Consider the following 217153-nt stretch of genomic DNA (forward strand, 5'->3'; position numbering starts at 1 on the left):
GAAACAAAGAGAATGCAGACATTAATGATGGAGTCTATTCAGATTTATGAATGAGAATCAGCCAATCAGTTGAGTATGAATTAGTATGGGCTCCAATGGTTACAGCAAGGTGAGAGGGACTGCTCTTTTCCCCTACTACAGTATAAATACTTCTGGTACATCTGATTGAGGAGTTAAGTTTCTTTCCCGGAAATTGAATTATTAATTACATTAAAATCTAAAGTATGAATAGAGTTACAGCTTCATAGAAATAAAGGCAGTGTCCTTCAGGGTAACCTGGACTGAGTAGTTGTAAGATAGCCAGAGTTACAAGGATATTTATAAATTTGATTTGAAGGATGCTTCTTTTTCTCCAAAGCAAATGACAACGAATCAGATCAAAAAGTGGAGAAATTACCACATGAGCCAAAATGTGGTCTCATTTTTGTATAAGTCCATGCCATGCCTGTGGGTTCGAGCCCCACGTTGGGTTCTGTGCTGAAAGCTCAGAGCCTGCAGCCTGCTTCAGATTCTGTGTCTCCCTCTCTCTCTCTCTGCCCCTCCCCAGCTTGTGCTGTCTCACTGTCTCTAAAAAAAATAAACATTAAAAAAAAAAAAAAAAGAAGAAGTCCATGCCATCCCCTAGCAAGTCCACAAAGTGACAAGAAGTTGTATGTGTATGATGGGTTAGAAAGGAGACTCTCCACCAAGAAGCTTCTGTTCCTGAGCTGGAATGTGATTGATTCTCTGTGGCAACACAACTGAGAAAAGGTTATACTCTCAGAAGTTCTTTGGGTAATAAACAGTACTCCAGAGCAAAAGACCCTTCTCTAGGAGAGCTTCTATGTGGAAAAAGTTTAGGCTCACAGAAGGAAATCTCCCCCAAAGAGAAATTTCTTTCTGCCTCTTCAAAACCATTCTGACATGAAAAACCAACCAAACAAACAAAAACCCCGCATGAACATTTTCCCTAGATGTGTAAGCCTCATGTGAATTGAGAAGTGGGAAGAAATGGCTCCAAAGGGAGGGTTCTTCCACTAGGACTCTTGCTTCAATAACATATGAAAGATATAGTCATAGCTATAAATTATAAGATATCATCTCAAATAGCTATACCTGTCCTGAATGAATAAGTTTGTATATTTTATGGGTATGCATACAAATAAAAAAAACGAAATTTCATGATTTTCATGGGATAACTTGGTTACGCTTTTCCATGTTTTCCCTTTCTTGGAACTCTTTTTTGCAACCACCCCCCCCCCCACCCCCGCAAAAAGGCAACCCAAAAATTCACTGGCACTTTAGGTTATGACTAATAAGTAACACTCTTATAAGGTAAAAGTGAAGCTAAAAATGTTCAAACTCCATAACTTTAATATGTTTGAGTTACTCTTGTCACTTTTTTAATTAAAAAAAAAAAAAAAAAAAAAAGATACTGTTGAGGATGAGTGTATTCCTGGACAGAAATAAGGGATAAGTGAATTTATTACTATGTCTGTACAGAAGTTAAGAAGGTATAACCTCAATCAATTTTAGAATATAATCTATCTAGTTCTACCAAAGAAACACTTGAAATTAAACTATTTTAAATCAATAATTTTGTATTTCAACATAATTTTCCACTCAAAAGCTAAATTCCTAGCCACTACACTAAGTGCCCGTTCTCCATGACAATAGTATTACATTTATTGTGGCAGATTACTCAAAGAACAGAATAATTGGTTTACAGTTAAGATGTGTTATAACTTTTTTTAAGTTTTATTTATTTAAGTAATCTCTACACCCCACATGGGGCTTGAACTCATGACTCAGAGATCAAGAGTCACATGCTCCAAGATTTTTAGAGCTTCCAGGTTGAAGTCATCCACACTGGGAGAGTGACACATACCCCAACTCTATGGAGACAGTAGCTCCTGTGGTCAGAACCCTCCCAGACCTCGCCCCATGTATCTTGTCATTTGGCCGCTCATCTATCTCATTTATCATAACCTGTAATAAACTGGTAAACATAAATAAGCATTTCCCTGAGTCCTGTGAGCTGCTCTAGCAAATTAACTGAACCTGAAGAGAGGGTTGTGGGAACCTGTGGCCCTACCACTTGGTGGTTGTGGTAGGGCCACAGGTGGTAGGTTGTGGTTGTGTGAACCAAATCTGTGGGTAACCTGGGGCCCTACCACTTGGAATCGGCATGTAAAATAAGGTGGGAGCTGCCTTGGACGACTGAGCCCTTAACCTGTGAGATCAGACACTGTCTCTAGGTAGATAGTGTCAGCAGTGAATTAAATTCTGGGTATAGGATACCCAGCTTGTATCACAGAAAATTGCTGGGTGTGAGGAAAAAAAACTCCACTCCACACTTTTAGCGACCAGAAGTGTCAGAAGTAAAGTGTTCTGTCAGTAGTAAAGGAGACACACAGGAAAGATAGACATCGGATGAGAACTATAGATCTTCCCTAATATACAGAATATACAGAATACACCACTAATGAATAAGTTCAAAAAGAATATCCATTAAATAAAAGAGAACATCCATATAACCAACATTCAATTCCAATAGCTGTTTTTTTAAATTCTGAATATCTACTTTTCTTGAAAAAAAAAAAAGTTCTTACAAACATTCAACAGAATAATGCTGGAAAATCACTGAAAGAAAACTATCCATAAATAAACATTCCCTACCTCAAAAAAGTCTAAGGATCACAAAGTCTGCAGGAACTCGGCTAATCAAATACTATATTACTAATTTAATCAGTATAAAATGGAAAGGTGTTAAATATATAATAAAAAAAAATCATTCTTGTGGAAGAGCAAACTTTAAAGTAGGCCACTAATTGAGAATTGTGGAAAAAAGTAGGGTGGGGGAGCTAAACCAGAGTTCTAAGGATACATAAAGTGTCAAACCAGTGTAATTTCTTGGATTCTCATGGAAAACATTGTTTTACTTTTTCATTAAAGTTCAGCCGTATCCAATACTTTGTCTCTGTTTTATCTATGTTTTTTATGTCCTTATGTTTTGGTCTTGTGGTGATATTGCCACAGAATATTGAGTTTATTTCATTTCCTGACTAATAAAGAAAAATTAGATTATTCCATGCTTGCTGTAGACAGTAGATGATTTCTTCAGCCCTGCAATCTGCCACCCATCATTCCTAGGCAACACTTCTTTGATCAGCTCTTCTGAGCGTCGGGACAGACTGCTGGTTGATCTTACTGACGAGACTATTGTATCTTCCTTACTTGTTGAGGAGTCGTCAAGAATTGATTACTAGGAATTTGATGAACTTCTTGCCTCACTCCCCATTTCAGCAACATTCATTTGTGCTCTATTTTGACACTCATTGCTATTCTAGTATCAACAAAACTTCTGCTAGGAATTTCCTGTGGGTTTACCTTATCCCACTTGTGTAGGGGGGCAAAGCTTCACCTCTGCCTTCTTAGGGTTTCTACCTGAGCCTGAGAATTAAATTGACATAAGACAGGGGCGCCTGGGGTTGGTTAAGCGTCCAACTCTTGACTTCGGCTCAGGTCATGGTCTCAAGGTTTGTGGGATCGAGCACCGCTTTGGACTCTGTACTGACATTGCAGAGCCTGCCTGGGACTCTGTCTCTCCCTCTCTCTCTGCCTCTCCCCTGCTTATGCCCTCTCTCTCTCTCTCTCTCTCTCTCTCAAAAATGAATAAAAAAAATAAAAAATTCAAATTGACATCAGACAGATTAACAAAAGAAAAACATACCAATTTGATTTTTACATGTACAAGGAACTCTCCACAAGAAACGGACAACCCAAATAAGTGGCAAAACCCAAGTACTTACATACTAGACTGAACAGAGAGTGGCAATTGTGAAAAAGTAGAGTATATGGGGAAACTAAAGGAAGCAAAGTTTTTTTTATTTGTTTGTTTTGGTTTTGGTTTTGGTGTTTAAGTCCAGCTCAAGGCTCAAACTCACAACCCTGAAATCAAGACCTGAACTGAAATCAAGAATCTGACATTTGAGGCGCCTGTGTGGCTCAGTTGGTTAAGTGCCCAACTTCGGCTCAGGTCATGATCTCAAGGTTTGTGAGTTTGAGCCTCATTGGGCTCGCTGCTGTCAGTGCACAGCCCGCTTTGGATCCTCTGTCGCCTTCTCTCTCTGCCCAATCCCTCCTCAAAAAATGAATAAATACTGGGGCGCCTGGGTGGCGCAGTCGGTTAAGCGTCCGACTTCAGCCAGGTCACGATCTCGCGGTCGGTGAGTTCGAGCCCCGCGTCAGGCTCTGGGCTGATGACTCAGAGCCTGGAGCCTGTTTCCGATTCTGTGTCTCCCTCTCTCTCTGCCCCTCCCCCGTTCATGCTCTGTCTCTCTCTGTCCCAAAAATAAATAAACGTTGAAAAAAAAAATTAAAAAAAAAAATGAATAAATATCTTCTAAAAAAAATCGGAAAAAGAATCTGATGTTTAACTGACTGAGTCACCCAGGGGCCCCAGGAAAAGAAGTATTTTAATAAGATCTTGTGCAGATTTCTCTCAGCCTTGACTCCTTCTGGTATTAAGACTGATTTCTTTCCTCCTGGTATAGGGAGGGTGGTTCTCACCTGGGAGTTTCATCTTCTGTTTCAGGGGGAAGAGGGGATGAGGACCTTTCCTGCACCTGCTGTTTTTCAATTGCCTTTAGCTCAAAATGATCAGTATGCCTAAGGGACATATTGGGATATCGTCCTCTGAACCCCTTCTCCCGACTCATTTCCACTGTGTTTCTCTCCTCTCCGCTTGATTTTGAGAATTGAAGAGAAACTAAGGGAGAATTTTTATCTCGCACTGCTATGTGCTTAATTTCTTCTTGTTTCCTGTTTTCTACTGTCAAATTCTCTGTTCAAATCTAAAAACACAAGAGTTTTCTAAAAGTCAACCTCCAAATTCCTTAATTAGTTCCATTAATGGTCATAAATCCTATCAATCCCATTTTCTTTCTCTAACTTTAAAAAATTTCCCTTCTTACTCTAACTTCTAAAGGCCATCAATGCCATAATGGGCCTCCTCCAGTGCTTTCAAGGATATTGTCAAGTACTTACCCAGCAAACACTACCCCTCTCCCTTTTAGAAGAATTCCTGATTTGTATTCAGGCATCACCCATTCCCTGTAGCAATGGGCTTCGGGGAAAGCTAACTCCACTCTGGCGGCAAAGGCAATGATGGTGGTCCCTGTTTGGTTTAAGCCAATCTCAACATTCCATCCAGGGAAAGCATGTGATTTAGGGGTGCCTGCGTGGCTTAGTCAGTTAAGCATCTGACTTCAGCTCAGCTCATGATCTCATGGTTCGTGAGTTCAAGCCCCACATCAGGCTCTCTACTGTCAGTGCGGAGCCAGCTTCCCATCCTCTGTCTCCCTCTCTCGGCCCCTCCCCCCGCTCACTTGCATGGGCTATGTCTCAAAAATAAACATTTTAAAAAAAGAAGAAAATATGTGATTTCAGTCACATACTTGGAGATCTGAATGTTCTCTCTCCCACTCAACATGAATGAAGAAGCCTGAAGCCCCAATCATTCTGGCAGCCGCCTTATCACATCAAGAATGGCAGAATAGACAGAAAGAAATCGTTCTTGGTGTCGTCACTGAGCTATTGATCAAACAAATATGAAACCAGACTTATTCTTGATTTCCATGCAGTAAATTTCCTTATTTTTTTTTTTAAAAAAAAGACTTTTTAGAGCAGTTTTAAGTTCCCAGTAAAACTGAAAAGAAGGTACAGAGACTTCCTATATGCCCCCTGCCCTTATACATGCACAGCCCCCCTCCCCCCCCAATACCAATACCTTCCACTAGAGCTCCACATTTGTTACAACTGATGAAATGACATTGACCCATTATTACTCCCTGTCCTTAGATTACATTGTTTAACTCTTGGTATTGTACATTCTATGGGTTTGGACAAATGTATAATAACATGAATCCACCATTATAACATACAAAATAGTTTCAGTGCCCTAAAAATCCTCTGTGTTTCACCTGTTCACCACTCCCTCCCCTACAACCCCTGGCAACCACTGGTCTTTTTGCCATGTTTGCCTTTTCCAGAATGTCAGAGAGTTGGAATCATAATGTATGTAGCCTTTTCAGCTTGGCTTCTTTCATTTAGTTCCTCCATGTCTTTTCATACCCTTTTCATAGTCTTTTCTTTTTATTGCTGAATAATATTTCATTGTCTGGAAGTACCAAAGTTTGTTTATCCATTTACCTACTGAAGGACACCTTGGTTGCATCACACTTTGGCAAATTATGAATCAAGCTGGTATATAAATATCTGTATGCAGGTTTTTGTGTGGATATAAGTTTTTATCTCTTTTGGGTAAAAACTAAGGAGTACAGTTGCTAGATCATATGGTAAAGTATGTTTAATTTTGTAAGAAACTGCCAAATTGTCTTCCCAAGTGGTTATACTATTTTGCATTCCCAGGAGCAATGAATGAGAGTTCCTGTTATTCCACATCCTTGCTAGTGTTTTGTGTTGTCAGTGTTCTGGATTTTGGACATTCTAATAGATGCTGTAGGGGCCCTGGGCAGAACACCCCTAAATGTAGCACAATGGCAAATTGATTATTTCTAATTAACACTATGTAAAAAAAACAGCCTGTGCAAGGACACTCAGAACTCCCTCTGTCCCCCAGAAAGAAGGAAATAAATCTTCCCTGAGAAAGGCACCCTCCCTGTACCAGAAGGGAAAGAGACATCCTTATCACCAGAGATAGGGAATTTAGAGCTGAAAAGGCTGTATAAACCAACTGTAGAGGCCACTTTTGGGCAGTAGACTTGAGCAATGGAAACCCGAGTAAGGAAAAGGGTCCACAGTGACCACTGGGCCCATTAGGCGACCCGCCTCAAAACACCCATAGACCCTAGTTGACCGATGGGCTACTTAATATTCAGGCACAGGTACTAAAAATGGAAAATCCCATACGTTCCCATACCTCTTCACTCCCCCACAAACTGAGCTGGCCGCCTCCTCCTCCCCAAATGCCTCCTGGCAGACAGTCACTCCTTTGCTGTCCAGCCCTCGGCTCCCCTGCACTGTATTCCATAACTTCTATCTCCTTTCTTCTGCCTTGGGTGAATTCATTCACCACCCACCCCCCAACTTTGCTATCTTTTACTAATTTACTACTTTAGCCCAAATTCTGTTCAGAATTCCTTACTAATTTAAGCTCCTACACACAAGTCTTTTTTTGTACTGTTAATTCCTCACAAATGTACTGTATCTTTGTCTAAAATGTATAAAGACTGCTTACCATAAAAATGATTTTTTAAAAACTGCCTGCCTTGGTCATTACTTTGGGTCTGAATTTCACTATTGGGCCTCCATGTGCACATAATACAACTTTGTTTTTTCTCTCCTGTTAATCTGTCTCCTCACGTCAATTTAATTCTTAGACCAGCTAGGAGACTTTGAAGGGTAGAGAGAAATCATTTTTCCTCCCCTACAATGTATAATTCCCACAGTTTCTTTTATTTATTTTTTTTTTTTCAGGGAATTTTATTGATGTATTTATTTAGTGTTTTAATTTGTATCCATTATTTTCTTTTTTTTTTATTTTTTTTTTATTTTTTTTTATTTTTTATAATATATGAAATTTATTGTCCAAATTGGTTTCCATAAAACACCCAGTGCTCATCCCAAAAGGTGCCCTCCTCAATACCCATCACCCACCCTCTCCTCCCTCCCACCCCCCATCAACCCTCAGTTTGTTCTCAGTTTTTAACAGTCTCTTATGCTTTGGCTCTCTCCCACTCTAACCTCTTTTTTTTTTTTTTTTCCTTCCCCTCCCCCATGGGTTTCTGTTGTTTCTCAGGATCCACATAAGAGTGAAACCATATGGTATCTGTCTTTCTCTGTATGGCTTATTTCACTTAGCATCACACTCTCCAGTTCCATCCACGTTGCTACAAAAGGCCATATTTCATTTTTTCTCATTGCCACGTAGTATTCCATTGTGTATATAAACCACAATTTCTTTATCCATTCATCAGTTGATGGACATTTAGGCTCTTTCCATAATTTGGCTATTGTTGAGAGTGCTGCTATGAACATTGGGGTACAAGTGCCCCTATGCATCAGTACTCCTGTATCCCTTGGATAAATTCCCAGCAGTGCTATTGCTGGGTCATAGGGTAGGTCTATTTTTAATTTTCTGAGGAACCTCCACACTGTTTTCCAGAGCGGCTGCACCAATTTGCATTCCCACCAACAGTGCAAGAGGGTTCCCGTTTCTCCACATCCTCGCCAGCATCTATAGTCTCCTGATTTGTTCATTTTGGCCACTCTGACTGGCGTGAGGTGATACCTGAGTGTGGTTTTGATTTGTATTTCCCTGATAAGGAGCGACGCTGAACATCTTTTCATGTGCCTGTTGGCCATCCGGATGTCTTCTTTAGAGAAGTGTCTATTCATGTTTTCTGCCCATTTCTTCACTGGGTTATTTGTTTTTCGGGTGTGGAGTTTGGTGAGCTCTTTATAGATTCTGGATACTAGCCCTTTGTCCGATATGTCATTTGCAAATATCTTTTCCCATTCCGTTGGTTGCCTTTTAGTTTTGTTGGTTGTTTCCTTTGCTGTGCAGAAGCTTTTTATCTTCATAAGGTCCCAGTAATTCACTTTTGCTTTTAATTCCCTTGCCTTTGGGGATGTGTCGAGTAAGAGATTGCTACGGCTGAGGTCAGAGAGGTCTTTTCCTGCTTTCTCCTCTAAGGTTTTGATGGTTTCCTGTCTCACATTCAGGTCCTTTATCCATTTTGAGTTTATTTTTGTGAATGGTGTGAGAAAGTGGTCTAGTTTCAACCTTCTGCATGTTGCTGTCCAGTTATCCCAGCACCATTTGTTAAAGAGGCTGTCTTTTTTCCATTGGATGTTCTTTCCTGCTTTGTCAAAGATGAGTTGACCATACGTTTGTGGGTCTAGTTCTGGGGTTTCTATTCTATTCCATTGGTCTATGTGTCTGTTTTTGTGCCAATACCATGCTGTCTTGATGATGACAGCTTTGTAGTAGAGGCTAAAGTCTGGGATTGTGATGCCTCCTGCTTTGGTCTTCTTCTTCAAAATTCCTTTGGCTATTCGGGGCCTTTTGTGGTTCCATATGAATTTTAGGATTGCTTGTTCTAGTTTCGAGAAGAATGCTGGTGCAATTTTGATTGGGATTGCATTGAATGTGTAGATAGCTTTGGGTAGTATTGACATTTTGACAATATTTATTTTTCCAATCCATGAGCAGGGAATGTCTTTCCATTTCTTTAAATCTTCTTCAATTTCCTTCGTAAGCTTTCTATAGTTTTCAGCATACAGATCCTTTACATCTTTGGTTAGATTTATTCCTAGGTATTTTATGCTTCTTGGTGCAATTGTGAATGGGATCAGTTTCTTTATTTGTCTTTCTGTTGCTTCATTGTTAGTGTATAAGAATGCAACTGATTTCTGTACATTGATTTTGTATCCTGCAACTTTGCTGAATTCATGTATCAATTCTAGCAGACTTTTGGTGGAGTCTATCGGATTTTCCATGTATAATATCATGTCATCTGCAAAGAGCGAAAGCTTGACTTCATCTTTGCCAATTTTGATGCCTTTGATTTCCTTTTGTTGTCTGATTGCTGATGCTAGATCTTCCAGCACTATGTTAAACAACAGCGGTGAGAGTGGGCATCCCTGTCGTGTTCCTGATCTCAGGGAAAAAGCTCTCAGTTTTTCCCCGTTGAGGATGATGTTAGCTGTGGGCTTTTCATAAATGGCTTTTATGATCTTTAAGTACGTTCCTTCTATCCCGACTTTCTCAAGGGTTTTTATTAAGAAAGGGTGCTGGATTTTGTCAAAGGCCTTTTCTGCATCGATTGACAGGATCATATGGTTCTTCTCTTTTTTTTTGTTAATGTGATGTATCACGTTGATTGATTTGCGAATGTTGAACCAGCCCTGCATCCCAGGGATGAATCCCACTTGATCATGGTGAATAATTCTTTTTATATGCCGTTGAATTCGATTTGCTAGTATCTTATTGAGAATTTTTGCATCCGTATTCATCAGGGATATTGGCCGGTAGTTCTCTTTTTTTACTGGGTCTCTATCTGGTTTAGGAATCAAAGTAATACTGGCTTCATAGAATGAGTCTGGAAGTTTTCCTTCCCTTTCTATTTCTTGGAATAGCTTGAGAAGGATAGGTATTATCTCTGCTTTAAACGTCTGGTAGAACTCCCCTGGGAAGCCATCTGGTCCTGGACTCTTATTTGTTGGGAGATTTTTAATAACCGATTCAATTTCTTCGCTGGTTATGGGTCTGTTCAAGCTTTCTATTTCCTCCTGGTTGAGTTTTGGAAGAGTGTGGGTGTTCAGGAATTTGTCCATTTCTTCCAGGTTGTCCAATTTGTTGGCATATAATTTTTCATAGTATTCCCTGATAATTGTTTGTATCTCTGAGGGATTGGTTGTAATCATTCCATTTTCATTCATGATTTTATCTATTTGGGTCATCTCCCTTTTCTTTTTGAGAAGTCTGGCTAGAGGTTTGTCAATTTTGTTTATTTTTTCAAAAAACCAACTCTTGGTTTCATTGATCTGCTCTACAGTTTTTTTAGACTCTATATTGTTTATTTCTGCTCTGATCTTTATTATTTCTCTTCTTCTGCTGGGTTTAGGCTGCCTTTGCTGTTCTGCTTCCATTTCCTTTAGGTGTGCTGTTAGATTTTGTATTTGGGATTTTTCTTGTTTCTTGAGATAGGCCTGGATTGCAATGTATTTTCCTCTCAGGACTGCCTTCGCTGCGTCCCAAAGCGTTTGGATTGTTGTATTTTCATTTTCGTTTGTTTCCATATATTTTTTTATTTCTTCTCTAATTGCCTGGTTGACCCACTCATTCGTTAGTAGGGTGCTCTTTAACCTCCATGCTTTTGGAGGTTTTCCAGACTTTTTTCTGTGGTTGATTTCAAGCTTCATAGCATTGTGGTCTGAAAGTATGCATGGTATAATTTCAATTCTGGTAAACTTATGGAGGGCTGTTTTGTGACCCAGTATATGATCTATCTTGGAGAATGTTCCATGTGCACTCGAGAAGAAAGTATATTCTGTTGCTTTGGGATGCAGAGTTCTAAATATATCTGTCAAGTCCATCTGATCCAATGTCTCATTCAGGGCCCTTGTTTCTTTATTGACCGTGTGTCTAGATGATCTATCCATTTCTGTAAGTGGGGTGTTAAAGTCCCCTGCAATTACCACATTCTTATCAATAAGGTTGCTTATGTTTATGAGTAGTTGTTTTATATACTTGGGGGTTCCGGTATTCGGCGCATAGACATTTATAATTGTTAGCTCTTCCTGATGGATAGACCCTGTAACTATTATATAATGTCCTTCTTCATCTCTTGTTACAGCCTTTAATTTAAAGTCTAGTTTGTCTGATATAAGTATGGCTACTCCAGCTTTCTTTTGGCTTCCAGTAGCATGATAAATAGTTCTCCATCCCCTCACTCTCAATCTAAAGGTATCCTCAGGTCTAAAATGAGTCTCTTGTAGACAGCAAATAGATGGGTCTTGTTTTTTTATCCATTCTGATACCCTATGTCTTTTGGTTGGCGCATTTAATCCATTTACATTCAGTGTTATTATAGAAAGATATGGGTTTAGAGTCATTGTGATGTCTGTATGTTTTATGCTTGTAGTGATGTCTCTGGTATTTTGTCTCACAGGGTCCCCCTTAGGATCTCTTGTAGGGCTGGTTTAGTGGTGACAAATTCCTTCAGTTTTTGTTTGTTTGGGAAGACCTTTATCTCTCCTTCTATTCTAAATGACAGACTTGCTGGATAAAGGATTCTCGGCTGCATATGTTTTCTGTCTAGCACACTGAAAATCTCGTGCCAATTCTTTCTGGCCTGCCAAGTTTCAAAAGAGAGATCAGTCACGAGTCTTATAGGTCTCCCTTTATATGTGAGGGCACGTTTACCCCTTGCTGCTTTCAGAATTTTCTCTTTATCCTTGTATTTTGCCAGTTTCACTATGATATGTCGTGCAGAAGATCGATTCAGGTTCCGTCTGAAGGGAGTTCTCTGTGCCTCTTGGATTTCAATGGCTTTTTCCTTCCCCAGTTCAGGGAAGTTCTCAGCTATTATTTCTTCAAGTACCCCTTCAGCACCTTTCCCTCTCTCTTCCTCCTCTGGGATACCAATTATGCGTATATTATTTCTTTTTAGTGTATCACTTAGTTCTCTAATTTTCCCCTCATACTCCTGGATTTTTTTATCTCTCTTTCTCTCAGCTTCCTCTTTTTCCATAACTTTATCTTCTAGTTCACCTATTCTCTCCTCTGCCTCTTCAATCCGAGCTGTGGTGGTCTCCATTTTGTTTTGCATTTCATTTAAAGCGTTTTTCAGCTCCTCATGACTGTTCCTTAGTCCCTTGATCTCTGTAGCAAGGGATTCTCTGCTGTCCTGTATACTGTTTTCAAGCCCGGCGATTAATTTTATGACTATTATTCTAAATTCACTTTCTGTTATATTATTTAAATCCTTTTTGATCAGCTCATTAGCTGTTGTTATTTCCTGGAGATTCTTCTGAGGGGAATTCTTCCGCTTGGTCATTTTGGATAGTCCCTGGCGTGGTGAGGACCTGCAGGGCACTTCCCCTGTGCTGTGGTGTATAACTGGAGTTGGTGGGCGGGGCCGCACTCCGACCTGATGTCTGCCCCCGGCCCACCGCTGGGGCCACAGTCCGACTGGTGTGTGCCTTCTCTTCCCCTCTCCTAGGGGCGGGATTCACTGTGGGGTGGCGTGGCCCGTTTGGGCTACTTGCACACTGCCAGGCTTGTGATGCTGGGGATCTGGCGTATTAGCTGGGGTGGGTAGGCAAGGTGCACAGGGGCAGGAGGGGCAGGCTTAGGTCGCTTCTCCTTAGGTGATCCACTTCAGGAGGGGCCCTGTGGCAGCGGGAGGGAGTCAGATCCGCTGCCGGAGGTTTGGCTCCGCAGAAGCACAGAGTTGGGTGTTTGCGCGGAGCGAGCAAGTTCCCTGGCAGGAACTGGTTCTCTTTGGGATTTTGGCTGGGGGATGGGCGGGGGAGATGGCGCTGGCGAGCGCCTTTGTTCCCCACCAAACTGAGCTCTGTCGTCCGGGGGCTCAGCAGCTCTCCCTCCCTTTGTCCTCCAGCCTTCCCACTTTCTGAGCAGAGCTGTTAACTTATGACCTCCCAGACGCTAAGTCGCGCTTGCTGTCGGAACACAGTCCGTCAGGCCCCTCCGCTTTTGCAGGCCAGACTCCGGGGCTCTGCTTGGCCGGCGAGCCGCCCCTCCGCCCCGGCTCCCTCCCGCCAGTCCGTGGAGCGCGCACCGCCTCGCCGCCCTTCCTACCCTCTTCCGTGGGCCTCTCGTCTGCGCTTGGCTCCGGCGACTCCGTTCTGCTAATCCTCTGGCGGTTTTCTGGGTTATTTAGGCAGGTGTAGGTGGAATCTAATTGATCAGCAGGACGCGCGGTGAGTCCAGCGTCCTCCTACGCCGCCATCTTCCTGGAATCCCTCCACAGTTTCTTTTAAACCAGTTTGAGTTTGTTTTTCTTACTTGCAATCAAAAGAAGCTTAACTACTATAATGTCACTAACATAACTAAAAAATCCTTTTTTTAAAAAATGCTTATTTATATATTTTCGAGAGAGGGGGCGGGCAGATAGCAATCCCAAGCAGACTCCATGCTGTGGAAGCAGAGGCAGACATATGCAAATTCACAAATCGTGAGATCCTAATCTGTGCCCAAACCAAGAGTCAGATGCTTAACCAACTGGGCCACCCAGGCACCCCTGTCTAAAGAATTCTTAAAAGACCAACTGAATGCTGGAAGGAATAAAAGTTTAACTGTTGGGGCACCAGGGTGGCTCAGTCTGTTAAACATCCGTTTTTGGCTCACGTCATGATCTCAAGGTTCTGAATTCAAGCCCCACATTGGACTCTCTGCTGTCATCGTGGAGCAGCTTTGGGTCCTCTGTCACCTCTCTCTGACCCTACCCTGCGCTCGCACGCTCTCTCTCAAAAATAAAATAAACATTAAAAGCAAACAAAAGAAGAATGACAAATCTCTGGGTATGCCTGTGATCTGCCTTCATTAACTCATTGAAGGGAAATAAACACATTAAAAATGTTTAACTGTTAAAAAATAAAGCCTTACAAGTAGGAGATTAGGGAAAAATATGAGAGAAAATGTAATAATCATATATAGGGAAAGGTATTCCTTAGCATGACACAAAACCCAGAAACTGTTAAAAACAAAATCACAGGCCTAAAATGGTGTCATTTAGGCCAAGTCACCAAACCTGTGCTTAACCCCCAATTCCAACCTCTCCCATAAATAGTCTTAACTGGTCAGTCAAGAATTTTCTGTTGGCATCAATTACTGAGGTATCTGTCCTGAGGCCCTAGCCATTCCCCAAAGGAAGATGAGGTAATCTGCATAATAAGACCCCTTGATCCTCTCCCTAAGGAAGGGTGACCTTGCTAATAACGTCTTGCCCCACTCTCCCTCTAAAAATCTTCCCTTTTGTACAACTCTTCACAGCTCCCCTCCACTTACTAGATGGAATGCTGCCCAATTCATGAATTACGATTAATAAGGTCACTTAGATCTTCAAATTTGCTTGGTTGAATGTTGTTTTTTAACACTAAAGGAAAAGACCAAGAGATTGAACATTATAAAATGTGAAGGTACGGCAAAAGAAAATTAAAAGATAAATTACAGAATAAGGGAAAATATAACAGGTAACACACAGGAAATATATAAAGGGCTTCTATGAACCAATAAGAAACTTGGCCAAAAGATAGAAAAAGACTGCTCTCAGAAGGTAAAATACAAATTGATAATAAATATAGGAAGTAATATTGGCTGAACTTGATGGACTAAATTCATCACTCTTCTTCTTCCAAATCCCTTCAAATGAAAGATAATACTTTTTTTTTTTTTTGAGATTTTATTTTTAAGTAAACTGTACACCCAATGTGGGGCTAGAGCTCATGACCCTGAGATCAGGAGTGGCACATTCCAACAGCTGAGCAGCCAGGTGTCCCAAGGCACATTAAAAAAAAAAAAGTTTTTTGTTTGTTTGTTTGTTTATTTATTTTGAGATTGAGAGAGAGACAGAGAGAGAGACAGAGAGAGAGCACAAGCAGGGGAGGGACAGAGAGAAGGAGAGACAGAATTCCAAGCAGGCTCTGCACCATCAGCACCACCCAGGTGCCCGGCTCCCACCCCAAGACATACTTAAAAAAAATAATAAATCCAGGGGTGCCTGGGTGGCTCAGTCAGTTAAGCATCCGACTTCGGCTCAGGTCATGATCTCACAGTCCATGAGTTCGAACCCTGCATCAGGCTCTGTGCTGACAGCTCAGAGCCTGGAGCCTGCTTCAGATTCTGTGTCTCCCTCTCTCTTTGCCCCTCCCCTGCTCATGCTCTGTCTCTCATAAATAAATAAAAACATTTAAATAAATAAATAAATAAATAAATTCATAGTGCCTGGGTGATGCAGTCAGTTAAGCATCTGACTCTTGGTTTTGGCTCAGGTCATGATCTCACAATTCATGGGAAGGATCTCCCTCTCTCTCTGCCCCTCCCTCACTCACACTTGCTCTCTCTCTCAAAATAAATAAATAAATAAATAAATAAATAAATAAATAAATAAAACTTAAAAAAAAAGAAAGAAGAATAAATCCAACAGGTGCCTGGCTGGCTCAGTCCATACAGCACATGACTCTTAATCTCAGGGGTGGTGAGTTCAAGCCCCACATTGGGTATGGAGCCTACTTAAAATAAAAAAAGAAAAAAGAATAAATCCATAACAATCTTAGAAAATAAAAAAAGAGTGCTATTTAAAGGTGTAGAGAATATAAAGATTTCCTAGAATACAAAACACAGAAGAAATGGGATAGACATGAATGAAAGAAACCATAGGCCAAATATGGGCAGACTATTCAAAAATGAACTGCTCCAAAAAAATAAAATCTTACTCAAAATGAACAAACACAAAGAACATGAAGACTCTCTGGGCCAATTGCCCTGGGCATGGTAACAGTTATTTAGGTTATGCTAGGTATGCCCTGGCAACTGAAATCTCAGTGGCTTAAAACAACAATGATTTGTCACTATCCTCACAATTTGAAGCAAGTTGGGAACCAAACTTAAGTAGCTGTTATTCAAGCATTGATTTATGGATCCAGGCTTCTATGATGGAGCCCTGCCATTTGGAACATCTGGGTTGGCTTCCAAAATTGCCACGTGAAGGAAAGAGAAAAGGAGTCGTGTTTTATGACCAGCCTAGGGTGGATAATTTTTGCCCTCATCCCATTAGTACTTAGTTGATGGTGTTTTGGGGTGATGATGGGGTGGTCTGGAGCTGACAGCCAAGAAAGAATCTTTAAGACGTCTTTGGTGCAAAAAGGTGATTTTATTAACGCACGGGGATAGGACCCTTGGGCAGAAAGAGCTGCACTGGGGTTGCGACAGGGTAACTGATTATATGCCTTCAGGTGGGGAGGGGGTCAGGGATAGAGTAAGTCTCTAAGATATTTTGGAGGCAAGGTTTCCAGGACCTTGAGGGTCCAGCTGCTATTAGGAAAACACCATTTATTACCGTTTAGTAAAACCTCAGTCATGAGACCCTTCAGATGTATATCAGGGAACCATAAGCTTGGAGTATGACTTCCAGCATATATCTTGGGGGAGTTGAGATAGAGGACGTTTCCAAAGGAATTTTTATGTGTTAAGGTAGATTTACAGAATCCTGGGGGGTCAGGATAATGTTAAGCCAGATTCCCTATTGCCCCTAGCAAAGTGTCATCATCAAGGCAGCTGAACTTCTAGAGGAAGGTCACTCCGCCTGTTTCAAGGACTTGTCATTGGGCTGTAGTCAGTAAGGGAATTTAATTTTTCATTTGCCTTTGTCTCCCACATCACCATGGCAAGCACTTAAACCTCCTTACATCTTTTTTTTTTTTTAATTTTTTTTTTCAATGTTTATTTATTTTTGGGACAGAGAGAGACAGAGCATGAACGGGGTAGGGGCAGAGAGAGAGGGAGACACAGAATCGGAAACAGGCTCCAGGCTCTGAGCCATCAGCCCAGAGCCTGACGCGGGGCTCGAACTCCCGGACCGCGAGATCGTGACCTGGCTGAAGTCGGACGCTTAACCGACTGCGCCACCCAGGCGCCCCAAACCTCCTTACATCTTAATGAGAGTGATATTAGGGCTCCAGGAAATGGAGTCTATATAGATTTCTGGAGATTAGGCTATGGATAAGATTGCCCTTTTCTTGCAGTTTACTAAGTTATCCATAAACTGAAGGAAACTCCCGTCCTGCGTGACTGTGATCTCTATCAGTCAACCATGTTTTCTTTCCTTTCCCTTGTTCTTGGGTAGCCAGGAGTGTCTGAGGAATGTCACACATATCCCATGTGTATGTGGGAAGGGCGGGTGCTGTTAGCCTGCACTTTGCCCTCAGCTTGCCTCACACTCCCTCATCATTAGTCATTCAAACCCAACAGAACTACAGAGGAGGCTGGGAAATACTGTCATACTGTTTGTAACTGGGGGTTTACTCTCTCCGTTGAGGAGTTGAGGAGAGAGGCCTGTTGAGGAAAAAGACTCCTGCAACTGCAGAGGGAACTTGCAATCTACCTATACCAATTAGTCTAATCCTTTGTTTATAAATATAAATGGATCATGAGGGAAACCAGCAGCACGAATCACAAGGGACCACATTGAGCAAACAGAACCACTGACCCGAAAGTAAACACAGATGATCCAGTGAACCATATATAACTTAGAAAAAAATTCTCAGCATCCTCAGATTTGGTATTTGAGAATATTTCACGTGAAAATGAGAAAAAATTGCAATTTAAACAAGGAATCAAAGAATTCATTGGAAATTACAAATATAGGGGTGCCTGGCTGGTTCAGTTGGTGAAGTGTACAACTCTTATCTAGGGGTTGTGAGTTTGAGCCATATGCTGGGTGTAGAGATTACTTAAAAATAAAATCTTAAGGGGCGCCTGAGTGGCTCAGTTGGTTAAGCATCTGACTTCAGCTCAGGTCATGATCCAACGGTTTGTGAGTTCAAGCCCCTCATCGGGCTTTGTGCTGACAGCTCAGAGCCTGGAGCCTGCTTCAGATTCTGTGTCTCCCTCTGTCTGCCCCTCCCCTGCTTGCACTTTGTGTCTTGCATTGTCTCAAAAATAAGTAAACATTAAAAAAAATTTTTTTTAATCTTAAAAAAAAAGGAAATTACAAATATAATTGCTGAGATAAACAATTCAGTAGATAAGCTGAAAAACAAAGTGGCTATGGCTAAATAGCCAAATTAGGAATTTGGAAGGAAGAGTTAAGAAAACCTCTCATAATTTTGCTGAAACATTAAGAGGTGGGAAATGTACGAGAAAAAATTAAGGCATGGAAAATTCCAGTGTAGAGGCCACTTCTAGGCAACCAATTTTAGCAACAGAAACCTGAGCAAGGTAGAAGGAGCCATGGTAATAACCCCTGGGCTGAATACAAATAGGCCCATTCGGCAACCCACCTCAAAATAACCAGAAGTCCTAGCTGACCAGTGGGTTACTTACCTTCAGACACAGTTACCAAAGTTAAATTCCATAGGTTCCCATACCTCCTCACCTTCCCCCTTAATGACAGCCCCCACCACTGCCTCCTGGCACGTAGTCTCTCCTTTGCTGTACTGTCCTCTGCTCCCTTGCACTGTATTCAATAAACTTCTACCTCCTTTGTTCGGCCTTGGGTGAATTCTTTCATCATCTATGCTGCTGGTCTCCACCCAATGGGAGGTCCCCACGTCCAGCAAACACGGTCTTAACAGCAATCGTCTTGGCTTTGGATTACACAAATTTAGGAAACAAATAGGCTTTACTCAGCACCAACTTTACTTAGCTTTATTTATTTATCTATATTTTAAACGTTTTTATTTATTTTTGTGAAACAGAGAGACAGGGTGCGGAGCAGGGGAGGGGCAGAGAGAGCGGAAGACACAGAATCTGAAGCAGGCTCCAGGCTCTCAGCTGTCAGCACAGAGCCTGAGACGGGGCTCAAACTCACAAACCTTGAGATCATGAGCCGAGTGGAGGAAGTCAGACGCTTAACCGACTGGGCCATCCAGGTGCCCCAAAGTTTTACTTAGCTTTAAGAATTCAGGATAAGGAAGGGGCACCTGGGTGGTTCAGCTGGTTAAACATCCAACTGTCGATTTCAGCTCAGGTCATGATCCCATGGTTTGTGAGATCGAGTCCCCTGTTGGGCTCTGTGCTGACAGTGTGAGGCCTGCTTGGGATTCTCTCTCTCCCTCTTTCTCTGCTCCTCCCCTCCCCCAAATAAATATAAATAATAATAAATAAATAAATAAATAAACAATACATAAATAAATAAATAACATTCAGGATAAGAGAAAACCCACAGCCACAGTATAATGTCCTCCCACACTCAGAGTACACGTGGTCACATGCCTAGAGGATGAGTATGTGCAGCCAACTTCAGCCTTCAGATTAAAAGGCCTCACATTGGGGGACCTGGGTGGCTCAGTCGGTTAAGCACTCGACTTCGGCTCAGGTCATGATCTCACGGTTCATGGGTTCGAGCCCCGCATCAGGCTCTGTGCTGACAGCTCAGAGCCTGGAGCCTGTTTCAGATTCTGTCTCCCTCTCTCTCTGCCCCTCCCCCCGCCTCCATGATAGAAACTTCCTGGACACATCTTCCTTTGGCTGATTTTAATCTGTACCTTTTCCTGTAATAAACCACAATATGAATATAATAGCTTTCTGCCTGTTCTCTGGGTCATTCCAGCAGATTATTGACTCTGTGGGTAGTTTTGAGACCCCTCCCCCATACCAAACTTGCAGTTGGTATCAGAAGTGAGGGTGATCTCTTGTAAGGACTATTTCTTCTTAGTAGTTTGCCCCAAATTCCCTGCACCAATCATAATGAAAGGGGTAATTTATCATTTCTTTAGCTGCCTAACCTCTGAACCTCCTTTCTAAATTAGCAGAAATTCCTATCAGTCTTAAGAGACTTGCTGAGACCCAACTATCAGCACAAAAGTTAAAAAGAGGATGTAGGGTTAGAGTTGGTTGCTAGTGACAGAAAAATCCCCCAAGCTGTGGTGTAAACAGCATAGATATTAATTTCTCTCACACAAATATTCCAGGTAAGTGGCACAATGCAAGGATTATTTTCTGCAATGTCAGGGGCCCAAGCTCTGCTGTCTTTACTAAGTGGCTTCAATATCATAGTGATCTGGTAGGGGAGATACCATGATCACTAAGTAGCTCCATATCATGATATAAGCATCATGAGCGTGCTCTGAAAGGGCACACATGATTTGGATCTTTCCACAATGTCAGCTTTATTCAATCATAAAGCAAAGTAAATCCTAATTATAAAGCAGGTTCAGGAATTCCAAACTCAATGACATTTTACCATGTGATTAAACTTGGCTTCTTACAAGCACACAGAGCAGAACATAAGACAAGTAACACAACAGGATAACAGAAGGGTGTAGGAAGTTAAGGAACCAAACATGAAGTCAGTCTGTGGGCAGGCAGTGGAGACAAGGCCTTGGTCCGGTCCAGGTTGGCTCTCAGCACTTGCTGCCATTCAGGCAGTGAAGGATCTCAGTTCTGTTCCAAGATCAAGTGGGCAGGGCCTTCGGTGGCAGCTGCCTTTTTTAAGTGGTCAGACATGGAGGGGTCATGTCTGAAGAGTCTGACAGTTTGCTGCAAAAATCTTCCCCTTTTTAAAGGGATTTAATTGATCTTGGGTCTCTGCAGACCTCCTCTACTCCTGCTTGTTATCAGTTCTGGGTGGTCAGCTGATGCGGGTCCTAGCTGTATCTCATAGGTGCAGTACCTTTAACTGCTTGCATCATTGCTTGACACAGGCTCCTGCTTAACATGGGAGACTCCATTTTGCTCTCTAAGATAAGGAAAACTAGCCGCCTCAGCTCTAGTATTATATACAAACCCAACCAGCAGGAAGAAGAAAAGCGCAGAAGGGCACCCTCTCCCTTGGGAATAATTTCCCAAAGTTTCACATTCCACTTCTGCCTGTATACAATTGGCCAGAACTTTGTTACACGTTCACTCTTAGCTGCAAAGGAGGTGAAAATATAGTGTTTATTCTTGGTGGCCATGTATTAAAAAGATAGGCAATTCAGCAAGACAACAGAAGAGTCACATTTATATACCTATTTAATAAAGTTTCAAATACATAAAGCAAACATTTTAGAAATACAAGAAACTTATAGCTCTCCAATAATCGTTTATGTGTTTCAACCATTAAGAAACTAATAGATCTAAGATAAACAATTAGTAAAGACATTTAGTAAACTAAATGTAAACCTAGTTTACATTTAACTAAACTTTACTTTAGTAAACTAAACTAAAACAATTAGTAAAGACTAAAACAATTAGTAAAGATATAGAAGATTTAAACTACATAATTAATTAATTTGTTTAGTTAGAGAAAGAGAACTTTGTTTGCAACAGACAATATATTTTTCTCAAATACTCTTACAATATATATAAAAGTTGACAATGTACAGAACGTAAAAAAGTTCAAGAAAATCCTGAGAATAAAAATGATGTAGACTATAATATATATATATATATATATATATTTTTTTATAAATATTTTTATTTATTTTTGAGACAGAGAGAGAGACAGGGCATGAGCAGGGGAGGGGCAGAGAGAGAGGGAGACACAGACTCCGAAGCAGGCTCCAGGCTCTGAGCTGTCAGCAGAGAGCCCGATGTGGGGTTTGAACTCATGGACCGCAAGATCATGACCTGAGCCGAAGTCAGACGCCTAACCAACTGAGCCACCCAGGCGCCCCAATATATTCTTTTTTTTAATGTTTATTTATTTTGAGAGAAAGAGAGCATGTGTGAGTGGAAGAGGGGCAGAGAGAGAGATAGAGAGGGAGAGAGAGAATCCCAAGCAGGCTCCATACTGTCAGCACATAGCCTGACGTGAGGTTTGATCCCACAAACTGTGAGATCATGACCTGAGTTCAAATCAAGAGTTGGACGCTTAACTGACTGAGCCACCCATGCACCCCTATAATATATTCTTTAGGGGCGCCTGGGTGGCTCAGTCTGTTAATCGTTCGACTTCAGCTCAGGTCATGATCTTGCAGTCCATGAGTTCGAGCTCCGCATCCGGCTCTGTGCTGACAGCTTGGAGCCTGGAGCCTGTTTCAGATTCTGTGTCTCCCTCTTTTTGTCTCCTCCCCCACTCACACTCTGTCTCTCTCTCTTCTCAAAAATAAAATAAAAACATTAAAAAAAATTTTTTTTAAATAAACACCAAGCAAGGTGTTTAGTCAGAAATTAACAAGAAATTTGTTATCTACATGGAATATTAACAGCTCTCTGGGAGAGAAGAAAAGTGAAAGAAAACATTAAGGAAAACATAGAGGTTGCCTAAAGTCTTTATCTTCAAAAGTCATATCTTCAAAAGAACCTGGGTGGTTCAGTCAGTTAAGCGTCTGACTTTGGCTAGGTCATGATCTCAAAGTTCGTGGGTTCCAGCCCCACATCAGGGTTGCTGCTGTCAGCGCACAGCCTGATTTGGATCCTTTGTCCCCTTCTCTCTCTGCCCTTCCCCGGTTCACGTGTGCATGTATGCTCTCTCTCTCAAAAATAAATAAACATTAAAAAAAAAAAAAGTCGTAGATCCAATGGAACTAGAAATAAAGACTTAAATATGTATTTAAAATTACAAAAGTAATCAACAGAATAGTCAAAAGTAATAACACATCTGCCAAACACTGAGAGGGGAAGAAAGAGTACGTTGAACACTCATGAGTCAATAGATAATTCTAAAATGTAAAAATTAAGAAATAGAGGTATAGGCATAGTATCTAGTATAATGGAGGTAACCATAAAAGCAAGTGAAAAATAGAAACAGTTAAAAGAGATTGCCGGAAGGACATGGAACTTTATGATAGAAGAGGGGTGGGAAAAAAGATTGTTGGTTTCCATTTTAAGCTCTTTCCTACTCTTAGACTTTTACAATATACAAAATTACTTGGGGAAAATTTTTAACTTCTTTTTAATATTTACTTATTTTTGGGAAAGCGCAAGCAGGGGAGGGGCAGAGAGAGGGGGACAGAGGATCTGAAGGAGGCTCTGCACTGACAGGCTAACAGGGGGGCTCAGACTCACAAACTGGGAGATGATGAGCTGAGCCAAAGTTGGATGCTCAACCAACTGAGCCATCCAAGTGCCCCTAAATTTTCAATTAAAATGAAAGCTCCTTCTAAATACTCAGATTTAGAAAATAAATAAATAACTCAGATTAAAAAGGAGTTGTAGAAAGTTAGGGGTGCCAGGGTGCCTTGGGATTCTCTCTCTGCCCCTCATCCACTCACATACGTGTGCTATCTCTCTCTCTCAAAAATAAATAAACATTAAAAAAAAAAAAGGAGCTGTAGAAAGTTAAAAACTAGTTAAAAATTATGATGAAACAATACTGAAAAAGTCCACATCAAACCCTCCTGTACATAGCCATATTGGTATTCAGAAGAAAAGCACAGGCTCAAATAGACTCATTGGAATATAATAAAAAAAAAAAAAAAACAAATAAAAGAACCAATGATTTATCTCAATAACTTAGATAAAAATATAGCTATATAAACACAGGAAAGAAGGCACTGATAAAATAAATAAAAGCAGATAATAAATGGAAACAGAAAGCAACAAAAATATGAGAGTTGATGAGAGTTAAAAGTATTCCAAGATCTTCGTCATTTTCTGACAGAAAGGCAAAGAGTAACTCTTCACTCTGTTAAAGTTTTAACAGTAACCATTAAAATAGTAACTTGTTGTTTTTTTTTAAAGTAGGCTTCTTGCCCGATGTGGAAACCAATGAAGTGGAGCCTGAGGCGAAGCCTGAGGTGGGGCTTGATCTCAGATCTCAGGACTCTGAGATCATGACCTGAACCAAAATCAAGAGTCCTAAGCTTAACCAACTGAGCCATCTATGCACCCTAGAGATAGGACCTCTAAAATGGTAATTAAAGTAAATAAGGCCATATGAATGGGCCCAAATCCAATATGGCTAGTGTCCTCATAAAAAGAGGAAATTAGGACACAAACATGCATGAGAGAAGACCATGTGAAGACACAGAGATGGTCATCTAGAAGCCAAAAAGAGAGGTCTGTAAACAGATTTTTCCCGCCCAGCCCCCTGAAGGAAACAAGCTTGCTGATACCTTCATCCTAAATTTCTATCCTCCAGAACTGTAGGAAATGAATTTCTGTCATTCAAGCCACCACAAATCTGTGGGATTTGTTATGGTCACCCTAGCAGACTGCAAATTGATTTATAGATTCAATGCAATCTCCATCAAAATTCCAGCTGACTTCTCTGCATAAATTGACAAGTTGATCCTAAAATTCCTATGGAAATTCAAGGAACCCAGAATCTTGAAAAAGGGTAAAGTTGTAAGATTCGTAATACCCAACTTCAAAACTTAGTACAAAGCAACAATAATGAAGACAATGTGGTACACACCTAAGGACAGACATAAAGATCAATGGAACAGAATTGAGAGTCCAGAAATAAACCCTCATATTTACAGTCAACTGATTTTTGACAAGGGTGAGAAGAAAATTCAATGGGGGAAAGAAAGATCTTTTCAACAAATGGTCTTGAGACAACTGGATATCCACATGCAAAATAATGAATTTGGATCCCTAACTCAAACCATACATAAATTGATTCTAAATGAATCAAAGACCTACATGTAAGAGCTAAAACTACAGAACTCTTAGAAGAAAACACAGGAGTAGGGGCACCTGACTAGCTTAGTCAGTGGAGCATGCAACTCTTGATCTTGGGGTCATGAGTTCAAGCCCCACAATGGGCATAGAGCTTACTTAAAAAATAATAACCAAAAAAATCTAAAAACTTTCATGCATCAAAGGATACCATTAAAAAAATAGGGGCACCTGGCTGGCTCAGTGGGTAGAACATATGACTCTTAATCTGAAGGTCATGAGTTCAAGTCCCACATTGGGCATGGAGCCTACTTTAAAATTTTTTTTTATTTAAAAAAAATAAAAGAACAACTCACAGAATGGGAAAAATATTTGTCAATCACATATTTGATAAGGGACATGTATGTAGAATATATAAAAACCCTTTCAACTCAATAATAAAAAGACAGCCCAACTTAAAAAAAAAAAGGGGGCGCCTGGGTGGCGCAGTCGGTTAAGCGTCCGACTTCAGCCAGGTCACGATCTCGCGGTCCGTGAGTTCGAGCCCCGCGTCGGGCTCTGGGCTGATGGCTCAGAGCCTGGAGCCTGTTTCCGATTCTGTGTCTCCCACTCTCTCTGCCCCTCCCCCGTTCATGCTCTGTCTCTCTCTGTCCCAAAAATAAATAAACGTTGGAAAAAAAAAATTTAAAAAAAAAAAAAAAAAGGACAAAAAGAAAACAACAACAACAAAAAACAGGACAAGGATCTGAACAGACATTTCTCCAAAGATATATAAGGGTCAATAAGTGCATGGCAAGATGCTTGACATCGTTAGCCATCAAGGAAATGCAAATGAAAAGTACAAAGAAACTATTACCCATTAGGGTGTTTATAATGAAAAAGACAGATAATAATGAGTGTTGGCAAGGATGTGGAGAAACTGGAAGTCTCATGCTCCGCTATGGGACTGTAAAATGGTGCAGATACTTTGGCAAACAGTCTGGCAGCTCCTCAAAAGGATAGAGTTACTATATGGCCTATCAATTCTATTCCTGTATAGACAGAAAAATAAAAACATAGGTCTGCAAGTTGCAGAACATAGATTCAGTATGTTCACACTTCCATATGCTTACACACTGCAAACATTCAGAAAAAAATTAAGATGTATGCACCCATCTTTAGGGGAAAGGGGGAACTGGAAGAAGAGATTCTATCACTTCACATTTTAAACTTTTCAGTATTGCTTACATCTGTTTCAAAAAATATGTATTTTGGGGGACACCTGGATGGTTCAGTTGGTTAAGCGTCCATCTCTTGATTTTGGCTCAGGTCATGATCTTGTGGTCATGACCTGGCGGTTCCTGAGTTTGAGCCCCGCATGGGGCTCTGTACTGGAGCCTACTTGGGATTCCCCCCCCCCCCCCCGCCTCTCTCTCTCTCTCATTCTCTCTCTCTCTCTGCTTCTCCCCTGCTCACTCTTTCTCTCAAAGATAAAAAATTAAAATTTTTTCTAATGTATTCTTTTTCTCTAAAAAAAGAACCATGATTTTTCTTGTACAGAGCAGTTTAAAAAGCAATATACAAACCTTTGGCAGTGATCTGCAGACCACGAGAAATGAAACACACATGGGCTCAGTCTCTGGCAATTATGAAATCAAACATTACATTTTGTTTCACACATTCTAAGACTTTCACATACAGTATCATGTTTCATCCTCTATGAGAGACTTTTACCGTGTTACACACAAGAACTCTGAGACCTAGAAAAATAAAAAAACTTGCCTAAGGCTACAGAACTAGTTAATGAAGCCAGAGGTAGAACTCTGATTATACCTCACCACCATGCTGCTTCTCACCTTTGAGCTCCACATTTGGAATTGGTCAAAGCTCTGTCACTTATTAGAGAGTAAACTTCGTGGCTTCATATTCTCAAGCCTCAAGTTCTTCCTTTGCAATATTTGAAACATAATCCCAGTGTTTTGTGAACATGCTGAATTTTGTATGTAAAGCATTTGGGCATTGATAAAGCATAGCTGTTATATGTATAAATAAAACGCTGGGCATCTTTGAACGTATGCGGTTTCAAGGGTCACATTCAAAAAGTTGGCTTTTAGCATCTACTAAGTTTGAAACCCATACACTCCCTACCATACAGCAATTCCACTCCCAGGTATATACTTCACTGAAAAGCACATATATGTCCATCAAACAATAGGTTCTTGAATGTTCATAGCACTACAGTTCCAATCTGAGAACTATCAAATGCCCATTGATAGTAAAATTGACAAATCCTTTCCTATCACAAAATGGAATAGCATTAAGCAGTGATAATAGACCATCTGCAACCATGCCTAACGATATACATGAATCTCAAAAGCATAATGTTGGGCCAAAGCGGAAAGCACTAAAGACGACGCATGGAAGGATTCATTTCCATAAAATAACCCATTTTGTTGGAGTAGGATAGAGTACCTGTGGGGGCAGGGGAGGTGCTTAGAGCAGGAATGAGGGTAGCTGCTGGAGTGCTGGTGATGATGTTTCTGGATTCGTGTGCTTGGTTACACGGGAATGTTCCGGTTGTGAAAATTTCCTGGGTTGTACTCTTAGGGTCGGTCTGAGCGCTTTTTGTGTGTACGTTATAATGTACTGAAAATTAAACACCAAAAAAAAAACCCAACCCCCCCCCCAAAAAAAAAAAAACAAAAAGCAAAAACAAGCAGCCCTTTGCCCTGAAGGGGCTGGAATTTTTGGAATTCTGCCTAAGCTCATTAGGCTATGGTTTCACCACGAATCAATTACCCAACAATTTTCACTTCAAGTGACAATGGTCAGAGGGAGACAAGTGTTCTGAAGGCGGGTTCGACGCTACACCCAGATTTCAGGACGCCCTGCGCGCGCACCGCCCAGGCCCCGGAGAACGACCTGCTGCTTTTCCTTGAGACGAGTCCCGAGTCCCGGGCGTGCGGTCCACGGGTCTGAAGCGCCCTGACGCCTCCTGACGCGGCTCCACCACCTACCGTCGGGTGCCGGGGGACGCCTGATCCCTTCGGGCCTCCAGCGCGCTCTCCACGGTCTAGACGCGACTGCAGCCGAGCGCTACACGCGGATCTGGGCAGGGATGGCGACTGTGATCCTGGAGCCCGCGGGCCGCTGCGGCTGGGACAAGCCCGTGCGCATCACCGTGCGCGGCCTCTGCCCGGGACAGCCCGTCACGCTGCGCGCGTCCCTGCGCGACGAGAAGGGCGTGCTCTTCCGGGCCCACGCGCGGTATCAAGCGGACGCCGGCGGCCTCCTGGACCTGGCGCGCGCGCCCGCGCTGGGCGGCAGCTTCACGGGGCTCGAGCCCATGGGGCTGCTCTGGGCCTTGGAGCCCGAGAAGCCTTTTTGGCGGTTTGTGAAGCGGGACGTGCAGACGCCCTTCGCGGTGGAGCTGGAGGTGTTCGAGGGCCTTGAGCCCGACATGGGGCGGATCCTGAGCCAGACGGTGCTGGAGCGCGACTTCCTGCGGCCGGGGATGCGGCGCGTGCCGCTGCGCGTGGGCCGGGTGCGCGGCACGCTCTTCCTGCCGCCTGGTGAGTGCTAGTCAGGCGGGACAGGGTGCCCTGGTGGCCGTGGTTTCCGGTACTGCTTTAGGGAGAATTTAGGTCGTCCCTAAGGACAGAGAAGCTGATTATTGCTAAGCCAGTGCACAAACCGGGGTGTTTATTTTGAGATCTTGGGCTCTGTGTTACGCGTTTTGCTGGCATTATCTCTTTTAATCTCCGTAATATCTCAATGAGGTGGGTATTGTTCCGAAGGTAAAAAAAAAAAAAAAAAATGGGTAGGCATGTTGTCCACCTTGCTATTAAAAACTACTCTGTAGATCTCGTCAGCCCGACTGGTCTTAGGGAAAATGATAACGATCAAGGAAGGATTGACATGTCATCCTACTCTAGTGTCCTGGGTGCATTAGGCGTTTTCCCCACTTATTCATGCCCCTCGGTGCCACAGGTCACACTTAAGACTCCCCTGCCTTTCTCACCTGAAGTCATCTCTGGGTATTTATTTTTCTTTCCTCTCTCTAGATAGACATCTGAAATATCAGTACACACACACACACACACACACGAAAGCCAAGGGTTGATGCAACCCAACATAAAGCTTTATTTCAAGATTCTTAATTTTATGTCCAATCCCTTAACAGGACACTGTGTATCAACACTGTCTGAAACATGAAATTCCTCCTTCCATGCTGCAGTCATTAATGACAGACTTTGTTACTCTCCTGACAACCAAAAATTCTTAGAATCTTGTAGATAATTTATAGAATCATATGGAGGATAAACTCATCACTGAGAAGGTACTTTGTAGATTTTCCTCTTTCCAAGGTACTTGTATTCCTTTGCAGTAGTAACTTGGGGAGCAGATTTTTGCCTTTGATTCATAGGAACCCACTAAGTAATTTAGAAAGATCTCTAAAAGGAAAACAAATTCATTAAATGTATAATGCCTTTCCTTTATATTATTCTATTCTCTAGGACCTGGACCTTTCCCAGGGATCATTGACATCTTTGGATTTGGAGGAGGCCTGTTGGAATACAGAGCCAGCCTTCTGGCTGGTCATGGCTTTGCCACGTTGGCGCTAGCTTATTATAATTTTGAAGATCTTCCCAAGGAATTGGATAGCATAGACCTGACCTACTTTGAAGAAGCCGTGTGCTACATGCTTCAACACTCCCAGGTTCTCCTAATGTCCTTTATTGTATCATTCTTTCCAGAAATACATCCAGAGATGGTGTCACTTTGCACTCACCTGTACCAGGTGCCCTGACGCTACTCTAGTCTTCCTTCACAGAGATTTCTTTTGGAGACTTCCTTGGCTTTAGGTGCCTATTTACACTTTCTCTATCAGATGGCTTAGTAATGCAGAATTAATCATAAAATCCATGTGAGATTTTATTTAAAGGAATTATTCAGGGACATTAAAATTCCTCTTGTTATGCAAATGGGGTTTCTAATTTGTTAGTTTTGCATGCTTTTTTCAATTAAGTTTCTTTTAATGTTTATTTATTTATTTTGAGAAAGAGAGCAAGCAGGGGAGGGACAGAGAGAGGAGGAGAAAGAGAATCCCAAGCAGGCTCCCTGTTGTTAGCGCAGAGCCCAACGTGTGGCTCCAACTCACAAATCATGAGATCGTGACCTGAGCCAAGATCAAGAGTTGGATGCTCAACTGGCTGAGCCATCCAGGAGCCCCTTTAATTAAGTTTTGTAATTTTAATTCCAGTATAGTTAACATACAGTGTTATATTATTTTCAGGTGTGCAGTATAGTGATTCAAGGCCCATCACAACTGCAGCCTTAATCCCCAGCGCCTATTTAACCCCACCCACCTTCCCCTCTGGTAACCATCAGTTTGTTCTCTGTAGTTAAGAGTCTGTTGATTTCCCTCCCTCTCTTTTTCCCTTTGCTCATTTTGATTTTTAAATTCCACCTATGAGTGAAATTCTATGGTATTTGTCATTCTCTGACTGACTTATTTCACTTAGCATTATACTCTCTAGTTCTATCCATGGGGTTACAAATGGCAAGATTTCATTCTTTTTTATGGCTCAATTATGTCTATCTACGCGCACACACATGCGCGCGCGCACACACACACACACACACACACACACACACCCACCACATTTTTATCCATTCATCTATCATGCGTACTTGGGCTGATTCCTAATTTGGCTATTGTAAACAATGCTGCAGTAAACATAGGGGTGCATGTATCCCTTTGAATTCATGTTTTTGCATTTTTTGGGTAAATACCCAGTAGTGCAAATACTGGATTGTAGGATAGTTCTATTTTTAACTTTTTGAGGAACCTCCATACTGTTTTCCACAGTAGGTGCACCAGTTTGCATTCCCGTATATGTGTGTTCCTTTTTCTCCACATCCATGCCAACACTTGTTTCTTGTGTTACTGATTTTAGCCACTCTAACAGGTGTGAGGTGATATCTCATTATAGTTTTGATTTGCATTTCCCTGATGATGAGTGATGTTGAGCATGTTTTCATATGTGTGTTGGCTTGTATGTCTTCCTCTTCTTTTTTTTTTTTTTTTGGCGTGTATGTCTTGTCTGAAAAAATGCTTATTCATGTCTTCTGCCCATTTTTCTTTCTTTCTTTCTTTCTTTCTTTCTTTCTTTCTTTCTTTCTTTCTTTCTTTCTTCCTTCCTTCCTTCCTTCCTTCCTTCCTTCCTTCCTTCCTTCCTTAACTGTTTTTAAGTAGGCTCCATGCCCAGTGTGGGTCTTGAACTCAGGACCCTGAGAAGCGTCATATGCTCTACTGACTGAACTGGCTAGGTGCCCCTGCCCATCTAATAATTTGATCATTTGTTTTTTGCATGTTGGGTTTTATACATTCTTTCTATATTTTAGATACTACCCTTTATAAGATATGTAATTTGCAAATATCTTCTCCCATCCCTTAGGTTACCTTTTAGTTTTGTTGTTTGTTTCCTTCACTGGAATCTTTTTATTTTGATTTTTTAATCTTTAACTTACTATGTGTGTTCCCAAATTTTGACCAGAACTTACTCACGCATTTCAGAAGCTAAGAACTACTTAATTTGATTCTGAAGTCTTACTTTGTTTCTATAGAGTTAATTATTTGGTAGTGTATTTAGATGGTGTTTGATGAATCTTTCACTTAATAGAACAGAACTTGATTCCACACAGTTAGATACCTAGGCCCGTTGAGACTTGATTGTGCCTACCTGAATGTGGACCTGAATTTCACAGGCTCCATGATTGGGCATTCTCTAGTGGATGATTCTCTGGAACATTTGTAAATGATTCCCAGACTTGCCAGTGAGGTTAATCTTTGATTGCCATGAAAAAAAAAAAAAAAGATTTGTTTGCCATGTGTTCAGCCAGGTATGTTTAATATGGGAAAGAGGTTGAGGTTGAAGTTGAGCTGAAGTTGATACTCTTGTGGCCAATTCACAAATTAAAGGTAGCAGCATCTCTAGTTACATTCCATTTTCTTTTAATAGGTAATACCTTTATTTATTTATTTTTTGAAACTAATCTCTATGCCCAATGTGGGGCTTGAACACAGGACCCTAAGATCAAGAGTCGTGTGCTCTACCCACTGACGCAGCCAGATGCCCATTTCCTTTCTTTCTTTCTTTCTTTCTTTCTTTCTTTCTTTCTTTCTTTCTTTCTTTCTTTCCTTTTTTTTTTTTTTTTGTCAACCTCTAATAGGACAGCTACTTCTTATTTTTCTTCTACCCTCAGCTTCACTAAGACTGAAAGTATGAACACTCACTAGGTGAGCTGCTATTGACGAAAAATGCTGCCATCATTGTAGAACATTTTTCTATTAGATACATTCTTGATGCTTCTTTCTTCTTTTCTTCCAGGTAAAGGGCCCAGGCATTGGGCTTCTGGGCATTTCTTTAGGGGCTGATATTTGTCTCTCCATGGCCTCATTTTTAAAGAACATCTCAGCCACAGTTTCCATCAATGGATCTGGGTTCAGTGGAAACAAACCTATATACTACAAGCAGACTTGCATCCCTTCATTGGGCTATGATCTGAGGAGAATCAAGGTCACTTTCTCAGGCCTCCTGGACATTGTGGATACACGGAATGATACTGTAGGAGGCTATGAGAACCCCAGCATGATTCCAATTGAGAAGGCCCAGGGGCCCATCCTCTTCATCGTGGGTCAGGATGACCGTAACTGGAGGAGTGAGTTATATGCCCAAATAGCCTCTGAACGGTTACAGGCCCATGGAAAGGGAAAACTTAAGATCATCTCTTATCTTGGGACTGGGCACTACATTGAGCCTCCTTACTTCCCCCTGTGCCCAGCTTCTGTGCATAAATTACTGAACAAACCTGTGCTCTGGGGTGGGGAGCCCAGGGCTCATTCTAAGGCCCAGGAAGATGCTTGGAAACAAATTCTAACCTTTTTCTGCAAACATCTTGGAGATCCCCAGAATATAGCTTCTCCCAAATTGTAATGTGTTGGGTCTGTTGTCTACACGAGAAATTCAAGGTCAGATTCTGGTGTTTAATAATCATATGTGAATTGGTTGTCCCCTGGATAACATTAAATTCATGTCATGGGTATTAATGATGTCTTTTAGGTAACAATTTGAATAAATTATTTTTTCATTAATTTTACTAATATAATACATGCATATTACAGAAGATTCAGTTAGATGTATACAACACACACACACACACACAAATAAAAAGCATTCCCTGTTAAAATTTATGTTTTCTTCTAGATGGTTTTTACTTACCACTTTGAGCCGTGGATGAAATTTAAAGTTGAATAAATACTAGGTTACTTTTTCTATCTCTGGGAGAATTGCCATCCAATGTTTGCTACTGGTTCAAATACTGGTAGCAGGGTAGAATTTTCATTGGCCAAAACTGTATAGAGAGGTGTTGATATGAGGATAGCCAGACTGACCTTTTCCTCACAGATATCAGAGATGAATTCTTTGGGAGGAGGAGTTGAGGTAAGAAGGGGAGCATCTGTCCCAAGAATAGTTAAGTCTAAGCTCTGTTCCAAGGATGAATGACTGTGACTTATTTTCCTGCTTCCTGGCTTTAAGAATAGAGTTTGGAGGGGTGCCTGGGTGGCTCAGTCGGTTAAGCATCCGACTTCGGCTCAGGTCATCTCACAGTTCACAGATTCAAGCTCCACATCAGGCTCTGTGCTGACAGCTCAGAGCCTGGAATCAGCTTCCGATTCTGTGTCCCTCTCTCTCTCTCTGCCCCTCCCCCCCCTCAAAAATAAATAAACATTAAAAAAAAGAATAGTTTGGAAAATCATAGTGTGACATTCTTAGAGGCATCATTCCTCATTTTCCCGACATCAGGGCTACAAAGCATTGCATAAATGTATTTGAAGAAATAAAGGTTGAGAATTTTCCAAAACTGATAAGGAAGTCAAGCCACATATTCAAGAAGCACTATGTCTTAGCGTGGGCTGTTGTAACAAAATACCACAGGCTGGATGGCTGAAACAACAAGATATTTATCTCATTCTGGAGGCTGGGAAGTCCAAGATCAATGTTCCAGCAGATTTAGTTCCTGGTAAGGGCTTTTTTCTGGCTCACAGATGGCTGACTTCTCCTTGTGTCTTCATGTGGCAAAGAAAGTGAGCTCTGGTTTTTTAGAAGGGCACTAATTCCATCATGGGGGGGGGGGCTCACTCTCATGTCCTTATTTATATATTTATTTATTTATATATTTATTTATTTATTTATTTATTTATATTAAATATAATTTATTGTCAAGTGGTTTCCATACAACACCCAGTGCTCACCCCAACAAGTGCCTCCTCAATGCCCATCACCGACTTTCCCCTCTCCCCCACCCCTCATCAACCCTCAGTTCGTTCTCAGTATTTAAGAGTCTCTTATGGGGGCGTCTGGGTGGCTCAGTCGGTTGAGCGTCCGACTTTGGCTCAGGTCATGATCTCACAGTTCGTGGACCTTCTCCCTGGCTACTTGGGCTTGGATCCAAGAGAGCAAGGCAAAATCGCATGCCATTCTTTTGACGTAGTCTTGGAAGCTACATGGCATCACTCTTGCCCAACTCTCTTGGTCAAGGCAGTCACAAAGACCCACCCAAGTTCAAGTAGAACATAGAGTTCACCTCTGAAAAAGGGGAGTGGCAAGATCCTAGAAGAATGTGGGATGGGAAACATTGTAACCATTTTTCAAAAATCTTCCCCGTGAGTTACCTTTATTTTCCATAAGAAAACTTGAATTAGTAACTACAAAGCCTCCTCAATCTGCTTCCTAGATGAAAAATATTAGGAGTCCAAAGTTCTTTTTTTTCTTAATTTTTATTTATTTTTGAGAGAGAGTCAGAGCATGAGCAGGGGAGGGGCAGAGTGAGAGGGACACACAGAATCCAAAGCAGGCTCCAGGCTCTGAGCTGTCAGCACAGAGCCCGATGTAGGGCTTGAACCGACAGACCATGAGATCATGACCTGAGCCAAAATCAGACGTTTAACTCACTGAGCCACCCAGGTGCCGCCCTCCCCCTTTGTGGGCATTTTTTTCTGTTTTAGTTCAAATTTGTACTTCTACCAGAACAATTCTCTTAAGAACTATGTGGGTTTCCTAAAAACCTTAGTGAGATTCACCTTATTAGATAAACATACCACTAGAAGTCTATTTGAGATAAGAACTTCCCTACCTGGGGCTTCCTGTGAGGATGCTGCAGGATAATACTCTTAAGATTTGTAGAAGCTCTGTTATTTGATAGGATCTGCTAGGGACACCTTAAAATCTTCAGAGGGCCTTTTGTCAGTCTGAAATGTTCCATGAAGCACTACCTTGAATCTCCCTGAGGTCTTTACAAACGATCTTCCACAGACCCATTCCAGGTTTGACTTTGATCTGAGGTCCTGTCTTACTTAAAGACTAATTAACACATGGGAAGGCTGGGAAGGAGAAACAGTATTATTATCAAACTTGGCAAGTCCTGGTTCTTTCATATTTCTTTTTTCTTTTTTTTTTTTAAATTTTTTTTAACGTTTATTTATTTTTGAGACAGAGAGAGACAAAGCATGAACGGGGGAGGGGCAGAGAGAGAGGGAGACACAGAATCGGAAGCAGGCTCCAGGCTCTGGGCCATCAGCCCAGAGCCCGACACGGGGCTCGAACTCACGGACCGCGAGATCGTGACCTGAGCTGAAGTCGGACGCTCAACCGACTGAGCCACCCAGGCGCCCCAAGTTCTTTCATATTTAACAGAGCATTCTTTAATTTGTCCTCTTGCATTTTATCACAGGCAGCAAGAAGAAGCCGGGTGGCACTGTGGGTATTCTGCTAGGAAATCACCTTAGCCAGATTATTGAATTCATTTAGGTATATTTTCCATTTTTCACCTTACTGTGTCATTCTTGCCTTCAGCTTCCAGTAAGTTTTTATTGCTTTCCTTTAGCCCTCAATAATAGTCTCCATGCGGCCCTTTAGGCTTTCACTAACAGTCTCCTTGAAGTCCTTCCAGCTTCCACCTGCCACCTAGTCCTAAAAGCAGTTGTGATTCCTGTATATGTAGGTATGTCCACAGGCTGCTTGAGTGTTCTCACAGCATAATACCGGAGGTTCAAGAATGAATTTCCCAAGAGAAGATGGCAGAAATACATGGCATTTTTTAAGATCTAGCTTTGGAAGTCACATAGTATCATTTCAACTGTACTCTATTGTTTGAGGTGGACACAAAGACCTCAAGTGCAAGGAGAAGTGGCTATAGACCCTCATCTCCTGATAAGGAAAACGGCAAGTTTCCTAGAAGAGCATCTGAGATGGGAGTTAGTGTTGCAGTGATCTTTGGAAAATGCAGTCTTCCCACAGAATTGTTTGTTATGTAGGAAAACTGAAAAGAAAGATAAAGATTAGGAACTTAACCAGCAGGGCGCCTGGGTGGTTCAGTGGGTTAAGAGTCTGTATTTTGGTATGGGCTCAGGTCATGATCTCATGGTTTGTGAGACTGAGCCCCACATTGGGCTCTGTGCAGACAGTGTAGAGTCTGCTTGTGATTCTGTCTCCCTTTCTCTCTCTGCCCCTCCCCCACTTGTGTGTGCAAGGGCACTCTCTCTCTCTCTCTCAAAAAATAAATAAATAAACATTAAAAAACAAAAAACGAAAAACCTTACCAGCAAGGTGTGTGTGTGTGTTGGGGGGGGGGGGGCGGGATAGACTAAATGTGTTGATAGGCATTAAGGAGGGCACTTGATGGGATGAGTGCTGGGTGGGTGTTATATGTAAGTGCTGAATCACAAAATTCTACTCCTGAAACCAATACTACACTATATGTTAACTAATTTGAATCTAAATCTAAAAATATGTGTATAAAAAAAGAAAAATATGGGAAAAAACACCTTACCAGTAGCCACAGAAAAAAGATAACCTTCAAAGGAAAAACAATAGATCTAACAACTGACTTAAAAACAGCAATAATGGAAAAGGGAAACCACTGGAATAATATCCTCAATGTGCTGACAGAAAATACCTGACAACCTAGAAGCCTATAACTAGCAAAATAGATACTTCAGTATGGAAGCATGTATTGTTCATAAAGTTTATTGAAAACAATTTAATGAAATCAAAATAAAATCATTTTTAGAAAAATATGAATTTAGATAATATAGCCTACCTGCAATAACGGAAAAACTAAAGAGTATTCTTCAAGCACAAGGAAAATGATTCTAGGGGAAAGCAAGTAGGTGAAGGAAGAAATGGAATATAATGAAAAGTGTAAATATACAGATAAATCTAAATAAATATTTACAAATAATATACTATGGGGTTTCAAATACACAAAGAATTAAATAGCATATGTAGGAAGGAAATAAGTAGAGGTTATTGCATTTTTCACAAGGTGATACAAATATTAATTTTTATTCAATGCTAATAAATCAGGAAAGTTATTACCATAAGCTAATATAGGAGGCAAATGGAATAATTTTTAAAAATCTAAAAGAAGATAAAAACTATAGAATAAGCAGGAAAGAAAATAAATAATAATTTAAGCTCAAATAGATCAGTAATTACATTAAATGTAATTGGACTATACCTTTCAGTAAAGGGCAAGATATCAGGTTGATTTTCCTAGTGTGTTCAATCTTGTGCTCTAAAAAATGCTATAAGATCATATATAGTATTGACTTCCTTCCAGAAAATAAGAGATGGACACCTTAACCTCAAGTGGCAGTAGGCACATGTATAGGGTATAAAGTAAACATATAAGGTAACAGAATTATGATAGTTAAACATTGTTCTAAGAATTTTTTCAACAAGGAAGAATGAAATAAAATCTCCATGAAAATTAAAGTCAGTTTAACCAATCTGTTTATTTTTATTTTTTTGTTTGTTTATTTATTTTTAATATATAACATTTATTGTCAAATTAGTTTCCATACAACACCCAGTGCTCATCCCGAAAGATGCCCTGTTCAATGCCCATCACCTACCCTTCCCTCCCTCCCACCCCCCCATCACCCTCAGTTTGTTCTCAGCTTTTAAGAGTCTCTTATGCTTTGGCTCTCTCCCACTCTAACCTCATTTTTTTTCCTTCCCCTCCCCCATGGGTTTCTGTTAAGTTTCTCAAGATCCACATAAGAGTGAAAACATATTAACCAATCTGTTTAAACTCCATATCTCCTATGTATATTCAAATGGATTTATATTAGGTCTTACTAATATGGCATTTACTTTGTCAAGGTGAAATAAACCCGTGTTTATTCAACCTTTGTTGAAAGGAACTCCAAAAGTAACAGAACAGCTTTTTTTCTCTCCTGTTGTTGCCTTCAGTCATCCCACTTCACTCCACAAATATTTATGGAAAGCCTACAGTGTGGCAGGGAACGTTCTAAACTCCTGGCAAAGATGAACAAAGATAACGAAGTCTTTGCTGTCAAAAGCATTTACTCTAGTTTGGAGGTAAGAAAATAAAATGATAAATGGTGTGAAGAATAAAAAATATAAGATGAGAGCCTGAGGGAGGTGATACCATTTAAGATATCTATTTAAAGACTGGTGAGAGAAGGCATATTCGAATAGGTAGTCTTTGAGCAGAGACTTGATTGAAGATGAAAGAGTGAGTGGAACTTCAGGCTGAGGGAATTTAAATAGTCAATGATATGAATAGTCATTTCCCCAAAGAAAATATGCAAACTGCCAATAAGCACATGAAACGATGCTCAGTACCATTAGGCATCAGGAAAATACAAATTAAAGTCACAATGAGATACCACTTCTCACCCACTAGAATTGCTATAATAAAATAGAGCGACGCCAGGCTGGCTAAGTAGGTAGAACATGTGACTCTTGATGGTGGGGTCGGGAGTTCTAGCCCCATGTTGGAGTGGAACCTACTTTTTAAAAAAAGATAGGGGCGCCTGGGTGGCGCAGTCGGTTAAGCGTCCGACTTCAGCCAGGTCACGATCTCGCGGTCCGTGAGTTCGAGCCCCGCATCAGGCTCTGGGCTGATGGCTCAGAGCCTGGAGCCTGTTTCCGATTCTGTGTCTCCCTCTCTCCCTCTCTCTCTGCCCCTCCCCCGTTCATGCTCTGTCTCTCTCTGTCCCAAAAATAAATAAAGGTTGAAAAAAAAAATAAAAAATAAAAAAAGATAAAAACAAGTGTTAGTGAGGATATGGAGAAGAGGAACTCTCATACACTGCTGTTGGGATTGTACATGGTGCAGCTACTTGGAAAGTCTGGCTTTTCCAAAGGGTTAAATACAGAATTGCAATGACCAGCAATTCCAGACCTAGATTATATCCAAGAAAAGCAAAAATATACATATGCATAAAAACTTGCACATGAGTACTCACAGCAGAAATATTCACAATAGCCAAGAAATATTGGCAATATTCACAACAGCCAAGAAGCAGATACAACCCAAGTGTAAATCATTCAACAGAAAATTAAAATTTAGTACAGCATATCCACAAAACAGAATATTGTCTTGCAATAAAGTAAGTACTGATACATACTACAATATAAACCTTGAAAACATTATGTGAAGTGAATGAAGCCGGTCACCAAAGACCACTATTGTATGAGTCCATTTGTAAAAAATATCCAGAATAACCAAATCAATAGAGACAGATAGTAGGTAAGTGGTTGCTTAGGGCTGGGAGTGGAGACACCTCGGCGGAAATGGAGAGTGATGCTAAGGGGTACAGGGTTTCTTTTTGGGGTGATGAAATTGTTCTTGAATTAGTAGTGGTGCTGGTTGCACAACCTTGTGAATATACTAAAACCACTGAATTGTATACTTTAAATAAGTATACATTTAAATAAGTATACATTTAAATAAGTATACATTGTATGGTATGATCTACAAATCATACTACCCAGAGATGTTATTCTTTTAAGTAGAATATACTCATAAGATTTGCATTTAGAGGTGCCTTGGTGGCTCAGTCCATTAAGCGTCCAACTCCTGATATCGGTTCATATCATAACCTCAAATTTCTAAACATCACGCCCCATGTCTGGCTCTGTGCTGACAGGTTGGAGCCTGCGTGGTGATTCTCTCTCTTCCTCTTTCTCTGCCCCTCCTCAGTTCCTGAGCATGTATTCTCTCACTCTCAAAATAAACAAGTAAACATTAAAAAAAAAAAAAAAAAAGATTTGCATTCAGCTAAATAAAAACTTAACTTTGATCAAGAAAAAAAAATAAATGTATTATGTAAGATTCAAAAATTGGTAAAAGTAAAAAATATTGTTCAAAGATACAAACACGATAAAATTATAAAGAAAGCTAAAAGGTTAATAGACACAAAATTGAAGATGGTGATTACCTTTGATTGGGATCAGGGTGCAGCACACAGGGGCTTCAGAAGTAAAGACAATGTTTTATGACTACTACTAGATAATGGTCATTATTTTTCCTTAAAGTCTCACATATTTTTCAATTATTCTTCTGATGTACTCAACATTTAACTGTTAAAAAAATCAATACAGATTTAAAAAGAAAGAAAACTCCAGAAGAGTTGCTTGCCTTAGGTTTGGACCCTCTGTGTTCCTTGCACATCTTCGTTGCCCACCAGTATTTAGAACCACATTAGGCATCCCGAACTGATTCCCATAAAGGGAGCAGTGTAGGTCTATTCCAAGGGATGGGTGCAAATGTACTTCTGTAGTGTTTATCTGATATGTGATAACCTATCTACTTTTTATTTCTACTACATTTTTCCATTTTGCTCTTTTATGACAGAAGTTAATGATATAGACTTCAAGAAGAGTCACTTGTCTCTACTTTTTCTGAGCTCCTTACCCAGCTTCTCAAATCTATTACTGAGATCTTCTTAGCTAGACTGATTCCCCTGACCATTCTTACCCAACATAAGACAGCTTAAGATGACTCCCTGGGTGTATTTCATGTCTTAAATCGGTCTGAACCCAATATACTTACATACCACAGCAACAATATACAAATACTAAACCAGTTTCATTTCAAAAAAGATAATGGTCTTCAGTAAGTAATACTTCCTTTCTGATGCTGGTTCTTTCGGAAAACCTTACTAATCAGATGAATATGGACCAGTAATTTAAATTCTGTACACATATTCATTATAATCTCATAAATTAGTGATGTGCTACAGATTGGTAGGCTTTGGGTCTTTTTGTGGTTTTCCCGAGATTCTTCTGCATAAAATCATTCACTAGCATTGCAATTCCTCTACATCTTCTTTTTTTTTCTAAATTTTTATTTTATTTTTTTAAAAATAAACACTCAACACCCAACATGGGGCTCAAACTCACAACCCTGATATCAAGAATTATATGCTGTACTGACTGAGCCAGCAGAAAATCCTACCTCTTCCATTTTATCTTAAGATTTTATTTTATTTCATTTTAATATTTATTTATTTTTGAGGGCAGGGGCAGAGAGAGAGGGAGACAGATGATCTGAAGCAGGCTCATCGCTGACAGCAGAGAGCCAGATGAGGGGCTCAAACTCAAGAATGGCGAGACCCTGACCTAAGCCAAAGTCAGACGCTTAACTGACTGAGCCACCCAGGCACGTCTCTTAAGATTGTATTTTATTTTATTTTATTTTATTTTATTTTATTTTATTTTATTTTATTTTATTGGAGAAATAATTTTTATTTTATTTTATTTTTAATTTACATCCAAATTAGTTAGCATATAGTGCAACAATGATTTCAGGAGTAGATTCCTTAATGCCCCTTACCCATTTAGCCCATCCCTCCTCCCACAACCCCTCCCGTAACCCTCAGTTTGTTCTCCATATTTAAGAGTCTCTTACGTTTTGTCCCTCTCCCTGTTTTTAATTATTTTTGTTTTCCTTCCCTTACATTCATCTGTTTTGTGTCTTGAAGTCCTCATATGAGTGAAGTCATATGACATTTGTCTTTCTCTGACTGACCAATCTCGTGTAGCATAATACCCTCCAGTTCCATCCACGTAGTTGCAAATGACAAGATTTCATTCTTTTTGATTGCTGAGTAATACTCCATTGTATGTATGTATATATATATATATATATATATATATATATATATATATATATATCACATCTTCTTTATCCATTCATCCATTGATGGACATTTGGGCTCTTTCCATACTTTGGCTATTGTTGATAGTGCTGCTATAAACATGGGGGTGCATGTGTCCCTTTATCCCTGTGTCCCTTGGATAAATGCCTAGTAGTGCAATTGCTGGGTCATAGGGTAGTTCTATTTTTAGTTTTTTGAGGAACCTCCATCCTGTTTTCCAGAGTGGCTGCACCAGTTTGCATTCCCACCAGCAGTGCAAAAGAGATCCTCTTCCTGCTCATCCTTGCCAACACCTGTTGTTGTCTGGGTTGTTAATGTTAGCCATTCTGACAGGTGTAAGGTGGCGTCTCATTGTGGTTTTGATTTGTATTTCCCTGATGATGAGTGATGTTGAGCATTTTTTCATGTATCGGTTGGCCATCTGGATGTCTTCTTTGGAGAAGTGTCTATTCATGTCTTTTGCCCATTTCTTTACTGGATTATTTGTTTTTTGGGTGTTGAGTTTGAGAAGTTCTTTATAGATTTTGGATACTAACCCTTTATCTGATATGTCATTTGCAAATATCTTCTCCCATTCTGTTGGTTGCCTTTTAGTTTTGCTGCTTGTTTAAGATTTTATTTTTAAGTAATCTCTACACCCAACATGGGGCTCAAACTCACAACCCTGAGATTCAAGAGTTGTATGCTCTACTGCCTAAGCCAGCGAGGCACTCTTCTTACCATTTTAATCTCGTAAGTACATGAATGGGTGGTGCTCTTATTACAGAATGATTCTCTTGTCTTATGATGGGGTTCTTTACTGTCTTGCATCTCTCTGTCTCTCTTTATCTATCTATCTATCTATCTATCTATCTATCTATCTATCTAGTACAAGATCTTGCCCACTACAATTGTAATTCCAGACACCTTTGACTTTTAATCGCATAAAGACATGAGAAGGGATGATGGGGTTCATCAAGAGTGTCTCCTATATTGTGCTATCCCTAAGATCTTCACCAATCACAGAAATGCCAATCAGTTTCTTTATATCTACCTTACTTCATGCTCATAAAGAAATGAAAAGGCATTGTCCACTCTAAGATGAACTATATATAATCTGTATGAAGGTATCAACTTTCTGGATTTTCTTCATAATCCCAGGATTCTGATGTAGCTTTTGTTTGGTCTCAGGTATGTCCAAAGCCTGGAACTATATGAACTTTGGCATTGGTTAAAGTAAATATTGTGCAGTCACTGTGTATCATAAGCCAGTATTGAGGTTTCTACTAGTTCCCAGTAATTCTTGCTGGTAGGGCCAAGTTCTTACATGTTGTTCTTGATGATGTGAACATACAACATTCTTCTAAGACCCTGCACATGCCATTCATTTTATCCAAGGATATTATCACCTCCTAGACAAGTTCAAGGTCCTATGGTAGAGATTTCAAATGTCCAATTTGGGAACCACACTCAAGATTCAAAGCACCACCAGTGGAAACAATACTGTGTAGTCTAAATCTATGTAGTCCATGGGGTATGCTAGAATTAGGTTGTGCACCCGGAAAAAACACTGACAGGACATTAGGCAGCAAAGACAATTCCAGCTAGCAGGACCTGGGTCTGACTTATAATGACAATATTAAAATAGAAAACTGTGATGTTATGAGAGGAAAGTCTATTTGGGGAGAAGATTTGGAGTTTAAAGCTTAGGGTAAGAAGATGAGGGGATGAGAGTACTATCTCCTGGGCTTTCAAGAAATCAGAGCAGCAGGGAGCATTCAGCTGGTCTCTTGAGACAAGATTCTCTGACTTCTCCTCATGATGTTGAAGGGCAAATTTATTTAGTCCTTCTCCATAAATCACCTCAAACTTTCCCAGTAATAAAGGTAAAAGAAGAAGGCTTCCAAGGGCTAACAAATAGACACACTATTGAGAAGAGACCTACTGACTCACCAAGAAATACAGCTCTTACTATAATATAGAACCGGACTTCTGGAAAATCTATGTTAAATTGGCTACTAGGATCAGGCAGAGGACATTCAGATTGACCAGACTGAATTGGGGGAGAGAGGGTCTCACAGTGAGCGCTCTCCTCTGAATATGATATCTAAGAGTTAGATGCTCTGTTTCTGTGTTTGATGAGCTTATGGAGATTACCACGATCCTACTTATGGGAAGTTGGAAAATAACTGCAGTCATGAAGAGTTATAACAGAAGGAATCAGGAATAATTAAAGAGACCATCTGAATCAGCCTGAAGCAGGCTGCCCCAGTTGCCCAAATAATCTGCTTTCACTACATTGCAAATAAACTGGCATTCATATTTTCTCAAAGATTTACATCCTGCTCTTCCAAATGGTTATAAGCAGAGCTATTGCAGGGCACGGATGGTGCTGGTGGTGAATAGCCAGAGAACTGGCAAATAGAAAATACATTTTTAGGGGGTATCTGCCTGGCTCAGTCTGTACAGAATGCAACTCTTGATCTTGGGGTTGTAAGCCCCACGTTGGGTGTAGAGCTTCCTTAAAATATTTTAAAATTGTATTTTTGTGAACTAGTGTTTCATTCTGTTCGTACAATAGTTTCTGGGTCAAACTATCTTGTCATTGATTACTAGTGATTTAATACAATTACAAAAGTAGGGGGGCCCTAGGTGGCTCAGTTGGTTGAGCATCTCACTCTTGATTATGGCTCAAGTCATGATCCCAGGGTGATGGGATTAAGCCCTGTGTCTGGCTCTGTGCTGACCACGGAGCCTGCTTGGGATTCTGTTTCTCATCTGCCCCTCTCCCCCACTCATGCTCTCTCTCTCTCAAAAAAAAAAAAAAAATTTTTTTTTTTTTAATTACAAAAGTAAATGATATAGCACCTGAAAGAGTTAATCTCTCAAACTCCCCACTAACAGCTCCAACTAGGGCAAAACTCCTGGCAAGCACTCACCTTGGTAACTTCTATAATTCAAAGTTCTGGGAACTGAGCCAAGAGCAGGCTTACCCGGCTAAGAGTATAGCTGTTTTTGTACCCAGACAGCAAGTGTTTATTTTGAAAACTATGCTTTCCATTTAATCGAATCTCTCTGAATGTAAGGAGCCTTTCCTTAAAGACTCCCTCAAAGGGGAGACATGTGGCCCTAATGCCCTTTCTCTCTAGACTTGTTACAATATCAGATTCCTCCGGAGAAATCATATGCTTAGGTCTAGATGCTTTAGACAAGGGAAATATTCAAGTATTTCAGCGGATTTTTAGACACAGGATCAGAGATAACACAAGTTCCTGGAAACCTCAATCAAATGGGAAAGACTAAATGTTGAAAGATATGGAGGAGGAAGGATCTGAGGCGGACAGGTTTCACCAACCCTACAAGTGGGGCACAGAAGATCAAAGGTATCCTTTTTGGTGATTTCATCACTCTCTGATATTTTTCTTTGTTGTTTAAACCTTTCATTTTGAAATAATTTTAGACCCACAAAAATGTGGGTCAAAAATAGTACAGGGTTCCCTATATAATTCCTCCCCTTCCCTTAATGTTAACATTTTACATAACCATACTACAAATATCAAAATCAGGAAGTTAAGTTACCATTGATACAATACTATGTAACCATGAGAGTATTACTGAAATTAAGTTATCGCTATCTTGGAGAAGGGACTTACTCAAATGGGATGTATACTGGCTGCTAAGAAATGGAAACTTGGAGCTCTCTTGTCCCACAAAAACTGTAAACAAGAAATAGACCCAGGCAGGATCATGAGTGAAATCATAACCAATACTGGAGTTAACTGGGAGCCCATCCCACCTCCAACCTTTTCTCCTTTAACTCTCACTCGGATTTTTGGAAAAGTAAATGGATCTCAGATGTCAATGGAGGATAAAAAAAACCCAAAAGAATCTGTAACTGTGGTTGACACTATTTCTCTACAGGAAGATCTTTCTCAGTCATCTCTGATTGTTATTTTATTAATCTTACGATGGCATTGTTTTTGATCCCCATATGTATATATGTATGTATGTATTTATTTACATTTTAGACATTAACAGCAGTTTGCTCTCACTTGGCAGCCAGTGATTTATCTTATAGTCTTGCCTCCAAGATATTTCCAGTCCTCTAACATTTGACATAATCTGTTTAGGCAATATTTAAACAGGTGTCCTAAGTTTAATTCAGATAGTGAAATTACTCATTGATGCTATACTGATCAGAGATAACACTGAAATAATTCATTCTGAAACTCAACCTTTCCATATTGAATTTATAATAAAAGTCAGTGGGCTATTAAGCATGGAAAAGTTCAGGGGCCTTTTACAAGATACAAACATTTCTGGGTGTGTAATTATCTGGGGGTAACCAGAGAGATCCTACCCTAAATCAGGCAAAGGCTTTTGTCTATCCATAAGTCCCTACCCTTAAAATAGGGGCACAGAAATTAATTTTTATGTTTAATATTGGAGATAGTACGCCACATATTGGGGTATTAATCTACAGCTACTTCAAGTCACTAGACAAACACTGGAATTTGTATGAAGTCGCTCCTCTCTTACAGCAGCTGATTCTTTTTCAGATTGTGAGCAAGCCGCCCTGGCAGTTGGCCTGTACAATACTTATTTCTTCCATGGAGTTCCTATGTGCTGAATTCCCTACAGGAAGGCACTTTTGAATGGCCAACGCAAGGCCTCCTCCTTAGCTGCTTTCCCCTCATGTGCCTGGGAGCCATTTCTGCGTCTCTTCACAGCATCCTGGGTATCAGGGAAGGGAGAGGGAGAAGTCACCTTTCACCATGCCTTTCTGAAATCTGAGTGCAGATTTCAATTGTGCTGGCGGCTGTGATAGCCCACGAAGTCTTTGTAAGCTGAGTGTCCCTAGATTGTGCACAGCCTGTAACTCTTTAAGCAACAGGTGTTTAAAAAACCCTGCAGCAGTTACTCGGGAGATAGAGTAGTCAAAGCTCACCGAACTCTGAGATCTGGGACCTACTCTGGCTTCTTTTTGTTCAGCTTATAAATATTTATTGAGCTTGCCCTCACTGGGCATCTTCTGTATGCTCCCTCCACCCTGTTGTGTAACCTAGTAGGCGGAGCTGATTGGCTGGGTTCGGCTAAAGAAACGCACTCAGGAATATGAAGGGCAAGAGGGGAGTGAGGTCAAGGTGTTTATTCTCTCCACTCCTACTATCTCACAGTGGACTGCCTGCCTCCCACCACCATAGCTACAACTCCTGCCAGGCAGCCGTCTCCCTTGAGACTTCAGGCCCAAGGGTCTGCCGCCAACCTTGTTTGTTTTTTAACCTTGCCAATGCCTTTGGGAATAGTCCCTTTATGAAACTCTCCACAAACTATGCATTTGGAATGTGCCACTTGATTCCTGCCAGAACTCAGACACAACTCAACCCTCACACTGCCAGTGTCGACACTTGTGAATGAAGAGCAAAACTCTTACTGAGCACCCACTATAGGTGGATTAGTGCGGTGCTTTTACACGTTAGCCCGTGTAATCATCACAATAAACCTTTTACGGATAAGGAGACTGGATTCAGGGGCTCCATTACATATCTTGCTAAAGATCACCAGGCTCTTAAGGAGCAGGATCAGACCGGAACCCAGGTAGATCTCATCCCAGAAACATCTACCTGCTCTGGAAGCCACCCTAGGTACTCTTAACTCTAGAAAAAGGCTTGGTAAAGGATTGAGAGGCAATGGAAGGATTAGGACTGTTTCTTCACTGATCATCTGAATTATAATCGCCTGGGATGCTTTATAAAACTCCAGGTTCTCTGAACTACTAGTATCTTTCCCAATCTCAGCGGTCTTGGTGCGTCTATTTCCACACTCACTGCGCTGGATTGCATAATAATGAACTCTTATTTTGGCAGATACTTCCTTCCAATTAGACACTAGTGGATTTTCACAAACTCTAGCTGACTTCATACAGCGGCTTAGCGTGTCCAAGCGTCCAATCTGAATATCGCAAAGTTTCCAATTGCAATTGCTTCCCCGGGAGGTGGAGGGACTCCTGGCCGGACACGTGACTCTGGGGAGCCGGCCTCGCTGTTCCGCAATAATCAGGATGGCGGCTACGGTGACGCTGGAGCCCGCGGGCTGCTGCGGGTGGGACGAGCCCGTGCGCATCACTGTGCGTGGCCTCTCCCTGGGACAGCCTGTCACGCTGCGCACTAAAGTGGTAGACTGGAGGTACACTGGAGACAGAGGCACATTCCTCCTTGTTCCTTGGTTTCGAAGGGGTAAAGATCATGCCCCATCCCAGCCGTGGGGGGAGTGACTGATGGAAATGGTGGGAAAGAAAGGTCTTTCCATGTTGGGTTCTGGTCATCCTTTCCCAGCAAAGGCTTCCTTCCATACTCCCTGGTCCAGATGCAGGGTTTGGAGGTGTGACCAGGTATCTGTTGAGGAGATGGGAGGAACTGGTGAGAGCTCTAGGTCAGCAGAAATTGGTAGGCCATAGCAGTACAGAAAGGGAAGAAATGGGAAGACAGATAAGGGGAGCAGGGGTGGGTCCGAGTGGGGAGAAGCCACGTGAATTAGAAGAGGGACAAACAAAAAAAGAAGAAATGGTGAACATTCTAAATATTCCTTGTATCAGCCCCTTGCTTCCAGTTCTGCCTTTGTTCTCAAATCTCAGCCCTTCATTTTTCCTCAAATATTGCTTTGTGTATGTTCAAAAGGCTTATTTATAGCATAAAGTTCAGATACCTCAGCCTGGCATTCAGGGTTCTCCATGAGTGTGACCCCAGTTTATGACCTTGTCCGACTGTAACCTCTTGAGTCTCTTAGCTCATCTCCACCCATCGCTCCCTCCACAGAGTGGAGCTTCCTTCTGTGCCCGCTGTGTGTGTTAGCACACTCCATCCTTGACAAATTCTGTCCATTCTTCCAGGCCTAGGTCAGTTCCTACCTGCTCCACAACTTTCTTGACCTTATCCAGGCCTCCATGTCCCACACAAATTTATAAATCACTCCTACTCTGTACCAGTTTCTTATCTGCGTTTTTAGTTCCAGTATAGTGAACATACAGCGTTAGTTTCAGGTGTACAATACACTGATTCTGTACCAGTAATTTTAACTCTCAATCCTGTGACACCTCACAGTGTTAAATATTCGGCTAACTGTACTGTCCAAGGATCATGTCTTCTGTCTCTGCTGCCCTTCCAAATCCCCCAGTACTTTACCATCTTACTACATAGTCCTCACTGTTAAAGTGTCTAACAGCTACAGGGTGTTTCACCAAGTAGGTAAATCACCTCCTCCTTAATTACTGGGGCAAGCTGTTTCCATGTTTTAGCTAGCTTACATTTACTGCTTTTTTAAAAATTTTCCTTCTGGGGTGCTTGAGTGGCTTGGTCAGTTAAGCGTCTCTGACTTTTGGTTTCAGCTCAGGCCATGATCTCACGGTTTTGTGAATTTGAGCCCCACGTTGGGCTGTATGCTGGCAGTGTGGAGCCTGCTTGGGATTCTCTCTCTCCCTCTCTCTCTCTGCCCCTCCCTGACTTGCACACGGTCTCTGTCTCTCTCAAGGTAAATAAACTTTAAAAAAAATTTTTTTTTTTTTACTTTTTTCCTTCTGGGGGCACCTGAGTGGCTCATTCAGTTAAGTATTGGACTCGATTTTGGCTCAGGTCATGATCTCAGTTTTCACGAATTTGAACCCCACATCAGGCTCTGCGCTGATAGCGTAGAGCCTGCTTGGGATGCTCCCTCTCCTTCTGCCCCTCCCAGAAAAATAAATAAACAAACATTAAAAAAATTTTCCTTCTGAAGTCCTTCATCTAATATTAGCATATTAGCATATTAGCATAATTGACAATAATGGAGTACAGACGTACCTCAGAAATATTGTGGGTTTTTTTCCAGACCACTGCAGTCAAGCAAATATCATAATAAACGTGAGTCTAATGGATTTTTTGGTCTCCCAAGTGCATGTAAAAGTTAAATTTTAATTGAGTATGCAATAGCATTATGTTTAATAAACAACGTTCAGGGGCGCCTGGGTGGCTCAACTGGTGAGGCGTCCGACTTGGGCTCAGGTCATGATCTTACGGCTCATGAGTTTGAGCCCAGCATCGGGCTCTGCGCTAACAGAGCCTGCTTGGGATTCTCTCTGTTTCTGCCCTTCCCCCACTTGCTCTCTTTCTCTTTCTCTCTCTCAAAATAAATAAATAAACTTAAAAAAAATGTTCTACCTTAATTAAAAAATGCTAACCATCATCTATGCTTTCAGTGAGTCATGATCAGAGATCACCATAACAAATTGCAAGAATTACCAAAATGTGACACAGAAACACAGAGTAAGCAAATGCTGTTGAAAAAAATGGAAGTGATAGACTTGCTCGACACAGGGTTGCCACAAACCTTCAATTTGTAAAAAAAATGCAATCTCTGTGAAGTGCATTAAGGTAAAGCAAAATAAAATGAGGTGTGCCTGCAATTTGCTAAGGGCTTTACATGGGGAAGATATTACGGTCTTGAATGCGAATGGGAAGAAGTTGAGGCTCAGAGTGGTTAAGTAAATTGCTTCAGGTCACACAGGCCATAAGAAGAAGAGCCAGGTTTTAAACCCAGTTGCCAGATTCCAACTTAAGAGCACTTCACGTCCATGCCACATTGGCTTCCCAGGGCTTGATTGATGATGATGATGATGATGATGATGATTGATTAATTATTTCTACTTTCTTCTGTGTATGAAATCTGACCTATTGGTGTATTTCTTTTTGTTAAGAGCCTGCTTTTATCTAGATGTCACTCAAATTAAGTCATACGTGATTAATATGATATCCCGCCAGGATTTTTTGCACATGAGACTAAATTTAGTTGTTTCATCTCTTCACAACCATGAAGGCAACATGGCCATGAGGGCACTGAGTATTTTAAAAGTTAATGTAAAAAAGTTATGGCAAGGTTAGAAGGTGGTCACAAGTGATACTTTTCCTGAAACAGTGCCTGCTCTTACTGGTTGAAGATGAATTGTTAGATGAAAACGATAGTGTTCTTGTACCTTGTGTATTGCCTAATAGAACATTTTATCATTCTTAACACGTCAGTGTGTCAATATCTTGCTCTTACGATAGGAGGCATTTGATCCTAAACACCTGAAAAACAGATAAAGACCAGTTTCGCCCCAAGATGACTATATGGAATGATTTTGGATGTCCCAAAATACATATATATATATATATATATATATATATATATATATATATATATATATATATATACACACACACACTCTTTAGCCTGTGACACACAGAATCTTTGGTACAGTGCCAGCATCCCAGAGAGAATACCATGTTAGCATTGCCATTTTTTGTAAATTCTCAAGGGATAGTTATTCTCATCTAATAAGGCAGGTTGGTGAAAAGAGGAATAATACCTGATGTGTTTTGAAAAGAAATGAGGACAGGACAAAATGTTGAAGGGTTTTGTCAAAAGCGACTTGTCCTAGACAGACATTGGGTCAAAAGACAAGTGTAAGGCCAAGTTCTGCACTTCCCAGCCATGTTACCTTGGGGATGTGATTTAATATCTCTAGTTTGTCTCAGTTTGCCAGTCTGAAAATAGAATTTGATATCTAATTTGGTGTACATATGAAGCTCAAAGTTAAGGAGCAAGTATGAAAGGGTTTTTTTTTTTTTTTTTTTTTGCAAGCTTCAAAGTATTACACAACTAAGAGGAACTGTTAACTGATTTACAGTATGGACTGTTGCCGCCAGAAGGCAAGTCTCTGGGGTCCCACAGTTAGATGGTGCATTGGGCACTTAGGGAACAGGTTAGGATTATTGGGGCCCTAGGCAATTAAAAGAGAAGGTGGATAGACAGGGAAGAAAAAAACCTATGAATGGAGTTTGGAGGCTCCATATTATCCGAACTTAAATGTTACGTAGACCAACACTGAGGCACAAACATCCCCTTAAGAACCAAAAGCAGGGGGAGCCTGGCTGGCATAGCCAGTAGAGCATGCGACTCTTGATCTCAGGGCCATGAGTTCGAGCCCCATGTTGGGCATGGAGCCTACTTTAAAATAAAACAAAACAGGGTGGCGGGTCCAGGTGCCTTTGTATACTGAGAGCATAAGAAATTGAATACATGGCATCCTGTAGTCAAATCTGGGATAACTGCAGACCAGGCCCCACAATCTGGTAAATAGCAACATTATCTCTATGCCTCTCAGAACCAGGCTAGACAGGCAGGAGTGGGGCTGGAAGGGCTAGGCCACGTGCCTCCAAGTAAAACCTAATAGAAGAATCCAGATTCAAAATGAGTGATATCTCAGAGGTTCCAAATTTTCCCCTACCCTCACCCCCTGGTCTGGTACCTTTATTCTCCAGAAATAATTAAAGTGGGCTGAATGATTCATGTCAAAAGGAGTAATACCTTGCTTTTTCTTTGTTATTAAAGCAGCAGAAACTGTCAAAGAAGGCTAAAAAGCAATAAACCTTAGCACAGTTTTCTGAGAGCTTTTGAAAATACACTCTCCCCTACACCCACAGATTTTAAGGTAGGGCCCAAGAGGGACAGTCAGCTTCTACAACAGTGTTAATGGTTAAGGATCTTCTGCATCAAGATCATTTGAGGAGCTTGTTAAAAAGCAGAATCCCAGGGGTGCCTGGGCGGCTCAGTTGGTTAAGTGTCCAACTTCGCCTCAGGTCATGATCTCACGGTTGGTGGGTTCAAGCCTGGAGCCTGCTTTGGATTCTGTCTCTCTCTGTCTCTCTGTCTCTCTCTCTGTGTGCCCCTCCCCTGCTCATGCTCTGTCTCTGTCTCAAAAACAAACGTTAAAAAATTTTTAAAAATGAGGAATCCTGTGTGCTACACCCCAGAATATTGATTGAGTAGGCTGCAAGTGAGGCCTAGAAATCTGTATTTTAACCAGCTCTCACAGGTGTTCATACACATTAAATTGAGAGAAGCCATAGCCCCAAGAGCTAATTTTTAAAAAAAAATTTTTTTTAACGTTTTATTTATTTATTTATTTTTTTTTTAAATTTTTTTTTTTCAACGTTTATTTATTTTTGGGACAGAGAGAGACAGAGTATGAACGGGGGAGGGGCAGAGAGAGAGGGAGACACAGAATCGGAAACAGGCTCCAGGCTCTGAGCCATCAGCCCAGAGCTCGACGCGGGGCTCGAACTCACGGACCGCGAGATCGTGACCTGGCTGAAGTCGGACGCTTAACCGACTGCGCCACCCAGGCGCCCCTATTTATTTTTGAGACAGGGAGAGACAGAGCATGAACAGGGGAGGGTCAGAGAGAGGAAGACACAGAATCTGAAACAGGCTCCAGGCTCTGAGCTGTCAGCACAGAGCCCGACGCGGGGCTCGAACTCACAGACCGCAAGATCATGACCTGAGCTGAAGTCGGCTGCTCAACTGACTGAGCCACCCAGGCGTCCCCCCAAGAGCTATATTTGGGATATATGAAAGAAGTTTGGTGGTGGGGAGAGCAGGATCAGGGAACACAGCCTCAACCTGGCTTGACTCACACCCCTCTCTCTGCTGCCTCTTCTTCATCAGAAAGTTCTTCATTTTTTTCCCCTCTACTTTCTAATTACTATTCCTTGCCATGTACTCACACAGATATACTGCCGACTCTTGAGATTACTAAGGTAACTGCCAGAAAGATGACTCTGTTCCAACTCTTATATCTCGCAAATATCAAAACTGAGGCCCAGAGAGGAAAAACATGACTAAGATCACAGTAGTGGTTGATATCTGAAGTAATACCCTTTTGAATACCCTTAATCAAAATCTTTTCAACTACTTCAGGCTGTCTTATATCATTCAGCTGACGAAAACTCTTTTCAGGTACTGGTAAAGTGGAAGTGTTTTGAAATTACCTTCAAAATGGCCTCCTACAACACAGTCATCAAAAAGCATCTTAAACCTTCTGTAGTTTCTTAGGTTCCAAAGCTGTTTATATTGGTTACCAGGCAACCACCTCTTTAGAATTCCATGAGTCTACTCACAGAATTTGCAGGTTCAATCAGTGGTATCTTCGGCTATTTATTTAATTTCCTTTTGTAAACAACTTCGGGAAATTGCCTTGTATTTATTGATTGATGCCACAATGGATTCCTTAGTCATCCTTTGAAAATAAACCCCTACATGTGTGCTGCTCAATTTTTTCCCCCACTAGGCTTCATAAGTACTGCTGGGAAAAGGCAAAGCAGTGAACACATGAACACCCAGCTCTGGCATGAAGATCACTAGGCTGATAGAACAAACCGTAAAGTAGAATGGGTCTGTCTTTGGGGTCTTTTCTGTTCCCCTTTCATCACCACCCCCCACTGAATCCCCTTCCTTCACATAGTTCAATTCCATCTCCCCTGGTCCCCAAATCCTGGCTAGATTATCAGCTGATGACACTATTTTTACAAAGGGATTCTTCAAATCCCCTATTTCTAATAGTAAAATCCCAGACCTCCAGAATACTAGTCTTCAGGAGTTCCTTTACAGAACTAATTTGTCCTGACGGTAAGGAAGATTTCTGGGCATAAGGTTCTGTCTGTTGTGTTGACCTGGGGCCATGCTATCCAGGTGGTTACCACTGAGAGAAATGAACACTACCAAGTGAGAAAATGAGCACTCACTTCAGTGCCTGGGCTCAAGCTGTGCTCAGACCCTGGGACCCTTACAAAAGGGTGAAAAGACATGGTCTCTGAGATGAAAAAAGACTGAAAGACTTAAAAAAAAAATTAAACAGAATTTGGGCACCTGGGTGGCTCAGTCAGTTAAGCACCTGACTTCGACTCAGGTCATGATGTCACGGTTCGTGAGTTCTAGCCCCGCGCTGGGCTCTTTGCTGACAGCTCCGAGCCTGGAGCCTGCTTCAGATTGTGTGTCTCCCTCTCTCTCTGCCCTGCCCCTGCTCACATTCTTTCTCTCTCTCTCTCTCTTAAAAATAAATAAAAGCATTTTAAAAAATTAAAACTGGGCGCCTGGGTGGCTCAGTTGGTTCAACTTCGGTTCAGGTCATGATCTTACAGTTCGTGAGTTCCAGCCCCATGTCAGCCTCTTGGCTGACAGCAAGGAGCCTGGAGCTAGCCCACTTTGGGTTCTGTGTCTCCCTTTCTCTCTGCCCCTCCCCTGCTCACACTCTGTCTCTGTCTCTCAAAAAGAAATAAATGTTAAAAAAATTTTTTTTAATTAAACAGAATTACCATGTGATCCAGCAATCCTACTACTTCTGCGTATATACCCAAAAGAATTGAAAACAGGGGCTCTTATACAGGTATTTGTACACTCATGTTCATAGCAGCACATGCACAATAGTAAATGTGAAAACAACCCCATATCCATCAGTAGATGGATAAACAAAAGGCGTTGCATACATGCAGCAGAATATTATTCAGCATTAAAAAAGAAGGAATTTCTGATACATGCTACATATATGGATGGACCTGAAAGACACACTAACTGAAATAAGCAGACACAAGGGGACAAATACTGAATGATTCCACTTATATGAGGTAACTAGAGCAATCAAATTCCTAGAGACAGAGAGTGGTTTCCAGGGGCTGTGGGGGGTTTTCAGTTTGGGTGATGAAAAAGTTCTGGAGATGGACAGTGGTGATGGTTGCACAACAATGTGAGTGTATTTAACTGTACACTTAAAAATTGTTAAAATGGGGGTGCCTGGGCTCTGTCCATTGGGTGTCCAACTATTGGTCTTTTTGTTTTTTAATGTTTTTTAACATTTTATTTTTTGAGAGACAGAGAGTGTGAGCAGGGGAGGGGCAGAGACAGAGGGAGACACAGAATCCAAAACAGACTCCAGGCTCTGAGCAGTCAGCACAGAGCCTGATGTGGACCTTGAACCCACAGACATGGTATCATGACCTGAGCTGAAGTCAGACACTCAACCAACTGAGCCACCAAGCACCCCTCTGCTTGGGTCTTGATCTCCAGGTCACGGGTTTGGGCCCTGCTCTGGGCATGAAGCCCACTTAAAACAAAATGGTTAAAATGGCACATTTTATGTTGCTATATACAATTAAAAAAATACTGTTTAATTATAAAAGCCATGTTATTTCTGATAGAAATTATGGACAAAGAAGAAAATTAAAACTACCCAAAATACAGGACGCCTGGGTGGCTCAGTTGGTTAAGGGTCCACCTTGATTTCAGCCTAGGTCATGATCTCACAGTGATGGGATCATGCCCCACATCAGGCTCCAAGTTGAGCCTGCTTGGGATTCTGTCTCTCCCTCTGCCCTTCCCTCGTGCTTGTGTGTGCGCTCCCAAAATAAATAAACTTAAAAAAAAAAAAAAAAGACATTTAAAGCATAATGGTTTAGAGCACAGACTCTGGAATCTGATTGCAGAGATATAAATCCCAGTATATCTAGTTGCTTGATCTTTAGCAAATCATTTCACCTCTCCAGGCCTTAATTTTCTCATAAGGTTCTTGTAAGGATTAAGAGCTAGCTATTATTATTTACTTTCTTTAGTTTCTGTGCCCCAAATACACTGAAATATCCCACAGAACCAGTGCAAAAGTAATTAGAGCTATAGGGAGTTGCATGATTAATGACCAGCAGGACATAAGAACATTCGAAACTAAGTAAAAAGTCCTTGGGTGGCCTTATTGGGAGCAGTGGCAAACACAAATTGTGGGCTTGAAATAAGCTTACACAATTTGCAGGTTTCTCTAATAAAAAGGATATGAAAAATCATGAATGTAAAATCAAATACAAGGCCTTGGAAAGGGCCTGAAGTTAAGTTTAATGAAATATCCACTCCTGGGTGGATTTTATGAAAAAGTGGGGAGGGGAGCCTGGGTGGGTCAGTCGGTAGAGTGTCTCATCTGACTTACACTCAGGTCATGCTCTTGCTGTTTTTGAGTTTGAACCCCACATGGGGCTCTGTGCTGTCAGCCTGGAGCCTGCTTGGGATTCTGTATCTCCTGCTCTCTGCCCCTTCCCCACTCGTGCTCTAGCTCTCTTTCTCTCTCTCTCTCAAAGATAAACATCAAAAAAATTTTTAAAGACTTGACTTCAAAAAAAAAAAAAAAAAAAGTGGGGAAAAGGTGAAATGTCCCGGATGAGAAAGAGATCACGTTTGCCTAAATACAGCAACTTGACAATGCAGTATAATCTCAACTGGCTATTTTTACACCTATAAGGAATGAGGTTGAGGTCACACAGCTAGTAAGACTCCAGGCCCCTAAAATGTAGGATAGTAGAAGATAAGCATATACACAGGTAAATATACAAGCAAAACACCATGATGCACACTTTTAATGAAACGCCCTATAATTATTAATGGGAGTGAATCAGTCAACAAATTGATAAGACTCAATTCCAGGCCTGCACTCGTCTTAGCCATTGACAGCCAGCAACCAGCCCCTGTGCAGCCAACACTGCACAAGCCAAAAAGCTTATGAGAAGCAGAACTAGGAAATTCTTATCCCACATAAAAAGTGCAGGTTTTTCAGTATATAAAGCAAGTTCATGTATATCTATTTTCGCTCTTTCTTTTATTTTTTGTTTATTTATATTTGAGAGAGAGAGAGAGCGCGCGCGCCAGCCGGGGAGGGGGCAGAGAGAGAGAAGGAGACAATCTGAAGTAGGCTCCAGGCTCTGAGCTGTCAGCATAGAACCGGACTTGGGACAAAATCACGAGCTGTGAGATCATGACCTGATCCCAAGTCGTATGCTTAACCGACTGAGCCACTCAGGCGCCGCTTTGGCTTTTTTTTTTTTTTTTTTTTTTTTTTTCAAGTAAGCTACTGACCTCATGTGCAAGAGTCTGGCCCTCCAAGCTCAATTTGGCGTCCTCCTTGGCCGCACAGGGCTTTCAGCCTGAGGCAACCTGCCACTAGAGGGTCTCTACTGGTTTCTAACTTTCTCCACGGTGTTCATTGAAACGAGGTCAAAAGTCAACAGACAAAATGGTGGCCTCCTCTGCGGCCATACTGCGAGCTTCTGGACTCCGCCGATGGGGTCAGCTGCCAGGCTCTCCAGCGCTATGGTCTTGTGGCCGGGTCTCGTGGGCACCTGCCCGGAGGACAGCGACCTGGCGCCTGGAGCCCGCGGGCCGCTGCGGGTGGGACGAGCCCGTGCACATCGCGGTGCTCGGCCTCGCGCCGGGACAGCCTGTCACGCTGCGCGCGTCCCTGCGCGACGAGAAGGGCGTGCTCTTCCGGGCCCACGCGCGGTATCAAGCGGACGCCGGCGGCCTCCTGGACCTGGCGCGCGCGCCCGCGCTGGGCGGCAGCTTCACGGGGCTCGAGCCCATGGGGCTGCTCTGGGCCCTGGAGCCCGAGAAGCCCTTGGTGCGGCTGGTGAAGCGGGACGTGCAGACGCCCTTCGCGGTGGAGCTGGAGGTGTTCGAGGGCCACGAGCCCGACGCCGGGCGGCTCCTGGGCCGGGCGGTGCTGGAGCGCGACTTCTTGCGGCCGGGGATGCGGCGGGTGCCGGTGCGCGCGGGCCGGGTGCGCGGCACGCTCTTCCTGCCGCCTGGTGAGTGCCTTGCATCCCAGGCTGTTCTAAGGAATTGGTAACTGAGACCCACATTTCCTAAACTTAACGCCGCACTCCAGAGCTTGTCATACATTCTGGATGGAAGTTTTTCCTCTTTAAATATCATGCCACTTCCCGTATGCTAAAAAGTGGTTTCTGTCTTTGGGGCTCTCCACTGCCCAGGGCGATGAGCGATCTTATCCATGCCCATTTCTCAGATGGGAAAACAGGCTGCTCGGTGGCTGGCGGGCATGGCCGGGCCAGGGTCACAGGGCAGGTGGGAGCAGCGCGGGGATCAGGCAGGGCAGACCACGTCACCCCGGGCACCCACCACCCTTCCACACAAATAACCTTTATGTTGGACGAATGCCACTGAGCTGTATGCTAAAAAGTGCATTCAACATACTCACAAAGTGCATTTCTTTTAAGTGCCAGCCACGCAGCTGTATTTCAAATACCAGTGTTAGGTAATGAGTTATGCTGCTGTGCAAGAGTGATCTTTGCCTCTTCTCACATCGAACTTCCAAGGGAGCTAATCTAGAGGCCGTCCCCCGAAATCCTAAAAAAACAAACAAACTGATTGTCCTCTTTCCCCATATAAATAGTCTGTCGGTGATTCTCAATCTGGGTTGATTAACCCCTACTCCTGGAGACATTTTTGTTGTCACAACCAAAAGGTGGGGGAGGATATTATTGGCATCCAGTGGGTAGAGGCCAGAGATGCTGCCAAACATGCAGAATGCACAGGACAGTCCACACAACAAAGAAATGTCTTACTCAAAATGTCTGTAGTGCTAAGGTTGAGACACCCTAGTCTAAGTAAAAACAAGGTGCTTACTAGGTTAAAGGGGCCCAGAAGCAAGACCCCCTACCCCACCTTTTACAACCAAATTCCAGACTGAAACCCCTCCTGTATAGAAATGCTGGAGTTGCCATATCTCAGAGAATCCCTAAACTGAATTCTGTCATTCTCCAAAACAGGAGGCTCTGCTTTATTCTTACAGCTCGTCAGCAATTCACAACCTTAGCCAGTGGCTGCACAGTCAACTGAAATCCTGTGGTTGGAATTGGATCTTATACATCTCTGTATGTCCAGATTCCTAGAGGCTTGCCCAGGGATATAGTAGGAACTCAATAAATCATACTGACTGAATCAGTAAGAATCCCCCCACCCACCCAAAAACAAACCAAACAAACAAACAAAAACCTTTTACCACCCATATTGGCACCTGATACTTCAGTCAAGTCAATCTTGTGTTAACTATTTCAATGTCTACGTTGTGGCCCATTTAAAACTTGTTTTCTGTCTCAAGACTTTTGTAAATAACGGAGAAGGGTTCAGTCATTTAACAAATATGTATTAAGCCAATGACTATGGTACATAGTGGGATGCGGTAGCTAGCGAAGTCAGACATGGTCCTCACTGGACTTACAGCCTAATAAAGGACCCAGGTAACTATGCTTGCACCTATAAGCTTGATAAGCGCTATGATAAGGGAAATACGGGCCCAGGGTGCTGATGGAGACATAAAAGGGTATCTGACTCAACTCAGCCTTGGGGGAGATCTGGGAAGTCTTCTGGGAAGGGAGATCTAAACTTTGATTTGAAAGCTGAAGGTCAACCAGGTGATAAAAAGTGGAGGGTGAAGAATAGCATATACCATTTTCAGGGGCCAAAGAGAACAGAGCATATTTAGGGATAGTGTTCTTTAAGGTTGGAGCAGAGAATGCAAGGAGGTGGGGAGTATATCAATACCCCTTATATATGTAGAGCATTGTACAGTTCTTCAAGCATTCTCAAGTAGATTTTTTTTTTAATTTTTTTTTCAACGTTTATTTATTTTTGGGACAGAGAGAGACAGAGCATGAACGGGGGAGGGTCAGAGAGAGAGAGGGAGACACAGAATCGGAAACAGGCTCCAGGCTCTGAGCCATCAGCCCAGAGCCTGACGTGGGGCTCGAACTCACGGACCGTGAGATCGTGACCTGGCTGAAGTCGGACGCTTAACCGACTGCGCCACCCAGGCGCCCCAGTAGATTTTTTTTTTGAGGAAGATTTTGTGGAAAATGTACATCTCACCATATGCTACTTGTAATTTGAAATATATATTTCATTTTTGAAAATTAAGTGAAAAATTCTGGAGAAAATAAAGCATTTTGTTCCCCCCCTTCCTTCTCCCTGAAGGTTACTAAAAAGGAAAAAAAAAAAAAAAGGCAACATTTTAAAAAGGGTCCTTTTTTCCACTTGCTCCTCCACTCCCAGCCTTCCTTGCTTCAGAAACTTGTCTTCACTGACTGCCAAAATCTGAAACTCCAGAATGTCTCTGGAGAGTCTAAAGCTCCTTATGATCTGTGGTGCTTTCCAGGTGCAGGACCCTTCCCTGGGATCATCGATCTGTTTGGGAGTGGTGGTGGCCTTTGTGAATACAGGGCCAGCCTCCTGGCTGGACATGGTTTTGCTGTGCTTGCTTTGGCTTATTTCAAATTTGAAGACCTCCCTGAATCTTTGGATGATGTGCGCCTGGAGTACTTTGAAGAAGCTATAGACTTCATGCTGCAGCATCCAAAGGTGAGTTCTGGTGTTTGCTTGAATGCAGGGGAGAGAGGGTAGAGCCAACACAGGACTGGATCTCAAAACCCTACCAGGACACTGGGGGCTAGAAATATGTCATGAGACACAAAAGTTCCTTCCAAAGTTATTAGGATTATTATTTCACTTCCACCCATCTCTCTCCAATCCCTAAGACTTAACTGTTTATTTTCCTTTAATAAGGAACTGTTTATTTTCCTGTCTGTTTTTTAAAATTTTTTTAAATGTTTTATATATTTTTGAGACAGAGAGAGACAGAGCATGAGCAGGGGAGGGTCAGAGAGAGAGGGAGACACAGAATCCAAAGCAGGCTCCAGGCTCTGAGCTGTGAGCCCAGAGCCCGACGTGGGGCTTGAACTCATGAACTGTGAGATCATGACCTGAGCTGAAGTCAGACGCTTAACCAACTGAGCCACCCAGGTGCCCCTATTTTCCTTTAATTCTTGACCATAATTCAAAGAGTTGTACTAAGACATTACTAACCTTAAATTCTGCTTCTCCATCTACCCCCAAGTGGCCTTATAATGCTGAATAAGGCAACTGCTTTCTCTGGGATTCAGTTTTTCTCATGTATAAGATTAATGTAGGGGTACCTGGGTGGCTTAGTCAGTTGAGTGTCCAACTCTTGATTTCAGCTCAGGTCATGATCCCAGGGTTATGAGATCAAACCCCATGTCGGGCTCTGCACTGAGCATGGAGCATGCTTGGGGTTCTCCCTCTTTCTCTCCTTTTGCCTCCGTCCCCTGTTCATGCTCTGTGTCTCTCTCTTGCTCTCAAATAAAATAATAATTTAATTTAATTTAATTTAATTTAATTTAATTTAATTTAATTAAAAAAAAAGATTAATGTAGGGGCACCTGTGTGGCTCAGTCGGTTGAGCGTCCAACTTCGGCTCAGGTCATGATCTCACAGTTCGTGAGTTTGAGCCCTGCGTCAGGCTCTGTGCTGACAACTCAGAGCCTGGAGCCTGCTTCAGATTCTGTGTCTCCCTCTCTCTCTCTGCCCCTTGCCCGCTCACACTCTGTCTCTCTCTTTCCCTCAAAAATAAATAAACATTAAAAAAATTTTTTTAAAAAGAGGAAAAAGTTTGACTCTTAAGAGACATTTTTAGGACAGTCGGTGACATTTGAATAGGGACTGTGCTGGATGCTATTAAGGAATCATTAATTTTGTTAAATGTGATAATGCTATTATGTTTTTATAGAAAAAGTTCTTATCTAAGACGTAAAAAATAATCAAAACATTTTAATGTGATTAAAAGTGGAATACATGCTCTGCAACTATCTAGATTTAAAGAAACCCAAATATTCTAATGTTAAGTAATAAATGTTAAAAAATGTTCTACAAGGTCTGTAGGGTGATCTAACTCTGTCAGAATTCAGGGACTGGTCTGTTAGCAGAGCTGCTAGAACCTCAATGGCCTTGAACTGTGATTATTGGTTTATTAGGGGAGATAAGGCCCCAGGGGAAAAAGAAGAGACCAATATATCCTATCAGTTCTGCCCTTAGACCTGGGCAAGAGGGGCTTCTGTCCTGGACAGAAGCCTTAGGTGGCCACACTCCCTGCCCACAGGGTGAGGAGTCCAAGGGACCCAGGGAACGTATCCACCTGGAACCCATGTGCCTTACACACACACACACACACACACACACACACACACACAAACACCCCATACCCTTCTGATCTGGAATACCAGAATTCTTTGCCAAATAGCACTGATCCTGCTTCCAGGCCCTATGTCTTTTCTCAGGGTCTGTCAATGTGAATATGCCTAGGCCTTAAATATGGAGACTGGGGTGTCCATATACATGTGTGAGAGGCCCCTCAAGGTACATGATGGAGCCAGGGATGGGAAGAGAAGGAATGGGGGCCAGGGACCAAGGACTGGGGCTAGCTCTCCCCCATGCCACGTTCCAGTACAGAACTTCAAGGAGTTCCAAGATTTCAAATTTGAGCCTGACATTATAAACTGTTATGAAGGTATATTTATCAAGGTGGGAGAAAATAATATATTTTATTTTTTTATTTAAAAAAATTTTTTAATGTTTATTTATTTTTGAGGCGGGGGGGGGGGGGTGGCGCATGAGTGGGGGAGGGACAGAGAGAGAGAGGGAGACACAGAATCCCAAGCAGGCTCCAGGCTCTGAGCTGTCAGCATAGACCCGTTGCGGGGTTCAAACTCACGGACCGTGAGATCATGACCTGAGCTGAAATTGGACACTCAACCGACTGAGCCACCCAGGCTCCCCAAGAAAATAATATATTTTAATAGTTTGTTTGTTTAATAGCTTTTAAATGTTTAAGTATGGGGTACATGGGTCTCTGTGTCTACTCTTGACCCAGTTGCCACAAATATTAGTGGAAGGCCTGTGTACTAGGAAGTCAATTGATTTGCTTATTAGAAAACACACTTGAGCTTTGTGGATTGTTGCATAAAAAAAAAGAAAGCAAATGACATTTAATAAAGCTAGCTAGAGAATATAAAATCACTGTTTGTGTCCTCCATTTACAAATTCTAGGCTTGTTCTCTCTTTTTCAGGTGAAAGGCCCTGGTGTTGGGCTTCTTGGCTTCTCCAAAGGAGGTGACCTGTGTCTCTCAATGGCCTCTTTCTTGAAGGGCATCACAGCCACTGTACTTATTAATTCCTGTGTGGCCAACACAATATCTCCTCTGCATTACAAGGATATGTTTATTCCCAGTCTTGGCAGTGACCCAGGGAAACTTGTAGTTACTGAGTCAGGGGTTTTAATTTTTTTGGGTGTTTGGGATAATCCACTGGAGGAACTCAACTATCAAAGTATTATTCCATTGGAAAGAGCCCAGGGGCCTTTTCTGTTTCTTGTTGGCATGGATGATCATAACTGGAAGAGTGAATTCTATGCTCGTATAGCCTCTGAACGGTTACAAGCCCATGGGAAAGACAGACCCCAGATAATCTACTACCCAGGAACTGGTCACTGTATTGAACCACCTTATTTTCCTCTTTGTAGAGCTTCTGTGCATACAGTGTTAGGCAAAGCAATACTCCATGGAGGTGAGCCAAAGGCACAGTCAAGGGCACAGGTAGATGCCTGGCAGGCAATTCAAACTTTCTTCCATAAACATCTCAATGGTAAAAAATCTGTGCCGTCCAGCAAAATGTGACATTGTAATCATAGACCAGATACTATGAATAAAAATCTAATTCATACAACATGTATTGGGTTTTCCAGAGCACATAGGAAACTTTTTTTTTAAGTTTGTTTATTTCGAGGGGCTTTGGGTGGCTCAGGTTGGTTAAGCGTCCAACTTCTACTCAGGTCATGATCTTTTGGTTCGTGGGTTCAAGCCCAGTGTCAGGCTCTGTGTTGACAGCTCAGAGTCTGGAGCCTGCTTCAGATTCTGTGTCTCCCTCTCCCTTTCTCTCTCTCTGTCCCTTCGCTGCTCACATTCTGTCTCTCAAAAATAAATAAATATTTAAAAAAAATTTTTTATAAAGTTTATTTATTTTGAGAGAGAGAGCGCATGAGCACGGGAGGGGCATAGAGAGAGCGAATCCCAAGCAGGCTCCACACTGTCGATGTGGAACCTGAAGTGGGGCTTGAACTCACGAACCGTGAGATCATGACCTGAGCCGAAGTCTGACACTTAACCAGGTGCCCCTATGCACATTCATTTTAAATGGTCTTTGGACGCTGGAAGATAAAAGCTTGCGGAAGGCATTCTGTTTTTTCAGGTGGTATGTGCAGTGATGCACAAAATCCAATATTCGTGGCCACTATAACGTTGGATTTTGTAGACAGAAGTAAAAATTCCTTGAATTCTTTTTCTTTTTTTAAAGTTTTTTCTTTATATATATATATAATTAAGTAATCTCTTAATATATATATTTTTTATTATTATTATTATTATTATTATTATTATTATTATTATTATTAAGTAATCTCTATGCCCAGGGGCGCCTGGGTGGCTCAGTTGGTTAAGTGTCCAACTTCGGCTCAGGTCATTGTCTCACAGTTTGTGAGTTTGAGCCCCGCATCGGGTTCTGTGCTGACAGCTCAGAGCCTGGAGCCTGCTTCGAATTCTGTGTCTCCCTCTCTCTCTGCTCTTCCCCTGCTCATGCTCTCTCTCTCCTTCAAAAATAATTAAAATATTTTAAAAAAAAGTAATCTCTATGCCCAATGAGGGCCTTGAACTCACAGGCCCAAGATCAAAAGTTTCATGCTCTATAGATTGAGGCAGTCAGGTGCCCCACTTGGGTTGTTTTTCTAAAGCTGGAGATCTTCAAAGATAGAGGGACTTTAACAAGTACTTTTCAAAGAACACACGGTTATTGTATGGCTCTAAAGCAGAAATTCTTGGTCCAGTGACCATTTAGTTTCAGTGGCAAATATTTTTGAAGCCATGATAGGACACATGACAGTTATGATCTTTAAAAAAAATTTTTTTTAACGCTTATTTATTTTTGAGACGGAGAGAGACAGTGTGAGTGGGGAAGGGGTAGAGAGAGAGGGAGATGGAGACACAGAATCCAAAGCAGGCTCTAGGCTCTGAACTGTCAGCACAAAGCATGACGTGGAGCTCAAATTCACCAACTGTGCCCTGAGCCAATATATTATATTATATATATATAATATATATATAACCACAAGATATACAATATAATATACATTATATTGTATATTATATATTATATAATATTGTATTTTTAATACAAATATTAATATTTATATATTATATAAATATATAATATACAATGTATAATATAATTATATAAAATATTAATATATATAATATATATATTCCTTGACACAGCAGTTTAATGGAATATTTTCACCTGGATTAATTCACCTCATTTTACACGTGTTTTAATTAAGATAGAATTCTACAGTGGAAAACATTTTAAATTATATCAATACATTTTTCATCGTAAAAGATTCGAGTAATACAGATAAAATTCAACCCTCTTAACTCATTACCCAATTCCAGGCTTTTCTTAGGGCTAATTACAGTTATTAACTTGAAGCATACATTTCCAGGGGCACCTGGGTGGCTCAGTCCGTTAAGCCTCTGACACTTTTGATTTCTGCTCATATCAAGATCTCACAGTTCATGAGTTCAAGCACCTCCATCAGGCTCTGCATGAAGAGTGCAGAGCCTGATTGGGATTCTCTCTCTCCCTCTCTCTCTCTCTCTCTGCCTCACCACCACTCTCTCCAAATTAAATTAAAAAAAAAAAGTATACCCTTCCAGAACCATGTTATTTGCATGTACATACATATATTTGTATTAATGGAAAAATATGATTTTGTGAATTAAGCACCTTTTTCTCGGGGAAAAAAAAGTCATGATGTAAGTTTTTCTGCACATAAAAACATACGTTTTTATTACTTGTGCCAGGCCACAAGACAATAGGGATCATTTCCATAGTGTATAAATCTGTGCTGCCTCATCTAAAACGTTTTAAACTTTAATTTTGGCAGTCTTTCTTAATCCCCCGCAAAAATAATTTCAGGGAAGGAAAGGAGTCTATTACACGGAGCCTCCTTCAGCAAGGTTTAGGGAATTGTGACCCCAGGTGGCCAGAGAGGGATTTTAAAGAAAGAACGACGAGGATTTTCTCTCAAAAGACCTTTAACTTTTCCTTCTCGCCAAGTCCAGCGTAGGCTGGGGATGAGCTCCTGCCTCTTTTAGGCGGTCTTACTAAAAGGACCCCAATACCGTGACCGACCCCGGGCCCTCCTAAGTTGCCCCTTCTTGCAGCCTTTTGCTGAGTAGCGCGGGAAGAACCAGCTTGGTTCTCTGGTCCGCTCAGCCACCTCTGGCCCCACTGGGCCCCGCCCCCGGCCCCGCCCCGCTTGCCCTGCTTCAGCCGCCCGGCCCCGCCCCATTCGGACAGGCCCCGGCCTGCCCTGCGGGGACTCGCGGAGAGAGCTGACTCCCTCCCACACGAACCCGGCCGCGTGTGTTTGGCCTGAGTCAAAGCCGCGAAGATCCGGAGCCATGTGGAGGACTGTCCATGCCGTGTTCCGGACCCCCGGAACCCCACTCCTGCTCCGGAGGTCAATGTCCACATCTGCCCTTCTCGCCCAGAAGTCTGCGACCTTGACCGTCACCCCCAAGACTGGGCTGGCCGACGAGCTGCTAGATATTAAAGTGGAGGGCTTAGGTCCCAGGGAGAGGGTGACCCTTCGGGCGTCGGCCGTCAGCTACCGAGGCCGCCTCTTCCGATCGCTGGCCCACTACGAGGCGGACGGCCGCGGGGGGTTGGACCTGGCCAGGGACCGGGCTCTGGGCGGCGACTTCACGGGCGTGGAGCCCATGGGGCTCCTGTGGAGCCTCACGCCGGTCGGCTCGGAGGATCCCTGCTTCAGCCAGATGCCGAGAGGCGTGATGAAAACCCCCCTCAAAGTGGAGGTGACCGTCCACCACGCGCCGCAGCAGCAGGCGGTACCGCTGGGCCCGGCGCTGGCCTCTGCCCAGGTGCAGCGCTGGTTTTCCAGCCCGGAGCTGAGCCGTGCTCGCCTGCAAGCCGGCCGCCTGCGGGGCGTCTTCTTGCTGCCCCCAGGTGCGTGAGGTCTTTTCCGCAGAGGGCTTTGCATGGATTTAGGAAAAATGATTTATGAAAGCCGGCTTGCTTTGCTAGCTAACTTATCATCTGAAAAACAGAGCGAGCGCCTCAATTATTTTGTCGCCTAGACACCAGGTGGGACAGTCACTTTGCTAAATGGTGACTGGGATTTAAATGCAATTTGCTCGGGAACCTCTTTTCTGCAGGCTGCCCACCCTTCAGACTCCCAGTGCTGCAGCTGCTATTACTTGTGACTAAGCATATTCTAGTAAGCATAACATTGTTGTAAAGTTTCTCCCAGAAGTATTTGTTTACCTGTCTAGTAGGCAGAGCTTTGTGTTAACTTTTTTAGTTATCATTTCTTGTAAAAATGACGAGAATAGTGGATACAAATCTATCTGTCACTGGTATCTGCTCAAACCCAACATAACTGAAGCCCTATTACATATATTGTTCACTTTTTAAATTCTGGTTTCACGTTAGGATACCGGTGACTTTGTTGTTGTATTTTCTGACATACTCTTCATCATGAGATGAAGACCTTCATCATCAAGAGACCTTCATCATGATGAGGACACTTCTGTTGCTCATTTCATAGATCAAAGAACAATTTATTTTATAAATGAGTAAGCCGAGGCCTAAAGTGTTTTAACCAAATCACACAGCTAGATGGTGCTAAAATCAGGGTGCAGTCAAATTCTTGAGCTCCAAACTCAGACCTCCACAGTAACATGGGCTGAGGAGAGAATGAGTGAAATAGGTTGGTGTTTTGTTTTGTTTTGTTTTGTTTTGGTTTTGGTTTTGTTTTTGTTTTTGTTTTTGTTTTTGTTTTTGTTTTTGTTTTAAAGCCCAGTCTGGCTTATCTTCTGCTCTCAAATCTCAGGATTCTTAGGAACAACTAAGAGTCTTTCAAATGAGAGATTTAAAACATTTTCAGGAACACCTGCATGGCTCAGTTCAGTTAAGCGTCTGGTTCTTGATTTCCTCTCAGGTCAAAATCTGATTCTTGATTTCCTCTCAGGTCATGATCTCACAGTTGGCCAGTTGGAGCCCCACATCTGGCTCTCAGCCTCTCAGTGAAGAGCCTGCTTAGGATTCTCTCCTCTCTCTGCCCTTCCCTTGTGCATACACACACACACACACACACACACACACAAACACACACACTCTCTCTCTCAAAATGAATAAATAAACATTAAAACAAATTTTCATAGTTGAGGGTGTGGAGGGGTTTTTTAAGATCCTATAAGGTCCTAGCAAATTTACATCCTGAGGATCAAATTTCTCAATTGAAACAAAATAAACAAATTCTCAGTTATTTTAATGTGATAATCAGGTTAGTATCTTGAAGGCTGTGGTTGGAAAAATCTATTGCTGGAATAATTTGAGGAACTGTATGTTGTCTTTTTCATGGCTTGCTTTAGGGATTTTGGAAGTAATCTTGAATCCAGAAATGCATGAAATTTATCTAATTTTAAAAAGAGCAGATCAAGATATGCTGAGATATCCAAATGTTAAGAAAACCACCATCTAAAAATCACTATCTTAATATGTATACTCTAGCTTTCACTTTGGTGGCCAGATATCCCTTAACTTATTTCTAGATTTGAAAATTTAGGAACAGCTTCTGGCACTGGAATTTTAGATTTCTTGTTTAGTTTATATTCTAATGTTCTTGCCTCTTATTTTGTTCTTATAAATTTATCTAGTGCTTTTAGTTGGAATAACAGAAAAGAATGTATCTGAGAAATACTAGGAGTCAATTGGCTGAGAAATTCTTCTCTTGGAACGTTGAATGAATAACATAAGCTACAATAGGAATGTTGAAAGAGAAATAACAGATCAACATTAGAAGGAAAATAGTTTGACATTTTGCTCCCTTTCCACTGCCAGGGAGCAAGAATTTACTGTCCCCTTCAAGGTCCTTCTAGCTTCTAGCTGGATTAATAATCAAATTGACAGGAGACAGATTAACAGGAGAACATCAAATTTAATTCTGTATGTATGGGAAATCCATACAGACGTGGAAATTCCAAAGACAGGCAAAATGAGGTATATATGTCATCCTGAACTAAGGAGAAAAGGTTAGGGGTCTAAGACTTTGAAGGGAAGGAATGCATTTCATAGGGCAATAAGAAGAACAGGTGTTTGGAAAGTTGATTTTTGCCCTGCCATACAGTGGCCACTCAGATAAAATTTATCTCTGGATGGGGCGCCTGGGTGGCTCAGTCGGTTAAGCGGCCAACCTCAGCTCAGGTCACGATCTCGCGGTCCGTGAGTTCGAGCCCCGCGTCGGGCTCTGTGCTGACAGCTCAGAGCCTGGAGCCTGTTTCACATTCTGTGTCTCCCTCTCTCTGACCCTCCCCCGTTCATGCTCTGTTTCTCTCTGTCTCAAAAATAAATAAACGTTAAAAAAAATTTTTAAATTTATCTCTGGCAATAACCCTCATTCTGGGAAAGACCCCCAATTGAGATTTTTCCATGTAGTTAAGGGAGGAGCAAAATCATTCCTCTGAGCTCACAGGATCTCAGTTGCCTTCAGCTCAAAATAATCCACATGCCCAAGTAACATATTCTAAGTGGAACTCCCCTGATCCCCTTCAAACTCAAAATAATCTTTATACTAAATTGGTCCATCTAGGGGCAGCCTGCCCTTGGCCCCTATACTACACATATTGTTCATTTTATATTACACCATCATTAGACCTTTAAAATAGCTTAGGCTTTGTTAGGGATTTGGGTAACTCTGTATCTGAAGCTCATTGAGAACTCAAACGGCCCTTTAAAGTTGGATTTTTTTAAAGTTTATTTATTTATTTTGAGAGGGAGAGAGAGAATCTCAACCTGTTGGCACAGAGGGCATGATCTCATGAACTGTAAAATCATGACCTGAGCCAATATCAAGAGTCAGACGCTTAAACGACTGAGCCACCCAGGTGCCCCAAGTTGCCTTTTTTTTTTTTTTAATGTTTATTTATTTATTCTTTTGAGACAGCTTGAGCGGGGGAGGAGCAGAGAGAGAGAGGGACAGAGGATCTGAAGCAGGCTCAGTGCTGACAGTGGAGAGCCAGATACAGGGCTCAACCTCATGAACCGTGAAATCATGACCTGAGCCGAAGTCTGTTGCTCAACCGAGTCACTCAGGTGCCCCGTGGATTTCCTTTTTTTTTTTTTTAATTAATTTAATTATTTTAATTTACATCTAAATTAGTTAGCATGTAGTGCAACAATGATTTCCGGAGTAGATTCCTTAATGCCCCTTACCCATTTAGCCCATCCCCCCTCCCACAACCTCTCTAGCAACCCTCTGTTTGTTCTCTATATTTAAGAGTCTCTTCTGTTTTGTCCCTCTCCCTGTTTTTATATTATTTTTGCTTCCCTTCCCTTATGTTCATCTATTCTGTGTCCTAAAGGCCTCATATGAGTGAAGTCATATGACATTTGTCTTTCTCTGACTGACCAATCTCGCGTAGCAAAATACCCTCCAGTTCCATCCACATAGTTGCAAATGACGAGATTTCATTCTTTTTAATTGCCGAGTAATATTCCATTATATACATACAGTACATCTTCTTTATCCATTCATCCATCGATGGACATTTGGACTTTTCCCATACTTTGGCTATTGTTGATAGTGCTGCTATAAACATGGGGGTGCATGTGTCCCTTTGAAACAGTATAACTGTATCCCTTGGATAAATACCTAGTAGTGCAATTGCTGGGTCGTAGGGTAGTTCTATTTTTAGTTTTTTGAGGGACCTCCATCCTGTTTTCCAGAGTGGCTGCACCAGTTTGCATTCCCACCAGCAGTGCAAAAGAGATCCTCTTTCTCTGCATCCTCACCAACACCTATTGTTGCCTGAGTTGCTAATGTTAGTTATTCTGACAGGTATAAGGTGGTATCTCATTATGGTTTTGATTTGTATTTCCCTGATGATGAGTGATGAGCATTTTTTCATGTATCAGTTGGCCATCTGGATGTCTTCTTTGGAGAAGTGTCTATTCATGTCTTTTGCCCATTTCTTCACTGGATTCTTTGTTTTTTGGGTGTTGAGTTTGAGAAGTTCTTTATAGATTTTGAATAATAACCCTTTATCTGATATGTTGTTTGCAAATATCTTCTCCCTTCTGTCAGTTGCCTTTTAGTTTTGCTGATTGCTGTGCAGAAGCTTTTTATTTTGATGAGGTCCCGATAGTTCATTTTTGCTTTTGTTTCCCTTGCATCTGGAGTCGTGTTGAGTAAGAAGTTGCTGCAGCCAAGATCAAAGAGGTTTTTGCCTGCTTTCACCTCGAGGATTTTTTTTTTTTTTTTAATTTTTTTTTTCAACGTTTATTTATTTTTGGGACAGAGAGAGACAGAGCATGAACGGGGGAGGGGCAGAGAGAGAGGGAGACACAGAATCGGAAACAGGCTCCAGGCTCTGAGCCATCAGCCCAGAGCCCGACGCGGGGCTCGAACTCACGGACCGCGAGATCGTGACCTGGCTGAAATCGGACGCTTAACCGACTGCGCCACCCAGGCGCCCCTCACCTCGAGGATTTTGATAGCTTCCTGTCTTACCTTTAGGTCTTTCATCCATTTTGAGTTTATTTTTGTGTATGGTGTCAGAAAGCGGTCCAGGTTCATTCTTCTGCATGTCACTGTCCAGTTTTCCCAGCACCACTTGCTGAAGAGACTGTCTTTATTCCATTGGATATTCTTTCCTGCTTTGCCAAAGATTAGTTGGTCGGATTTCTTTTTAATGAGGTATTATAGTTTCATAACTCAAAGACTGCCAGAATTATTTGTTTAGATTAATCAGGACTTACAGTTCAAACCAAAACATTTTCCATATCTTTTTTTGCAAATTTTCATATTTTTTCACCATTTTCCAGTGATATCTCACAGGGAAAAATATAAAAACATTTTTACATTTACAGCTTCAAAATAGCCAAAACAAGTATCTATTTCAACCACAAGAATAAAACTATTTCAGCCAAAACAGATGTTTTCTTTTCAAGGCAAATAGGTGAATGTTTTATTTCTTTTTTAAAGTTTATTTATTTATTTTGAGAGAGAGAGAGAAGAGAGACCTCAGAAGAGGCAGAGAGAATCTCAAGCAGGTTCCACACTGCCAGCACAGAACGCGACATGAGGCTCGAACCACAAACTGAGATCATAACCTAAGCCGAAACCAAGAGTCAGACACCCAACTGACTGAGCCACCCAGGCACCCCTAGGTGAATGTTTCAAAACAGAAAAAAAATTAAAATGTTTTTGAAGTTAAAAAATAAAAACATTTTTAAAGAAAAAATATAAATTGTACAATTAGAATTTGATTTAGAAAATGTTAACTGGGTATCATGGTCCATTAAATGTCCTGTTGTCTAATCCCAGATTAATCTTCTTTCCTGGTTTATAGGAGATGGTCCTTTTCCTGGTTTGATTGATATGTTTGGTGATGGAGGATTAAATGAATCTCGAGCTAGTCTCCTGGCTTGTCGAGGTTTTGCTACTCTGGCTTTGCCATTTTTTGGCTATGAAGATCTACCTCCAATCATGAAAGACTTAAATTTAGATTACTTTGAAGAGGCAGCTAAATTTGTGCAAAGTCACCCAAAGGTGAGTGGGATTGTAGAGAGAAATGCGTTTAAAATGAACTCCTTAGGGCCAGGAGAGAGTGAAAAGAAGGTGGTACTAATGGGTTGGAAAATATCTATAACAAATACCTGTTGAATGAATTCGTGAATGGATGAATAAATACATAAGCTATCTGATGAATACCTATATGCTTTTTCTTTATTGAATGCTTTGCGACTTCATTAACAATCATACTTTCTCTCTTTCTCTCTCTCCCTCCCTCCCTTCTTCCCTCCTTGTTTGTCTTCTTTTTCTTCAATGTCTAGGTTAAAGGTCCAAACATTGGAGTGATTGGTTCTGGCAAAGGGGCAGAGTTGGCATTTTCCATGGCTAGCTTTCTCCCAAATATAGCTGCAGTTGTGAGCATCAACGGCTGTGTCTCTAACACAGCTACTGCCCTTACATGTGGTAGATCAATCCTGCCAGGACTGCCTTTTAACCTAGACAAAATCTCTGCCATGGATTCAGGGGCTTATGATGTTAAAGAAGCGCTGGAGGACCCCTTGGATCCAGCCTACCGGGAAAGTCGTATCCCCCTTGAAAAAGCCAGTGCCCATTTCCTTTTTATAGTCGGAGAGGATGACAGGCATTGGAAGAGTTCTGTTTATGCTGACATAGCTGTGAAGCATCTCACAGAGCATGGGAAAACAAATTTTACTCTCTTAAGCTATCCTAACGCCGGCCACAGAATAGATCCCCCTTACAGCCCTTTTTTCTCTGTATACCTTGATCCCGTGTTGGGAGTGCCTGTTTTGGGAGGTGGGCAGCTAAAAGCTCATGCTGTCGCTCAGATTGAGTCTTGGAAGAAGATCTTGGAATTTTTGCACTTGCATCTAGGGTAAAGTCTAACAAACTAAGTTTAGAATATGTGCAGAACCATTTAAGGGATTGATTGAATATTTTTGACAAATGACTGAAATCTAGATCTCTCATGGGCATCTGCAAGCTTTTAAAAGAAGTAAAAATACTTGCTTCAAGTTCATCAGAGCCTGTAACTTTGGTGACTATCCATGTTTCTCCATGTTTGATTGGTTTGAGCTTCAACTCAAGGTAATTGCTAAGTGAAAACCAGTTTTTAATCTGCCATTTACCCAGCCTTCTCACTTACCCTCCCTGTCACCCGTACTTCCAAAGGTTTTTTTAAAAAAACTGGCATATGATAATTAGTTTGCTATTATCTGTCCCAGATGTTATAAAACTGTTTTAAACAGGAGTGAATACATGAATACAGGCCCCAGGTTTTATGGTGAGCAACAACTGGGTTATGATACCTTTCTCATAAGAGAATAAGATGCTGGACTGAATTCTAACACGATGACCCAGAGGCTGATTTGTGGTAGACTGAAGTCAGAATCCTTTCTGTTGTTAGTTAGGTCTTGATTTTTTTTTTTTTTTTTTCCAATTGCCACCTGTTCAAGGATCTTTAAAGAAACTTAGAGAGGCACCTGGGTGGCTCAGCCAGTTAAGTGATGCTTGATTTTGGATCAGGTCATGATCCCATGGTTTGTGAGTTTGAGCCTGGAATTGTGCTCCATGCTGACGGCGCTGAGCCTGCTTGAGATTCTCTCTCTTTCTCCCTCTCTCTCTGCTCCTTCCCTGCTCACACTTGTGTGCTCTCTCTCTCTCTCTCAAAATAAAAAACTTTAAAAAAAAAAAAGGGGGGAAAGAAAGTTAGAAATCCAAAAATACTTACTTGCTTTAAAACTGCCAAGCAATTACTAAGAAACACTGAATCTTTTTTTTTTTTTTTACATTTATTTATTTTTTGGGAGAGTGCAGGCAGGGGAGGGGCAGAGAGAGGGGGACAGGGGACCTGAAGCAGGTTCTGCACTGACAGGCTGACAGCAGTGAGCCCAATGTGGGGCTCGAACTCACGAAACAGGAGATCATGACCTGAGCTGAAGTCAGACCTCAACCGACTGAGCCACAAAGGTGCCCTGACACACTAGTTCTTTATAATTCCCTTATCTCTGTTTGTACTTTAAAATTTTTTTCTTTTTCAACGTTTATTTATTTTTGGGACAGAGAGAGACAGAGTATGAACGGGGGAGGGGCAGAGAGAGAGGGAGACACAGAATCCGAAACAGGCTCCAGGCTCCGAGCCATCAGCCCAGAGCCCGATGCGGGGCTCGAATTCATGGACCGCGAGATCGTGACCTGGCTGAAGTTGAACGCTTAACCGACTGCGCCACCCAGGCGCCCCTGTTTGTACTTTAAAAAACTTTTCTTAACACTTTGTTTCAAAAATATATTTAAAAATAGGCACATTCCAGTTCTCCTCCCAAGTTGATAATTAACACAAGTAGACAATGTAATTATCTGAGGGAAACAGAGTTCATCCCTTCTACTTTCCGCCACCTTCACCAAAAATGTAATTACAATTTGTAGATAAGCCTTAATTTATTAAAATAATTTTAATGCAAGTTCTGAGCTTTGATCTTAAACTTTAAAAATATGTGTGGAATTAGAAGATATTAAAGTTCTGGCCTTCTCACAATTTAGTTAATTTTTTTTCTTCTACATAATTGGAGAGAAAGATTATGGTATTAATTATTAGCGTTTGATTTTGGTTGATCAGTAGATCTTGCAGTCAGAACTGTATTTTGGGCTCTTCTTGGCAGAGGATGAGGTATTGTCACCCTAATTTGCAGTAGTAACGCTATCTAAAAATTTTTTTTTAAGTTTATTTATTTATTGTGAGAGAGACAGAAAGTGCAAGTGGGGGAGGAACAGAGAGAGGAGGACAGACGATCCAAAGTGAGCTCTTCACTAACAGCAGAGAGCCCAATCAACGTGGGGCTGGAACCCACGAAGTGAGAGATCATGACCTGAGCCAAAGTCTGATGCTCAACCGACTAAGCCACCCAGGCGCCCCCACTATTTAAATTGTTTTTTAAATGTTTGTTTATTTATTTTGAGACAGAGAAAGAGTGCTAATGGGGGAGGGGCAGAGGGAGAGAATCCCAAACAGGCTATATGTAGTCATTGTGGAACCTGATGTGGGGCTCAGTCTCAACTGTGAGATCATGACCTGAGCAAAAATCAAGAGTTGGATGCTTAACCAACTGAGCCACCCAGGTTCCCTTATTTTAAAAATTAAAAAAAAAAAAAAAATTATTACAAGTTTCAAATTATTAACATCAACAAGAAAGCATATGTCATACTTTATATATATGTGTGTATGTTTATATGTATTACTTCCAGATTTTGGGGTTATTCATGTAAGATTTTTAAAAGATTGTTTTCTAAGTTTGATTTATTTAAGTAATCTCTACCACCCAACATGGCCTCAAACTCACGACCCTGAGATCAAAAGTTGCATGCTTTTCCTACTGAGCCAGCTGGACACCCCTAAATGATGTTTTTTAAAAAACAGACCAGGGGCGCCTGGGTGGCGCAGTCGGTTAGGCGTCCGACTTCAGCCAGGTCACGATCTCGCGGTCCGTGAGTTCGAGCCCCGCATCAGGCTCTGGGCTGATGGCTCAGAGCCTGGAGCCTGTTTCCGATTCTGTGTCTCCCTCTCTCTCTGCCCCTCCCCCGTTCATGCTCTGTCTCTCTCTGTCCCAAAAATGAATAAACGTTGAAAAAAAATTTAAAAACATAAAAAATAAAAAATAAAAAAAAAATAAAAAACAGACCAAAAACATAGGGGAGAAATTGGCTTTTTACCAAATAAGTATAATGAGAATAATAATCTGGGAAGTGGACTATTGAAAATTGCTACATTGCTCATTCTAATTTGAGCTGATAAACTTTTTGACTATATAAATAACCTAAATAATTAATGACTCAGGCTTTAAGTTTTTTTTTTTAATTTTATTTTAGGGTATACAACTTTTAGCTATTTTGCTCAATCTCTAATCAGCTGTTAAACATGATTTTTTCTTTTATTCAACCCACATTCTTGTTTAGAACATTAAAGTTTCCTTAACATTTGGATTGCTATCATTTCACACTATTTTACCGTTCCTTTTCAATGGGTCTGGTGATTTCTGAATTTGGGGAAACTGTTTCAATAATATTTTTAATCTTTCTCTTATCTTTCTCCTAGGCCTGTAGCAACAAGTAGATCCAAAGCCATAGTTTCTGGTGAACAGCTTTTGGGATCTATTTTGCCATTTTGCAGGATTTAAGAGAACAAAGAAAGGATCCAAAGTATATAATTCTTCATTCTTTTCCTGTGTGAATGTTTTTTTTTAATTTTTATTTTATTTTTAATTTTTTTTTAACATTTATTTATTTTGAGACAGAGAGAGACAGAGCATGAACGGGGGAGGGGCAGAGAGAGAGGGAGACACAGAATCGGAAGCAGGCTCCAGGCTCTGAGCCATCAGCCCAGAGCCTGACGCGGGCTCGAACTCACGGACCACGAGATCGTGACCTGAGCTGAAGTCGGATGCTCCACCGACTGAGCCACCCAGGCGCCCCTGTGTGAATGTTTTTAACCTTTGAGAATCTGAAATTCAAAATGTACTTGATGGGAAATGTAGCATGATATTATAAATTAATTTTCAGAGACCAGTAAATTTTTGCTTATATATTGATAAATAGTTTATATAGAGGTAAATAAAACATATTCATGGTCAAAGTTTACTCCTCCAATGACAAGGAGGAAGTAAAAGTAACATTCTGAGCAAGTATGAAGATAAAATTAATTTGCTAATGATATTTCACAATTAATGCAATGCCTTATGATGTAATCCACAGTTTTGAGTAAGAGGCATACTCTGTTATGAGATCTGTTTGAGGATTAGATTCCCCTTTCAACCCCATCAACAAAACTGGCAAAGATTTTGGCAGCCAAGAAAAATTCTAGTTTGGAGACATGTAGAGAGAGGTGTGGAGATCTCAAACAAACAAACAAACAAACAAAAACAAAACAACACTACAAGAAAAAAGGCTGCATATGTTATAAATATTCATTTTAATTTTCTTTAATACACATTTTACTTTTTCCTATTTTTAAATAACTATGGTTAAATTACCTTTTTCAAAATGAAATGTTATTTCAAAATTTAAAATAGCCACATTATAGAATAACCAGAAAATAAGCAAAATGAACACTTTAGTCTGCTAAGGCTGCCATAACAAAATACCACAGACTGGGTGGCTTAAACAACAGAAATTTATTTCCTCACAGTACTGGAGGCTGGAATTCCAAGATCAAGGTGCCTACAGTGTTAGTTTTTGGTGAGGCTTCTTTTGTTGGCTTCCAGGTGACCATCTTCTTACTGTGTCCTCAGATGGCCTTTCTTCTGTGACCACCACTCCTGGTGTATCTATTCCTCTTATAGCGACACTAGTTATATTGCATTAGGGCCCCACTCTGATGGCCTCATTTAACTGAAATTACCTCCTTAAAGTCCCTATTTCCATAAACAGTCACATTGGGGTTAGAGCTTCAACTCATGAATTGCGGGGGTGGGGGGGACACAATTCAATCTGCAGCAAACAATAGACCCTCATAATATTCTTTAAGATATAGGTATGTATAAATGTGTGTGCAGTATACAATTTTTAAGAAGATTATACCAGCTATTTTGTTTGATAACTTGCATTTTAAATTCAAACATCATGGCTGCCTGCATGTGAGCAGATGCATTTCAGCAGCATTTTTAATGGAAGAATATTATTTCATCATTCGGATGTTCAGTAATACCAATTTGTTTTTGTTTACATTTGGGTTGTTTATCTTTCTGCTATTAAAACCTTGAACATAAATCTCTGCACTTGTCTGATTATTCCTTCAGGATGAAGTCCTAGAAGTCGAACTACTGGGTCACAGAGGTGCACACGTTTTTAAAGCTTTTTATACTATTGCCAACAGCTCTCCAGAAAGGCTGTGTCATTATAAACAGGTATATACGCGTCCCCATTTCTCCATGCCCTTAGCAACTCAGTATTTTTACCATTTTTGTCTAATTTAATAAGAGGAGGGGAGGGGACAAAGACACTTCGGTTTTATAAAACCAGCATTTTATGCTTTCATTCTCCTCTGGAGGGGCTGGGGGAAGGTAACCGAGGAAATTCTGCTGAATATAGCCTCAATCGGATGCCAAGGTGAATTACAGAAGGTGATAAAAAGGATGCGAGGGGCAATCTGCAGGGGAAGGGAATTTTATAGCAAGGTTTTAAAGTTTTAAACTTAGGCAGGTACATCACTTCAGATTAGCTGAAATTGCTTTCGGCAGAAAGCATCTCTGGACCACGCTGCGCCGTTAAGCTCTCACGTCCCGCATGCCACCAGCAGCCCCACCACAGGGACCGGGAGGTGAGCTGCAGCCCTGCGGGAGGACCGAAGCGGCCGCCGCGCCATCCCACAATGCCCCGCTCACGCCACCGGGGGAGGGGGCGGGGAGAAAGTACCGCTGCCAGGGTTGGGATCAGCGGAGGGTTCCGAGAAGTGCGCACGCGCACTGACCTCGGCGGGCCCTAGCAACCAGAGCAGTGACAGTAGCAACGGCCGGAATGGTGAGTACCCTCTAGGCCTCGTAGCCAAAGAGAAGAGATTGGAAGTGGAAAAGGGTGACTGTGGCGTGTTAAGGGTGGGGGGGTCCTCGATCAGCGGAAGGAAGCCGGTAACCGACGCTAGCTAGCTCAGGAATCAGAGGCCTGAGGCGAAAGAGAAGCCCTGCCACCGGGTGGTCTGGGGTGAGGGCGGCCTGGGGCGGATTGCAGGTTGGGTTAATATGGTCGGACTCAGACAGAGAAAAGGAGGGCAAAGGACAGGAAATGCTCGAAAAAGAGCGGACGAGAGTGGGAAAGGTGATGGAAGGCAGAGTGTGTGAATAAGGATTTTTCTGTACATAGAAGTAATTTTCTCTCTGGCGAGACGGGGCGCGGGGAGCTAGTTATGAGAGGAATGTGTGTAACACCGAGTGCAGCAGTATTCCTAACCTGTGATTGCCCAAGTTGCCCTCTGAATGACTGTAAGTGCAGTTATTAGGTAGCATTGTAAAGCCCACTCTGATAGAATATATTAGGATAGCGTTTCTCAAATTTGAGTATGCATAAGTATAGGCGGCCCAAGATTGAGCTTGTTGGAATGCACGTTATGAATTTTTAATATGATGGGGTTCGGGAATGTCCATTTCAACAATGCACCTCAAGTGATTCTAAAATTGGAGGGTGTCCCATCACATTTAGAGAAATACCGCTACCTTGGATTTGAAATCTATCAGTGGTCTATCCAATCAAAGCTCTTTCCGAAGTAGTGATTTTACCTACTGATGTTCCTCAACTCCTACTTAAAGTATGCACTGTTTTGCTTACAGATTTGGTAGATCCAGCTAGTAGTTTGAAAAGGAATGTTGTTGGTTGGTTACAGACCCAGTCAGAGCTGTTTAGCAATGTATGTGATTGTCCTGCCAGATGGAGATGTTTATGAAGAATAAGTATAATTAGTTGTCTTCTTTTTTATTTTCAATGTTTATTTATTTTTGAGACAGAGAGAGAGAGAGACACCGAGTGTTAACAGGGGCAGGGGAGGGGCAGAGAGAGAAGGAGACACAGCACTCCAAGCAGGCTCCAGGCTCTGCGCTGTCAGCACAGAGCCCTTGCAAGGCAGGGCTTGAACTCCCGAACTATGACTCCCGAACTGTGAGATCATGACCTGAGTGACCTGAGATGAAGTTCATGCTTAGACTGAGCCACCCAGGCATCCTTAATTAGTTGTCTTCTTTTTGTGATTCCAGTGCTGTTTAAGTGGGGAGAAATTGAGCCCAGGAAATTGAAATAACGAATTCATGCCTGCACTCAACCACAAGATTAAATACTACTCTTTTAAAAGTAGTTTTCTCTGTGCTTTCCTTACTTCATTCCACAGACATGTAGCTGAAAACCACTGCCAAAGAGAGTAAAAAGTTCTGGAACCTAGGTTTTTGTTTTGTTTTAAGTTTATGTATTTTGAGAGAGAGAAAGAGAGAGAATCCCAATCAAGCTCCACACCACCAGTGCAGAGTCTGATGTGGGACTCGAACTCACAAACCACAAGATCATGACCTGAGCTGAAGTCTGACACTTAATGGACTGAGCCATTCAGGCACCCGTGGAACCTAGGTGTAAGTTCAGGTGAAGAAATAATCAGCTCTAAATAATTCTGAAAGCATGTACCATGAGAATTATTGAAAATCTTCAAATAGAGAATCAGGAAGCTAGCTGAGACTGGAAACTGGTGGTTCTAGAGCCCTCCAGAAATCAGGCCCACATGGTTTTTTAATTAAAAAACACTAGCTTCCAATGTCGTTAAATGATCATATTTCACATCAAAACCCAGATTTATGGCCTCTCTGAAAAATCAGAAATATCATATTTCCCCATTGGATACATTTTTACACCCATTTTTGTATTACAAAAATATAGTGGTGTCATATAATTGGCAACATCTTTTATTTATTTATTAATTTAATTTATTTATTTATAGAAAGAGAGTAGAGGAGAGGGGCAGAGGGAGAGAGAGAGAGAATATTAAGCTGAGCTGAGCTGAGCATGGAGCCCAACCTGGGGCTTGATCCCACTACTCTGGGATCGTGACCTGAGCCGAAATCAAGAGCCTGTCACTCACCCGACTGAGCCACCCAGGAGCCCTGGCAACATCTTTTCTCTCTTACTGGTACATAAGATAAGGGCTTTTTTTCCTTTAAAACTTTTTAATGTTTATTTATTTTTGAGAGACAGAGAGAGCACAGGCAGGGAAGGAACAGAGAGAGACCGAGATACAGAATCCAAAGAGGCTTCAGGCTTTGAGCTGTCAACACAGAGCCCCACATGGGGCTCGAACTCATGAACCATGAGATCATGACCTGGACTGAAGTCGGATGTTTAACTGACTGAGCCACCCAGGTGCCCCCAAATAAGGGTGGTTTTTAAAAAAATGTTTATTTGAGAGAGTGAGTGAGCAGGGGAGGGGCAGAGAGAGAGGGAGAGAGAATCCTAAGCAGGCTCTGCGCCATCAGCAAAGAGCCTGGCACAGGGCTCAATCTCACTAATCATGAGATCATGACCTGAACTGAAATCAAGAGTCGGACACTTAACCGAATCAGCCACCCAAGCACCCCATGGGTGTTATTTTCAATAATGGAGTTTTAATATTTGAAGAAATGTGATATTAGGGTAAATCAAGTCCCACCTCCAGTTGTTTTCTAGAACCAGAGTAAAGGTTAACATCTTTATATGGCCACTTTTACCCATTTATCCATTAGCCACTGGTCCTTGAGGCATTTCTGTTTTTGACTCCTGCAATCTATAGAGGAATTAGTGACCTTATAAACCAATTTGTAGACTGCTAGATTGCTTCCAACTTGAAAGTATTTTCTATGTGTTTTTTTCATGGGCCCACGTAAGGATCTCTCTGGGAAATGTACCCAGGAGTGGGATTTCAGAGTCAGAGGGCCTGTGCATATTTAATTTCCTAGGCACTGTCGGATTACTTTCCGTAATGGCTCTGCTAGTTTGGTTTGTTTTTTAAGTAAGCTCTACCCCCAATGTGGGTCTTGAACTCACACCCTGAGATTGACAGCTGCATGCTTTGCGGACTGATCCAGCCAGGCACCCTTGGCTCTGTTAGTTTTTACTTCCTTTAGCGATGCATGAGAGTTCTACTTTCTCACCGAATTTCTAACTTTTGCCAAGCTGAGGATGTATTTTAGTATCGCATTGTTTTATTCTGCATTTCTCTGATTTTCAGTGAGTTTGAATACCTCATGATATTGTTAGTCATTTGGATTTCAGTTTCTGTGAATTCTGTTTATATTTTTTGTAAAATTTTTCTAATTTTCCTTTTTGTTTCTGAATTTTAGGAGTTTCTCCTACATTCTAGATATTAGTCTTTTGTTGGTTTTATATTGAAAATATCTTCTCACAACTTTTCTCTTAACTTTCTCAATAGTGTTCTTCACTTACTGAACTCCATTTGTTTGTCAATTTATTCTACTGTTTTCAATGTAGATGATCATCTGCCAATAGTGAGTTTTATTTCCTCCTTTTAGTCATTCTAATTTGTATTTTATTATAACATTGACAAAGATCTCTTATACCATGTTAAACAGTAGGAATGATAGTAGGTATCTTTGATGTATTGGAATCTTAAAGAGAATACTTTTTAAAAATAAACATTTTTAAAAAACTTTTTAAAAATGATTATTCATTTTTGAGAGAGAGAGAGACAGAGAGAGAGAGAGAGAGACTGAGCATGAGTTGGGGGGGGTGGGTGGGTAGAGGGAGTGGAAGACACAGACTCCAAAGCAGGCTCCAGGCTCTGAGCTGTCAGCACAGAGCCCAACGTGGAGCTTGAACCTGCAAACTGGGAGATCATGACATGAGATGAAGTCAGAAGCTTAACCGACTGAGCCACCTAGGTGCCCCAAAATATACTTTTTTAAAAGTTTATTTATTTTAAAACTTTTTTTTAATTTTTTTTTTCAACGTTTATTTATTTTTGGGACAGAGAGAGACAGAGCATGAACAGGGGAGGGGCAGAGAGAGAGGGAGACACAGAATCGGAAACAGGCTCCAGGCTCTGAGCCATCAGCCCAGAGCCTGACGCGGGGCTCGAACTCACAGACCGTGAGATCGTGACCTGGCTGAAGTCGGACGCTTAACCGACTGCGCCACCCAGGCGCCCCTATTTTAAAACTTTTAAAATGCTTATTTATATTTGAGAGATAGATGTAGTACGAAAGTGGGGGAGGGGCAGAGAGATACCTAGACTGAATCTGAAGCAGGCTCCAGGCTCTGAGCTATTAGCAAAAAGCCTGACCAGGGGCTTAAACCCATGAGCTATGAGATTATGATCTGAGCCAAAGTCGGGTGCTTAACCAACTGAGCCACCCAGGTGCCCCAAAATATCTTTAAAACAAAATTTACTTGTTTATTTTGAGAGAGACAGCATAAGCAGGGGAGGGGCAGTGAGAAAGAGGGAGAGAGAGAATCCCAAGCAGGCTCTGAGCTGTCAGGGCAGAGCCCGACTTGGTACTTGATCTCACTATCTGTGAGATCATGACCTTAGTTGAAATCAAGAGTTGGATGCTTAACCAACTGAGCCACCCAAGAGCCCCTAAAATATCTTATTTATTTTATTTAAAAAAAATTTTTTTTACATTTTTTTTGAGAGACAGAGAAAGACAGAGCACAAGTGGGGGAGGGGCAGAGAGAGAATGAGACACAGAATTCTAAGCAGGCTCCAGGCTCTGGCTGTCAGCGCAGAGCCTGAAGTGGGGCTTGAACTCACAAATTGTGAGATCATGACCTGAGCCGAAGTCGGATGCTTAACTGACTGAGCCACCCAGGTACCCCTCAATCCCCTTACTTTCAATCTGAAAGTGTCTTTAGGTCTAAAATGGGTCTCTTGTAAACAGCATATAGACAGATCTTGTTTTCTTATCCATTCTGTTACACTATATCTTTTGATTGGAGCATTTAGACCATTGACATTTAGAGTGAGTACTGAAAGATATTAGTTTATTGCCATTGCGTTGCCTATAGCATTGGAGTTTCTGGTGGTGGTCTCTGGTCCTTTCTAGTCTTTGTTGCTTTTGGTCTTTTTTGTTTTGTTTTGTCTTTTCTCCTCTCAGAGAGTCCTCCTTAAAATTCCTTGCAGGGCCAGTTTAGTGTTCATAAACTCCTTTAGTTTTTGTTTGTCTGTGAAACTCTTTATTTCTCCTTCTATTTTGAATGACAGCCTGTCTGGATAAAGAACTCTTGTCTGCATATTTTTCTGATTCAGCATATTGTATATATCCTGCCACTCCTTTCTGGCCTGCCAAATTTCTGTGGATAGGTCTGCTGTGAACCTGATCTGTCTTCCCTTATAGGTTAAGGACTTTTTTCCCCTTGCTGCTTTCATAATTCTTTCCTTATCTGTGTGTTTTGTGAATTTGGCTATGATATGCCTTGTTGATGATATGCCTTTTCGTTGAATCTAATGGGAGTTCTCTGTGCTTCTTGGATTTTAATGTCTGTGTCAATCCCCAGGTTAGGAAAGTTTTCTGCTATGATTTGCTCACATAAACCTTCTACCCCTTTTTCTCTCTCTTCATCTTCTGGGATTCCTATGATTTGGATGTTATTTCTTTTTAGTGAGTCATTGAGTTCTCTAAATCTTATATCGTGCTCTTTTGCCTTAGTTTCTCTCTTCTTTCTGCTTCATTATTCTCCATAATTTTGTCTTCTATGTCACTGATTCGCTGCTCTGCTTCATCCATCCTTGCAGCCATGGCAACAATTTGAGATTGCATCTCTGTTATAGAACTTTTAATTTCATCCTGACTAGATTTTGCTTCTTTCATCTCTGCAGAAAGGGATTCTATGCTTTTTTTCAACCCCAGCTGGTATTCTTATTATCATGACTCCTAATTCTAGTTCAGACATCTTGCTTATATCTGTGTTGATAAGTCCCTGACTGTCATTTCTTTCTATTCTTTCTTTTGGGGTTAATTAATTAGTTTTGTCATTTTGGAGGAAGAAAAAGAATTAATAAAATAAAAAATTAAAATTAAAAAGATTAGAAACAATACCAAAAAATCAAATAAAGGAAGCTAGATCCTAGGTATGTTTGACATGCTGATCCTAGATCCTTGAAAGAAGCTTAATTTCATAGAGAAAAAAGGAAAGAAAAGAAAAGAAAAAGAAAAAGAAAAAAGTAAGAAATAATTTAAAAATTAAAAAAAGGTATACAATAAAATACAATGAAATGAATTGGAGAAGGTAAAATAGAATAAAAAAATAAATTTCCAAAAAATGTAAAAAAAATTTTTTTAATTATATAACAATGGAGAATAAAAATATTTTTTTTTCTCTTTCTGTATCCAAGAATAAGAAAAGAAAAGAAAAAACACAAAACAAACAAAAAAAACCCCAAATAGATGGACCAGTGAACAGAATGAATTCTGAATGAAATTACATCTGGTTTCCCCTAGAAGTCAAACTATGAAGCACTTTATAGTCCGTACGCTAATCGGGTGGAGACTTATGGTGGTTCTCTAGGGCTTGGTTGGTGCAGTTGGACAGGTCGTGATGTATGACTCTGTTCTCCGCTAGGTGGCGCTGCTTAGCTTACTGGAGCGGATCAGTGTGGCCCACGTGCATGTGTTTGTGTGCATGTGTCAGAGGTGGAAATGGCATCCAGCTTCTCAGTCTCTACTATCAGAACTCTGCTCTACCCTACTGGCAATCAAGCACAACTTCTTTGTTTCTGGTTTCCATCCACTCCCTATTTCTACACTGTCTGTGTCCAAGCCGTCAGCTTAGATGGCACCTCCCTCCTGAATTTTATCTCAGATGGGGCTGTTTCCAAACCCCTCACTTCTGAGGGCCCTGCTGCTTAGACCTGCTCCAACCCTCTGAGGAAGGGTCTTGCTGAGCAATGGCCGGATGCCTGCTTGCCCCTGGGGACCTTCCTTGTGATCATGCTGCTGTAGAGGATGAGAGGTTGTGGCTGGATGCTGGTTTGCCCCAGTCTAAGTTCATCTGATGGCATAGTGGCAGTGTTTCAGGGATTATGGTAAATCACAACACACAACCCACACCAGGTTTCACCACACTCTGGCATTTTTGTTCCAATTCCAGCAGTCATGTCCTCCGGGGTCTGCTGGGACCTTTGCCTGTGGGCAGACTGCCTGGCCTCTACCAAATGCCCTCCTAGCAGGGTAGCAGGGGAACCACTTCTCCCTGTGTGGCCCATGGACTGCTCAGACCTCGCTGCCTGCCTCTGGGGATTTGCCCTTCCCACCAGAGCACCTCCAGGTATTGGGCTGCAGAATTTCTGATGCTACTCTGCCCTATTTATAGAATCCTAATGACATTGAAACCCTCTTCCCTCTTCTTTTCTTGTTTAGGTACTTGTGGGTGCTTTCACTCTTTCTCTTTCTCTCCAGCTACTTTCAAGGGGAGTGCTTTTCCTGTACTCTCCCCCCCCTTTCTCTGTCCTCTCTCCGCAAATACCACTCCCTACCCTCCACAGATTCTCTCTCCCCAGTTCACCTCTCCATCCTGAATACCTGCCGAGTTCTGTGGCTTAAGTTATGCAGATTGCTGTGTTAATCCTCAGATTAATTCTCTGGGTGTGCAAAGTGGTTTGATGCTGATCTAGTTGCATTTCAGGGATGAGAAGCAGAGAACTTTGATGCTGCTTTGCCATCTCGGACCCCTCCTCTGATGATATACTTTTCGATCTTTCCAGTGTGATCCTCCTTAACCATCTTATTTAAAATAAACATACTCTAGGGGCTCCTGGGTGTCTCAGTTGGTTAAGCAGCCAGTTTCCTTAATAATTGTCACTTTCTAGGGGCGCCTGGGTGGCGCAGTCGGTTAAGCGTCCGACTTCAGCCAGGTCACGATCTCGCGGTCCGTGAGTTCAAGCCCCGCGTCGGGCTCTGGGCTGATGGTCAGAGCCTGGAGCCTGTTTCCGATTCTGTGTCTCCCTCTCTCTCTGCCCCTCCCCCATTCATGCTCTGTCTCTCTCTGTCCCAAAAATAAATAAACGTTGAAAAAAAAAAATTAAAAAAAAAAATAATTGTCACTTTCTAATATACTATATAATTTATTTATTAAATATATTATTTTTCATCTGTTTCCTGCCAATAGATGTAAGTTTCAGGAAAGCAGCAATCTTTGTTTTGTTCATTGATATGTCCTAAGCATGTAAAAGAATGTTTGGTACATAGTAGATAATAAATATTTGCTAAAATGAATTAATTTCTTCATAAAATATGGCATTTGCTTTAGGTTTTTGGTATGTAGCTTTTATTAGATAGGGAATTTCCCTTTCACTCTTAGTAAATTATATTTATAGGCTTTTTTGTTGTTAAACAATCCTTATGCTCCTGGGATTAGCCATTCTTAATCACGATTATTATTCCCCATTGGCTTTGGAGATCTGTTGTTGTATCTAGGATTTTCAAATCTATGCTGAGAAGAGGAGTCCTTATCTGGTTATGGCATCAAGGTTATTCTAGCCTCATAAAATAAATTAGCAGTTTTCCCTCTTTTTCTGGTTTCTGAAACAACATTTATAACAGGGAATATCTGTTCCTTGAAAACTTGGCAGAATTTACTTGTAAAATTATCTAGGCTTGGAGCTTTAGGAAAGGAGAATGAAGGTAAATCTCTGATTATCTTTTTTTTTATTTTAATGTTTTTATTTATTTTTGAGAGAGAGACAGAGCGCAATCAGGGGAGGGGTAGAAAGGGAGAGAGACACAGAATCTGAAGCAAGCTCCAGGCTCTGAGCTGTCAGCGCAGAGCCTGATGCGGGGCTTGAACTCGTGAACTGGGAGATCCTGACCTGAGCCGAAGTCGGATGCTTAACCGACTGAGCCACCCAGGTGCGCCTTTGATTATCTTTTTTTTTCTTTTTAATTTCTTTTAATGTTTATTTATTTTTGAGAGAGAGAGAGAGAGACAGAGTGCAAATGGGAGAGGGGTAGAGAGCAAGGGAGACCCAGAATCTGAAGCAGGCTCTGGGCTCTGAGCTGTCAGCACAGAGCCTGATGCGGGACTCGAACTCATGAACCCTGAAATCATGACCTGAGCCGAGCTGGATGCTTAACCGACTGAGCCACCCAGGTGCCCTGATTATCTTTTTAACATTTAAAATAGTTATTGGCCTATTCAGGTTTTCTGATTCTTCCTGTGACAGTTCAGCACTTTTGTGTTTTTTCTAAATATGCATTCTTTGTTTAGGTTTTCAAACTTATTACCACATATTTGCTTATAAAATTTTATTTTCAATTTATTTATTTATTTATTTATTTATTTATTTATTTATTGTTTATTAAAAATGTTTATTTTTGAGAGAGTGCAAACCGGGGAGGGGTAGAGATGGGGACAGAGGATCTGAAGTAGGTTCTGTGCTGACAGTAGTGAGCCTGATGTGGGGCTCGAACTCACAAACCATGAGATCATGACCTGAGCCAAAGTCAGATGCTCAACTGACTGAGCAGGCACCCCTTATTTATTTATTTTTTAATGTTTATTTATTTATTTTGAGAGAGAAAGTGTGTGAGCAGGGAAGGGGCAGAGAAAGAGGGAGAGAGAATCCCAAACAAGCCCCACACTGTCAGTTCAGAGCCAGACTCAGGCTCTTTCTCATGAACGGAACCATGAGATTGTGACTTGAGCCATTATCAAGGGTTGGATGCTTAACTGACTGAGCCACCCAAGCGCCCCAGTATTTTACTTTTAAATCTTTATGGTATCTATATTATTTCCTCTGATTCTATATTTTTGTTCTATAGCTGTCTTTTTCTTAGTTAGGCTTGCTAGAAATTTAGGAACCAACTTTTAGTTATGTCCATCTTTTTTTCCTCTGGTCTGTTTTTTTTTTTTTTTTTTTCTTTTTTTTTCAACGTTTTATTTATTTTTGGGACAGAGAGAGAGACAGAGCATGAACGGGGGAGGGGCAGAGAGAGAGGGAGACACAGAATCGGAAACAGGCTCCAGGCTCTGAGCGTCAGCCCAGAGCCTGACGCGGGGCTCGAACTCACGACCGCGAGATCGTGACCTGGCTGAAGTCGGACGCTTAACCGACTGCGCCACCCAGGCGCCCCTCCTCTGGTCTGTTTTCATCAACTTCTTCCTTTGTATTTCTTTCAGCTTTCTTTGTGTTTGCAATGATGTGCTTATTGAAATGTCTTGAATGCTTAGCTTATTTGTTTTGTGTCTCTTATTTTTCTCTTATTTTTTAAAATATAATTTATTGTCAAATTGGCTAACGTACAGTGTCTACAGTGTGCTCTAGGTTTTGGGGGTAGATTCCCATGATTCATCGCTTACATACAACACCCAGTGCTCATCCCAATAAGTGCCCTCCTCAATGTTTTCTCTTATATTTTAATAAATATATTTGAGGGCACCTGGGTGCTCAGTTGGTTAAGTGTCTGACTTCACCTCAGGTCATGATCTCACAGTTCATGAGTTCAAGCCCTGTGTTGGGCTCTGTGCTGACAGCCCAGAGCTTGGAGCCTGCTTTGGATTCTGTGGTCTCCCTCTCTCTGCCCCTCCCCCATTCATGCTCTGTCTTTCTCTCTCAAAAATAAAGATACATTTTGAAAAAAAAATAAATGTATTTGAAGCCGCAAGTCTCCTTTTAAATGTTATATTCCTTAAATTTTAATATTTTTTGTCTTTTGTTTTACTTTAATTTATAGTTTACTTTGTAACTCAAGGGCTATTTATTACTCTGTCTTTACTTTCTAGACATAATGGCATGTATATGCCATTGTGAGGATATACATGTTGAGCAACACTGCACTGGTCCACTTATGTAGATTATTTTCAGTTAAATACACTGTGGTACTATAAATGTATTTCCTCTTCCCTATGATTTTCTTAATAACATTTTCTTTTCTCTAGCTTACTTTATTGTCAGAATATAGTATATAATACATATGACATACAAAATATGTGTTAATCCACTGTTTATGTTATTGGTAAGGCTTCTGGTCAACAGTAGGCTATTAGTAAAGTTTTGGGGGAGTCAAAAGTTATACTCAGATTTTTGACTGTTCAGGGGAGAGAGGTTGGTGTCCCTAATGCTCATCTTGTGCAAGGGTCAACTATACTTTAACATTTTTCCTTTTGTTATTGTTTGGGGTTTTGTTCTTTTTTTAATTAACTCTAGCAATAATTCAAAGGATGTCTTCCTTTTCTCACATTTAAAGTTGTGTCATATTAAATTGAATCTGAGATACTATTGATTATAAAGTGCAACATTATTTTATGTTCTAAGAAAGAAAAATAAGAAATTGGAATTAAACCCTGACAGGTAATTTCCTGTCCTTTAGAATTTTTATTTTGTTCTTATTAACAGAGTTCTTTTAAATATATTTGGGGGGCACCTGGGTGGCTCAGTTGGTTAAGCATCTGACTTCGGCTCAGGTAGTGATCTCACAGTTTGTGAGTTCGAGCCTCCTGTCCGGCTTTGTGCTGATGGTTCAGAGCCTGGAGCCTGCTTCAGCTTCTGTGTCTCCCTCTCTCTCTTGGCCCCTCCCCTGTTTGTGTGCTCTCTCTCTCTCTCTCTCTCTCAAAGATCAATAAATAGACATTAAAAAATTTTTTTAATTGTATTTGAGCATGTAAATTTTTATCATATATCATTCTCTGCAAACATAAAAAGGAATATAAATATATGAAATAAAATGGTTAATATTTTTCTAGATATTTACCACTGCCACCTGGCCACAGTAATTGTAAATTGTTCCTGGTTGTAAAATGCATCCAAATTTCAAAGATGGCAAAATGTAAAAGATGTAGATCTTAGAATCAGTGAAATAAGATATATTTTAATATCAAATGTTAAAAGGTATATCTTTTTTGTAAAGCAAGTGGAGTGAAGTATATGGGTATTACACCATGATTTCCTTAATTTATCTGAGAAGTATTTATTTTTTTTAATGTTTATTTATTTATTTTTGAGAGAGAGAGCATGCGTGCAAGTGGGGGAAAGACCGAGACAGAGAGGGAGACACAGAATTCGAAGCAGGCTCCAGTCTCTGAGCTTTCAGCACAGAGTCCAATGTGAGGCTTGAACCCACAAACCATGAGATCATGACCTTAGCTGAAGTTGGATGCTTAACTGACTGAGCCACCCAGGTGCACCTCTGAAAGGTATTTAAGTAAATCATTCTGATTCCAGGAAATTAAAACATGCTTGTTTGCATATAAAGTCTGAAAGAAAGAAGTTAATCTTTTCAATAGTAGATGCCAAGGCTAATAATTACTGCATAAAAGTTGAATCAACAAATCATACCAATAAAGACACTCTTGTTTCTTCTCTTTTTAAGGCAAAAGCAACAACAATCAAAGAAGCTCTAGCCAGATGGGTGAGTATATGAATTTTTACCTCTTCTAGAGACCATACAAGGAGAGTTTTTGGATAGGTATTTAAATCTGATCATTCAATACAAGGAATCTTTGTGGTACTGGAGCTATTTAGCTATTTTGACTGTGGGGGTTGGTACATGAACCTACACAGATAAAATTGTATACACTTAATACACACATACAAAAGCATTTATACTCATATATAAATGAATACTAGTAAAATTGGGAAAATCTGATTAAAATCAGTGGGTTATATCATTATCAGTATCCTAAATGTCTATCAGTGGATAAATGGATTAAAAAATGTATATATAAAACTGAGGGTTGATGGGGGGTGGGAGGGAGGGGAGAGTGGGTGATGGGTATTGAGGAGGGCACCTTTGGGGATGAGCACTGGGTGTTGTATGGAAACCAATTTGGCAATAAATTTCATATATTAAAAAAAAAAATAAAAATAAAATAAAAATTACTAAAGTGTAAAAAAAAATGTATATATATACAGAATGGAATATTATTCAGCCACAAAAAAGGAAATCCTGCCATTTATGACAACATGGATGGACCTTGAGTGCATTATGATAAGTGAAATAAGTCACACAGAGAAAGACATACTCTATGATCTCACTCATATGTGAAATCTAAAAAAGCTGAACGCACAGAAACAAAAAATAGAATGTTGATTGCTGGGGATTGGCATGTGGGGGACTTGGGGAGATGTTGGTTAAAGGGTACAACTTCTAGTTATAAGACAAGTTCTAGGCATCTGATATACAGCATGGTGACTATAGTTAATAATATTGTATTATATACTTGAAAGTTGTTAAGAGAGTAGATCTTAAATGTTCTCAGCACTAAAAAAAAAAATTATGTGAGGTGATAGATGAGTTAGCTAATCTTATTGTGTTAATCATTTTGCAATATATGCATGTATCAAATCATCACTGTAGACTTATACAATGTTACATGTCAATAAAGCTGGAAAACATACTAAAGCAGATACTAACGTTAGAAAGGAAACTGCATTGTAAAAAACATGCATTAAATATAAACTATAAATATTTTGAATATAACATTCTATAAAGAATGTTGAACAGCTGTAATTCAACATTATAGATGTTTGAACAGTAGTAATTCAGCATTATAGATATACTTTCCACAGAGTATAGAGATGGCTCCTCAATTTCTATGCCCTGTGATAACTTTTTTGTCAATGTTATCAATAGTTTTTTGTATAACAATGCATCTTTTGCTTTTGTAGCTAGGCTTTGAATAAAAAGTCTTTCAGGAGATGGTATCTAGGGAAAATAGGGTGGATAGAATAAAAAATTTTTGAATTCTTGTTTTAGTGCTTATAAACTTCTTTGTACTCTGCATTTAAAAACCACATTTCTGGTGGTGCCTGGGTGGCTCAACCGGTTAAACATCCAACTCTTAATTTCAGCTCAGGTCATGATCTCACAGTTTATGAGTTCGAGCCCTGCATCGGGCTCTGTGATGACAAGCTTGGAGACTGCGTGGGACTCTGTTTCTTCTCTCATTGACCCTTCCCCAAGCTCGCTTGCATGCTCTCCCTCTCTCTCAAAATAAATAAATAAACATTTAAATTAATTAATTGATTGATTAAATAATTCATTTCTGTTTGGTTAATGAAAAATCTGGAGTTTTGTTTGTTTGTTTTTTGTTATTTTAAGAAGGCTCTGTGTCCAGCATGGAGCCCAATGCAGGACTTGAACTCATGACCCTGAACTGATATCAAGAGTTGGACACCTAACCGACTGAGCCACCCAGGTGCCCCAAATCTGTTTTGTTAAAGAAAAAAGTACATATGGAATAGGCTTGTTATTAGATTAGATTTTCTTTGAATCAGATTTTAGGACTTTATTTACTTATTTACTTATAATAAGTAATTGCTTTTTTGGTTTGGGTTGTCGGTTCTATTTCTAGATCATATTGTGGCCATAAATCTTTGACTTTAAGATTATTTGAAGACATTAAGCTCACGCTTTCACTGATTAATCTAACATTTATTGAGGGTCTATTAGGTATGTGTTTCTGTTCCTCTAACCTACAAATGTATGGCACAAAAATAAGTACCAAGTGGATGTGTATTAGATCTTTTTTTTCAACTGATCGTATATTTTCTAGTATTGATATCTTATGATTTGACTTTTATTTTTTTTATTTTTTTATTTTTTTAATTTTTTTTTTCAATGTTTATTTATTTTTGGGACAGAGAGAGACAGAGCATGAACGGGGGAGGGACAGAGAGAGAGGGAGACACAGAATCGGAAACAGGCTCCAGGCTCCGAGCCATCAGCCCAGAGCCTGACGTGGGGCTCGAACTCCCGGACCGCGAGATCGTGACCTGGCTGAAGTCGGACGCCTAACCGACTGCGCCACCCAGGCGCCCCATGATTTGACTTTTAAAAATAAGCCTCTATGTGTCTTACATTGCACTATGTTATAGAAAACATAGGAAAGCAAAGGAAATGGCCCCTGCACCTTAGGAGCTTCCTGTTTTGTTGGAGAGAACTGACTTTAAGTATTGAGGTATTTAGAAAATATTATGATGCAGTATATATTGATAATTAAATTTTAAATTGTGTACATAGTACTGAAATTAAACTTTATGGTAGAATTTATTTTAAAGCTTTTTTTAAGTTTATTTAGGGGTGCCTGGGTGACTCATGTCATGATCTCATGGTTTGTGAGTTCAAGCCCTGCATCACGCTCTCTGCTGTCAGCACAGAGCCTGCTTCAGATCCTCTGTCTGCCTCTCTCTGCCCCTCCCCCACTTGCGCGTGCTCTCTCTTTCTCTCTCAAAATAAATTTTTTAAAAATTAAAAAAAAATTATTTATTTTGAGAGAGAGAGAGAGTACATGTGCACTTGTGAGTTGGGGAGGGGCAGAGAGAGAGGGAGAGAGAATCCCAAGCAGGCTCCAAGCTTGTCATCACAGAGCCCAACTCCTTATGAATCGGGAGATCATGACCTGAACTGAAATCCAGAGTCAGTTACTCAACCTACTGAGCCACCCAGGAGCTCCTCTAAGGTAGAATTTAGTAGTAAATTATTATAGAGCAAACAGCTTTGACCTCAGCTGTGTTGTAAAGATGGTATCTTCCAAAAGTCTTGGTATCTGGGGTTCTATCTCAGACTGAACCATGTATAGTAAAAGATTTGCAAGAAGAGATGCAAAATAGTTGAATCTTCCAGATCTAAATCTGATATTTAAGAAAAGGGTGATTAGCCACAAGGAATTCTTCCCAAGAAAATGTTGTCGTGTTTTGTTTTTGTTCATTGATAGACTCTTAAAGAATTTTAAATATTACAGAAATAAAAGTTATTTTCTTTCCTCCTCCTTTCATTCATTTGGAACCTAACAGTTATCTGAACGAGCCATGTAAAAGCCTGGTGATCAGGGTTAGTTAGTAAATCTCATTAAGTGAACTGTAAAGAATGCACAGAGTTACGGGGCGCCTGGGTGGCGCAGTCGGTTAAGCGTCCGACTTCAGCCAGGTCACGATCTCGCGGTCCGTGAGTTCGAGCCCCGCGTCAGGCTCTGGGCTGATGGCTCAGAGCCTGGAGCCTGTTTCCGATTCTGTGTTTCCCTCTCTCTCTGCCCCTCCCCCGTTCATGCTCTGTCTCTCTCTGTCCCAAAAATAAAAACGTTGAAAAAAAAAATTAAAAAAAAAAAAGAATGCACAGAGTTACAAAATTCTGATAATTGTTTTGAAATAAACGTTGAAAAGCCTTGCAAAATTCTGGACTTTAGTTCTGTATTATAATCAGGGATCACTTTCTTCCAAATTAATTTTTATCATAGGAAGAGAAAACCAGTCAGAAGCCATCTGAAGCCAAAGAGATAAAGCTTTATGCTCAGATTCCCCCTATAGAGAAGATGGATGCATCTCTGTCCACACTTGCTAATTGCGAGTAAGTTCTCTTGTCTTTTTTCCCCTTCCTTTTTAACATACATAAACTAGAAAAAAAGTGTTTGTTTTCTGTGATCTTTGTTTCTTTTTGTTTGTTGGTTTGGTTAATATAATTCTCCCTTTGGCAAAGCCAAACATAAAAGATTATTGGTTTATGGGGGACTATTAATAAAGTAACCCTGAACGATATGGTACTTTTTTTTTTATGTTTATTTATTTTTCAGATAGAAAGTGCCAGCAGGGGAGGGTCAGTGAGTGAGGGGGACAGAGGATCCAAAACAGGCTCTACTCTGACAACAGCAAGCCCGATGTGGTGCTCAAACTCACAAACTGTGAGATCATGACCTAAGCCGAAGTTGGATGCTCAACTGACTGAGCCACCTAGGTGCCCCAATATAGTACTCTTTTTTCAGTAAAATTTTTATAATGTGCTTGGAAAATAGAATTTTCCTTGTCTCTTGGGAGAAACTAAATAACTAAGTAATACAATAAGACTTTATTATAAAAGCTAGTATTTCTCTTGTAAAATTAGCCAGTCAGTACTATACAGACTAGAGGCCTAACAGATACTGCTTTAAATTTTTTCAATTGTAAAAATACATTGTTAAAACATCTAGAAAATATAAAAAGCACAAAGGAAAGGAATTAATATCAACCAAAATTGCACCATCTTTTGAGAATCAGTGTTAGCATGTTGATACAGAGCCTTCTAATTTTTCTTTCCTTATTGGGATCAAATTATACTTATTATTTTATAATCCTATTTTCCCATGACTTTAAGTATCAGATCTATATTAATTCCTCTTTTTTTTTAAATTAATTTATTTATTTTGAGACAGCATGGGTGGGGAAAGAGTGGGGGAGAATCCTAAGCAGACTCTGTGCTGTGCTGTCAGTGCAGAGCCTGATGTTGTGCTCAAACCAGGAGATCATGACCTGAGCCGAAATCAAGAGTTAGATGCTTAACTGACTAAGCCACCTAGGCACCCCTATATTAATTCCTCTTAAGTTGTTTTCTCAATACTCTACATACTTTTTTAGCAAGGTTCTGTGGATAATTTGACACCTTGTGACCATGCTCTCAGGCTGCAGTGTCTTGTTGGAGCTGTAGATTGTTATAGAATCACTTGGGATTCTTCCTGATTTCTTTAGTCTGTGTTTTTCTAAATGTAGCGCACTAACTACCTACATAAGAATTGCCTAATGCAGGAGGTAAGCCCCACACCAAATATATAGAAATAGAATATCTACTGATGAAACCTACGAATCTATAATAAGCAGCTTGAGTGACTCTTCTACGCATAGTTGTGAACCCATGCATTAGACTAATATCTGTCTTTGGAATGAAAGGGAGAAGCAAACATATTTAGTTATTGTATGCAACTTGTCCTTTATGATAAGAGCACTGTGTATTATATGAAAATCCACCCTAGATTTTTTTTTGGCTTTAAAAGCATGATTCCAAAGAGCACTGTTTCAAAGTGGTCAAATATCTTTTTATCATAAAGCCATCTCAAAGGCAAATGTTTGAGAAGGTTTTGTACCTGGTACCAAATTATCTTGGAACTGCTTGGAAGGAGTCAGCCTGTTCATACTTTGGCTGACAATCTCTTTGGGCAGGTTGCCTAAACAACAATTAAAGAATTCATCCCAGTCATATTCCCAGATTTAAGGCACTCCATTTTTCACTGGGAGTTGTCAGGAATTGGGGATGGCTAGAAAATATACAGATTTGATCAATAATTTACACTACAGTAATTGCTTTTGTAAAAAAATGAGTAATTCTTTTTCAAGTCAAATCATAAAGGATAAGATCACATGTTCTAGAGTCAGTTTTTGGAGAGTTTTAAATTTGGCTCTGCCCCTTTATGGCTGTGTAATATTAGGCAAATTGCTTAACATCTTGGTACCTCAGTTTCCTCACTTGTAAAATGCAGATAATAATAATAATACTTATTTCACAGGATTGTTGTGATGGTTAAAACAAACAAAACCGGTTTATGTAACAAGTACTTAGACGAATACTGGGCACACATTGTGTTCAATAAAATTAGCTTTTATTACATTTTTTGCATGAAATGTACTGAAATATTAAAACTTTGGCCAAGAAAGGAAGACTAAGAATGTGTAGTTATGCTCCCTTTAAAATTTTTATATAGTTAAATTATGAGTAGCAAAAACCTAGACAAATGTATACAAACCATTAAAAGTAGTTATCTCTGGGGATATCTGTGGAATGGTTAGCATTACATTATGACTTCTTCAGTATACATTTCTGAATGATTTAACACATGAGCAGATAAATATCTTCGCACATGCATATAATATAGTTCTGCTTTTTATCAAAAGGGATCACATAAAATGTTTTGTTCTGCTAGATGGTTTTTTAACTTGACCACATATCATAGATGTCTTCCCAAGCTGGTATCTGGAGCCTAATTTCATTTGTTTTAGTGACAGTATAGTTTTTCATTATCTATCCCTCAGTTGCTAGATGTTTAGAGATTTTTCCCTATTTTTTGCTATTACAATAATACAATAAATAATCTAGCTTATATATCTTTTGGCATTGTATTAGTATTTCAGTAGGATTTATTCTTAGAAATGAATTACTAGGTCAAAGAACACATGCATTTAAAAAAATTAATAAATAATACTAAATTACCTTCAAAAAGTTTTTTTTTTTAATTTTCTGCAATGAATATGTATTAACTTTGTGATCAGAAAAAAAGGATGAGGATTTCACAATGAAAGAATACATGCCATGTCTGAGGGGGAAAAAGATTTAGTATAAAAAGAAAATATGACTTAAATATTATCTTCTATGGGCACTTGAGAAATAATTTCTGATAAACCATTTGTTTATTTTTCTGATACATCATTTAAAATTGTTTCATATTAATTCAAGTTTTCCTTTGTTCTTTTCAAGGAAGCTTTCACTGTCTACAAACTGCATTGAAAAAATTGCCAACCTCAATGGCTTAAGTAAGTGATCCACAGTAACAGATGGTTCTTGGGTTTTCTCATTATTGGAATAAACATTCTAGAGATACTATGTAATCCCAGAAGCTAGCACCTGTTTTAACCACAGTAATTGTCAGATGACAGAGAAAATATATAAACCATGTGTCTTAAATTTGGTTATCCAAAGAAAATCAGAGAGAACAAAAGACCTAAACATTTTAAAGATGTTTTAAAGTTTTTAAAGAGTTAGAATTAAATAGAAAAATGAGATTTTTTTATTATATGTATTTTGTTCAAATTTGTCTTTCTTTCTTTCTTTCTTTCTTTCTTTCTTTCTTTCTTTCTTTCTTTCTTACTTTATTTTTAAGAATTCCAGGTGGTATTCTGGAACTTTTTATTTATTTATTTTTAAGTTTATTTATTTATTTTGGAGAGAGAGAGAGTGAGTAAGGGGCAGAGAGAGAAGAAGAGAGAGAGAGAATCCCAAGCAGGTCCTGTACCATTAGCAGAGAGCCAGACATGGGGCTTGAACCCACGGACTGTGAGATCATGACCTGAGCTGAGTTGGACCAAAAGTAAGAGGCTTGGGGCGCCTGGGCAGCTTAGTCGATTAAGTGTCTGACTTCGGCTCAGGTCATGATCTCATGGTTTGTGAATTTGTGTCCCACGTCGGGCTCTGTGCTGACAACTCTGAGCCTGGAGCCTGCTTCGGATTCTGTGTCTCCCTCTCTCTCTCTCTCTGTCCCTCCCCTGCTCATTCTCTGTCTCTCTCTCAAAAATAAACAAAAGAAAAAAAGTCGAAGTCTTAACTGACCTAGCCTCTCAGGTGCCCCAATACTTGTTATATTTAAGTTTTAATTCCTCACCATCATTTTTCTTGTGTTCCTTATCTGTTAATGATGTTGCCACCATCCCAGTTGCCAAGGTTTCTGACTCCTGCTAATTTCCTATGTTTGGTGAAACTTGGTGGTTTAAAACAATAGTTCTGAAAAACAACAGCAAGAACAAAAACAGTTCTGGAGGCCAGAAGTCTGAAATTGGTTTTAGTGGGCCAAAATCAAGGTTTTGACCAAGCCACACTGCCTGAAGGCTTTAGGGGAGAATCTGTTCCTTGTTTCTTTTAGATTCTGATGGCTGCCACGTTCCTTGGCTTGTGAGGACATCACTCTAATCTCTGCGTCTGTGGTCATGTTGACTTCTCCTCTTTCATCTGTGTCACATACTTATTTCTCTGCCTCCTTCTTTTTTTATTATTAATATTTTTAAATTTATTTTTGAGAGAGAGCCTGAGCAGGGGAGGGTCAGGGGGGTGGTGCAAAAGATCCAAATCAGGCTATGCACTGAGAGCAGCAAGCCCAATGTGGGGCAGAAACTCATGAACTGCAAGATCATGACCTGAGCCAAAGATGGATGCTCAACTGACTGAGCCACCCAGGCACCACTCTCTGCCTCCTTCTTAAGAAGATATGTGTGATTACATTTAGGGAACACCTGGATAATCAAGGCTATTCTCCCTAAGATCCCTAACTTGATGACATCTGCAAAGTACTCCCCGCCCCCTCCCCCCCCCCCCCCCCCCCCCCCCCCGTAAGGTAACATTCACAGGTTCCGGGGATTAGGATCTAGGTATCTTTTGGTGGGGAATTATTTAACCTACCATGCTCCTCCTTTACTTCCCTTAAGACATCTGAGTTCACCACTGAGTCTTGTTTACTCTTTGAGAGAGCTCTTAAATAATTTGTTGCTTTTCCATTTCCAGAAGCTATGGTTTTATTTAAGACCCACATCATCTCCCCCTTGTATTTTCAAACATTTTTTTTTACCACTTTTCCATAGTAAGGAATACACTTGAATTCATGACTCAGTACATATATTCATATGAATATACATATCAAATACATACATACACATGTGAAGTGGAATAGGTTTGTAAAACGATATTTACCCTTATAGCATAGGTTCCAGTGTAAGTTTTTAAATTATTTTTAATGTTTGTTTATTTTTGAAGGAGAGAGAGAGCATGAGTGATGAAGAGGCAGAGAGAGAGAGGGAGACACAGAATCCAAAGTGGGCTTCGGGCTCTGAGCTGTTAGCACAGAGCCCAACACGGGGTTCAAACCCAAGAGCCATGAGAAGTCGGATGCTCAACCAACTGAGCCCCCCAGGCACCCTCCAGTATAAGTTTTTTAAAGATTTCATTTTTTAAAAATGCTTGTCACAACCCATTAAGCTGATTTCATATCACCTATAGTTTGAGAAACACTGCCATGGGGTGCCTGGGTGGTTCAGTTGGTTAAGCATCCGACTTTTTTTTTTTAATGTTTATTTATTTTTGAGAGAGAGAGAGTGCAAGTTGAGGAGGGGCAGAGAGAAAGGGCAACAGAGGATCCAAAGCAGGCTCTGTGCTGACAGCAGAGAGCCTGATGTAGGACTCGAACCCATGAACCACGAGAGCCGAAGTTGGACACCTAACCACCTGAGCCACCCAGGCGCCCCTAAGCATCTGACTCTTGACTTTGGATCAGGTCATGATCTCAGGGTTGTGAGATCCAGCCCCAAGTTGGGCTCCATGCTGGGCATGGAGCCTGCTTAAGATTCTGTCTCTCTTTCCCTCTGCCCCTCTCCCCTGCTTATGTGCTCTCTTTCTTGAAAGAAAGAAAGAAAGAAAGAAAGAAAGAAAGAAAGAAAGGAAGGAAGAAAGAAAGGTAGGAAGGAAGGAAGAAAGAAAAGAAAGAGAAAAACACTGCCTTATGACTTTTGTGATAGCCTCCTAATTGATCTTTTTGTCTCCTTTCACCCAGTTGACATTCAACATTGATAGCAGGGTTTTCTTTCTAAAAATATTATTCTTGGGGCACCTGGGTGACTCAGTTGGTTGAGCATCTGACTCATGTCCGTGGGTTCAAGCCCTGCATGGGGCTCTGTGCTGACAGCTCAGATCCTGGAGCCTGCTTTGGATTCTGTGTCTCCCTCTCTTTCTCTCTGCCCCTCCCCTGGTTACACTGTCTCTCTCTGTCTCTCAAAAAATAAAATGTTTAAAAAAATGTTTTTTTATATTATTTTCATTATCATTCCTCCAGATCAGAGACCTTTAATGGTTCCCCTTTGCCTAGTAAAGACCAAATGCCTTAATGTTGCATTCAAAGTCATCTAAAATCTGTGCCACCCTATTCACACCTGAATACATCATTCTTTTTTATGACTTTGTGCATTTGTTAATGCAATGCTTTTTTCCTTTGAGAATAGCCCCTTCCTCAACATGAAAATCCTGCAAAAAACAAAATTAAGATTAAGAATGTCAAGTTTAAATGTCATTTCTCCCTCTAAAGACTTCTCTAGTGATTGTCATAATTATTCTTTCTCTTTTTTTAATGTTTGTTTATTTATTTTTGAGAGACCAAGAAAAAGCACAGAGGAGGGGCAGAGAGAAAGGGAGAGAATTCCATGTGGGCTCTGTGCTCATAGTGCCACCCAGGCACCTCCATTATTACTCTTTCTTTAGGAATATTAATAACTGTCTTGGATTATAATAAATACCCACTTCATATAGTTATTGTGAAGATTAAGTGAGTTAGTATATATGAAGTGTTTTGAATAGTGCCTGGTACATATAAATGCTCAAGAAATATTAGCCATTATTATGGTTAGTGAGGAATATGTTCTGTCTCTTCAGATAATGAGCTCCTTGAGTGTAAACATCACATCTTACTATCTTATCTTCCAAATCTCCATCCTCCTCCCAGGACCTTACCCAAAGTTGGCATTCAGTATTTATGTAGTCCTGGAGAAGAAGCATTTACTATTAGAACTGTGCATAAGATGACTCAGTATATTTGTTTTTCACTGACTCATTAAACAATTTGAGATGTTTCACTTTACCATTAACCCTTGAACAACATGGGTTTGAACTGTGTGGGTCTATTTACATGCTGATTTTTTTTTTTTTTACAGCACTGTAAATTTATTTTCCTTTCATTCTTGAATGTATTTTCTTTCTTTTATGATTTTTTTAACTTTTTTTTTTTTTATTTTTGAGAAGAGAGAGAGCATGAGTGGGGGAGGAGACAGAAAGAGGGAGTCATAGAATCTGAAACAGGCTCCAGGCTCTGAGCTGTCAGCACAGAGCCCAATGTGGGGCTGAACTCACAGACTGTGAGATCATGACCTGAGCCGAAGTCAGATGCTTAACCAACTGAGCCACCCAGGCGCCCCTCTTTCATGATTTTCTTAATATTTTCTTTTCTGTAGGTTTATTGTAAGAATATAATATATAATACATATAACATACAAAATGTGCATTAATGGACTGTTGACCAAGGCTTCTGCTCAATAGCAGGCTATTAGTCATTAAGTTTTGGGAGAGTAAAAATTTATACTCAGATTTTCAACTGCCTGGGGGTTGGCATTCCTAACTCCTGTGTTATTCAACAATTATACAGACACTTTGTCTATAATTGAAATAACTTGCTTTAATGAGATTAAATTGATGATATTTTTTTAAAGTTTATTTATTTTCAGAGAGAGAGAGAGAGAGAGAGAGAGAGAATCCCAAGCAGGCTCCATGCTGACAGCATGCCTGACGCAGGCCTCTATCTCACAAACACTGAGATATGACCTGTGCTGAAATCAAGAGTTGGGGGGCACCAGGTGGCTTAGTTGGTTAAGCGTCCAACTCTTGGTTTCAGGTCAGGTCATGATCTCATGGTTTGTGGGTTCTAGCCCTGCAGAGGGCTCCTCGCTGGCAGTGAAGAGCCTGCTTAGGATTCTCTCTTTCTCTCCTTCTCTCTCTGCTCCTCTCCTGCTCTCTTTCTCTCTCTCTCTCAAATAAATAAACTGAAATCAAGTGTCGGATGCCTAACCAACTGAGCCACCCAAGCACCCTGATGATGTATTATTTATCAATACAGATAACATGCTTTTCTTTTCATTAAAAACATGACTCTGACAATAGTGAAAATAGATAACCTCTGTACAGGGCTGGCAATAGACTTTAACTTATAATCTAACTTTGGTCAATTGGTAGTGACTCTCAGAAAAATTTAATTAATTAATAAGAGTACCAAAAATTCAGGAGAAAGAATAGCTTGATCAGTTATTGATGTCTGATGTAGACATGGATTGAGACAGTATAAGCATTTGTGCCATACGTTTGCTATACTTGATTCACCTCATTTTAGTTGTGCTTACAACAAATAGTACTTCCATAGTCTATAGCCGGTCACTGGGGAATACACATCATCTGTGACTATAAAGCAAAAAGACACTGCTGATCCCTATGAAGGATTGAATATATGACTGTAGCCTGTCTCTCACCCCTTCCCTTTCATGAGCACTATAGTGTCGCTTGTTAAACTGTGATGACAGGATCTGGAATAAAAAGGGATTCCTATTTAACGGGGGGCTTATAAGGCAGAATAACCCTAATGGCAACTTGTGTTTATTGTAGCAAAACTGTGGCTAGAAAACTGCATACCTGGACTATGTTGAAAACTGTGACTAAAAGGTTGTACAATATGAATATTAATAATCTCATATCAAATATTAGAACATAAATTTTGTTGCCTTGTATCTTTGGTAAAAACTTATGCTTTTCTCCTTCAGTTTACTAAATAAACACAGAACTTTCGAACACTTTTGATTTTCACCAGGACCCTTCTTGTATGAAGACAAAAACAGTGTTTTCCTTCTAGTGGTGCTCTACTTCTGTACCACCTTCTACTTCTGAAAAATATATCGTTGTGTTATGTCAGAACATTTAATTTATTAACTTTGATATCATAATTTATGTCCCTATACAGTAATCAATAAGATCTTTTTAGCTCTCCATCACCATTTTCGTGTGTATTTTTTTTTAAACGGTGTTTAAAAAAAGAGAGTTTTATATATTAACTTAGATACTATCTTTGGAAGAGCTACATATATTTTATATTTGTTATATTCAGTTTCTGAGGTTGTTTCTCAGTCTTCATCTTAGTTGACCTAGCAGCATATTTTGACATGAATGATTTAGTTCCTCTTCGAAGTAATTTCAATGTTTGGCTTCTAGGACACTGTGCCCTCCTGATCTTCCTGTCTTTCTGGCTGCTCCTTCCCAGTCTCGTGTCTCCCACTTTTAAGTATTAGAGTGCTCTAGGCCTCAGTTCTTGGATCTCTTCTCTGTTCTGTCTTCTCCTATTCCCTGGATTATCTCATCTAGGTCATGGCTTTATCATCTATATGCTGATGGTTCCCACATTTGTATCCCTAACCCAGGCATCTCCTCTGAACTCCGGATTTGCACAGTCGGTTGCCTGGTATTTCCATTGGATGTCTACTAAACATCACACACTTAACATTTCCGAAACTGAGTACTGATATCCTTCCCCAACCCCAGCTAAACCAACTTCCTATGTGTCTTTCTCAGATAGCAACAACTCCATTCTTCCTGTTGCTTAGGACAAACTCCCTGGTAATTTCTTAACTCCTTTCTCACACATCCTATGCAAGACCTATTATCTTTCTTTCTTTCTTTTTTAAGTTTTTAAAATTTATTTTCAGAGAAGATAGAGAGTCAGGAAGGGAGAGAGAGAGAGGGAGAGAGAGAGAGAGAGAGAGAGAGAGAGAGAGAATCCCAAGCAGGACCCACGCTGTCAGCGCAGAGCCCAATGCAGAGCTTGAACTCACAAACCGTGAGATCATGACCTGAGCCGAAATCAAGACAGAGCCCAATGCAGAGCTTGAACTCACAAACCGTGGGATCATGACCTGAGCCGAAATCAAGACTTGGGACACTTAACCGAATGAGCCACATAGGTGCCCCAGTATCTTATTTAGTTTATTATCTGGCAAATTGTTAGCTCAATGACAGCAGGAATTTTTATCTATATTATTCACTATTGTATTATCATATAGTATATTTTAATCACTGCAAGTGATTATAGCTGTTCCTGGTGTATTGTAGATGCTCAATAGTTATGTGTTGAATGAATAACTGTTTGAATAAGCTTTTCAATCTGCATGGAATAGACAAAATAAAATGGCAATCTTTCCATATCAAGAAGCTTTAAAGAATAATTGATTATATGATTTTCTTAAATATTTAATTTTCACACAAATATTGTTATATGGGGTGTATGAATTTGCTAGGGCTGTCATAACAAATTCCACAGACTAGATGGCTTAAGCAACAGAAATTTATTTTCTTACAGCTGTAGAGGTGAGAAGTCCAAGATCAAGGTTTTGGAGGGTTGAGTTCCTCTCTCCTTGGCTTGTGGAATGCCATCTTTTCCTCTGGTCTTTTGTTTTTTCTTTCTAATTTTTTTTTATAGTTAAAAAAATTTTTTTTAACATTTATTTATTTTTGAGAGAAAGAGACAGAGCGTGAGTGGGAGAGGGGCAGAGAGAGAGGGAAACACAGAATTGGAAGCAGGCTCCAGGCTCTGAGCTGTCAGCACAGAGCCCGATGGGGGGCTCGAACTCAAGCAGTGAGATCATGACCTGAGCTGAAGTCAGACACTTAACCAACTGAGCCATCCAGGTGTCCCTCCTTTGGTCTTTAATGGTCTTTTCTGTGTTTCTGTCTGTGTCCTAATCTGTTCCTATAATTCTTATACGGGCAGCAGTCATATTGCACTTTTTTTTAAGTTTATTTATTTATTTATTTTGAGAGAGAGAGAGAGAGAGAGAGGCAGAGAGAGAAGGAGAGAGGGAATCCCAAGCAAACCCACCAACTGTGAGATCATGACCTGAGCCGAAATTGAGTTGGACGCTTAACTGGCTGAGCCATTCAGGTGCCCCAGGGTACCAGTCATTGAATTTTACCTAAAATGATCACATTTACTTTAATTCACTCTTTAAATTCCCTATCTTTAAATACAGTCACATTCTTTTTAAAAAAAATTTTTTTAATGTTTTTTTATTTTTGAGACAGAGAGAGACAGAGCACGAGCAGGGGAGGGGAAGAGAGAGAGGGAGACACAGAATCCGAAGCAGGGTCCAGGCTCTGAGCTGTCAGCACAGACCCCGACGCGGGGCTTGAACTCACAGACCATGAGATCATGACCTGAGCCGAAGTCGGACGCTCAACCAACTGAGCCACCGAGGTGCCCCTAAATACAGTCACATTCTAAGGAACTGAGTGTTAGGATTACAACATATGAATTTTGGAGTCGGGGGACACAATTCAGTCCATAACCAGGGGACTTGTTTCAACAGTTAAAACATTTTGCATGAATTAGATCACTCGTAAAATACTTTGTCCTGAAAGTTAAGTGTTTCTCATAACAGAATTTGAAATAATTCATTAGGGGTGCCTGGGTAGCTCAGTCAGTTGAGCGTCCAACTCTTGATTTCGGTTCAGGTCATGGTCTTGGAGTTTGTGGGTTTGAGCCCTGTGTTGGGCTCTGTGCTGACAGCCCAGAGCCTGCTTGGGATTCTCTCTCTCCCTCTATCTCTGCCCCTCTCCTCTATCCCTGCCCCACCCCTGCTTGCCCACGTGCGTGCACTCTCTCTCTCTAAAAATAAGTAAACATTACAAAAATTCCATTGTTTAAAAAAAGAAAATAATTAAATTAAATAAATTAAAACAAAGTTTATATAGCCATATATGTCTGATCTCACACACACACACACACACACACACACACACACACACTTATTGTGTACGTACATGGATTAAGCATTATGTTGAATATTTTAGACAATTAATCTCACTTAATCTTGATATTCTTACAAGTCAGATATTATATTTCCTCATTTTACGTATAATGAAACTGTGATTCAAAGAAGTTTGGTTGCTTCCTTAGAGAGTTGGGATTGGAACTCAGTTAATTGAATTTTTGTTCTTAACCATTGAATTATGGATGTCATAGAACAGTACAGTCCAATAGAGCTATCTGCACTGTCCCAATAGAGTTGCCACCAGCCACATACAGCTATTAAGCTCCTGAAATGTGGCTAGTATGATTGAGAAACTGAACTTTAAATTGTATTTAATTTTAATTAATTTAAATTAAATAGCCACGCATGAGTAGTAACTACCATATTGGATAACATAGTTATAGAAGGTTAAGTTGTGAAAACTAAATGTATAACTTATAAATAAGTAATCAGCAGTTTTTTTAGAACAGAAATGAGGTTTCCTGTGCTTTGCTAGAATCTTTTTTTTTAATTTTCAAAAATAATACATGCACATGGTTTTATGCAAACAGTTCAAAAAAGGGTACAGTGGAAAATAAATTTTCCTCTGACCATAGACTCTCAGTTCCCTAAAGCAACCACTGTTTCTACTTTCTTTTTTTCTTCCAGAAATAGCTTATAGATACATAAATAGAACCAACCTTTTAAAAAATACAAATAAGCATTTTTAAACCAGATCACAACCTAATTTTTTAAAAGATTGAAAGCAAAAGATTTTTAAAATACTAATTCATTTTATTTCACTTTAAAAAAAATTGTTTTTTGAGAGAGAGAGAGCACATGTGAGCAGGGGAGGGGCAGGGAGAGAGGAGGACAGAGAATCTGAAGCAGGCTGTGTACTGGCAGCCTAAAGCCCAATGCAGGGCTTGAACTCATGAACAGTTGCTTAACCAACTGAGCCACCCAGGCACCCCTGATTTCACTTTTAATCCTTTTTGGAGTGAGGTGTGCTATGCATAAATATGTTCCTATTTTCTAGCGTGAGTCTTCATACTATAGTAGATTTGAAATATATATATGCTTCAAAAATTTTAAGTTCAGAGCTTCTTGGGGCACCTAGGTGATTCAGTCGGTTGAGTCAGACTCTTGATTTTGGCTCAGGTCATGACTTCACAGTTCATGAGTTCGAGCTCTGCATCAGGCTCTAAGCTGACAGCGTGGAACCTGCTTGGGATTCTCTCTCCCTCTCTCTCTGTTCTTCCCCCACTTGTGCTCTCTCTCTCTCTCAAAAATAAATAAATAAACTTAAAAAAAGATGAAGTTAAAATATTCTTTAGTCTTATTTTATCCCTATAATATTTATACTAGCCAGCTATTTATTTATTTGTTTGTTTGTTTGTTTATGTTAATTTTTTTAATGTTTATTTATTTTTGAGAGAAAGAGAGTGTGAGCAGGGGAGGGGCAGAGAGAGAGGAAGACACAGAATCTGAAGCAGGCTCCAGGCTCTGAGCTGTCAGCACAGAGCCCGATGCAGGGTTCGAATTCACCAATCGAGAGATCATGACCTGAGCCGAAGTCAGATGCTCAACCGACTGTACCACCCAGGCGCCCCACTTGCGAGCAATTTAAAACCATGTGTTCCAAATAGCTAACCATTTGTAAATTTAATATTGTCATGATGTGAAATTACAGTGTTTACCTTAGATTATAGGTCAATGTTATTTCCTACTTGATCACCACTTTATTAATACAGCCTTTCTAACTCATTAGATCAGTATATTTATTATATAAAAGTTATTAACTTTATTTTACTAGATTTACAACAGTTGTAATCTGATTCTCATAAACAAAAATTGATTTTTTTTTTCTACTACAGAAAACTTGAGAATATTGTCTTTAGGAAGAAACAACATAAAGAACTTAAATGGACTGGTAGGTTGTTATTTATTTCTTTAAAAAAGGCATGCACTTTTCCCCTTAATATACAAGTAATATTTGTTCATTGCAGAAACTTTGCAAAATCAAAAAGCAACTATAAAAAGTACCTATAAGCCACTGACAGTGTAAATATTGTTAACATTTTGATTGATATCTTTCTTGTCTTTTTTCTATTCTTTGATGGGTATGTAGAAAATGAAATCATACTATACATATTGTTTTGCTCTCTTTTTTTACTTAATATGTAAAAATCATTTTTTTCATGTCATTCATTCATTTAACAAAATCATTCAATATATTTCCTGAATGCCTACTTTAAGCCAGGCACTGTTCTAGGCATTAGGGATACAGAAGAATATGTAATGAAGTCCTTGCTCTCCTAGAACTTCCATTACAGTAGAGGTAGACAGTCTAGAAAATATTTGTATAATGCATATGCAATACATTGTATAATACAGGTGGTGATAAATGCAATGAAGAAAAGCAAGGCATATACGAGAACATAGATTGACAGGAAATGAGGAAAAAAGCTATAGGGCTGACCTAGGGACAGGTACTCCGGACTGAAGTGGGACAAGTGCAAATGTCCTGAAACTGAAGCTGCTCCATATGCTTGAATTAGAGCAGAAGAGTTGAATGAGGGTAGGGAATTGCCCTCAGTGAGCTTGGAAAGGGAGCCAGAAACGAGGCTACATTGGGTCTTACAGGTAATGATAAGATTTTAGATTTTTTTTTCCAAATGGCTTACAAAGCCACTGGAGGTTTTTGATCAGAGGATGTAACTTAAGTTTTTAAAATAATTTTCAACCATACCCCTTTTTTTATGATAGCATAATATTCTGTTTTACTGATATACCATAATTTTTTAAATCAGTTATTTATTACTCATTATTTATTTTCAGTTTGGAGTTATTATAATCAATGCTATTATGAATCTCCTTTTAGCTATATTATTGCACACATCTATGAATAATTCCTTGGATAAATTCCTTGAAATGGAATTGCTGGGTCAAAAGGTATGAATTTCTTTTAAGGCTTTTGTGGCATATTACCAAGTTACCCTTTGGAAAGTTTTAACAGTTTATATTCCTACCAGTAATGTATGAGGGTTCCCATTTCCCCTTATCAAACTTGGGCATTTAAAAATTTTTTAAGTTTTTGACAGGGAATTTTTTGGCTATTTGAATTTCCTTGCAGAGAAGTTGAGATGAAACAATATTGTAAAATTAGGCAGTTTTGGGAATGACAAAGCTAATGTCTTTTTCTTGTATTTGTTCCCAAACAGATAATAATTTTTTTAAAAGTGTATATTGTTAAATAATTTTATAAACATTCCCAATGTTTTTCTGACTCTGGCCTTCTCCCCACTCCCAGCCCTACCCCCAGTAAGCCTAGCTTGTGCTTCCCAAGAACCAGTGGGGTTGAAACTGCAGTGCTTCTCAACAGTAACCTCCCAAACCACACAGGCTGAAATAGCCACCCCCTCATTACAGAGGCAGCTGTAATAGCCAAATAGGAGGCAGTGTTCAGCTGCCTGAAACATGGAATGTTAAATTGAAGGAAAAGGGTCTATTTAAAACTACTTAGGAAAACTGACGGGATACATTGCAAGCCCATTTGTGTATATGATCTGGCCTCTGCCTTCCTTTCAGATGTCATTCCATGTTACTCTTCTTCCTAGTTGGTAATCTGTAGCCACTGGTCTTTCTCCTCCTTGAGCATGCCAAGTCCGTTCCCACCTGAAGGACCTTTCTACTTCCCATTTCTTTTGCCTTAAAAACTCTATTACTTTGGACTTCTACGTTACTGACTCCTTCTTGACCTTCACACTTCAGCTTAGATGTCACTTCCACAACAGTGTTCCAGCTGCCATATATCTAAAGTAGCCCTCTGGGCAAAAACTCTTGCCGCTTATAATTTTTTTCAACTTTCTTATTACTATCTGAAATTCTCATTATTTGTTTTCTGTCTTTGTCTCTTTCTGTCATGTCACACGCACATACACACACACACACACACACACACACACACACACACATCCTAATGAGTACCTTAGTTTTGTTCATGAACATATACATTAGTGCTTGATATATGTAATAGGCACTCTGTAAATAATATACTGAGTGACTCAATATATTACTAATTACAAAAACTATTAATTCTAAGCGTAATATATGTTAATTATAAAAAACAAGTCAAGCAATTCATAAATATATGCAATACACTGAAAGTCTTTCCTCTTTTTACCTATAGATATCTGTGTGCATGTGTATGTATGTATATATATGTTATATATGTTTGTACTGATAATATACAGGCCATATTTTTTCTGCTTTTTCATTCAGTAGCATATCATAAATATCTTTCCATGTCAAAACATGCAAATTTAATGCATTCTTTTTTATATAACAATGTATTTAACTATTCCTATACTGCTGAGCATTTAGATTATTTTCTTGCAGAAGGTGTGCCTCTCTCTCTTTTTTTGCTGTTACAAATCATGTTGCAATGAACATCTTCACACATATAACCTTCAATAGTTATTTGAATGTTGATAGAGGCTAGATTGCTAAAAATAGAAATAGTGAAGATATTTGCGTGCATTTAAATTTTTGATGGGTGCCTCAAATTGCTCTCACAATGCTAATTCTAGTTTCTACTTCCATCTATGGTATATGGATGAGGATTATTCCCTCCACCCTCAATATCCATTTATCCATATTTTTTAATCCATATTTTTAAATTTCTTTTTTGGGGAGAAAGAGAGAGTGGGGGAGATGGGGAGTGGGAGACAAAGAGAGAAAGAGAGAGAGAATCCCAAGTAGGCTCCATGCTCAGCGCAGAGCCCACCGTGGGGCTGGATCCCACAACCCCAGGATCACGACCTGAGCTGAAATCTAGAGTTGGATGCTCAACTGACTAAGTCACTCAGGTGCCCCTTTAATCCATATATATTTTGATTTTTTTAGTGTGTATTTATTTATTTATTTTTTTAATTTAATTTTTTTTTTCAACGTTTATTTATTTTTGGGACAGAGAGAGACAGAGCATGAACAGGGGAGGGGCAGAGAGAGAGGGAGACACAGAATCGGAAACAGGCTCCAGGCTCTGAGCCATCAGCCCAGAGCCCGACGCGGGGCTCGAACTCACGGACCGCAAGATCGTGACCTGGCTGAAGTCGGACGCTTAACCGACTGCGCCACCCAGGCGCCCCAGTGTGTATTTATTTTTGAGAGAGGGAGAGAATCAGAGTGTGAGTGCAGGAGGGACAGAGAGAGAGACGGAGGCACAGAATCCCAAGCAGGCTCCAGGCTTCGAGCTGTCAGCACAGAGCCTGACGCAGGGCTCGAACTCACAAACTGCGAGATCATGACCCGAGCCAAAGTCAGACACTTAACCAACTGAGCCACCCAGGTGCCCCAATCCATATTTTTAATATTTGCCAATATGATAGGCAAAAATGGAGTATTGTGTTGTTTTTTTCTGTTTTCTTCAGTTGGTTGTGACCTTGAATGTCCTCCTATATATTTGTTATACGTTTCCTCTTTTGGTAATTGACCAAACATAGTTATTACTCATTTTTCTATTGGCTTTATTTTTTCTTATTGCATTCTAGGAGCTATCAATATTCCTAATAATTATCCATTGTTGAGAATATTATTACTATTATTGCTGTTGTTAACATTTATTAACTATGTAACAGACTCTTTACATGCATTGTTTCATTTGAAATTCACAAGTAGATAATGTCCTCATTTTAAGATTTAAAAAAATCCTCAGTTCAGAATAAAGACACTCGGGCTCAGGTAGTTATCTAAAGTGCCCAAGTATAGTGAACAGGCACTTTTGAATATTGTTGCTGAGACACTTTGTCAATAGCTATCACAGTCTTCAATGTGTATTTACTTTGTCCCAACTATTCTATATCTAGGACTTTTTCATCCTCACATACATGAACAAAGATGTTGGACAAGTATGTTCATTGCAACAAAGCTTGTATAAAAAACATCAACAATCTTGGGGTATATCAATTGTAGAATAGCTAAATAAATAAATATAAATAAATAAATAAAATATATCAAGAGGAAAAATGAGGTAGGACTTACCTATACATGCTGGATGGAATAATTTGCAAGGTATGTTGTTAAGTGAAAAAAAAAAAAAAGCAAAGTATATAATTGTGTGTGTGTGTATATATACTTGTATATATACACACACACACACATATATGTATACATATATATGTATATATATATATATATACACATAGAATATTTGTGGTGATAGCTGTTACCTCTGAAGAAAGGAAGGGGGTGTGGGGTAAGAAAGACTTTTCTTTTTATGCTTGTTTGTACTGTTTGGGTTTTTGTTGTTATTGTTGTTATCTTATATGTTATTCTTTACTTAAAAAAAATAACCACACTAGTGATTCCCCCCTAATATACAAACAAAATACTTGTTTACTCATGTTTATAACAGCATTATTCACAATAGCCAAAAGATGGTAGCAATCCAAATGCCCATCTATGGATGAACAGATAAATAAACAAAAAAGATGATGGAAGAGATGGAAGACTTAGCCAAGATGGTCAAATCTAGGCAATCTGATTTCAGATTTCACACTGTAATTTAATGCAATAGCTTTCAGAATTTATTTTCCTTTAAAGACTTTATTTTTAAGTAATCTCTACACCCACCATGGGGCTCGAACTCACAACCCTGAGATCAAGAGTCGCACACTCCACTGACTGAGCCAGCCAGGTGCCCTAGTTTTCAGAATTATTAAATGTATTTTCTCTTTGTCACTTGTCTTTTTACTTTATTCATAGTTGCCAAATGGGGTTTTAATGTTTGTTTATTTTTGAGAGAGAGAGAGAGAGAGAAACAGAGTACAAGCAGGAGAGGGGCAGAGAGAGAGGGAGACACAGAATCTGAAGCAGGCTCAAAGCTCTGAGCTATCAGCACAGAGCCTGATGCGGGGCTTGAACTCACAAACTGCGAGATCTTGACCTCACAAACCAGGAGATCTTGACCTGAACTGAAGTTGGAAGCTTAACCAACTGAGCCACCCAGGTGCCCCCAAATGGAGTTTTAAAATTTGTCAAATTTATTTGTAAAACCTTTATGACTTCTATGTTTTGTATCTTTCATAGAAGATCTTTACTTCTAGATTACAAAAATAGTCATCTTCTAGTACTTCTATAGTTTTCTTACATGTAAATTTTTAAGCTTGTTATCTTTAGTCCATCTGGAGTTTGTTTTTGTATGTTGCATGAGGCAGGTATCAAACCTTATTTTTTTCCTTCAAATGGTTAGCCATATATTGAAAAATCTTTTCCCACTGTAAACGCCACCTACTAAACTCTGTGTATGCATGGGTGGGTTCCTGGATGGTCAAGTTTTTATTTGTTATTTTACCTGTATATTCCATCTCCAATATAATGCCACTTTAATTTTCTTTAGCTCTATAATATGTTTTGATATCTATTTAGATAAGTCCTCTTTTCTTATTCAAAATGTTTGTTGGCTTTTCTTGGACATTTACTCTTCAAAAGAAACTTGAAAATCAGTTTATCAAGTTCGTAAAAATAAATTTCCACTGGAAGTCTTATAATTCCACTGAATTTATAGATTGATTTGGAGAAAATTGAGGTCTTTATAATAATGAGGTTTCCCTTACAGGCAGATTTATTCAGATTTTTTATGTCTAAACTTTAAGTAGAATTTTATAGTTTCAATTCCTGTAAGGCCTGTACACTTCTTATAAAAATGTATTCCTAAGTAATTTATAGTTTTTGTTGCTATGATGAATGAAATAATTTCTCTCTAATGACTTCCTGTTTATAATATAAAATCTATTTGTTTTTGTATACTTATAATCAACTGCCTACAAACATTTCTTAACTGTTTGTGAATCAGATCTTCCTAAAGACTTTCAGCAACATTATGATATCTGAATTCATTACTTTATACAAAAGGCAAACAATAACATTAATCATCATTTTATGTGGTCCAAAATGGAGGTTTTACAGCACTCCCTTAAACCTTTCCCACTCCTATAACCTCCAATGTAATATTATTTACAGAACAGACACTTTTTTATTTTTTTTGTTTTCAATATTCATAATGGTTTGTTGACCTCAAAGAATCATAAACTTTAATAGCTGAAAGGGATCTTAGAGAACTTTTTGTCTAGCCTTCTCATTTTTGTTCCTTTATTTTTTATTGTGGTAAAATACACATAACATAAAATTTACCATGGTAACCATTTTTAAGTACAGTTCCATGGTATTAAGTATATTGTATCATTGTACAACCATCACTGCTGTCCATCTCCACAACTCTCTTCAGCTGGTAAAACTGCACCTCTGTACCCATTGAACAATAACGTCTTTGTCCCATCCCCTCAGCTCTAGCACCACCATTCTACTTTTTGTCTCTCTGAATGTGATTACCATAAGTACCTCATGAAAATGGAATCATATGGTATTTGTCTTCATGTGACTGACTTATTTCACTTAGCATAATGTCCTCAAGGTTCATTCATGTTGTAACATTTATCAGAATGTCTTTCTTTTCTCAGGATGAATGATATTCTATTGAATGTATATACCATGTCTTGTTTATCTCTTCCTCCATCAGTGATCACTTTGGTTGTTTCCACCTTTTGGCAATTGTAAATAATGCTGCTGTGAACATGGGTGTTCAAATCTCTCTTCAAAACTCTGCTTCCAATCCTTTTGGGTATATGCCCAGAAGTGGGATTGCTAGATCATATATTTTTAATTTTTGAAGGAACCACCAATTTTCTGTAGCAGCTATACCATTTTACATCCCATCCCCACCACTAATGCACAAGGGTTCCAATTTTTTCATATCCTTGCCAACACTTGTTATTTTTTGTTTGCTTGATAGTAGCCATCCTAATGAGTGTGGGATGGTATCTCAATATGCCAACCTCCTCCTTTTACAGAGTAAAAAACTAGGAGGAGGAGTGATTTGTTCATATGCAGAAGCAGACCAGTTTGCTAAATGTCTGTTTACTCAATGTTCAGTTCTCCAAAGGGCCAATTTATTATTTATTGAATGACAGATTTCACTGAACTGATTTACACAAACTTAGCCAGGTTTTACTGATTGATAGTCACCATATTGCTTCACCAAAATCTTATCTTTATTACCTTCTTAGAAATATATAAAAAATTGTGTTGCTTGGAATGGTTTCAACACCTTTAAATTTTTTCTTTAAGGTTTTATTTAGTGTTAATTTTACTGCAGCTGTTTCATCCCAGCTTTGGATTTGTTGGTCCATCTTGGTAAAATCAGTTTCATTTTTTTTTAGTTTATTTATTTTTAGAGAGAAAGAGAGAGCATACAAGTGGGAGAAGAGCAGAGAGAGAGAGAGAGAGAGAGAATCCCAAGCAGGCTCTGCACTGTCAGTGCAGAGCCCGAGTGGGACTTGAACTCACGAACTGTGAGATTATGCCCTCAGCCAAAATTGGACACTTAACCGACTGAGCCACCCAGGTGCCCCTCATATTTTAGACACTAATCACTTCTCAAGTGATTAGAACACATAAAAATAGTAATCTAATTAAAGTGGTTAGGGAATCCTTACATTTAGGGAAGTACAAAAGACCGTGGAAGAGATTGAAATGTATTGAAAGAACTACGCTCTGGACATCCAAAATGTGTACATTTGTAAGTTAGTATACATAAGAAATTCTCATTCCACAAAGTCATATTGCCAAGTGAAGAAAGTCCCCAAATGCACTGCAATTTGGCAATGGCAAAACAGCTACATCCAAATGGCTAAAAATGAAACTAAAACTAAATTAGTACTCAGATGAATGAATGAAACATCACAGACATCTTCAAAAGTTATCCTATCTAAAGGAATTTCTATCCTGTTTTATCTTATCCCATCCTATCTAAAACAAATTGCTATAATTTGTAAGTAGTTAAACAGTTTTTCAGTAAATCAGTGAAAGAGTAAATTCAGCAAATTGGCTATTTGGAGAATTGGTGAAATTGGTTATGTGAAATTTGACCAAGAGCCCATATATACATATAAAACCACACTAAGCGGCAGACCCAGAATCGAGTCTAAATCTTCTAATCCATGTTTAATCAGTATTTTCCCTGCTACCTCACACTTTCTAAATTTGACACATGAAATGGATGGGGATGCAGTGAGTTAAAATGTATGTAATAAAGTTTAAATCATCTGATGCCTGATTCCCCTCTTCTGAAAGCTATATAGGACATATTAATTAGATCCTTTGGGAGAAGATATCAGAATAGTAGATGAGAGGGTTTGATAAAGTCACTAAGTTCTGATATATGAGTGCTAGAATGGACTGATATAAAAGGTTTTTTTTTTTTTTTTTTTACTTTGAAATTGTTTCTTTTATTCAGAAAGTTGAAACTATGATGAATTGTGGGAGTTGGAATGACACACAAACTAATTCAGGCCACTCCCTTCTCAGCTTCCCCTGGTTCCACCAGTATGGAAAATGTATTAAGGTTCTTTGTCCCGGTACACTTATTCTCTCTATGGTCTTTGAAAGGACAGTTACCAGCACATAGACCTAGGCCCCACATTCTAGATGTTACCATGTGGATATAGGTAAATTCTTTAGACTAAGAGGGGATTGAGCATCTAATTGATCCTGCCTAGCATTCTTTTGTTTTTTAAAAAAAGAAATAATCATTTCATTATGTCTTATGTCTACAAAAGAAGGAAGAATCTTTGTACCACCATTCATCATATCCAGCATTTAAGAGCCAATATGATACAATCTTTATACTGTAATGGAAAAACTATGGGTGTTTTTTTTTTTCATGTTTATTTCTGAGAAAGAGAGCTTGCTAATGCAAACGGGAGTGGAGGAGAGGCAGATAGAGCGGGGAGAGAAATCCCAAGTAGTCTCCATGCTGTCACTGTCAGCCCGACTTTGGGGCTCAGTTTCATGAACCCTGAGATCATGACCTGAGCCGAAATTAAGAGTCAGATGCTTAACTGACTAAGCCACCCAGGTACCTCAAGACTAGGAGTTTTAAACTGAGTTTTATACATCAAAAAAATAAGAGGACTTGATAGATAGCAGATGGATAGATGGACAGATATGTGATAGGAAAAAGGATAGGTAGAACATATATAGATAGTCATTGTAATACTCTTTCAACTTGTTATGTTTGAAAGTTTCCATAATAAATATTGAAACAAAACCCCTGAAATTTAGACTTAGCTCTATTACTTGATAGCATTGTGATCTTAGAAAATGCCTTTAATCTCTCTATAATAGAAATCAAAGTACCTGCTTTACCTATCTTTAATGTTATAAGGATCAAACCATATAATGTATAGGGACATAATTTGAAATCTATGCCATTCAATAAAAGTGATAAAATAGTGCTATTGTTTCCCCTTTTGGTAATTTCAGTAGCTATTTTAGTTCAGATCAGTTTGAAGAGAGGAAGAAAATGTTCTATTTGCCTTTCTTTATGAGAAAAAACTCCCACACAACCTGCAGCTCTCCTGCCCGTAAACAGGTGGGTTTCGGTTCTCTCGAAGGCCATGGTTTTTATAAGGAAAGGGGACAGAAGGAAAAGTTTAAAAATAAGCTTATAAACCAAATTGCTTTCTTTTTCAGGAAGCAGTAGGGGACACATTAGAAGAACTGTGGATCTCCTACAATTTTATTGAGAAGTTGAAAGGGATCCATGTAATGAAGAAATTAAAGATTCTCTACATGTCTAATAACCTGGTGAAAGACTGGGGTAAGCCGAAGCTGGCTCTTTGTTAACCTTCTACCTCCTATTGTAGAAAATAAACAGAATGAAATGCAAAATGGGGACATTTCTTTCTAAGCACACAGGGAAATAGCTATAGGAGTTCCTATATTTATGCTAAATGCTTGAAATTTACATTTAAATATTTACTTAGAATGATTATAACTGAATAGATCCTGGTCTTATTATTCATCATGAAAAAAATTTAAATTATTGTCCAAAGGCTGAAAGGAATCAGGTTTAATTTAATGATCTTGGGTGGAAGGTGTATTTGCCATTTATATTACTTTGCTTTTTTATAATATATTATTCATTCAGCATTTACTAAAGTCCTATTAAGTGTTATGAACTATGCCAGGCTCTTAACATACGTAATTGAATAAGATACTGTCTCTGTTTTCAAGGAATTCACAACTTAGTGGAAAAGAGTAGTTTATAAGCTAATAACTATAGAACTTTGTAATGAGTTCTTCACTAGAGGTGTGAATTCATTAGGAATTCAAAGATTAGGGGTGTCTGGCTGGTTCAGTCAGTAGAGCATGTGATCCTTGATCTCAGGCTCATGAGTTCAAGCCCCATGTTGGGTGTGGAGCCTATTTAATTAAAAAAAAAAAAAATTCACAGATGAGGGAATGGGTAGAGACAACAGCAGTTTGGCTTAACCCATACTGTACAGCATAGAGAAGCCCTGTCACTGGAGAGTTTGTTCTTTGTGATTCTGAACCTCATTTCCTTTTCTTATCCCACCTGTAGCCTAGCATAAAGGTTGAGGAAGTATGTCTTCTTTTTCCCTCCCTTTCCATATTGTCTTCAGAGAAAGACTTCATATGGGATAGCTTGCCTTATTACTTCTTTCAAAATCTTAAATTGTTCTGAATAGTTACAAACTGAAGGCTACTGGTACTGGCGTTCAACCCCTCAATCCCAAAAATCATAACAGGAAAACTTGCCATTTTCATATGGAATGTATTCTTTGTACTTATAGCTGAATTTGTGAAGCTGGCCGAACTGCCGTGCCTGGAAGACCTGGTGTTTGTAGGCAATCCCTTGGAAGAGAAACATTCTGCGGAGGGGAACTGGATTGAAGAAGCAACCAAGAGAGTTCCCAAACTGAAAAAGCTGGATGGTGAGTGACCCTGAGCCAGCTTGGGGCAATGATTTCTAAACATAAGAATTGAATTTGTGACATGGAATTATGAAAAGGAGCACAACTGAAAAAAAAGATAGGTTGTCTCTCATCTCCAAAGCCATTTCATTCCATAGGAAATTTTATAGTCTGAGTTTGGGCCAGGGTGAGATGAAAAACTCCTGGGATACTTAGACTGGTGTAAGATCATCCCTAGACCAAAACCTTTTAAGAAAGCCAGGCTTTTCTCAAGTCACAAGGGTATTATTTTGCAGAATAATTAGACATAAATGGTAAGCAGTTGCTTTTTCACAGCTGCATCAAAATTGTCATTTTCTCTCTATACCCTCCCCCCACACTAATTTTAGTTAACCAATATTTAAGATAGGTGTCAATGTCAGTAGATATCCCTGACTAGGTTCAAGTTCCAATTCTACCACTTAGTAGCCTTTTGTCATTGTGTTAGTTAATGAATGTCACCAAACCTTGTTCTTTTGTATCTAAAAACTAGAAATGATAATAGTCCCAGACTTCTCGGGACCTTACCTCCTCCTAATGGTGCTATCAGGAAGCCCGACTAGGATCCCAAATGTTCCAGTACCTACAGATTTCTCTCTTTTCTGCCAACCCAGAGAAATAACCTTTCTAATCTGAGGAGAATCCCTATCCCCCTCCTTCTTTTCCACATCATTCTGCATCTGCTCACAAATTGTCTTCTCAGTGATCTTCTTAGGCTTTTCAAAGACAAAAGCTAGTAAGTCTGATGGTCTTTTTCTGCTTTCCACATTGCCCCTGAAGCAGTGATCCATAGAGCTGACTAGGCTACCTGACTGAAGAAGGGAAAGGAAAATATTTAGAAGAAACAAATAAGTAATATCCAGCTACATGATCATTATCATTGTCATCATCACTTACCACACACATATTTGCTCTACTTTCTTCATCACCATACTCATACTGATATTCACATCCAAAACAAAAGGCTTAGTTGTCTGTGGTTTAGGCTTCCTTGTCCCTCAAACCTTCTCTTCTCTCTTCACCACCCCTGCTGCCTTGTCATTCTATCCTTCCTATTCTTTGTCTCTCCATCTCTCTCTTACCAACTCTTTCAAAGCCTCAGTACACAATTCTTTTATCCACCCCAGCTTACTGCAGTGGTTGTTCTTAAATGGGACTGCACCCCTATGGAGGGATGGTTTAGAATCTCTGGGGAGAGGGGAGCCTGGGTGGTTCAGTCGGTTAAGTGTCTGGCTTTGGCTCAGGTCATGATCTCACGGTCTGTGAGTTCGAGCCCGGTGTCGGACTCTGTGCTGACAGCTCAGAGCCTGGAGCCTGTTTTGGATTCTGTGTCTCCCCCTCTCTCTGCCCCTCCCCCACTCGTGCTCTGTCTCTCTTGCTCTCAAAAATAAATAAAACATAAAAAAAAAGAAATTAGAATCTCTAGGGAGAAAGTGAAGAGGTCTCTGTAGTTTGAACAAGTTTCATAGGTGATTCTAATTGCCTCCCTAGGTATGTGCTCACCTGTCCTCCAGTTGAGAATTATTGATGTAAAAAGCTCTTAACTATCTACTTTCCTACACCAAAAAATAGCTCGCTTGAAGTATAATTGACACACAATTAATTGCACATATTTAAAGTGATAATTATTTGATATGTTTTGATATACATAGACACCTCTGAAACCATCACCACAATTAAGATAGTGAACATATGATGGTGACTGCAGTTAACAATACTGTCTTAATAGCAACTTGAAAGTTGCTAAGAGAGTAGATCTTAAAAGTTCTCACCACACACACACACACACACACACAAGTAAATATGTGAAGTGATCGATGTATTAATTAACATTGTGGTAATCATTTCATAATATATATGTATATCAAATCATCATGTTTATACCTTAAAGTTACACAATGCTATCTCAGTCATATCTCAGTAAAGCTGGGGAGAAAAAGATAATGAACATATGCATCACCCCAAAAAGTATCCTTGTGCCTCTTTGTAATCCTTCCCTCCCGCTCCTTGCCAACATCCCTCCCAAGGTAATTAGTGGTTGCTTTCTGTCTCTATAGATTAGTTTGAATTTTCTAGAGTTTTGTATTAATGGAATCATGCAGAATGTTCTTTTTTTTTTTTTCCTGGATGCATATTTAGGGGTAAAATGACAGCAGATTATCTCTTATGGAGAGGTATAGGAATAATTGGGAAGAGGCAAACAGGTTTCTAAAATACTGATAATGCTCTCTTTCCTAAATTGGTAGTAGGTATAGAATCATTGGCTTTGTTACTCCTTAAATTATTTACACTGTATTTGTATGAATGAATATTTCACAATTAAAAAATAAAATAGAAAAAAGTGGGTAGGAACATTAGAGTCTTGGACTTCAGCTTTTCTATGTTCACTTTTGGTTCGATTGTAGAACCATTTGAAGTCATTTGTCTTACTTCTTTCAGCATTGCACACAGGAAGTAAAACCCTTCCCTTAAACATGGACCCCTTACATAGACCCTGAATAGACCAAGCCACATTATAGCCTTTTGGACCAAGCATTGACCTCAGACCAATCTGAACAGCCCCAAAAGAACCATCCTGCTAGTAAGGATACCAGGACAGAGATGGCTACAGCTGCTAACTTGCCTACTTTTGCTTCTTTTCTGTCACTTATAAGCAAAACTGGGGAATCTTAAAAAGCTAAAATGGGGATTCCAGGGTGGCTCAGTTGGTGAAGCATCCGACTCTTGGTCTCAGCTCAGGTCTTAATCTCAGGGTCATGAGTGCAGGTCCTGCATTAGGCTTTGTGGCTGGGCATGAAGCCTACTTAAAAAAAAAAAAAAGCTAACATGAAAAAGACAATACCAAATATTGGTGGGATGTGGAGCAACTAGAACTCTCAGACCCTGCCAGGTAGTAATGTAACTTGGTATGACCACTTTGGAAAACTGGCATTATCTGTAAAAGGTCTACATACATATCCATTATGACCCAGCACTTTTTCTCCTAGCTACAGACCCCAAATAAAAGGATATATCTGTTAACCCAAAGATAGGTATGAGAATGTTCATAGCAGCGCTATTTTAATAGCTATAAATTGGAAACAACCCAAATGCCCATCAACAATAGAATGAATTGGGGCGCCTGGGTGGCGCAGTCGGTTAAGCGTCCGACTTCAGCCAGGTCACGATCTCGCGGTCCGGGAGTTCGAGCCCCGCGTCGGGCTCTGGGCTGATGGCTCAGAGCCTGGAGCCTGTTTCCAATTCTGTGTCTCCCTCTCTCTCTGCCCCTCCCCCGTTCATGCTCTGTCTCTCTCTGTCCCAAAAATAAATAAACGTTGAAAAAAAAATTAAAAAAAAAACAACAATAGAATGAATTATGACATATTCATACAATGTAATATTAAACAGCAATGAGAATGAATGAACTACAAATTTCACACAAATAGATGAGTCTCGCAAACATAATGTTGAGCAAAGCAAGCCAGACACAGAGTGCATGTTACACCATCCCATTCATATCAATTTCAAAAACAGGCAAATACCCTATGATGTTAGACATTAGGATAGAATATACCTTTTGTGGGGGGATAGTGACTGGAAGGGGGCTTGAGGAAGTTTTGAGGGGGGTTTCTAATAATGTTCTCTACCTAATCTGGGTGCTGGTTACCAGATGTGTTCATTTTGTACATATTTATCAATCTGTACACTTACATAATTTGTGTACTTTGTATGTTATGCACTCTTCCCCTGTGAAAAGATGCTGTGCAGAGTACAGAGAGGTGAAACTCTAGTCACTACTGTAAAGAACATAAATGTTCATTTTGCAAGGATCACAGAGGAAGAGGCACTGGAGTTGGTTCTTTTTAAAAAAAATTTTTTTTTAACATTTATTTATTGTTGAGACACAGAGAGTGACAGAGTGCGAGCAGGGGAGGGGCAGAGAGAGGGAGACACAGAATCCAAAACAGGCTTCAGGCTCTGAACTGTCAGCACAGTGCCCCACCTGGGGCTCGAACCCACAAACCGTGAGATCATCGTCTGAGCTGAAGTTGGACACTTAGGCAACTGAGCCACCCAGGTGCCCCTGGAGCTGGTTTTTAATTAAGGGTGGGATTTAGATGGAAGGAGAGTTGGTAGGGGGCATTCCAAAATGGAGGAACCCTTGACCAAGGACCCAGAGATAAGAGTGTGCAAGATGAGTTTGGTATACCATGAACTGATCAGTTTAGCTGGTGCAGAAGGTGACTGGCTGAAGAGTTAAGACTGAACATGGGACTGGAGTCAAATTGTGGGCAGGCTTCAAATGCCAGTGCTCAGAAATGTGTGGCTCTTGGCCCAGTGATAGCCTGCAGATGTGTTTTGTTTTCTGTGTTTTGGTTCTTTTTATTTTTATTTTTTCAAGTTTATTCCCTTTGTTTAATATTTGGGAGAGTAAAATAAAAATTCAGATTTCTGGCAACACTGGGATTGCATATTTTATTGTGAAAAATGAAGAATATTTCTCTGTGTTTAACATATACAGTTTTTAGTGTGTATATAGAGCTTTATTTTTCTGCCTGCCACCTGTAGGCACTTTTATTTGCAACTCTGCATTTGGGGAGCTAAATATTCACAAATACTTATATTAATCCATTTGAGAAGTTTCCTGAGAAGCTTTTTGGATAATTTGAAATCAAAGAGATGATTTTATGAGATTATTTTTATTATGGCACACTTCCTAGTATTCATAGCGTCTCTGGTTAACAGAACAATATTTTCATTTAGAATTTAAAAAATCTGTTTAGAATGACCAGAAATAATTTTCTTTTTCATTTTAGGTACCCCAGTAATTAAAGAGGACGAGGAAGAAGATAACTAACACCATGTTTTCCGCTTCATGTTAACTTATTTAAATGTCATAAGAACAATAGATAAGTTTTGTATAATGGTCTATTTTAAAGATTCTGTGTGGGGTAAAAGATTATTAAGATAAAACAAATCTCTCATTCCTATCTTTTTTTAAACCTATTTAGTGTTTCTCCCCCCAAATAGTAACAGTAACACCAACTTCATGTATTCTAGTACGTTTTTTAGAAATTCAGATTTTCAATTTTTGTCTTTAGTCCCAGTTGTGTACTTCGTGGCCCCATCTACTGAAACTTTTTATAGACTAGTCATTTTTAACAAAAAAGAATAACAAATATGGTTCTTTATTCAATTTAAGTTGTTTTTTTTTTTAGACCAGGCATTTAAATATATATACTTAACCTTTGAGTCTGTAGACTATCTTTCCTGAAGGTCCATGTCCTTATGATTCAGAAGCACAAATATGTGACGCCTTTGGTTCAAAAGGCAGCACAGTGACAGGAAGAGTTCCTCTTAGAAGAAATGCAGAGCAGCCCTAGAACGAAGACTCCCAAAGTCCAGTTGGAAAAGCTGTGGTGAAAAAAGGAAAAATTAATATCTTGGGGGCCTTATAGCCCATGTTATATTTAGTTGTTTTTCCAAAAATGTGTGCAATGTCAACTGGAATTTAGGTTGTGTTTACATGCCTGGCCACTTGAGTCACTGTGCACAGTCAGCCATTCTGTGATCCAGGTCAGTGGTTGAAATGACTGCCATGATCATTCCTTTAACTGGTACTGTGGTCATGTTACTCATGTGGACCTGATTTTAGGCACACTTTTTGGTTTATAGTCCCTTATATGTTATAAAAGGAAATGTATGTAAACAATAGTTATGTTTGAATTACTAGCCTAAATGTTGGCCATTCATATATGTCAAAATTTTCCCTAATAACTTTGTTCTTTTGACCCTCACGTTGGGAGAAATGATTGCTATAAATAAGGATATAGAACCTAAAGACTGCATCTGATACCTTTCAATAGGTTAAATTTAGAATTTTGAAATATATTTTTAGAATGTTTCTGAGTTAAACAGCTCTTAAAATGAATTATGTAAGTGATTGTGGAGGGAAAAGAGAAGAGATATTTCATTATGGGATTGCAGGCAAATGGCAATATTTTTAAGGATTGCCTTCTCTATGAAGGATGGTAGGTGATTTAACCTTAAAATTGCAAAGCAATAGTTGGAGACAGAGCTTAGAATTTATCATATAAGAAAAAAAAGTCTTTTTGGAAAGTACAAGATATAGTAGTCAGTAACCATATGATGATAAAGTCCATAGTAGGCCATGACTGAATCACTGACGGATTTCAGAAAAGAAGTTAGAGGCGCTCTGCCAAATTGTGCCTAAAGTCCCTCAACCAGAGACTGATTCTTATTTCCCCATTTACTTGTGTAAAACCAGTCAAAGAGGGGAGTGTCATTTTGGTTTTTTTTAAGTGATTGCATAAATAGTCCTGGGCTTCAGAAATTTTCAGCTATCATTTAACTAGGAATTACGTGATTTCTCTGAGTCACTCTGATCTAAAGGGACCACTGCTTTGACAATCAATTCTGAATACAAACAGCAAGAGGAAAAATTAGTCCAACACTTTTTGCATCCTTTTAGTTCTTCCTTATAATCTGATAGGAAGAAATCTTTACTCTGGCTTACACATTCAAAGCCTTTGGGTATTTCTTTTGTGAACTGTAGGCAATGAGTATTCCCCTTGGTGATGTTTAAATCTTCAAAACTAGGAGGGAAGATGATCTTCTTCACTTGTAGTTTGCATGTCATCCAGTAGGAAAGCTTGAAGCCATTTTGCTATGTATGGATATATTTTCTAAAAGTTACTCTGGAAGTGAATATAATAGGGAATGAATAACTTCATATTGAATCTTAAAATGGCTTATGGTGTTGGCATTTGGTTTTCTGAAGTCTATAATATAGAAACATTTTCTCTGCTTCTCCTTGTTTCTTAATATTTTTAAGTCACTGATAGTTCTCAGAGATTGGGATGGATTCTCTCTGTGCTCTTGGTTTAAAGCATTATGCCATTTTAGTGGCTCATCTAAATTTTTTCTATTCTTGTAATGATGGTAGAGCTCTGGAATCCATCCAGTATTTTAATTTTTCACAGGTAACTTGATTTTAGTTTGCAAAGGAATTCAACTTTTCTGTGTTCCCTAACTGTAAGTTTATGGCTGTATTACCTGGTCAGGCCTTGAAAGGTTTTTGTGTTCTGTGTTCGTAGGAGTTTGTTCCTTTAGACCAGAGTTTCTCAGTGTTGGCACTATTACCATTTTGGGTTGGATAATGTTATCCTGTGTATTATAGGATGTTTAGCACTATCTCTGGCTTCTACTCACTAGATACCAGTAGAATCCCCAGTTTCATTCTGACAACCAAAAATGTCTTCAGACATTACCATCTGTCCCCTCTGGCAGTGGGGTAGGAACAGATTCGTCCCTGGTTAAGAACCAGTGCTTTATACTAACATTCCTTTTGTCCAGGTGCATTTATTTTCACTCTAGCCATATATGCCTCCTGAGTTGTTGTATGAGAGAAGGTGATGTATTTAATAATTATGGATGGAAGGAAAATGGTCATTGGTGTTTTGCTTTTTTGTAATGCTCATTTTAATAATTGTCATATAACATTAGAAACTCAGGGCTGGAAGGTTCAACTTACGTTTTTCAGCAGGGTCTCAACTTTTATTTCTTAGTATTCCTGCTTATCTTAGGACAGTGATTGTTAACCTACCTCTCTCTTACTATAACAGAATTCAACTTTATGATAGATTTTGCTTTATCTTTGAACATTTTGAGTGTACTTTTAGAAAATGGATCATTCTTTAAATGTTTGTTCATTGTCCACTAATGCATAGATTTTCCAGACTGTAGCAGTCATTAAATACAGAAAAATATTGTATAAAATTTGGAAAAATTTGGTAATCATATGTGAAAGTTAGCTGGTGTAGACACCAATTTTGGATGTTGTCAGAAGAATGTCATGATAATTGGTCATTAACTTGGTATTACTTGGTATGGTTATTAGACACTTAAATGTGGTTCTTGTGTGGAAAAAGAATTTTGACTTGAATAGATTCTTCTTTTACCAGTGATCTGAAGTAGAGTAAGGAGGAATAAAAAATGAATCTTAACTGTTGACTTATTCTCAGAATTGGTGATGTGTAAGTGGAGTTGAAGGTAGTTATCTCTGTGACCAAGAATCTTCCACCTGGGTTTTTCTTAGGACTAAATGGAAAAAGTGTAGGGTCTAGGAAGGTTGGACTTAATCATTAACTTTTAAAAATTGGTGTGTTGGGGGGTAGGGAGTGTCAAAGTATTGATCACGAGTAGTGTCTCTTTAACTGCAGTTTGTCAGTTTGTGAGGACCTTACATTGTAACTGTTGGTAAAGGGAGAAAACTAACTGCTGAACTGAAAGTTATCTTTTAACTGAAATTAATCCCTTCGGCACATGTTTTCTTTATTTAGGCTGCTTAATATGTCTGTGAATAATTAAATATTAAACAAGTTTCAGTGTAGCAGAGTTGGTGCTTCTGACACAGCTAACTTGACCATATTCCTTTATCCTCACTCTAGCATGAGGTTTTGGTTTTGGTTTTTGTTTTTTCATAAAACCATAAAATAGGTGCAATAAAAAAAATAGAGTATGTCTTAAAAAAATCACTGAACTTTTAGAAATCCCACATCGAAATCTCTGTTGCTACCTTTTTATAACTGACTGCAAAGGAAGAAAACTGAAAGTCAAAATGAGACTGAGTCTTACTTTTTTCTAACCTAAGAAACATTTTCACTTGCCACTTGGAGAAGTCATAACTGGATTCTAGTTACTTCCCATATTGGGCAGATTAGAGGGGAACCAGCCAACCAAATTATGATCTAGCAAATTTAACAAGGGGATGGGGGAGAGTAAACTATTTTGCCATAGATTTGCACTTTAACATTATGAACTGGATGTTGGTAGACAGGACTCCCAAAGGGCAGATAGGTAAATACCTAGCCTACATGTGGATATTAGAGAATCAGACTTATCCTTGCTCGTTCTAAGCCAACCTGAGCAATAGTTGTCTGTTGACATAATCAGAGTCTGGATTTCCCTATTTCCCTCCTTGTTGTCATCTTCCATGTCTGCTACATTGACAGTCATCCCTCTGGGGAATGTGTCATGTAGAATTCTCTTTCTCAGAATAGAAACTTTGTGCGTTAGTTATCTTTCCCACGTCTAGATTTTAACAGTTAATTTAGATGTTGGTTAAATTAAGCTGTGGCTAATGTGACAAGGGTGGGAAGTTCTTTGCTTCTTTGATCTGCAGGATACCTGCCTCTGAGGTGCTATTGCCTGGAGGGATCAATCCCATCAAAAGACTGGTGGTAGAGAATATACATACAGCTAGCTGCTTCTCCCAGGGTGTCAGTCATGATAACGAGCATCATTCCAGAATCTTTGGCTTCTAGAACCAACTCCATTCTAAAGAACATTTTAACATCTATTAATACTTTGATAATAATCTTTTATATGCAGGAATTTTGTAGCATGACTTTATGACTAAACTTATTGTGTTAACTTATTTAGAAATGTTGAGTTTCTGAATGTTATTTTGTGAAACTTGTTTTAAAATAGTAATAAATTGTGTTATTTTCTAAAAAAAATTAATTCGTATCTTTTTTTGGTTATGTGGCCATTAGCTTTAGCTAGTATAGAGCAACCATGTGAACTTCCAATCACATTCAATTCTGAAGAAATTTGGCCTTTAGATCAAACATTCCACACAGCTTGTGTGAGTGTGTATGAGACAGGGAGAGAGCCTGACTCATTTCTTTATGCCATTTTTGTCCCCCTGTAGTTCACTACCAGTGATAATCTCCTCTTCCAGGTTTGTAAGTCTTCACTAGAAGGCCTCTGGGCACCATTCCAAATGATTGGGATCCTGCAAAGTGCTTCCCGGAACCGGAAGGACTATTCCTAGTCCTCTCCTTACTGGTAGTATACGAGTTTAAGGTTGATTGATAGGCCCCTGATTTGTGGTCTGGAATAACCTGACACTGGCCAGCCCCTTTTTGATACACAAGAAACAAGATAGCCTAGTAATAGCTGTAACATTACACATTGTCTCAGCACATATTCTGTGCTATCAACCAAATATAATTTTGGCCTCAGAATGGGACTGTGGTGCAGTTTCTACTTCTTTATTCCACAGTTCTTTGGTTCTAAGGATGTTTCTTGCTGCTGTCCTCCTTTAAAAAGCAGATTTTAATTTTTGAGCCTTTTATAAAGAGAAACCCTTAATTCAGATAAGAAATAGCTCATTATTTTTAGTTTTCTAGAATAAAGGATGGACATCTAGAATCCTTACATGTGTACCATATATATGTAATCAAATATGTATGTATATGTAGATATATAACCGTTACATATAATAAAAGAATCTGAAGTGATAACCCTCCTTCCTAAGATGCAGTCAGTTCTGCAGCTATAAGAAGGTATATCTCTATGTACAGACATTGAAGGATGCCTCTGACATCGGGTGAGAGAAACCCACTATTTTCGTTATGAACGTAACTTGCGTGGAGTGAGAATGTGTGTGTATATGTGGCTGGCTGGTGTGAGGTGGCAGTGGGAGCATGTGTGGAGAAACAGGATTGTATGGTTGGGGTGGGAGACTGCTGTAGTGTGTTTGTGTCTGTGTGTGTGTGCACGCGCGCGCATGGTGGGAGGAGGGAGTGTGTTTATGAGAGTGTCAGGGGGAAGGTGGGAGTGAATGTGTACAGATAAGATTCTGAGAAGTGAGGGGGGCGTGTACCCGGTGCCATGCTGTCATGCCAATGGCAATGGAGAGGGAAGCTATGTGAGTTGGGGAGTAGAGGAATGAGGACATGTTCATTGGGGGAAGCAAAGACTTGCGTATCTGTTGAGAAACATTTGGAGATGTGTGTGTTAAGCGTGTGAGGGTGGAACAGATGACATGAGTGTACAGAAAAATGTTTGAATGTACACCAGTAGTAGCCTTTATAAATAAATTTTTACCTGATTGTCAAATAGGTTGGCTGTAATTTTTTTTTTAATTTTTTTTTTTTCAACGTTTATTTTTGGGACAGAGAGAGACAGAGCATGAACGGGGGAGGGGCAGAGAGAGAGGGAGACACAGAATCGGAAACAGGCTCCAGGCTCTGAGCCATCAGCCCAGAGCCCGACGCGGGGCTCGAACTCACGGACCGCGAGATCGTGACATGGCTGAAGTTGGACGCTTAACCGACTGCGCCACCCAGGGGCCCCGAGATTGGCTGTAATTTTAAAGCCTTGTTACTAGGGGAAAACCCCACTGAACTCTAATGCTCATGTAACCACTTCTGGATTTACTAGGATCTCAAGACACCTTTGGTCACTAAAGCTCTGAAGTCAAACATGTTTTTAAACTCTGTTTCCCTATTTGTACCCTCTTGATATCAAATGGCTGCTATAAATCTGAAACCTTCATTTTAAGCTGAGGAATTATTCCTCAGCAAAATAAACTCCTTTAGCTGAAAAAGGATTTAGAAAGGGGAGAAAAAGCATTGCTAGATGACATCCTGAGCCCCATTTCAGGATTTTCTAACATTTTACAGTAAGTTAATATTTACGTAGGTCTTTTTAGCCTTCTAACACTTGCCTTGTAGAAAACATGCAAAAGTTGAAAATACCAAAAGGTTCTGCAATTTAAACTCGCATAGTATGACATGAAGTTTAAAGATAAAATCATTGAAGTCTGATTTTCTTAGCAGCATGGGGAAGTCTTCCTAAGAGAACATAGAGCTTAATTACACTTAAATTTTGTATATGTGTCAGAAAAACAAGACAATAGAATTTTTAAAATATTTTTATTCATATACATGTATTTTGATAACTTGAAATTTAGAACACTTAGAATCAGCATGAACAAGAACTACTATTCAATGACAGACTTGAAGTGGGGAACTAGATACTGTAATTGGTTCTTTATAACCTTCCCATGCAGTTTATATCTGTATCTTGTACAGAGAAAAATTGATTCACGCAGTTCTAGAATTGTTTCCTAACATCCCATTCCATAGTCTCAGAACACTTGTCAATTAAACTGATCCAGACGTTTCAAGATGAAAAATAAGAAATTTGCTTTGTATGGTTGAATAACTAGTAGTATCTAATTAAGTCACATTTCTTTCCATTAATATAAATTAGGAACAATTTACTGTAAACACAGAACTATTCACGATATTAGTAATAACGGCTCATATTTTTACTGAACACTTTTTGTGTTTGCCAGGTCCTGCGCTAAACATCAGAACATGCAATTTCACACTTAATTACCTCAATGGGAAGTGTCACAAATTCACATGTTTTACAACTGATGATTGCCACAACGACAGCTTGCACTGAGCACTGGTGCACAAGTCTTTACCTGGCATTGCAGCTAGGTACGACTCACTTATAGTAAGTAGCTCAGGGTGCTCATTTGCACAGTTGTACTAATGTTACATGAATACCCAGGCCTGCTGCCTCCCTGCTCTCAAACCCCCTTCCCCCCCCCACCCCCAGCACATGGCTAAGTCTTCACTACTAAGAGACACCTGTAAGATAGCATGGAGACAAGGAAAGCAGCTGCGATCTAGATCTGCAGTACAGCCTGTTTCCTGGGCCTCAGAAGTGCCCCTCCAGGCCTAACTGCAGGAGGGCGGCCTCAGCCTCCTCCTCCTCCTCCTTGGCCTCCTCCTCTCGGATCTGCACCAGCAACTGGAAGAGGTTAGGGGCAGGCCCTTCCGCAGCCCCCGTCAGCCACAGCTGCCTTCGGATGGCCCCGCTGTGGTTGGCCCCGGCAATAACCTGCTCCAGGCGGGCCTGGTTCACGTTATCTTTATCTATAGCCCCCTTCTCCACCACCTTCTGCAGAAGAGGCTCCAGTCGAATGACATATGCAGATAACTTTTCTCCCGGGTTCTGGTAAGTGTTCAGAAATCTGACCTGCGCATCCCTAGAGCTCTCGACGCTCCCAAACACCTGCTCAAGGGCCTTCAGGCATTCAGCAGTGGTTATTGCAGGGTTGTTAGTCTTGAGGATGCGGATGACATCAGCGGCAGGGCCTCTAAGACTCTCCATCAACCGCCGCCTCTTTTCTACATCAGACACCTGCCACTCCTCTATGACCTCATTAGTGTGTTCCAGCCAGGGATCAAAGGTCTCCTCCCCCGGCCCCGGGATGTCCCTCCCAGAGAACAGCGTCAGCTTCTTGTACCATATGGACTCAACAAGAGGCTGAATAACATTATCCAAAATATAGTTTAGCATCTCTGCCGGCATATCTGGGCCTGGGGCCGGGGCAGGGTTCTGAAACCCAAGGACGCGGGCAACATCTTGCACGGTCCACCCCTCTCTCGCCAGGAAGAGGTGCAGCCTTTCTAAAAATTCAGCATCGGAAGTCGGGGGTTTAAAGACCACTTTCCAGACCCCTCCTTTACCCGGCATCTCCCTGGGGATCGCGGCGTAATCGACAGCGCCAGTGAGCTCTAACAAGGCTGCTTTTGCATTCTCTTCCCTCCAAAACATTCTCCCAAGTACTCGATAGGGCACCTGGGGCATCGCAGCCTGGAGGGTCTCTTCGATTTCAGCCTCATCACAGTTCACTGGGATCCCCCAGACCAGCAGGGCTCTCTGGGAGTTCACATCCATCCCCCTGCACCAGTCTTCCAACAGTGTCATCGCCATTTTCCCAACTGTCAAGGGCCCCAACTCTACAAATAAGGATTAGACTGTGGCTCCCTGTGCTCTGGGACTTAGGACAGCAGCAGACACTCCCCCCAATACGCCCGAGGGAGGCAAGCTTCACGCGATCACAATGAACAAATGACACCAGAGTCCTCCTCTTGTCCTTTCGCTGCCCCGCAAAGTCAGTCCTTCGGCTGGTTCTCCGAGCGAAGCCTCTGGGATGCTCTGGCAGTCAGTCACGCGTCCGCCGCCATCTTGCGTCTCCGGTCGGGGTCTGCAGCCCGCGTCTCCCACCCGCAGGCAGGGTGTCGTGTCGCAGCGCAGAAGGCGAGCAGCGACGGCGGGTGGCGAGGCCTGGAGCCGCGGGGCTGAAGAGGCGCCGGGGTGTGGTCGCGGGGCGTGGCCGCCTCCTCTCGGCAGCTGGGGCGTCGGGCACCCGCTGCTTGCTCCCGCTGTTGATCCGGCGTTCGCGGTCGGAGCCCGGCCTTCAGTTGGGCGAGGAGCGGCTGCTTTGCAGACGAGGGCTGCGCAGTCCCCGAAGGAAAAGATTGTTCTGAGGTCGCGGCGGCGGCGGCGGGGCCAGTCCGCAAGTGGCTTCTTTGCAGACCTAGTGATGGCTCCAGGCGGCGAGGTGGCCGAGGAACGACGCCACGGGCAGCGGAGGCGCCAGGAGGACGGAGAAGCGAGGCAAGGGCGGGCAGGAGTGGCGGTGCGCGGGCTGCGGCGGGCTGCGGCGGTGTGGTGCAGGTCCGCTGCCAGGTCCTGGGATCCGCAGCCAGCGAAGGCGTTACTGCCGCAGCGGGGAGCGGGGCAGGCCCAGTGAGCTGCTTCCGCCCCGCCCCCGTGGCGGAGCGTAACCATGGCAACGGTGGCCTTGACTACCTGAGTTCCTCGAGTTCCCGTGGTTCTCGGGGTCGAGCGGTTGCCAAGGGGCTAGGCGAGGGTCTCCAGGCGTTATTTTGATGGCACATTTCCTTTTTCACGTTTTCCGGATTTTTTTTTTTTTCTAACAAAGCACCGTGTTTAAAAGGTAATACAATTCTGGAGTGAAGTTAAGGTGATACTGTTGAAAATGCATCCGTCAAGGCAAACTTGGCCTACCGCTGCATAGGAAAATACCATCTTTAGCACCGCGACTTCCCTGTGCCACCTGATGGCATTCTGCACCCTCCATACTTTAGGTCAATGAAACTAACACGTTGGAAGTGTGCCGTGTACATATTTTTGTGTGAGACACTGAGTTGAGACTTTTTCTTGTCTAAAGTTATGTAAAAAGATCTGTGTCTATTCAGTCATCTTTGCAAACAGGCAAACACTAGCGTGTTATTTTTCCTCTCCCGGCATCACTGACAAAGACCTGATGAAAAGAGAATCCTTGTGGTTCCAAATGTCAAGTAATGCACTGCAAGCAAAACAAGGCCTACTTAGTCGATCCAGATGGTGAAAATCTCCCCAAAAGAACACAGCCTTCAACTCTGAATTTTTAAAACCTTATTTAATAAAAGGTTTAAAGATACAGAAGAACATTCAAAAGTAAATAAGTTACATAGGTACATTACAATCACATCCGCAAGATTTACTTTAGTGTGTTATTTTTTTTTTTTTATAAAAAGCACACAAAAAATAAAATCTTCAGTCTGGTCTATCACAACTGTACAGCAAAAGAGGTAATATATATATATATATATATATACACACTATTTTAATATGTAACAGTCTTTAAAAAAGGGTGCCACAGGCAGCAAACACACAAAAGGCAGTGTCTGATGTTTTTTCCCCAAAATAAAAGGAATATACTTATTTATATGCTATTAAAATATCTGTACAATAATTACAGACTGTCAAGGCTGTTCCTGTGCTGTCCCCTCCAAACAAGGCCTTCAACTTAGAGACAAACAAGGAAAAGGTGAAACAGCTGCAAACTGTTAGAGGCAAATATTGACACAGCAAAATAGGGGGAGGACATACAATTGTTTTATAAAAATATGCATACTTCCTGTAAACCTAAGGAGTTAGGCTTGCTAGTCTGGTAATAAATACCGTTCGAAAAAAGAGAGCCCCAGAGAAAATATATTTAAACAGCTGAGGCTTGAGTATGTGTTGTATTCCTCCTTCATCTTAACATCTGGCACATGAGAAGAAAGAGGTTAGGTCACTGAGGCAGTTAAATATAGGGGATTTCTTTTAGACATAAGCAGCACACGACCTCTGTGCCAGGGGTGGAGGTGGGGAGGCAGAAGGGATGAGGGTGTACCTTAGCTGTGAGGGGGGCTGCTGAAGGCATGGAGGCCAGTGCACTGAAGCACAGACTCCGTGGGTGGGTAAGAGACCTCAGAAACGGTCTGGAACACAGGCACTAGGTTAATTTCATGCCCTTAGCGAAGTGTAGATGGAGACTGGAAGATGGATATGTGAAATGGTGTGGGGAGGGCATAATAAAGCTGGAGGTGTTTGTCATTTAACTTCTTAAACAGCTCTGAACAGAAGAAAAAAGGAAGAAAAACAAGACGAGCCTAATGTGTTCACAGGGAGAAAGCACCATAAAGGATATACCTATCCCAGCTCCTATGGCTGCACCTACTTTATTGGCAGGTCACTTGGAACAATTGCATCTGCCCTCTAAACATTTTAACTTTCACCTTATATTCTAGATATAAATCCATCCTGGAGCATGAACGCTTCTAAAATACAGGGTGTGGTGGAATTAATACAGAGGTACCACCTTGATTTTCTCCACCAACATTTCACCTAGTCTGATTTCTATGAGCTTAGAAGAGGAGAATCACTCTAAATGAAGGAGGTTCCTGTTACCATGTGTCCACAGAGGGGCCTGAAACTAAATTATATTTAAATAGAAAAAACCTTGGGAAACATAAGTAGCACTTTGGGGCAAAGCTGCGAAGGCACTCTTATTACATAAGTGATTTAGCAGACAGCCTAAATTTGCTACCCTTCTATTTCTGGAAGGTATACCAGATTTCTGCGATCTTGGGACCTTGAGTTTGTAGAAGCCTTTGGAGGAAACTAACTGGGAAGTTGAAGATCTATGTAGCGGTCCTGGAGTCTGGCGGGGAGAAAGATGTTGCTCCCATATCTGGGGTCCTGAAGAACCATATTAATGCATAAATCAATGCTGAAAAACACCAGTTAGTGCATAGTTTAGAAACAAAACTCCCTCCCCACTCTTAGCTACCAACATGGCGCCTTTAGGCTATCTTGTAAGGAGAGTAGTAGAATTTTTGGCTCCTTCCTAACATGCTGACCTGCATTCTTGCAACATACTTGCATTCACTTAGAACTTCTAACACAACTAAACTTGAGTAGCAAGATCAGAAAAATAACTCAGCCCTCTATGGGACTGGCAAGGGAGGCCTCTGGAACCTTCTAGCACTTCACTTCAGTGACTCCATGCCAAATATGGCTTCTTCAAACTAGAAACAAAACTAGAATTCTGGCTTCCAGTCAATCCCCTCAGGCAATCTGAAAATACAGCCAGAGAAGAGGTAGCAATAAGAACTGCCTTTGATCTCCCTTGTTCCTGCTGGTCTTTGTGTGGCTTTGGTGACACCTTCCACCTTTCCACCCTCTTTCAGTGCTACTAATCATTCCTACTGGCAACAGCTTCCAGAGCAATGAGGTGAGGGACCTTAGGGTCTTAGGAATGGGGGGGGGGGGGGGGGGGGATGCCAAGAAGGTGCCTTATTTTGGGATAAATGCACTTGGGCCTCTGGAAAGCAAGAGGCCCCTGGTCCCTGAGAGGATGTTAAAAATTAAATATTAAGAATAAATAAATAGCTCCCAAATGACACAAGTCGAGGAATGAAGGCTCCTGTCCAATCTGGTTAGGAGACCTCCCCCTCCCAGGGAAGGATCCAGAAATCTCCAGCATGTAGGACCGGGGGCTGGGCGGTGGATATCCACGCTAGACCAGGTGGGATGGGGTGAGGAAGCAGCTGCCAAGGGCAGGACATACGCAGGCAAGGAACCTGCGGCAAGAGGGAACAGGCTGGGCCCAGGATAAGCCCTCTTAGCAGCCTTCGGGGACCAAAAGTGTTTGGCAAAAAGGTGGGAAGCAGGAAGAGCCAGGGCTTATCAAAAGTTCTCTCCAGCCCAACGCTACAACTGCCACCCTCTGCACAGTTCCCTTACTTCCAGCAGACTGAGAGCTTGAGACCCAACACTGGCCCCTTCCCCAAATATCTGAGAAAACTTCAGAGCCCTAGCAGGCCGCTAGCAAGCAGCAAAGGGACAGGTACCTGTCCTCTGCCCTATAGGCATTCTGGTAGCTTTCCTCCCATAGGTGGTGGCCTGAGGACAGGGTCACCGGAGCAGCTTAGGCCTGGACATTGTCGTGTAGGGGACAGCACAGGTACCAGGCTGAGCTCCTTCTCGGAGACGGCCACCACAATCCCTCCAGGGGAGTTCCTCTTTTCGGGGCTTGGGGCAGGGCCTGTGCAGCCTTTGAGGTCCCCCCCCGGGGGGGGGGGGGGGATAATGCTGCAAGGAGGGTGAGCTTGTGCTTGCTTGGCTCTCCATGGTGACCGAGGGGGAACAGGGGGAACCAGGAGGACCGGAAGAGGCTGCGAGGCAGCAGCGGTCCCAGCGTGGGAGGCAGCAGTGGCGGCGCTGGAGCCCGTCCGGAGGGGCAGCCCCAGCCAGCAGGGGCCTTCGCAGTGCAGTTGGAGGAACGCGCAGGGACTACTTTCGACAGACAGAATGCAAAGAGAACTGGATCCTGCAGCCTAGACGACTGCTCCTGGGGCCTTTATAAATAAAAGAGCTGTTTATTTTATTGTCTTGTTCTTCAGAGAAAAGTCCACGTGATCTTTCCTCTCTCCCTCTGGAGGTTCCAGGGTGCTCGCAGGAGCTTGGGCAGGCTGGTGCAGGGAGGGCCGGGGGTCCAGGGCGAGGGGCGGGCCCCTGAGCCCCGGCGGCGTCAGCCCCTCTCACCCGCGCCGCTCTCCTCGCGCAGCGCAGGCTGGTGCGGAGAGGCGGCGGCTGCGGTTGCCGCGGCGGCAGCGGCCTCCTTCTCCTTCTGCCTCAGGGCGGCAGCCTTCTTCTCCTGTTCTGCGTGGCTCTTCATGTGGGCGCTGCGGCTCTTCACCTTGTAAAACACCCTGCAGCCGGGCAGGAGGGGCTCCAGTAAGAGGGCCGTCCCCAACCCCACCCCCTACCCCCTACCACCTGACCACCAGACCAGAGAGCGTGCGTGCGGGTGCGCGTGTGTCTGGGTAGTGTGCGAGTGCGCGCCCGTGCATGGGTGCGTCTGTGTGGCGGGCGGGTCCCCGGCCCCGCCTGACTGGCTTGGGCCACCCGGCCCGCTCCACCCTCCACCTAGGGAACTGAAGGGTTCCGGATCCAGTGCTGTCACCCCCTCCTCTAAAAGCTGCCAAGTGACGTCACTGCCCTAGAAACCCTCGGAGCCAATCAGATGACAACGCGAAAGCTCCCCCGGAAAGCACACTTCCTGGCCCCCAGCCGTGGCCACCCTGCTGGGTCCCAGGGGAGGCAGGGCCTAGCATCTTACCTGCCACACTTTTTACAAGGGAAAGTGTTCTCCTGATTCTGGGTCTTGTTAAATGTCTCCGGTTTTTTCTTCTTCTCCGAGAAAGGTAGTGCCCTCCGTGACTTTCCTGCCCCTTCTCTTGGCTTCTCTGAGGCTTGGCCACCAGCAGAGCCAGGGGCGTTAGACTCATGGCTTCGGAGGATGAGGATGTCATTGGCCTGGAGAGGATCAAACAAGGAGAGGTGAGAGATCTGGGGAAGAGAGGTTCCTGAATTCTGGCATCTCAGGAACACAGGGCTCTTAAAGGTCAGATGCTCCTGCCAAACGGTCCTCTAGAATCTGCTGAAATCCTTTCAGTGACAAGGTACTCACTGCTTTTTGCCAGCCCATTTGGGTCTTTGGCCAACTTTTTTTTTTTTTTTTTAATGTTTATTTATTTTTGAGAGAGAGAGAGAGAGAGCACAAGCTGGGGAGGGGCAGAGAGAGGGAGACATGGAACCTGAAGCAGACTCCAGGCTCTGAGCTGTCAGCACAGAGCCAGATGCACAGCTCAGACTCAAGAGCCACGAGATCATAACCGGACCCAAAGTCAGATGCTGAACCAACTGAGCCACCCAGGCGCCCCTGGCCAACTGTATCTTTACAAAGCTGTTGGTACAGTAATCCTGTGGGACAGCCCAAGCTGCCAGAAGATGTCTCCATGCATCTATCTGAAGGGGGTCTTGGTGTCTCAATTAATGTTTTCATGTCTTCAGTCATTTAGTCCATCCATTCATGCCTTAATTCCATAAATCAGATTCATATCCATGTGACGGTGCCATATGCTGGGGATACAGAGGGGACAGACAGGAGCCCCTGCTCTCAGGGAGCTTGAAATCTAGTGAAAGGGACAGACAGCATGAGTCACCACGAGAAATGCCAAGCAGATGATGGAGAGTGGAGACACCTGGAACAGACCTGGAGAGGTGCTTGGGAGGAATCACAGGCCTTGGGTTAGGGGAGCCTCAGATGGCCGCTAGGAGTCATAAGTACGTGCATGGGGTTGACCCTCCTAGGGAAGTATTCCCAAAAGTCAGCAGGACTTGATGAAGCTTGTGCATAGAGCACAGCTCTGGGAGAAAGAGCACAGCCCAGGCTCAGAAGGGAGCAAACAGTCTGGAGTCTTCCTGCAAGCCTAAGTGTACAACACACAAAAAAATTTGTAAGGCTCTCATAGTAATCCCTACTCTCTTTGGGGGGACATCTCCCTGACAAGGAACACCTCTGGTGGTATGTCTTGTTTCTTGGTCTATGATATGGTGGACAGAGGACTTCACTACGAGGACTGCAGGCAGGAACTCAGGCAAGTCACATATCATCTCTGAACTCAGTTCCGTCTATCTTTGAGGTAGGGGTTAACACTTTATGGGGTTATTGTGAGGAATTAATGAGATACTGGAAAGGAAGGCACTTTGCAGAGAACCTATGAGAGGGGCCATTGTTATTCTCATTGTTTCAGCCCCCCCCCCCTTTTTTTTTTTAAGTTTATTTATTTTGAGAGAGAGAGAGAGAGAATGCAAGTGGGGGAAAGGGAAAGAGAGAGAATCCCAAGCAGTCTCCACACCAACAGCACAGAGGCCAATAAGGGGCTGGAACTCACGAACCACTAGATCATGACCTGAGCCAAAGCTTAACCGACTGAGCCACCCAGGCACCCCAATGTTTCAGCTCATTCTTGTCAGATATTCTTGTCAGGGACACAGCTCTCTTATGGAGAGCCTGCCACAGCTACAACTCATAGATGCTTCTGCCACGTCCCACACACCTTTTGGGTTTTCACAAAGCCTTCTTCTTCAGTCTCAGGTACAGAAGCAGTATAGTATAAAAACTTAATAGCAGAATTTTGGAGTCAGGCTGCCTACCAGCTGTCTTATCTAGGGGCCTCCATCTCCTCATCTGTAAAATGGGAATGATGACAGTACCTACCACATAGGGTTACGAGGATTAAATAAGTTAAAAACATAAGGTACTTAGTACATTTCCTGCCCCTATGGCGATGATCATCATCACCATGTTCCTGTTCTGCCCGCCCTCCCTCACCCCCAGGCCTAGCTCCAGCCCTCCTCCTGGCCCTGGGCTCCCCTAGTGGAGGTCACACTTACCGACTCATTGGCCTGTAGTGTCTGTGTGGCTTTGACAGCCGCTGCCCTCCGGCTTCGCTCTCGCCCCTCTTCCTGCTCTCCCTTCTCCTGGATCTCTGGCACTTCCTCCTCCCCCTCCTTCCTGGGCTCCTTTGCTTCTCTCTTGGGCTCCAGCCTCTCTTCACTTGGAGACTCTCTTCTGGGAAGAGGCATCCTTGGGAACTTCTGGGAAGTCTATGGGGGATAAGAATGAGGGCAGTGAGCCTGGAGCTCTAGTTACACAGCCATACTGCTCCGATTCTGACCCAGCCGGGGACGACTAGTCCCTGCTCATCCTGCTTGCCTGGCCTGGCCCAGCCAGCCTCCTGCACTACATAATTCTATCTCCTCCCCCAGATAGTCGGCCTGGGAAAGAAGAGGGAGTCTTGAGCCCTGAAAGCCCTCAGGAAGAGACTGAGCACTTGAGATTGAGCTCAGGGCAGGAAGGGAGCATGCCAGTCCAAGAGACAGACACATCCTTCGGCAAGGTGGTCTGGAGGAGCAGACAGCAGCCTTCGCTCCAGTTCTAAACTGTCTTTGTAATGCTTCTGGGAACTCCACCCACTTCCCCGTCTGTAAAAGAGGGACCAAACCACGCCCTGTCTTCATGCAGCATGTCAGCAAGTATGGAGTTATAACCCCAACATGATGTTAGATGGATATGTGGACACAGAATTAAATAGCATTCTCTTTTCAATCCTGATTACGTCAAACATAAAGTTTTGAGTTAGGTCTAAATGTGTCTTTTATACTTCTCCAGACTTTATTATTATTTTTTAGAGATTTTTTTGAAACTTCTGCTTGTCTCTATTTAATGCTTCCCTAATAATTTTTCCTGTGATTCAGATTTTTTTTAATATTTATTTTTGAGAGCGAGAGAGAGACAGCGCAAGCAGGAGAGGGGCAGAGAGAGAGGGAGGCACAGAATCCAAAGCAGGTTCCAGGCTCCGAGCTGTCAGCACAGAGCCCGACGTGGGGTTTGAACTCACAAACCACGAGATCACAACCTGAGCTTAAACTGGACGCTTCACCGACTGAGCCATCCAGGTGCCCCTTAAAGATTTTATTTTTAAGTAATCTCTACACTGAACGTGGGGCTCGAACTCACGAGCTCAAGATCAAGAGTCGCACACTCCCCAGAATAAGCCCCCAGACTTAATTAACCAAAGGTCAGGTCTGAGACTCAGAGCCCTGGCAGGTAACAGTATCTATCTGGAATTTAACAACACTGACTCTTATATTTACTTTTGCTAGTGCCTTCTACGGCAAACAGTACTGGTTTTCTGTTTATGATTGGGACATAACGTTTCCCTTCTGAGTAAAAACTGAGTTGACTTAAAGAAAAATATGAAGTAGTAGCCCAGGTGGTATGTAGATGTCGTAGAAACAGTAACGTTGACATGTGGTAGGATGCAGAGATAACACATTCATGATGGTTGTACAAGAATGCCTCAAGTTTGGGCAAGAGTATTAGAGGTGTGCTGTGAGGAGACAGGAGGTCAGTGCTGATGCAGATATTGTGGGAAAATTCCCCAATGTTCTGCATCAACACAATGTATTATTACCTTAACGCTGACAGACAGAGAGGGGGACCTAAAGGGCTAGGTCCAGTGCCCAGGACATCAGCTCCTTGGGGCTGTCAGGGACACTGCCTTGCTCTCTTTACCCTCCAGGGACTTCCAGAGAGCTTGGCCCCAGGCTCTCAACTCAGCCCTCGGCCCCAGACACAGTCAGGATTCTAAGCAGCTGAGGCTGGGAAGGGAGTCACCTTAATATCCACTTCAACCTCTTCCTGGGCCGACTTCTCGTCACTTGTATCCACATCCCCGAAGGTTAGCGTCCCGTTGCGACCAATTTTCACCTGCTTCTTGTAGGTGTAGTAGAATTCCACGCATTGGGCCACGGTCTTGGTCTGGATCTGATTTGAAGCCAAAACTGAGGTCAGAGTTCCTGGCTCAGCTCATCTGCCTGGAGATTCTCCAGCCTTTCCCATCCATGCATGTCCCCTCCTCCCCAACTGCTAAACCCAAGAAACCCAAGCATTTCTCCAATGCCTTCTCTGAACAAACCACTGACTAATTCAATTAAACAACACTTCAGCACTATTAGGAAGGGGGGTAAAAAAGCCAAAAAGGACCACATGGAGCCATTGGGGAGATTTTAATAGGGATTGCATATTAGAGAATATTATTAGTTTAAATTTCTTGGGTATGATAATAGTATTATGGTTTTGCAAGAATATATAACCTTGTTTTTAAGAGATATTTGGATCAAGTCTGTAACATACCTTTAAAAAAAATTTTTTTTTAAGAGAGCATGAGCAGGGGAGAGGGGTATAGGGAAAGGCGGGGGGGGGTGGCGAGAGAGAATCTCAAGCAGGCGTCATGCTGAGCACAGAGCCCAACATGGGTCTCAATCCAAGACTCTGGGATCATGACCTGAGCCAAAATCAAGAGTTTGTCACTTGGGGCACCCTGGTGGTTCAATGGATTAAGCATTCGACTCGTGGTTTTGGCTCAGGTCATGATCTCACAGTTCATGGATTCGAGCCCCCCATCAGGTTCTGCACTGACAATGCAGAACCTGCTTGGGATTCTGTCTCTCTCTCTCTCTGCCCCTTCCCTGCTCTCGCTCTCTCAAAATAAATAAATAAACATAAAAAAAAAAAAAAAAAAAAGAGTTGGATGCTCAACCGACTGACCCACCTAGGGACCGCTTGTAACTTACTTTTAATGACTAGTTAAAACACAGAGAAATGAAATAAGCGTGTATATAAATTTAAGTATAGACAGAGAAAGAGGGAAAGCAAGTGTGACCAGTGTTAACAATTGGTAAATCTAAATGAGGAATGCGTGGGTGTTTACTGTACTATGCTTTCAATTTTTCTGTAAGTTTCAAATTTTTCAAAGTAAACAGTTAAGGGTGAAAAAGTCTGGACACCATCCCCATTCAGAGCCAGCCCACACCCGGCAACACAGACTCCCTTCATCAATCTGGGCAACACTGTCATTCCTCCCAGGGAACAGCAACTGACAAGTGAGGATAGAAGAATGTTAAACTGTCCTATATCAGAGAGGGATTCAAGGGAGACTAACAAGAAAGCTCTGGAAAAACCTGAAAAGGAAGCAGAAGGCCTAAGTCTCACTCCTAACTCTGCCACTAAATGACTGTGTGACCTCAGGCAAGTCTCTTCACGAGTAAGATGACTTCCAAGGGCCTCCCAAGATCTGAAATCCTAGCACTCCCGTTTCACAAATCCATCTGGCTACTACTGGGTTTAGTTTCCGGACAGATTTCCCACACACAGAGGCTCTTTGCTCTGACTCTGCCCTTTCTCCCCCAGGCTCCCAGACTGCTCTGCCAACTGCTGGGCTGCAGTGGGAGCTGGGAAGTCTGTCTACAGAGCCCAAGGGGTCAGTGAGTTCTCTGCGCCTGAGGAGAAAACAGATATGCTGTATCTCACAGGAATGGCCAAGTCACAGATTTACTAATTAGATCCTGTTTACACTTTTGTTGTCAATTCTCTCTGATCATCTGTGTGACTAACAGTCTGCTCTTTTCATTAAGGCGTTAGGGGCACCACAGTGAATTTCACAGGCGTGTACTTCGCAGAAATATTGCCCAATCAGGGAATGGAATGTTACTGAAACCCAGCAAATGACTGTCCTCACAACAGGGCCCTTGTAGAAGAATTCATCCGCACTTTGTCCAGTCCCCAGAGCTGTCCTGACACAATCTACAATTCCAGGAGGGAAGAGCACATTCTTGGAAACCCCATTCCCTCGGTGGTCTGTACAGCTGAGATTTTATGAGACAGGGCTGCTGGAAAGATACAGGTCCTTGGATTAGCAAAACAATCTTCTCCCAGAAGAACATGGGGAGAGGCAAGATAAATTCAATCTAGGAAAAGTCAACTTGGCCTCCTCTGCTCAGTCAGCTGAGTTACTGGAAGGAAGCCCTGGGTCTGACAGGAAGAAGGCAGTGGCCCCCCACCCCCACCCCCCCAGCCCGGTCTGTTATACAGTCACTTGTTGGCTCTCAGTTCCCCTCATCTTAGGGTGACCTCTCCTATACATACTGATTGTGGCTTTTGAAGTACTCCAGCCCCCTGGGAAATGGCTCACCTCAGTCTGCAGCCTTCCTTCTCTTCCTGTTCTGCCTCAGGCAAGTCACTCTCTGAAGTCTGACACCACTGGGTCGGCCCACTCAGGCCTCCTTCTGAGACCAACCCCCCCTCCCCACCCCCACCCCCAGCATGGCCATACTACCTTAACATGCGGGAAGAAGGCTCGGAACCAAGGGGAGGAAAGGCCCAATCTTCTCCCCTTGTTTTGTTTAGAAAATTCTCTCCGACAATACTTAGTGGCATTAACCTGACTGTTTTTTTCAGAGAGACTGCAGGGCCACCACCGGCAGAGGGAGCCCCAAATCACACAGCCGGCCCCTGGCTGCCTCTTGCGCCTGAAACAGAGCCCCAGCTCACCAGCTGCTGCACCAGGAAGAAATCCTTCTTATAGATGGCAATGCCCTTGTTGAACAGCTTCCTCTCAGCCATCTTCCACTGGTCAGAACCTGTAAGGCAAAGCGGGAGCCAGGGTTAGTGAGGTGGATGGGACTGTGAGTGACCAGCAGAAAAGTGTGAAGTCCTCCGTCCACGGTCTCTGTAGCCATTCAGAGCTGGATCCATATTTCTGCTTCCGCCACTTACTAGCCTCTGAGCCTCAATCACCTCACTTGGGAACTGGGACCTGGTCACACAAGCCACCTCACCAGTTCTGGTGCAGACTCAAGGAGATAATGCACGTGGAACCCTTGCTGCTCTGCCTGGCACACACAAGAGGTACCACTCAACAGGGATCGGTGGCTGCTGTGATTATTCCATTTGGTCACTGTCCCTTTAAAAGCACAGTGCCCAGGATGGGACACGGCACTCCAGGGGTTGTCTAAGTTCCAAGTACCGGATGCCAATTGGGATGGCACTCCCCAGATTCCTGTCCCTTGCACCTTGCCATAGACTTTTTTGCCTGCATGGGCTCCCACCTGCCCATGCCTTTCTCTCTGCCCCTTCAGGGCACAGGAAGCCCCTTGAGAACTACCCCATGTTTGGTGTCAGTTCTTTCACTCCAGCTCTTGGCTTATCTGCCCCCGACCTCCTCACCCCCATCCAGGGCTATGACTCAGCACCAAGCTGGGCCCCACTGATGCTGGAGACCTTGAGGCTCCAGGTCCCAGGCTCACCTGTGTAGTGATAAGTTGCCAGTGGGTGGTTATGGGGCCGCAGGGGCTTCTTCAGTAGCAGCTTATTCAGCGTTTCCTGAAGGGGAAGTGAGGAAAAGGTCAATGCCCTGCAGGGGTCTCAGTGGTAGGCTGAGCCTCCTAGGTGCCAGGCACAATTCAGAAGGCCTCTTCAACCCTCTGAGTAGTAAGGTGGGCATTTATTTTTACCCTGCGTAACTGCTGAGGGGCAAGAGGTTTGGCAGGATGGCGAGATCACGGAGGGTGGAGCTGCTCAGGAACCAGGCCAAGGGCCTCTTAAGAGAGAACATGTGGCCCCCAGGACAGACAGCCATAGGTGGAGAAAGCCCTCAGGGACAGCCTTTCTGAGGGCGGGGACCCACTGACCCAGAATCAGGGACTAGGGTAGACAAGAGGACCCTGTGCAGCAAAGTCTGGAGTTTGGAACTACGACTACCTTCGGTGGAGCCCCTACAACCCCCAGCCTGGTCAGACCCTCCTGCCTGCCTCCAATCAGTAGGCCAGCAGCCCTGGCTCCTGGGCAGCAGACATGGATCCATGCCAGCCTCCCTCAGGGTCCCTCCCCCCACCAGGGCCATCGTCTCACCAGGATGTCTCCCCTGGACTCATGCAGACAGTGCAGGGCCAGCTCCTGGTTGGTGCCAGCTCCAGGGAAAATACTGGAGCAGGCGGCTGTCAACAGGTCTTCCACTGGAGCAAGCGTGGGAGGGGAGGAGAAGAAATCTCGTTCAGGGCCTAACCCACCCACCTGTCCAACAGCCCACGTTCACTTGCTGGTGCAGGCCCCCTCTCACCTTGCCTCTGCTTCTCCCGGCTGCTCTCTAGGTCCTCCCACGGCTGCCACACCAAGTCGGCCTTGTGGGGGTCTGCAGCTGCCAGAGCACGATCCCTTATGGAGGGGATTTCCGCTTGGAACCGGGAGCCCACGTTGATCCGTCTGCAGGGGTGGAAAGGGCAGGGAGTGAGGCCTCACCTTGCGGGCACAGGGAATCTTTCTCTCTGGGATGGGAGAAGATGGAGGGGGTAGTCCACAGACGCTGAGCACAGCAAGACCTCAACTGAGTGTAAGGAATTTGGCTTCCGTGAGAACAGCCTGGCAAACGGGACCTGGTAGTGCCAGAAAGACAAGGCCCAGAGGTTGGAAAGGGGAGAAGCTCCAAGTTTACAGATAGGGAAAGAGTCTCTTGGACTGCCCTGCCGATACTCAGAGGCAAATTCAAACCGAGCTGGTCCTTTCCTTTAGGGTGGGGACAGTAAAGCCCAGAGCCAGTTGCAGAATCTCAGAGGCTGTTCAGCCCTCTGTGGGCCCCACACAACCCTCCTCTTCCTCACAGGGCCTGCATGCACTGGACCCCATCGGCCACCCTCGTACCATAGGCCAGAGGAAGGGCTGCACTTACGGCTCGATGCTCACTGGGGTGGCCTCCCCCATCACAGAGAGGACAGGTGGGGTGACTTCAGCGCTATCTATGGGACAAAAGGCACATCGGTGAACGGCACCCTCCTGCCTTCAGCAAGCCGCCCCTCCCCCACCCCACCCTACATGGCTGCTCTGTTTGCACAAGAGCCATGGCAGTGACTCACAGAGACTCGTACTTGGAAATCAGGCACGGTGAATCCTGGCTCCTCAGCCTGCAACTGTGACGACTAACTGTGACTTTGCCAAGCACGTGGGTGCTTCTGTTTTCACACCTGCTGCAAGGGGCTATTACTACCTACCTCCTAGGGTTAATGCGAGGACTGAATGAAATCATGCACAAAGCCTCGCCCTCAATAAATATTAGCTACTACTACTACTACTACCACCACCCAAAGCTGGGTCCCTGCCCCAGGAGCTCCCATACTACAGAATTAGCTCCAACATTAAACTATGCTTGCTCTAGTAAAGAAGCTGAAACGTTTGGCACACTAGCAAGGCAGTGAAGGAGAACCCTGTTTATAGCTCCTCACTTCCATGCTGGATTCTCTGCCTCAGTTTCTCCTGAACTAATCTTAGTGCCCCACATGGAGGCACTCCCTTGGCTCCAAAAACCTTTGCTGACCTCCCCCCCTTTGCAACTTGCAACTCCTCAGCTCGGCTCACTCATGCAGCTCCCCTTTCATCTATGCCTCCCACCACCCCCTTGCCCGGACCCTGGAACCTAGCTGACTGCTTACTCATGGCTCCTCGCTCTTCCTGCACAGTCCTACCTCCAGGCCTTTCCACCACTCATTCCGGTGCCGAGTGTGCCCTCCCCACCTCCTTCCTAGTTCAAGCTCTTAGCTCTAGCCCCACCCTCTCCTGGAGGCTTTCTCACCACCCCAGGCTAGTAGGCTCTGCAGGCTTTGGAGGTTAGGGTCTCCCTCACTCACTGGCTGTTGATCCCACTGTGCCCAGAACCTCTGCTTTTCTGTCTCCCAGGTTTCCATGTCAACTCCCTAATGACCCTGTACTCTCTTTAGAATTGACAGACCGGTGCTGTCCCATACACTACTGGAGACTTCACAGGACCCAGTTCAATGCTTTACGCCCAGGTACTCGATAAATGCTCATGGATGGACAGGCCTCTCTTTGTTGCCAGTCTGGTCTCTACAGTGATTTCTTCCTGCGCAACCCAGGCACGGAGAGAAGCTTGGAAGGTACGTGGGAGGGTGGAATGGAAGGCCAGCCAGCCAGCCCAGAGTGAGCCATTTCTCACCCACAGACACCAGGGGGCACCAGAGAGCTAGGGCATGGGAGGTCAGGGTCAAAGGGTAATCTAGCGATGGGAGGCTTCACCCTTGTTCTACTACCTCTGGAGGTGTTTACTCCCACTTAATCCTCCACCACACTACGAGATAAGATTATCCCATTTTTCAAAGGAAATGGATCTTTTTGTGGAGTGGCCCACATTTTTCAACAGTTCACCACCGGGGCCAGCCAAAATGTCTGCTCTTGGCCAAAACAACTATTTAAGAGCCCCAGGAGGCAGGATCTACCACATAATATTAAGAGCAAACATGATGCTCCAGGCATGGTGTTTTAAGTGCTTTACGTTTGTTGCTGCCTCTGAACCTCACCACAACCCCGTGAGTTGGCTATCAGGTTGAACATAGGAAACTGCTATTTGTGGATCCAGAAATAGATTAAATTGGCAATTTCACCAACAACCAAGTACTACTAATATCCTCAATTAAATACTAAAGAAACTGAAGCCCAGAGAGTTTCAATGACTTGCACAGGGAACATAACAGTAAATTGTAGAATTGGGATTTGAACCCAAGCAATTGGGCTGATACCCCCTACCCCATCCCTGCCTGTTCTTGAACCAGGACAACCACCTTTTCTCTCTCAGAGAAGAGAGAGTGGAGCCCCTTTTCCCAGTGTTCCAGCCCAATCCCCAGAAGCCTTATCGTCAGAGTCTCGTTCCTGCCCATTGCCCTCCCTCCCCACATTCCCTGCCCCCATGGCCCCTGAGGGTGGGTCACTCACTAGACCGGAGCAGGGTGCGATGGGCACTCTTTGGCGTGATGGGAGGAGGGGCTGGGATGTTGCTGGTTGACATGATGGCATTGAAATAGAGGCCGGAGCCTTCCCGCACAGGACTGAGGATTGGGGGAGGGGTGTAGGGGGGTAGCTCAAAACTCCGCTCAGAGGGGTGGTCAGCTAGGCGGACAGGAGAGCGCAGGTGGCTCTGGTATGGGGTGATGTTGGAGTAGACGGGAGGGGCAATGAAAGTGCCCGCCTTGGTAGGGATGATCAGGGGCTCAGGCCGTGGCCGCTGCTTTGGTTTCCGCACTGAAGGTTCCCCTTCCAACTTGACATTCATGTCATCAGCCTGGAGAAGGAAACAGAACCAAGACAGCTCAGACTCTTATGTGCTGGGAAAACTGAAGTCTTGACCACTGCTGGTCAGTCTCACCTTTCGAACTTAGCCTGCCCACCACACCCACCAACGCAAGCCTGAGACAGGGAACAGGTCCAAAAACCCTTCTTACTGTCTCCACTAGGGCAGGGGTCCGCAAACTGTTTCTGTAAAGGGACAGATAATAAATGTAGGCTTTGTGGGCTGCACCCAGTCTCTGCTACATATTCTTCTTCTCCTCTTCCCCACTCTTTTTAAATAATCCTTTTAAAATGTTAAAAAAAAAAAAAAAAAAAAGATACAAGGTAAAATCTATTCTTACATCTGGATATGGCCCACAGGCCATAGTTCCCAATACCTAATGTGAAGTATGCTATTGGACAGAGAACTGTAGTAGTTAAGGGCCCAGGCTCTGCAGCTAGATTGCTTAGAATGGGCTCTACCCCCTTTACTTATCACTTAAAATGTCTTAACTTCTCTGTGCATCATCATTTTTAACATGGGAATAGTAAGTACCTACCAAATGGATTAGCTATGAGGACTAAATGAATTAATATGTGGAAATCACTGAGAACAGTAACTGACATGTAGTAATTACTCAATAAATACCGGCTGCTATCAAGCTGTATATTAGATGGAGGTCCCTACTATGTGTCAAGACCTGAGCTGGGCATGGGACCACAAAAGGAAGAAGACAGTCCTGTCCTTGCAGCACTTTTTCTCATAAAATTAGTCCTACGATAACAGACCAGCCTACTTATGCTGTCAAAGGTTAGCCCTCCTAGCTTACACTTCTCCCTGCTCGATATGCCTCATGGGTCTCCATGTAGAATAGAGGGTAGAGCCGTAAGGGAAGAGAGGCCTTTCTCTGCTCCAACCCTATCCTCTCAAAAGAGAATGGAACCCTATGAGGGTGAGCAATATCCAGATCATCTCCCTGAGTACAGAGCTGGCCCATAGGTGAGGATGGCCACATTGACTAAGTAGACCTGGGAAGAGTAGGCTTTCCCCCTCTCCCCGTGTCCAGCTCCCACAACACCTTTCAGCAGAGGGCACTGACTGTCCATGAGGTCTTGGCCATGTCCTTTACCCATTTGTGCCCTCTTTCCTTTTCTATAGACTAGGAAGAAATGAAATTTTTCATTCTTTCTCCCTTAGGGGAACAAGATGATTGCACAGAAAAAAATGCAGTGGAACCAAAGGCCCCAAACTTGTTAGACAAGAAATCCAGTATGAACTCAGTTAGCCGTAATGATTTGTAATTTTGTAATAAGGGAAATGGAATTAAACTATTTTGAATATTTGACAATATTTTTTGTATTCATTTTTTTTAGGTGTGATAATATTGAGGCTATGTTAAAGGAAGGAAGGAAAAAAGGAAGGAATCTTATATATAATGTACTTCAGATATAAACCTAAATATTTATGAACTTAATGATATGATGTTTGGGATTTGCTTCAAAAAAAAAAAAAAAACCAGTGGTAAGGAAAAGTAGAGATACAAATAAAAAATGATTTGGCTATATTTTGAAAACCATGAAAGCTGGGTGATGGCTAAATATTTAGGTTCAATTTATCATTCCCTATACTTTTGTGCAAGATTGAAATATCTATAATACAAGGAAAAACAAAGAACTAAATAAAAAGAGTAACCAAAAAAATAAACATCTTCCTAAGCCTGGTGTAGTGTAAATGCTCACAGGCGGGAGTTGCAGGAGATCCAAATTCCAGGGCTACCTCTGTCATTACTTGGCTGTATAAACATAGGTAAGTCTCTGGCCTTTTCTGGACCTATTTCCTCAACTATGAAATGGGTATGTTGAGCTGTGTAGTTGTTCAGGCTCCTTCCTGCCATCCTCAGGATAAACTGAGGCCTCTAGCCTCCAACCTCTATCACAACCAGAGAATAAGACCCCAGAGAGTAGAGACTGTGCTGCTCATGACAATCTTAAAGCTCCCCTTTTTGTTACAGAGGACAGAATCACAGGCTAACTCTCCAGCTGAGAATAACTAGAAAATTCAGGCTCAATATAAAAACCACATTTTTGAAGGTATCAGAGAGCAAATAAGTTGTCAAAGACCTGAAGAGCCAAGATACAGGAAATGAAAGAAAGTGAAAAAGTGAGCCCAGCATCTGGAGTTGTGCTTTCCCTAGAGGTGGGTGCATTACTGGAAGAGGTAAGTGGGAAGCTGAGCAACTAAATGGAGTTTAGGGCTTGCCAGGGAAGGAGAGCCTGATAATCCCCCAGGCTTTGGATTGGGACTCCAAAGGGCTATATCCTCAGAACAAAGGTGAATCAGAAATAGATTAGTCCACATGTGGAATAATGCCCAACTTAAAATCATCTCATTTCAATCTCTGATTAAATTAAAATAATTCAGGATTGCTAATGCCCTTTGCTACCTGTCAGATGCAAAGATAAGTCCTCTCTGGAAGACAAGAAAAACATCCAGAGTCTTTAATTACTTCAACAATTTTTCATATATGTCTGACATGCAATTAAAACTAGCCAGATATACAACAGAACAAAATGTGATTTAAAAACAAGAAGTAATGTAACAGAAAGAGACCCATGGGATCCCATTAATGGAGTTACCAGACATAAACTTTAAGAAAACTACGCTTAGGTTATGCAATAAAATAAAAGGTTGAAGTTTTCATCAAAGAATTAGAAACTCTAAAAATGAACCAAATAGAAATTCAGTAACTGAAAAAAAATAACTAGAAACAAGAACTCAGTGAGTTGGCTTAACAACACATTAGATACAGCTAAAGAGAGAATAGGTAAACTAAAAGATAGTCCAGACTAAGAGAAAAATGGAAAACACAGATAAGTGCATAACAGACAAAATAGGGGATATGGTAAAGAACTCTTACAAATGTGTAACTAGAGTCCCAGAAGGAGAGAAGAGAGGAAATAGGACAGAAGAAATACTTAAGGAAGACTACAAATTCTAAACAGGATAAATACAAAGAAAACCAGTAGGTATAACAGCAAAAACTGGTGAAAACCAATGACCAAAAAAAAAAAAAAAAAAAAAAAAAAGTTAAAAAGCAACAAGATAAAAAAAAAAAAAAAAAAAGCTTGGAGCACCTGGGTGGCTCAGTTCGTTAAGCATCCGACTTTGGCTCAGGTCATGATCTCACGGTTGGTGAGTTCAAGCCCCACATCAGGCTCTGTGCTCACAGCTCAGAGCCTGGAGCCTGCTTTGGATTCTGTGTCTCCCTCTGCCTCCGCCCCTCCCCTACTTGCACTCTGTCTCTCCAAAATAAATAAACGTTTAAAAACTTAAAAAAAAAAAAGCTTAAATTCAAAGAAGCAACAATATGGCTAATGGTGATTTCCCAACACCGTAACTACAATGGAAGTCTGAAGACTATAGAATGACATATCCTTTTAGTGCTAAGAGAAAATAACGACCAACAACAGAATCCTCTACCCAGCTTCAAAAATGAAGAAATAAAAACATGTTCAGACAATCAAAGACTAATAAATTTCATCATTAACAGACTTGCACTAAAGGAAATACTAAGGAATATTCTTCAAGCAGCACATAAATGATCTGAGATAGAAGCTTGGAGATATGAGAAGAAATGAAAAACAACAAATACATACAGTAAGTCTTTCAGGCTAAAATGGACAACAACTGAACAAAACAATAATGTTATCACTGAGTAATGTATAGAATTGTTGAATCACTAGACTGTATACCTAAAACTAATATAACACTGTATGTTAACTATATTGGAATTAAAATTTAAAACTTAACAAAAACAATGATGTTATACCATCCTGGTGATGTTAAAATATTTAGAGAATGAAAATACATGTTAATAATTCTGTAAGTGAGAGATTAGTGGAAAACAGAGTTAAAGTGTTGTAAGAACTTTGCATTGTTCTAGAAGAGGTAAAATATGAATTTACATTAGATTTCAATAAGCCAAGAATGCATATTTTACTCTCTAGTAGCTCTTCTCAACCAGAGAATTAAGGCCTAATGTAAGTTTTCACGGTATGTAATGACTTAGCTTCTTGCCTGTGCATCTAGAAAGGGTACGAGCTATGTGCCATCCTCCAGTGAATTGCAAAACTAGTCACTCAAATTCCTTATTGTGGGGCTTAGTTCCCTCCAATTAATCCAGGTAAGAAAGGCTGCTCGGGTAATTACTAAAGGAGTAGTAATTAAGTAAATAAATAAGAATAAGGAATAAACAAGTATATAAATAATATATCAGTAAAGGGGGGAAATGGCATGACAAACCCAATCAATCCAAAGTGGGAGAAGGGAGAGGTAGCGAAGAACAGAAGAGGCAATATGGAATAAATAGCAAAAAGTAGAGGGCAGATTTAAACCCAAGTATACCAGTAATTGCATTAAATGTAAACTGTATCAATGCTCTAAAAGACAAAAGTTGTTAGAACAGGTAATAACAAACACCAATTATATGCCACTTGAAAGATACACCTTAAGGGCTAAAAGTAAAAAGATGGAAAAGATACACATCGCATCTTCCTCCCCACAACACTAACCAAAAGAAATCTAAATATTTCACAAAGTAGGAGCAGCTGGGTGGCTCAGTCAGTTAAGCATCCAGCTCTTGGTTTGGGCTCAGGTCATGATCTCATGGTTGGTGGGATCGAGCTCCATGTTTTGAACTCGGAGGCTGCTTGACATTCTCTGTCCCTCTCTCTCTGCCCCCCCACCCCTTCCCCCCACTCATGCTCTCTCTTTCTCTCTTGAAATGGAATGAAATAAAATAAAATATTTCACAAAGTAGATTTTAAGAGGCAAAAAGAGGGGCACCTGGGTGGCTCAGTCGGTTAAGCGTCCGACTTCGGCTCAGGTCATGATCTCACAGTTTGTGAGTTCAAGCCCCACATTGGGCTCTCTGCTGTCAGCACAGAGCCTCCTATGGATCCTCTGTCTCCCTCTCCACCACTCACGCACATACGCGTGCTCTCTCTCTCTCCAAAATAAATAAACACCAAAAACAAAGAGGCAACAGGGTGCCTGGGTGGCTCAGTCAGTTAGGCATCTGACTTCGGCTCAGGTCATGATCTTGCAGTTAGTGAGTTCAAGTCCCACATTGGGCTTTCTGTTGTCAGCGCAGTGCCTCCTATGGATCCTCTGTCTCCCTCTCTCTCTGCCCCTCCTACACTCATGCACATGCCCTCTCTCTCTCTCTCTCTCCAAAATAAATAAACACTAAAAAAAAAAAGAGGCAACAGGGCGCCTGGGTGGCTCAGTCGGTTAGGTGTCCGACTTCGGCTCAGGTCATGATCTTGCAGTTAGTGAGTTCAAGCCCTGTGTCGGGCTCTGTGCTGACAGCTCAGAGCCTGGAGCCTGCTTCAGATTCTGTGTCTCCCTCTCTCTCTCTGCCCCTCCCCTGCTCACGCTCTGTCTCTGTCTCTCAAAACATGAATAAACATTAAAAAAAAATTCTTCTTAATAAAAAAAAGATGCAAAAAGATTAGTAAAGATAAAAAGAAACATTTCACAATGATGAAGTGTCTAATCCACTTCTAAATGAGTATGCATTGCATCAAAATGTGTAAAACAAATACTGACAAAAAACTAAAATAGATAAAACCCCAACCTTAGATTTCAACATATATATGTTTGTATTGACAGGACAAGTAAACATCTCTATATCCCAATGCCTAGCACAAAATCTGACCCATATTAGAGGTGAAAATTTGCTGACCTAAAATGAAAGAGATTCACACATCCTAGATTTTCATAAGCAGTCTCAATTTCAAGTATAAAACTGTCTCATTGTCTCCCCTAAGTGCATTTATCCATAAGTTTGCCTTGGAAAATATAAACAGTATCTCGCAGGTTGCTTGAATCCCTCCTATACTACCATGACCTCTTTTTTCCCATAGGGTACTAGGCCCCCAGGAGCACACAGATACTATAGGTGTTTGCATGGGGAACCCCCTCATACCTGAGCTGGAGCATCAGCCCCAGGAATACGGGTGGACCGCCTGCGGGTGACAATGACTGACGGCTTGTGTTCAGCAGGGTTCTGTTCGGGACCCTTTCCATCCTCATCAACACCTCCAGCTTGGGCTGCCTCAGTTGGGTCCACAGTCCGCACAGGCACAGACACTGGGATGATGAGGGGTACCATCCCGCTGTCCTCTCGTGCTCGCTTGGCAGCTAAGGAAGGCTCAGAAAACTCCACCCCACACTTGGTGGTTGAAGCCAGCACACTTTTCCGCTTCTCCTCAGAGCCATTGGCATCCTGGAGAAGGAGAGGGAGGGGGAATGAAGGTAAGACTTAGAAGATAAGTCCTAATAAGTCCAGGACCCCTAGTTGCATTTGATTCAGGAACCCATAATGGTTCCCAATGGTCTTTCCCTAAATACCTTTTCTCTCATCACACTCCCAAATACTCTCCATAACCTCCCTCTGCCAGGTCCTCCAATCCTGGCCTGGTGCAGTGGTCTTCAGATGACCATCTTGGGCCACAGGGGCTTACAGATGTGTTTCGTTTGACCTGCACAGTGTGTGGCACATGCAATAGTATCTAAATTCAAAACCTATTTCTGCAGGGGCGCCTGGGTGGCTCAGTCAGTTAAGCATCTGACTCTTGATTTCGGCTCACGTCATGGTCTCACAGTTCAAGAGTTCGAGCCTTATGTCGGCCTCTGTGCTGTGTCAGTGTGGAGCCTTCTTGGAATTCTCTCTCCCTCTCTCTCTCTGCCCCTACCCCACTCATTCTCTCTCAAAATAAATTTTAAAAACTTAAAAAAAACAAAAACAAAAAAAACTTACCTCTGCAAAAGAAAGTAAACAAGGAACTTTTTACAAGGTAATGATGGTCTTTGTATCTTTTCCCCATTGGAAACTGCCTGAAGTCAAGTTCTGTAGCTTCTGACATGCCAGCCTTGCTGTAGGCATTGGGGGTTCGGCGGGGGGGGGGGGGGGGGGGGGGGGGGGGGTTGAAACCTCCAGTGAAGGAGGGGAAAACACTGGCTTTGGAGTCAGATGCCAGGCCTTTATCTTAGCTTTATAACCTTGGAAATCCTCCAGGGGCCTCAGCAACCCTGTCATAGGGTTTGATGATAAATTACTTCTCTGATCAAGTGTAAGAAACTCCACGTACAAGAGAGGTGCTCAAATTCTATTCATTCTTCTTCCCTGTTGTTACTGTCCTTTCTTTTAAATCAACTTTATTGCCACTAAAATTCACATACAACAAAATGCACCTATTTGTCATCAGTTCGATGCATTTTGACAAGTATCATCACCTGTGGAAACCACTGCCACTGTCTCATTTTAGGATACTGGATCTGGCAATGGTTTCACCTTCCTCAACTCCCAATCCTTCATGTGCCAAATGAAGAAGCCAACCCATGACAGCGTTTTGCACCTTCCTGCCTGCAAACCTTTCATCTTTCCTTCAGGTATGAATGCACCTACGTAGAGATTCTTTGCATGGAAGGAGTTTAGAACTTCCTGAAGCATATGGGTTCTTTCATTTCCTTCAGTGTAGAAGAAAACCACCCCGTAGACCTGGAGTCACTTGCTTGCCCTTGGCCGCAGACACAGCTCACCCTGCCCTCTGCCAGGCCAGGCCTCCATCCCATGCCACTCTCACCTTTGCGTTCTGCAGTGAGGCCAGCTCCACTGCCTTCTGGGCCAGGGTCAGCAAATTGGCCTCCTGGGATGCCCGGCGCCTCCGTCGAGTGCTCTGGATCACCCCACCCCGTAGCACCTGCCCACAGTCCCCTGTGCCCACTGCCCGCATGCCCTCCTCGTTGCCCATCGTGGGAGCCTCCCGCTCCCGACCGTTGGGTGCCAGTCTCTCCCCATCAGACAGCAACTGCGACTCCCTCAGCTCCAGCGGGAATCCCAGAGCTTCAGAATGGGGGTGCCCCAAGGGGCCGGGTGGTGGCTGCTGTGGGGGCCAGTGACGTAAGAATAGGTTGCTGGTGGGCTCCTGTCCAGGCTGGGTGCCAGCCACATCCAGAGGGGCAGAAGGCAGGACACCCTCCTTCGAGAGGCGGCGGGAGCGGCGGGGGAAGGCGATCTGGGACTGAGGTAGCACAGGCTGTGGGGCTGACTCCTGCAGGAGGGCCTTGCGCAGTTCTGGGTTCATATCAGGGTTGGGGGGGAAGGGGTAGGGCGCCATGCTGTGGTGAGCCAGGTGGGATTGCCCCAGGGGTCCGGCCGGCTGCAGGCCAAAGTCCTGGGGCTGCTGAGAGGGTGGCTGCTGCATGGGATAGAAGTTCTCAAAGAGCTGCATCTGGGGAAGGGCGGCCTGTTGCTGCTGCTGCTGTTGCGGCTGCTGCTGCTGCGGCTGCTTCTGCGGTGGGAAAGCTGCAACGGGGTTGGGGGGCGGTGGGCCCTGCCGGAAGACCTGCCGGTTCACCTGGTGGCCGAACGCCAGCTGGAAAGGTTGCAGGGGCAGTGTCTGGTTTGGGGGCTTCTTGGCCACATGGAAAGAGTTCAGGGGCGTCTGGGGCCGCCCTACCTCCAGCTGCACCTTCTGTGGCATCATCGGCCGCACGGCATTTCCGTAGCGGTCCAGCTGCGGTCCGCCTCCTTTCTCCCGCTTCAGTGCCTCGGGGTGGTTGTAGTAGGTAGAGACCCCCATGCCAGGATGAGGGCTCCCCTTGGGTCCGCTGTAGAGGGGCAGGCTGTGGCGGTTCCATGTCGAGTGGGGTGGAGGCTGGCCTGGCTGCTGCTGCCAGCCACTGTCACTGACACCCCCACCGCCTCCACGCTCAGGGCCCCGCCCTGGAGCCATCACAGAGTTGGGCCACTTGACCGAGCCCACCTGCTGGGACAACATGGCCGCCGTGGTCCGCTCGGAACCATACACCACAGAGTTCAGCAGGGCCAGGCTGTTCGGAGGGGGTAGCTCCACAGGCTGGGAGACAGGGGCGGCCCCTGCCGGACCCTCGTGCCCAAAGTAAGGCTCCTCCTTCACTCTGGTGGACTGTGGAGGGGCTGGGGGCTGCTGTGGGGCCTGCAGGGGTGGGGGCTGCTCCTTGGGAGCTGGCTCCTGGTCCCCAAAGAGGCAACGCTTCCGTTTGTTCTGAGCCTTGGGCTGGGCCTGGAGGTTCATGGTGTGGCCAACTGGGCCCCGGCAGTGAGCCCTACTTCACCAGCTGCCCATCCCCTGTGGGGATGTTCTGCTGGAAGCCCAGCTCTAGTCCAGGAGCCAGTGGGGGCAGAACAGGGGGAAGGGAAAGTGCTGGGGGGTGAAGTCAGGCACAGGGCAAAAGAATTGTTGGCTCTTCCTTGCTCTTTGTAGGATGGCTCTTGGGCTCCTCTACTCTTCCCAGTTCATGATGTTCCACAGGACCCTGGAGCCTGCTGACAGAAGAATAGGGACAGTGTCAGCCATAGCCTCCCAGGATGCCCCGGATGTTAGCACAGGTATGAGAGATGGACCCAAGTTCACAGAGCAGCACAGGTGAGGCAGGAGCCAGAACCTTGGGGGAACTACCAGAAGGCAGCGCTTTGTGACTCTCTGTGTCCCACCACCTCACCCTGCAGCATTTGGTTGTGTAATCTGTACCCGGCACAAAGGCACCACCCTGGGAACAAGTGGGGCTGAGATCCAGTCAGAGCCCCTGTAGCCAAGATGGGAAAAGGAGTGACAAAGGCCATGTTGAGCTCCCATCTCAGTTGACTCCCCTTGCCCAGTTGGTCGAGCACATCTGTCCATGCAGTAGCCTCCCCACCAGACCCAGAAGGAGCTTTATGCAGCCAATGCCTCCTCTGATGCTCTGAGCTTATCTCAAGCACCGGAAGTAGAGACAACAGGGGTCATTCCTAACTAACCATGTGGCTCCAGGGTGGGAGCCCACCAAGTCCTTGCAGAGTCCAAGGCCCAGGGCTAGGCTCGCGTCCTTTGCACTGAGGCATGTAGGTGAGGCCCTAGAAGGGTATGTGCAGTTCTAGCCCCACCCCTGGGAGGAGCTGCAGGGTGGGACCGTGGCCGCCAGAGCCTTCCCTAAACCAGCACAGAACCTGTTTTGCAGCCCTGGCTGGCTGGAGGCAGGATCCAGCCTGGTAGCCGGTCAGCAATCCCCACCTACCCTTCTCCCCCACTGCCAAAGAGCTCCCGATCAAAGGACTAGAGTAACCACAATATTGAGGGGATGCAGATTACTAGAATTTAGATCTGGAGGGATTTTCCTATGACATAGTGTGAGTTAGAGTGCTCAGAGTGTCTGTGGTTATTTTCTAACTTGATTTAAGAAACAAAACAAAACACGTTGCTCTATTTATCCTGCTACAGGACAGTCAAAATGAAGACCAGTATTTTATAACTTACATGTATTTTCAAAGACTTTGTCTTTCTTCAGAGAGGGTTTTTTTTTCCCCCTCCCTGGGAAGTTGGTGAGGGTGGGAGCTACATGGCCTACTTCTTCCCCACGAGATTCTGGTCCCGAGCCAGTCAGGCCAGGAAGGGAAGGGAGGGGAGCTCAGGAAGCCCTGGGGAATAAATCTGCAGGTCCCGACCAACCTCAGACCTCAGACCCTAGAAGCTCCAGGTCCTAGTTAGCAGTCCCAGGGGTTCCCAGGAAATCAACCCAGCCAAGAAGGGCTGGGCGGTAAGAGCAGGCTCGCAGTGTGAGGCCTCCTATCACCCGTTCACAGGCTTCCGCAGCTCCCCAGCCCTTCCCCTCCTGAGCGGCTGTGACTCACTCCAGCCCCCCCCCCCCACCTGCCTTTCACTTTCACCAGCACCCAGAAGGGGAGGAACTTCCTCCTCCATTTCCTTTCTCAGCTCTGGGCCCTGAAGTAAGTGAGTGAGAGAGAGAGAGAGAGAGACTGAGACTCTTCCCGCTAGCACCCCCTTTGTCTTCACTTATGCGAGCCTGGGGAGGGAGAGAGACTAGGTGGGCATCTAAGAGGTCCTGGCCCTGGTAGCAGGGGGACAATTTGGAGCAGTGGGAGCTCAGAGGACCAGCTTTAGAACAAACTCCTTTTTTTTTTTTTTTTTTGCCTTTAAACTCTCATTCCCTGACGGCCAACCCAATTCAGAGCAAAGACCCAAAAGCCAGGCCCCCCTCAATGAAAATAATAACCCCCGGCACCATGGTGAAGCTGCAGGCTGCGACTGTCCTACCTACGGGAGTCAGGCTCTGCCTCGCCCAGCAGCAAGAACAAACTAGAAGTATGTTTCTGCAGAAGCAAGGCAGAGGAAGGAAGAATGTGCTGAGGGGAGGGCACTGAGGGGGAGCTGGAAGGTCCATGTGCCTCCAGGGGACCTGAGAACCCCTCAGGTGCTCACATGCACTTGTGCATCCCCTGGTCCTACAGGCATAGACTGCCCTCCTACCCCAGTCACAGCCCTCTTGCCTTTGAGCCACAGCATGGGCTCGGAGACTGGAGGAAGGGAAGGCCCACGTGGCAGATGAGCCTGGGTGTATGTGCGTGCGAGTGTGCACCTTGTGGAGGGTACCAGGCACCAGGCGCGGGGGATGGCCACTCAGAGCCTGGGGGAGGGGAAGCTCTGCACACTGGGTTGGGCGAGATGGAGGCGGAGTCTGTGAATAATGCTCCAGGGCAGGGCTGCTCCTGCCCTGGGCCCCACACTGGCTCACCAGCAGCTGTTTGGTGAGGCTGGTCTGCCTCCTCCCACCCTGCACCCTGTGCAATGAAGGATGATCACTCAGGACACCACAGTAGGTTTCTAAAGCTAGGCTGGGAACTTGCTTATAAGAAACCAAGGGGGCAAATTCTGGGGAGGCTGAATCACCCCAGAAGCTTCTGCAGAGTCCTTTCCGTCACCCCTACTGGAAGGCTAAGAGTGCCAAAAGCACAGAGACCCAGACCTGGGACCCACAGAGCAGAAAGGTCATTATCTGGGGTGATGAGGAGAAGAGTGAAAGATGCCTGGGACCCCTAGAGGAAGGTGGGGAAAGGACACACCAAGGCAGCAGGGCCCTAAGTAGTAGTAATAATAGTAATAATAGTAGTAGTAGAATGAGGATGATGATGATGATGATGATGATAATAAAATGCACCTGTGCCAGGTCTGTCCTAAGTGCTCTGCATATGTCCAGTTCCCACAACAGCACTGTAAATCAGCATGAAGCCCAAGCATAAAGCATTGTTATTTTAACCTCCTCTCCAGCCCCTGCAAGCTCACCCCTGCCTCAGGTCTAGCTGCTGCTGGTGGGGCTTCCAGCTCTCATACCCTATGCGTACATCACAGCCCGCAACGCTGGACAAGACTGAGCCACTTCCTCTCATTTCTTGTGCCCCAGCCCCACTTCTCTGTTCCTCAGGTGGAAGTCGGCCTGTCCTTCCTCACAGCGAGGAAGAGGAAGGACGCCATCTGTTCCGAAGGCTGCAGACCTGTGGGCCAACTCCCTGAGGGTGCAGGGAAGAGGGTGTAACGAGGAACCTCTGTAGGCAGCTCACCCTGGGACCAGATGCAGGGTCTCTAACAGCGGATGCAGGAACACTGCAAAAGGAAACCCACAGTCACCAAGGGGCCCCAGACAGTGCAACCCACTCTTATCAGTCTGGTTGTCTGTCCCGGCTGTATTCACTCTCCTTTCCGCTGGGCACTGCACTGTTGCAACCAATCCCTAACCAGACCCGGTGATACACCCCTGGACAGAAGACAAGGCAAGAGTCTGACATCAGTGACCAGGAACCTATGAGGCTTTCAGGAAGATCTGTGGTGGAAAGCACTTTTTCTCTATAGAAGAAAGCAATGTGCACCAAGAAAAGGAAACAGTGCTGAACCCACATATGTATTTTGCAGACACATGAGAGAAGGTGCTGGAAAGGCCTCTGGGAGTTCTATGCTGATGGTGACACCATACCCTCCAGGGAGGGCAACTAGAACACATACAGCTCCCCGAGTACCCTCAGCAGCCTTGCCACATGCCCGCAGAGGGGACCAGGGCCACTCCCAAGCTAGAGATACTGCGTATAGCCATCTGAGAGACAAGACCATTGTGAGTCAAGGTTCCACAGGCCAGGACTAGCTTGGTCCCAGCAGCTGCAGGGGCTCAGCTCTGACCCAGGGATCGGAGTTGACTGGAAGTTCCTCCTGACCTTTATTGCTAAAACTCCTTGCTGCTGCTCTTACAACCGAGGCCACTTCCCACCCCACCAAGTCAGCACTAGGAAGACGGGGAGTCAGAGCTCATGCATCCCTAACCAAGGCAAAACAGACCTAAATACAGCATCTAACAAGGCTCCAAATCTCTAGGCCAGCCAGTTCCCAGAGCACCAGACAGGCTATCTTAGGACAAAGTCTAAACTATCCTGCCCACGAGTCTTGCAGACTTTGGCTCCTGCCAGCTCTCTCAACCTGCCATGCTTGAGCCGTCATTCAGTGCTGTTCCTGCTTTGCTTCCGGGTCTTTGGCCAGGCAGCACCTCTGCCTAGGACACCTTCCACCCTTTCATCTGGCCAGGTCCTACTTGTCCTTCAGGTCTGAGACACTGCTTCCTCTGGGAAGTCCTCCCTCACCCCAAGGCTTAGCCAGAAGCTTCACTATGAGCCCACAACACCTCCCAACCACCACCCCCCCCCCCCCGCCAACACTCAGCACACTAAATTCCAGGTGCCTATTTCTATTTCTTTGTCCCCAGCAGACTGCAAGCTCCATGGAGCAGAGTTTGCAGACCGTTGTACCTTGGCATTTGGCTTGTATCTGCCTCTTGGGATGCTCATTCAAGACTGCGCCGAAGGTGAGTCAGAGCTCTGCCCGGGCAGAGGCACGACTCATGGCCCGCACGTCCACCCTGGGCTCTTGCCCAGCCCTGACTTCCAGTCTCTCTCCCTGTTGCACATCAGAGATCTCCATGATGCCAAGATGAAGTGAAAAGGTCCCGCCTCCTAACCCCATCCCACCCCATCCCATCAGTCGCCTCAGGCCCTCTCCAACCCATCTGAACACAAATTCTTCTCTAATTGCTGGCCCACAGGCTACTTTGCCCCTTGACTGCCACTTGCTGCCCCACACCACATGCAGGTCAACTTGGGAAAGTGCCAGCCCCTCTGTTGTTCTGTCCAATTTTTCTTTCCCCATGGCTTCCCACCCTTACCTAGACCACAGCCAGAGAGACATGAGCCTATGGATCTGTTTACCTCATGCCCTGACATGGCTGGGCTTAAGACACCAAGGTATCTGGCTAGGATGCCAGGGGGTGAGGAGCCCTCCCTTCTTAGAGGAGCCCAGCATGGCCCAGCTGGCCCTCCAGCCCACACTCATATCCTGGAAAGTTCTCTCTCAGATACTCTGGGGCCTGTGGCTACAACCACACTAAGCAAGTAGTCTGGAACTGACATCCTGGGCTAGCTAGAGTTGCCCAGGCCCTACATAAGCCTTCCCTCTGGACACAGTGCAATCATCTGCAGTGCTGTATGCTCTGCTCTAACTGCAAGTTCACACCAGGCTGAAGGGCCCCATTTCTCCAACCCACTGGACACATAAGTCTTGTTCATAAAGGAGTTTGCAAACCAGTAAGGAAAGAGACACCTAGCAACAGGGACAAGGACTTGCCTCTGACATGCCCCTGGGGGCGTGAGAGAGCAGGCCCTATGCTCTGCCCATTCCCAATCCAGAGAGTCCCCAGATTAGCACTTCTCCAGATTCAACTTCAGCTCTGAAATGCAGAGCCCATGCCAATAAAGTCTCAGGGGTCTCAGCCACCAAGCTGGTCAGGCTCGGAAGGTTTGGCCAGGGTTTGAGCTGGCAGCAGTCTGAGCTGTGACCATAAAAATGCTAACACTGAGGGGCGCCTGGGTGGCTTGGTCGGTTAAGCGTCCGACTTCAGCTCAGGTCACGATCTCGCGGTCCGTGAGTTCGAGCCCCGCATCGGGCTCTGTGCTGACAGCTCAGAGCCTGGAGCCTGTTTCAAATTCTGCATCTCCCTCTCTCTCTGCCCCTCCCCTGTTCATGCTCTGTCTCTCTCTGTCTCAAAAATAAATAAACGTTAAAAAAAATTTTTTTTTTTAAATGCTAACACTGAGATGCTTTTAAAGGGATATGTGTGAGAGAAGACTCCTTTGCCTTCTGAGCCACCCTCAGGGCTTCATTCAGGTATCTACCTTTACTGTCCCTCTCCTCTACTTCCAGCAAACACCCTCAGGAAGTCCATAGGAAGTCAGGATGTCCATGAGAGGCCAGGATAACCAGATCTGTTTTATAGGGGGGAAGCAAAGAGTCTCAGGCAGAGCCAGGAAAGGATCGAGCCTCCAGGCTCAGATTTTGCCCACGCTAAGGGGACTGGCTGCCTCCCTCCTAGTCAAGGGCCACAAATAATCACAGGCAGCCCAGGAAAATCCCTTCCAACAGGATTTGGGAATCCCAGGGGAGTAAGGTAAAAACTGGCAGAAGAGATACAGCAAATATCCCTTAAGTTCCTTAAATAGCTAAACCTCTGGAAAGGGCCTCATGGGGATGGGTGGGGCCCTTGGTCTCCTTATAAATTTATGCCCTAAGGGACTCACACCACCGGAGGCTGCTCCAACCCCTCCCTCCCTTTGGAAAGGCAGGGCTCCCAGCAGGTCTCGGGCAGAGCCCTCTGGAGTCTGTGTCTGAGCCCCAGTGCCAGACTCTGCCCAAGACAGGCCAAGACACAGAGGAGCTCTCTCACAGGGGCATGGCCTCACCCTGCCTAGCTAACACCGCCCCCCCTCCCCTCCTCACACACAACACCTGTGCAGCCCTCCAGGCTCTGGGAGACACAGAAGGGGAACAGTCCCTACCCACACAGAGCTCCCAGTCTCACGGAGGAGAGACACAGAAACACACACTGATTATAATGCACAGTGGCCCATGCAGGAGCTAGAAATACAAGGAACATGTAACTTGGGGAGAGTTCCCTGACTTTGAGCCTTTGCCGCAGCTGTTCCCTCTGCCCGGAAGCCCTGCCTCCACTCTGACAATCTACCTTTCTTCAAGGCCTACCTCCTGCAGGCAGCCTCTGGCACACACTGTTCTCACCCCTTCTGAATCTTCATGCTCTTATTCACAGTAACCACTGTCCCACAAGGCTTCTTCAATTCCTTGTGTTTCTGCACCAAGACTGGGGAGGATCAGGGCCTGGGCCCAATGGAGAGTGCAGTGAGCTGGTTGTCAGATCACCAGGTGTCTGGTCCAGGAGCTGCGGCTCACTGGTTCCTGCCTTTGAGGAACTTAGGAGCTTTGGGCTGGGCAGGGGGGACAGGGCAGGACTAAGAAACACCTTTGTAACCAGCAACTGCCACATGACATGTTAGCCCAGCACTGACCACATGCCCAATGTGTGTGAGTACTGCTCACTTGTGTAACCACTATTCCCATCTGAGAAATGAGAAAAGGTCGGCTCTGAAAAGTACCTTGTTCCAGGTCACAGCCTAAGGACACAAATGAGGAGCCAGGATTCAAATCCAAGCCTGCCAACTCCAAACCAGATCTCTATCAGACCCTGCTGCCCATCTATGGAGAGCAGTGGTTCTCAAACCTACCCTAAGCGATCGATGGGCTCCTGGGTCTGGTGAGGCCTCGGGGGGAGGGCCGTGGAAATATGCAGTGCTTCATAAGCAGCCCACGTGTTGCCCAGATGCTGGAGTAGGGGAAGACTAGAGGGTCAGGGACTGGCACAATGTGGTTTCCAAGGACCCACTGCTCCTCCCTCCTAAAGGAGCTGACTGCCAGAGGGCCATACCCTGCCCAGGAGATAGGAGGAGTCCCATGGAGCCCTGGATGGACTTTGCTCTCAGTTAGCCCTAGGGCTGACCACAGCTCTTAGAGCACCAGAGACCCAGATGAATGCCATGTCTACTGAGTACATCCTATCGGTCAGGCATAGTGCTAAATGCATTGCTGGCAACATCTCATTTAACCCTCGCTCTTCTTGGTCCCATTTTATAAGTCAGAGATGATACACTCAAAAATATCTATTTAACACAAAAGAGGACAGTAATGGAGTAACAGAGAAACAAACAAACAAAAAAAGACACAAGACAGAGATCAATAGCAAAATGGCAGGCGTAAACCCAAACTTATCAATAATTATTTTAAATGTGAATAGATTGAATACTACAATTAAAAGGGAGAGGTTGGGAAAATGGGTTAAAAAAAATAAAAAACAACCCATTGATCCAACTATATGCTGTTTACAAGAGACAACGCTTTAGATTCAAGGACACGGGCAGGTTGAAAGTAAAAGGAAGTCAGAAGATAGACCATGCAAACAGTAACCAAAGAGCTGGATCAGCCATGCTAATATTATGCTTATAGACGTTAAGACAACTGGAGACAAAGAAGAGCATTTTATAATGCTCAAAGGGTCCAGCCATCAAAAGGATATTACAATTATAAACATATATGCACCTAACAACTGAGTCCCCAATATATGTGAACCAAAAACTGTCGGCATGTTAGTGAGAAACAGACAACTCCACGATACTAGCTGCAGACTTCAATACTCCACTTTGCATGATGGACCGAACAACTAAACAGAAGATCCACAGGAAACAGAAGACTACAACACTATAAAGCAACTAGACCTAACAGATATCTACAGAACATTCCACCCAACAACAGCAGAATTCACATTCTTCTCAAGAACACATGGAATAGTCTCTAGGACAGATCATAAATTAGGCTATAAAACAAGTCTCAATAAATTTAAAAGAGTTGAAACCATACCAAGCATGTTCTCCAATCAAAATGAGATAGGATTAAAAATCAATACCAGAAGGAAATTTGCGGAAGTTACAGGAAATGAAGGTTATAAGTAACTTGTCAAGTTCTCCCAGCCCAAAACTGCCACTCCCTCAGACCATGGTCTCTACACCTTCTCCACAGCCCTAGGAAACTGCAGAGCTCAGATTTTTGCAAATGCCTGGGTAGCCCTTCTCCCATCCCCCACACCGGACACACACTGAACCTGACCCCAAGCTTGACCCCAGAATCAAAACAGCTGTGGGAGGGCGAGGCCTGTGGGGCTGTAACAGTTTGTTATGCAGCCTGTTTCTCCCCGGGAAAAAGGCCACAGGCAAATATTTTCACTCCCCCTGCCTGTCTACAGAATATCCAAAAGAAGGAAGCAAACATTTATAGAGCACTTCCCCCCACGCCAGGCCCTTGACATACCCCGAATCCATGCTTACAAACTTCCCATCTGGGCATCTGATTGTCTGCATTCTAGAGGGAAACCGAGGCTCTGCCGTTAAGAAGGCAGAAGCAAGATTCAAATCCCTGTTGTCAGCCTTCAAAGTCCCTGGTCTTCCCATCATTCTTCCAGAAAAATCCCAATTCCACACTTGCTGTGGGCTTCAGAAGGAATGCTACACAGGAGAACCCCACTCATATGGGCACCTCCCCCCTTCCTCTTGCTCCCTCCCAGCTGCTGCTTTTCCTGGGAGCACTTCTAAGTAGAGCACAGTATAGAACACTCCCACCAAGACATAATCCCAGCCCCAGTCTGTCAGAAACAGGCTCCTCGAAAGACTGGGGGTATCTGTTAAACCCCTGGAAGCCCATGGGGTTTTGAGGTAAGGGGGGAGGGCAGCAGAGGTGAGTTGGGAGCTGCAGGGTCAGTAGGATCTCACTCTGGAACAAGAGACTCCGTTCCACAGGGAGAAAGGTGGCTTGTGCCTCTCTTCAGAGCCAACCAGCAAAGCGGGGCCCAGCTGGGGAAGCTGAACAGATTCCAAATATTAAGGGATGCCCAGTGTTCACTCAGTCCAATTCCTCGTTCCACAAAGCAGCCCAGAGAAGGAAAGAAATTAGCCTGCAGATGCACATCCAGAAGCAGAGCAGGGCCCAGAACCAAGAATTCCAATAACAATGTTTCGTGCCTCCACTCAGGCCACACCTTTTGGCAAGACACTGAGCAGGCTTGGAGCCAAGGTGAAATCCCAACATCACAAAAAATAAGGCTTTCTCCTTCACCACCATCGCCATCTCCAACACTTCCAGAGGGTGCGACTACCATGGTGCTAAGCCCATGGCACTGTTTCACCTTCACAAGGTAGGTATTAGTACTCTCCCCCTTTTTCAATGAGGAACTTGAAGGTCCAAGGGGTCAAATCACTTGCCACAGGAGTACAGAGGCAAGACAGGGACTGGAACCCACAGTCCTTTTTGCCAACTTCCTCCCCAGGGCTTCAGGCTCAACATCTTGCTTAGTGGCTGGGACAGATGGCAGCAGCCTCTGGACTGCTCACATCTTCTCCCTGGAGAAGCAGCTCCAGCTGGCCTGAAAACCACCATGGTGTTCTGTAAGCATGGCTGGTCAGGTAAGGTGGCTGAGAGAGGCCTGGGGAGGGGATGGCTTTGAAGATGAAGAGGCTACTGGTGATCACCACCACAGGGGACAACCTGTGGAAGGCTCAACATTTTCTGCTCAAGAGGAAGCCACACCCCTCCCATACTCTCCAACCCCACACCCGCAGTTGACAAACAGCCTTTTACAAATAAAGACTTGACTCTCCCCTGCTTCTCAGACATCCTAAATCCCAATGGGGCTCAGGCTCCTGTCCCTTCCTGGCACCCTGAAGTCTGGGTCAAGTCAGCTCCGTGACTGGGTTCCTACTAGTGCTGATGGCCTCCACCCAGGGCACTGAGCATCAGCCCCAGCCCTAGCAACCCACCTCTCTGCACGGGGCTCTCCGAAAGGTTTCCTCTCAAGAACTTGAATTTCTAAATAAGGGCTATTGCCTGCACGTACTAATTAAGGGAGACAGATAGTGCCCACCCCCTCCAAAGATCATTGGTCCAAATCTCTATTTCATGACTGATAAAACTAAGAGGTGAAGTGACTTGCTCAAGGACACGCAGCTGATTCCTTGGGTGGAGGTGTGGTCAGGGCCTCCCCAGGTAGGTGTTCTTACACTCAGCACTCCCTGGCAATGCCAGGTCCTTGATGTTTGGCTCATGCCCCCTCGGTAGGGAGGCAGAACAGGGGGGGGGTCTGGCATGTGTGGTGTCCTTATCAGCCAGGGTCTCCTGCATGGTCAGCTCCAGAAGTGGCCAAGACCTACCGGGTGGCACGGGGTGGGCAGCAAGGGGGTGTCTTGCTGGTTTGGAGCAAAAGAGTGGGGACAATATGGCTCCCCAATATCTGCTAGTGACCAAGAAGCACAAAAACTTGCTGTCAGCAGAGGGGATGTCATCATGGCTGCCTGGGCCTCTTGGATGAACTACAAGGTGGGCACAGAGCCGCCTGCCTCATCTGCCCAACCATCCAGTCAATGCCGCGCCCTTTCTCAGGCCCTGGTCAAGATCCAGGGCCTCTGCCAAGTGCTCACACATTCCTTGCGTTTCTCCAGTCTGAGCAGCTGCTTCGGGGCCTTTTTTTCCTGTGTTGATTTATTCTTTATTGTTCCTGAAATACACCCAGAGGCCTTTGGCACTAGGCACCAGCAGAGCATCCAGCCCAAGCCCCAAGTCCACACCAACCAGATTCTCTAAGACCTGGGCCAAGCCAGCTGGAACGATGGACCCCAGGGTCAGACCTCACAGCCAGGAAGGGACACCCAAGTCCTAGAACCGATGTCAGGTGTGACTACAGAGGCTGGCATGTTTGGGGAGGAGGAGACACTTGGAAGGTCTCAGGGAGGCCAAAACTAAACCTTTCTACTCCTCCCATGCATGAACGACTCCCCCAGCAACCTCCCTCCCCCCCCCCCAACACACACACACACACACACACACACACACAGCTGACCCTCATGTGCTGTTGCCCTCCACAGGAGGGCCTTGTGGCTCAGGCTGGGCTTCTGACTGCCTTGTGCAGTGTTCGGAGAGGGAAGCCTCAGAGGGGTCTTCCCCACCCTTCCCAGCCCAGAATATCTCCCTAATCAGCCAGTCTAAAGGTGCCTGAATTCCCAACACCAGTCCTTCATTCCAAGGGTCAAAACACTGTTCCCTCTGCACATGAAAAGAGCCCAGGAGAGTGTGAGCTGCATGGTAAAAAAGAGACAGGGCTTTAGGGTCTGACAAAATGTGCCTGGGCTTCTCCAATCACCAGCTTCTCTATGGGTCTGTTTCTCTGTCAGTAAATGGGCACACCATCTTCACCTCATAGTTACTGTGGGATTAGATGAGGCTGATATATACATGGAGTGCCCGGCACAAAGTAAAGGCTCAAGAAATGTGCTTTCCTTTCCCCTCTGCTGGGCGGGAGTAGCATCATTGTCAGTCTTCAACACCTCGGGAGGAACTGAATGGTGCGACTCAGTTCTGCAGCTGGTTGAGCGCAGGGCTGGCCAGCATGAGCAGGACAAGGGGATGAGGGGTCCCAGCAATAGTATTGGGCTCTGCAGGCAGGCAGGGCCTCTGGCCTAAGGACCCAGGAGGCGCACACCCAGCACAGGCCTTGCCTGGGCTCAGCTGTCCCAGCAGGGCCTTGCAGGGACACGGTGAGGTGAGACGAGAGTCCCCACATAATACCTGGCAGAGCTTCCAGGCCCCTAATGGAGCTGCCACCCTCCTGGGCTCACTCTAAGAAGAGCATTCAAAGGGAAAGTGCCATCACCTGACGGAAGCTGGGGAGGGGGTGGCCAGAGGACGAATGAGCAGGGACGCCTGCAGAGAGCAAGTCAGCCTGCCCCAAGGCGACCACAGTGAAGGTCCCACAAGTGGAAGTGCCGCCTGGTTATTTTTGGCACCTCTTCTGCCCAAAGCCAGCAAGGAAAGGCAGCTGCTAGCAACATGGAAGGGCTGTTTATGCTCAAGTGTGCAAGCACTGATGCAGAGACAAAAAGAGCACAGCGGCCACTGCGCAGAGGGGGCCTCTGCCCCCTTTCTTCCTCTCCTGACTGTCCCTATTAGGTCCAATCTGCCCACCACATAGTTGACATAGCGCGGGTACTTCTGCTTTCACTGAGATCCAGTCTCCCAACCACAGAACTCAAACACACACACACACACACACACACACACACACACACACGCACACGCACACACAGACAAATAAATAACTATGGAGCCAGCTGGGGACTCAGCCACACCCAGGAGCAGGGACAGTACTCCTCTGGGCTCTTCCTGCACCGAAGCAGCCCTCCCACCTTCCGAACTGGGAGGGGCAGGGGCCAGGGGCCAGGGGCCGGATGGACACTGGAGCAGCTCCTCTTCCTACCCGCCTCAGGTGAGAGTGGGGGCATGGAGGGGAACCTCAAGGAATTCACTGCCTCTCTGCTTCCCCATTTGAAACGGAAAGAGTTGGGACTAGATGTCCCAAAGTTCCTTCCAGCTCTGGGATGACTCCTGGGAGCTGGGGAGCCCAGGACTGTGACCCAGGGCCAGCTGGGGAGGTCAGAGCAAGACCAGGTGGGGAGAGGGATCTGAGCGGCAGTCAGGCAGTCAGGTACACTCCCCAGGAGATGCCAGAAGGCTGGGAGAGGGAAGAGGAGGTAGAAGGGAAAAAAGGGGGAGAAAAGCCAGCGGTACACGCACTCTCAGGGTGCCAGTTATCACGTAAGCAATTCTGAGCTCTGGGGCCCTCCCCTTCAAGGAACTGACAAATTCTGGCAACGGCAGGCTGGATGGGGCCTCTGCCTGCCCAACTGCTGGAAAAAGCTGGGAATCAAAACCCCTCACCGTTTTCCTTCTTCTCTGGACCCTATTTCCCCAGAGAAGTTGGGCAGCCTCGCAGGGAACCCCCTTCTGGGTGCAAGCCTGGTATACTTCCCCCTCTTCAAGCTCTGGTCTGGACAAATCTTGTCCTGGTTGCTCCCCTCCCCCCTCCCTGAGACTCCTGGAAGCAGCAGCACTGCCTGGAAAAAATAACCCACGAGCTCCCTGCGGCTGGAGAGAAAGGCAGAGAGAACAGGGAGCACCTTCCCCAGCTGGCCACAGCACCGGGCTCCGTTCCAGGAAGAGCAAGAGCAAGAACCACTGCCAGGGAAGCCTCAGGCCCCCAGCCCCTCTCCTCCCCACCAGCCCCCGCAAACCACAGCAGGCAGTCAGGTCCCTCGGGGAGACCCCCACCCCCGCCCCAGCAAAACCCCAGCTCTGTCTTGACATGTGGCAACTTCTTATATAATATGTTGGTGTCTCCCCCCTCCCCCACTCCACCCCTGCTATTTCAATTGGTGAAAGAGCCAAAGCGCTCTTTAGAGGGACGACTCCCACCCTCAGCTCCACCCAAACCTCCACTGAGGTCACACTGGGAGGCTTCAGGTGAAGCAAAGACAAGGGGACTTTTTCCTGGGCTGAGAAAGCAGCCTTCCTCCCACCCACGTGAGCAGTTCTGCCTGAGGCCTGGGCGGGTAGGTTCCTGAGAGCACCATCTGATCTCTGGGAAGCTGAGCCCTTAACCCTGGGCTGCAGGGACCGAATCCCTCGCAAAAACACACAGGCACCAGGATCCGGGCCGGTCTAGATGACGGAGGATCACACAGCTATACTCACGGCCTAGGGAGTTATAAAATGAGCTTCATTCACACAAGCCCCAATGCCCTGGAGGAGGGCCCTCCTACCACAAGCAGGACAGACTTCATTTCCTCTTCCCTGGGAGGAGCAAAAGGCACACAGCTGGACTTGGGGGGAACCAGTGAAATGATAGCCATCACCTGTTGAGTACCTACTGTGTGCCAGGCACTTTGCATGCATGATCTTGTTTAAACTTCACAGCGACCCTATTATCATCCTCATTTCACACGTGAGGAAACTGAGGTTCAGGAAGTTAAGCAATGCCCAAAGCCACACAGGAAGTAAAGAAGCTGGAGTAGGAACCCACGTCTGCCCAGTCCTCATCCCTGTGCACCTGCCAGGCTTCCTTCACAGTCACTGCCTGGGGTTACTGTCCCCACACCATCCAGGAATGGTGATCTGAGTATGGGGGCGGAAGTGGGTGTGGACAAGTTTTGCCTGATGGCTCTGGAATCTGAACTGATGCCCCACTAACTGTCATCACTCCCAAGGGTGTGACTGTGAGCGCCCCTGTAAGTGTGCATGTGTTGGGGTGGAGGGAGGGTGATCTGGATTCCAAATAGAAGTTTCCAACACAAAATTATGCTGTAATGCTTCTGATTCATAAAATGAGCTCACAGTCTCAGGGTATCCTGAATGTTGCCTCAAATGCAAATGCAGATCCCTTAAGTAAGTGGAGATTTCAGCACACTCCACCTAGCTCCAGACCTGCGTGCAGTTTATTTAGTTCAGCCCCACATAGTCAGTCTCTACTGTGTAGGAGCAACCCCTCTATCGGAATGCAACCACTAGCTGCGTTTCCTGCGTGCACGAGTGCGCGCGCATGCGCACGCTCACACACACACACACACACACACACACACACACACACACACACGGTGCCAAACTGGCCTGGCCAAAGGAAATGCCCAGGTTAGCAGATTCCCAGGCAGGAGGCTTCACACTCTCACCCTGAGGTCCCACTGGGGTCAGAATGACCAGACACATTCTGTCTGCCAGAAGATCAGCGGCAGGGCAGGGCCAAGAAACTGGGTTCACCAGCACCTGAATCACTCATGGACCAACCCCTTTGAAACCAAAGGTGCACTATGAGTCCCGGCAGCAGGACTCCCTGGGCCCACCACATGCAAGCCCACAGTTTCTTGATGGAGATCTTTCATTCGTTTGTTCAACTAACATATACTAAACACCTACTGGAAGCCAAGCATCGTGAGAACAGTAAGTAGCACACATTAGAGCAGAGGCTAGGGTGATCCTGGAACGTACTTAATGCATTTCAGAATCCTCACTGCAACTGTTTGAAGGTGGGACAGAGACTCAGAGTTTATGTTTTGAGCACCACAGTGCAAAATGTACACAAATGACTACATAAGGTGGAAATGAGTGTTCAGAGAAGACTCAAAAGAAGTGGCATTTGAAACAGGCCTCGAAGGATCAGCAGGAATCTCCCAGCTACTTGTAGCCATCCCTACTCCACAGTAAGCAAAGTTCCCATCTGGGACACCCAACTGCAGGAGAGGGGCTATCAAGGCCAGATTCCTGGACTGGGACCATTCCCCTTCCAAGACACTGTGCTCCATGTGCCACCACCACCCCCCCACCCCCACCCCGGCTTCTTCCACTCCTCTTTTTCCTGGCTCTACTGGGCAGCCCTTGCCTGGATTCTGCAGTCATGGGCAGCCCTTACCTGAATCTGTAAGTGTATCTTTTCCTTTTTCTTCTTTTCTCCATTTATTACAAGCAGCAGCCCACAGGGCTAAACAATTGGGTTATTTTTAAGTCCCACATTTAAAAGTTGAGTTCTCATCCCCATGGACATTCCAGGGCACCCTCTCCTAGCATAGAGTGAGAGTTCTGCCTGCTACTTGGAAAAGCCACACTGGCAGTGGGCAGACTGTCCCAAAGCAAGCTGTACAGTGGTGGGGGGCGGGGGGCAGGACCTTCTAGGTTCTTCACCACCTTGTCCCCTAGGAGCTACTCAGACCAGAGTAACTAGCCAGAGATCGATCCAATTAGAATGGAGACTGGGCCAGGGCCATGCAATGAGATGGTTTATCACAGTAATTGAATGTTTACACCCCTCTTATTCAACGTCCAGAGCAGTAGGAAAAAGAGGACCCATAAATTCTCAACCTGGAAAGGTTTCTCTTTTTCTCCTTAGTCCTGAAGCTACCTAACTACCTGTGGAAAGGGTGCATTTCTTTGATCATGTGCCACATCATCCCTGGGAGGTTCTGGAGCAAAGCAGGTGGCTTCCTCTCCTCAGCCGGGGCCCCACAAGGGAAGAGAGGTTTCTCCTCAGAACTGCAGTTCTTCTACCTTCACCAGGCCTCCAGTCTCAATCCTGAAGCCGCCTGGACAAGGAGGCCAGGCCTCCAGGCCGCCACCAGGCCAGGCTCCCCCTGCTGGAGCCAGCCAGACTTCCCCTCCCCCCAGCCACAACTGCCAACAGGGATCCCCTGCACACACGTGCCTGGGTGGCCTCCACAGTCAGCCTTGGCCAGCCAGCTCTTCTCTGATCCCACCGGCCCCCCACCCAGGCTCCACAGGTAAGCATACAAATCCGATGTGGGATGGTGGAAGCAGGAAGTTGCCACCAAAGTTGTGACCAACAAAGTTTTAAATGGGGCGAGTAACTTCCCCTTTCATCTTTCCAGCAGCTCGTTCTGGAGGCTGGGCTGGAATACCCAGTGGCCACCACTTTGAGTGGCAGGTACCTCCTCCAGACTGGCCTTCCTTGGGGCTGAGGCTTGAAAACCCCAGGGCGGCACCACGCCCTGATCCAGAGGCTTGTTTGGATGGGCCCCTCAAGAGGGGCAACCTAGTGCACACGCTCCTGTAAGCATGAGTTGCGGGGGGGGAGGGGGGGGAGTCAAACCACCTCCACCAAGCCGGCCATGTGCAGGGTCCAGACAAAACCCGGGCCCCCGAGTTCCGGACAGGCACCCCCAAACAGTACACGATGAGGTGTGCTGAGAGCTCGGCAGGCCGCAGCGGCGCGGGCGTGCGGGGGAGGCCGAGAGGGATGACAGGTCTTAGGTGCGCCAGCAGCGCAGAGGAGCGCGGGGTGAGGCCGCCCGCCCGCCCTAAGCGCTCCAGCTTAGGCCTCTGCTGCACTTGCCCCAGCTCCCTGCCACCCCTGCACGTCTGTCCCCTAAAGTCCCGGCGCGGGCACAGCTTCCAGGTCCACTTTGCCGTGCACACTGGCAGGACCAGGGGAAGGGGCTCCCGCGCCAAGTTCCTGCAGCTCGAGCGAGCCCCTCCCGGCGCCTCCCGGGCCTGAGCTCGGTCACGCAAGCCGCTCCCTGCGGACACCACGTTTCTCTCGGCGGGAGGAGCAGCCGTATTCCTGCGCGGCCACCGACCCGGCGGCTCGGAACAGGGCGGCAGGGGGGGAGGGGGGTCCGGCCGGGGCCGCGCCCGGGTGGGCGGGGGCCGCGCGCGAGCTGCGTAGCTGCACAAACACGGCGGGCTGGCGGGGCACACGCAGCTGCGGGCTGGCGGTGCGGGCCGCGGACGCGCGGGCTGCGGAGCGGCGAACGCACGTACACACGCACACCCCGCCCCGGCCGCCCAGGCCGCAGAAGTTGACGCGCCGCGCCCCCCGCAGTCCCGCGCCCCCGCTCCCGGCCGCGCCTGCAGAGCTGCAGCCCGCGCGCCCCGCCGCCACCGCCTGCGCGCATTCCGGGGTCTCTGGGCCGCCGCCGCCAGGGCGGGCTGCTTCTCGCCGCGTGCAGGCCTCGGCCGCCGGCCGAGCACCCCACTTACCCGGCTCCTGCCCGGGCTCCAGCATCGGCTGTCCCCTTTCCGCCGCGGGCCGCCGCCTTCGGTCGCCTCCCAGGCTCCAGCCGCCTGCACGCACTCCCGGATTTTAAAAACAAACAGGCGCCGTCGCCTCCCCGCGGCGCTCGCAGGGCTTCCGCCAGCCCGCGCCTCCCAAGGCTGGGAAGTTTGCTGGCAGGGCCCGGGCGGGACGCGCGGGCTGTCACCCCTCGCTCACAGCGCAGGAGCCTCGGCGCACCCCGCGCCCGCGGTGTCTGCCTCGCGATCGCTCTCCCTCCCTCCGTGTCACCCCCAGTCCTGCGATGCAGTGTCAGGATTGCACTGCTCTGACTCATCGGTTGAGCTCACAGCTTGAAAAAAAAAAAAAGAGAGAGAGAGAGAGAGAGGGCGAGAGGCAACAGCGAAGGAGGAGGACTCTCTGGCGTGCTACAAAGGATTGCACAACTCCGGGCTGGGAGCGCGGAGCGCCCAGCGGCCGGCCGGCGCGCGCGGCACGGCGGCGAGCAGGAACCAGCTCCACCACTTCATCAGCACAACTGTCTCGGGTCGGCCTCGCAGCCAGCAGGCCTAGCGCCGCCTACTTCCTGCGACCAAATAAGGCCGGAGAAGGCGTCTTCAAACCTCGGGCGGCTGTCCGGGCTGGGGATTTCCAGCAGACCTCACCTCCACTCCCGAGTGGGTCGCCCTCCTCCCTCAGCCCAGGCCGGCGCCCCCGATGGCTTTGCTGGAACCAACAGGCCACGCGGCTTGTTCCTTTCACACCAAGGTCAGAAGGAGACGGTGACGAAATGCTTGGAAACCCATCGGGCCTGCCAGGAAAGTGTGTATGTGATGTTAGGGGAGGACACAAGTCGCTTTCTTCCACAAAGAAAACTCTGGCTTGGGATACGGTAAATCATGCACAGTCCTCTCCCAGGCCACTTCATTAAGTTTCCCCAAGTTTCGCTTTTAGCTCACCAGGATCCTGGTGGTACAAAGGTTATTGAGAAACTGGCCCCAGCCCCTATAAAAGAGCCACTTGCTTAGGTAATGAAGAGCTCCTGGGTTTAACTCTGGCGACTGAGGGCACAGTTGGGGCAGCTTTTCACTGCCTGCCCACATTTCCCCTGCCTTCCCAGCTAACCGCCCAGGCCCCCTGGCTGGTGGGACAATGAGAAACATTTCTGCTGCTCTGGAGATTCTTGTCGGCCCCCACATTCAACTGAAGCTCCAGGGCCAGGAGAAAGTCCAAGGGAGATTCTTTCCATTTGTTTTGGGGTTTTGTGTTTCCCAAAGAAATGGGTCAGAAGGAAGTCTGCCCTTGAAGGAAAAAACACTGAAGAATACACTCTTTCCTGGCTGCTGCTTCTCCCTGTGACCAGTCCTCAGAAGCAAGTGCATCTCTTGCTGTCTCAGAGAGAAGGGGAGAGGCAGCAGAATGGGATTCTCACACCCTCTCTGAGCCTGCAGGGCAAGGGCCTTTGCCCCCAGAAAGCAGATGACAGAGACCTACCCCCCTCCTAAGAAGCACTCCTGTCTCTTCCTAGGCCACCCCTTTGCTGGCCGAAGCACCTGTGTGCATCTGGAGCTCACACCTCACCCAGGAGGAAAAGGGCTTATTCGTGTGCCATAGTAGGATAGATATGTCAAAATAATGACACCTTAACACAGACTTATCTTCAAAATAAAGATACTTATACCAAGGGACTGGATCAGATGACCTCTTAAAATCCCTTCCAGTTTAAAACCCATGATTCTGTGATTGTAAAAAGTGAATGGAGGAGCCAGGGAAACCACCTCCAGCAAAGAAAAGCCCAGGCTCTCGGATTTAGCATCTGATGTGACAGTACTGTTCCTGACAATTCTCAAAGCACGTCCCACACACAGCCTCCTCAACAACCCTGTGTGTGTGAGGGTTTTATCCCCCTTTGTTTTATGGATGAGCACACTGAGGTTCAGAGAGGTTCAGTGACTTGCCCAAGATCACAGGGCAAGCCAATCATCTGTCACTTCTCTCTTCCTCTTCCCATCTCCCTGAGAGGAAGACAGTGAGCCATGGAGGGACTGGGGTGCTCAGGTATGCAGGCCCCTAAGTAGAGGCTAGACCGTCAGGACTCCTGGCAGAGATTCAGTGTAAAGCCTTTTTGTTTTTTCCATTTGTCTCATTTCTTCTTCCCCACTGACACCTCATCCAAGTGAGGGAAACAAAAGCAAAGCCACTTGGTGTTCAGTGCCCACTGCTCCCAGGTTTCCTCTGCAGGCTTGTGGCCATCCCGTCCCTCCCCCTAGGGCCTCCCTAACCCCTGACTCTGGAGGCTTGTGGCCTCCTCTGCAGGCTTGTGGCCATCCCCTCCCCCTAACCCCTAACTCTGGCTTCAAGCCAGCCTTGAGCCAGCCCCTGAGAGCCAGTGCAGATCAGCCCAGGGATGTTCCCAACCAACCAGAAAACCCAGCTGGGGAACACATTCCTAGAAGAGCCTGCCACCATGGAGCCAGGGCCCAGCCTCCAGGGAGTAAGTGGGAGCCACTCCAGAGGGCACTCCCCACTCAACCTTGTCGCGCCAGGACTTCCTCCCTGTCCCACGCTGCTGCTGCTGCTGCTGCTGCCGCCGGCTGCTGGGCCTGGCCCAGGAAGCAGCAGGAGGAGTAGGGGAAGGTGGCAGGGTGCATGAGAAACAGAAGTCAGTGACCTGAAGGGGTCCTGTTCATCTTGGAACAGCACATCCTTTCACCCCAACTACACTAACAAACTCGGGCTACTTCAGAAAGAAGAGAGGAAGGAAGGGGGCATATGTGCAAGAGAGGAGGGCTCTAGGCGGTCTCAGATGGCCCCTGCCTGGTAGGAGAAGCCTGCCTCCCACAGGCAGGCAGAGGAGGGTGTGCACAGCCAGCTGCAGCTCTTCCAGAAAGCCCTGGAGGTCGGTTTTGCTGCAGATATGACAGTGCAGAATCACTGACATGTGAAGTGAAAGTTTTGGTTTTAGAAGCTCTAACCTCTGGGGGAGCCAAGAAGGATGCCCTTTAGAGAAGAAAAAAAGAACGTGTTCCAGGACCTTCCCCATAGAGTGGGCTCTTTTCCACCATGGACCTTTACCAACTGCAGGGAAGAGAGGAGCACAGAGCTCCAGTTCCCAGTGAGTGCGTCTGCTGAGAAACACTCCAGGAAATAAAGCACCCTTGACAGGATTCCAAACTCTGAGTCCCAGTGAAAGCAGAGGCTTCCTGGACTGCATCAGTTCTCTGGACTCAGCTCAGAGTGAGTGATCCATCACTGCCCTGAGTGGCCATCAGCAATGTCCATCTCTGGGACCATTAACAAGCTTCCAAGGGTGGGGGCGCCTGGGTGGTTCAGTCGGCTGAGTTGTCCAACTCTTGGTTTCAGCTCAGGTCATGATCTCACAGTTTTGTGGGTTCAAGGCCTGCATCGGGCTTCACGAAGCTGGCAGTGCAGAGCCAGCTTAGGATTCTCTCTCTCTCTCTCTCTCTCTCTCTCTGCCCCTCCCTGACTCGCACTGCCTCTGTCTCTCTCAAAATAAATAAACTTAAAAAAAAAAAAATTCCCAAAGGTGAATTTTGTGGTATATGAATTATATTCCAATAAAGGTGTCGCTAAGGAAAAAAATTAAAAGCTTCCAAGGAAGCCAGGTTCTTCCTCCGCCTACCCAGCTCCATTAACTTTCTGCTGCCATCAGTCACTACAGGTTTTCTCCCCAAGCCCCATGCCTGCATTCCTGTCCTTTTTCCACTGTCCGTTCTCTGTCAGGATCTTTCTGTGGAGGCCAGCACACATGATGTGTTTTAGTGAATAAGCAACCGTTACTAGAATGTGGGGAACTGAGGGTACGAATACAGTTGGGGAAATCACAAATCCACAATACTGGGTTCCTTATGTTCCTTATGTCCTCGTTGTCTTTTCCCTTTGCAGAGTAAAGGTGCTACCTCTAAGACCTCATTACCTACAGTCTCAACAGAAGAAAGAGAAGTTGTTTAGAGCACCTGGGTGGCTCAGTCATTAAAGCGTCTGACTCTTGACTTCAGCTCGGGTCATGATCTCATGGTTCATGGCTTCGAGCCCCACAACGGACTCACACTGACAGCACAGGGCCTGCTTGGGACTCTCTCTCTCCTCTCCATGCCTCTCTCATGCGCTCTCTCTCTCAAAATAAGTAAATAAACTTTTAAAAAAAGAAGAAGAAAGAGAGGTTGTGGGAAAAAACAGTGAACCAGAACAGAGTTGGGGTTCTACCTAACTAAAGCTAACACCCTGTGTAATCTTAGGGAAACCGACGCCTTCTCTGAGCCTCACTTTTTTGGCCAATAACGGATGTTATATGAACTTTGTTACATCGACAGTGAAAGAGTGCCCACCTTCTCAGGGCTTGGGAGAATCACAAGGGCAAAAGAAAACCCCGCTTTATGACTATGTCACGCTATGTTCATATAAGGGGTTACAAGTGTTACTATTTTAACTGTTTTAGCCGATGTCCCCTTCTAAAACTAGCTTCTTCCTTTCAACAACCTAGTTCAGGCAAGATTTTTTTTTCCCCCTGAAAAGGCCTTTGGATCCACCCCTGCCAGCCTCAGGGTGGGCTCTGCCCAGACGCTTTCCAACAGTGACACCGAGTTCCATCCGAGTGTCCTTCCAAGGCTTCTCTCCCAGTCCCTCTTTGTGTCCTTTCCACCAAACTTCGTCCACAGCGCCACCCACCCAGCCCGAACAGGGACACTCTTTTGATGGCCATGGCTTCTCCTCACCGCTTTTTGTCCTTTCTAAGGACAGGGAGCTCAAAACCACCCCAGCCATTAAGTGAAACAAGCGTGTTGCTGAGAAGTCCCTGCGCTGTCTTCTCTTTCACCCTTGCAAACCCAGGGGACCCACCTCCTCAGTTCACATTTACTTCACCTGTTCTGGGGCAGGGCCACACCAGCCCACAGCTGTCCGCAGCCTCTGGCCCTCCCACCTACCCTCGCCTCCACCTCTCTCTCTTGCAGGCCCGAGCCAGGTTCTGAGAGCCTTTGTCAGGCCTGAGAGGGAGCTTCCGCAGATGTCCCCAGTTGCTGCTGTCACTCTGGGAGAGCCGTCTGGCTGGGTGCAGGGAGAAGGACAAAACAGGTGTGGCTGCCAGGGAGGGCGGGCCAGCAGGGCCACGGGGGCAGAAACACCCTTTCTTCACAGAGCCCAGGCTGCCGGCTCCCCAAAGGTCTCCTTTCAGCACAGTGCCGTGCCTCCCGCAGAGCCAGCAGCAGACAGACTCCATGACTGGCCGTTCTCTGGAGCTCAGCCTCCCCACCCTGTGGCAGTGGGCCAGGAGGAACGGGACCCACAAGATCTAGTGTGTGCAATGGGGTATGCTTTGGAGCATCATTTTTAAGTGAAAACAAATACTGATACATCATGGACTAGAATCCCAAATTCATGTCCATGGGAGAATACAGGTTAAGAGCAAAAGCTGAGCCCTGAATCCAAATCATGCCTCACGTGAGCTTGATGACCTTCAGCGCGTTATTTAACCACTTGGTTTTTCCATCTGCTAAATGGAGATAAGAGCTTAACAGTATCTGGCACATATGAAGTCTTTTATAAGTGTTGGCTATCATCTTCCCTCATCTCCTGATGGATCTCCCTGCTTCCAGTCTTGCACACTTAACCATCCGCACTGCCATCAGAGCGATCACATCCCTTTGCAACAGTTCCCAGCATCCTACTGCAAAAAGCTGAGACCGTTAGCCAAACTGTTAGGTGTATACACTTCAGACACAATCCAGCCCTGTCCTACTTCCCAGCCCCAGGGCCACACAGCCAAGCAACTTGAAGTGCTCCAAGATGCCTGCTAGCTCACACATGCTCCTCCTCCCCCCACCTTCATCCACAGGTAAACCCACACCCCAGTCTCCCATTAGACTTGAGCTTAATGACAGCTCTTCCAGGAAGCCTTCCTTGATCCCTCTAAGCAGAGGAAGGCCACTGGAATGTATACTGCAGGAGCCCTCCCAGATCTCCTTTACCAAGCCTGTGTTGGCTACTAAGGGCTCACAGCCACCCCCTTTTCTTTTCTTTTCTTTTCTTTTTTTAAATATTTATTTTTGAGAGAGAGAGAGAGACAGAGAGACAGAGAGAGAGCGAGGAAGGGAGAGAGAAAGAGGGAGACACAGAATCCAAAGCAGGCTCCAGGCTCTGAGCTGTCAGCACAGAGCCCGACGCGGGGCTCGAACTCACGAACCGTGAGATCATGCCCTGAGCCGAAGTCAGATGCTTAACCAACTGACTGAGCCACCCAGGCGCCCCTGGCCACCCCCTTTTCAAAGGGAGCCTTTGGGGGTGCCTGGGTGTCTCAGTGGGTTGAGCATAGGACTTCGGCTCAGGTCATGATCTCACGGCTCATGAGTTCAGGCCCCGCTTCAGGCTCTGTGCTGACAACTCAGAGCCTGGAGCCTGCTTCGGATTCTGTCTCTCTCTCTCTCTCTCTCTCTGTCCCTCCCCTGCTCACACTCTGTCTCTCTCTCTCTCAAAAATAAAGATTAAAAAAAAAAAAATCAAAGGGAGCCTTTGTTACCAGAGAGCACTGCAGCCAATGATTGACTAGGGGGTGGGACAGGGGAATGGGTCCAAAGGGTCAGGCCCCTTGCCTCAAGGTGAGACCAATTCTGTGCTGGTGCAATTCATCCTTCTGGGATCCCTGTGGGGTCTGGCTGAAGCTAGCTCCAGCTGCAACACATCCTTCCTTGCATAGCTTCCCCCCCAGCCCTAGCCTGGGCTAGCTTGGGCTAGCCTTCACTCCCCTCCTCCTAAGAACACTTCCTAAGTCAATCCCAAGCACCCCTAACTGTCTCTGTCTCTGCTCCTAAGAATCAGAGGGGCCACTCCCTCCCCTAAATTCCCATGGTATGCCCTTGTTCATCTTTCCTCCATCCTGATGCATTGTTCTACACATCGTGCTGCTTACAGAGCTATCTCCCTCCTAGGATCAGAGCACAGCCTAGATCTTCATCACTTTGGATCCCTGGCACCTACACAGTGCCTACATATGGTGGGTGCTCAGTAAATGCCTGTTGATCAATGCACAAATAAAAATCATATATGTGAGAATTTGATGTAAGCAATAACATGTAACATTATCATTATGACTTTTATTACTATTTCTTCCCTTCCAAATGCACATTTAACATCTCTGAAATCAGGACGCGTCTTGTAAGTGATAGCACATCGTGGTTAAATCAGTAGCATTTTCTCTTTCTTAGTTGTACATAAAATAAGGTGCAGCTTATAATTACTGGTTTCTTAGGTTCAATACTACTGCTACCACAACTACGGCTACTGAGGCTCAGTCTCCTGGGTTCTGGAGCCTGCAAGGTGAAGTCCACAGAACTGAGAGACCCCGTTACCTGAGCTCAGTAGCTGTCGGGCAATCAAGCTTTCATAAAGTGACTTACAATTTCCCAGGGATCAGAAGGACCCCTGTTCCAGATGCCTCCAGAAACTGCCATGGACGCAGGCCAACGTGATATGGAACAAGCTCTGGACTGGGAGTCAGGAGGGCAAAGTGCCAAGCCTGGTTCTTCCTCTAGTTTTCTGGATGATCCCATACAGGCTCTATCAACATGTTTATTGAAGATCTACTAAACGCTTGATGTGATGTGAGCCCACTGGATCCACTCAGCACCCAGAGAGTAAGCCATTGTCCCCATTATACAGATAAGAAAGCGGACTTTCAGAATGGTGAAACAGCTCTTCCAAGGTCATACAGATGGAATTCAACCCCTGGACTCTCTGAGCCCTTCCCTCTGCTCTATGAGCATATGTCTCTGAACTTATGTTTTCCCAGTAAGGAAGCTGAATAATGAGGAGTTACAGACTGGAGGCTCACAATCCATCCTCACACCCAGATAGGTTTTATTTGACCCATATAATAATGCATTTGATCTGAAGTGGATTACAGTTGCTACCAACATTTTTTCTAATCAGGAGATTTAAACGAAAAATCAGGATTTCTGGTTTGTCGTGAAAAAGACTGGAACACTGGCCACATTGAGCCCTCCTTCTTGGAGGCGGAGCAGAGTAGCTCCATGAGGTGAAGAGCATAGCGTTATGAGAGAGCAACACCGGGGTAGGAGCAGAGCCGTGGTGGGACTCATACACCCTAAGTCTCCACCCCTTCCCTGGCCACTGACCACCTCACTTGTGCTGTTTTCTTATACCCAGCCAGCCTTTCCTATTGAGAATGCCCCTGTTCCCTACGGGCCTTTGAGTGGGTGACCCTTGAATCAGATGAACTCCAATGCCCTCTCCAGCCCTGACAGCCTGTGTGTGGCTCCTCCCAGAATCTCCCCAGCAGCCCCCTCCAAGGAGGTCACTGTATGAACCTAGTTTGGAACCACTCAGGCAGGCCCCTGTCTCACACCTACCCCCTCTTTAGTTTCCATCACTGGGCCCCCAGTGCCTGTCCCTCTCCATTTCTCCTCCCTCCACGCCCAGAGCATCAGTCCCAGTCAGCAAGGGGGTGAGCCAGGCAGGTGTGGGGTTAGCCCAGGCCAGGGGTGGAGCCCCACCCAGGAGGGAGGGAGGGAGTGAGGAAGGCAGGGTTTTGTGTCTCCCAATAGGAAAGTAGTCTAAGGAGACGGAAGAAGGTGGGGAGGTTCCGCAGTCACGGAAGATGAACACAGGTTGACACATGAGGAAACACAAACAGTAAATCATCAAGAGAAAGAATGTACAGATCTCAGCAGCAATTTAAGATATGCAAATTAAAACACCATTAAGGACCCATCATGGCCTGGAGTCCACGTGCAAATAAATAAATAAAACAAGAAAGCTGCTGATGGCAGGGCCATTAGGAAACAGCTGCACAGACATTGCTGGGCCACTATAAGCTGTTCAGATCTTTCTAGAACGTGATTTGGCATTGTGTTGCAAGAGTTGAAGACCTTGATCAGGTAATTACGGTTGGGAGACCAGATTCCATGAATATAATTTAAAATGCCATCACAGAGGAGTTTTTACAAGAGAGGCTCATGGCACCTGTATATAGACCCAAAGAATGAAATCCATTCAGACTATGGTGTGGTAACAGAAGGAAACATGAAAAGGCTGGCACATGGAAACAATCTGATGAAAACACTTGATGAAATCATGCTACGGTGACAAAATCAGCACAAAGAAAGAGTAAAGGTGGACCCACAAACTATGTTAAAACATCCCCAGGAACATTAGCAGCAATCAGAAGAGGATTCTGAACAACATAAATTGCTAAGGTGTAATGTTTATTCTAACTTGATCAAGATGGTTTAAATAACAGTGATGGCGATGATGATGATATTGATGATGTAAGGGCCACTGAATAGGATGTAGTCACCATAAAAATACCCCAGCCAAACTCCCTAGAAGCAGGTAGGCCCAGGTTCCCAGCTTGATGAGGAAGGAAAAAGGGATGGAAATTGGGAGGGAAAGGGCTATGTCTGTGGGCAGGGGGCCCGCCCCAGAGCTTCCCTTACCAGGAGGTCTCTGAACGACATCTCTCTCTAAAGAAACAAAATCACACAAATAAACCCACACCATTTAACCTCTAACGTCCTGGGTGCTAGCTCTTAGTGCTGCGTTTTCACTCTCAATTTTACTAATACCTTATTTCAGCAACTCCAGAGGTGACACCAGGGCTCTTTGCGGGCTAGCCTAGGAACCCAATCGCCATTTATAGCATTGTTTCTATGGAAATGTGTTTCAAGCTTCAAGAAGTCTAGCTGCTGACAACCCTGGGGCACGCACGTGGTCTCTAAATTAGGGAACTGAGACGAGCCCTACTTGCTGGGTCCTGGGCTCAGGAAGACAGCTTGTTACTTAGATTCTGTGGTAGTTAATACACACACCACCAGCAATGACCCCATTAGAGCAGGCTCCAGGTCGCTGTAGGGGGTGGAGATGGGACCACGACATCTAGGAATGTACCTAATATTCTAGGGAAGCATGTGGACATTCTTTACCCCCGCCTCCAAACACATGGCGGAAGACTGGAAACTGGCCTCAGTACCCCTCGTGAGAGTCCAGGTGAGCCCTGAGCCCACGTGCTGTCCAATTTCTCCCTCACCCTGGCAAACCTCTAGCCACAAGGCCCCACTTTAGTCTGATCTCAGAACAAAGAAACTCCAAATCTTTGACAGTTCTGGAATTTGGTTTTAGCAGATCGGTGCTTGAGATAAATCACCAGGGCCCCAGCAGGGCCTGGACATCTCTCCACACGTGCACTGCTACGGTGGCTTCTGTTCTAGCAGGCTCCAACCTGCCCGCACAAGGTCTGCCCAGGGCTCTCCAGCTCCCACCCACCTCAGACTCCAAACAACACCGAGGAGTCTCTATTTCCTGCCCTGAACCACACTGGTCACAGGGAAAGGAGGATTGCAGGCCCTCCAAATAGACACTCCACATGTCAAGAAAGTTCCCCACTAAGAAGAAATGGCTACACACACACACACACACACACACACACACACACACACACACAAACACACACGCAAGTGCGCGCGCACGCAGAGAGGCAAAACCAAGGGGGAGTGTTGGAGTCCCAAGGTTCTGAGATGCCAGAGATATGAGAAGGTGGTCAGAAGAAGGTCAGCTGCTCAGCCACAAGGCCACACCTGCAGCTGCGAGTCCCAGCAGAGCTCATGGCAAGATGGGGGTTCAGAGGGCCCTGACTGCTAAGCCAGAGGTAGACTGGATAAATGTGGGGGGGGGGGGCTTTATGAGGCTAGCAATAAAGGGCAATTCAGAGTTTCAGTACTTTAATAAATATGTGCAATACTGTAAACACCCAAGACACTAACTCACTAGGGCTCTATACCTGGGTGAGGCAGGGCTGCAGGAGGTCAGTGTGCAAAGCACACCCTCCCTGCTGCCTGCTGGAACTGCAGAAGAGAGAACAGGCCTCCTCCCTCTGTGGCTGAGACCAGGCAGCTTAGAGGTGAGTGGGTGGCTCAGAGTCGGGCCTCAGGGCCACACATACTCATGGGGCTGGTTCCCTGGAAAACCAGGTGTGAAGAATCGTCTGGGGGCTCTGAGGCCACTTGCGGGGGAGGTCACCTGCATCAGGCAGAGTCCATGCCGGGAGCCCCAGAGTTATACAGTCAGACAGTCTGTGAAGTCAGGCCTTCCATTACTAAAAGACTCCGTTAGCCAATCTGAATTCTCCAGCCCCTGCAGTGCAGGTGGCTGATAAGACACAGCAGTTCTGTCTTCCCCCGTGGTAACAGATGCGAGGCTTGGAGGTTCCTCCCCCTGGCCTTCCCACCCACATCCAAAGTCTTTGCTACCTTAAGGTCTTTTTAAAAAAAAAAAAAAAAAAAAAAGGTATATAAATTACCTACATTACTAAAACAATTGCAAACACACAAATACTCTATTCATAACCACTTCACCTAAATCCAGTATTTACCTTATGCCAATTTATACCATGACCAATGTAATCAGTTCTTACCCACTGAAGTATGTGTGCAATTTTGCCTGCTAAAACAGAAACCATTTTCACCGAAATTCATCAACATTTTCCTGTGAATTAAGATCACCTTCATATTCATTTAACAATGGCACAATATTCCACTGGATCTAGGTGTCATGAATTCATGAATTATATAGCCATGTGGAACATTTAGGCTGTTTAAACAGCCTAATTTTGCTATTTTAAACAATGTTGCTATAAATATCTTTATGCCTATAGCTCTTTTCCTCTTTAGAATCATTTCCTTAGAATTAATTGCCAAGAGTAATACAGATAGGTAAAAGGAAATTGACATTTTTTAATGGCTTCAAGTTCTATTTTTTAAAAATATATTGTTGTATGTGAGTTACTGGGATTGCCTATTTTCCAAGATAGTTTTCCTGACATTATCTCTCAATCCTAGCAATCAAGTTCTACTCTTAAAATCTGCTTTCCCTAAGTCCCCAGTGGGTCTGGCATCTGGAGTACACATCCTAGGATTGAATGTTGGAGGTAACTCGATCAATTTGCTGTGGAGGGATGACGAAGGAGGACAGAGAGATGTAGGTAGGAAGGTAGAGAACTGGGATGGACAGGAGGGGGGAGCAGGTCCCGTGGAGGCAGAAACAAAGGCAAATCCCACGTGCTGTCCCTTCCAAAACAAGCCAGTACTTCCCTAGACATCAAACCCGCTCCAACACCCAAGCTCCTCCCCAGGAGCCAAGAACAAAAACACATTTCGATGGATTCCTAAATGACATCTTAGAAATACTACGTGCTTCTAAGTTCTGGAAACATATTCTGCAAACAACATAAGTCATGCACTCATCACTGGTCAAGCAGACCCATGCACGTGTGGGCTCAGCCCTAAGGGTGGTTCAACTTTAAGAAAGAAAGTCCACCTCGTCCGCCGTGGCAGGAAGATGCTGCTCCACAGAGCTGTCTAAGTGGCAGACCCCAGACAACTGTTGTGGAATTTCTCGGCGGGAAAGAACCACATGTAGTTTAAGTCTCTCATAGACAAACTGAGACCCCAAGTCCCGGCTTTGGGGCTCCCACTGTGTGCTGCAATCATAGCCAGGAGGATCTGTCCCTCTTCCCCCACAACAGGAAGAGCCATGGCTGGTCCTGTCACCAGATTAAATAAGGCGTTTATTTTAAAGAGCCTCAGTCTCTTCTTTCGTGGTCTGCTGACTTGTTTTCCCTAGTTCCTTCCCTGTGCAAAGCCAGAAGACAGTGCCAGCCATGGAAACTAAGGAATCCTCTAAGGGAAGCTGGTATTGATCCTTTTCTTATGGGTTGGGACCAGTGAGGAGGGTGTCACCTTTAACCAGCTCCTTCTCACAGATGCCTCCTCAGAGTCCTTCTCAGGGTGAGGGGGACCCAGAAGCCAAGCTTTGTGCCCCTAGATCCCCTTCCCACCCTTCACCAGGGCCTAGTGGGCAGGCTCAGTGGAAGAGCAAAGCCACCAAAGCAGTGGTTCCACGAGTAGGTGCAAAGGGAGGCTTCCATGTAGACAAACAGTTCACCCACCACACACGTCCACACCAGGCCCTGGGCCTGCCCACTGCTCTCTCACATCCCCTCAGGCTGTCCTTCCAGCCCCATCATGGGACACCTACTGTGTGCCAGGTGCAGTTCTGCACCAGCAAGGAGCCACGCACACCTGCAGTGGATGCCAGTCCTACCACGGGGAAGGTCCGCTGCCGACACTAAGGTGGAGGCTCGGGAAAGTGGTAGGGAAGTAGGTGACTTCTGGTGGATCCTGTGGGCATCTGCCAGGAGGAAAAGGCCAGGGAGGACATTCCAGGGAAAGGAAGCAACAACACACAAGGCACAGAGGAGCAAAAGTGCATTAAGCAGCAGAGAGAACACAACCGGCCACGCTGGGAGGGTGGAGGGGATGGCAGGAGAAGAGGTGGAAGGGTGGACGAGGCCTCCAAAGTGGGCCTCGCGCGCCATTCCGAGCTTTCTCCTGCAGGACCTGGCAGCTCTCAAAGGTTTTTAAGAGGGGGGACCTGTTCACAGCTGTGTTTCAGTAAAATAACCAGGTCCTTCAAGCCCGCTTTTCCATTTCGGTGTTGCTTGTAACACGATTTCATTTCATCGGGACAAAAATGCACAAGTCAGTATGAACTCTAGTTCCTGCCAGAGTACTAGCCAGGGACACCCCAGCTTGTCCTTCCCAAGGGCCATCCTGACCCCACACTGGTGACCAAGACCCCCTTGGAATCTCCTCTAGTCCAGGTGTAAGAACCTAGCCCACGATACATCCAGCTTTGTGGAGGCAGCAGGCTCCCACTTCTAGGCACCAGGAAAGAGACTCTTAGAAGGCTGGCAGTCATCACAGCCTGAGCCCAGTAAGTTCAAAACTACATTTTTCTTTTTCTTTTTCTTTTTTTTTTAAATGTTGATTTATTTATTTTGAGAGACGGGGCAGGGAAGGGGCAGAGAGAGAGGGAGAGAGAATCCCAAGCAGACTCTGCACTGTCAGTGCAGAGCCCGACATGGGGCTCAATCCCACCAACCGTGAGATCATAACCCGAGCCAAAATCAAGAGTCTGCTGCAGCAGCACACCCGTAATCAAACTCACTAGTTTGGATTTCTGCAGCAAAGCATATGCGTATTCATACTAAAAGGGATAAATAGGGGCACCTGGGGGGCTCAGTCGGTTAAGTGTCCAACTTCAGCTCAGGTCATGATCTCACGGCTGGTGGGTTCAAGCCCCCCCGTTGGGCTCTGTGCTGACAGCTCAGAGCCTGGAGCCTGCTTCGGATTCTGTGTCTCCCTCTCTGTCTGCCCCTCCCCCGCTCATGCTCTCTCTAGCGCGCGCGTGCGCGTGCTCTCTCTCTCTCTCCTTCAAAAATCAATAAACATTAAAAAAAAAAAAAAAGTCGGGCGCTCAACTGACTGAGCCACCCCAGTGCCCCTTTTTCTTTTTAAAGGAAATTAATTCCTTCGTCTAAGGCTATTGGAACTGAATGACCAAGATTTCAGTCAAGGTGCCCTTGCTTCAAAGAGCTACAACCAGAGGATTTGAGGATAAGAAGAGAGTCAGTGCTCCCTAACCCAACACGCTCTCATTGTGTGGATGAGGAGACCCAGCAGCCCCTGGCACACGAAGCCCTCGCTCCTTTAGCTCTCTCTCTCTCTCTCTCAGGCAGGATCCTGGGTAGAATATCTCAACGGGGTTGACATTTTCAGGACTGGAGAGGTGCCCAGTCTTGTTGCTTTGGACAGCTTGGGCACCAGGGACCTCAGTCATTCCACAAACCAAGCCTGAAGCCAGAACTCCAACCTCCACTCTGAAAAGCAAGGTTGGACCTCCCAAATACCTCACCAAGGCTCTGAGAGTCTTGCCCAAGCCCAGAGGAGAAACAGAATTCAAGCTGTAACTGCCTGTTAGCCAGCGAGAGCCAAGCCTTGGACTCTGTCCTCACAAGGCAGCGCTGAAGTTTTCCAAGTGGAATCAAATGTGCAGGGAGGACCCAGATGCTGGGATGACCTCTCTTTTCCACTGGAATCATTCAGACTCCAGAGGAGAAATCCAATCGCTAATGAAGTGCTTAGTTCTCCGGAGCATGTAAGAATCCTGCAGTTTAGCTGGAGGCCAAAAGAGTCAGAAAAATGTCAAGAAAGATTAAGATCAAGATGTAGATATTTTCAGTGGCCTAAGGGGGAGGCTCCGTCTCCCCCTCCCATGTCCACTCTCAGGGACGTGGCACTGTGAATCCTGGTGGGAGGCAGAGTTCCACCTGCTGCTAGGGAAGCTGGAACCTCAGGGCCTCGTTCTTCAGTACCGCCCAGCAGTGAGAACATGGGCATGGGACCTGAGCTGGACAGCCAGACGCTCAGCCTGGGTTCTGCCAGTGGAGTGAGTGGCAAGGAGACTTCAGAACTCACTCCGGAGGGGGTGGCAGCGTCCAGCTCAGCCGGCAGCAGTGATGCCTCCACTTTGGTGCCAGCCACCCAACTGCCCACAGGTCCCGATTGATTTCTGAGCCGTTGTTCTTCAGGCTTTCAGTGAGCCACCACGTATCCTTCCAGTTCATTCTTTTTCTCCTTAAGGTAGCCGAGTCCTAAGACCTGGACCGCCCCACCATGTTCACAATGCTTCCTCTGGCCCCCCAAGATAACACCTACACTCAAGCTTCTGTCTTCTCCTCTGTGAAAAAAGTCTAACTTAAATAGCCACACATCCGAGAGGACTGCAGCCACCTAGTAGTCACAAATACGGACAAATGCCATAAATGCTGAATGTAACAGCCTCCCTGTCCCTGGTTCTACTGGCTTGGGGCATTAATATCAGTAATGAAAGGCGCTGACGCTCCCTTGGATGCCTCCCTATTTCTCTACCCAGGTGGATGTGGGGGCAGGAAACCTGGGTTCTAGAACTTGCAAGTGCCACTGCAACCCTGCGGCAGGTGACGCCCGCCCTGCCAATCTCACAGGGAGGTGAGACCAAATGAGAAGCCCCCATGGCACAGCCCCATTAGCCCCTAATTCCCAAGTCAATCATTCTTTTCAGTCTTCTCTTTCTCAAGAAAGAGACTGCCAACAGTCGATGGATTTCAACTCAATTTAATAAATACTTATGGAGAACTTTCTATGTGCCACATGCCAAACTAGGTGCACAAAATCATGGTCCCTGTTTTCATCAAATGCAAAGTTCTGTCTTCCCTCAGCTTCTATGACACCGTGCTCTCCTGGGGTTCTTCCTCCCTCACCATTGGTTCCTTCTCAGTCTCTACTGCTGATTTCTTTACACCGTGCCTCTTCAATGGTGATCCCCTCACCTCCTACTGTGTCTCTCCATGCTGCCATCGGCTTCCATGATGCCGTCAGCTTCCCTATCTCCAAGTGCCTTCTATGTTCCGGGGATCCCCAAATGTCTGCTCCAGAAAGTCTGACAGACAGAGGGGTTGAAGGGAGGTAATCGGGTTTGGAACTTGTCTTGAAGTTGACACAGTAAGTCATCATTTTTACTTAAATGGTTTATTTGGGATGGCTTAGTTGGGATTCACAGAGGGCAACACCCTCCATCGCCATCACGTGGGGATCTCCTGCCCCAGACCCGTATGTCCAACTGCCCGCTAGACATCTCTCTCGGATGTCCCAGAGTACCTCCAACTCAACATGTCTGAAATTAGACTCATTGTCTCTCCCCAAAAATCTGTTCTTCTTCCTATGTCTCAAGTAGAAACCTGAGCAAACACTTCAACTTCTCCCTTGCTCTATACATTTGATTGGTCCTCACGGCCTGTCCACCCAACTCCCTGATGCCTTCCTAATCCAGCCCCTCCCTCCTGTACCACTCTGGCTTAGACTCCTCCATCTTGCCCCAATGACTGCAGTGACCTCCTCGCTGGTCTCTTTGCTGCCCATCTTCCCCCATCTCCAGTCATGCCTCCACATCACAGCTGAATGAATGATCTTTCAAAATGAAATCTCTCTCTCTCTCTCTCTCTCTCTCTCTCTCTCTCTCTCTCCCACACACACACACACACACACACAGCCAGTCCTCTGTGGCTCCTACTGCCCTCACCTAAGGTCCAAACCTACCTCTCAGCCGACACAAAAGGCTGGCACGTGACCCGGCCCCTGCCTGCCCCTTTCAACACTCTGTCCCACCAGTGCTCCATCACACCCTGCTGCTTGCAGTTCCCGAGGGGACCATGTCATGCCTCTACTGCACTTGCCTGAGCTGCTCCCCATGTTGAGAATGCCCTGAGTCTCTTTGCTACCTGGTGGACACCTACTCATTTCTTAGGACTCCGCTCACAATCACGTCCTCCAGGAAGCTTCTCATTCATTAATTCCACAGCATTCACCAAGCACAGGTACCATGAGAGGCACCGGGGCCACCCTGGACCTTTCTTAACATTCCTCTCTCCTCTGGCCTGGCAGAAGTGACCAGTTCCTTCTCTAAGCCCAGCAGACCCCTGAGCACATTGACAGTGACAGCGTGTCACTAATTGCTCTGGCTTTTGCACATGTCTGTCTCCCTCACAAACCATGAACGCCTTGAAGGGGGAGGCTGGATCTTCTTCATCTCTGTATGCCGAGTACCTAGCACAGAGCACACAGTAGGGATTCAATAAATGCATGTCGCACGAGTGAGTAAAAGAATCAAGAACGTGAGGTAGGGGCGCCTGCGTGGCTCGGTCTGTTAGCTGTCCAACTTCAGCTCAGGTCCCACGATCTCCCGGTTCATGGGTTCGAGCCCCATGTTGGGCTCTGTGATGACAGCTCAGAGCCTGGAGCCTGTTTAAGATTCTGTCTCTGTCTCTCCCACTCGTGCTTCCCCCCACCTCAAAAATAAAATAAACATTAAAAAAAAAAAAAAAAAAGGAACGTGAGGGAAAGTACCCTGTAAACCACGCTGGGCATGGTTACCTCTGCTACTGCTCTGGCCGGTTTTCTTCTTCTCTGTCACTGGACAAGTCAGATCCTAAATGCCAGCTGGGTGGTTCAGCACAGCCTCCCTGGAGAGATGGTGGAGGAAATGCTGAGCCTTTCACCATGTCTAGTGCAAGTGGAAGTGGGGTTGGGAGTGGCTGTTGACTCCTAAGTTGTCACAGAACACCTGCTATTGGCAAGCCACAGAGGAAGTGGACATGGGTTCGTGTGGAATGTCCCTTGCAGGCCCCTTAACGATGGCCCGTGATAGGGAGACTGGGGAGGGGACAGAGGAGAGTGGATAGAGAGGGCTAGAGGGCTAGTGTCTTAGGCCAGAGAAAAGTGCATTCCTGGGCCTTCCCTGGGTCCCTCATGGGATCTTAGGAACTGGGAGAATTCCTCCATTTCTGTAGTGTTAACTCAACCCACTTTCTGCGCTTTGAAAATACTAAGTAATCTTATTGACCAAATGAGTCTGGTTAGGAGTTTTTAGGGACTCAACAGGTTGATAGCCATTAAGATCAATTAAGATTATAATAACATAATATAATGGCAAGAAGTCTATTCAAAAAACATCCCACTCTCTTCCAAAAGACCTCCCGTCTCCCAGGCTTATTGTTGTTTGTAAGTTTCTTCTTTTTATATCTTTGTGTACTGTAGTAAGGAAACTGAAGAGATGGGAGTCCTTGGCTTACAAAGAGACTTGCTGGAACTAATGATTATGATGATCCATGCAGGATGGCAAAAGGAAATGGAATAATATGGGGTTTGTGCCCTGACCCTTCCATTCAGCAGCTGTGTGACCTTAGAGAAGCCACGTATCCTCTCTGAATCTTAGTTAAAAATGAGAGCATTATTATAGGTGCCCTTCCTAGCTTTACATTCTTTTTTTTTTTTAATTTTTTTTTTAACGCTTATTTATTTTTGAGACAGAGAGACAGAGCATGAATGGGGGAGGGGCAGAGAGAGAGGGAGACACAGAATCGGAAGCAGGCTCCAGGCTCTGAGCCATCAGCCCAGAGCCCGATGTGGGGCTCGAACTCACGGACCGCGAGATCGTGACCTGAGCTGAAGTCGGACGCTTAACCAACTGAGCCACCCAGGCGCCCCAACATTCTTAACCTCAGGATTCTCTGAGATGCTGTTACTGCAGTTACTATAAAACAGGGACTGGATGAAAACAGTCCCTGAAGTCCTAGTCAGCTCTAAAAGTTGACTGTTTAGTGAAACAGCAGATTCTAGAAATTATTGGTTTATTAAATGTGGTTTACACATAACTTTTCAGAAATAGTTTTCTTTGTCAATTCTAGTTTCACCCATGTATGTTCTTCAAAACTTTCAATTAAAAGTCCATTCGTTATTAACTGCAATATTGTGTGTAGTTGCAAAAGACTGGAAGCAGCCCAAATGCTCTCCAGTAGGAGACTACTTAATTAAATGAGGGTATTTTCCTACAGTGGAGTACTAGCCATTGGAAAAAATGAGGCAGCTCTACGTGCGTTGTTGTAGAATAATCTCAAAGACACATTGAGTGAAAAACAGAATGCAGAACCCTGTGTATAGTATGCCAGAATTTGTTTATATATTCATACTTTCCTTAATCTGCAGAGGCTACATCTGGAAGCACGGCTGAAAAATGACAAACTGTAGCTGCCTAAGACAGGGACACTGAAGGATTGAAAAAATGGGAACATTAGAGACTGGGAAATTTATCTTTTCAAAGTTTCATGTTATCAAATTTATCAATATTTTCTTAGGGCTTCTGCTTTGTATCTTTCTTAAGAAGGGCTTCCTTCCCTCAAGGTTAAAATAGATATTTATTTCTCTAATTCTATTGCATTTGTATATGTGGGCATAATATGTATAACAATCTCTTTTCTATGTTGAAATGACTTTTGAGACTAACTTTATGCTATACAACATCTCTTTTGAATTTTCAACCATATTTATACCTTTTTAAATAGAAAGTTGGGATGGGGGTGAGAATCTACCAGATTTCATTTTTATAGAAAACAAAATTTTTAAGGAATCTATTTTATAGAGTACATCTTATGGTTTGTGAATTGTAGCTCAATTCAAAAAGAAGGCATCTAGCTTATATGGCAAGGTTGAGGTTAACAGCATGAGAACTGGGTGGAGACAGAATCCTCCCAGTCAAGGCCAATATTAGGGTTTAGCCAGGATCTCCTAGAGCTCAGTTTTATAGTTTAGCCTAGTTTTATAGGTTCAATGCCTCTTTGTGCACAACAGACGTGCATCCAACCGGGAAGCATCTCTCTGTCTTCCTCAAAAGTCTTGCCTGAGAGTTGGCCCCACCTCCTTCTAACAGTTTGGTTCTCTTGGAAGGACAGGCCACCCAGAGGACAAACGCTCTTCCCTAAGAGCTGCCGTTCAGGCATAGGACACTGTGGGGCAGGCAGGTCAACGGGGCTCGAATCAGGACAAGGAGGAGCCAGTGTGGAAGCTGGACAGATACCATCTGGCGCCCATGGGGAAGAGGTACTGGAAATGGAACAGAACAATGAAGTGCAAAGCCAGGAGGCGCCAGAGAGGCTAACGGGCAGGAGGAGGCAAGGCTGGGGAAACGTTTAGAATACAGACCAGGACCATGGTCCTTGGTGCTTGGCGTGGCTGTGTGTGTCTACACACAAACGGACAATATTTGATAGCCGTTGTCATTTTATCCTCATCACCAAATATTTACTGGGACTTGCTGTGAGTAGAGCACCAGGCCTGAAGATACAAAATAGATTTAAAACAGCGACTTCCGGTTTAGTTAAGAAGGGATAAAAGTGATCCACACAAAGGCACATTGAAGGAGCTGAATGAAGGGTATGAGTGAAGGCCAAAGGAAATGTTAAAAATCCTTTAGGCCAGGTTTCAAGGTCTTCTTCAGTCCAGAGGCCCAGTGGATGTTACTGGAGTCCCTGGGGGGATGCCCCGCAGGATGGGACAGGGGAAGTTCTTGAAGAGGGAAACATGAACAGGGCTAGAGGGAAAGCAGGAACCTCTGTTCTGTTCTGCTTCTCTGGTCTGAGCCAAGCAGAACAGAAGAAAAAGGCATTCCAGGCTTCCAGGGAAGCATGAGAGGTAGGAATGCTTGCCACCAGCAGTTTGGACAAACACACAGAGTGGGTCACTGGGTCAGAGCAGAGGGTTAGGGCAGGAGATCAGCAGAGGCCAGACCCCTGTATGGAAGGCCCTGACTGCCAGCCTAGAAGTTTGATCCTTACCATGCAGACAGTGGGGAGCCATTGAAGGCTGCTGAGCAAGAGGGTGACTCTTGCAACCAGGCATCTTAAGTGACATTACAGAGAGCTTTTTATCCCAGGCTTATGCAAAGCCTTGTGTATATTTCAAGGAGCACTTGGTGCAGAAAGTCAGAAAGTCGTAAAGCAAGGCCCTGTGTCACGGAGATGAGGAAAAAAAAGGTTTAAGGGTCTTACAAAGAGATGCTTCACTGAGTGCGAGAAATGAAGGGGGGAACATTTTAAAGAAGGAAACAAATTTGCAGGACAGAACTGCCAGGCATCTGGAAAACTGTAGCACTTTCTTCAGAGTCAGGCATGCCCTCTTTTAGCTGGGGGTGTTCTGCCTCCTTTTTTGGAGGTTAGTTGTGGTGTCAAAACACTGGGTTGTGGTGTAGGGAGTGAGGCAGCTGGGAGGAGGCAGATGAACAGAAATATATATATCAGGCCTGGAGAGCATAAAAGGCCTTCATTCTGAGCCCAGCTTCTTGCAAGGGACTTCATCTGCCTCTCTCAGTGGCACTTGGGGGTTTTCGCCAGAGTTGCTGAGCTTGCTAATTACCTCCAACAGTTTCTCCTCTTAAAACAAAATGATTTTTAAAATCTGTCGGGTTCCGATGCAGAGCTTTTTCAATATTGTTCTTCGTCATGCATAGTGAGGCAGCAGGGCTGCTCAGGGGCCGTGAACTGGGCAGCAACTTCAGGCCATAAATCAGCATTTACATAAGGTGGGAGAGGAAGTCGGGATTATGTTTCCGGTCCTACCCTGGGCCATGTACAACTCCAGGCAAGCCAGGAGAAGGGCCTGAGTTAGGCACAAAAATCAGCCAGGTTGAGCTGAAGATGTGGGCAGGCAACTAATGCCTGGTGGGGCCACGACTCCAGGAAATCCATTTCCTTCTTCCTCTGGCCTTTGCAAGGGGTCCCTCTCCTCTGTTCCCCTGCCCACACTCCTAAGGTCCTTCGGGCACCTTCAGTCTCTGCAGGTTCTAAATTAACACTAAGTACTGCAACTCAAAACTGTCTTTTCTTTGGGGTCAGAAGGGAATGCTCCCCTCCTCTGCCCCTCAGGGCTAGTGCTGGTCCCTACTAAAGCAACCACATCGGGTGATGCAGCTTAACCAGAACCCTGACAGTCAAGTTCAGTAAAAACACAAATGTACCCAGAACAGAAGGTTGTGCAACTCAGGAACTCCTACCATGGTGGTGTTTTTGCGCTAAACCTCATTCCCCTGTGGCAATTGTGCTTGTACGTCCCAGACTTTCTAGAAACGTCCTGATTTCAGATGTTTTTCCTCGAGTCTCTGGAAGCACATAGGTGTCTGCCAGGGACTGTGCCCTAATGTTTTGGTTTGACAACTTGACACTGTGCCCATGACACACAGCTGGCATGAGGCTGCAAAACAGCATTTTTTCCTTCAGGTGAAACTCAGTTACTGGGTTGGGGAGAAGGCCAGGCATGGGGAAGCTGCAGTGTGCCCGCGCTATCAGTACCTGGCGCTCTGAGCGGAGAGACAGCCCCAGCACTGCGGTGGGACGGTGCCACAGGGTCACACAGCACCCCCCGTGGTGCAGGGCTGAGAGGTGCCCCGTGACAGTCCTCCACCTAGGCCATGGGGAGAGTGGGTTAAGATACAGGGTAGCAGGGGCGCCTGGGTGGCTCAGTCGGTTGAGCGTCCGACTTCAGCTCAGGTCATGATCTCACGGTCCGTGAGTTCAAGCCCCGCATCGGGCTCTGTGCTGACAGCTCAGAGCCTGGAGCCTGCTTCGGATTCTGTATCTCCTGCTCTCTGCCCCTCCCCGGCTCATGCTGTGTCTCTCTCTGTCAAAAATAAATAAACTTTAAAAAAAAAAAAAAGATACGGGGTAGGAGCAGAATGGCCCTGGTTGTATCCTGTACAAGCTTTTTGACTGTTTTTTACATCCCTCTTACTACAGTTAGCCCCATCTGAGGCCCTCAAGGAGAACCTGTTTGCCTTCTTTCCACACTTGCAGGCCTGGCTCCCTTCCTGCAGCGCAGAAGCTCAGGAGGTATGAGGACCCCCATCCTGCTCTGCACTGCAGACCGGGCTCAGGAAATGGGCCAGGGGGCTCTTCTGGAGAAAATGTCCTTGAGGCACCCCCCCTGCCGGTGCCGCCCCACCCGCCCCAGACACCATCACACACAGTCTCAAAGCCCCAGCACTTTTCCCTTTGCCCAGAAGACAATAAAGGAATTAGGACCCACCTACTAAGTTTCTGCAGCTGACACTTCAAGGCTCAAAGTCGAGCTCGCCAGCTCAGTCACACATGTCTGACGTGTCCTCTTTGCAACCAGGCCCCACTCCAAAGCGACCGTGCAATTTTGCTAATTCAAACTGCTTTCCCGTTTAGGGAGGCTGATAGCCATCTCCCATCTCCTTTTCCTGCTGACGTCATCCCACATTTTCTACAGACACAAATAAGGGCACAGTTCCCAGGATAGTTTTCAGGCTGCCTAAGGTGGAAGTGGAGGGGTCTGCCCTCCTGGGTCCCCTTCACTTCTCTGGTGTTTGGCAAGTTGTCGGAGGTTAAGGGAGAGGCAAGGAAATAAATCACCTAGCTAAGGCTAAAGGCCAAAAAAGAACTTGGTGACTGCAGATCAAGCCCAGATCTGTCCTGGGCATTTGCAATGCAAATCTGCGTTTTGTTCCCTGCCACCAAGGTCTTGCACAATAGCCTGTGTATAAACATCCACGCCAACAATGCCTGACTGTGCAATCACGCCGTAATTACAGGCCGGCAGGAAGCTGCTGCTAGGAACTGCACCATTCACCCTCTAGACATCCCATGTCGGAGTCCCCACGGCACCGACGTACATTCCGGCACACCAACGCCGTCCCGCCGCTGCCTCGGCCGGGCCGCCGCTGCTACAGTCGCAGTCTCCAAGCCAGGGAGCCTGGCCGCCACCCGCCCGCCCGGCCGGCCGGCCTGCCAGCCCTGAGTTACTTTGCAGGGATGTCATAAACTTCTCAGCTGTTCTTTAAAAAGCCCTGCGCCACGAGGCTACCGAGGGCGGCGGGAACCACCAGTAAAGTTCACAAGCACAATCCTGCAGCCCTAGCAGTTTTAGAAAACAGAAGAGAGCTGAGATGCCACAGAGTCCACTGGAAGCGGGTTTCGGAGTTTTATATAGAAAACATTCACATATGTACGTGGGCGTGCTGACAGTTTTTATGGCTAAATTGCAAAGTGTTAGGCCTTAGGGATTACTGTCAGGTTCGGGACGAGGTGTGGGAGGAGAAAGAGTGGGGGAGTCAGGAGCGATTTGTTGAAAGGGGGTTTGGGGGCAATTCTGGTTTTGCTTTTTTGGAAAGGAGCAGGGTTGTTTTCCCAAAAGTCCGAGTTGCTCTGCTCTTCGTCACTGGAGGGCCGAGCAAAAGAAAAGTGGGGGGGAAAGTTTCTTTAACTTCCTTCCTGCAACCTCCCCGAAGGCTGCGAAGAGGAAGAACACGTCCCCCTGGGAAGCACCGGGCAGGGCTGGAGGACGGCTGCGCCCAGCCTCTGGGGGTGCGGGACGCTGGGCCGCACCCCTCCTTTAGCACACGGGCCGCCCGGTTGCAGCCCCGGCTGTTTTAACTCCCGCGGGAAACCGGCCACAACAGGGGCGCAGCCTGGGGCCTCCGACCCCGTCCACGGCGCGTCCGCCCTCCCCTCTCCCCTTCCCCCTCCCCCCTGCAGCGCCGCCCGCACCCCAGCGCCCAGCGCGGCGGGCCCAACCCGGCCCCCCACATCCCCGCCCGCAGGGCCAAGCCCCGACCCCACGCGTTTCCGAGCCCCACGCCGGCGCCCCGGCGGCAGAGGGGGCGCCCAGCCCGCGGCTCACCTGCACGCTCGATCCCGGGGCCGCTCGGAGGGGCGCGGGGCGCTGGGCGCAGGCGAGCGCGGCCCGCAGACTCAAACTTTGTTGCTCTCGGGACGGCGCAGTCGTCACTTCCTCGCGGAGCGGGCGGCGCGGCCCGGGCTGTGACCCAGCAGCTCGCGCGGTGGCGCGCCGGGCCCTGCAGCCGCCCGCCCGCGCCCCCGGCTCTTGCGCGCCCCGGTTGCCCGGGCGCCGACTCCCCAGCTCGGCTCGCCCACGGCTGCCAGGGCCCCGCGGCCAGTCGTCCGCCGAGCCTGCACCCCTGCGGGTCGTTTCCGCGCCGAAGAACTGCGACCGAACCTGTGTTCTCAGGCTGGGTCTGGAAGGTGGCGTTGGGGTTCAGGGACCCCGGCGAGCTGGGGTTCCAGGGGAAACACACCCACAGCACAAACAAAAGGGGGGAGGAGGAGGAAGAGAAAGTTTTTCAGTTTCACGTTGAGGCTAGAAGGTGCTATCAGAAAGCAGCAGAATGCTCTTGTGTTTTGCCAAATAATGCCTAAGCTGGGCCTTCAAACGCGGGTTTCCTCGCCCCACATTCCCTCCAAAGGTCTGCACGCTCGTCCTTCGACATTTCCACTCGTTGTAGGCGCGCAGGACGGCTACCATATCTCACACCTCAGGGGGCTATTTCGGCGTCCAAGTAGGGGCTGCAAAATGGTTTCTGTTCTAATCCTCCCCCGCGATTTCCACCTCTTCCTTTACCCTCAACTCACAGATCTCTTTGAGGCCTGATGCATTCCGCGTTTCATCACGGGCCAAAAGTGACTTAGAGGGTAGGGTGGAGTCCCGAGACGAGGAGCATCAGGCAAGTCATTTTAAATTTATCGTTCCCCAAAATAAGTTCGCTCGCCCTATTAAAAACTGCAACAAAAAGCCACCTTTTTGGTTTCTGATAAATAGCAACAAAGTAGTTAAACAGCAATCTTTAGGGAAGAGTTCTCTCCAGCTTTGCTGGAGAGAAAACCGGGTTAGCTTTTGCTGTGGTTAAAAAAAAAAAAAAAAAAAAAAAGCAGCCATTTGAAACTGCAGTGGAGGGCTTTCATAACAGAAACATTAGCTTCATTGTAGCTTGTTGCGGAAAACAGGGAGCTTTTTAAAGGTGGTTCAAAAGCATCGGTTGAGGCTCAACAATTTTCCCTTTTTCCCCAAATGCTGCTTCTACTAGCACGTTGGCCAGATCATAGAATCTCCCATACTAATGCTTCATCTTTTTATTAAAGCACAGGAAACCCTAGAGTAAAGGCTTTGTCCAGAAAGATGGATGTGAAACTGATGGAAAGTGACATCTGGGAAATGATCCCCAGTTCTGCGTTCATATCTAATGGGAAGCCACAAATGCAGAATCATCCTCCCAAGACTGGGAGTATGCAGATGAGGCTCTCCTAGCAACGTGAAATCCCCCACACTTCAGCCCGTATGTGCTAGTTCTGACTTCTACCCAGACATTATTAATGGCACATTATAAATACAAAATGTACCACGTAAGAAAAATAGTGTCGCTTTGAGAAATACACATGCATTGTTAGACTCTTAATAATGACAATTTTCTGAAATTTTTACTGCATCATACTATTGTGGGGGGATGGTGGAGGGATTGCCCACTTCTGTTTTGGGATAGATAGAAGTAATTCCTTAGTGTATTTTCCTTACGGCAAGCAATGATATAATCAAGGGGAGTAGAGCGAATATGTCACCCAGACTTCTAAAAACAACCATGTGATACTCCGTATTTGCTAGGACAAGAGCAGAGTATTTCTTTGTTCGGGATTGTGATTCTGAATTCTCAGTCACAATTTCATGAATATTCAGGATTTCTGCATGCCCAGGAATAATTAGCAGATGGTGTAAATGTGTGAAGGCCTGACACTTATATATGCACACACATGCATTGCTTTTCCTCTGTAGAGTGGCATTTGCTGGAGGACCACGGTGTGGAAGCTGTGGTAGGTGGTCTCAAAGACAGTCCCCTGCTAGTGATCCCCGGCCTCCTGGTATTCACACCCTTGTGTAATCCCCTCGCCTTGGGTGTGAGCTGGACTAACTGATTCGATTCCAACAAATAATATATGGCAAAAATCACGTGATGTCTCTGCTGAGATGAGGTTATAAAAAAACTGTGGCTTCCATTTTAGGTGCCCTCTTTCTCTCTCGCTCTCTCTTGGATCACTCACTGTAAGGAAGCTAGTAGCTGCCATGTCCGAAGGCCGCCCTGTGAAGAGGAACTGAGGCCTGCCAACAACCACATAAGTTAGCTTGGGATACTTCCCCCTTCGTCTCTGTTAATCGAGCCTTCAGATGAGACCTTCAACCCCAGCCAGCAGCTGCCTCAACGAGAGCCCTTGAGGAAGAAGCATCCAGCTAAGCTGCCTCGATTCCTGACCCACAGAAACTGTAAAGTAATACATGTTTGTGGTCTTATTGAAAACTAAAAAAAAAAAAAAAAAAAAAAAAAAAAAAATTAATTTTTATTGTTTATTTTTTATTAAATATTTTTTTTCAACGTTTATTTATTTTTTTTGGGACAGAGAGAGACAGAGCATGAACGGGGGAGGGGCAGAGAGAGAGGGAGACACAGAATCGGAAACAGGCTCCAGGCTCTGAGCCATCAGCCCAGAGCCCGACGCGGGGCTCGAACTCACGGACCGCGAGATCGTGACCTGGCTGAAGTCGGACGCTTAACCGACTGCGCCACCCAGGCGCCCCTATTGTTTATTTTTTAAAAGAGAGAGACAGAGAGACAGAGCACGACTGGGGGGGGGGGGGAGGGGCAGAGAGAGAGAGGGAGACACAGAATCTGAAGCAGGCTCCAGGTTCCAGGTTGTCAGCCCAGAGCCCCAACATGGGACTAGAGCTCACAAACTGTGAAATCATGCCCTGAGCCAAAGTCAGACGCTTAACCGACTGAGCCACCCAGGCACTCCTGAATGTTTAGTATCTTAAGCTGCTGTGTTGTGTAGTAATTTGCTACACAGCCATAGGTAACTAATTCACAGAACAAAAGAGAAGTCGGTGTGGGCCCAGTGACAACCCTGCCCAGCTTCCTGGTCCCTCACCTGGAAAGCAGAACATGGAGGAAGGGGCAGACCTAAGGGTAACACATGAGTCCTAAGAACAGACAGCCCAGCCTTCACCTCTTTGCAGAGCAAGGGTCACCCTTGAATTTAAACAAGATCAGGGGGTGTGGGCTGCTGCTGCTGAGTCCCAGGCAGCCCTGGTGTTGGGCGTCACCATCCTGATAGTACGTGCAGATATTTTTTGTTGCACAAGAATCGACATCTCTCCAGGTGTCCTCTTCCTCTTCCTCAGAGCATCTATCCTGGTCCTGAGGCCTCAGCACACGCAGGGGCGGTGGGGTCCAACCTCGGTCCTAGAAGAAGAGGTGGAAAGAAGGGCTTTCGAGCCTGACAGCCGGAAGAGGTGAGTGATTTCAGTGCAGGTCTAAAACTAGAAAGAAAGGCTTGTGGTCCTGCTGCTGAAGAGCAAGTCGTGGACAATCCCCGATAAGAATCGCCTCCACACTGCTTCCAGGGCTACAAAGAACATTCTGTCCACGTGATGGTATCTCTCTCTCAACATCATTTCCTCTCTGACTGGAGCAAATTATTGACTTTGAAAACACAAAACAAAGTTTTATGAAGCGGGAGAGATGTTACACTCCTGCATCCCTAACTAGGGCAGGCGTCTACTTGTGGTTGCCCCCCCGCCCCCGCCTCAGCCAGTCACGTACAAGCTGGCGATCGTAGAGCCCATTTCTGTTTTCTCTCCAGAGACGCTCGGCTCTGATTTTTCTCACGTGCAGTGGCCACAGCTGCTGTGTTGCCATGCCGTCATCCGGTTGCTATGACTTGTGAGGTTGTGGATGTGCCAGAACGTGAATCTATTAATTTAACAGGAACTAGGCTCAGCACATATATTCCTTGTTAGGTCATTTGCTTTGCTACCTAAACCACATCCAATGTGTTCAGCAACGGGAACATTTCCTAGAGCCTGGCTTTGCAAAAATGCCAAGTGCCCTGGATTTTTGAGTCTGCAGCAGTCAGTTTTACGGCATTAAATTACTGTGGAGGAGAACACAAAGGCATTCTGGCCCCGGGATGCCAACAGGTCAGCTTCGGAGAAAAATCAAAGGAGGGGAAATAAAGTCTCTGGTCTTCATTCTTTGCCCACCGAGGTCCATTCTGCGGGAGGTATATGAACTAACTTCCACAGGGATCCCACCCTGAGCCCAGGTCTCTCACTGACAAGGTCCAAGCTCTCCAACCCCAGAACTAGGGGACGTGTGCCATGAAAAGAGAAACCACTGGCCTTTTTTCCTTCACTCCTTCGATGAACACTTCCTGGATGTCTGCTGGTAGCTGCGCTAGGAATGCGGAGATGAAAGGGACAAAGTCTCTCCCTAGTGGGAGAGAAAGACATGTAAATTACAGTGTGACATGAGAAGCTTCACACAGGGCACCGTGAGATCCCAGAGAAGGAAGCAAGTAAGTCTGCCTGGGGACAGGAATGATGGGCTGCCACCAGTGTTCTTCCTTTTCTGAAAAAAAAGACTATGTTAAAAATGATCAGATGCATTGTACTAAGTAATAAGTGTTGTTTGTGTAGCTTTTGGTTTGGTTGTTTGTAATATATATGTACATATTTGTCTGGGTCACAGTGTAAAACATATTCCCTATATACAGGCAAAGAAGCGTGAAAGTTCTAGGTTTAGAGAGCAATAAATACCCCCGTACACAGGGGACTTATGACGGGCTTGGCCTCAAAGTGTTGTCCGGTTGTGTAGTTGAAGGAACTAGCCGTGACTTAATCCTTCCAAATTCTCCTCCCTTAGTGAATCAAAGCCAAGCCTGAAGGACCAGCTCCCAGACCCCTTCCCCCCCAGGACTGTTAAGCCAGCTCTAAGGCAGTGAGAGAGTACCCACCCCCTTTCCATCGGGTCAGATGGTAGGAAGGAGAAAGAGGAGAGAGAGGAAGGTCAGAAAGGCATCATGCTTTTCCTCCTCTTCAGGTCTTAGAGGAAAGCAGGATAGGTTATGTCAAAGTGACCCTGGTGATCAAGCCTAGGTCAGCAGAGAGGCTCTGAGGCTCAGCATTCCTGAGTCCCCATTCCCACATGGCATGGATGTCACATCGTGAGCAAACAGCCTGCCGTGTGACTGCCCCGGTGGGGCAAGACTACCTGTGGCAAAGCTCGGGGGAGGATCATGGGTCTGCACCACTGAGAACAGAGGGAAATGAGCAGCAAGTTGCAAAGGGGAGAAGCCAGTGCTGGGGGTGTTGCTGTAGACCACAAGGCCACCTACCAGAGCTGGTGGCAGCAGAGGCCTGGGGACAGGTAGAAACCAAGAGGACAAGGCAGCTTGGCATGGTGGTCAGGAATAAGGGTTCTGGACTGCACAGTCACTGCCTGGCTTCAAGTCCCACTTCTGCCACATACTAGCTGCGTGACCTTGGACAAGTAATTTAGCCTTTCTTTCTTTCTTTCTTCTTCTTCTTCTTCTTTTCTTCTTCTTCTTCTTCTTCTTTTTTTTTTTTTACTGTTTATTTACTTATTTTGAGAGGTAGAGAGAGCTGAGGAGGGGCAGGGAGAGAGAGAGAGATAGAATCCCAAGCAGGTTCCACACTGTCAGAGCAGAGCCTGACACGGGGCTCAACTTCACAAACCGTGAGATCATGACCTGAGCCAGAATCAAGAGTCAGATGCTTAATGGGCTGAGCTACCCAGGAGCCCCTACTTAGCTTTCCTATGCCTCAGTTTCCTTATCTGTAAAATGAGGATGACATAACAACTTTACCCACTTGATAGGTTTGTTGTAAGAATTAAATTAGTTTGTAAAGCTCTGATATATGTGTTAAGTGTCAGTTAAATAACTAAATCATTCACCAACAAAAAGGATTCTGTATGGATATCACAGGTCTCCGAGACCTCTAAACAGGACACTCCGTTATAAATTCCCCCAACCATCAGCTCATGGAGAGAATCAAATCAGCTATACAACGTTCATTTAAGATGAAAAGGTTTGACCCCTCTATACAGGCCAGCTGGGAAGATAGACACTGAGCAAACCTTTTCATTTCCTCACCACTGATTGCCCAGATGTAATTCAGGAGGGGATAATAGTTGTCCCCAAAATGTCCATGTCCAAATCCCAAGAACCCGTGAGTATATTGGGTTACATGACAAAGAGGAATTGAGGTTGAAATAGAATTAAGGTTACTAATTAGCTGATCTGAAAATAAGGAGATTATCCTGGATTGTCAGGATGGGCCAATGTAATCGCAAGGATCCTTAGAAGTGGAAGAAGAGGAGGACGGAAGAGAATCAGTCAGAGGAAGATGTGACTATGACTATGGGAGAATGGCCAGAGATGCAACATTGCTGGCTTTGACGGTGGAGAAAAGGGGTCATGAGCCAATAAATGTGGGTGGTTCTGGAAGCTGGAAAAGGCAAGGAAACAGATTCTCTCCTAGAGCCTCAAGAGAGGAATGCAGCCATACTGACACCTTCATTTCAGCCTGTGTTGTCTGAAGCCACCAATTTCGTGGTAATTTGTTACAAGAGACATAGAAAACTAATGAGGTGGCATTTTCCAAATGCGGTGTTTTCTGGGAAGTAACTTTGCATCCTGTATTAGATGCATGTGCTACATTGTGTATCAGGAGTTTCAGTTTGCAGATTACAATTTGAAAAGGAAGGCTGGCTGGCTGGGGCTAGGCAAAGTCCCATGATAAGTAACAGGCCACTAGATACTCAAAGACAGTACCTTCAGAGTTCAATCTGTATGCAGTCCTCTCGCTTAGTGATGAACTCTAATTCACAAACCATTCCTCAGAACTTCTTCTGAAGACTTAATAACTGTTGATGCTAACAGGCCACAATGTGGAGGCCAAACAGAAAAGTGGTTAACAAAAGTAAACCGGAGTTGATTGTCAAAAGCTGCTGTGGAAATTCTGTGCGTTTGATGACCACAGTTCCCCAGCAAGGCTATACCACCACCCAGAGTTTGTAAATGAATCTTTCTTTTCACAAGGAAGAGAAAAACACAAACCCAAGAGTCAAGGCAATGTGCACAGCATTCCTGGGATCCAGGTTGGCCAGCAAGGTCAGAGTTCAATCACCCCGCACAGGTTTCTTTTTCCTGTTTGAGACAGGTGACTATTTATTGGCGTGCACAGCTCAAAGGTTGAGCTCACTGCATAGTGGGGAGGAAGTCCTTACACAATCGTCTGCCAGTAATATATATTGGCCCTTGGGACATCAGTCCTAGCACTAAATGGGTGGTGTCATTTGAGTTCTCAGGCCAAGAAGTTGCTAGACATTTATGACATTGCTTTGGGACTCATGACTTCTTATGAGAAGAAGGAAGTCCTCCTCTCCTGGGTGAAGTAATATCTAGGGATAACAACAAGAGACCATATACTGTGGCAGTATATCAAGTCCATAGGGAGCTACGGCTCTGTGAGGATCTTCACAAACTAAAATTCTTCACAGCAGCTCCAAGGAATTGTGTAAAGTTGTAGTTCGTGGATTGCTTGAACAGTGCAGAAAACCCCATGGGCTCTCCAATTTATCCCCTTCTACTTCGTAATTCTAAATAGAGTTCCCTAATGAAGTGAAAGGACCACTTTGCATGGCCAGCTCTAAATTATATTTATATCGCATTTATATTTAGAGCAGCCCGTCACCTCAGCTGGATCATCTGTGGTCCCTCTAGCACTCTTTTAGAATCACTCTCCAAGGCTAACCCACTTGAATGGCCTTTGCCCTTATTGGGCAGTGTTGGGCTTTGCTTGGTTTCTTGACATAATTTTTGCCCTTTGCCCCTAGTTAGAGGATGTTGTCACTGACTCACCTGCCAGGCTCTCACTGCCTGATTCCGGTTGATTGGTTAACTCCCATCTGATATGGTTGCAAAGAGCCTGAGGACCAGTGGAATGCCACAAAATCCCTCTGTGGACCTTATCCCAGGTCCTGAAGTGGTTCTGACAATGACTATGAGCTCCTGTCCTGAGCTGCATTGTCCTTCCTTTACCCTAGGAATTCATCCTGCTCTAGGCAGAGGAAAAAACAAAAAAAACAAAAACGAGCCGACTTGAGGCCTGTCAGTCAGAGGCCTGAACTCTGGGTCTTGGCTATAGATACAAAATACCTGCCTCAGATATGGAGCACACATGACAAATAAAGCCTGACTTTGTGACCCATCTAGTCCTGGTTTCAAATGAGAGGCTAGACCGAGTCAGGGGTCTCGCTGACTGCATCACAGTGGCAAGCAAACCTTACCACATTTACTAGGTATAGTAAATATCCGTAGGTATAGACGGATAGGATACAAGAAATCGGCGCACGTCCCCCACGCAACTGCAGTGTGGCCACCATGGGTTTGCCCAGCATGCACGATCTCCTGGAAGCAAATAATGTTTGGAAGGATGCACCCTTCTCTCTTCTGTGGAGTTTTGGAGCTTCTAGAGATTTCTAACAGCTATGCAAAGAAATGATTGGAATTGGGTAAACCCTGTCAAGGCAGTGAGTTGAAAGCTATATTCGTCAAAACAGGAAACGTGTCAAACACCACAAATAGGCCTCCAGATGCCCTTGCCATAACTGACACCAGTAAAGAATCGATGTAGAAAGGACGGGATTGATTCGCCTCTGCTTCCATTTCCATCTTCCCCATCTTTTGTCGTCTGATGTAGCTGGAGGACTGTGAGCTCACTTTCCACGGTTGTACTTAACACTTGTTGGGAGATCATTCTCCATGGGTCTATCACATTTCTGCATGCCTTGTGAGCAGAGTCATTGAATGCTCTTTGTTTCAGACTATCTTTTGAAGATAGTATCTTTCTCAGATACTATCCATTATTTAAGATCTGGTTGCCTAGGCTTCTGGGTCCCTCTCTTGCAATGGGCCGCACCGTGTGTACAGGCGTTAATAATTGGCCCTCTTTGCATTGCCTTTGGGAATTGGGAATCAGGAAACCAGTACAACGAAATGCCAATACTCTTGCTGTTACTATTGCTGTGAATAAAGAAATCCTTTGTTTCTGACCCAGAAGCTTCCATGAAACTGTGGCAGGCTACCTTGTCAGCTTGCAAGTCGGGTTAAGTTTTAGAGCCTTCACAGTTCTTGACAACCCCTCATTTCTTTCTCATATGACACACACCCTTGACCCACTAATTCCCCTTGTGCCTGTGATCCTTCAATCCATCTTGGTAGTTTGGGCCAAGGGGAAACTACGCATACAGAGATCAGGACAGACCAAAGGAACAAATTAAAGAGCAGAATAAAGTGAGGCAGGACTGAGATATCAGGAAGTTTGGCTTAAGCCTGAAACCAGAGGAGAATTATTATAATTCTGGACTATTTATAGCTACATTTTTGGTTATATGTTCAACTGATTGGCAGGCAATTCTAAACATGCTTAGGTGAAAAAACTCACTGGTTTTCTCATATATGAAATGAAATGAGTTGGCTTAGATTATCTCTGAGGTTCCTTCTTAGCTATAAAATATGTGCTTTATTGGGGTGCCTGGGTGGTTCAGTAGATTAAGCAACTGACTTGTGATTTTGGCTCAGGTCATGATCTCACAGTTTTGAGTTCAAGCCCCACATCGGGCTCTGCACTGATGGTGCGGAGCCTGCTTGGGATTCTGTTTGTCTGTCTCTCTCTCTCTCTCTCCACCTTCCCTGCTCACTCTCTATCTTTCATTTCTCAAAATAAATAAATAAACATTTAAAAAATGTTTAAATATGTGCTTTATGAGTTTGTAACATGTCTGTCCAACACACAAATTAGGCACTTGACTTCATTTAAAATACTGATTGCAAAGAGGACTACAGTGTGGTTGAAACCAGTGCGGGCACCCTGGAGAGCAGTATGGAGGTTCCTCAAAAAATTAAAAATAGAGCTACCCTATGACACAGCAATTGCACTGCTAAGTATTTATCCAAAGGACACAATATGCTGATTCAAAGGGGCACATGCACCCCAATGTTTATAGCAGTGCTATCGACAATAGCCAAAGTATGGAAAGAGCCCAAATGTCCATCGATGGATAAATGGATAAAGAAGATGTGGTATATATACACAACGGAGTATTACTCAGCAATCCAAAAGAATGAAATCTTGCCATTTGCAACCACGTGGATGGAGCTGGAGGGTATTATGCTAAGCGAAGAAAGTCAGAGAAAGATAAATATCATGTGATCTATTCCTATGTGGAATTTAAGAAACAAAACAGATGAACATAGGGGAAGGGAAGTAAAAATAAGATAAAAACAGAGAGGGAGGCAAACATAAGAGACTTTTAAATACAGGGAACAAACTGAGGGTTGCTGGAGAGGTGTTGGGTGGGGGGATGGGCTAGATGGGTGATGGGCATTAAGGAAGGCACTTGTGGCGATGAGCGCTAGTGATGAATCTCTAAATTCTACTCCTGAAACCATCACTACCCTGGATATTAACTAGCTTGAATTTAAACAAATTGAAAAGAAAGAAAGAAACAAAGAAAGGAGATAGCATTAGTCGTTAAGAGGCCTGAGGGCGCCTGGGTGGCTCAGTGGGTTAAGCCTTCGACTCTTGATTTCCTGATTTTGGTTCAGGTCATGACCTCATGGTTCATGAGTTTGAGCCCCACATCGCTCTGCTACTCTGGGCTGATATCATGGAACCCCTCCTCTCTCTCTGCCCCTCCCCCGCTTACATTTACGTGTGCATTCTCTCTCAAAATAAATAAACAAACTTAAAAAAGAAAAAAAAAGTTAAGAGGCCTGAATTCTGGACCCAGTCGGCTACCACCTCGCTGTGTGACATTGGACAAGTCACTTACCTCACCTAGAAAAGACAAGTGTGGGAGGTACGCGCAAGATGATTTTTGGTGGCTCAGGGATGTGGTATGAAATTACACAGTGAGAAAGTAAGTTTCGCTTCAATTACCTTTTTATTTTTCCGATTATGCCAAAGAGAGAGTCTCGATTTAGTGTTAGAGTGTCTTTAACAACGCTGTAATATCTGCCAATCTTCTTTTTTGGCAAAGAGAAAGACGTCTGAAGCGTAGACACTTAACAGGCAGCCCTAGCTAGAGAGCAAAAACATGACCTAGCTGTTGGTTGTTGCTCTACTTATGTTTGTTTTGCCTTCCATTTATGGTAAATAATACAAGTTTTCCATTTATGGGAATGACAAAAGTTTCCTTTAAAAGTAAGTTAATGATGGGGCACCTGGGTGGCTCAGTTGGTTGAGCTTCTGAATCTTTTTTTTTTTTTATTTTTTTTTAACCTTTATTTATTTTTGAGACAGAGAGAGACAGAGCATGAACAGGGGAGGGGCAGAGAGAGAGGGAGACACAGAATCGGAAACAGGCTCCAGGCTCTGAGCTGTCAGCACAGAGCCCGACGCGGGACTCGAACTCACGGACCGTGAGATCGTGACCTGAGCCGAAGTCGGGTGCTTAACCAACCGAGCCACCCAGGCACCCCGTAGCTTCTGAATCTTGATATTTGTCTCAGGAAATAAAGGGATCCAGCCCCAAGTCAGGCTGTGCGCTGGGTATGCTTGAGATTCTCTCTCTCTCTCCCTCTGCTCCTCTCCCCCACTTGAGTGTGTACTCTCTCTGTTTCTCTCAAATAAAAAAAAAGTAAATTAATTATGAAAATGTTTGAAAATTGATTGTGGTAGTGGTTGTACAACTCTGTGAATATACTAAAAAAAATGAATTATACATTTTATATGGCTGAATAGGATGACATACGAATTAGTATTGCAGAGCTGTTTTTAAATTACATTAATTACAATAAATAGGAAGACTGATTTAAATAAAATATTAAACAAAAACTAGGATAGGTGGTGAGTTGGTACAGAACAAGTTGTACAGAGGATGCAGACTAAACAAAACAGTACCAAAACAGTAGTGGGCTTTGGTGAAAAATAAGTTTGCTAGCAATGTGATCTCGGACAAGTTTCTCAACTTTTCTGAGCCTATTTCTTGGCCTACAAAATGAGAATAGGAATATCTCCCTTGATTTGTTAAGAGGGAGAGAACTTAGGGGCTCTTGGGTGGCTCAGTCGGTTAAGCCTCCGACTTTGGCTCAGGTCATGATCTCGCTGTTCCTGAGTTCAAGCCCCGTGTCGGGCTCTATGCTGACAGGTCAGAGCCTGGAGCCTGTTTCAGATTCTGTGCCTCTCTCGCTCTCTCTCTGCCCCTCCCCACTTGTGCTCTGTTTCTCTCTCTCTCAAAAATAAATAAAAACATTTTTAAAAAACTTAAGAGGGAGAGAACATAGCACCTGAAACCCTCAGCCCAGGGTCCAGCACACAGATGACTTCCAATAAAGGGGATGGTTGACAGCTTGACTAAGCGTCCACCCTGGTGCCAGGCCTGATCTTTCATGTATTAACTGCCACGTTCTTACAATAATTTCCTGCAGTAGATACTGTCATTCTTATTCAGTAGGCCTGTGGAGTAGATATTCTTATCCTCAAGTTGTAGACGAGTGAGCTGAGTCTCAGGGAGGTTAAGTAACTTGCTTTAAGTCGTAGAACTAGTAAGTGACTCCAGATGAGGTTTGAACCCCATTCTCTCTAATGGCAAAACTCTGCCCTTTCCCCTTCACCACATGTCCCTTCCCCACAAACTTTGAAGCTGAATCCGACTAAATAGGATCTACCTAGCTATAGATGGAGTGAGGCAGACACAAGGAATTCTGCACCCCTGTCTCATAGATGAGCATCCTAGGTCCTGCTGCCAGTCCAGGACAGCTATGGGGACCCTGGTTCCTGATTCTGATTTCCCATTATCTCCCTTTTCAACCTGCCCAGTGGGAAATTCTCTTTCTTCATCTGGTTCTCCAGGGACCGGGGTTCTTTCATTGGTCTCTTATTTCTGTTGCTGAGTCCCCACCACCTGCTGGACTTATTTTCTTTCTTTAATGATTTTTTTAAAACTATTTTTAAGTAACCTCTGCACCCAACATGGGGCTCAAACTCACAACCCCGAGATCAAGAGTCGCATGCTCCACCAACTGAGTCAGCTAAGCGCCGCCCCCCCCACCCCCACCCCCCCCGAACTTACTCTCTACCATCCACTTCCTGGTGAGACTTTGGCCAATTGCCTAACATTGGACCAACACTAACTGTTTACCCTCTGAGGCTCGCCTACGTGTCTAGGTCCCCACAATCTTCCGGTCTGATGATGACCTCCCCTCCAACAAAGTCCTCAAAGTTCTCTCGCATGTCACTGCCAATCCCCATTTCAGGTCGCCATCATCTCCTGCCTGAACAACCCAAATGCCCTTCATTCTTGCTTGACTCCAATCCTTCTCCAAAGTACGGTTAAAAATGAGCTTTCTGAAGAGCAACCTGATCATGAAACTCTCTTGCTTATCCTTTCATATCTCTCCACTGTCCCTTGGATAAAGACATGACCCCTTAGCCTGGCCTTTAAAGATCTTTGTGAACTGGTGCCTGCTGAACACTTCAGCCTCTTCTCCCTCCAGTCTTCTCTCCACTCACTATGAGACAGTCACCTTGGCACTCGTTACAGTCTCTGAATGCCTCTGGATATCCTTGGCACACAGTCGATGCTCACCAAACAGGAATTAATGTACCGTGGCCTCTTGTCTCCAGTCTTTGTATGTGCTGTTCCTTCAGTCTGATATGCACGCCCCCGCCCCCAATTCTCCCAGCTAATTCTGACTGGTCCTTTTGGACTCTGCCTACGTGTTGCCTCCTCAAAGAAGCCTTCTATGCCTTCTCACGTTAGGTGCAACTTTATGTGGTCTGACAGTATCCTCCGCTTTCTTCTGTCATGATGAAACAGAACTATGGTGGAGGAGCTAGAAGCACAGGCCCTGGAGTCAAACTACTTGGATTTAAGTTCTAGGTATGTCGTTCATCCCAGCTGTGTGACCTTGGGCAAGTCACTTAACCTCTCTGCGCCTCCATCTTGTCATCGGTGAGATGGAAATAATAATAATACCTACTAAGAGGATTCCGGTGAGGAGTGCCTGAAATGCCGCGTAACTAGGGCAGAGTCTGGCATATAGTGAGCGCTCAATAGATATTAGCTATTGTTATTTCTGCATGCATCGTAATCCGATGTAAGCACAAATCCCCTGCTTTGTCTTTCTCTAAGCATCTTTGTCCTCTAAGCATCTTGAGGACATGGAATCTGTCTCATTTATCATAGAATCTCTGGGTGCCTAGCATAGAACCTGACACATGGTACTCAATTCATAATGAACGAACGAACGAATGAATGAATGTCCTGCCCCCTGGTTTATCTCAGATGATTTTATCTGATCCTGGGGCTCTTTTTGGACTCCCAAGATGCTTTCCCCTGCTCTGGCCTGGATAGACCAGAGCCCAAATCTTGTCTATGGTATTGTGATTTCAGATAGAAATAACGTGTCAGTACAAACCAGAAATACCCCCAGGTAGTATAGAAGGAAAATCTCTCACAGTTTGTCCACTTAGCACCTCCGCCTCCCTTTGTTCTAGTTTGTCACGACTAGGTGTGGGCAACAC

The 217153-nt window shown here is 44.1% G+C and overlaps 7 protein-coding genes, 1 long non-coding RNA gene and 1 other non-coding gene across 17 annotated transcripts; 5 read left to right on the forward strand and 4 right to left on the reverse strand.

Moving 5' to 3' along the window:
- Positions 1-27566: 27566 nt before the first annotated feature.
- On the forward strand, positions 27567-32881 carry ACOT4 (acyl-CoA thioesterase 4). The gene is made up of 3 exons (XM_045451498.1): positions 27567-28290; positions 29236-29438; positions 32113-32881. Exons 1-3 carry the CDS (start codon positions 27837-27839, stop codon positions 32716-32718), a joined length of 1263 nt encoding a protein of 420 aa, XP_045307454.1. The 5' UTR covers positions 27567-27836; the 3' UTR covers positions 32719-32881.
- On the reverse strand, positions 31990-32060 carry LOC123584696. The gene has a single exon (XR_006705642.1). It is a non-coding gene; the product is annotated as a small nucleolar RNA SNORD56 (small nucleolar RNA).
- A 12798-nt stretch (positions 32882-45679) lies between the features above and the next one.
- Positions 45680-57938, reverse strand: LOC123584072. Its single transcript, XM_045451501.1, has 2 exons — positions 57842-57938; positions 45680-47890 (listed from the first exon to the last, which is right to left on the reverse strand). The coding sequence occupies exon 2, from the start codon at positions 47859-47861 to the stop codon at positions 47208-47210; it is 654 nt and encodes a 217-aa protein (XP_045307457.1). The 5' UTR covers positions 47862-47890; positions 57842-57938; the 3' UTR covers positions 45680-47207.
- Positions 57495-63994, forward strand: LOC123584071 (acyl-coenzyme A thioesterase 6-like). Its single transcript, XM_045451500.1, has 3 exons — positions 57495-58207; positions 60574-60776; positions 63338-63994. Exons 1-3 carry the CDS (start codon positions 57637-57639, stop codon positions 63941-63943), a joined length of 1380 nt encoding a protein of 459 aa, XP_045307456.1. The 5' UTR covers positions 57495-57636; the 3' UTR covers positions 63944-63994.
- A 1980-nt stretch (positions 63995-65974) lies between these two features.
- LOC123584073 (acyl-coenzyme A thioesterase 1-like) lies at positions 65975-78827 on the forward strand. Of its 4 annotated transcripts, none has more exons than XM_045451504.1 (4): positions 65975-67346; positions 72752-72951; positions 77021-77124; positions 78720-78827. In XM_045451504.1, exons 1-3 carry the CDS (start codon positions 66782-66784, stop codon positions 77036-77038), a joined length of 783 nt encoding a protein of 260 aa, XP_045307460.1. In that variant the 5' UTR covers positions 65975-66781; the 3' UTR covers positions 77039-77124; positions 78720-78827. The 4 variants fall into 4 exon arrangements, with proteins under 4 accessions (XP_045307460.1, XP_045307461.1, XP_045307458.1 ...); XM_045451505.1 differs by lacking the exon at positions 78720-78827 and adding an exon at positions 77220-77262; XM_045451502.1 differs by lacking the exon at positions 78720-78827 and adding an exon at positions 73236-74019 and having other exon boundaries at positions 77021-77144.
- A 495-nt stretch (positions 78828-79322) lies between these two features.
- Positions 79323-128726, forward strand: DNAL1 (dynein axonemal light chain 1). The gene is made up of 8 exons (XM_045451506.1): positions 79323-79440; positions 91749-91787; positions 95614-95723; positions 98652-98707; positions 109180-109235; positions 118898-119024; positions 120022-120162; positions 124977-128726. The coding sequence occupies exons 1-8, from the start codon at positions 79438-79440 to the stop codon at positions 125015-125017; spliced, it is 573 nt and encodes a 190-aa protein (XP_045307462.1). The 5' UTR covers positions 79323-79437; the 3' UTR covers positions 125018-128726.
- A 3163-nt stretch (positions 128727-131889) lies between these two features.
- Positions 131890-133889, reverse strand: PNMA1 (PNMA family member 1). Its single transcript, XM_045451513.1, has one exon. The coding sequence runs from the start codon at positions 133765-133767 to the stop codon at positions 132706-132708; it is 1062 nt and encodes a 353-aa protein (XP_045307469.1). The 5' UTR covers positions 133768-133889; the 3' UTR covers positions 131890-132705.
- A 1354-nt stretch (positions 133890-135243) lies between these two features.
- Positions 135244-202710, reverse strand: MIDEAS (mitotic deacetylase associated SANT domain protein). Of its 5 annotated transcripts, XM_045451510.1 has the most exons (14): positions 202598-202710; positions 162913-162955; positions 158123-159843; positions 156463-156762; positions 150140-150485; positions 148089-148155; positions 147483-147625; positions 147275-147378; positions 146671-146746; positions 145916-146004; positions 143201-143350; positions 141415-141627; positions 139295-139491; positions 135244-138884 (listed from the first exon to the last, which is right to left on the reverse strand). In XM_045451510.1, exons 3-14 carry the CDS (start codon positions 159593-159595, stop codon positions 138704-138706), a joined length of 3339 nt encoding a protein of 1112 aa, XP_045307466.1. In that variant the 5' UTR covers positions 159596-159843; positions 162913-162955; positions 202598-202710; the 3' UTR covers positions 135244-138703. The 5 variants fall into 5 exon arrangements, with proteins under 5 accessions (XP_045307466.1, XP_045307465.1, XP_045307463.1 ...); XM_045451509.1 differs by lacking the exon at positions 162913-162955 and having other exon boundaries at positions 202598-202689; XM_045451507.1 differs by lacking the exons at positions 162913-162955; positions 202598-202710 and adding an exon at positions 177650-178186.
- A 137-nt stretch (positions 202711-202847) lies between these two features.
- On the forward strand, positions 202848-208084 carry LOC123584077. 2 transcript variants are annotated; one of them, XR_006705147.1, is made up of 4 exons: positions 202848-202959; positions 203349-204047; positions 204766-205029; positions 205940-208084. It is a non-coding gene; the product is annotated as an uncharacterized LOC123584077 (long non-coding RNA). The 2 variants fall into 2 exon arrangements; XR_006705148.1 differs by lacking the exon at positions 203349-204047 and having other exon boundaries at positions 202856-202959.
- Positions 208085-217153: the final 9069 nt, after the last annotated feature.

Source organism: Leopardus geoffroyi, chromosome B3, assembly GCF_018350155.1.
Source record: "Leopardus geoffroyi isolate Oge1 chromosome B3, O.geoffroyi_Oge1_pat1.0, whole genome shotgun sequence".
In the NCBI taxonomy this organism is placed as follows: domain Eukaryota; kingdom Metazoa; phylum Chordata; class Mammalia; order Carnivora; family Felidae; genus Leopardus; species Leopardus geoffroyi.

Excerpts from the sequence above, each read along its gene's own strand:
- ACOT4 (XM_045451498.1), top strand. The coding sequence starts at position 27,837 with ATGGCGACTGTGATCCTGGAGCCCGCGGGCCGCTGCGGCTGGGACAAG. Across the intron at positions 28,291-29,235 it reads CACGCTCTTCCTGCCGCCTG|GACCTGGACCTTTCCCAGGG; the intron begins GTGAGTGCTAGT and ends TCTATTCTCTAG. Across the intron at positions 29,439-32,112 it reads ACATGCTTCAACACTCCCAG|GTAAAGGGCCCAGGCATTGG; the intron begins GTTCTCCTAATG and ends CTTTTCTTCCAG.
- LOC123584072 (XM_045451501.1), bottom strand. The coding sequence starts at position 47,861 with ATGCGCACGGGCTCGTCCCACCCGCAGCAGCCCGCGGGCTCCAGCGTC.
- LOC123584071 (XM_045451500.1), top strand. The coding sequence starts at position 57,637 with ATGGTGGCCTCCTCTGCGGCCATACTGCGAGCTTCTGGACTCCGCCGA. Across the intron at positions 58,208-60,573 it reads CACGCTCTTCCTGCCGCCTG|GTGCAGGACCCTTCCCTGGG; the intron begins GTGAGTGCCTTG and ends GGTGCTTTCCAG. Across the intron at positions 60,777-63,337 it reads TCATGCTGCAGCATCCAAAG|GTGAAAGGCCCTGGTGTTGG; the intron begins GTGAGTTCTGGT and ends TCTCTTTTTCAG.
- LOC123584073 (XM_045451502.1), top strand. The coding sequence starts at position 66,782 with ATGTGGAGGACTGTCCATGCCGTGTTCCGGACCCCCGGAACCCCACTC. Across the intron at positions 67,347-72,751 it reads CGTCTTCTTGCTGCCCCCAG|GAGATGGTCCTTTTCCTGGT; the intron begins GTGCGTGAGGTC and ends CCTGGTTTATAG. Across the intron at positions 72,952-73,235 it reads TTGTGCAAAGTCACCCAAAG|GTTAAAGGTCCAAACATTGG; the intron begins GTGAGTGGGATT and ends TTCAATGTCTAG.
- DNAL1 (XM_045451506.1), top strand. Across the intron at positions 91,788-95,613 it reads AAGAAGCTCTAGCCAGATGG|GAAGAGAAAACCAGTCAGAA; the intron begins GTGAGTATATGA and ends TTTTTATCATAG. Across the intron at positions 109,236-118,897 it reads TAAAGAACTTAAATGGACTG|GAAGCAGTAGGGGACACATT; the intron begins GTAGGTTGTTAT and ends TTTCTTTTTCAG.
- PNMA1 (XM_045451513.1), bottom strand. The coding sequence starts at position 133,767 with ATGGCGATGACACTGTTGGAAGACTGGTGCAGGGGGATGGATGTGAAC.
- MIDEAS (XM_045451510.1), bottom strand. The coding sequence starts at position 159,595 with ATGAACCTCCAGGCCCAGCCCAAGGCTCAGAACAAACGGAAGCGTTGC. Across the intron at positions 150,486-156,462 it reads GGGCTGATGCTCCAGCTCAG|GCTGATGACATGAATGTCAA; the intron begins GTATGAGGGGGT and ends TTCCTTCTCCAG. Across the intron at positions 143,351-145,915 it reads TCTTCCTGGTGCAGCAGCTG|ATCCAGACCAAGACCGTGGC; the intron begins GTGAGCTGGGGC and ends GCTTCAAATCAG.